General features: G+C 42.2%; 5 protein-coding genes and 2 long non-coding RNA genes across 12 annotated transcripts; 5 read left to right on the plus strand and 2 right to left on the minus strand.

Annotated features, from left to right (window-relative positions):
- Positions 1-6,973: 6,973 nt before the first annotated feature.
- On the minus strand, positions 6,974-27,024 carry TACC3 (transforming acidic coiled-coil containing protein 3). Of its 2 annotated transcripts, XM_039551260.1 has the most exons (16): positions 26,936-27,024; positions 23,127-23,307; positions 22,844-22,989; positions 19,417-20,496; positions 18,150-18,249; positions 17,491-17,683; positions 16,435-16,481; positions 15,446-15,579; positions 14,678-14,789; positions 13,817-13,969; positions 11,372-11,439; positions 11,238-11,281; positions 10,135-10,295; positions 8,719-8,825; positions 8,399-8,519; positions 6,974-7,155 (listed from the first exon to the last, which is right to left on the minus strand). In XM_039551260.1, the coding sequence occupies exons 2-16, from the start codon at positions 23,304-23,306 to the stop codon at positions 7,090-7,092; spliced, it is 2,712 nt and encodes a 903-aa protein (XP_039407194.1). In that variant the 5' UTR covers position 23,307; positions 26,936-27,024; the 3' UTR covers positions 6,974-7,089. The 2 variants fall into 2 exon arrangements, with proteins under 2 accessions (XP_039407194.1, XP_019142927.1); XM_019287382.2 differs by lacking the exons at positions 22,844-22,989; positions 23,127-23,307; positions 26,936-27,024 and adding an exon at positions 21,510-21,576.
- Positions 27,025-28,484: 1,460 nt separating this feature from the next.
- Positions 28,485-39,312, plus strand: TMEM129 (transmembrane protein 129, E3 ubiquitin ligase). The gene is made up of 4 exons (XM_010402212.3): positions 28,485-28,895; positions 29,995-30,469; positions 32,731-32,890; positions 35,426-39,312. Exons 1-4 carry the CDS (start codon positions 28,691-28,693, stop codon positions 35,672-35,674), a joined length of 1,089 nt encoding a protein of 362 aa, XP_010400514.2. The 5' UTR covers positions 28,485-28,690; the 3' UTR covers positions 35,675-39,312.
- Positions 39,313-40,815: 1,503 nt separating this feature from the next.
- LOC104690793 (histone RNA hairpin-binding protein-like) lies at positions 40,816-51,607 on the plus strand. Of its 5 annotated transcripts, none has more exons than XM_039551392.1 (12): positions 40,816-40,918; positions 42,472-42,588; positions 43,828-43,932; positions 44,286-44,417; positions 45,098-45,247; positions 46,057-46,194; positions 46,796-46,912; positions 47,312-47,419; positions 47,924-48,037; positions 48,386-48,499; positions 49,252-49,443; positions 50,287-51,607. In XM_039551392.1, exons 1-10 carry the CDS (start codon positions 40,866-40,868, stop codon positions 48,489-48,491), a joined length of 1,140 nt encoding a protein of 379 aa, XP_039407326.1. In that variant the 5' UTR covers positions 40,816-40,865; the 3' UTR covers positions 48,492-48,499; positions 49,252-49,443; positions 50,287-51,607. The 5 variants fall into 5 exon arrangements, with proteins under 5 accessions (XP_039407326.1, XP_039407327.1, XP_039407328.1 ...); XM_039551393.1 differs by having other exon boundaries at positions 49,269-49,443; XM_039551394.1 differs by having other exon boundaries at positions 49,301-49,443.
- A 2,504-nt stretch (positions 51,608-54,111) lies between these two features.
- On the plus strand, positions 54,112-61,794 carry LOC104690924 (stem-loop binding protein). Its single transcript, XM_039551313.1, has 8 exons — positions 54,112-54,430; positions 54,701-54,832; positions 57,021-57,125; positions 57,643-57,702; positions 57,957-58,088; positions 58,649-58,798; positions 60,063-60,147; positions 60,846-61,794. Exons 1-8 carry the CDS (start codon positions 54,387-54,389, stop codon positions 60,960-60,962), a joined length of 825 nt encoding a protein of 274 aa, XP_039407247.1. The 5' UTR covers positions 54,112-54,386; the 3' UTR covers positions 60,963-61,794.
- LOC120409932 lies at positions 61,152-94,176 on the minus strand. Its single transcript, XR_005601803.1, has 2 exons — positions 94,045-94,176; positions 61,152-68,197 (listed from the first exon to the last, which is right to left on the minus strand). It is a non-coding gene; the product is annotated as an uncharacterized LOC120409932 (long non-coding RNA).
- Positions 94,177-94,321: 145 nt separating this feature from the next.
- FAM53A (family with sequence similarity 53 member A) lies at positions 94,322-166,177 on the plus strand. Its single transcript, XM_039551099.1, has 5 exons — positions 94,322-94,392; positions 115,024-115,270; positions 122,110-122,164; positions 125,948-126,750; positions 164,971-166,177. The coding sequence occupies exons 2-5, from the start codon at positions 115,193-115,195 to the stop codon at positions 165,292-165,294; spliced, it is 1,260 nt and encodes a 419-aa protein (XP_039407033.1). The 5' UTR covers positions 94,322-94,392; positions 115,024-115,192; the 3' UTR covers positions 165,295-166,177.
- Positions 166,178-254,024: 87,847 nt separating this feature from the next.
- LOC109144873 lies at positions 254,025-267,595 on the plus strand. The gene is made up of 2 exons (XR_002045907.3): positions 254,025-255,266; positions 258,219-267,595. It is a non-coding gene; the product is annotated as an uncharacterized LOC109144873 (long non-coding RNA).
- Positions 267,596-288,358: the final 20,763 nt, after the last annotated feature.

Below are 288,358 nucleotides of genomic sequence, written 5' to 3' on the forward strand. Positions count from 1 at the left end.
CTGTGCTTCCCAACAGACAGATGCACACATCATGTGTTGCTGATGTCCCAGGAAGCTTCGGCAAAACAGCAAGAGGTGAAACCTACAGATATCTGCATATACATACAGACACAAGTATATCTATATATATACATAGGGGAGCAGAGAAAGACAAAGATGCTGCCAGCATTTCCAATTGCAGATCTTTTCCTTATCAGGTTATCATAGATGCTCAGATTATTGGATCTAATCCTGGAAATTAAGATTAGGTACTCCTAAATCCAAAGGGCTCTGGGAGCCTCATTTCTTTCCAGATGGGACTCTTCCTCTCTCAGGAGCCAGCCAAACACAACTGATGTTTACTCTCAAGTGTACACAGATACTTCCTAATTTTTTTTTCCTGTGTGTGTGGTCTGAATGGACATAATCTTCTCAATCCATACCAAGGACAGTTCATGGTACATTCACACCTCGGCCAGCTATTTATCAGTCACACACGTTTTTTAGTCACCTCATTCCACATCACCAGCTGGTGTCACCACAGCATCCTCCTTTGGCCCCTGAGCTCTGTCATTATCCAAGTGCTTTCCCAGGGCTCCTCAGAGGGGCTTTATGGTAAAACAGGACAACAGCACTTGGAAGAATGAATTACAGATCCCTGCCAGACAAACAGACTCCAGGCTGCACTTCACATAATTGTCACTGCAGGGACCTCAGGCTCCAGAAGGAGGTTAATAACTCTCACTACTTGTGTTGAGTCACTCCAAGCACTGAAATATCCTGAGCTGGAGTGATGGATTTGTCAGTACCAGCTGCTCTGGCCTCTGCAAAGGGATGCCCATGAGGTGCTTCTGCCTTGCTCAGGGTCCTAACAGCAACCACACCTTACAAACTCCTTAAAAGCATTCATTTTACAGAAAGCATGGAGCTGTTTCCACTTTTATTTTGAAACATCACATTTTTCTCATTATAAACAAGTGATGTTTTACCACCTGCTCTAAGAACAGACACAGCTCTTACACTGCTTGTCACCTGAAAAATTTAGATCAGGTTTCTCTTTGGAAGGGGGAGTTCTGGGCATCACCTACATTAAAGAGTTAAATCCACAGCAAATCCACCAGCCCTGATGTCCCAGATTCCAGTGATACTAGATCTGGTCTGGAGGCTTCAGATTTGGGACCCAGATATGAGTTCTATCATTTGGAAACCAACTGCTGATCAAAACACTGTTTTGGAAAGGATTTTATTTATTTACAGAACTCTCCATAGAAACTGCAGAAGAGATTTTTCAACCAGATGTGATGCTTCATTGTTAATTAGTTCATCTATTGGAACAACAGCTTTCCTATCATGAGATCTGGGTAGCTAAAATTTGAAGTGCTAGCTCCAGGCTGCCCCTCAGATGGAAAATATTAGCTACACACTCAGCTTTTGGAACTGAAAACCTCAAGTGTGTGGCATAAAAGCAGCAGACATTGTTAATCTCCAGACACCTCAGTGGAAAAGAGAGGTGCAGAGCACCAAAGTGGTTTCTCCAAGAGCATATTACTACTCAGCACTCAGATCCCCGTGCTCAAATTCTCCTCCCATCACCTAAATCATTACACCCTGCAATGAACTAAACCCCATCTTTGCTGCAACATCCAATAAACAACATTATTGACTGATATAATGGATTATCTCCAGTGATTTTCTGTATCTAAACTCTGGGGGCCAGGGTCAATACCAGGAAAAACATCAGGGTAGCAGCCCATGATGCTGTGATTGGGAAAACAAAGCAGTCATTGCATCCCTGTCTCCTCAGTTTAGGAGCCAGGCTGGATGTATTTTTAGACCAAAAATTACGGCTCTTCCAACCCAAACATAGTTCTCCCATGTAATACCAACAATGCCTTCAAACAGAGCAGTGAAGCATGGTGCCATGACCATAAATAAAATTATCAGCTGTCAGGCACAGGCTCTCACACAACTCCTCAGTGTAAGCCAGGGTAACACTTGTCACTTGCATCCCAAGCACAGGCCAGTTGGCTTTGCTAATGGAAAGAAAGGCAGGGGATGGTGTTTAAAATGCCAAGAGACAGGCAACCAATGGAAGTTTCTGCTTATTGAAATGTTGCATAACTAGCTTTCCCAAAAATGTTCAATTCCTGGGTCTACCATCCATTGTTGGTTTGTTTTGGTTTGGTTTTGCTTTTTTATTCTTTAATGACACCTGTCCTTTAAACTGGAGACATGAAATTCATGGGAAACATTTGGATTTCCTCCCCACCTGGCCTTGACTGGCACCTTCCTGAGCTCCAGGAAGCACAGCCTGTTCATACTGGCTAATATGTGCTGCTTGATCCCCAAAGCTTTCAGTTAGCTTTGTTCTCTTTTGAGCTGGTGCATTCCCCAGAGGAAATAATGGAGAACTGGCTTGAAGAACTTACACAAAAGGAAATGGGTTCATCAAATTTGACACACACATTCACTTGTGTTGGGAGGGGGGGATATAGGTTCTTGATTTGGAGAAAAAAAAAATTGATATGGCACTGAAGAGAAGAAATGAAAAAGTAAAAAGTAAAGCAATTAACTGGGCTGCAGGATGCAATATTGCTTAGCAAGCTTGGAAAACAGAAAAGAAAAAGTTTAAATGACTCATTAGCTAATTCAGTGCCATCCTGCACCATTTCCTCCAGAAGAATCTGAAGTCAACCCTGGCATTGTACAAAAGTCACCAGCTTTGGGACTGAGGTGATACAGAAGCAAGTATTGGAAGGGTTTGAAAATCTTCCCCGTGTAGTCTTGTGCTGCAAGTCTAAGAGGATTTAAAGAGATGGAGGGAGGAAGATTCACCACATTTGTGTCCCCAGTGGCTTTTTCTTCAAGCCAAACAAGCCATACAACACCACTGAGCACACGTGGTGGCACAACATGTGTCAGCCCCACTGAACAGCCACAGCTGCTTCTGGGCCACTGCAACCTATCACACACACGGGCAAGCCAGTCCCCAGCTCCAGCAGTGCTCTGACACGGGACACCACCCGAGGGACTCTCCCCTTACACAACGAGAGCCAGGACAGGCTCCATGGAGATGAATAAAGTTACACCACAAACCTCTTGAGGACAGCAGAACTTTGTTGTGAAACCCTCTCACAACAAGGAGAAAAAAAAAATCAGGGTTTGATGTTGCAGCGGGGATTACTGCAACGTGCATAAGGCAGCGAGGCCCGTGGAAAAACAGGGACTGATTTCTGTCTTACACATGTTGCAGTAATCCCCACTGCAACAGTTTGACCAGATTCTGTCTGCAAACTACGAGAGAGACTTTCAAACAGCAAAGACATCACCAGCAAAAATCTGGCAGCAGGAGCTGAAAAGTAAATAGCTGATGTAAAATGCTTTTAATTTTACATGTGCTATCATCAAAAATAGGACAAAACTCACAAGCTAAAGTCAGAGTTTGATTCAGCCCTTGCCTGGTTTCCATTTCACACCAAGGTGACTCTGTTGAAATTCCTTCATGTCAAACTGTGACATTTCTTTACATACTCTGTGCTGTCAGAGCTGCACAAAAGGACTGGAAAATTGGTCAGAGTACAACTCACTGACTCTAGAATCAATCTGGAGAGATTCCCTGACTCCAAAGAGGTTTAAGCCACAATTTCTGAACGACAATCTTTAACTGTGCAGGAGACTGAAGTCTGTTCTTGGACCATAATGAATGTCCTGCTGAAAACTGGTTTTGGCAGAACAGGAGTGGAAATAGCTGGGAAGAAGGTTCAGTACCTTTGATCCACCTTAATCAGCTCTAAGATTGAATACACCCTCTCCTGTACTTCAGCTGGAAACAGGCTGTCTGGAGCAGGAACTGTCATCCTGTTTGTACAGCACCTGGGAATTTTTCATATAAGTAATAAATAAAACTAAGTGAGCAGAGGCACCAAGCAGTATCACTTTTCCCTCCTATAACCTGCTTGCAGGTTCACATCAGTAAGTAAATGGCAATAAGGCAAAAACCAAGACAGCTTAATTCTTATTTTAGTAAGCAAACACTAACTAATCCCACTGAAACACATGTGTATTTTCCACACAACATTTCACACAAATTGATTAACATGTATTTTGGCACCTCCATTTTATGCTGTAAAGGTGAATTCTTCTGAAGAGGACTGTCCAGTATTAGAAGGATAGTAACAATTCTTTAAAATAACAAAAGTAACATTTGACAATGGTTTTAATGTAGGAAGTACACTAAATTCTTACAGACAGTGTGAGTGTTAAGTTGGAGGTACACATTGCACCTGCAGAGAAAGATAAACCATCCTTTCTGAGCAGTTTAAAATGCAGAGGCCTTCCCTGCCCCCAGCCTCTGGAAAGGAAAATAGTTATCCAAGGCAATGCCTTGAAGTTAAGCCTCAGGGACTCACACATAGAAAAGCTGCTTACTCATCCTGCTCGGTTCCCTGGCATTTTATAGCCATATCCATTCAAGCATTCATTTCCATGGATTATCAGTGTTCTTGTAGGTACTGACACAATCAGCAAACAGGAGAGCCCCGGGCAGATTTCCCAGGCAGGGGTCACAGATTACAGTAGGAATGTAGTGTGCTGTCTTTCCATGTTACACTGAAGTACAATTTCCAGTATTTAATATCAACAGGCAGTAACTGGCCTCACAAGGTGTAATTCTTAATGAAACTTTTGATATCAGACAAGAATTGTCAGGCACCAACACAATCATAGCACCTGTATCCAGGCATGCTGATCTCTACTGGCCTTCTGTATTACCGCCATCAAAACACTGGGGATGGTGGTGCTTGTACAGCTGTTATATTCGAGAAACAGAAGAAAATAGGTTGAACATCTCTCACTTCATCCAGCAAACTGGACCAGAGATATTATGCATAAATAACAGAAAGCCAGAGTGAAGAGCAGAAAGCCATTTTACCCTGAAAGAATAGAGGAACATAAGGAAGAGCCCAGCGCTCCCTGACGTAGCAGTTTCCTAAAGGTGCACACAGGTTGTGTAACACTTTGGCACCTGTAGCACTAAACTCCAGACAGCATTTATCACTATTTACAGTTTACTGGTTATCATACATCACTGTGCAGCTCTTTATCCTTTCCAACAGGAATCCATAAAAACACTGTTCTTATTGGCTTTAAGCTCAACTAGAGAAGGACAAACTCCAGCTCTGCAATGTGCTGAAGCACCACTCAGAAAACCCCGTATTTCAAGGAGCAGCAGCTACATCTTGTGGAAGTATTTAGGATTGCAGGTTTATTTATCCCTGACAAACCCACCTTCATCCCTGAAACGTTCTGCCCTTTTCCTACCCCTCTTTTTATGCACAAAGTGAGCCTGCACAACACAATGATCCATCATAAAACAGCAGTTTCAATCAGTCACTGCCCTTTCCCCCAGACCAGTCTGGCTCATCACACCACAGAGATGATCCAACACCAGAGCAAAGCACAGGTCTGGCCTCTGGGGCTGAATGCTGGACCTTTCCTAATTGTAGCCTAATAGTAGCAGCAACTTCAGTGCCAACCTCTTGTGCTGCCCAGAGAATTTGTGGATGCCCCACCCCTGGAAGTGTTCAAGGCCAGGTTGGATGGGGCTCTGAGCAACCTGGTCTAGTGGAAAGTGTCCCTGCCCATGGCCAGGGATTGGAATGAGAATCTTTGAGGTCCCCTCCAAAACATTCTATTACAAATTCAGTAAAAATCAGTTTCCATAATTATGGCATCTCACAAATTAGACCAAGTACAAGACTTCTCATCAGCATGGTTGCCTATTTATAAAGAAACAGCCCAAGGCAGTCTGGAGTAATTCCTGAAATCTGAAGTTGAGGCAGGGGGTAGTAAACTTTGGTTTTGTACACTCTGTACTATGGCTATTTTTTCTCCTCTGCCATTTGCCACTTTCCTAAGATACAAGTTGAAAAATACAGCCCAACTTCTACAAGAGCCAGGCATTTAATATCATCGCCACTGCTGTCACCCTCTCATGTTTGTGATTTCTGCACTAAGAAAACCCCACAAATCATGAACCTGAAGCATGCTAATTAACTAGCTTTGATCTGTAGGGTGTTCCTGATACCTACACTCAGGAGTAGCTGCCTCAGAGGAGTTGACTGTGAACTCTGAGGCACTGCTACTCATTTTTCCACCTGCCCTGGCAGCCTACCCTAATTTAAGGGAAGGGCTCCAAGCACAGCTCAGCACTCAGCAGCAACAGCCCTTTGGAGGAAGATGCATCTGTGAGTGAGGGAAGTGAGGGAATAACCTCCCAGGTAATTTTAGGAATCAAAAGTTGTAGCTTGCACTAAGACAGTCCTGCTGATGGCTGTTGGGTAATAAATCAGTTGAGTAATAAAAGTTTATCCAAGATGTCTGCTGTTGCCTAGAGCAGACTTCATCATAACCTGTGACCTGCAGCCCACAGCTCTCAAGGCTTTCCATTACAGGCAGGGCCAGTGAGATTGACTGGAGATTTTAAAGTCAGTAGTGTCAGACAGACTAATGACATGGAAAACCCCAGAGAGATAGAGAGAGAGAGCAGCAGACAATCAGGCCTGCCATTAAACCTCTGCTTAGTTATCTGCAAAAACAAAGTCACTCCAGCTCCCCTTAATAATAAAAAACCCAAAAAAACAAATCCACAAACCAAAGCCAAAGTGAAGTTCCAAATATTTTTACATTACTATATACTTTATACCATTTGTGCAGGTTCAGTTTTATTTCAGTCTTGTAACTCTGGAATGCCTCAATTTAAGTGAGAGAGCAGGCAGTGCAAAATAGAGACATGGCCCATGGCAACCCTCCCCAGCACAACCAGGTCACAAGAATAGAACTCTGAAGTTCTTACACAGGGAACAGACTGAAGGTACACTGATTAAAAGTTTCTCCTTTGAGCAACATGGGAAAATGTTATGGAAGACATTGTTACTTACTGGAAGCAGCAACTGAACTTAATACATGTTTCCTACAAAAGATACAGCCAATCATATGAAAGACAAGTGTGAATCAAGTATTTTATTTTTTCCCAACATACATAAAAAAGTGAGTGAACACACAAGACAGCAAGTCAGAGAAACTAAACATATTTACAAGACAGTTACGATATCAATTTTTTTCCATCTTCGAGATCAAGTCATCACAGATTTTTGTTAATTCATCATTTTCTTTAGTCTGTGGAAGAAAGAAAAAAGTGAGTTTCAGGTATGTCCAAACTATGTTACAACCTTGTGAGCAAGTTGAAAGTCCTGTTCACCAATACATGGAATAGAAAGTCCATTTACATGGTAGTGGCTAATGCAAATGTAATGTAAAGGACAGTCTACTATGCCAAAGGTCACATGGCATCCTTAGGAGCCTCAGGAAATGAGCCAGAATCCACTATACTCTTTCTACTTCTTCCCCAGACATTTCCATAATACTTGCAGACCAACTGATCCAGGAAAACAAGACTTTTGGGACTCAAAGCCTTTGTTAGGTACACCAAAATTCAAGACAGGGACAGTTTTGCTTTTAATCTTCACAAGACAGACTCTGTAAAATGATGCCTTGACACTTTTACTGACATGTGACAACTTCCAGTTTGTAGAATTCCTTATAGAATGTTTAAACCATTTCTTAACAAAGTGTTACTGTATCTATGACAAGACCAAACTTAGTTCTGTGTTAAATGGCTTCTCTCATCTCTCCAGTTACAGGCCTACTGTTTCCTTAGCTAGGCAAACTTTAGCCCTAAGACTGAAGACTCACAAATATGGTTTTTTTCCATAATAGGAATGTGTCAGCATTATCCATTTTTGAGTCTTTAATGCTGGCAGAGACAACAATGATGCAGTAAAACTAACAGCATGCATCTCCAGCAGTGACTTTTAATCCTCAAAAGTCTTATTCCTTTGAAGGCTTCCAACAAAGGAAACAGATGCACCTTTACAAAGCATTCTGAGACTTTACCTATCCAATAGGAAACAATATAAAGTACAAGGATTAATGGCCTGAACAATACTGAAAACTTGAGTCACATACAGTTAAATATATATTAGTGCTAACAGCTTACAAGTCATGTTCATGAACAAGCTGAGCCAGACAGTTATTCAAAATTTATTCCCAGATTCTGCTCTGCATCATGTGTAACTGTTAATCACCATCTCCTTCTGTAGTTCAGGTAACCTCCTGACAGTAGCCCAGACTGGTTTGGGAACAAACCTTGTGCTCCAAGAAAAATCTAAACATACAGACAAGTCCTGACATGACAACTTGTGTCTTAGGTCTCAATGCCTAATTCCCAAAGCCTGCCAGGACAGCAGCCATCAAAACCAGTACAGTTAGCAAGGCTCCTTCTAGCCCTGGCACAAGGGAGTTGCTGACCTAGTCTAAGGCAATAGCTTGAAGAGACTCACCCAATGGCACTGTGACTGACCTTTTGTTCAAGGCTCCTCTCTAAAGACTGGATCCTCATCTGTTCTTTGCGCAGGGTGGCTTGAAGTGCTGCAGTCTCTGATTTTGCTTTGCTGCGAACCTGGGCAATTTCCTCATTGGCTCTGAAACAGGTGCAAGATGGTGTTTACATCCCTTCAGACAGCACAACAAAACTCTTCACAGAATCACACTAGATGATTGTACTTTGGATTAATCACCAAATGAAACATGTCTAAGCCAAGTTTTGGCACTATTGAACCACATTCTGCAGCAACTGTGAAAACTATATATTTCACTCCTGGCACTTGACATGTTACTTACTGCTGCAGCTTTTCTTCAGCATGTGCTTTGAGTGCCTGATATCTCTGCTCCTCTTTTTTAATTCTAGCCAAGTAATCTTCTGCACATTTCTTCAGAACTTCTTCATTCTGTCCCAAAACCAAAGAAGTTTAGTCAGCCTTTTATGATAGTAGTTGGAAGAGTCTCTCCACTTGACAAATGGGCTATTTGACTACACTTTTAAGCAGCAGTATTTGCTCACTGGAGTAAGAAGAACAACTGTGAAGTCCCACAGGCCTACATGGACTAAACTGCCTCCTTTCAACTATCTTAACTTTGCAAACATTTATTCACCATATTTCCCCCAATACACTACTTAGTAGCAAACTCTAGTAAAGAAAGTCACTAAAACTACAGTCACTAATTGGTTTTGTTTGTTTTGCTTTGATTTTTTTAAAATCAGCTTTGTATTAAGTTGCAATTGTCCCAAAAATACCTAGAAACCCAACTTCTAAGAACCCATGGAAAGATTCAGCCCTGATGTAAACAAATCCACCACTAACAGCAAGAAAATTACCTTGGTAGTCACACTATGAACATATTTTATTAGCTATTGTAGGAAGTTGGAACTGTTCAAAACAGGTGCTAAGACTTTACTAATTGCAGGTCTTGAATTTAGGAACTGTGTTTCCAAGTGATGCTTATCTCTGTGCTACAGAAAAGGCTTCTGAATTTAGAGTGGAGCTGGAGGGGACACAAGATGAAGGAAGCCTGATATCTCAGTAAAGAGGAAATTAAAGTTGTAACAGACACTATGCCTGTTTCTCAAACCTAGACTACCATGGAACTCCTAACAGGCTAGTTTATAAGTTTTAGTAAACAGGGACATTAAAGGATAACTGAATGAAAAAAAATCTGAAGGCACTTTTTTAAGCACCAACTGAATCAATTTCAGGCAGTAAGAAACTATAGCTTATACTCATTAGCTTCCTTCCTCCAGCCTCTGAAGAGGCTGCAGAATGAAGGCTTGACATTAGCTTTAGAAAAAGCCCACAAACATCTTCGTAAAGAGCACTCAAACTATTATTCTGATTTATAATTGCAAATCCTCTTCAACGTCCATTCAATATGATGTAGGGGAAACAAGCTGCTCTCATGCAGCAGTTGCTACATGAGAGTATCTCTATGATTAACAAAAATTATGTGTTGCAGCAAAAAACAGCTCACTTCTGAAGAAACTTTGCCTCCTAACAGCTAGCATTATCTTACTTCAAGTCAGTCACTAAGTACAACAAATCAATAGTCTTTTTATAATCTTTTATTTAAAGAACTTAGCACCTGGTTTTACAGGTAGTCCCTATACTACCTAACTAATGGCTGCTCTAGAAATTTCATCATTTCCTCTCCACTAAATCTCATTTATCTTGGAAGGACATTATTTGCATTAAATCATCTTACTCTGTGGTAACCCTCTAACGCATCTTTCTGTTTTTCAAGTCGTTTGAAGAGTTCAGAGAAAGACTTCTCCATAGAGTTCAGATCTGAAGTAGCTTGCTGATTCTCTTCCATCAGCCTCTGTATTTCTTTCCTTGAGGCTTCCTTCTGCTTCTGAGCATCCTCTAGAGAAAGCAGAGTTAACCCATGATAGTTATTACTTTAGAATAAAACTAGTTCCACAGTACAGAGAGATAACCCCCACACCTTCAATTCTTCCTCCTACAAAGGTTCATAACACAGCCTCTCACTGGAAAGACACCATTTCTGTCTTGCTTTCAAGAAGTCTGTCTTTGTCTCTATTTGCTACATATTACCTCACATCAAACTTAAGGCCATTAAACACAATGACAGTTGCTTGCCAAATGCATTTTTTTGCCTGCACTGTAGTCAAAATATTCCACCCTAGTTTACTGTAGCAGGAGCCTCAAATGTTGTGATAGAAGCAAGGAATCCAAAAATATTTTTCATTCAACATACACAACAGCTGGAAGATCTGGAGGAGACTGGGATAACAAGTCAGACTAGCAGAGCAGACTTTCAGGACAGGTTTGTGTTAGCACACCCAAGCTGTGTTTCCCATAGTCTTAGAGAAGCACAAAGGAGTGGGCACAGATGTGCCTATTCAGCTTTGAGCAAAGAAAGTACACCTATACAACAAGAGTTTCACAGTATGTCTTCCCTAGTTTTGAAGTCACAAACTTGACTAAAGCAAAAGGCCAGATCTGTCCAGCAAGAACTTCTAGTGATATCTCACCACTTAAATGATGCCAGATAATAAACAATTAAACAGAAAGTGCTGACAACTGGATCTGCAGTTTTAATTAACCAACAGCTCAAACTCCAGTGTGTTCATGCCTGATTCAAAAAGTCATCCTTACCTACCAAGTGACATCATGTCTATGAATATGCATAAAATTGTTAGTCAACTTTGTCTTAAACCTTACACTAATCCTGCACTTGAAATATTAATGTCAGAGATGAAAGAGTACTACCCTCATTTAGTAACTCCGGGCTAAGCATGCTCCAGCCCCCCAAGACACTCAACGTGTAAATATGGAACTTACCCATAACTTGTGTTATTGTCCGTTCAAATTCAGCAACTATTTTTCTACAAACCATGAAAAAGAAAAGTTGACCATAAGTTAGAAAAAGTATCAGGAGTAAATAAGTAGATATAAAAGTCAGGACAGATTCATACCCCATTTCCTTGTATTCCATATGAAGCTTATTATACTTCTTACTCCATTCCAGCTCTTTCTCTTGAACCTTTGAGGGTAAAAAGGTAAGTTTTTATTTTTGCACAAAAAGAGATAAAAGATTTGATACTAAAAATAGTCTGAAGGGCAACTTTGATATACTTTTAATACAGAGAGAGAAATAATTTCTAATTGCTTAACAGAATCTAAATCGTTTCATTACAAACTTGACTTAAATAAGATTTAGATTAATACATAGATCTTGCATATATGACTCCCAGCATATTACCAGTATCTCTTCAAGTGACAAGATCAGAGCCAACTCAGCCAACCAACCTCTTGGCTTCTGTTACTCAGTGTCTGTGTCAATCACTATAACTTCCGAGAGAACACAATGGGCCAAGGAACATTCTCTCAAGTGACACATATTTCCCTCTTATTTACAAGGCAGACAAAAAAAAAAAAAAAAAAAAAAAAAAAAAAAAAAAAAAAAAAAGCACTTCACAAACCTGCTAATCTTAACACATGAGAGAACAAATACCAGAAGCTTATTCAAGACCAAACTGCTGTTTGAAATAATTTATATTCAACACTAAATTAGGAAACATGGAAAGGGGAGGATAAAAAGATGCCTCAATTCATTTGAGAATAATCATAACTATTTCACATCAGCTGAACTGAAGCAGAACTCACAGTAACAGTAATGGAATTAAGCAGCACAAATACTTTTTGCTAAACGCTTCGTGCAACATCCTAACAGCGGCCTCAGGACAAAGTTACATTTAAGAACTGTAACACAGCTGACTGCAGTGCAGGAGGCCTTCAAAGACAAGAGGCCCAAAATACATAAAATAACCTGGAATTTTTTAAAAAAAAGAAAGTGAAAGCACATGATTACTGCTAATTCTGTCCCAAAACTGCACAGTAAACTGTAGCACACCGATTTTTCAGTATTTATTTTAGAGCAAACTCACTTAAAATATATTCAGATGAGAGGAAGCAGGACACTAGTGAAAAAAGAATGCACAACCTATAAAGAGAAGTAGCGATAGCTAAGCTAGAAAAAAATGTTACAAAACATTACAAAAGCAAAAGTATGAGAAGATGGAAACAAGTTAGAAACTTGCACTTGTAAACTCAGAAAGGGTTCAGTAGACCCCAAAAAAGCAAGCTTTCATAAGTGCTGTATTTGCTCACAGGGAAAACAGGTTTTCCCTTTCCTCCTACTCTTGAGTTGTTTGAGAGAGGGGAAAAAAAAAAAAACCCCTGAAGTTTAGTCTATCTTCCTTTCAGGTTAATATTGTAATTCCAAGCCTTTTTATTTAAGCAACACAGCTGGAGTCATCCAGTCACAACTATAACGGTGTTTGCAGGTTTAAAATAGTTCTTTCAAACAAGAAAGTAGAGCAGCACTTTTAAGATATTACAAGCTTTACCCCCTGCTATTATATAGATTCTTAGTTTTAGATCAATGCACTAAGAGCTGTCCCCTGTCAAAGCCACATCTGTTTTCCTGTACTAGATAATATGCTGGGCAAAAGTCGTCACCTAAATGACAAAGTAAAAGCTACTCCTAGAAAAGCCACTGTCTCTGTACTCTAAAACAAAAGAGTAACTTAAGCAGCAAATAATCATAGGTCATCTTTGTTTGGTGTCCCTATTGTCACTGCCTGCAGTACAGCAGTCAGGAATTTTGAAAGCCACATTTTTTACTGAAGTGATACAATTAGTTTAAGGACACTTATGCTTCCATACTCCTCTTACGTTATCTAGTGTTTGTGAAGTTGCATACCTCAGAAGCCATAATGAATCAAGTACTCAAATTTTTAAAATGAGTGGATATATAAATCATCTTGCATCTGTCAGAAGATGGGCTTTTAAAGGCAATTTCTGTAATTACAGAACAGGCTTAAAATCTTACGAACTACTTCTTCCCTCCTTCACTAATGTCCTTCTCCTCTAGAGAGAGCTCCAGATCTCACCTTCACTTTATTAGCTGGATATATTGTTGTGCATTCACATCCCACAAGAAAAGATCTGACCATAGCACTGAGTTGGCACTGCAGTTTTATCTGGTTTTTGGAAATTACATAAGAAGTCACTCTCTTCCATTGGTATGAAAATGTATTTTCTGCCTGTTGAATTAGAAGTATCCAGATCACTGATATTAAGCCTAACTATCCCATCTGATAACATGTGCCTTTTAATAGTGACCAGATCTAAGGCAGAAGCTGACTAATAATGGAGTTTATCCTATTCCCTGAAGTGTTAGCTCTAAAGAGTTCTATACCTACAGCATCCACCAAGTCCACAGCAAGCTTTTCAGAATGAGATACTTATGTCAAGTATGATGAAAAAAACTGCAAAGTAGAGATTTATGCCAGATAATCTAAACCAAAGGACCTTCCAAGGCTATACCAAGTTCTGCTTTGGAAGGGCCACGATACCTCTCTCTTAACCAGCTCAACAGCTGTATCCATGTCTTTTTGGCTGTATTTTAGCACATCTATAATAGCATCCACTGCAGCATCTGTAGAAGCAGCAAAAGGGACTGGAGGAACATCACTGCTCAGGGAGCCTGGAATTAGGGGACCAGTGTCCTGTAAAGAAAAGAAAAATGCAAAGTTTCAAAAGATTCCTACTGTCATGCCATTGAGTAGCTGTATGCACATTATTCAGTATCAAGTCAACACATCTCACTTAAACATACAAGATACATCCAGAAGTTTGTTACCATCAAACTTTCTTACTTTGAAGTTGACCAGATAGCTCTAAGAAATATCTACAAGGTAGAATCAGAACTGCTGTCCACCAATTACAGCTATCAGAAACAAAGCAGATGACACCGTGCTGTTTCCCCACAAGTAAAAAAGACCATTTCAGGATGAGCTGCTGTTTGCAGATCTGTTCAAACTATAAACCATAGCTGTAAGACCATCCAGTTTAACCAAAGTGCTTCTCATCCCACTAATGCAATTACAATACAAAGCTTGTCTTTTGTGGCTTGACTTGCATAAAAAAAGATTGTTCAACTACAGCATTCTTAAAAACAGCTCAAATTCTCGTGGACTATGTGCAATAGCATCAGTTTCCACAAAAAACACTTTTAATTCTGATGAACATTTTCTTAATTAAGTTCAACTTTGATATAAATGAGTATCCAACCGGGTTTAAAACAACAGTTTAAATAAACATTTATCACATTCTGCAATCCCTAAATTATCTCTGTAAGTCTTAAGTCCAGAACCTAGGCTATCCCCTTCCCAAACTATCAACATGAAACCTGATAGCATTCCAGACACCCTTACAGAAGTTGTAAACGTCCCCAGAAGATCTAGTCCTTTTGGTTTTTCTTCACTTTGAAGGCTCACTAGAGGCTTTCCAGCTTCCTCAAGCAATTTACTTAAATCAGCAACGGGACTAAAAATGAACAAACATACACCATTAAATTCAAGTGCTGCCTTTCTTTGCAAAGCTCCTGTACCAGCAGTAGTGTGTCCAGCAGGGCCAGGGCAGTGATTGTCTCCCTGTACTAAGCACCAGTGAGGCCACACCTCAAATCCTGTGTTCAGTTTTGGGCCTCTCACTGTCACTTTGGACACTGAGGGGCTGGAGCATGTCCAGAGAAGGGCGCAGAGCTGGGGAAGGGTCTGGAGCACAAGTCTGATGAGGAGCAGCTGAGGGGGCTCAGCCTGGAGAAAAGGAGGCTCAGGGGGGACCTTCTCACTCTCTACAACTGACAGAAGGTTGTAGTGAGGTAGAGGTTGGTCTATTCTCCCAAGGAAGAATACTGGATTAAACAGCCTCAAATTGCACCAGGGAAGGTTTAGAAAGGGGAAATTGGATATTAGGGGAAATTTCCTCACTGAAAGGGTGGTCAAGCACTGGAACGTCCTGCCCAGGGAAGTGGTGGAGTCACCAAACCTGAAGGTATTTAAAAGATGTATAGATGTGGCACCTGGAGACATGGTTCAGTGGTAGACTCCCCAGCACTGGGTTAACTGTTGGACTTGACAATCTGAAAGGTCTTTTCCAAGCTAAACAACTCTGATTTTATGTACTAAGACAGTACCTACCCAGGCTGAGGTGCAGCTGTCATGATACTCTCACTTGATTCAACAGTACCACAAATTGGTTTTCTTGGACTGTCTCTCAATAGCGGGTCAAACTTCAAATACAGTGACTGTTTTCTCAAGGCTGATTCTTTGAACTGAAGGAAAAGAGGCAAAAACTGGCAGATCTGCTGCTTCAGAGCACAACACACACATCCCACCCACACACAAATAATCCTCTGGACAGTGGGTGATCCTATTCTTCAGTGGCCAGAGTATTGTTCTCAGGAGGAAAATTACATAAGAGAACTTTGTGCCCACATGCTTAGGTCCTTATGTAATATCAAGGGAACTCAATCTGCTCACAGACAGAATCAAAAGGGCAATCGTTAATGAACTATTCCAAACCAGCAGAAGACACTGAGAGGGGAAGGATAGTATTATAAGCTGAAAAAGCAGTGTCTTTGCTCCATTCTGTCTTTGCTCATACAATAATAAGGACAAACACAGCATGACCAGAACAATTTCAATTCAGTGCCTCCACTGTTGAGAGATACTCTTATTCTAGACCCAAGGAGGAAAAAATAACTAAGCTGAACTGATTAAAGACAAGCCCCATTTAGAGACAGATTTCCCAAAACTGGCCATAAAGCAAAAGAGCTTAGAAAGAAATCTTTTTGAAACAATGATCCTGCACTTTCAAAGCATCATGTTCTGGCAGTTTTGGACAGAAGTAAAACATCATTCACCTCAGTTTCACTGCTATTAAAGAAAAATAGCACCTTTGCACACCAACAGCCAGAGACCTTTGATTTTTAGTTGAACTGCTATAACTACATTTCCTTGCACCATCACCCCCTACACAGCCTTGTCATCACATTCTTTTGGACTAGGTGACAGTTCAAAGGGAAGTTAATTCATGAAAACATTTAAGGCTTGATAGTTACATCTTTCCTTTCCTCTCTTCTCCATACTGCCAAGACAGCAAACAAAATACTTAAAGCCATACTTACTGATGAAGTCCCAAACTGTTCCAGATAGTCTATGCCCATTCCTAAAACTGGAAAAGGAGGAAACAATACTATGAAGATGCAATATTGTCAAATTGTCCTACCACAGACAGAAACAAACAGATGTGTATAAAGCAAATAAATCCCTTCTCTCAGTCTCATGACTTCTAGCTCTTCATTTGCTCAAAATACTGTCTTTCTATCTAGACCTGAAAAAAGCAAAGACTTTATGCTAAGCAAACTTACAGCTTCCATTTGTTTCCAAATACTTGTAAGAATATGTCAGATTTAGCACACAGTTGAAGAACTTTTGGTGTTCTATAGTTAAAGTGACAAGCACACTCAGATACGCTGTCATACGCAATGCCCCATGAAAGAGCAAGATTGTCAATCTCACCATTAAAATTAGCACACAGCTCAGGTTTGACAGATGAAGTTATAGCCATTTCCCAATACAGCGATTCCACTCAAGTATGAAGGTGAGTGACAGACTGCACTGCAGTCAAACCATTTGCTCCTCCTTCCACACAATGCTCCTACCAGGAATAACCCTTCCAAGTGGTTAAGTCACAGCTATGTAGGAAGCTCTCAAGACAAGCATGCTTGTCAGAAAGATCATTCACACTGCAGTATGAAACCAGTAGTGCTAAGGCCTAATCTACAAGACTCACAAATACACACAGCTGTATAGCTCTAAAGCTCTCAATTTACAAAATCTTTAATACCAGAAATTATTTTAAGGGAGCAATTTTTCAGCACAGAAGCTGCCACTGAAACTTTAAGAAAATAGTTTCTGTACCAGCCTAAATTTCATCATCCCAGGCAGCTGAATTCTAATAGTCAGCTTTTTGAACTTAGCTTAAACCAGAGAAAGTCAGATATAGGCTTAGGTACATTTCCCAGTGCTGCTAGTCATTGTGGGTTCTGGAGTCCTTTCAGAGGCTCAGAATGAGAGGAAAAAAAAAACTAGAATCCATGATAAAACTTAAGTAGAACAATATATACACACACGCTGTTGTAACAATACATCTTCAGTCCATTTAAAAGAAATGCCCTTACCTTCTGATGATGGTCTGAAGAGCTCCTCAGGTTCAGCATTAGCCGTCTCATCTGCCGTTACTTCAGTTCTGGGGGAACTAGGTTTAATTTCTTCTGCAGACATTGACTTTTTTCCACTGTCAGTGGAAAACAAATTATCTTGAGAAGGGGCAACATTAACTGGAAACATTTTAGATGGACTTGCTTGCTTCTCCTGATGAGAAAAACAAAATCCTTTTAATTGTTAAAATAATTATTTAAAAATGCAATGAAAATCATTTAAATGATCAAACTGGATTGTCATAAACTAAGTGGGCAGCCAACATAATAAAATGAGAATTCACAGGCATAGAAATTAAGCTACCAACACTGAGCACAGCTCATATTATACAAGAGCCTTTTTTTTTTAGAGTTCAAGCCCTTATGTTTATCCCTATATGCAACTGCTGATCAAAAAAGATACTAAATACCAAGGTAGCAATTTAGCTGTTTCTGATGTTACCTTCAAAACACCAGGTCTGCACAGTTGACATTCCTTCTAAAGCTGTTGAAGATACACAAACCCACTAATTCTTACACAAAATATCAAAAATAGGTTTCACAAAATTAAGTCATTAAGTCAAAGAACTCTGCTTCATGGAACAACTTGGTAAGAACTGGCTATCTTTCCTATACCTTACCACTTCTCCCTTTCCTGGAAGTTCAGCTTCCGCTTGAACTCCTGGCTTCTCCTCTTGAGCTTCCAGCATGTCTTCTACCACACTCTGCTCAACAATTCCCCTAAAGAAACACAAAAACAAACAAACAAAATAAAAAGGGAAAATAAAAAAACTGTATTTAAGTCACACAGTTCAAATTCTATATTGCCAGATGAATTGAACAAAGGTAGCTCCTTTGAAAGATTCTACTGCCACAGCACTGGAAGCTTGACAGAGGGTGGGGATGTAAATTTACTGTCTCGCCTGCTGAGACCTTATGTGACAGAGCTCTCTCTCCATCAGAAGCAGTGTTATCTAGGAAGCAGAAAGTCACAGAAGCATCACTTATTTCTATCCTCGTAACACTGTTCTCTTATTTCCATTTGTTAGGCTCATTACTTTTTTAAAATAAGATAGGTTTTTTGTTTAAGTAAGAACAGAATTACAAGCAGTCTGCTCTTCTTTCCGAGGCAATGCTTTGATTATTGGTGTGAACTTCATTAGAGAAGTCCAATGCTCCACTTGTGCTATCAGCAGTAAGTAAACTTGTCACCTTGGTAAACAGTAACTGACCATGTTACACAGGGAGCAAGAAGGCAAACGTTTCTGTCAAATGAACAATTTGTGCCAGTCTAGTTCTGGCAAGTACCTGACTGTCTATAGTAACATCGACATTTTAATAACTAGACTTTCTAGGAAAGGTAACAACACATTCCATTCTCAAATAATTTGTGTGGTGCCAAAAAAAATGCAGCTTCAGAGACAGGTATTTTTATTTGAGAAAGCATTTAGATACCAAGAACATGCAGGGAAGAAATAGCACCTTAAGAGTTCAAGGTGAACTTAGAGCAGAGAACAAAACTGCCTGGTCCTTTCCCATGCTGCACCATGTGCAACACTGCTGCCTACTTCCCTGTTTTATTTAAAGACAGTTGCAGTCACCTGATTGTCCACACTTTAATCCCGGAGGAGTGGGGAAAGCACCACTTGAACAATGCTCTTCCCATCTAAGCCTGCTCCCTTCCATTCTCAAAGATTTAAGAACACCTTTTGCCTAGAGCTAGTCATCTCAGAAGTTTCCCCAATTAAGATCTTTGCAGTTGTAACATAATTGTGTTAAAGATTACAACAGACAAGCAGCATTGGAGGGTGGCAGTCAAGGAAGTAGGAACGGACTAGTTTGAGATACTATCTAACTTTCCTCACATGGATTTAAGGTGCTTCTGCATTCAGCTACAGATTTACTTACAGATTTTTGGGTTCTTTCTCAAGAGTTTCACAGGTACTGGGACCATTATCCTGCTCCACCAGAAGAGGCTGCCCTCTCAGTGAGGCACTATCCTGTTCCTCTGGCAGGTGAGCTTTCTGAGAGCTGGGTTTAGAACACTCGGGTGAGGTGGAAATTTTAGAGCCTCCTCCAAACGGATTGAAGTTTGGATCATCAAGTTTGTCCCAGTCAAACTTATAAGATGCTTTAGGAAGAGGGATTTCATCTTCCACATTACTTTTATTTTGCACTTCAGTATTCTCTGGTTTTGTTTTGGTAATAGGAATTTTTTTGGAAGGTGGTTTAATTCCAGTTCTTTTACCTAATTTCTTAGGAGGTGGTTTTCTAGCAGTGGTATTATCAAAGTCAAATTCCAGTTTTACTGGTCCAGCCTTGGTGACATCAGGCTTTTCTGCAGCTTTCCCTTTGGAGACACCCAGTTCTTCATCAGGCTTTGACTCTTCTGCAGAGGCTTTTTCTGCTACTGAAACTTTCTGAAGCTTTGATTCCCCAGTTTTAAAAGAGTTAGTTACATCAGAACTACCAGGACCTAAGTTGCCAGGTGACTGTACAGGAGGTGTAGGTGCCTCTGCTAATGCCACTGAATTATCAGTTTGGCTTGCATCTGCGGAAGCAGACTTCACACCCTGCTCAGAGTCACCAATCGCTTGCTCAGGGGACAGTTTGGATTTGTTAGACTCCAGCTCGCTCAGTGCAGATTCCTTTTCAGAGATGAGAGTCTTCTCTTCACTTAAGCACTCTGTACTTGCTGTGGTTGAAGCAGAAGGAGCTGCATCATCCCGCAGAAGAGAATCATTACTTTCCTCAATAGTTTTCTCAGGGCTGCTGGATACTTTTACGGAAGACTTCTGCAGATTTCCAGGAGAATGAGGCAACTGTACTGAACTTTGAAAAGGATTGATGTCATTTAAGTTATCAAAATCAATATTGTAGGAACCTCGACTCTTCACTGGCATCTCATCATCTGGGTAAGGAGCCACACTGACCTTCTCTGGCATTTGTATCCGGTTTGTTTCAGCTTCAGTCTTTTGTTGACATGTGCTGCATTTAAAAAAAATGAAGAAAGATTACATGTGCCACAGTTACTTTGCAGGCATGGTTTGAAATTATCTTTAGAAACACTTGCACAAGTAGCTTTGCATGCTCAGAGCAATATTTTTTTTTTTTTTTTGCAGTAAGACAGCTGACAGCAAAATGTAACAGCAAGAATTCACTTTTCACCTAAACAGTCAAGATTTATGAGCTCTGGTACACACAAAGCATAGGGAGATCAACCTTTGAAGTTAGTCAGTGTTCTTAAGCCTCCTGTTCTACACCTTGCTACCTTATGCCAGTCATCCCTGGAGACTGCTCTACTCACCACAGCATTTGGACATTGCCCTTTCACTAGGCAGTGAAACACAGATTGCTTAGGAGTTATTGACAGGCAGCAGCTCAAACACAAGCACAACTTGTGGTACCATCTTCATGCAGATTCATCTGAGTCACAACAGACTCCAATCTGGGACAAAATCAAGCCATGATTCAGGCTCTCCCACACTAGTCATTACTTTGTCTCGTCATTCCGGCAAATACTTTCCCCCCTGAAAGTATGCACTAGCATCTGTCTTACGGGGTTCTATCCCATATACCAAAACAGAACCTGGACTTCAGGCATTCTAAATTCTGTACAACAGCAGATCTGAAGAGCCAAGTGATATACAAGAAAATACTTCTCAAGTAAGAGAAAGATAAGATTTTCTAGCAAAAGAAACAAGTTAAAGAGTTTGTGTACCCACTATTCTGAATATTCTACAAGTTATAGCTCTCCACTTTATTTCCCCAAACTCTACACAACTTCTGAAAGCTTAGCCTCAGACTACAGAGAGTTAAGCCATTACTTCCTGAAACAGGATTTCCTCCCATTGTTTTGTCCCTCCATAAAGTTATTATTTTTATGTGCCATCCTTATCTGCTGCAGAACAGAACATGATTAAAAGCCACTCACTAAAAACTCCTCTTTGATAAACTCGAAAGCAGAGGTGGGAGATAAGAGCTGAAGAAGTCCTTCTCACCCGGTTTGAGCGCCTCTTCCCGGCAATAGCTCAGCCCCAGGCTGCGACTACTCAGGTCCCTCCCACTCTCCTTCCGCGTTTAACCTAATAAATGCCAGTCAGGAGCAAGACACCTGCTTGGAACGGTCAATCACTTGCGAGCAGTCAAAAGTGACCCCGTTCAGCTACGCGGAGCCCTTTCACTTTTTTGCTACAAACAAATCCTCACATTTTAAAACTAGAGAGGACATGTTCAGTACAAGCAGTGCATTGATACAATTATGCCCTAACTAGAACAATTCGGTGCTGATCCTTTAAAGTCACTTGAACTTTCTAAGTACTAAATCTTTGTTTATTTGTGCAAGCAATGAATTTGGGGCATAAATACCATTACATTATTCAATTGTGGTGTTTTAGTTTAGAAATAGCTTTCTGAACCAGACTGTACATGGAAATAAACAGTTCAAGCAAATTTACACACTTAAAGAATATTTAAGTGTTGCCACCTTTTTTCCTTTCTCCTCTTTCCAACAAGACAATAGGGATCAAATAAAAGTATTGGGTACTTAAAAAACAAACAAAAGTATTTGCTTGCAGAAGGCAAAACTAAGACCTGCAACTTCTTGCTAGTGGGAATTACAGGTGTCAGATGTTTATGCTACTTTAAAAGGGGGCTAATAAAAGTCAGTAATAAAAATTTTTATTTTTTGTTGTCACAACACCCCCAAATTGAAACATTAAAGACTTTATGCTCTTCTCCAAACAGCTACCATGAGCCAGTTTGAGACTCAAGCTGCTAGACTATAAAGGCATATAAACTTGTTTACACTTGTGACTGATGTTACATTCACTTTGTGTTGCTAGATTAAAGAAAATCTTAAAACTCCCTGACTCAAGGTGTCATTTCAAGCTAATCCTTCAGAAGATTTATCTGTTTATACTCCTCAAGATAACAGTACTTAACATACAAGATAAGATATTTTAAGGCTTAGCTTCAGCATAGTTGTATTCTTACGTGAAAACCCTACATCAGGTAGGGAATACGAAATTGTTTCTTACAGTATCTCTTCTCAAGCTATTTATTCATACCATAAGTCACCTCAATGAAACTAATTACAGAGGAGTTAGAAATAAAGTTCTATAATTAATATTACGATCAAATTAACTCATTATTTTAAAGAAAATTTTATCTTTGAAAAAAGTTTATGTATCAGTTAGTATTAATTTTGGTCCTCTTGTACAGTTTACATCTTGTGATAGAATAGAAAATTATATTTTAGAGGTTTAAAATAGGGAAAGTTAACTTGAGCATGTCCCACATGGGTAACACAGTTAGCAGTGGATTCACTACTTACTCAGCATCAGAGGGTACATACAAAACATCATCTGCCACGTCTTCACGGCAACCATCAAGTGCAAAAGCAGTCTGAAGTTTGTCTGTCATAGCAGGACTCAGGATTTTTCGAGTGTGAGGATCTCTTTGAGGAGTTTGAAAGGTTACCTTTAAGAAAGGCGTGGGGGGAAAGAAAAAGGAAAAACATGAGCACAATATCTTTCAAGCACCAAATACCACATGCATTCAGTAGCAGAGATCTCAGAAGAAGAAAGAGTAAAAATAATACAAAACCAAAGGTTTACCTTCATTGCTTTTCCCACACTTTTTGGTGGCAAGTTTTCTTTCTGGGACACGCGAAGAATGGAAGGTCTCCCTGTAGGCTCCGGCAGCGCAAAGAAAAAGCCAGCGTCTTCTGCTGTTAAATCATCCTTAATGCTTCCTCCATTTTCTCCATTTTCTGCATTTAAAATCTGCAGACTCATTCTAGAACATCAACACACACAGCAGCGCAGCATGAATGAGAGGGTGTGGTCAGCCAGATGCACTTTGAGATAATGGAAGAAGTTGGCAGCCTGGCACTGACTAGCCAAGATTAACAGCTTCAAAGGGAAAGCTGGAAGCATGGAAAGTCTTCATACAGACAGGTCTATCTCAGAAGACTCTGAAATATCTAAAAGCAGCACAGCCCAGCCCCTCTACTTTTGGTAGGGGCTTGAGAAGCTAATCGTTGATATTATGCCTTCCACAGCTCACATTATGGCCTTACTAATTAAGTTGCCCGTCCTTTAAAGGGAGCTCTGTCACCTGCAATGTTTCCTCATTCCCAACCCCTTCAGCCAGTGATGTACAGCCATGTCTCTTGTAACAGGGCATCCAGCTAAGCAACACAACTGCTTCTGCAATGGACAGGTGAGACACATGACAATGATCTCTCTGCTTTATTCACATGGTCTCATCACTGCATTGTACACCAGCAAACAGCAGAAACAAATTTGGTTGGTTAGGGTGTGTTTGGGATCAGTCCTGGATCAAATTAGCTTTTTCCTGCACTGTCTGAGCCTATGTTGCTCCTGTAAAGCACATAAGATTCAGGAATTCTTTGCAGCATAGACATTATTGGTATGCAAATCTGGGAAAAATTGTCACTAGAAAGGTATTTCTCAAATACTGTTCTTACACTGGACATGCACAAGCTTTAGTAGATTGTTATATGCTGATCTAATTTTACTAGTGTGAAGGACTTGAAACTAAAGCCTGGGCTACAACTAAGATTAAGAATGAAAATAAATTAGAAATAGAGAAAAAGCACACATAAAATACACCAGACAAGGCACCACGCTATATGTAGTTGAACTCTGCCTACTTTTTATTCCCATTGGAGCCTCTGCTGTTCTTAAAGGTCTAACAGTAACATTCAGTGATGCCATGGCTATTTTTTCTTTAAGAAACAGACAAGGTATGGCAAGGAGGATCTAAGCATAACCACTGTCTATGAACCTGTCATGACACCTGAGAAGTACAGTTAATTATCTGGAAACCTGCTATCAAAGTGATTTATTTCATAAGAGCTGATGTATTATCTTGTATCACCTATGCAAGATAACCGGTATCAAATGGAAGAGACATTAGCTTTCTGCAATGTGTAACCATTCTAAGCGATCTCAAATGCTTGATGTGCCCAAACACTTAATCCTTAGCCTGTTTTTCCATCATGTATTCGAGATTAATCTAGAAATCAGCTGAAATCCAGAAAATCAGCTGAGAAAGACTACAAATTATTGTTTTCAGTGTCATAAAGAGGTAACAAGAACACTTGGAAAATTTTAAGTCCTGTTTTCAATCTCCTTGCCCTTATGCATTTAAATTTCTAAGATGCAGCCTCCAAACATTTCTCCACTCCTACATTAATCCTTATGGGAAAATTTGCTTCCTACTCTCCACAGAACTCAGCTGCTTTTTCTGCAAGCCTGACAACAGCACTTTTAATCAGCAGTGGAATGCAAACAATGGCTATGGAAGCAATGGCATGCAAAGCACGCCTGTATTAGCTATTTCTTCATTCCTTCTGTATTCATCACATTAATGCTTTAGCTCGGGTTATTTTATGTATAAAGTATTTCTACATTAATCACTTGTAGAACTTGAAGTGAACTTCATTGCTTTCCTTTATTCCAAACTAAAATTGAGACAACAGATGAATTGAATCTTTACAAACTGTATTTTTTACTGTAATTACTTTAGAAATAAGCCTAGGACATGATAAAGTTGTCAACACCTTCTAAAACAAGCTCCATAAGCACAGGAGGTTTGTTTGGAGACTTTTTCAGCTTTGTCTTTGAGCTACTTGTGCACCATTGCTAAACCAAATCCAAACCAAGCTGACAACATATACATATAACACTTTAGATATTAAATCTAATAATCAAGTTTTTTCTAGGATTAAAATACTAAAAGTAACTCAGCATTTATTTTAAAAATTTGCAGTCGAGATTTGATCTAACATTCCACAAGTTCATTAGCTAGTGGCTGTGATAAAGTGAAATTCATATCTTTGTTTCAAGTGGTTGGCATCCAAGGCACACAAGTATTATGAAAGGCAGCAAGTTTTCCCACTATAGCAAAACAAAGCTCAAGGCCAGGCTGGATGGGGCTTGGAGCAACCTGGTCTATTGTAAGGTGTCCACATCCCTGGGATGTGGACATTCAAAATGAAAAATGCTCATTTCAAAAATGAAAATGCTCCTTGTTTTTGAAGAATATTTATGTGGGCACATGCAGGAACCTGCCATTCTACAGTTAAGAATGAAAATAAATTCAATGACATCAGATAATTAATCCTCAGTTACCTATAACTTGTAAAGTGCTTCAGGTAACCTGTTGTTTAACAAATACTGGGACACAATATCCAAAACACCGACGTAATCTCAAATGCCTGAAAAGCCACTGAACATGCAGGGCAGAGATGGCATTTTTCTACTTAATTATCCTTCTGAACTCTTGAGCAGCCAAGATGCAGATCACTCACTCATGGCAAAGTAAATTGGTATGTGCTCTGAATACTTTCATACAAACTGACACATAGCTGACTGCAATATATACATATACATATATATATATATATATATATAAGCATTTTAATGCTAACATCTCACTTCAGAACAAAAACACTCGCCTGGTAAGCAACTCTCTCATAATCACCTTCTCCAGACTGCAAGGGAGGAGCAGCAAGGCCAGGGAGGGCGTCGCAGGAGCTCCGTCCGTGCCCACCATTGTAGCGAGATGCGTTTTAAGTCAAACCCAAACCCAACCCTGCCTCAGTCCCTCTTTATTCCTGACTCACCCCAGGTCCCCCATCAACCCCGTATCATCCTCAAAACACAGAGATGCTCCCAAGATCCTCACCTCATCCCCGAATTCAGTGGGAGTGGCACTTGAGCTCCACCACGCCCTCCTGCCATTGCCCCCGAGCTCCTGCCTTCTCTCCATCCTCAATCTGACTGAAACGACCCCCAAATGTCTTAATCTGAAGCTCACAGAAGTGCCCCTGACATCCCTAGACAAGAAAGTGCCCCCGGTCCCACAGCACCCCAAGCAGGAATCTCACAAAGGGGTCTTTGAAAGTCCCCCCAAGCACCACACCACCCCAAGCTTACAGAGGGGCCCTCAAGCCACCCCCCTCAGTCCCATACCACCCTACCTCACACAGAGGTTTCCGAGCTCCCTACGGACTCCCCCACCAAACTCAAACCATCTCCAGCTCAGAGGAGTCACTAAGCCTCCCCAGCTCCATCCCCCCCACCCCCCAAAACTCACAGAGCGGCCCCAGAGTTCCCCTACCCGAGGACTCCAGGGTCACAGAAAGATCTCCAAGCCCCTCCCAACGCCAAGCTCCCAAAGGGGTCCCTAAGCCCACCCCCACAGCACCCCAAATTCACAGAGTGGTCCCCGAGCCCCCCAATCTCACAAAGAGGTCCCTGAATAGGCTCTCCCAGCCCCACACTGCCTCAACCTTACAGAGGGATCCCCAAATCCCCCAATCTCACAAAGGGATACCTAAACACTTCCTCCAGCCCCACACCACGTCACAGCGTGCTCCTTAAGCCCCCCGTACCTGCCAGCAGTTCCCGGGACGAGTCCTCAGGGCGCTCGGCTGAGGCAGCGCGCGCTACACCCACCGCCGGCCGCAACCTCTCCGCCGCCGCCACACGATTTCAAACCCAACGGACGCCCCGGCTCACCAATGAGGGAACGGCGTTCGGGGCGCGCCCGCCAATCAGAACAGCGCCCTGCGGGAGGGGGGCGGGGACAGCGCCGCGCGTGACCGTTGCACCCTTTCCCCCCGGAGTGCGCCCCCGCGCGCGGCAGAGCGGGCGGTGCAGGCGCGGCTCCGCCCGGGACAAACCCTCCGGCTGCACCAGTGTCCCCGCGTCCCCAAGGACAGCGGCGTCAGCGATGCATGCCCCATCCCTGGTAGCGTTCAAGGCCAGGCTGGATGGGGCTCTGAGCAACCTGGGCTAGTGGAGGGTGTCCCTACCTATGGCGGGGGGTTGGAATGAGATGAGCTTTAGGGTTCCTTCCAACTCAAATGTTTCTATGATTCCACAGTCTCAGTTCTGCTTCATGTGCTTTTGCGTGAAATCACAGAAAGAAGACTTGCTGCTTCACAACCCGTTTTTTATTACTGAATTTCACAGTTCATTCAACACATTAAAACAGTCCTTACTGTTGAGTCACCAGATAGCAACAACGAAATGATTGTTAAAACAATAAACTTGCTAACTAGGCTGTCTTTTAGAATGAAATAAGACTCACAGAATCCAAGCATGATTTTACTGATGTAACCATCCTCAAGAGTCACTAAACCACCATAAATTCCCGATCTCCATCACAACAGTAACACATCAGCCATCTGCCAGCGTTAGGATGTCACATTCCGTGGGTGGAATTTACTATTGACTTGTTTCCCATCAGTAGTAGCATGTAACATCACATGCTGCTTTCTCTGCTGTGCTTTTCCAGTTATACAATCTCCCCTTTCTCTAAAAGAGACGAATCTGGAAGTCTGTGGTTATAACAGGGGGCATGCAGGGGGTTTGCTACATTCTGGAAGAAACAGCAAATCTTGTGGCTATTAGCTATTGCTTGTACTTCAATAGTAACCAGAGATTCAAGCTAGGCCTCTCCATTTACTGTTTGGGGAGGTACAAAGATATCTTAAAATATGGCTCCCTTTAAGGCATTTTAAGATCTTACATCCCTGTTTTATTAGAAAATATTAGAAAGCATTACATAAAATACACAAGGAGAAACAAAGAGGAGTTTTTTCCGACGCTTAAGTAAAATAGGTCATTTCCCTGCTTCAGAAAGATGCTGCCCTCATCCAACAGAGCTCTTTTACGGTCATGAAGAACTGGAATCGGTTCCTTCTGCCAGGCCTGTGGAGCATGACCTCGAGCGCGTACAATGCCGGAGGCCAGCCGCGGGCAGGGGCTGCGTGTCCCGGCCGGGCTGGGCGGGCGCGGGGCGAAGGCGAGGCCCGGATCCCGGCTGGAGCGGGGACGTGGCTCGGGGCTCGGGGCCAAGCAGGCGCGGAGGGGCGGAGGAGAGGGAGGAGATGGATGGAGGGGCGGGGACCATCAGTGCGAGGGGAGGCGGGTCCCGCCCCGGCGGCCCCGCCAGCCCGGCAGCGCCCGCGCTGCGCATCCGGGGTTGCGGCGGGAACTACCGCTGGAACTACCGCTGGAGCATCCGGGCCGAAGCGGGAAGTACCGCTGGAGCGGCGGGAAGTACCGCTCCCCGCTGGAGCATCCGGGGGCGCAGCGGGAACTGCCGCTCCCGGGGACCCCGGCGCCCGGTGGGGCGCAGCATGGAGAGCCCCGCGGTGACCTTCACGCTGGCCTACCTGGTGTTCGCCGTGTGCTTCGTGTTCCCGCCCGACGAGGTGCGCTCGGCGGGGCTGACGGTGCAGAGCCTGCTGTCCGCCTGGCTGGGCAGCGAGGACGCGGCCTTCGTGCAGTACCACCTGCGGCGCAGCACCGGCACGCTGCTGGCGCACTCCCTGCTGCCCCTGGGTGAGTAGCGCTCCGGCTGCCTTGGAATGTGCACCCCGAGCTTTGTAACCAGCTGGCTGCACCGCGGCACGCGCACCCACAAAGGAATTGCAGTTTAAGTACAGAATGGGGAAGGAGATGCTGGAAAGGAGCGCCGCGGAAGGGACCGGGGGGTCCAGGTCGATGGAAAGTTGAATGTGAGTGAGCAGTGCCTCGGCAGCCGGGAGGGACATCCCTGTCCTGGGGGGCATCAGGCACAGCATCGACAGCCGGACAAGGGAGGGGATTGTCCCGCTCTGCTCTGGGCTGGCGCGGCCTCACCTCGAGCGCTGGGGGCAGCTTTGGACACCACAATATAAGAAAGACATTAAATTATTAGAGAGTGTCCAAAGGAAGGCAACCAAGACGGTGAAGAGCCTTGAGTGGCTGAGGGCACTTGGTCTGTTCAGCCTGGAGGAGACTGAGGGGAGACCTCATTGCAGTTACAACTTCCCATGAGAGGAAGAGGAGGGGCAGACACTGATCTCTGCTCTGTGGTGACAGTGACAGGACCCGAGGGAATGACCTGAAGTTGTGTCAGGGGAGGTTTAGGTTGGATATTAGAAAAATGCTCCACCCCCAGAGGGTGGCTGGGCACTGGAACAGGCTCCCCAGGGCAATGGTCACAGCACCAAGCCTCTCAGAGTTCAAGGAGTGTTTGGACAATGCTCTCATGCACATGGTGTGACTCTTGGGGTGTCCTGTGCAGGGCTAAGTGTTGTATCCTTGTGAGTCCCTTCCAACTCATCATCTTCTGTGATTCTGTGTTTTAACCAGAGAATGCAAATTGGCTTCCTTTAGCCATATAATTCTCCTAAAATTAAGTGGCATCTCGCAGGTAATTTTATTCAATCAGCAAATTCAAATCAGGTTTGTTTAGCTACATAATTCTGGTAAAAATAAGTGGTGCTTAAGAATTTACCTTCGATTGCTTAAGACAAGAGGCTTGAATTTGAAGTCATCCAGAAGTACAGTACCTCTCCTGGAGCTGAGCTCACTGGTTAGATAACCATATGATTCAGGGCTATGTGTTTTTGCAGGTACTTAATTGTTTTCTGAAAGTAAGTTTTTTTCCTTGCAGGTTATTATCTTGGTATGTGCTTTGCTGCACCTGAAAAACATCTTTGCTTTTTCTACCTGGCTTCAAAAGAATGGAAAACTTTCTTCTTCTTCGCAGTTCTCCTCCCAGCAATCACTAGTGCCCTGGCATATTACTGGTCACGGAAGGGTTGGAATAATCATCCACTAGCCCGGACACTTGCTGTTCATGCTCTCCCGCAGTCGGGTTGGAGGGCAGTAGCTTCTTCCATCAACACAGAATTCAGGAGAATCGACAAATTCGCTACTGGAGCGCCAGGAGCAAGGGTGATCGTTACAGACACATGGGTGATTAAAGTGACCACCTACTGTTTACATGTTGCCCAGCAGCAGGACATTCACTTGACGGTGACAGACTCCAGACAGCATGAACTCACCCCAGACTCCAACGTGCCTGTGCAGTTCCTCACCATCCGAGTTGCCAGTGTTAATCCCTATGTGAAGGCATTCGATATCCGGTAAAACAACTGCTAAACCTGTTATGTTACATGTGTGCTGTTGGATGTTGCCGATGGAGCGCTTTTGTGCCTGATCTGGAGACTCCCTGGTCTCATCCCTTCCCTTTTGCTCCCTGCTTGGTGTTCTGAGGTGCTGGCCATGTGCAGTGCTGCCATGCAGTGCAGGGAAGGTTGTTTAGGAAGCTTTGTACACGTGCAGCATTGAATACACAACGGATAAACAAAGGGATTGCCCTCTTTGATCCATTCTTAGGGAGAGGATTGTGCTGGATGCAGAAAGAAGTAACTGGATAAAATTAGGTGAGAGATGGAGAACAGGAATGAAAGGTAGAATTTTTGGTCTTCCAAATTTTGGGTGAAGAGAAATAGCTATTTGTCTAAAACTGTGTGTTGTTCACCCACAACTTTGGATTTTTCCTTGTGCTTAAGGCTCATAATTTTATCACTGCTCAGAAGAGCTCTCACTGAGCTACTGCCCCTAAAGCAAGGAAGTAATATTGGTCCTTTTCTGATTTATGTGCTCTCATAGCAGTAAATCATAGCAAACGTGGACTGTTAGGGCTTGTTTTGGAAGGGCCCATGCTGTTTATCTCAGCAGTCTCTCTGTGTAACCAGGCTAAAGAACTAGTTCTGCAGAAACCTCTGAGTAGAAGGGTGCTAAACTCTTTGTTGTTGTGTTACTAAGAGCCATGTTAGTGCTCCTAAAACTATATTTGAAAAGGTATTTGAGTGTCTTTTTGCTGTAAATTTGTATGTCAGGAGCATTTATTAGGTAATTAGGTAATTAAAAGCAGACAGATCACCAGACTTGTAGGTGTGCAGTGGGGCAAGCACGAGGAAGGCAAAGAGGTGATTATGGTAGAGATGCAGGTGAACAGAACTCAGAACAAGAGGTTAGTTAAGGTAAGCATGACAATCCTAAGAAAAGAGACTTTTATAGACCTGTGAGAGTGGTGACCAAATGAGTATTATACAACTAATGATTTTCTTCTGCAAGCACTTCAGTGCCAGAGTGGTAAAACTACATCCCCAGCTGAGAAAATCATAACTTGTTTGACAATTCCTTTTAGAGAAAAAAGTCCTAACCCCAAAATGTATTTTGTAGCTAAACAGAATAGCGTCAGGAACAGTGTTTAAAAGCTGTTCTAATAAGATGTCAGAAATAGTAAATCTCTGCTAGAATGTAGCAGAATCATACAGGATCATTGCATGTATCCAGAATCAGAATCAAATACGGTGAGATGTTTCTGGAGGAAAAATGTTTTTGTGCAGGTGGGCCATGTTTTCCTGCATGTTCAGTGCGAATTGTTCCTCTGGATATAAAGGTCCCTGTGATTTTCACGGACAGCATCTGTTAACAAATGACATTATCCTGTAGCAGTAAAAACAATGGAGACCACTGGGAGCTAGAGCTAAGCCAGCCTTGCATTGTGCTGGGCTCTGGGAACTCAGTGAGTGGTAGGAAAATGAGGGCAGTCTTCCCAGGACTTCTCCATGAAAGCTGTTTCATGAGTAGAAGCATTGAGCCTGGAGAGTTCTGACACTACAGTTCAGAACTCTTACCATAAAAAGGGATGACAACAGGGATATGTCACTGCAGGGTCTGTGTGAGGTCTCAGGTGCCACTTGAGTGCTGTGGGCATCACTTTAATTTACAGGAGCAGCTGGTGTGGAACACAGCTTGTTGCAGCCTTAAATCAGTAGTGGTTTGTCACCTTTGTGAAATTTCTGGATTTACCTAAAATTGTATCATAAAATCACAGAACCTGATAGATTGACATTCTTCTGCTACTTATGTAGTACTATATCACCTTGTGATGCCTGCTGCATGATACAACTAATTTCTGTCCTCAGGCGTTTAGAAACGAGAATTTAGATATAGTCTAAGTAAAAGGGGTGACAGAAGTGGTGCAAACAGCACTTTGCAGTTAATGCATGATTTTGTTCATGTTGATTACTTCAAAAGCCTTCCTTTGTTTTTGTATGATGTTTTAGCTGATCTCTGACATACCCTGCTGGCAATCTTATACAGATATGAATGAGGACAGCGTGTTCTGTTGACCAAGTTCTGCCAAAACCAGTAACTAAACAGCAAAAGGAAACAAGAAAAGACAATGCTGTGTATTTATTCTGACTAATAACTACCAGCCTAAATAGCTTTTCTGTGGATTCACTTCCTTGATGTTAACCTCTGCAAGGTACTATCGAGGTGTTTGGGTGGATAATCATGGTAACATTTTGCTCCATCTTTTCTTCTTCAGGTTGAACTCCACAGAGTATGGGGAGCTCCGGGAGAAGCTCCGTGCTCCTATCAGCAATGCAGCTAATGTTGTGATCCATCAAAGCCTTAGTGATTTATTTTTAGAAACCTTTACATCTCTGGTGGAAATAAACCAGACATACCACGTTCCAAGCACTCAGGTGAGACTTTCTATCCATGTGAGACTGTAATAATTATACTTTCAATATAGATGAGCCCGTGATTACTGTGCAATTGATAAATGTTTACCTAGGGCCATCTCCGGCGAATTACTAAGAGAATTCATTATTATGGAGTTAACAAAAAGGTTTTACTAAAAATATTGATTAAACTATGAATGATGATTAAATTATAATTATCATGTGATTACTGCTTAATAATCCTCATTTAATAATTAAGCAGTATTCAGTCATTAATTAAATAGTAATTGAACAGCAGTCAAACACTCTACTACTCACTACACTTCTAATAATTCAGCTACCTTGCATACAATATGTTTTAGATCTAATATAAACTGTCACCTTGCTGTAGATAACAGATAGCAGGTAGGGAATCTCTTGACCTCAAGAGGTAAACCTTGAGAGGTGTCCTACCTACCTGAGCCTGCCCTGCAGGAGAGCTCCATGGGCTTGGGGGCTGCAGTCACTTAGAGAGTGACGGGTGGTTAAACTGCCCCTTGGTGAGGGTGTGCAGCTGTAGGACTTACAGTTTCATCTCACTGGCCCCTCATAAGACATGGCCTGAATTCCTTAGCTTCTTCAGAAGATACAGCCAAGGACAATTTCTTAGGGTCTGCACAGCCAGGCTGACTCCAGTCAGGCCTCCTGGTCAGTGATGCCAGAAACACAAGTGCTCTTTGCTCAGTCAGGGTGATGCTTCCCTCTCAAATGCTCACCTGCTGTCTCAGTAAACATGTCATAAATGTAGCTCTGGCTGCTGCTTCTGTTCCTGCTATGAGGAGACAAGCTGTATTGTGAGCATTATGGTATTAAGACATGAGAAATAACACAGTGAAATAAAGTCCACTGTAATAATTTCCATAAAAATGTTACATGAACACATTTGGAAATGATGACATTGCACTTGTAGAAAGTTTATGGGGAGCCAGAGTCACAGCTGCTATTGCTGTTCTTTAGGCAGTTTGCTCCAGTACAGCTTGCTTTTCTAGACTGCCAGGTTTTGCTGGACCTTCTGCTGAAATAAACTAATGATTCTTAATTGGGATTTGTTTTAGCTATAATTATTATGGCCACTATTATATGGTGTTAATTATAACAGCATAGAGTCCTACCTCCAGTAATACTCGCAGAGACCTGGTCATTATTATACTTGTGCAGCAGTCAGAAGTGTGACTGGAGCACTGTCCAGTGTACCAGGGGAAACCAGTTAAACCAGTACTGGTGACCCTGCAGGGAGTTTGGGTCCAGTGATTCAGCTAATGGAATGAGGGGTTGGTATCTTTGGTAGTGTTGTGCAGTTTATATGGTTCATGAACTAGCTAAAATAAAACTGGATCAGGTGTGTCTGCACATCATGTTGTGTGTTCTGATTGCAATGCGAGCAAAAAGATGTTCACAATAAAGAGAAGATACTAAAGCTGCTTTCTTGCAGAGCATTTCATTTGTGACACATTTAAGTGGCAGCTGAGCTACTGAACTTGGGTTTGACGTTGAGTGATAAATGACACCAGAGATTATGATAAGGATGTTAAAAATACAACACTGAATTTTGCCCTATTTTGAAGCTCCATGAATATGTTGAAAAAGTTAGTTAATCTTTCTATGCTAGAATTTTTCCTGCTTAAAACCTGAGATAAGACCTAATTTCACAAGTTAAAGCTGAGTGGCTTGTGTTCAATCTGGATCTGATCCACAGCCAGCTGCCAGTGCAGCTGAGCAGACACTTGAGCTGACAAGGGAAGAGTCACTGGAGATGGGAACTAGAGACCACAGAGAGAGCTGGTTTTTGTTCCACCAGTAGCAGTATGAAGATTCAGGTCTCCATGCCTATTCAGTGTGCTGTCTTTTGAACTTTGTCAAGTTCTTGGACAGCTGGAAGACATGTGGGAAATGCTAATTATTGTTTATTAATTGTAAAACACTTCATAGCAAGATGATGTCCCCATATGCAGCTGCAAGTTCATGTGTCATAATTAACTGTGGGGGAAATCAGTTATTCCAATATTATCCAAGAAAAATTAAGTAAGTTTCTAGACCTTCAGGATGAGTGTCCTTGTGTTCAGTACAGCCCTGGTTTCCTCTTTTATGTCTCTTACTTAGAAAGATGGAAGATAGGAACAGCCATTTGCTGTTTTAAGTGGTAAGAACTGTTTGCTTGGTTTGTTTTCCTTACTTTATATTGGTAGTTTTTTTAAAAAATAGTTTGAATGACAAAGCTGGCTGCTTGCTTACCTTGCTGTGGCTGCTGGAAGCTCTTCAGAGAGTGAAAGAATGTTTATTTTTCAGTAATTTTTGTTTAATCATTAGTCTCATACAGCAGTTCTGGGTTTTCTGTTCAAAGAGAAGCTTTGCTGTCATTAATTAGAGAGTGTTCTAATAAAACCACTTGATATCCTCTGGTGGGGCAGTTCTGCCTTGATTATTCTGGCACAGATGATTTTCTAAATGCCTTTGAAGAGCAGTTACAGGACCCATTCTGTGCAGTTCACAATTTTGATGTTTTTTCTCCTCCCTCAGGAGCTGGAGCCATGCATAGGGTGTATGCAGACTATTGCTAACATCAAGCTCATCAAGAACTGCCAGGAGCCGAACGAGGGGGAATGCCAGCAGTGCTACTGCCGGCCCATGTGGTGCCTCACCTGCATGGGCAAGTGGTTTGCCAGCAGACAGGACCAGCAGCACCCAGAGACCTGGCTGTCAAGCCAAGTGCCTTGCCCGACTTGCCGAGCCAAATTTTGCATTCTAGATGTTTGCCTAATACGATGAGTAGTACTTGGGTACTTTTTCAGTTTGACTGAGTTTCATAGTGGGTTTGGTTAAAGGCCTGCTAGATCTGTTTCTGAGACTTCATGTTCTACCAGGGTACAGACTCTAAGGGTTTCTTTTACAGTGTTGAAAACAGATGTAAATCTTTTCAGTCCTTTTCCACTTTTACCTGTGGATTTTACTCACCTGATGTTAGCTTCTGGGTTTTAATTTTGTTTAAACTCCTATTTTCTTTTCTTACATTTTGGATGGAATAAGGTTATCCTTCTATATTTGCAGTACTGTTGTCTTTTCAGGTTTTACCGTAGGTTAAATTCTTTACATTTTTAAATTTAACGTGGGTTTTGATTCTTTAATAAAGGGCTAACTGAGAAAATTGCTTTGGTTAGACTTCATTTATAATTTTGTTATTCTTTAATCCAGTTGTAAAGTTATTATTAATCTTTGCAGTTGTTCTCCAAAGAAGTGTATCAGTTGTGTCCCTTCAGCTGCTCCTCTCCACTCATAAAGGGTTGTAGTGAGCTAAGAAATGTAATTCCTGAAGATTTACAAGTCCTGTATGGACCTTTTATTCCATTAATTTGCCTCTAGCATACATTTTGATGGATGTCTTTTTTTCAAACAACAGAAGGATTTGTCAACATAACCCATTTACCTACACTGCTAATTTATGGTTAAATCTGTTGGTTTCCAGGAGCTATATTGCTTAGGGTTTCAATACTCTTTAGGTGATGGGACTTTTTTTATATACATTGGAAGGGAGTGCAGCAAACATCTGAGCTTTAATTTGTAAATTAAAATCACAGGTGGGTCAAATAGAGAAAGGAATACTTTAAAGCTTTGGTGTACGAGAACAAAAGCTCTTAGTACTTCCCACCTGAATAATCAAAAGGATCTTACCAGTAAATCATGGGCAGAGGTGACGTTTGAGCAGGAACAACAAGTGGTAGGATGTAAAAATGTACAAGTATTGGAAGCACAGCCATGGAACATTACATGAGTCTCAGCTGAGCTGCAGGTGGTGAATGCACCCACCTCCACTTGGAGTCAGCCAGGAAATGGTTACAAATGCGGCTGCAAGCAAGAATTCAGAGAGGGGTAAGGAATTGAAAACAGATCTGACAGCATCTCTTGAAAACTAACATTTATGTTATACTGTTGGTGTTGAATTCTAACTTTGGATTTTTTAAATAACATTCATTTGTAAAAATCCAAACTGGTTGAGTTCAAGGACACTAACTGTTCCAGCATATCTCAGTTGCTCTATGTACAACATCTACTATGCAAGTATCTAAACTACCTATTAATAACAGTGGCTTCTCTGTTTTTCATTAACTGTTGTTTTAAATTGTATAAAGTGAGAATTTGACAGTGAGACAGGTAGTATGGATTTGTCTCTTTCCCAAAGAGATCTTCAGTGGCATGTCACTCTTCATCTGAATAGAACTAAATTGAGTTCTGGAGTTTCAGACAGATTTGTTGGCAAGTCTGAAAACTAATAAAAAAATCTAGGAGCTGATCAGCAATTGAATTTAAAATATTTTCCAGTACTTCTGTGGGAAATAATTTCTAGATTTAAAATGGTCTCTGCAGGATTTTTCAACTTTTGGAAGATTCTTACAGGGCCGGGTGGTGTTGTCTGACATGCACCTATCACTACACAGCAGCCTTTACAAATAAGCATTTTGTAACATTTGCTTCTGGAAAGTTTACATAATGTGGCATGGATACAAGGGACGTGGCCCTTGAAACAGTTGCAGAAGAGAGGGTAGGATTTTGGAGCTGTGGTTTTGCCACCACCAGTCATTCAGTTCCTACAGCACTTTGCCTGTTTGGAATAAAAATATTTATTGTAAAGAATGTGAAGCTAAAATCATAAAGGCCTTGAGGAACTTAGATAATAGATACATGTAGTTGCAGATGGTTTTATAGAAAACCAGGTCAGTTGCCAACAGTATTCCATGTAATAAAAGCTTTAAACTCCTAATTGCTCTTGCAGTGGAATCTACTCTGAATTGACTGGAAGTTTTCACTTCAGTGGAACTTTGCTTTTGTTCATCTTACCTCTTTTGTCAGTATAAAAGTATGACAGAGTAACAGTCATAAATGTATGAGACCCTTGCATCTTTTAATGCTCTGTCCACAAAAGTGCCTCTTAGAAAACTTAGTAATAATTACTGAAACAAAATTATGATTTATGTTAATTATAGTACCTGACTTAAATTCCTTAAAACAAGTAGTTTTCCTCAGGTTTAAATTCTCAAAGTAATCTGAGATGCCTCCAACGTTTGTGAGCTTCTTAAAGGCTGTGTTAGAGAAACAACTTGTTAAAAATCCATATGAACATGAAAATAATAGAGTACAAAAATAGGCATTTGTATTCATGATAGCTTCAGGTTATCATGCGAAGAGCCACATGCACATATAGGGCCATTTCTAGAGAAGATGCTCTCTGTTTGCAGTAAAGAACACACCATTGCCCCCACATAATCTTGGTACATTTCTTAAATATGAGGATAGGGTTTAGAATCAGTTTTCTTACAGCATTATGTATAAAAAAAAAATAAAAAAATTTAAAAACTAAGTAATGCAAGTGGCTAAAATATTTACTGAAAGAATTTTCTTTTTTATTATTGTGTGTAAATCACTAAGAGCTATTTAGTATTGCATTTCCAGCTATGTGTGTGCTTTTCCACATCACTGACTTGTGGGTGGGCAATGTTAGTAATCTGAAGTATATTATATAAATGTGATGTCATTAAACTAAAGAAAATCTGTGGGTGGACTCTGTCAGTATAAATACCCCATATGAGCATATCATGTGTAGCCCAAATTTCCTGGTGTGCTGCAGCTCAACAGGTCTTTCTCAACACATGGGTCATGGCTATATTATTTATTTCCACATTGTATTACTTCTGTAATTGTAGTGTTCCAGAAGATACTGAGAAAATACATTATCTTTTGGTTTTTTTAGGTTAACATAATTTGTCAACCCCAAAAAGACATTTTTTTCCAAGCAAGAGATATTTTTAATCCAGTATATGAATAGTTTTTCTACCATGAGGTTTGGCATAGCTTGAAACCAAAATACCAGATTATCATGTGATCTCTTCAGTATTTTTACTTGAAACTGGACCAAGTTGCCCAGAGAAGTTGTGGCTGCCCCATTATTGGAAGTGCTAAGGGGATTGAATGAGACTTTGAGCAACTTGGTCTAGTGGAAGGTGTCCCTGCCTATGGCAGGGGGTTGGAACTGGATGGTCTTTAAGGTCCCTTCCAAAACAAACCTTTTCTGTGATTTCGTAAAACTAGTTAGATTGCAGCTAAGCACCATTCCAGTCAGGACAAACCTCAGTAAGACTGTGGTTCTCAGTGCAATTTTTAAAGAAGTGTTGTTGACTTTGAGCTGTTGAAGGAGTTGAGTAATAAATACTCAAGCTCTTACATGGATTACAAGACATTTTCTTCCAAAGACATACTGCAGGATTTCTTATTTGTGGTTTTTGGTGGTTCTTTTGCTAGATAGCTTACCTGTTTAACAGTATTATTTGGAGAGCCCTTAAGGAAAAGGTTTAATGAATACATGCAGTTAATCTTAAAACTCTCTGAAGAGCTGAATAAAAATACGATTGATTCTTTGTAAGAGTTCTGGTTTTAATTTTAAAGTTATGTTTACCAGGTAAAACCTTACATGGGTGGAAATCAATCTGACTTACTTGTATGCAATGTCTTATCTGAGAACATGGGAATAAATAAAAATAGGGCTTAAATTCTCCTGAAGGGGTACATGGGAAGTCGTTCTTGGACGGATTTTCCTACTACAACCTGAATGCAGAGAGTTGCATAAATGGAAGAAGGTGTGTATGAAATCTAAATAAGAACCTCAGGAAAAAAACCTCCAATGACTTTTCACAACTACCAGATGGGAAGGAGTGACATTGGATGTCATGAAATCAGCAGGGGCAATGATGAAAAATTTGTCTTTCCAAGGGAGCACTGGCATGCAGCAATGGTGTGTCCTATATTAAACATTTATTTTATCGTCATCGTGCTCAGATTTATTACCAAGCAACAGCAATAAAGAATCTTACCACATTCCTGTAGTAGAGGACCTACTGGAGTGAGTCCAGAGGAGAACGATGAAGATGTTCAGAGGGCTGGAGCACCACTGGTAGGAGAGAGCAGGAGGTGTTCAGCCTGGAGGAGAGAAAGCTCCAGGGAGACCTTGGAGTTCAGCACTTTGCAGTACCTAAGGGTCTCCAAGAGAGCTGGAGAGGGACTTTTGGCAAGGCCATGGCATGATAGGACAAGGGGGGAATGGCTTTAAACTGAAAGAGAGTAGGTTCAGATTAGTTATAAGGAGGAGATTGTTTACTGTGAGGGTGGTGAGGCATTGAAACAGGTTGCTCAGAGAAGCTGTGGATGCCCCATCCCTGGAAGGGATCCTGTTCCAGGCCAGGTTGGAGGGATCTAGGGGAAGGCATCCCTGCCCATGACAGGGGCGTTGGAAGTAGATTATCTTTAGGGTCCCTTCCAACAAACCATTCTATGATTTTAAAAACTGGTTAGTCTGCAGCTAAGTACCATTCCAGTCAGGACAGTATATAGTAAGAATAAAGTTCTGTGTGCCATTTCTTAAGAAATGTTTGTTGACTTTGAGCTGTTTAAGGAGTCGAGATATAAATACTGGAGCAAATTATCTTTAAGGTCCTTTCCAAATCAAGCTGTTCTATGATTCCATTAATGGTATGGAATGTGGGTCACATTCCTGTAGACTGTAAATTGTCGTGGCCACTAACCCCTCACGACGTCTAGCAGGAAACTACCTTGTCCCAAAACGAATCCTTGGCTATTGCGTGAGGTAACGCCGTGATGTGGGAGCTGGGTTTTCCCTAGATTTGCGAGCGGAGTGGGCCGGGGAATGCAGCCGCAGGGAGATGACGAGAGGGCAGTGGCGCCCTCGGTGTGAGGGAAGCTGTGCCCAGACCCTCACAGGGGCGCAGGACGCGCCCCTTTCCTCCGGTAACACCGACCAGGGCCCCGCACGAACAGCCCCGTCCCGGCTCCCCCGGCTGCGGCAGCGCCCGAGCGCGCCTGCGCTCCCCGCGGGAGGACGGGCCGCGCCTGCGCTGCCGCTGAGCCGGGGCCGGAGCTGGGGCCATGTTCGGCGGGGCCGCCGCCCGCCTCAGCCATGTCCGGCGGGCCGCGCCGCCCGGGCTCAGCGGAGCCGGGCGGGCTGCGCAGGTGGGAGCGGCCGCGGGGGGACGGGGGACGGGGCGGGCATCGCCCTGCTGGGCGGGCGGGGGTGCCGCGCTGCCTGTCCCAGGGCGGCTCCGGGGGCAGCTGCTGGCTATGCAGCCGTGGCAGCCCGTGCTCCTCCGCCAGACGGCCCCTTCTCCTGCGGCCTCGGCCCCTTGCAGGAGCTCTTTCGGCCTCCTCTGCCGGTGGCGAGTGAGGGACCAGCTGCCCGGGCAGGCGAGGCACCCCAGCCCGGCTGGGAGCACGGCGGCTTGGCTTCAGACTGGAGTGGGCGGGCAGTGCAAAGCAAATACCGGAATGTTTTTAAAAGGCATAGTTTTCGGTTGTCATTTCCCCTTACGTTTTCAAACAGTGTCGTACTTACGACATGTGTTGTAGTGTACCTAAGCTGGTGTGCTTTTTAAAAATTTTTCTTTCAAGTCATTAAATCGAGTAATTGCTGAAGGTGGTCAGAGAAGGGTTTTATCCATTCACTGTCTTGGCGAAAACCGAGCGGGTTTGGAAGCGTCCTTCTGCCTGGGTCTGTGATTCGGAGGGAGCTGTTTGTGCTGTGTGTTGTTGGTAACTTCGAGCCTCTGGGAGTAGGAAACTCCCAAAGCCAGGCAGGGTGGAGGAGGAAGGGAAAGCAAACATGAGTGCTTAACCCAGGAGTAAAATGTGAAAAATCCTTCCTTCCCTCTCCCTTGTTTAGTTACGCGCAGAGAGCTGGCACGTACAGAGCAGTGTGTTTGCTGTTACACACACAGAAACACCGTGTATTTACAGTGCAGAGGCTGCAGTACCCGGTCGCTCTCTCGAGCAGGTGTGGTGGGGGATCTGCAGGTGTGGTCCTCAGCCCAGAAGCCAGGTCTGGTGTTAGTAGATGCTGCGATTGTGTTTTGTTTAGTAACCCGTCATTTAACATGTCAAAGCCGCCAGAATCGAGGAGGAAAATGTAGAGAACTCAACCCTTAAGCAATCCTTGGCTGACCCACCAGCGTGTTGCAAGCACTACAGTCAGATCCCAGGCTTCCTTGTGAGGGCTCTGCAGCCATGTCTGGTCAAGAATTTCCTGGGTAAAGGTGTTTCCACATAAACATTTGACCTACTTCTCCTTAGCCATTGCATTGAAGTGTAGTTCCTGAATTTGGCTTTTCCGTGAATTTACTACGGGATGGGGCAGTAAATAAATGTCAGGTAGTGCACTGCTGCCGGAGGATGGTCTGTGGATGTTGGCACATGTCCACAGGTCTATAAATACTGGTGACAGTCCTCAGTTAGGTTTTTTCTCCCACCATTTTGTCTGCAAATAGAGTATATGTTTGGTTGTTTAAATAATAATGGTTTATTTGAAAATGTTGATGTCTTAATTGCATTAATCAAAGACATTTTCTCAGCAATTGCACTGTCTAACATCTTTGTTAAGTAAATGTTTCCTGAATAAGTTGAGGTAAATCACATATCTGTATGCCAAATCAGATTGTCCATATTTGTTTTTTATGGGCAATGTTCAGTGACTACCAGTGACTTGATTTCAGATGAAAATTCTTGTTTTCTAGTTCTGTGCAGCATCCACACTGCTGGCATCAAGAACAGGAATATAGAAGCTGGAAGCATTCAGATTCTTTGGTGCTTGAGGAATATCAGTGTGGCCATTCAGGCCATTGGCTGGACAGGTGAGGAATAAATGTGAATTTTCTTTACGTCTCCACTTTGCTACACTCTTCTTTAGGACTCCAAGAAAAGCTTGGACATACTTAGGTTGAGTGTTTTCTTATAACAGAGTAGCACAGAGTTAGGAGATGATACCTGCATCGTGCCTGAAGAAGAACACCCAGTTTGTCTAATTGAAATACATGCCATGGTATTAGCAAGTATTCCAAATGAAAGGGAGAAATGCTATTTAGTGAAGCAGTAGGTTAAGCCCTTTATTGCTGAAGGCTTCAATATTAGTATAAAATTCCCAATGAAGCCATATGCTGTTATTTTCATACTTTGCTTATGCATCTTTATGTGTAAGTGTGGGCAGGCCATCTTTGTTCACTTCACAGTGCACTTGGTATATTCAGTTCTACTGCAGTTTTTAGTGAGCACCTTTTTTTTTTTCCCTACGGTTATTGAGGAAAATTTGAGATGAGATAGAATTTTATACATAGGTAATTCTAGGAATATTTTTCTTGGCTTTTGGATATTTTAGACTGAAGACCTACGGTGGAGGAAGTGGTTGAGACTTGTATCTTACAGTCTGATAGCAAGGGTGGAAAGTGGTGAGTGCTGAGATATGTGCAGAAAACTGAACAGAATGTAAGAGGAAATATTTTACTGAGGGTACATGAAAATATTTTTTTTATGTAATTCATACATTTCTGAATATTACGCTGTATGAAGGTGATTTTAATTTTTGATGGCATGTTTAATATTGTTTCTTTAATAAATTAATCTTTTGAAGACCTTAGGAAAGGCCTTGTGTTCAGGAGTGTTTTCTGTGTCTTTGATGTGGTCATAAAAAATACTAACGGTATGGCATGAGTGTGAGACTTAAGTGGATGTGCCAGCAGTGTTTTGTGTTTCTCTTTTGCTGAGTGGATATGTTCCTTTTCAGTGTGGAATCTTTGTCCTGTGTTAAAATGATGTTGTCAGCACGGATGGTAATTTCATCTGTTGATGTGAAACCATTTAGGGAAAGTAAGACTATCAGCTAAATCTGCTTCTGTATTACTTATATCACTTGTTAAATGTTGAGGCATTAAAATTGACAGAAGAGGGCAGGCTGAAGGTGACTTAGAACTGAAACAGAGGAGCATGCTTGTGGTTTTACAGTTGTGGAGTGGTTTTGTCCACTATTGATGTTTCTGTTCATTAACTGTGTTACAAGCAGCAAACATTCATGATGAATTCCCATTATTTTCTCTAAGCTCTACAGAACCAGAACATTCTAGACCTCTTTCCAGTTGCCCCAACTGGGAAGGTAGAATTGAAGAAGGCAAAACAATGAGGACATCAAATAAAAAAATCACAAAGTAGGTATTGAACTATTACTGCTTATTGTTGCATTGGTTTTAGCAATAACCATCTGATGATCTCTGACTACTTTACATGCATTAATGAATATTTGAAACACAGGCTGTTTCATATCAAGCCTGAAGGAAGCCTTAAGGAGGGAGTAGCACTGAGAAGTTTTATCTCAAAAGCTACTTGTGTGATCATTTGAGGTTCAGATTTGATTAGCACAGCTTTCATTTCTGTGAACCAGTGAGTTCAGAGTGGTGCTCACTGTCTATCAGTAAGAATACAGGCAGTTCTAGAATATGTTTATGTAACTTGTAAAACTATTAAGGTTCTTTTCAACTTAATTCTTACTTTTATTTTCAAGTTCTGTTGCAAGTGACTCTGCTAATCCAGCTGAATGGGAAACTGATGAAGTGGTCCTGAGGAGAAGACAAAAACAGATCAATTTTGGAAAGAATACCCTTGCATATGACAGATACCTTAAAGAAGTTCCAAAGTAAGTTGCACTGTGTTGCAGCTTTCCAAATGAACTCTTACTTGTTCCTGGTGTGTGTGTGTGTAAAACAGCACACAGCCTTAGTTCTCTTCAAATTCTTCCTCTAGTTTTTATTGCTGAGTGTGACATTATATGGTGCACGGTATCTCTGGGTAATTTGAGTCAGCTGTCCCAGCAGTTTTCCCTCTCAACTCAGTGTTCACCGTAAACTTAGTGTCTGTGGGATGGGGCAGGGCTGAATGGGGAAAGGAGAAGGCCTTGAAGCTGTGTGAGCACGAAGGTAACTCCATCCCAGCCAGACTGGGTACAATACTAAATAAAAGAAGCTACACTTGACTCAGGAGAAATAAAGTTGAAGGAGGTGGAGGTTGGGATATTATTGAAGGAGTATGAGTTATGCTTCTGTTTTGTGTCTGTTCATGGGCAGTAGGGATCTGCTTTTGGCAGCTGTCAGAGAGCTGGACTGGATGAGCTTCCAGTCTGACTCAGAACATGATGGTTAGTTGTTGCTTTTGTGATCTATTTTTGGTAATGTCTTATATACATCTCAATTAAGTGTTTAAAAATATGAACTTTATTTATCAGACCACTGATGCCTGTGTGATCTGATGAGCTGAGGATTCTTTTTAAGGGAAAAACCTCCATGTTCTGAAATAATAAATCTTACTGTGTATTTACAGGGACCAGCGAATTCCAGGAGTTCACCCTAGAACTCCCAACAAGTTCAAGAAGTACAGCCGTAGGTCCTGGGACCAGCAGATCAGGCTGTGGAAGATAGCACTGCATGCCTGGGATCCTCCTGCTGAAGAAACCTGGGATCTGCAGCCAGTGTGTGTATATGGGTGAATTAAGTCGAGGCTTAAGGAATTTAAGGAGGGCTCTGTAGTTCCTTTAGAGCATTCCTGACTGGGAGAAAAAAGATCAGGCTCAGAAATGGGAGTCTCCTTGAATGCTTTGTTTTCCATTTGAATTCTGTTAGTCTTCAAGATACTCCCATTATTTAGTCTTAAGATTATCTGCAGTCAGGCATTTATGGGGAGGAAGGCATTTGGTCTGCCTGCAGAATGCATTCCTCCCCTTTGTCTTTACACTGGTGGGCACAAGGTAATATTACTTTTCTAGAAAGCGAGAGGCATAAGCACAAATTTGGTGATTACTGTTCCTTGACTGTGATAACCTTTCCTTCTTTCCTTTTCCTGATGTCATGGAACCATGTGTCTCCTACAGTAACAATATGTTAGAGGATTTGAGACGTTTAAAGTGAGAGAGAGATTTCTGTGCTCTCTTCAGGAGAGTGTCAGGTGCATTCAAGATGGAAATATTTTTATCTTTTCACAACTTTGAATTTCTGTAACAAGGCTAGCTCTGCTAATTGATACCACCTCATACTTTACACGATTTGGACTAGTAAATTGGGAGGAAAAGGGTGAATGGAGTTCTTGTAGCTTTGTAACTGCACTGTGTAAATAGTTTTACCTGTGTTGTAATTAACCTGTGGTAGAAGTTGCAGTTTTTATACCATTTGAGTGTCATATGAGATGAACTGTTAATTATTACTTCAGTTTAACTGTTTTCTAGTTGGAGCAGTAAGCCAGATGGGTAGTTTTTTAAAGCTTTTTTTTTCCCCTCCTGTTTTTAGTAGTACAGAACCTTCAGGTAGTTCCCAGGAACGGTTCTGCAAAGATGAGGATGCTTCTGGCTCCTTTGTGTTTGACGAAAAGCAGAAGAGAAATGAGTGTGAAGATGAATGCAGACAGACTGACTACATACCTGAGAGGTATGAGAGAAAACTTCTGTGCTTAACTTAGGGAAATAATTCAGTACGTGTCAGTTTTTTGTAGGAAATGTTTAATGTGGATGAGTAGTTAATGCTCAGCTCTGGAGTTTGGCACTTTTGCTGTTGAATGTAATCCATCAATGGTACAGAGCATTGAATGTGGAAAAATTACCAGCATTGCAGAATTACATGATATAACAGAAGGAAAGGCAGTATTTTTTCAGCTTCTTAGAGTACTGAGGTTTCTTTAGTCAGTGCTGGAATGTTCTGAAAGTAGAGGAGCTTTTTCAGAAGCAGGAGTCCCCTTCCTTAATAGCATCTTGCCTGTCTGCAGAACAGCAGGGAGGCTGACTCTGAAGTACCTTGTGCACTTCCCTGTTTACTGAAATCCTTTGTCCTGGGGGATGTGTGTGGAGCTCAAAATGGTTCTGCTTCCAAACCGTGAGCCATTTGCTCCATGTTCCTCTGTGTGACTGAAGAATCATACCTCAAAAGAAAACTTCCTCTGTAGCATATGCTATTATTTAGCAGAACTCTGATAAACATTTAGACATAGATAAAAAAATGTTATGTGTGTAAAATCTGTGTTTTATTTTTGTAGTTCCTGTTCTCCTGATTCTTCTCCAGTATGGAAACGCAGAAAAAGAAACAGTTCTGACTCCTCTGTGGTTTCAGAGAGCAAAAACCATTATCTGCAGATGTACCACACACTGGAAAGGTATGAAATTATTCTCCATATGGGAATTCATTGATACTACAAACTGCCTTTTGGAATATGACTAGTACTTTTCCCTCCATTTGTTAACAGCTTTAATTTCATCTAAAAATGTGTGCGATTTAATGAGGAATGGAAATCATGTCAGAATAATTGTGCTGTATGATAGCAATTATTTACAGTGGTCCATTGCAAGTGTCAGAAGACACAACACAGGGGGTTTTGTGTGTAGATTTAAGCAACACAAAGGGTTTTGGCAGTTTAGTAGACATTTCACACTAACCTTAGTAAAAAATGTTTATACAGGTGTGGTTTTGTGGTTTTTTTCTGTCCACTTAGCCCCCTTAAGAGGAGCTGTGTTACCCACATGCATGGATTCAGACCTTTTCGTTTTCTTTCCAGCCTTACTGACTCGGGACATCAGGAGGCTTTTTCAAAGTGCTCAGAGTGGGAAGCCTTAGGTGAAAAAGATGAAGTAGTGACAGTACAACAAAGTATAGGAATAACAAGGTAAATACCCCAGTGATTATGATGTTATTTCTGTTTATTGCTTATCCTGTAAAGGTGTTCCTTTTCCCTTTTCCCTTTTCCCTTTTCCCTTTTCCCTTTTCCCTTTTCCCTTTTCCCTTTTCCCTTTTCCCTTTTCCCTTTTCCCTTTCCCTTCCCTTTTCCCTTTTCCCTTTTCCCTTTCCCTTTTCCCTTTTCCCTTTTCCCTTCTTTTTTCTTTCCCTTTTTACATTTCCTCCAGCACATGGTATGTTTGGTTGTTAGTTCTCTTCTTTGAGCTTACTCAGCTTTTTCCACTCTGACTTTCCCATCTGTTGCTTTCTGCTCTCTGCCATCCCAGATAGTGCTGGAAAATGATAAGCCCCTTTCACATTCTGTCTTGTGGAAAGAATTGGAAGTTTGCCTCTCATTTCCTCAGCCTTTAAGAGCTGGAAGCTTGCTCTCTGTCTCCTTAGAGATTAAGTTGTTTTGTAGTGACAACAATGATAGTTTTTTGTTTTTATGCAGTGACCCAATTCCAGCCAGTTGTTCTTCAGGATGGAACAATCCAAAACAGAGGAAATCCAGCTTCTTTCTGCCTGACAGCAAGACTTGCAGAGACGCAGACTGCAGGCTGGAGAGGTATGAAATGCAGCTCATCAATTGGGGTTTGAGGGGTATTTTTTAATTAATTTTATAATTATAAATTATATTAATTTAGAAGCTTAGTTGCTTTCTTGCTGTAATTCAATCCAAGCTTTTATTATAAACATTGACTTTTTTTTTTTTTTTTTTTTTTTTTTTTTTTTTTTTGCTATTCTTCTTAGGGATGTTTTGGTTGATATTTATATGTTGTGTGGTAAAATTCTGTCCTTATGTTCTTTATGTTCTCATGTTACAGTCTGTGTTAATGGATTGTAGCTATTTAATATTTAAAAGTTACCATAATAAAGGCACTTAGTCTTTGGGTTTGGTTTTTTTTATTTGTAGACTTAAACTTTGTAGCAGTTTATTGGAAGGACATCAGTCAGAATACCCTGACAGAGGATGGGGAAGTGCAAATGCTGAAGATACAATATTGAGGAAAAAAATCTAAATACCAAAGTGAGTTTGTGCTGACTACTTACGTGACCTGTTCTGTTTCAGTAGCTCATCCACAGTATCGTTCTACAGAATCCAACTGTTCAGTTCAGGCAGATCAGTTTCTTTTTTATTCCTTTATTTTATTAGTGTTTTATCCCATCCTCTTGCACTTAATACAGCCCCTTAATTAAAAGATCTAATGCTTCAGACTTAGGAAATTGAAATTGTTACCTGTCCGCTAGAAGATGTGTTTTTATCACTCAAAAAATGCCAGTTTTTTCAATTATTTCAGTAGCACCTTTTCTGCCTCTTAATGTTTTTGTGATGAAGTTACAACTTGGCATTTGCAGCAGTAGATTTTAGTGAAAATTTTCTCTTGGACTGTAGATTCCTGTGGTGCATTAATAGGATGGATGGCAATCTGGGTAAAACAGGTTTTATTAGCAGGTAGTCTTTTGTGTAATTAGATTGCCTTTGAACTACATTTGATGCAGGCTCTGAAACATGGACTAGGATATAAATGTCTGTTAAACAGTGATCTTTGACTATTTTGCATAATAAAACTCATTTAGAATATGGCCAAAATTAGTTTTACACTTAGATTTTGGATTATAGCAGTATGAGGAAAAGGCAGCTAGAGCTTTTAAAAAACTATGCTGATGGCATTTTTCTTTTGACTTTATTGATTTTTAAGTTAAATTCTTTGAGCATGAATAAGATTTAACATGCATTCACTTCCCTAAAGTGCTAATTCAATATTTGAAAATATCTAGTCTTTCTTTGTATATAGAAGTATTGAAGAAGGAATTTCTCCTGTGACAGAAAAAAGACTTGAAGAATAGGAATGTAGTCTGAGACCAGCAGATCAAGTCTTGGAAAACTGGTGCTGTCATGTAGGATCTGCACTGAAAGAGGAAGATTTACAGTCAGCAGACGTGCAATCAACATAAGGTGAAATTATTCAGGTAAAAGAAGCATCTCTACGTCACAGTTAAGAGCCTTTCTGGTTTCCACATAGTTGATGCTTAGTGTTTTTTCAGTGGTCTTTGTTGTAAATAAGGCTGTATTAAGGAGTGTATATACTCAGTGGGTTTGTAAATATTTATGTTAGATGTAAAATGTATGAAGTGAATTAAATACCTTCTCTGTGGAGCAACACACTGGTTTTCTGGGATGGAAAGATCAGTATTTAGAGCAACATTGCCTTTAACCTTGGCTTTTAGGTGTGATGAGCTCTAATTCTCAAGTGTCAGGAACTTTATCTGTGGAAGTTTAATCTTGCTTGAAAACCAGATAGTGGGTTACATGATAGAATTCCACACTACCTTCCCTTGCTAAAAGAAGATTTGTCATAATCAGAAATAAATATGAATGTATCTGTTGCTTTGTGGGGAAAAACCTTAGTCAATAGGATATTTTTAAGATATGGCAGAAATTCATTAATTATAATTGAGATAAAAGTCTATTTTATGAATTAATGACATTTAGATGAAAATTATGTGAGTGGTTGAGAAAAATAGGCTCAGCTGCTTCCTTTTCTTCTTGACAAATACTTTAGGAATGTAGGGTATCTAGTACTGTATTTTCTCAGTAATTTATGTGTTCAAAATGTTCATACTAGCTGTAACACTTTCTTTGGTATGGACAATATGGGTTTCTCCTTTATACTGTGCTATAAGCTCACCATATGCAGTGCTCTCTTCCATTTACTGCTACTGTAATGCTACAGCTTAAAAGAGGAAATGTTTTGCTGTTACTGCCTGGATATAGCACATTTATAAAATGCTGTTACCTGCTTTTTTGTTTAGGTTTCTCCAGATCTTTATAAGGATAGATTGTTTCCTGCAAGCTGTGCCTCAAGTGTAAAACTTCAGATTTCATGAAGCCTGTGCTGCAATGACAATGGATGTTCCTTAAAGCTTTTGTGAGGACATTTCTGCTATGCCTGCATTGGCAGGTGACACGTGCATTATATTGCAAAGCTGCTTCAGGTGATGGATCCTGGCATTCCCTCTGGAGATCTTGTTCCTCAGAGTGTGCTGATGTTTCACCAGGAAATCGGTGAATTGACTTGACTCCAGCATCGAGTCAAACTGAAGAATGCCACCCCTCAAACCAAGGAACCCTCTCTGCTCCACTGGACCAGAATTGCACATCCAGCCCGAGGAACTCCTTCAAAGGAATGTAGATAATTTCAGCTTTCCTCCAGTCATTAAAGACAAGCTGTTAATAACTTTTGGATTGGGCAATCACCCATTTGGCCTATTTATTGTTCTCTGAGATGAATTAAGCTGGCATTTGCCTAAGCCAGGTGAGAGAAGAGAAAGGAAAGGTAGATGGTCTATCAAAATCAGACCCTTTTCTTGAAGGGGCTCAGTGACTTTTAGAACAGCAGCCAGCTTAAATACCTGGATTTTGCTTTTATGTGTGTTACAGCCTGACCCAAAGAGCCAGTCTACTGTTAAAGAGTGGGAGAGGATGTATTCAGTGCCTGTTGTTCCTACAACTATTGGGGATGAATAGCAGTGTTTGCAGGTGTGGAGCTGCTCTTGTCCAGGCTAAGGAATTGTGATGATGTTGGGATAAGCTCTCCTTTGTTTTACTCTGCCAGCACTGTGTGCAGAAGTTTGAAGTGAGAGCTGTGGCTACAGTAGTTTATACTAAATTCATGTGCCAGTTGCAAGAATTTTACAGTCCTTGTGTAGCATGTGCTGGGATACCAATGTCTGCTAGAGCTGGGAGTTGTCTCTACAGGGTTTGGTTTTGCTTTTCACCACAGTCTTCTGTGGGGCTGGAAGTACCCAGGGCCAAGAGCCCTTTGTGCTGCTGATTTGGAAATAAGCTGCTTCCCCAGGAACTACTCCCACTCCCAAAATGTTATTTCCAGGCATGCTCAGGCATTTTTCCCAACACAAGGGTGTATCAGTCACACACCACAGAGCACGGAGTGTGTGTGTGTGTACAAGGGAACATCTGTACAGCACTTTTCTAAGAAGTAATATTTAGAACCTTGTTGTTCCAGTGTGCATGCTTCCATGTGATTTATGGTGATTGTAAATAAAGGAATGTGTTACATTTTTGGCAATTTGCCTTTATGCAGAAGAATTAAAAACTTTAACTTTAAAAATCCTTGTTAGTCTGCTTTTGGGGTTGTGTTACCAGTTTGACTGTAAAAGGAATATGTGGGCCCAGTAGTCCTTTTTTGTTTGTTTTAGGGTGTTTTGTTTGTTTTGGATGATTTGCTTTTTTAGCCCTTGCTAAAAGGGGAAAGGAGGAGTCTTCAGAGATGAAAATTAGACTCTTGAAGGGATTCAATTCTGGTTGTGTCCAGCCCCTCATTTTGTGCTTAGGGCATGGTAACTTAGTGGAATGCAGCAGCTGGAGTCTCAGCACCCATTCTGCCATGGAAAGGTGTCCTGCTGGAGAAGATGGAACTGCTAGGTGAGAGTAATAGGCTGTGAAGAAATATTTAAACTCATCTTATGTATTTCATGAGTATTAAGAGCCTTTAAGCTTTTGCCTGAGATAGACAGGGCCTGCAGTGGATTTATGGACACATCTATAGGATTTGTAATTCAGCAGTCCTTAAAAGATCTTTGTATTTCTTGGTTGAAGATATTAGCCTAGACATAGCATAACCAATCTGCGTGTGGCAGTCAAATTTTGGGCAGATTTATTCCCAAATCCACATTCTGTATGCTTGGACAAGCTATGGTAGCACAAGGGAAGGAACGAAACAGCAGATGAGGTTTGAAGTCTGCTGAAGTCATTTCATGCAGTGATGTAGAACATCTACACTGGATGTAGAATCATCCTGTGTTCTAATTAGTAACCTCATTAGTGTAAACAGAGCAGTCAAAACTGGAACACAGCCTGTCCATGCACTTGTTTACCTACCCACGGCTGTCTGACACGGAGTTTACAACTGAGGTAAGCGAGCAGAAGTCTGGCACTCCACCCCCAGTTTTTCCTTTAATTTTACTCAATTAAATCTCCTCTGCATAAATCCGTGCTCAGTTTGTAATTAAGCCAAAATATACCCTGAACTTCAGCAGACAGGTCTCAGTTTCTGCCTAGAAGTGACAAGTGTCTTCTGTTGGCATGCTTCCACTGGGAGAATCTCCTTACAGATGATACATTATCTGTGCTTGTGGAAACCATCCTTCACTGGCAGTTCTGAAATGCCATGGGTTGTGTGTCCTTTGTTTCCTTTGTAAAACTCCTTTGAGGTCACAGCTGAGGATATCTCCTCCCCTTAAATTCCCACTGTGGTGTGAAACTGCTTTTCTGAAGGATTTTTGTTGCTGACAAGGACAGAAAGATGCAGTGCAGCTGTAATCCCTGAGCTGTGTCCCAGCAGATAGTTCTGGATAAAATGAATTTAATTTGTACGTAGTGTTATGCTAAAAGTACTGTGTAGCTTCCAGGCTGTAGCTGTTCTCTGTCTGGCTTGCTTGGATGTGTTCAGGTCATTGTTCTAGCTTGTGTCAGAGCCAGGCTGAAGGGAGGGGAGTTTGTGCACATTTTGAACCTCTGCTGTACTTCAAGCATGACTTTGGTTCAGGAGCACAGTTACGTTTTCCATAGTCGTGTGTGGGAAAGGAGAGGTCCCAGCAGAGCAGACTTCTCTGCAGGAACATGGATATTCATGCAGATGCCACACAGAAGATGCGTGAGTTTGTACAAAATTTACTACAGTAAGGCCAGGCAACAGGAAAGGAATTTTCAAGGTAAATCCCTTCATGCATCGCAAGGCTGAAAGTGTATCTTCATTTAAAAAAATCCCCAAAACCAAACAGCACCTGTTACTGTGTGTTCAGAAAGTCTCTCCAAAACCATTGCTACTCTTCAATAGCTGCTTTTGTGTTTTAAGCTGATTTTAAAAAACCCACCAAACAACTTTTCCTTTGCTACTTCTGCCATCTGTTTTACCGGATGTGGTACCTGGGGACATGGTTTAGTGATCACCTGGTTATACAATAATGGTTGTATTTGATGATCTAAGAGGACTCTTCCAACACATAATGAATCTGTGATTATAAGGCTTTTTCAACCTTAGTGGTCTCTGATTCTAAGGACAGAAGAAACCATCTCTCTGAAGTGTCCCACCAGTCTTCAGGCTGCAAGGGCTGCAAATGTATTACTGTTTAAAGCTGTTTGTGTTCTGTTGGAGTTCTTCAGGTTGTTTCTAAATTGCTGTTCTAAAATGTGAGGGTATGCCCAATAGCAGGACGAATGGGATCTCGTTGTGCATGCATGTGCAATTAATAACTCCAGAAAGCTCCACGAGCCAAGGCCTAGCAACCTCGTGGCATTACCCAATCTTCTTCACTATTGATAAGAAATTTCATACCATGTCATTGTGAAATTTATGTGGTAACCATCGGGCGTGGGGTTTGAACTGGCCCTTGAAATACCCTGTCCGCTTCATCGACTGTAGAGCCGTGCCGGTGACCGTCATCCTTCATATCTGAATCGCGGGAATTTGTATTTTCCCTTTTGTTTGGGCTGGGTTTTTTCCTGTTGTTTCACGTGGGTCCCGCCACCACCGCGCGCCAAAACCGCGCGCCACCGCTCTCGATTCTCCCGCCACCACGCCCCGGGGGCGGGGCCGGGCTGAGCCATTACCCTGGCGGGGGGTGCCGCGTGTGTGAGGCCGTAAGGGTGCGGGGCGGCGGCTGAGTTTTCCCGCTCTCCCCCCTCCCCTCCGCACCTGTTCCCGTGGAGGCGCCCTGCGGGGAGGCGGAGCGGGCGGTGTCGCCCCGCGCCGGCGGGAGATGCGAAGGGGCTGAGCGGGAGGGCGGCAGCGCTTCCTCACCGCCCGTTCCGGCTCTGCCTCACCGCCCGCCTCAGCTCCTTCACCGCCCGGCTCTGCGTCCAGCCCTCCCTTCCGAGGATACCTCGCACCATGTCCTTCCGCCAGCGGAGCCCGCACGACAGCACGAAGAGCAGGTAGGGCCTCCGGGCTGAGGCGGGGGTGGCAGCGCCGGGCCTCGCTCCCCCCGCGCTGTCCGGCTCTCGCTCCCCGCCGTCCCGCGGGCGAAGTTCTCTGAGGGGGTGGGGGGGGGTGCGCAGAGCTCCCTCAGAGGGCCCGCAGCGAGTGGCGTCGCCTCGCTGCGTTGGCGGGAGCGAAATCGGTAAAAAACCGCGGTCTCGGAGGGAGATTAAAGCGCTAAAGCCCAGCCGGGTGCTCACCTCGTGTGTCGCTGTGTTTGTCGCCAGCACGCAGCACCCCCCGCGCTGGGCCCAGGCGCGGAAACGCGGCGCCGATGGGAAGCGGCGGAGGCAGAACGAGCCCGAATCCTCCGTGTTTGAGGAAAACAAGCCCAGGCCTGAGGACAGCCGGCTGGACAGGTGAGGAGGAGGTGGACAGTTCACCAGGAGCTGTTGAACTAAAACCGTTTTGCTCAGTTTTCCAAGCCCTGCCTGTTTATCAATCACTCATCAGCCACAAATAGTTCGTTTTAAAGGAGGAAAAAGGATCGAGTGCAATGCCCTTATCTTGGCATTCTTAAGAGTCAACATTTTTCGTTTTTACCTCTTGAAATACATTCTTGATAATTTATGTTCTATTTCATGCTGGTTTACTGCCATTTATCAAGAAGTAATAACGTACAGGCTAATTATGTTTGTAAATACAGGCTGTACTGTAAAAAGAAATTACAAAAATTCAATTCTTAGAAATCATTTATTTTATGTTTCTGAAGGGAGTACAGACCACCTTGAGAAGCTGTGTTGTATTTCAGCACATTTGTGTGGGGATCCGGTTTTGAGGTCACCCCATAATGGTCACACTGCTGTTCGCTGCCTTCCGTGTTTCCCAGCACAGCTAGACTTAAATGACTTATTTTGCATCACATTTGCAGTCTGAGCTATTCATGCCACAGTCCCTTTAGTCACTTTGATCGGTGGATGGGAGTTGTGGCCACAGCCCAGTTGATTGAATCAAGGTTTCTAATCTAAAACAGGGTGGGTTGTGCCTTGTAACTACCCGTTTTCCTTTGCTGACAACAAGGACCACGTTGGTCAGTGGCTCAAGTTACACTATCCAGAGTAGCTTAAACTAATTCCAGGAAGCATGGTTGAATAGCAGTACAAGAATGAAACTTTACACATAGTTTTGTCAGTTTCAAGGTAAACAAGCAACATTTCTGTGTGTCTTCCAGTATTGAATTGTGCAGACTTATTTCCTGGTTTCAGTTTGGATTGAGCTCTGAGAGAAGTTGTTCTCTTATTGGGCTGAAACTACTTTTTGTTTATGCCAATCCAACCATGTCAAATTAAAATTCTCAAAAGTAAAGAAGATCAGGTTGGAGGCTGGGTCATCTATAATCACAGCACAGGTGCAGAATCAAACATATAAAAAGGTACCTCGCAGGGTTGAGGAAAAAGCTCAGGAGTTGAGAACAACTGGGATTCTGTTTGTTCTCTGCCACAGGAGAGCAATAATTGAACATGGCCTGTGTTCTCTGCAAAACTAGAAATCAGTAAAAGCAAAAGTTAAAAATCCTTGGAGCTTGAACAGATTTTTGCAGAGGGACCTGTACTGTTTGCTATGGATTTTTAATTTCGCCAAGTTTGTAACTGGGTTTCAACTAAATGGAACTTTTAGTTTGAATTAAATAAAACATTCAAAGTTGTGCAAACCATTTTGGGAGCAGGGAGGGAGTTGGAGGTGGTTTTAGTGCAGATGGATCTAATTCCCTGACTCTAAGGGACATGTTTGCACAGAATCCTGGAAAGTCTCCAGAGCATTTCGAGATCTACTGAAAAAGCTGTGCTCTGTAGGATACAGTTTTGAGTTTTACTTAGTGAAAACTGGTCATCAGGAGGACAGATGGGAAACATTGGATAATCTGAATGCAGGCAGCTCTAGATGGCTGGGAAAAGATCTGAGCTTATTCCCGTGCAAGAGTCTGAACCTGCTTTCGATGCTAATGGGCTGCAGTAAAGTTGTTAAACCAGTTTGCAAAGCCATAGTAAGTCTCAGTTTCCTAGCTAAAAAAGGACATTTTTGTGCCTTTGCCTTCTCTAGTAGGCATATATTTACACAGAGAAACTCCTGGTGCTATCATGTAACTTTAATTAATTACCTTTACATCTTGATTCTGTGTTCTAATTTTTGTCTCTTATATAGCTAATGAGTCTGCAGTCATGAAAATATAAATAATTGCTAAGTCATTTAGTGGAGTGAAAACAAGTGAGTGAATAAATAAAGCGGGTATTTCACATACCATCTTCTGAAGGACACGAGCTGGAAGTTACTGAAAACACAGGCTGGGTTAACAATCTATGCTATGTTTCTATAGATACCTACATAAATTTTAAGAAAACCCAACACAAACCACACAACCTCAAGGTGGAACTCCCAACTGATGCTTAATTTTGCAATGATGAAATTTTAATAGAACAACACAAGATTTTTATGGCCATTTTGAGTACTGTAAATAATTATGTTTAAGGGGTCAAGCTGTGAGTGTGGGAGATAAATACAATAACCCAGGCTTTTAACACAGAGCCTTAATTTTTTTTTTCTTTCTAGTTTTACAACACCAGAAGGCCCTGGACCCCTTTCCCGGTGTTCAGACTGGGGAACTGCAGTGGAAGAAGATGAAATGAGGACCAATGTCAACAAAGAAATGGCAAGGTACCCCTGGGTGTTTAAAATGAAGTGGGGAAAGGAAGGGAAATGGAAATTGTCTTATAGAATCTGTTTCAACTCGTATTTTTAACTTCACCTTTGTAGCAAAATCAGGCCAACCTCAGCCTCTTGTCTGCTGCTTTTAGATCAGCTTTGGGTTAAGTCCTGCAGGAATGTCATGGAAAACTCTGGAAATTGGATGTGTATCCCTAAATATCTCCCTTTTGGAAGAAGCTTTTCCTGAATCTCTTAGATTGAAATATTTGAAGTACCCTCTCACTAATGACTGTTTAATATCATTGCTCTAAAAAGTTGTTTTAGGGAAAACAATTAGGAAAAGAAAGTCCTTGTATTTTTATTTTTTCTTTATGGAAAACTGAAATATTTATTTCATAGTGGAAAGGCCTCTACAGTGTCTCAAGTGCTGCTGCTTTGCTGAGAAGTTAATTCAACTGTGAGCTGTGACAGTGCTTTATGTTCTCTTTGTGACATATGTTCTTAATACTGATTTAAACTCTTACAGATACAGAAGAAAACTCCTGATAAATGAATTTTCAAGAGAAAGGAAGTCCTCCTCAGGAAGGTAGGTTAAATTTCTAGCTTAGCTGAGGAAAATCTTGAAAATAGGTCTGAATTTTCGTTGTACAGTGTTGCTTCTTAAACCACACAGTTTAAAATAGTTCATCTTAAGTCTGTTCCAACACCATAGTTCAATAACACCCTGAGCATTTATTTGAAAAGTTTTAACACATTTATTTATAGTCTTTTACAAGTGGGTTTGTTTGAGTGTCACTGGTTTTCTAGTAGTCCCAAACCTAAAATGTTTTTTTTCTTCAGTTCTGATTCAAAGGAGTCCACGGTGACAGCAGAACTTGAGACAGATGAGGTGGTTTTGATGAGAAGACAAAAACAGATAAACTACGGAAAAAACATGATTGCATATGATAGATATATTAAAGAAGTTCCTAGGTAAGCTGCTTGGCTTTATGGAAAACTAAATGTTCTTTATAAGCACATGGATGTACTACACTTGGTATCCAATACACATGCAGATAGAAGGCATCTACAAATGAAACTATTGAACTTTTAAGATATGTTTCGACTGTTAGGTCACACTAATAATGAACTGAGATGTGGTTTGGGTTTTTTTTTTTTAATGAGTCTATAGAAGAAATACCTCATGCTGCAGAAATGGAAATGAAAGTTCTTTTGGTTGTCAACAAGAGGAAATGAAACTGCTTTTTGCTGTGAGTTGTCTCATGACTTAATTATGAAACAAAATGGGCTACAGTTGCAATTGAGTTTGGAATGAGGTTTTCAGACCTATAAATGATAATCCTTTTTTTTTTTTTTTGACTTGTAGTCAGAAAAACTAAAGTTCATATCAAGCTGGCAAGTCTTTGCTTGAGTGCTGGAATTGCACATTAGTCTTTTCTCATAAATAATACAATCAGTCTTTACATTTAAAGCCATGTTATGTATGTGTGAATAAAACACTGATAAATTTTCCATGTCTAATATCTGAATAGATGCCATCGTATACCAGGAGTTCATCCCAAAACTCCAAACAAATTTAAGAAATACAGCCGTAGGTCATGGGACCAGCAAATTAAACTGTGGAAAGTGGCACTGCATTCTTGGGATCCACCAACTGAAGGAGGATGTGATCTGCAGGAAATGTATGTACAGAGTATTCAAGATGCTTTTATAGAAATTATGATGTGAAGTCTCATGTTTAAGAAATAAACATTATTCCCAGCATAGTTCTTTTTGAGACAAGTCTGAATGCTGAATGCTTTCACTAACTATTTGTCCACACTTAGTGCTGTTTAGTTCCTTCTCAGTCAAAATATCCAATAGCTTCCCAAACCTTGCTGGTGGCAGTAGACTTGCCCAGTGTCCTTGGAAGGGCATACATACATATCCCTCACTTTTTTAATGGTGAAAGCAGAGCCAGTTCTGCACTGCTCTATAAAATAAATCACCACACCATCAACATGAGCTGATTATTTCAGGGCAGTCTTCCAATTATCTGGTAGGAGCAGTGCTGGAGAGTTCTCACTAATGGCAGGTCTCCTGAATATTGAGCTTGGACCAATCCAGTGTACAAGAACCTGCCTCACCCTTCCCACTTGCTAGTTCAAGAACAATGCTGTAAAATGTTGTTTCTTGACCAGAGAGGGAGAACTGTGAACTCATCCCAAGGTGCCACTAAACTCAGCATGGCCACAAGTGTTCACAGTCCAAGCTCTAGCAGATTTAGTGTGATGAGCCAGTTATTTTCTTCTATAGAAAGCAATACAGCTGATCAGGCAACATGTGACATAAAATGGCACTAGAGAATGAAGGGGACAAAGATGGAACTTAATTCCTCAGGAAGCAGTTTTATGTTAATAAAGAAGTGTTTTTCCTTGATGGAATGCTGATTTTAAAACCAGTGCAGAGCAATAGGATCTAAAAGCAAAGCTTCCTTTTAGCTTCCCTTTACTTGCCATCAGTGTGAGGGGAAGTTGGCACTTTGGCCAGAGCCCTGCTGTGTGCATTGGTGTTGAAATACTACCTTCAGATGCTGGGGTCTAGCTCTGGGGATAATGGGTATTAAATCTTTGCAAAACCAGATGGATGAAAACCTTGTCTGAGAAAAAAAATTCCTTCCTCTCCTGTAACATTTGTATTGAGGCATTGTTTGAGCATTGGGTTTTCATCTTTGACAAGTTGCACTACTCAGTCTCAAGACTTCTCATTCAGTCCTTGGCCATTTTGGCTGTACTGAGCTGTCCTGCAGTTCTGTTTGCTCTCCCCACTTTGCCACCACTGTCCCTGTGATCTCTGTAGGTCTCTTTGCTCTCCTCTGGCCATTGTTTTCAGAACTGCACCACAAACTGCAGCTTAACACTAAAATATCAATTTGTTTATGCTGTATTATTCTAAATGATTTTACAGTTGTCCAGTTGACCTTGGTGAGATGGAGACAGAATCTGTTGGAAGCAATTCTACTGAATCTCAAACAAGCTGTCAAGATAATAATGTAAGCATATCTGTCATTTGCATAAATATTTGTTGATAATTGCCTCGTTGCTTAGAGTTATATCCAGAGTAGCCTGAATACCTGACAAATTCCATCATCTACTATGTTTAGGGACTGTTTAAAAAGCTGAGCAGTCTTTAAATTCAGGTATTTTCCAGCTATAGCCATTATCTGTCTGTAGTCTTGGTTTAGAGGATTATAATTTAAATGATCATCTCAAATTAAAAATATCCCATTTTTTCATAGCCTACAAAAGAAAATTTCTGTTGAAAGCAAATCAGTTATGAACTGTAATGTAGAGTTGAAATACTACTTTAGATTGCAATATCTAATTTCCTTGTCACACAGAAGTAGGCTCCTTTTATATCCAGAAAGCACTTGCTACAGCTCAGCAGTAAAGATCTAGGAATGCTGTTCTTACTGGATTTGTTTTTCTGATTAATATTAAATCTGCATAATGTTTTAATGTTTGCATATATATGTCCTTAGAACACTTGCAAGGTATCTTCAAATGTGGTTGGATGGGCAGAAGCCTACATCTCTTTAATCATAAGGCTAGCATTGGGTTTTATATGGCCTTTAAAGCATTTTTAAGCCTTTGTTATAGGGCAGTTTAAATGAATTACAGAAGTTAATTGAATTACCTGTACTAATAACCTCTACTTAATTAGTAATTATTAATTGCCTTTGCCTTCCAGGATACCTGTTCTGGCACTCCCACCAAAGTTCGACATCTTGACTATCAAGCAGAAGGAGAATTTGACTTGGAAGTGTGTTTGAGTGAGCCACTGAAAGAATTTGATACAGTGAGTTAAATAGTCTTGTGCAAACTGTTTTAGAGAAAGTTCTTTTTAAATTTGAGAGGTTAGCTTGATCCTTAATCTGTTAAGAGTAAGAAAGCTTAAGCAAAGTTGAAGACTGTTCTCAAAGTTGTGGTTGGTCTAGATATTCTCCAGACCAGACTTCTGTAAAATTGCAATTAAGTTGTGTGACTTCCTGTTAACTTTTAATTTATGTATATCAGATTTTTTTAATAGGAAAACTAGCCAAAGGCTGTGCTATCCCCTAGTAATTATAAATAGTACAGCAAGATCTCACCAATTTCCCCCCACTGTGAACATGATTTCAATTGTCCACCTGCAGATCAAAAGCCAAGTAGGGAGATATTTTTTTTGTTATCTTGCTTTTACATCTGGCTCTTCTAAAAGGTCTGACTTGAAATAATGCACGTGGTAGCTGAACCATGTGGCTGATTAGTACTAGTAAACCCATCTACTGCAGTTACTGTAAGATTAACTACCTTACCTTAAAAAAAACCACTTTATTTGCAAAAATGTTTCAGAAACAACTGGAAATTAAATACCCTCAAGAAATTGGAGGTCAACATGGTAAAGTCTAAGCAATAATGTTTTTTTCAGAAGCAGTAGCCTTAATTTGAAATTTGTAAATAGTCATCAGTCATTTATTAATGCAGTCAAGAAAACAATGTCTAGGGAAAGAGCTTGATTCTTTCAATTTGCTGGTTTTAAATGTAAAACTGTTGTAAATGATAACAACTGTACAGATTTTCTGCTGAGAGCAATTCGTGTTTCTGTTGCTTTTGTGTGGGATGTTGCTGGAAAATAAACAGAACTGCGTTTACTTTTACATGCGACTCTTCATTTCCTGCTAGCAGTGCTCTGTGGATAATGAAACGCAGGGAAGTACTGGAAGCCAAGTGTCTCATATTGGTACTAAGCCAGCATGTATCTGTGTTAGCATCATCCTCTGGCTTTGAGGGAGACCTTAAAATCTGTTTACTTGTGTGCAGGCCACCAGAGTGAATCTGAGACAGTTTAGTTTAGTAGCTGTCCATTAGCTGGTTGCCAAGTTCTGTTCTCTACGAAAAACTGCTAGAAGAGCTGGGTGAACACTTCAATCTTCTTTACATTTTCTACAGTCACCTCACTTGTACTTAAACTCATCGACTCAAGGGACTATCTTAGCAATTAATATTGCTTACAGCTGTCTAATTTGTTAGGCACTCTTGAAATCAGGTAACTTGATCTGATGGGGAAACTTCCAAGAGGAAGCAGTGGCATTGGGATAAGGTTGGTGCTAAACTCTGATGTTAAGGAGACAGCCCTTCCTAACATGTATTTTTCCCAGAGAAGGCAGCAAAATGGTAGTTGCTTTCTACCTGGACTGAGCCCCCTCTGTCCTCCCCAGATTGCTTTTCTCATGTCACATTTTCTGGCCATGCTGTCTCTGGTTGTTCTTAAGTATTTCTGTTGTGCCAGTCTGTACCTGAGTATCAGAACTGCCAGTAGAATTGTTTTTTTAAAAGACAGTTTTTCTATCCTGATGTAGCTACCCAAACAGGTTGGATCAGTGGATATTCAGGAGATGGTTTAGAGGTTTCTGAAGGGTAAAGTTACTTGCACCTGGTTTTAAAATAAGGAAGCACATGGGTTGGGACAATCTCTCCAGCACAAATGCAGGCTGGGGTATGAACAGATGGAGAGCAGCCCTGAGGGGAAGGACTTGTGGATGTTGGTGGGTGGATGAGAAACTTTAAGTGACTCAGCCATGTGCACTCATAGCCCAAAAAGCCAACTGTGCCCTGAGCTGCACTAAAAGCAGCGTGGCCAGCAGGGCAAGGGAGGAGATTCTCCCCCTCTGTTCTGCTTTTGTGAGACCCCACCTTGAATGCTGCATCCAGCTCCGGGGTGGAATGTGGGGAAAACATTGTGAAGAACACTAATCCCTGGGCCCTGTAGAAAGATACCAGGCAAACAACGGGGATGTACTGTTCTGTTATAATGGAGTACACAACAAATAATTCTCCTTTGAATCTCTTGAGATGCTTTTGAAATTCTGCAGAGTAACTTCTCAGTGGTTAGTCCATAATCTGCAATATAATTTTATATTAATCCAGCTAACCTGCTACTACTCAGACAAGGTTCTCAGCAAAGGCCTTGGGGTATGACCCTCTTGCTCTCAGCATTGCCTGTGCCCTGGTCTCTGAGCTGTGCTCTCCTGAACACAACCCCACCCTGCTGAGATGGGTGTTGCTTCTCACTGTTCTGCACTCACTCTGTTCCATCTCTGCACTATCCTGTCACCTTTCAGTGTGCTGTCACTTCTGCTTCACACTGTAAGGTTCTATGTCACTGTTCCTTTTTTTTTTTTTACTAGTTTATCCCTTGTTTTCTTTTCCTGTGTTGTGCTCCAGCTTGTTTACAGATAATTCTGTTGGTGTCATTAAAAGCAATCTGAGGTGTTGTTCAGCTTTCAGTTTTGTGCTGTGCAGCACTCTTACCCAGGAACAGGGTGGGTATGATCCAGACTAGAAATGTAGCTGGTCTGTGTTCAGTAGCTATTTGTGAAACAGGCTCAGATTTGTTACTTTTTCCTGAAGGAGCTGGCCGTACACAGTAGTGTCTTCACTGAAATTATTCCCCTTTGCCTCAATTACTCGGAGCACTAAGCTTTTATGGTTGGTATTTAAAGAGAGCACTCAGTTTGGATGTTTTTCCAAAGGTACTGAACACCGAATTGGAAAACAACCGGGGTCTTTTTGTGATAGAATTAAGCCCTCTAGTGGTTAAATGTGGGCTAACCCCATCCATTTAGGGCAGTATTTGGTAATAGAGGAATCTTACGGAAAAATAATATCCATATGTTCAGTTGTGCATAGTTGCATGCAGTGGAGTTTGCTTCAGATGGAGAACAGGCAAGTACTGCTGTCAAATTTTAGCCTTATTAGGTTAAATTCCTCTAAAAATGAAACTGAGCAGGTTGTTCTGTAGGCAGCAGAACCTGTCAGCCCTGCTTTTTATAGACCTGTGCCTTCTGGTTTGTGTTTCTCTTACTCCCTTCACACCAAGCCCTGTCCCCTTTCAGCATCCTCATGCCATGCCTGGCTGACAGCAGTTGTGGCTGTGGCTAATTTAAAGCTCCATCTGTTTTGACTGGGCCATTGGTACATGTGTGTGGGTAAGGTGGCAAGCAGAACGCTAAAGGCCTGAGCTGTCCCAGCTTGTCCCTCACTTGGGCATTAATTGGGTCTTCCTTCATTACTCAGCTGCTGTCACATAACCTTAAGGAACATATTTACCTTTCTGTTTAGTACCTGGACAGCCAGTCCAAAAATTAGAAAGTGGGCAGGACGGAGATTTTGGAAAAGACTTGCCAGTACAACAATTTAATGCTCTAAGGAAGCCAAGCTAAAATCAGCTTTCTTCCATGAATCCATTTTTAAGTCCAAAATACCATTCAAACAACTTTCTGTTCATGCAAGTATTTACTGAAGTTATTTTCAGGATTATCTGTTTTATTGTGCTCTTAATGTAAATAAGAGCATATGGAGAGCAACTACGTATGCCTGAGGATGGATCTGTGTGGAAAGCTGGGAAACTTCTTTATCAAAACTGGACTGGTAAAAAGAGCCATTCTGAAAGAATTTTGACCTTACTGGAAGTTCTTGCTCTTCTGTGTTTTCTTCTTCTATATGGTTTCTCGTAATGTGAGAAAATTGGTTGCTATCTGTTGAATACTAAGTTTGAGTGCTTCCTGACAACTAGGGAGAATTTTGCCAAAATATTATATAAATAGTTAAGCGATTAAAATTACTTTGTGCAGTGTCAAAAATCCATTTTACTTTCAAGGAAAACAGTGTAGTTAGGATGTAATATATACACTTTAGTTAGGAGATAAAGCGGTAATGCTGAGCAGAATTTACTCTAGTTGTGTAGTATTTAGTTTTGTGGTATCTGAGTAACACCTAAATACAAAATATGCTAGGAACCAAGATTTAGCATCTGCCACTGCTGGCCCCCCACTGTATTTTTTGATTACCACTCCTGTTCACTCTTTGAGCTGGTCACTTACCTCTTGGATTGTGTTTAAGCACAAGAGAAAACTAATTTATCCAGAAAATGCTGATTCATACACTCCAGAAATAACTTCACTTTGAGTGGAAACTTGGAACTTATTTTGTGGGTTAAAGTGGGGCCCAGCTGTCTGTGTTGGGACCTTTCTATCTATCCAAGCCTCTATTGAGAAAGTTTCTGGGAGGTACAGGAATGGCTCTAATTATTTGCAAAAACAACGTTCCCTTTTGTGTTTCTTTAGAAAGGGGCTATTCCATTTCTGCTGAGAAATACTTTGTTTTCAGAAATATGAGTGCCATATAGAGATGAAGATTTGGGCCTGCTCTTTGATTCCACTTTCATGTGCTGGAATCAAAGATACTTTGGAGCACTGCAGAGGGCAGTAAAAGTGCATGTTTAATTACAGGCACACAAAAGGGAGCTCTGAGTTGCTTTACATTTGTTGTAAATGCCAGGAATCTAATTATACTTACTGATTCTGACCTCAGGAGCAACCCATAGTCCCAATAAAGCCCCCTCAAGTCTGTCATCTCTCACTGTTCATTCCATTTCCAGTTTCACTTGATCTTAAGCCCATTATTACAAGGAATGGAAGATAATAGTAACTTAACAGCAGAGGAAAAATGGACTTCAGGGGGGAGAAAAACTCCTCCTGACAGACAGTACGAGCCTGCTTGCATTTAAAATCCTAAAGTATCTGAAAATGCTTATTTGTTTGAACTTCACTTTTGTGAAGAACAGAAAACTATTTTTTCCTGAGGAGTTGAGATTTCCCAGGGAAAATTAATTTCAGGATTTTATCCACAGCTGACTAGTTTCAGAATATTCCTGAACATGGAATCCATATTCCTTGACATGTGTTAGAAAGTGTTTGTCTCGTACACCTACTAAGCCCCCAGTGCTCTGAAAGCGTTGCTGTCTGAGTTAAAATTACACCTGGTAGTTGGAGTGTTGGATGTGAAATCGTAGCAGGGAATTAGCAGCAGCTGAGAGGAGCGTGTTGGTGAGGTTACCACGTGTGTGCACAAAGGAAAGAACATCAGAAAAAGGAATAGAGAGCCAGTCCTACCTAGAGACTGCTCATGCCGTGAGCAGCTGAATATTGTATTGCAAGGACATGGCAAAGATAGAATTAATAGGTATATCAGGAATAAAATGTCATTTTGGTTGGCCCCTGCACTAGAGCACTTATCTTGAATTTAAAGAAAATTAAGCCAGCCAGGCTTATCTGGAGGCAAGACTCATGCTTTCATATGCTGGTAGAATTTCTGGAACAATGTACTCCAAAGATAAGACTAGTAAGAAATGTGCAGTATTGATTAACAAAGAATGGCCTGATAGTGCTTAGAAGAATTTGATACTAAGTCTAGTGACCTGTCAATTTACCAAAATAATAAATTACTATTATTCTGACATTTGATCATAAAACTCCTTTCTCTCATTCTTACTGGAGAAACTAAACTGGCAGCAACAATCTTGATGGTAGACCATGTGTAAGGCACAGAGATGAGGCTTTACCTGATCCTTAATCTATTTTTAATGGAATTCTGACCATTCTTTAAAATACTTGTAAAGAAACATTCTGACTTTTCATGTTCTCCTCTCCAATAGTAAATATAGATACATCAATTATTGGAATGAAAATATTTTATATATATATATAACACTTTAAAAATCTTCTGAATTGTTGACAGAAGTGCTTCCAGTATGAGTGGATCCCATTATTTCTCTGTATTATAATAATGCCATAGGCTAAGTGAGACCTAGTGCAGTTTTACTGTTGGGAACTAAAGGGCTGGATGGATGGAACTGAAGGTTTTGCAAATCATAATCCAGTCCAGTGGAAGTAGTTGTGTTCAAGCAGATGGTGAGCTCCTCAAAAAGTGTCTACAACTGGGCAGGGACAAGCTTCTCATGGTGTAAAAAATATCTATAGACCAAACTTTTGTTTTTAATGAAAAAAGCGAAACTGTCACTCTGGGGGAGTTGGATTCACATCCTTTATGTGCCTGTAGTGGGAAGGCAGCTAAACCAGGGACTCACTTCCCTGTTCTTATTTGGGGACCAGGGTCTCCTCATGGTCAGAAAAGATTCCCAAAGAACCTTCCTGTAAAAACATCACAAAGTCTGTTTTTACATCAGTAAATAAATTACTTTTGGGTGATGCTAAGATATTCCCTCCAAAAAACTCCATAGCAAATCTGACATGAATTTTCAATCTCTAGTTTGAAGAGGTGAAGTGGATTTTGGTAGCATGGAATAATGTATACCACATATAATGTCTGCCAGCACCAATCTGTTTCACTGGATCCACTGGTAGAATCTGGCCCTTTGCTGGAATTCAGCATAAAGTTGTTTGGGTTTGTTTTTTTTTTTTAATAATAATGTGATATTTTTAAAAGTTATGAAAACTCGTGTCTCTAAGAACACTGAGACCTGAAAATGTGACTTCTTTCATTGAAGAATGTGGTTTTTCTTGCTCTCGTAGCCTGTCTTGGTTTGGCTTGATGCATTCATAAGGGAACAACACCAGCAACTTTATAAAAATGTGTTTTACAAATTAAAATGGGTATTGATGAGGGGGAAAAACCCACATTCTTGCAGGTCAACTAAGTATGTCTGACTATTAACAGCAAAGTAGAGCCCCTGTATGAACTTTGTTGTAAATCAGCTAATAATGTATTAAAGCTCAGAACAGTGTTTTGCTTTCGGAGTCTTGCTGCTGTGAGTTCTCCTTTTCACTAGGATGCAGATAAAAAAGGGATGATCCCTTTAAGAGCTTGATAGGTTAAGTCACAAAATTCATATCTCACACACCAGGCAAAAAAATATGCCAGCAACTGCTGGGAAAATGACAACTGTGGTGTCTGATCGCTTGTCAAATCAATGAGGCTTTTCTCTCCTTTTGGTGAGAATTTATTTGCAGGGGTTGGTGAGCTGAGAAAATAAGATTCCTGACCTAATGGTCACCCCCATTGGTATCTCATTGTGGAAAATACTCTCTGCTGCAGTCCATTCAAGTGATTGGCAATGACAGCTTGGATGGATATTGTCAGTTGACAGGGCTTTGCACTCTCTCTGTTTTAAAAATGATGCGAAAGATCCCTTCCCCAGTGTGCCGTGCCACAAGTTGGGTTTATGAATGAACGGATGAATGCATGCTTCTCTCCTGTCATCTGCAACAAAAAAAAAAAAAAAATTCCAATCCCATCCCTGAAATGATATGCTAAGTAAATTCACACACATGCATTTAACACGCAAATGGTGCCCGAAGGCAAGCTGAGCAAGCCCTTCCAAACACTGGGGCTGTATTTTTTTTTTTTCTAGTCATTAGGAATTTCATGGAAAATGTGAAACTGCCCACTTGATATGGAAAATCTCCATGAAAAATGTGAAATTCCAGTGTTTCCAGCAAGGTTTTGCTGACAGCTCATGCATGGAGAATAGCCTGAAAGACATGCATGCAATTAAGGGATCCATATAGGCGAGCTGGAGAGAACAACACAGGCAGTGGGGGATGTGGCCTTTGCTAGGGCCAGCTGGTGTCTGCTCCTGGACTCTCCGAGGGCACCAGACCATTGAGAGAAGTGGGGCGAAAGGGGAAAAAAGAAAACACAGAAGCTTCAGAGAAAATGAACCAAGTCTATCGGAGAAAATCCCAGAGCTCCTAGGTAACACTGTCCCTCCCTGTGCCCCCCCTGCTTGGGATGCTCTGAGATGCAGCTCAGAGTGTGACACAAGTTTCTTGTTTTCACAGACGTGACAGTAACCATGCAGACAGAGGTGGTGGGGAGCACAGCCAGGGAGCCAGCTGCTGGGCTGGGAAGATGAGGATGAATGGTTTGGGAGGGAGGGCGTCCAGCTTGTGCTCCGTAATCACGTCAGGCCTGTCACACCACTGCTTGTCAGCAGTTGAGGAGAAGCTTCGCCTTCTCTCCTTTCTTTGCTCTTTCTGAATGGTTTAGCCCTTCCAGGAAAGGCTCAACTGTGCTATTTATTCTGGAAGAGGGATTGAAAAACCTTCATGTACGTTGTTGAATGTGGAGGGTAAAACAGAATTCCAACCCTCCCCTGCCTGCCCCCTACTGCCGCTGCAATAAAACCACAGAACGCTGCAGGTACTGACTCCTTGCCTTGCCTGTGGTCATTTATCTGCTGTCCAGTGCCACCAGCCCGGTGCTGCAGCACTGTGTCACCTTAGCTCCTGGTTTAACCAAGGGACACGGCTGGATGGCGTGTGAGCTGGGGGCTGCAGGTTCACGGAAGGCAAGGCTGGAGCGCAGGAACTGCCTTGCAGTGTATTCTGTTCTGAAGACATCCCCATGAAGCCACTTAGTGCCATTGCTCCTGTCTGACAGGGCAGGTGTTTGACAGCAGGCGGAGAGGTCCCTGCTCCATGCAAAGCCTGGGGTAGAGGTGTTGAAGTCATCAGGGATCCGTGCTCTTGGAGGAGCCACATGGATGGGGAGCAGCACGGCTCCCTTATCCACCTGCACTGCCACAACTCCTGATGCTGCTGGATCACCCTGAGCTGGGTCTGCTCTGTGCTCCTTGTGCCCTGGAGACCAGGATTCATGCCACCATGTCAAGGAGTGCACAAGCACATAAAGGAATTAGGAATGAACTAGGAAGCCACTTGCCTTGCAAGGGTTTCCAACGCCCCAACTCATCGTTCTCATTTGGGGGCTATTGCGCAGTTTTCTTGCAAAGCAAATAGGGTTCATTTGTAGTGTTCTGTTTGCTCTGGTTGGGAAATATTTCTTGTATGCCATGCTTGGGAGAGAAGGTGGGAGACAGGGTCATAAGAAGGGGGGAAAATGAAGCATCAGTTGTGTGGGAATTTAGAGCCAAGGTCTGCTCTGCAGGCAGGAGAGATTGACTTGAGAAGAGCCTGGCCATGGAAACATGATTTCTATTTAATAAAGGACAGGAAAACTATGCAGCTTCTGAAATAAAGCAAAATCATCTCAGTTGCCCTCTCACAGCTGCACCATCAAAGGAATTACATTTAAATGTTTTGTTTGGACTCTTCCCCCTTTCCCCCTCCCTTCCCAAATCCCTGAGCACTCACTCCCACGCACACAGAATATATAAACCATGCAGCAAGGGTATGAGGGTCCTGGTGCATGAGCTTTGCAATTGCAGAGAGAGGAAGGTAAGAAGCTTTTGCTGTACTCTAGGTCACTGTTGTAATTGGAACAAATTGTTAACTCACTGACTTAACCAACTTTTTCCAGAAAAACTTGGGCATCCTGTGCAGCAGCAGTGATTTGTAGAGGTCTGTTTGCTTTTCCAGCATCCTGCAGTCCAGGGGAAATGGAAACAAAGGGGGACTCCTTGTTAGACCTCATTGGCTGAGGCTGCAGTACAGGTTATAGCCTTGCTCTGGTTTTTGGGGAGTCGTCTGCTTCCTCTTCTGCTTTTTAGCTCTGTGTTCTTTTAAAGAGGGTGTCTTGTGTGGCCTGAGGAGGACAGTGATGTGAGAGGGGAGAGCACTGCAACATGAGGACAGGAATTACAAGACCTACCAGGTGTTTCTAGTAAAAGAGAATTATGTGCAATGGAGAAGATGCTGTCTGCTGGAGAGGTCCTTGGGGAAGAAAGTAAATCCAGACATCCCCTTCACCTTCTCACAGCAGTATCCCAGTTAACACACTTGCCCTGTGATGCTGCCAGTTTGCAAGTGATATAATGTGGCACATCTGGTCAGCTCATACATTGCCTAGCAGGGAGCAGCACACCTTTATTAATGTCAGATTCCTCACATTTTGGAAGGTGAGCATTTTTTTGATCACCATGGATATGCAGGGCTGTGGTTAACTGTGGAATTGGCTCAAATTGTAGGTATTGTCAGGGATTTGACATATAAAAGCTGTGGAGTAAGGTGGTGGCTTAAATAGGAGTCAGCTGGGCCTTTGTCAGGGTTTGGCTGTGGATTAGTGCATCTCATCAGCTGAGTGTTTTATATTGATAAACAACTCGGTACTATTTCGTACTTTTTTCTCATTTTGCTTGCAGAAGACAAACTATCTTCAAAAGACAAAAAACCCAGCTCCATAGTTCTGTAATACTAATATTACTTAAATACTTGGTCTGTCCTGTTCTGTAGGGAAAAGGCAGAATTGTACCAAGCAGGGCCAAATAATGAAGTGTTATTTCCCTTCATCACTTACATGTACATGACTGGAATAGCCCCACACATGACCAGTCTGGAGTAAAGGTTCTTTCACTCTGTAGATAAAAATAATTGTTCACAGAGTAAGTCACTTATGTTCTGTGACAGAGCCTAGATTCTTCTATAAAAAAGGCACTTTTGCTGTTGCTGCAATAGCAACAGCCACAAATAGATCTATCCAGAACCAGTTGCACCAGCCAAGCCTCTTCCTCTTGATTAGTGGGCAGAATGTGGGTGAAATGATAAGGAATGCATGGCAAATTGAAATAAAGATGATGCATTGTTCTGTATTTGCGAGGCTTCACTTTCTGCATATGTGCCCTTCGTGCCATCATCTTTTCAGGGGAAAAATATTCTCATTCCCTCAAAATGCTGGTGGTCACTCAACCATGGTGAATGTACTTGAATCTCAAGATTTATGATCACAATCCCGTTATCTGCAGTATCAGGATGATTATCCCAGCAGTCCTGCAGGATCAACCTAAAAATTGTTGGACAAGAAAATTATTTGTCAGGAATTACACCAAGAAGATGATTTGTTCTGAATTTGAAACAGACATAGTTAGTTGCAGCTGCTCTGGCTGCCCCCCTCTCATCTTTCCCCTGCTGTCCAAACAAAATGAGATACAGGTTCTTGTTCTGTCAGCATGTGACTGGGAGAAACTTTTTATATCCTCATTTATTTTCTTTATTTTACAGCTGTGAGCATGCAATAACTGCACCATATCTTAAATACAAATGAAATATATTTTATCTTCTGTGTCCAGTGTGTTAATCTCTTGTATTGGGATGGGCATATTTAATGGAGCAGACATAAAATACAGAGGGGTCTCTTGTAAATAGAAATCTGAAGCGTCTTTTTGCCATGCAAAACTTACCACTGCCTGAGTTCTAATCTCTTTAACCAAACAAAGACAGCACAGTGACAACTACCTACCCTTTAAAGAATAATTTCTTAAAGCCTCTGTTGACTTTCTGCAGTACTTCCTCAAAAAATAAAAACTTGTCTTCAGACCAATGGAGTATGAAAAACTATGATTTTCCTGGCAATAGGAGGAACACTTTTATACTTTTAAAAGTAATTTTATTAAGATTCCTTCTCTAAGAACCCTCTCCCCTCAACTATGCCTAAGCATCACACTAGAAATCAACTTCAGCATCTGTACAAATTTGACCAAGGCAGCAAGTTCTATAGACTTCAAGAACTGAAAGATGCCCATATCCCAATGCTTTATAGATAACTGGTCTGATACGAGATCTGCAGTAAATGGAAACCTCCCACTGACTCCAGATGGCTCCCAGATTAGGTGTTTGCGAAGACCACAAACACCACCTGTGACAGAGAAGTAATCCAAGTGGTGTTATACCAGGTTTTCTGCCTCTGATTTCCCACTCTAGGCTATAGCAGTGTGTTAACTATGCTGGGCTGCTGGTCTGGTGGACTTACTGAATATGATTTCTGAACACAGGGCTTCAGATGGCCCCTCCTGGCCCATCTGGGGGCTGAGATTTGAATTCTTGCATTTACAGTTGTGATTTGATGGACTTCAGCATCTCCCATGAACATCCAGGGGCAAGGTGAGGATGGCTGTGATGCATCTCACAGCAATTATCAGCAGACTTCTGGGAAGCTCTCTGAGATCTCTGGGCACTTGCTCTGTCGTCCTTCACAGTTATCTTGGATTGTCAAAGAAGTGCAGCAGAGCAGACTCCTCTTCTGTCCATGTTGCACGTACACTCAGGACTGTGCTGAAGGTCAGAGCCACGGTTTGCATAAGTCACAACCCAACAGAATTTACAACCTGTTAGTTGCTCTTGTATTCTTATGGTCTTCACTGATCCTTCTAATCTGGCTGTAATTTACAACCACATCTGTTTCAGGGAGTGGGGTGGAAGAGGTAAGTCAAATTCAACAGCTGTCACAAGGTCTAAGTAATGCCCAACATCATTTAAGGCTGGAGGAGACCTCAAGACAACCACATGGGCCTGCCACGTTTATACCACCATTTGTAGTTGTCAGACCCCTTTTTAGGCCAAGTAACTGGGGCATCAGCCAGTTGGTTCAGCTCAGTGAAGGTCACAAAAAGAGCCAGAGCCTGTGCAAAAATGGGGGAGCAGGAGGTTGAGAGTGCACTGGAGATGTACAGTAAATCTTCAGGAGGGGTGGAGCTGTGCCCAAAGGCAGAAGTTCTGTTATGGCACAGGCAGAGTGAACAGCAGATCATGGAGAGGGAAAAGCTCCTTCTTCTTCTGTCTGCTTCCAGCTGTGCTCTCCCTTCCTCTCCTGTGGGCCAGCTCTGGCACAGGATGCATCACCTGCATGAGCTGGCAGAAAAGCACATGGGGAATAAAAGAGGCATTTGCATCTTGATGGGATCTGAGTGAGCACAGCAAAGGGTCGGTGTGAGCGAGGGGTGGGGACAAAGGGGTCCTGCAGCATGGACAAAGCCCAGGAGTCAATTCCTAGGGAGAGCAGATGAGTGAAACCAAGGGAGCACCCACCATCACTTTGACCAGAGATGTGAGGATCAGGCTGAGAACACAAAGACAGCACATAGCCAGTGTCCTGTTTGTGCTGGGTGCTGGAACAGAAGACAAGGACAGCAGTACATGCTGAGATTTCTCTGGCATGCTATCCCAATTTCCAGCTATCCATGGCTTAAAGGCTTCCTGAGTTAGATATCATGCTTTTGTGTTTCGTGGCACTTGGCATGCCTTCCTCCTGGAAATTTATTTTTCATGTCTTTGAACCCATGAAAGCTTTGGCATGATAACTGATAAAAGATCCTTGAATGAAAAGAACTAGAGTGATACAAAGCAGATCCTGCAGGATTTCTCCAGTATGATGAAAAATTAATGTAAACAACACAAATGTTTTTCCTAGAATGTGTGTATATATAGAAATCAAAACAAATCCAAAAGTATTCAAGTACTGGCAAAATCTATATACCTCTTGCAAAATCATTCCTCTGTTTTTCTCCTCTCTTAAATAATGAGGATCTTGTTATATTTATGCTGCCCCTGCATAGCTTAAGGGGTTTTGCCCATATTAACAGTGACTCTGTCTCTCTTCCTGCCTTGAGCACTCACAGTGATGGAAATTTGGGCGCTGTGGCTGCTGCTAGAGGCGTAGGTACCGTGGTGTGGTGCTACTGGTGCAGCTTTGAAGTGCCAGAACCAGCCAGCAGCCACCTCCACCCCGACTCCCAGTGCTCACCAATGCAGGGGAAAGCCAAATGATATTATCACCACTAGCAAAACTTCCAGTAACTTCCCAAGCCTAGAGGAGCCCCTGGAGCCAAGACATCTCGGTGTGACCCACTCAGCAGGGAGGTGGATGCTAAGAAGCTTTCTGTAGGTTTCTAGTGTCCCACTTCCACTTTCCTGATGGAAAATCTTCTGTGTTGCCCCATGGAATTGTACTGCACCGATTGGCACCATTTTGCAGACAGCCAGGTCTCTTAATATTTTCTTTTTGCCTTCTCTCTTCAGGAAGAGTGAACAACTGGGTAATAGCCAGGTGAATTTACCAGCTGTGTGACTTTGGAACATGGGGGAAGCTGGCTTCAGAAAAGAAATTTTACTGGAATAAAACAGAATAATTTAAATTGACAGGGACTTAAAGCCACGAGATCAAACCTCCACCCTACTCAGAAGACAGATAGCTTCTGCATTAGATCAGGTTGCTCAGCATCTTGTATGGTTTAATTTTGATTATCTCCATGGATGGAGATACGACCTCTCTGACCTCCTGTTTAACTGCTCTCATCATTAAGTAACTTCTTAATATTGATTGGGATTTCACTGATGCAGCTTGGATCTGTTGCCTCTCATCCTCCCACTAGGCACACGTGAGAGAAGTCTGGCTTCATGTTCTTTGTAATCCTCATTCAATATTGACAACAGGGGATTTAGTCCTTTCCACTCCCTGAAAAGAGGGCAGAGCTGCGAAGCAGAAATGTTCCAGTCCCATCCCTCCCCTCTTTCCTTTTTGGGTTTGTTTTCATTGAATAGTGATTTTCTGTGTGACTCTGGGGTGGTGTTCCTTGCAATTCTTTCAGTTTTTGGCTCTCACTGGCATTGCAGTTTTTCCAGGTGACCTACACTTTACCTGGCTTCTTGTATAGCCCCTGTTAACCATAGTATGAAAACACTAGTATGGCTTTTTTACCTGCAGGGGCACTGGCCACTAAGTGCAGACCTGCAACAGAGCCCTGGGTTGGGTGAGAGGTGTGACACCCCCACAACACAGCCCAGCTCAAGGCTGGCTGTATGTCGAAGGCTCATGACTATTTTTTGGTGGTTCCAATCTCTGCTGAATGTCTGAGCTTGTCCCTGCAGGGAGTGAGCAGCAGAGCTCTGCCAGTGAGAACTCCCTGGCATGATTTGCATTGCTCTGTTCCATGTGCTCAGTAAAACCAGAGCGAACCTGTCCATGGGCGCTCCTTACTTTGGTTTAGTTTCTCACCAGATTAAAGCAAACCGATAGGAGCCTGGGTTTAACAGGGGAGCATCCCTCCCTCTGCTTGCTCCGGGGTTTGTATTAGTTTAATGAATTGGTTTAAATTAACATCTACTTGGATGGGTGCAACTCTTTCATGCAGATGAGGCCCAAGGCTACGAGATAAACAAGAGATGAGGTGAGAAGACCTTAAATTATTCACAGCCCAACAGAAACCCATATGAATGGATTGAGAGCTATTTTTGTCTTTATTCTCTTACCTTTTAAAAGATATCATAAAATGGCTGGAACAACTCTTAGAAGAAAGCCAGGGCCAGGGAGTGGGTGGAGAAGAATTCCAGAAGGTTATGGGTGCAACTTTTGGAGCTTGTACCTGTGAGTGCCTCATCCCAAAGCTGGAGGAGCTGCCAGAGAACTACACATGTGCAGCACATGAATGGATAAAAAGAGGAAACACAGGGAAAGGCTGCAGGGCTAAATCCCAATCCCATTTAAAGTCAGTGGCAGAGCCCTACTGATTAAGATTGGCCCTCGGCCCTGATTTCATTTGTTCTGAGGGTTTGCTTGTGCAATTGTTAATCTGTGCTGATGAGTAATAATTGCTACAGGAAGGGAAAAGTGAAGAGGAGGCAGCACAAAAGCCGTGGAATCCATCCTGACCCTGCCTGGACTCGGCATTTCACTGCATAGTTTCACTCTGTGCATTGCTGGAGGGGAGCATCCTCCCTGTGCCAATGCCACATCAAAGTGCAGTGTGTGGTGCAAGATTTCAACATCCCGGGGTAGCACAGTAACAGCCTGAGCTGCCTGTGAAATGAGCTGGGACATGGGACTGCAGCTGGACAAAGGCCCACATTCCCTCTGGAGATGTCTGGGGAAACATAAAATCTAATCAGTCATAGAGGGGGATCCAGGAAACTCTTGCTGTAATGCATGTGACAGTGTGACAGTCACACGTGAGTTTCACGTATCAGTGCTTCCCCAAGAAGGTGGTTGACATCATCCCAGTGGGTGTAAGAGGAGCCCAGCTGTCATTGTCAGGGGTCTGACATAGTCTGGTGGTCAGGGATGATTCTCCTGGATGAGATTGTCCTCTGTCAGCTCTAGCTCCACCATCTAACTGGGTTTCTGCACTGAGGGTCTTTCTCCATCTCTGGCTGTGGTGGGCCACTGGCACAAGTTCCATGGCCTAGGAGGCAGCACAGGACAACAGCAGCTGTTTCCCACTTTCAAATCTCCATCCCATATGTGGAGGAGCTGGCAAGCTCCCATCTTTTATGAATGTCCGAGACTGCATAACTTCTCTTGGATATTCTTGGGTATCTGGTGCATTTTCTTCTCCATATCTTCCCTTCCTCCCTCCAGCCAGCCAGCCTTAACATCTGGAGCTGAGTTGGGAAGATTACCAGCATGCAAAGGCTTGAGATTGCTCTAAACCAGACAAGTGAGCAGGCTGTCCTGTACTGGTGCTTCCCCTTCTCTCAGAAAAATATCCCATCTAGTGTTTGCTGCAAACAGTAGGTAGCTAGTTTTGGTCTCTAATGGGACTTCTCATCAGCCTTTATTTTCAAACTGGAATGAAAATATCAGTATTGCTTTAATTTGCATTAATAATCTTAGCAGCTGAAAGGTTGGGCAGAACTTCTGCAAATGTTAGTTCAAAGTGTGTTTTCAGACTTTTGGTTCTTCAGATAAACACCCAAACCAAGTTTTTCTCATGTTCTCTCTGAATCTCATTTCAAGCATTGAAAACATAATGAATATATAACAAATAAAATAGAAAATATCATTAAAAACTGACTCTTTATTAAATCTATAAGCTTCTTACTCAGAAGAGATCTGCCCACTAAATCAAATATATCTTTGCATTTTGTATCACGCAGTTTAACAATTAATACAAAACAGCTGCACAGAAGTGTGCCAGAGTTTATTTTCTTTGTCTCTGTCCTATAACTGTCCTATAACACTTCAGACTCACAGGCCTGGTGCTTCAGAGATTCTGACAGTGAGGATGCTGCACTTGGTTTATTTTGTTTACTTGGCAGTATTAAGGATGTAGAGAAGTGGAGAAAAGATCTGTTGATGATATTTCTCAGTAAATGAGAGGGTAGGGCAGTAGGGATATTTGAGAGGGTAGAAAAATGGGACAGAAGGGGCTTCCAACAACCATGGAGGGCAGAGCAAGGAGGAAGATGACAGTCATTTGGAAAACTGCAAGCTGGAGAAACAGTGAGGTGCTGGATGCAGCTCCTGGGCATCCTTGTAGATCCCTGCCTTTCACCTCCACCTCCTCCTGTCCTTGTGCAATAGGAATTGCTTTTCACTGAATGCACTGACCAAAAGTAAGCACTTTTCCTAGAGGATTGTTTTAAATCTTGTTATCCCAACATGATTTGGGCCCTTGTCACTCTTAAGGTACATAACCTAGTGAGGTTGACCCACTCGCTTAGTGAAATTGTCCTTTTATTATATACAACAGAGCATTTTCAGAGCAATTTCAACAATTCCTAGTTATAAGAAAAAACCCCTAGAGCTCAGTTTGCCAAGGTGTGCTTAGCTTCCACCTGTTCTCCAATGTGTTGTTTCCATCCTTGTGCACCTCTTTCAAACCTGAGCTAATCCATCAAAGGCTCATCTGTGTCTCTGTGCAGTCAGACATTCCAGTGGACAGTGTTGCCTTCAGTCAGATGAGATCTCATTTTCCTCTGCAGTAGTTGGAAAATGCAAATCTAACAGGAGGACCTAGAGCTCCTTGCTCCAAGCGGTCTCTTGCTTTGATTGAAGTCTGAGTGGTTTTGCAGCTTTTATTCTTCTACACACTTTATTTTTCCTTGCCTAGTTACAGCTGAGGGGCAAAGGCAATGCAATGCCCAGCTATATGCAAAGGAGCTGGTGTGAGAGAGATGAACAATCCAACTCTACATGGATCCATCTCGGTGGGTGAGGAACCTCCCTCGCACAGTTACGACACAGTGCTTTAGTATGCTAAAGGCTGCCATTTAGTAGCAGTGCTATAAAATAATTTTTCTTTACTTTTCTGTTCATCCAAGATTACTTCTGGGCCATCAGCCATTCCTGTCCATCTTCTAACCTCCCTGTTCTCTCTGCCTCAACAAAGAGACCAAGTCTTACACTGTGTTTTTTAGCACTTCACATTCAGAGTTAAACTCAATAACAGAGTTTATAGTTTAAGACTTTGCCCCCTGACAAGTCCTAGGAGGTGAAATTGTTCCTTTCCATGGTGACAGCTATGTTGCTAAATACAACAGAGCAGATGGTGTTTTCAGCCCCAAAGAAAAGTGGCACAGCCAGCTATGTACAGAAGGTCTGTGGTGCTGTGGTTTCCTCTGGGCCCATGTGTGGCCTTTAGGCCTAAGACACAAAGTATCCAAAAATCATTGCCAAGGCTGTGTATCCCATCCAGATGGCTTTTCATACTATGAAACTGCAGGTGTGTGTATTTGGTGAGCCCTGGTCCGCAGCATGAGGAGGGGCCAGACTTCCCTGCGGATGCAAAGCCTGCTCAGACAGTGCAGGAGGACCATGGAGGGAGCCAGAGCTGGCTCTGACTTTTAGGAATTCCTGCTACTCCCAAAGCCATGCCAGGCATGCCCTGGGAAGGTACTGATGGGCACAGGCCACAGCTTTATGATGAAAGGCACTGCCAGTTTAGCAGGGTGCACTGTTAATAGTCCGGAGCTTAAGTTTGATTCTGTTCTGGAATTAAACACACCTGATCTATCTTCAGTAGAGAAGATAGTTATTTTCTGTGTTGTGATTTTGGGTTGTTTTCATCACATATAGTGTTTTGTTAGTGGCACAGACTGAGCCAGAGCACACAGTGAAACCGCTCCTCACAGGTATTGTGACATTTCTGTGGTCAGCTTGTGATGAAAGAAAGGTTTGATGGAGGGATTTCTTTCAGGCTTGCTAAACACCTCCAGCTGCTCAAAAAAAACCTGCTGAAGTTGTAGGGAATGGCAGTTCTGAGGACTGGGCCTGAAGAAATGATTGTTTAGCATTTTGCTGTGCAAGGGAAGAAAAAGGGAGGGGATGGGAAAAGCGAGATAAGGTTTGTCATTCAAACAAAACACAGAATAGCCTCACCTTAAATCTTTAAATCTGCATCAATTATAATGCCTTGTTCACTTGCAAATTTCACTTTTAGATAAAGAATCATGGCTGGTTTGTCTGCCATTCCTATAGCCAGAGACAAGCTTCACTTACTCCCCTTTTATTTTCAATGACTAAGACTGAAAGAGCTAAATTACATTTCCTCCCCCCTATGGAAACCTGATGAACCAGTGTGAACCTGCACCTGAGAAGCCCCGGGAACACTGCGGATTTGGCCACACAGATCGGACAGTTGGATGTTTAATTGCGTTCCGGGCACAAAGCCTGCTTGAATGTGCGTCTTTTATGAAGTGCGTGGGAGGCCAGCACAAAAAATTAGACCCCATAAAGGTGCCAGAAGGAGGAGAATGGTGAAAAGGCAAAGGTTGCAGTGCCTGTCTCTGCTGTGCTGGAGAGCATCAAGCTGCCCATCTCAGAAACCCTCTGAAAAACGTACCCTGAGCATCAGCCTGGAGCTTGTAAGAAAGATGCAAAGATTTGCTGCGGGTGCTGGTAGAGACCTGGATGAACAAATTATTTATGGAGCTGATATGTAACGCTGGTGCCAGGAGCAACAGCAGAGCCAGACCTCAGGGAAAGAGAACTTGAATGGATGTGAGGGGACAAGCAGAGCACAGGTAGAGCAGCACAAGTAGCTGAAGTGTGCTGGGAGCACATACACCCTGCAATGGAGATGATCCTTCAGTAAAAGTGTTCAGCCAGAGATGGAGCTGAAAACTGAATTTTGGTCGAGACAGGGAAGTGGTGAAGAACAAGGACTCCCTGGCATAATTGGATGAGCTCAGGAAATGCAAATTTTATCAGATAAAAGGGCCACGATTTTTCAATTTGCTAAAAGATTAAATTAGCAGTGTACCATCCACTCCATGTCCATGTTTGCACTTTCCCAGGTTTTGCAAAGTAGATGGTACAGAGCCTTTTTCTGGATGGGAGCCTCCTTACTACTCTATGTATGCATCCTCGCATGAATTGCTGTGGATGCTTGTAGCTGGAGCAAGATCTGTGCCTCCCAGACAAAGTAGCCCCTTATGTCTGCCCCCTCCTACCACCTTGGGCACTTGGTGAAGACACTTTATAGTGCTGGCACACAGATGCTTGTGCTCGCTTCAGTCACGAACAAGCATAGTGTGGTATAAACAGACATGTTAATATTTTGAGTTCCAAGACCTTTTCAATCACCTCCTCATTATATTTCGTAGTCGCAACCCAGAGAAGCATAAAAAGCCAGTCTAGTTAGTGTCCAGTGTATCTTACGGTGCTCACTCAGGATTTGTAACTCGGGGCTGTCCTTGGACTCTAAATCAGGACATGAGTGAAGTGCATTGAATGATCCCATTAATATAAATAGCACTGAAGTTAAAAGCAGGGCTCCATGAAAGGACTTTTGATACACTGGCTGCCATCGCCCTCGAGTCAGCAGGTGGCATTATAGAACAATCAGGAACCCCCAAACCTTGGCCGCTTCCCGCCCGCAGCCCCAGACCTGAGCCCACGGGGGAATGAGCATGAAACCCGCCTGTTCAGCACAGCTGAGGCCGCACAATGAGCACTTGCCAATTAAGGCCGGGGCTATTGTCTGCGAAAGGTCAAGTGCTGGCCTTGCTGAAATCTTTCAACACCGGCTCCAGCGCGATTGGGACTTAATATATTTTATACAGCTGAAAACTTGCTCGGCCCTACGCAGGCAGAGCCAGCCTTTCCTCTGCCCTTCCCCCGTATTCCCCAGGCCGGCAATACGTGCTGGGAAACCTCAGCGAGGGAGGAACCTGGCTTTTTAATCTGCTACCACCTCCCTCCCTGTAGGTATTGTGGAAGAATTGAGTTGTTGGCAGGGTGGTAGAAAAGGAGGTGGTTTGGCAATGTGGGCCAGGGGAGGGTGTTTGGGACTGGGTTTGTTTTACCATCTCCCAAGAGATTTTCTTTATAACTCTGGTGGTACATGTTTTTACAGCTTACTACTTTTAGTATCTGTCACTTGAAAAGAATAGATGGTCTAGATACATGGGGAGAAAAAAACAAATGCAAGCAGCAACACGTAACCAACAAAAAGAAGATTTTCCCATGAAATGCCCAAGTGATACAGATGTTGCAGGGTGCTTAAGGAACCGCAGGTTAGGGAAAGACTCCGCGCTTCTGGCTAGCTTTTGTATCCAGAGGCTGCAGATGAGAGCCTTCAAGCTCCCTTGGGTCTGATGCCAGATGATCCATCAGCCTAATGGCCATGCCAAGACATGGTACCTTCCAGCAGCTGTAGCTGGCAAGGATCTCTTCCCAGACTCCAAACCAGAAACTGGAACTCCATGTGCGCCTATAGCCCCAGTGCTGTAATTAACTGCTGCATGGACGAGTATTGCCTGGTGCGTTCTTGGTGACACGGGGGTTTCAGTGTGCACAGAGGCAGAGGTGAATCCCCTCCCTCAATTCCCAGTGGACGATGAACTCCTGGTGTTACTCCTTTTGCCCCTCCACTTGGGGACAGCCCTTGTTGAAGCAGATGGTGTCTTTGATTCCCAGGCCACAGTGATTAGTGACTGTGGTGTCCCTGCGGGCCCAGGGCTACAGTGTTCCCTTGGGGGTGCAAGTTCAATTTTTAAACCCCTGCACAAGAGCTGACCTTTGTTTCCACCAGTGGCACAATTAGGATGGACTCAGGGTGGTCCTGGGGAGGACCACAACCTCCCTGTAATTGCTGGTGACAGCAACCATAGGCTGGCATTGGACATGGCCCCCATTCTTGTGTTGTCACCACTCTGCTGTGTGACTTCGTGAGGATGTTTTCCAGTGGGCACTGGCCTGGAGCCAGGCCACAGCCCAAGTTACTGGTTAAACCCATGGTTTTAATGTGCTAATCCCCGAGTTTGAACTACATGTACTGTGTGTCTGTGTGTGTGTGTGGTCTTGAAAACTCACCAGACTACTTGCAAATTAAAAAAAGCAAAAAACACTATAATATTTGCCCATTTGTTGCCACGGTGATGAAGGAGCGTGGGACAAAAGAAAGATATTCCGGTTGCCCCCGGGCCTGTGAACAAGCAGAATCGGAGAGAGTGGGTGAGAATGTGCTGTTAATTGTAACCAGAAATGCAGTAGGTCAGCCACCATCACTGCAAAGTGTTCTTCAAACCTCCTTTCATGTCACAAAATGACATCCGGTAAAAGCTGGTGAAAGCACTGACAGCGGGACTTCCATTGTACCAGGCGACACTTGGCCCATAAATTAAGCAAACTGAAAATCTAGCCTTGCTCCCTCCAGGTATTCGTTTCCCTCACTTTATCGATAACCTGGCAGGAGCAGATCTTGAACCAAATGTTATCTCGGCGCTGCCAGGACTTGCCGGCAGCTGGAGGGGGAAGGCAGCGCTGCTGACTCCCGAAGATAACAGGTGGAATGCAACAGGCGCTGCTTTTGTCTGCCATAACTTGCACTTCAAGCTCTCAGATGCTGCCGGGCCCTTTGCTGTCCCAGCCTGCAGACCTTGCCAGACAGAGCACCTTCCTGCCAGCCTGGACAAACGCATGCAAAAGAAATCCGAGGCATTTCACAATTTCCAGGTTCTGACAGCATTGAGAAAAATGCATAACCTCCCTATAAAACCCCGTCTCCAATGCATTTGCTGTGCTAAGGAGGCACATTGCTGCTTCTTGTGTGCAGAACGTGGGCTCAGAAATTAACTGTAATTGTTGGTTCTCATTCTGTATGTGCACAACATTTGGCATGAAAAGTGTCTGCATCTTCTGTAAATCCCTCTTCAATTATGTGGAAGTGTTGGGTTTAATTCAAACCATGGCTGCTCCCACCGAGCTTAAAAATAAAATAACATAAAAACAGAACTACCTAAATTAGTCATAGTATCTTGGTCATGTTTATGTTATATATATATATAGTTAAATTTGCTCCTATATAAATGGAAACCTGAAGCCCACTCTCAGAGCTACCTAGTTTGTAAAGTTTCAAGTGGCTGTTGGATCCATGTGTAGTTGGTTCTTCTGAGAAATTATTTTCCCTGTTTCAACCTACATTCTTCTATTTGCAAGAACCCAGAAAGTGATGCAACCTTCAGACCAATTCCACCACCATGAAAAAGCCAGCACCTTTGGTTCATGGCCACAAGGATGCTCAGGCACAGTATTTTTAGAGGCAGTATTACATAGCTCTTGCTAGTTACAATGGATTTTTTAGGAAGTGAAAGGGCAGTGCATTAAAAATGTGCCCAAATTAAATGCGGTCTTATTGATGTAGTTTTAAATACAAAGCTGGTCAATATAAAGATCACAGGATCTGACTTACAGTCATCAGAGATGGAAAAATATCTATCAGACAAAGCTCTACAAGGGCAGAATCTGGTTCCTCCTAAAAGAGGACTGGCTCTCATCTTTCATTGGTCTTTCTTCCATTAACCTGATCTTTGATCTCAGTTCCTGTTAGAAATATCTGTAAACAGTGATGAAGTCCCAGGCCATTAACCAGATGTTTAACATAGTGAGAAGATCCCTGCCACTAACAGACCATCTGATAAAGAAGACTCATATGAGAGCAATAAATAATAATAATAATAATAATAATAATAATAATAATAAAAATCTTCAGGAAAGAAGACACAGTATTTTCATTTCCTGAAGGATTCATCTGTCACCTTTGAAGCAAATCAGGCTGCTGGAAATGTGGTTCACAACAGCCCTTTCAGAATCATCAGGCTCAAGCATCCAAAGCCAAGCTAACATTTTAGTTTAACAAATATGGGAGTTCGGTTCAACTATATTAATTTCAATCCACCACCAAGTTCTTGACTGAAAAGATACCTGAAGATCAGATATTACAGAAACTGACCCTTGTAAAAGGGTATTGCAATGATTTTAGTTTAGCCTTGGCCTATACGAGGTTCAAATCCCTGAAGCGTCCAGCCCCACACAGGTGACACTCTGGGAGCTCCTGGACCATGGCTAGTGCTGTGGAAAGACTGTGTTCTCAGGGAGAGCTGCCTGGAAAGCCTTCCCAGAAAAGATCCGGCTTAGCTCAGGCTGATGGTGTTCAGAGAAAGCTGAGAAGTGTGTTTTTAAGTTGATAGACAATTCCCCTGATCTAACTGATACATAAACCCACACTGGCAGTGCTCTTCACTGAGGAAGGAAGCAAAGAAAAAAGTCAACAGTTTTACTTTAAGTTTTTATAGCCCAGTAATTTTTTACAGCATGGTAAGCAATGCATAAAGGAAAGGTGTGTGGAACCATCAGGTTAAAGACTTAAATTCTAAGTATTATATAGCCATGATTTATAAGCTATGGCTAAAGCATTATTTAGTCCCATTCACAATCCTGATTATTTAAAAGTTAAAGCCTATGACTGCAGAAATGAGGCAGAGAAGGAGATCTGCTTTAAATGTACTCCTAATTACTGCTAGAGAGCTTTTATGAAGAACAGACCACAGCACTTCCTATTGCTTTACATTTTGTCCTGTTTTAGAGCCTCAAGAGTGATGTCATAACAGGGGGAAACTTGTCATGGACACACATTAAACCCTGGACACAAGGAGAAGACCTTTGATAACAGATATTCAGATACACAGATGGGTAATTCAATAAGGGAAGAAAATGCTGAATTAAAGACATTTTTAGAGTTACTTATATGCATGTCTCAGAAATTCTACCTCTGTTCAGAGAGGCACATGCTGAACTGCAATCAAATTACTATGTCCAGCTCTGCAATTTCAATCATTTATCCCATTTATAGGGGTCTTTTTGTCTTGAATTAGGCAAAATGTGAGCCCAACAGGAAATTAAGCAACTAAGCAAAATCAGGAAATTCACTCAAGTGGCTTAGTCAGTGGAATGCCACTGCTATCTTCAAACTAAAACTCCAAAGAGGTTGAACTGCAGTTGGATTTATTTTCAAAGTGGCTAATGTGCTTTTAATTTGTACAAGGTTGGTAACCAGGAAAAAAATACATTGCTCCCATGAAGCTTGCCTTTAATTTTTTTCACAGAAGGCCTCAGCATACAGACATACATAATGAGTTTAAAAATGTAAAAAAAAAATCCTAACAGCTATTTTAATGACAAAGTTTGAGATGCTTGTTTTAAATAAGTACCTGCTGTCCTTAGAACATTAAAAAAGAATGGAAACAGAAAAACTACACTCAAAGATCGCATTTCTTCCTCAAAACACAAATTTGATGATAGCTCTTGGAGTCGGGAGAGAGGAATTCTTTTAGTGATTTCCAGTGGCCTCCCTGCATTTGGGATCTACAGATCTGTATGCAGAGTATTTTAACTGATTTTTCTGGGAGAACAAGCTACATTTTTTGCTTCACAGAAAACACTCCACTGCCCTGAACCCTCAAAGCAATTTCTTTCTTGCAGATTATTGTTTATCTACCCAAAGTATCTAGGAACTCTTGTGATGGTCCAGGTCCCTGTTGTGCTGGGCATTGCATCAACACAGAATAAGTGTATAATCCTTGCCAAAGCCAAGAGGTGTCTTTTTGTAGTTTAAAAAGAAGACAGAGGTACCATGGCTGATCTTTATTAAGATTCCAGTGGTCCTCATTGCATTGCTCTACTGCAGTTTGAAATCAGACATTTTCTTGTGATTTTAAATAAGTATTGCTGCTTACACAGCAATGCACTGCACTTGCCTTTGATTTAAACTGAGCCATGAGATGCTTCATTAGCTTCAAGAGGAAACCATGGAGCCTCGCCCTGTGGGTAACAGGTTTGGAGCTAGAGAGTTTCACTGCTGCTTTCTGAGCCCAGTACCTGTGCCACACTCTTCCTGCTCAGTTCCTTCTTTCTGGGAGTAAGGCTTTGTGGGCAGCCTTTGATGGACTTGTAAAAACCCCAGTTTGGTATTCAAAAAACAGTTATAATTAAATCTTCTGCCTTTAACCAACAGTATGGGAGATGAGGGAGGAAAAAAGCATAGATTAGACTAGCTATAAGGAAGAAATTTTTTATGGTGAGGCTGCTGAAGCACTGGCACAGTGGTGGATGCCCCATTCCTGGACACACTCAAGGCCAGGTGGGCTGGGGCTCTGGGCAACCTGATCAAGTTGAAGACATCTCTGATCATTGCAGGAGTGTTGAACCAGACGGCCTTTAGAGGGTCCTTCCAGCCTAAGCCGTTCTGTGCTTCTGTGATAACACACAGCCACTGTTGCATGTCCTCTGTGCCTGTCTGTGTGTATCTGTACATGATGTAACAGATTAAAAACCAGTTGGGCAACTTCAACTGAATTTTGTAGAGGTTAGACAGTGCACAGTTTCGGACAGTGCACAAAATTCATGGAAGTACCTAACTGAATAGAAAACACCCTGCAAAGTATTTCTGCTGAAGACAAGGCCTCTTCATCAGCTCCTGTGGTCTCAGACAACAGAGAACACAGAACAAAAACCCCCAAACTCATGAGGTTTTCTCCTAGCCCAAGTGCAGAAAAAGTTTCAGCCAGGACTTGCATCTTAGTCAGTCAGCCTTGAAACAAATTCAAAAGATACCAAGTTTTATTAAAACAGATTTTAAAATGTATCAGCTCCATTATTATCTCCTCCCTTCTTCAGAAACATCCTAAATGTCTCACAGTTCAAAGTGCACAACTGTTTATGTGGGCACTTGGAGGTGATGAGGAAACCCCTCTTTCTACAGGACTGATGGATGTCTCTTGCTCCCTTGCACAGGGTTGATTGGGGGTCAGGAAGACATTTCCCTCCCAGTCAGGGAAACAGGGACATGAAGATTAATTTGTCTTTTTTTATCCCCTCCCTCTACAGCCAGCAGCCTGGCTGACCTCCTGAATCGTTCAGGTCATCATAAAAAAGCCTCAGGCCATGGTGATCACTCTTGTTTTCTGCTTGTGAAACACAGGTTACTCTCCTGAGAATGAAAATGCTTTTGTTTAATTGAAACCTTTGGGCTTAATATATGAGTACCTTTGTTAAATGTAAAGGCCTGAGGTAAGTAGAGGTCACACTGGATGATCTTATGGTGCAGTTCAGAGTGTCTGGGGGGCTCAAGAGGCAGAACAGCTTTTGCTTTATTGAAAGGTAGATAGAGGCAGAACAGGCTGTGAAGGGCTTTGAATGAAAAGATGGGGAGTATGTGGTTGATACAACAAAAACAGAGCACAAAACAAAGCCACCAGAGTTAGGAGGAGGAGGCTCATGTGGCTAAAGGACATGGCTAGACAGCCACTGCAGCAGAAGTCAGTGGGTCTGGATGGGATGAGACTGGGTTAGTTGAGGGGAAAACTGAGAGAAAAATGAAGAGTTCTGTTTGAGTCACAATGGGCTCAAGCTGTCATTTTTGTGTCTGGGACAGCATTTCTGACAGGCTACGATTTCAGCTGGAGCAGAGCAGGCATGTCTGGGAGCATGAGTAGAAATGTGGTGTTTGAACTGCCTTCTGCAGGGGAAATTATCCAGAAATATAAGATGTAAGAGAAAACCCTTCAATACTTGAATATACCCAATGATTAGTATGCACAAATCTATGTGAAGAATTCATGGTTAAAATCTTGGGTACATATCACTCTGCTTGGCTGAAACACAAGGAAAATTCATCCCCAAATCCCTGTTTTGATTTGAGGATTAAAATAGTTGCTGCTTTATCTAACCACAGTCAATTTAGGAATGAGATGAAGTGACATACAGATATTATTGGCTTGCAATCACTTTGTTCTCCAGTGAAGTTTCATGTTTGAAACATCTTTGTTTCCTGAGAGATGGTAAAAGATATTAAGGCCTGACACCATGACACTGCCCAGTGCACATTTTCCACCATTTCACTGCAGAGCTTGAGTCAGAATAAAAGAAAAGAATAGCTATGCAGGTATAAACAATTCTAACACAAAGTATTTATCCAGTGTCTTTCCACAGGAAAATTAATTTGCTAATTGCTCTCTCAGATTCCTGGGTAAGTAAAAGCAGAAAAGTACCAGAACAGTGTTAACTACTGTCTCCTTGAAACAAAAACCAAAGCGAAACAAAACAAACAGAAAACTGCACCACAACAACAAAAACAAAAACAAGAACAACAACAAGAACAAAAACCTAAACAACAAAAACCCCCAAAATGAAGCAAAACCAACCAAAACCAAACCAAACCAAAAAACCCCCCAACCTCAACTCATAGAAAACGAGAAGCAGATGAAATGGCTCATACAGAAATTCTATATCAAGGATGGTGAACCATAACAAGTGTGATATGTTGTGCAGAGTGGGCTTTAAGTAACAGGGCTTATTAATCAGATTTATTTGTTAATGATATGCCTTCCCTATGCCTTGTATTGGAAATACAAGAGCTCTGCAAGCCCTGTCCTGGCAGAAAATCTGCAAGCCTGAGAACTCTGGCAGCAGGATGCATGTACCTGATGCACCTGTGCTGCCCCTGGCTTTTTCAAGGAGACACAAATTGGGGAAAAGTTCTGGGCTGAGAAAAAGCTCAGTCAGGACATGAACAAGCCATTTGGAAAAACAGACAAGTGTTGGAAAGGGCTAGGAAGGAAGTGCTGTATACTGCAAAAGAGAAGGCAGTTGGAAATGAATTTAGGAAGGACTAGAAACTTGAGAAGGCAGAAGATGCTTTGGCTGAACTCTTAGTGGTTTAGAGTTCTCAGGAGACAGGCTGCTCCTCAGGGACTGCAGTGAAAAGCTGAACAATGCTGCATTGGCTCAGCACATGGAGCTTGATTGGCCCTTTCTGAAATCCGGTGGCTAATTCATACCCTGAAGAAGGAAGTATATCCTGGCCAGTTGGCTCAATTTTAGAAGAAACAGGCAACTGTGTAGCTGGAATAACAGGTAATGGAGGTGAAAGGCTGGGTGTAGGAAAAGTCAGCTGTGTTCAGAGTGCACGGGATGGAGTCACCCTTCCATGAAATCCAATAAAAACTGATCTGGTCATGATTAACTCAACATTTTCAAAATCCTTTTAAGAACATAATATCTAGCCAGCTCATGGTGGTATGTAAGAGACCCCTGACTCTAACATCCCAGGATGTCAGCCCTCTATTTGTTTCAGATTTTGATGCTGAACACTGCTCTGCTTCTCAGTTCCAGATTATTTATTTAGCATTCTCACTGCTTTATCTCATTTGTAGCAAGCCTGTGAATATAAGTAAGGAAAAGCACATTATACAAGAACTTCATCTATTTGAGCAGTCTGAGCGAGGTTTACATTAAACCCACCAACTGATACACATAATTAGTGGCAGAACTTCTTCTTGTGCCCAGAACCTGTGAAACTGCTCAACAGAGAGAATGGAGAAGTGTAAAAAGCAGCTTTGATGAGGCTCAGCCATGCTCAAACATCCCTTCAAAACAGGAAGAACATCACCGTGAACTCAGTACCCAAGCAGTGTCTCCTGTACCTGCTCTGTCAGACTCCAGAGTCAGTCCAGTGTCTTTCTTCACCCCCTTGTGTGGGGACTCCCTGGTCTAGGAGATGGAATCCACATTGCCCCCTTGCTCCTCAGGGGGAGTGCAAAGTGACCCTGAGGGAAACAGGATCGGTGAAGGATTTTATTGGATCTGGACTCTTCCTGACATGCCTTTGTAAATCTGTCTTTTAAAACAGAGGCCCCTTTGCCACTATATGTATTTTATGGGAAAGCAAATGAATGGCCAACAGCGATTACCACAAGAAGAGAAACCATTATTTGGGGTAAATTTACCTGAGACTTACTATCCCAACTGAGACCTGCTATCCCAACCCACTTGTCTTGCTTCTGTAATTCATTGTTAAAAGAACACTGTATGCAGTAAATGCACTGACTTCTGGCTTACTAATGTTGATCTAATCAGTGTCCACAGCAAAACACTTCGCAATCAGTTTGAAATAGTGTTAGAAATGCTCATCTGACCCTTACGAGCAGTTGTGCACGTTACAGAGTGTCTGAACTATTTTTGCACTTCATGACCTTACATCAAATAGCTGCTGGGCTCCTTATCTACAAACAGTATGAAAATAATAACAAAAAAAGAACTGAGTTGCACAGTCTCCTCTGCTTCCCTTCCTGATCTTAGGTGGTAATTTGCCTAGATAGGCAGCAGCTTAGTTGTAACACACACCCGTAGCATCATGGTCTGTCTGCTGGTTTTGCCCGAGAGGCAACGCCAGAGTGTCACTCATGCCTATCTGCCATGTTCTAAGGAGGGGAAAACATTCCCTTTTTTGAATACCTGCATGCATGACCTAGGTGTGGAGACAGGAGGTTAGAGGATCTGCTATTTCTTTATGGAACACAGGGGTCAAGATGGACCAAATTTGTGCTGTAGTGAAGACTTCCATATTCTTAATGCAGCAGTTTAGGTGCACAAAATAATGCTCAGAAGGACATCTTAGAGAAGCCATGCTATCCATTGGTTCCCTAGGTGAAAACTGTCTCCTGAAGTTCATTCTGATTGCACCTATTTCAGGTTGTGCTTTATTGTAAAGAGCAGCTTTGTGTCTCTCTTTAGTTTGTTTTCTTTCCTCTTTCTCTTTTTTTTCTTTTTAATTTAGAAACCTGCCTACATTCGTGTCTCACTGTTTTGTTGGAAACAGATGGCCCTTCCTGAAGACACACAGTTGAGTGAACAGACACGGACCACTTTACCATGTGGTAGCATGTTTGTAATTAGATATTTAAAGTGCTAGACAATTACTATCGAACCTTGTCATGAGGGAAATTTAGGTCTGTGTTTACCAAGATCTGAATTATAAACTGGATCCCTGCCAGGGCTTTACTCTTGGGTATAAAATGAAAGAAGACTCTGGTTGAATACTGAGTGACATTGATTAGAGCTACCACCTGCCCTGTCTCAGACATGATCACTCACTCCTGTCTCCCACCCCGTCCTGTAGTTTCTGTTGACCACTGTATGTGGTTTGCCCATATGATAAGTTTTGGGATCATAGGAAGTACCTCCTCTGTGATATCTCTAGTTAAAGGCTCATCTTCCCACCTGGGTTTGGACTACAGAGAGGTAAAAGCAGTTCCACCCCCGAAGAAGCCAGTATAGAGCCATTGCCACACTGGGAAAAAAGCAGATGAAGTTGGAGAGGAGAATGGAAAGTGATAAATCAGGGGAGAAATTACAGGGGAGTAATTAATTACAGGGGAGTGTTACAGGAGAAGAGAAAGAAGTTCAGAGAGTTATCTAATGCACAAGACAGTTTAATTCCTGCAAAGTTTTGCCTAGATGGAAATACCTAGCCTGTGGAAGCTGAGAGCAGCAGCACTGGCTGCTGGGGAAGTGCAGCTGTGCCTGTTTCATGTGCCTCCCCCAGCGCTGCAGCCACGGCTGTGACTGAACAGTTGCAATCAAGAAACTTCAATTTCAAATACACAAAGTTCCCTCTGGTTTTACCCTGCTTGAAACATAAATAGTATAGGAGTCTGGTGGAAAGTATCTTGGAAACACTAATGCTTGAAAACTGTGGAAATGGCTGAAGTCATAGGTAAAGGAAAAACAGTTTTACGTCAAAATCTCACCTCTGAGCTGCTCTACTCCAGTGGAATACTTATAATGGTTGTGAAAGACAAATTATATCATGACTTCATTTAAAAAAAAATGTTATTTCTAAATCTGGATAAGGATTTAGCAATGAAATGCTTCAGGGATAACTTGTTTTCAATGGGGAATTCTGCGAACAAAAACTGATTACAGGATGGAGCCAAATCCCTGCCAAGGATACGGACAGGATCATGGAAGCAGATGAACTACAATTTCCCATGCACCAGAATCCACAACAAGGCCAGGAGCAAAATGAGCACAATCACAAAGCATTTCAAGAGCCAGGGCTGAGTTATGGGAGAAGCCTGTGTACTTTCTTCTGTGTACCTGTAATCGCCTGCAAGATCTTTCTGAAGAGAGGTATGTGTTGATCTTACAGAGAACTGGAACACTGATTTAAATATTCATTGTATAATCAGGGAGAGGAATCTTGGAAAACTATGTGAAAAAAGTACTGTGGGGTTGTACAGAGTGCAAAAGATGGGAGGACAGTGATGAAGACCAGCAGCAAAACCTGGTAATGTTGTTTAAAATAAAATTGGGTTTAATTTATTGGTCTCTTAAGGTTAAAAATTGAAAGTAAGCTAGCCAAAGTAAGCATTTCCCAGGAATACAATTTTGGTTTGGACTCTGCATTGCGACGTTAACTCGGATACCTATCGCAGCATTGTCCTGTAATTCAGCAAAATCTCACAGGGCAATAAGGTAAATTCAGCTGAAAAACTCGTGCGTCGAAGGAAAGGTGAGTGAAATACAACTCCATGTGCAAACACAGAAGAACAGGTTGCAGAAGGCTGAAACAACAGATGGTTGTCACAGGGACACGAAGAGCTTGCTAACAGTTACCGTGAATAAGAAATACCTGCACCGCACTAATGTTAGGCCTGTGGGCAGCAGTAAATCAGGGTTTGGTTTCTCATGACGTTAAGGATTATGCACCCACATAAAGCAGCCTCTGCCCTGACAAGTGCACGGTGTAATTGTTGTCCAAACACATCCCACTTCCTCACTCCGGCTGACTCACGGCCGCCTCTGAGAAGCTCCCATAGGAACGTTTCTTGTGGAGCGAGCAGCAGATGCTGGGCGGCTTTCTGCCCTCCATTTTTTGGGGGCGATGAGGAATTCCCGGCGGGTGTGACGGGAAGCAGAGAGCGGGCAAGCAGAGGGCAGTGTAAGCACACGGACACGGCGCCGGGAAGCGCCGGCTCCAAGGAAGGCAACGGGAGCAGCGGGAGTGGCTTGGGCCGGGGGGACTCCGGCGGCGGCCGCGGGTGTCAGCCCTGGTGCCGCCGCACCTCGGCCTGGTGTGAAAGGCAAACACATTATAATGACTTCATTCTTAAAAAAAAAAAAAAAAAAAAAAACATATATATATTTTCTAAGTTTGGATAGGATGTAGCACTGAAATGCTTCAGAGATAACCTGTTTTCAGTGGGGAATTCTGCGAACAAAAACTGATTACAAGGATGGAGCCAAATCCCTGCCAAGGATACGGACAAGGATCGTGGAAGCAGATGAACTGCAATTTCCCACGCACCAGAATCCACAGTGAGGCCGGGGGGAAAATGAGCACAGGCAGAAAGGGTTCCAAGAGCCAGGAGGAGGAGGAAGGGAAACTGTTAGAGGAGGAAGAGAAGGAGGAAGAGGGAAAGGAGGAAGACGAAGAAGAAGACGAGGACGAGGAGGAGCAGGCTGCGCGTCCCGCTTGCGGCTCCATCCGGGCACGCGATGACATCATCACCCCCCGCGCGCGAAGCGCATCTTACCCCACGGGCGACCCGCGCCCCTGCGGACGCGCGCTGCCCAGCCAATGAGAGAGGCGTGCCCGCCGCAAGGCCTCCTGGGGGCTGTAGTCCGGCGTGCGCTCCCCACCGCACCCGGCACCACAACTGCGCGTCCCCGCCGCGACCGGGGCAGACCCCGCCCCCCGCCCCTTTGTGGGCGGGGCCGGGCCGCAGCGCCGGCCAATGGTAGAGCGGGTCAAGGTTCGGCGGGCGGGCGGCGCGGCCAATGGGCGCGGGCGGGCGGTGTAGGGGGTGTGGCCGGCGGTGTTTTGTTCGGTTGCCATTGAGCAGCCCGGTGCATAGGCGCGGGGAGGCGGCGCGGCCGCGCAGGTACCGGCGGCTGCTGTGGGGGGGCACGGGGTGTGGGGGGGCAACGAGTGCGGTTGGCAGGTAACACCAAGTCGGGCGGGTAACAGGTAGCAGCCGTGCAGACAACAGCCGGACAGGTAATAACAGCCCTGCAGGCAGCAGCCGGACAGACAACAGCCCAGCTGGCGGTCCGTAGGCAGTGCGGGGCAGAGGGGAGGCGGCCCGGCCATCCTCGGACCCCTTCGCGGAGCTCGGGAGGCCGCGGGCTCCGCGGAGCTCCGGGCGGGCGGGGCAGCGAGCGCGGCCCGGGGGTCCCTGCGGGGCGGGGGTGTCACCCCGAGGCTGCGCTTCCCCGCAGTGGCACCTCCTGCTGCCGCAGGGCTGCAGGCTGCTCATCCCTCCAATTACCTTGATAGATAGGTAAAGCGGTGTAGATATTGTGCATTTTGTTGTTATTGTCGGTGCTCGGCCCGGGCCGCGCTCCCCCCGCACCGCCGGGGCTGCTGCCGTGCGCCCGCTGAGGCCGGAGGCCCCGCCGGCGGGCAGAAAGCCCGTAAGCCCCCGAAATGAAGTTATTAGCGTTGATCGGCGCTGCTGGGGCGGAATCCGGGCCGGCTGCGCGGCGCTGCTGTGTCTCCCAAGGCCCTGGCCTGGCCCGGCCGTGCGGGGAAGGGAAGGTGCCCGGCCCCGGCGGGGCTCGGACATTCCTTTGTGCCGCTGCCCTGCAAACACATGTCTGCAGGCACGTACCCCGGCGATTTTGAGGCGATTCCCCCCTGTCTGGCTCAAGGATAGAGTTACCTCTGAGGAGGTGCGTGTTTTTCACAAAAGCTGCCTTCCATAATGATTCCTGGGTGGAAGCGGTGGTTATTTTCTTCCTTCCCCTCTCCTCTGCAATAGGAAAGTTGATTTCTAGTTTATGGCCCCAAAGTTTAACGACCAGTTGGGCTCAGTGGGCGAGTGAATGGGCTCTTTGTGTTATCCTAGCTTCTCTAAGGGCAGTAACATGGCTTTGTTCTGGTTATTTGGCTTATTAAATGTCTTCTGGCCTGCTGGGAGGCTGGATAGAAATGTGTGGTTGAAATTTGGTGTGCTATTTCAGCAGGTCGCTTTAGGTCCTATGAGATAGAGCAGCTACCTGCTGTGGAGGCTTCTCAGGATTGGTGCTCAGGGATCTGAACTCCTGGGGTTGGGATGGAATAGTTCAGGCATTTTCCCCTTTAGGGAATGACATCCCCATCCCAGCATTCAGAAGCTTTGGAGCAGCACCTCAGCTTTGGGGTTGCAGGGTTGAGAGGGGCTGGGTGATTCTGACCCATTAAGTCTCTGGCTTTCACCATGAGTGCTAGGCCTGGGGATGAGTTGAGCCAGCTGGTCAAATCCATTTTCTGGTTCACTGTGCTTACATTAAAATTAGCTCCTGAGAGCAGTTATTAGAGCCTTTACTATTGCATTACCTCTCGTTCATTTGCCTGACAAAAAATATTTTTGTCAGAAAAATTTGCCATTTTTGGCAAGAACCAGTAAGTTTGTCTCTCTTGTGGCAAGCTGAAATGTTTCTGGGTGTGTTTTAATTGTGAATGGTCTGCTTGCTTTGAGTCGGGCTTATGAAATGTGGAGCACAATGTTTGCTGAATAGCAAAAACTTTCCTGATGAAGCATGTTACTTGATCTGGTTTTATTGGAGGTGCAGTGTAATTGTTCAAGCCCAAAGAGCTTGTATCCTTACAGTTACTGAGCTTCCAAAAACGCCTGGAAGAATTGCACTCTGAGCCAGGAGACTAAAACATACGTGTCAGGTAGTTCTACATAAGCTGGTGGAACTCTGAACTAGAAAATGGGTCTACTATTCACTCGTTTTGAATTTCTGTGAAATACTGTTCATATTAACATGTCTGCTATTTTTAATGAGCCCTATTTTTTTGCATCAGTAGCAAGATGCTACTCTTCATCATATGGAAGTAAATGCTGCCTATTAGACATCAGCTCAAAACAGTGATCTGCAAGATCAACCCCTAATGATATGATACCCTTTTGGGATGTTCCTGTGGTAATCTGGCAGTCCTCTAGCGGCCTTTACCTGCCAGTGCGTAACCCATAGTTATTGTCTCTTTAACTGGGGGATTGAAGTTGGTTAAATAATTGTAAAGGGATATTTTAAATTCAGGATGGTTAAACTTCCCTTCTTCCCTTTGAAAAGCTGTTTTTCTGCAGGGTACTATGATTCAGAAGAATGAGGAGACTGAAAGAAGAAATATTTATATTTGCAACCATTGTGTTAAGCTTTGGAAGTTTAGTAGAGTTGTAAAACTATATTTCTGAAAATATGGTGTGCAGATAAACTGAAAGCCTGACTATACTGAGAAGACTGCAATATATTGCATGGATTGCTTTATTTAAAACAAAACCTTGAAGGATTTATCCTTTCCTTTAGGAATTCTTTGAGAGTCTGGTAGCCATTACTGTGGCTCCCTTTTTTAGTTCCTTCTCCTTTTCCCTTCTCTGTGCTTTCTCCCCCTTCCTCTGTTGCCTGCCCCCAATCTACATTCCTTTGTGTTAGCAGTGATGATGGCAGTTCTAGTCACCTCCTGTGGTTTGATAGATTATTCCCTTTAGAATCATGGTGTACTTAAAACTTTCCAAACACAATTCTTTCCTTGCTCCTCCACTTTTTTGATGCTGGCTTTGAGTTTTGTTCTAAGAATTTGTCCTCTCTGGTTCTGCTTTGAGTTGTCTTAAATACTAGTAACAAGTCTCCTTAAGCCTTTAGTGGAAAATATTAGTATTTATGTTACGATTTACATTTCTTTCTGTGTATGTTGATGGTCATAATATAAACAGAAATTTTGTATTTTGGCAACAGTGAGCTTCTCTCTCCCCAGCAAGCTCACAAGTTCTGTGCTTTCTTTTTAGACAAAGCTTTGCTTGCTTTTAACTGTAATTTTGATTTTTTTGTGAAATAAACTTCTTGGACTATTTTTTGATTACTGCATTCTTGAGATCTGCTAGTTGTGTAAGAGTGGTCTTGCAGGTACTGTACTTCAAATAGAAGAGATTCCTGTGCATTGTGGAATTATCTGCAGCTTTTACTTTAGATATTGTAAGTAACATAATCTTACTGGGGGGGTGAAACTACTCACAAAATCCTGTGGAGGGCTTTATGAGCACCCCTGAAGGAAGGGTTAATCAGCAGAAGGAAGCCCTGTTCAATGTTAAGGAAGGAATTCATCCTAGAAATACAGGTAGTTGAAGTCAGTGTAGGGTCTGATACTTCCTTGGTAGGTAAGTTTTAAATTCTTGACTCTACTACACCTGTGAGGGAGCCATTGACATGGAGAGTGTGCTTTTTGGTTGTCATGAAGTTTGTGTCCTTAACGAGATCTTAGCACTGAAGTACTGCAATCCAGTGATGAGTCTGCTTAAAAAAAAAAAAACCACCTTCACTTTGTTGGTTTCTCTTAACTGTAAACACTCTGTTAGGGTGGTTGAGACAGTCATATTTTCAGAAAATGGTCATCTTTAAGGATTTTCTTCTCACTCCAGAGGAGGTCTGTAAAAAAAAAAAAAAAAAAAAAAAGGGGAGGGGGAGAGTGGCATATTCTTAACTCCTTTCTAGGCTGCTCCACAAAATTTTGTGGTGATCCAGCTGGATATTTTGGTACTGTTGAGGATGGAGAAACCTGAAATCCAGGTAATTGTCAGCTCTTAGCATAGTCCTTTCTACGTGTGGTGCTGTTTCGGCTTTTTTTTTTGGTTGTTTTGGGGAATAATATCATTAGCAAGCTGGCAAGAAGCTGCTCAGCTAACTGCTAATGCTTTGCAGTGGGCGTAAATAACTTCTGAAGGCCATGTTTCTGCTAATTTTTAGGTTGAGGGGAGGAAGTAGGCAGGGTTGTTACTAAATACATTATCTGGGTTATGGCTCTCAGTTTACTGACAGCACTGTTTTTAAAGCAAGCAGTTCAATATTATGTTTTAAGGTAATAGGAAGTTAGGATATTTTTTGAGGTATAAAAACAAAACGAATATAATTGGCTTTCTGCTGTTTGAACTTGAGAGTATTTTGGTGAAATGCAGCTGCCACATTTTGCATGTTGAGTGTTAACAGTAAGATCAAGGGTTCTGATCACCTGATATTCACATCATTGCTCTGAACCTGATATGACAACATTTCTTTAAGTGAAAATTAAACTGTAGAAAAGGCCCTGAGGAGAATTCTGTCAGTGATGTATCAGGTCCAGAGCTTGGGACATCCAGTGCCAGTGATGGCAACTGCTCTTCAGTGTGTATGGGTCTGTCTGTATAGATAGAGCCAAGGGTGTGAAATCAAACAGTATTTTGCCTAGAGCTGTCATTAGAAGTGTCATTTGCAAAACTGACTCTGTGTACCAAGACCTACACCTCATTGTGGGGAGGGCATTTGAGATGGAAGAAAGCGGTTTCTGCATTTGCTGAGCTTCAAAATTGGAACCCAGCTGGTACAGGAGATTAGTCAAAGAAATAACTGCAGCACCACTGTCTATACCTTTACTTCTGTGCTTCAGCCTGGGATCTGTGATGCTGGAAGACAGGATCTGAATTCCATTTTTTAAAAGAAATACTTCTTTCTCCTTAAGACTCCCCTCATCCAGCCAGCCTTGACAACTGACTTGCTGTTTGTTAATTCACTTCAGTTTTCTTGGGTTATGAAAGATCACATTCTTAACTTGCCCATTTCTACATTAAAGTGAGGGTATAAAAAAAGAAGGAAAACCTTTACTGTCCTAATAAGACCTCATACAACAGGGCTGTAGCTTCTCCTCTACTGTTGCCTTCCCTTGAGCCTGAATGGGAATAATAGAAACTTCTGTTGGTGTTATATTAACTTTAGGTCCCTAATTTGCATCTCAAATAACATTGTGAACAGCATTAATGCCTTCAAGGGGTTTAGGAGGTTTTTTAATTTTTAGGGTAAATGTATTTTTTAACCTAATTGGGCAGTTCACATTATTATTGCAGCATGTTTAATTTTTGCTCTGCACAGCTTGTGTTGATGTCAGTGGCTCTAAATCATTCCTTCAGTGCTGTGCACATGTTATGTTTCACCTTCTTAATTGTGGCTTTCGATTTTTGTCTTGGTAAAGTATTCATCCATCTCATACAGTTATGACTGGATACTGTATGATATTTTTGTTCTTTATTCTACCCTCAAAAGTTTGTTTATAATGAAAATTCTTGTTTTAAAGTTTTTTTCCTTTAACTCCCTGTGCTTTCCCAATGAAAAATGCACTTTTCTGTCTTCCTTCCAGGTTTCTGTTGAGCTGACCTCCTTTGTTTTTAGAGAGATGAAAGTTTATCATGTTTAAGGAAGGGTGCAAGTGACAAAAGCTGTGTGTCATTTGGATATGTCAAACCCTGGGGCTTTATCAGCTTCCACTGTACAAAAGTAGTATGCAAAATATGGAAGAGGTTAAAGTTTGGAGCCTCAGGTGTGATGTAAGTTATAAAGCAGAATTGTGGGAACGTGGTTAAGGTAGGATGGGTCTGGATCTGGGGTTCTGCCTTCTGCAGCTCAGCATTTCTTAGTCAATATGTAAATGGCCATTGAGGTTGCAGGTGGTTTTCTGTATCATGTTTTCATAACATAGGAAACTTCTGATCTATGGACTGTTGGAGGCTGTGATTTATTGATTTTTTTTTTAAGTGCTGGTCTCCATTTAGATACCTGAGACCTATTTGTATGTTTGTATAGTGTTTTTGATAAACTGACAGTTAAAATTACAATCCTAGTTTTAAAAAGGGAATTTCTTTGCCCAGTTATCCCAATGTGATGGTAGTGGCAAATAATTCATTGCTATCTGTTGGAATGGAGGGTAGTGGTGTGTGAGCATGCCTGAAGACTGCTGCTGTGCTTTAGAGCATTATTTGCTGCATTATTCAGTAAATGAGAGGAGAGAGGGGTAATGAAAACAGCATATAAGAACTGCTTACATGAACCAGCTGAAGTACAGCATGTATTTCTTGTAGTGGGAAGGGGGAAAGGAACAAGTACCCAGCACTTCATCTTTTCATTTCTTAAAAGCAATGAAATGGAACAACAAAGTTGAACCTTGATGAATTTGAGAAGTGTGAGTATTTTGGAGGCTGCAGTTCTGCTGCCTGTTGTAAGAGGCTACCAAAGGTTAAGAGACAGCAGGGGTGTTGCTGGTTTAGAGATTCTGCTGGCACTGGAACATGAGCCAGTGTGTTCCAGTTCCAGCCTGGTACTTGGCCTGTTCCCTTCTCAGGATGCATAGTAGTCCTCTTGAGCTTGGCTACACATGTGCCTGCTGACTTCATCCTTTTCTTCCATTAGCGCCCCATCCTGACCAGACCTTTCTGGTTCAATGTTTGGATAAGAAATTGCTGAACTGCAGGAGGGTAAGGTGGACTGTTGCTGCTCTTCTGCTTTCATGCTCTACAAATCAGAAGAATGTCATTTAATAAAGCAGGAAAGTACCTGGATGAATGCTTGTAGTACCAAATTATTACAGAGGATGAAAAAGGATAGTACTTTGTCATGTTTTATGCTTTTTAGGTGGTCTATTTATGCTTGAGTTCTTAAGAGTTAACTCTTCTGTGCTTTAGTGACTTTAGATTTTGCAGTTTAAATGGGAACTCTGACTGGCTGTAACTAGTGCTCTTTACCTCAGCTCCTCATCTGTAAAATGCTGCATATCTTAGTTTTTATTTTGGAGTATTTTGCTGCTGTGTGCAGCATTTTCCATCCTCAGGAAGTTCTAGCCCAGCCTGAGGCAGTGGGTGTAAAAGGTGCACACATGTTTGTGTGACGGTGCCTTGACACCACATCAGTGAAAGCCATTACATCACCCTGCTGGGCTGTTAGAAGGCAAAGCACGCCTGTCTTTCTCAAGTAATGGGCTTCTGGCTTCTCTTGGTCAGAAGAAAGATGCAGCAGAATACTGCAATATTGCTGAACCTTGCATGCTGCCGTGGGAGGTGATTGAAGGGGATTTATTCCTGTGTGAAGGAAGTATGGGGAAGGTGGTACTTTCTTTTGGTAATAATAAAATAACCTGGTTATGCAAAACCTGAAGTTTTAATTTGAAAAATCAGAAAGGTAACTTCTAGTTCATTGAAACTCTACATTCACTGTAGAAGGATAAGCAAAAACATTACAGGGACTTGAAACTGAGTTCATCATTAAAAAAAAAAAAATTAGGGCTGTGAAAGGTGTAGGCTGGTCGTGAGTCTCCTGCCCCATACTGGTATTGCACATCTAATGTGATTCATAACAGAAGCCTGAGCAGCTCTTCTTTCTACTTAGTCCAGTGCTTTGCTGTCCTCAGCATTAAAACTTGTTCTGAATATGAAACCAGACATCTTCCTTACTGCAGGTCAAGCTTATTGCCTAATTCCCTGGACATAAGGGGCAGCTATTCCTTCCCTGTTGTAAGTAATCTTTCAAAAATATTTGAATTGTTCTTTGCAATGTTCCTGTTTCCCCATCTGTTTGCCCTCCACCCTTGTGATACTTTTGTCCTAAATAAAACTTTTGTATTCAGGTCTTCCTGAGAGGTCATGGTTTTTTTCAGCCCTAACCATTCTTGTTGTTCGCTTAAGTTAGTTCCCATTGAGCTTCAAGTGTGCTGCTCAAAGCCCAAGTCTGTACTGCAGCTGAGACTGTGCTGAGTGGAGTGAAAAAATGGCTTCATGTGCCCTGGAGCTGATATTCCTGTTTATGCATCCCCATACATTTGACTTTTTTACACCAGCTTAACACTCATTTCAAGGTCAGCCTGTTGATCCCACCTAGCTCACAGCTTTCTTCTGAAGAACTTGCCTTCCTGTTCGTTCATTTAATCCTGGCTGAGCGTGCCTTTCAGAACTCACTTGTATCCTATTACTTGCAGAACATTTTTCCAACTTGTCAAAGTTATGCAGAATTTTAAGGCTGTCTTGCAGTCCTTCCTGCTGTTCTCCTACATATAATAAGCCTCCTCTGCCAGCAGCAGATCACGGGAAGCACAGAAATGGAACTGAGCTGGGTTCCTGCTCTGTGTGTTCTCCCACACACCACTGGGAACTGCTCTGTCTATGATTGTCCCCCAAGGATTGCATTTGCTGTAGAGCCTTTGCTTACCTCCCAGCAGCAGGAATCTGTAAAATTTATGTATGTGAGATCACAGGTTCCTCCCTGTCCCTAAACCCTGTTACACTGATGTCCCAGTGAGCCAGGTGGGTGCTGCACACCTCTTCGTAGCTGTTTAGTGCTCACAAAAGGTTCCCACTCTTCCCAGAGGCTCTACTTGAATGTGGGGGAATTGGAGACCAGTGACATGAATTTTGACCTTTTTTTGAAGGCAGGCATGGAACAAAGACAGGCCTAACTTCAAACTGATGTCCAAACCTTTTTTTTTTTTTTAAAAAAAACCAAAAAAACCAAACCCCCAACCATGTCCTGTTTCTGTCTGTATTTAAATATATCACATAAAAGCCTAAATCTAGTACCTTGCAAATAATTCCAGGTGTTACAGGGTGGCTGAAGTCATCTGTAGTTATGGTTCTTTGAAGCTATTCATTCTTGAGATGAAATTGCTCTTGCATTGCAAGCTACGTGTTGAAGGATAAGCTCCACTATTTGGAACAGCTTTTCTTTAGAGTATTTTTCTTGGATTTGTATTTGTAAGTATTTGTTGACATCTCTATAGGTGCAATTTTCTCTCTTTGAAATCTTAGTTCTTGCATCATCTCCCCTGTTGAACTCGGTGCACATAATGAATCATGTGCTGCATAGAAGTGGATTTCTCTGAGCCCTGTCTCTGTTGGGGTTGTTTGACATGGTTCTGTAAGTGCTATTTGTTGTTTCTTCTCTAGCACCTCTCCCTGTAAACTTTCTTTACACTTCTGCCATTCAGTAATTCCCTTAGACTTGCTTATCATTGCCTTATTTATAGTCCCTGCACGTGTAGCAGTTTATTCTCATCACACAGATATATTTGAGTGTAGTTAAAAGTTTTATTGTGCCTGGCTACAAGCTGGAATAATTAATCTTCCAACCATTCTTTCCATGAATGCTCTAAGGAGATGGACAGATATCCTTTGAAATCATGCTGCAGTGTTAAATTGAGCAGAGGTTTAGAAACTCTGATAATCCTGAAGATATTGAATGTTTGTTAGATGGGATTGCCTCAGTGACCACTCTGAATCCACAAAATGTTACCAGAACAGTAAGGCAGCATCACCTGGTATTGGGAAGTTAAAGGCAAATGTGGCTGGTGAAATGTGTGCTGAGTGTACTTAGTTATTAATAGTTGTTTGTAAGTATTACAAACATTAAACAGGGTTATGGGGGAGCTGTGTTCAGAAAAGTTCTTTCACGGTGTATTCATGGTTGTGGCAGCTTTTTCTGTATTAAGTGTGATACATGGCATTTTGCAATGTTAGTAAAATTTGAGTATCCTTGAGATTAAACTTTATAGTCCTGTTAAATACACAGTCTTAAACTTTGGAACTAGTTTGGGGGGACCTTCCCTTTGCCCTTTTCTCGCTGGAGCTCAAGCTGATCAAATAAAACCAAACCTAGTTCTGAGTTCTAAACTAGCTGTTGAACTGAACCAAACTGCAATGAAGTAAATGCCTGTTGCACCTGCAGGAAAGGCTGCAGCTGTCAAAAGCTTGTTTATCACTTCAGTACTTCTTGGGTCCAGGTGTTCAGCCAGCGACTTCCCCTAATGCAGTGGTTTTCTTCAGATCTTCAGCAGAAAAGATGTTACTGCTTTATGCAGACTAGAGTGTGCTTAACCTTTGCATGTGTGAAGATGCCAGGACCCCAGATGTCATTTCAGAGGCTTATTTTTAAAGGAAGCTTAAATTAACTAACACTTTTTGTCAGTGCTGAAAGATTTTTTTGAAAGACTGAGTTTTCAGGTGAAGAGCTAAAAGGATGCACTTGCATTTCTCTTACTGTTGACTTCATTGACTGTACTGTTTTGTCCTTCAGCTTGATTACCAAAGTTGATCTTGTCAGAATGCTGTAGTCTGTAGAGGTAACTACCCAAGTGGGAGGTCCCATTTCCTTTCCAAACACTCTTGGTCATGTCTTCCCTTGCACAGTTGCTGTCTGTGAATATTCTGTGCTGAACTTGCCAAGTGACTACCTGCTGCCATTCAAAAACTGCTAAATTTCTGTCCCAGTCAGGGAAGATTAAAAGTAAAGGCCTTCCTCAATGCTCATTTTTCACCTGGCATTTTTGTGCTCAAATAAAATAGTAATTTTGGCTTATACTGATTGAAGTGTGGTCTACAGTACTTGTGTACTAATTGGCACCTTGTGCCCATTTGCTTCCCATACAGGGGCATGGCTTTACATTAAAGCTTTGTAGCCCAGTCTGCAAGTAAGCTTTGTAGTCTGGAGTTCTGGTGACTTCTGTAAATCCCCTTTGACAAGTACATCTTTCCACAGAATTTGCTTGTAGAAGCAATGAGTTGTTGAACCTCAGATAGTGTTGAGGTAGTACACAGAATATATTAAGCTTTTCCATCAAGCAAAGGTGATCTTCCAGTATTTAAAAAAAAAAACAATCATACTAATGTGCTAAAGTAGTTCACCTTTTTTTCCATTCTCTTATGTGCTGTAACTTTGTCTCATGGGATTTCTTTTAGTTGATGTAATTGTTACAAATGCTTTTTCTGAATACCTACTGCAATGTGTACCCCTTGGTTTGTGTCTTGACCTCTAACACAGTGTTTCCTGAATCCAGCTGTTCATTGTGCTGCTTGAAGGCTGACTGCATAGAGACAAAGTAGTTATCTGGCTTTTGAAATAGTCTAGTGAACTAGTAAGAGCTGCATAGCTCAACTGAACTAATTTTTATTGAAGTACCTTTAATAGGTCTGGCAAAAGGGATGTCCCTGGTGACACTTGAAGTAATGTTTGAATTGAATGGTGAAAGCACACACAGTATTGATGTGTACTGCTTTTGTCTTCGTATTTCATTCCATTATTTTAATGGACTTTAATTTGTGGTATGCTCATACTTGGGGCATTTGTTGACTGAGGGCTCACATGTAGAGCAGATTATATGTAATGCAGATCCCTTCAGAGGCTTCACCATTCCAAAGCTCATGGTATGTGCAAAACAGAAGCTGGAAACCAACAAATAATTAACTTGATAGGAACAACAAGAAATTCTTCATACTACCATTCAGTTTTGGTACTTGTAGTGTGATACCAAGATGTCTTTATTTAAATATTTGAAAACTGTGTGGTACTTGGGTTTTATTTTCTGAATTCTAATGGATCTGGTGCTGCAGAACTTGCCATCTTTTTGTGCCACCTCTTGAGGTGGTTTCTCCTGCCAGATGAATTAAGGTTTCTTCAGTAACAAATTACAGATGGTGAGCCATGATAGAACAAGTTTGGGCCACGAGATGGAATTTGCTTGTCAGCTACACACCATATTTCATATCTGTTCAATGCATTTCCATGCTCTTTCCACACAGATAATGTAGCAGCAAGCTTTAACCACTTTGTGCAAGCCTGCATAGAATTTTACTGTTGTGCAAATGTCTCCTGTAATTTGCTTTCTTTATACTCTAGGGTTTTATATGAAAATATGTAAACAGTGTACTTGTGAACTGCTAAAATAAGTATATACACATACATATGCTCATTCAGTATAGTTGCACAATGATCTTCTGGAGAGTTACAATTTTGAGCAAAGATACACTCTTCTTAAACTGCTAAATTGGGGATAATACTTTGTCATGGGAAGGAAATATTACTCATAGTATGAAAAATTAGGACAGTAAAGCTTGGAGAAGTGTGCTTCATGTTGCTGTAAGCATTGAGATGTATGGATATTTACAGAATGCTGCTCAGAACTTGAGTTCTAAATTTAGTGCTATCTGCAGTTCACCAGCTGTACTATTTACTGAAAAATATTTGGACTACCATAGGTTCCTCATTTTTAATTTCCATAGTTGTATGCAAGCTGATGAAGGGAGTCTTCCCTGTGTGCAGATTATATAGCTCATTAGATCCCTGAAATGCCATGAAGTAGTATCTTTACATAAGTGGTTTTCACCTGGCCTAAGGCCTCCAGCAAGAACATTTCACACTTGGGATCATAAAAACAAACCTACTAGTTGGGCGTTTTATTTTAAACAAGCCAACCAGATGTCTCAAACTCCTCCGAATGAACCTGAAGGCAAACAGGAGGAGGTTTATTAGCTGTGTGTGTTTTGGGAGCGGGATGTATGGAAGAGATTTGTATAATCCCTCAGCTCCAAGCCCATAGGCTTTGGTAATAGAACAGTACTTCAGTGCTGATATTATTCCATTCTATCACAGGGAAGCTGGATGTGCGTGGGGTAGTCGTTGTCACTGCCACATGAGTTGAGGGTCAGTGCTATTTTTTCAACCCTGGGTATTTTTAAAGTATGCATATGTGCCTGTTTTACTTCTCAGTTTTAAGGGCAGACACTGAGATAAAGTAGGTGATACTACTCATTATTTTTATTTTTCTTCCTCTGGCTTTTTGAACTGGTGGAGTGAAGCAAATATCTCAGTAGTAGGGCTGGTTAATCTTGATCTATTTTTTTTATTCCTCAAGCCTTAGTAGAAAAATGAAATCTCATGGGTCTTGTACAGTCTGGATCACTTACTTTAGTGAAAGTCTGCTAGGTAGGTAGATTTCTCCAAACGCTAATATTATCAGTATAAATTACTATGAGTCTGAATTTTGTATCTTGCTGGAGGCTTTGTCTATGAAGTAAATGCTTCAATTGGTTTTAAATAGCATAATTTATAAAAGCAGTATGTGGGGGTGAAACTAATTTGTTGCTAGGACCTGAGCTTTGAGATTTTAGTAGTATAGACTGAAAGTTACAGTAAAAAAGTGGTGATTGCCCACTAGGTTTTGTTCTGAATTGCTTAAACAGGCAATAGCTCTTGGTTTGAGTAGTGTTGTCTTGAAATAATGACTGTTAACTCACTTAGTTCATAATTATGGCAAAAGCCGAGGGCTTGGTGTTCATATGTTCAAGCCTCAGTAGATCAGGCTTCTGTTCCTCAATATCACACTGTATCCTTGGGTTTTCTGCAGTAGGGCTGAGGAGAAAGAGTCCAATTCTCACATTGCAGGGAGATGACTGGTCATGGGCCAGAGCTGATGGCTCATTCAAATGGAACTCCAAACAGATCAGAGGTAAATATTCTTCAGCAAAATTAATGAAATCCTTGCCTGTCATTGTGGTGGATTATTTTAGGAAAGAGCGTAAGTAACATAAGCATCTTGGAACAGCATCTTTGTACAGCATCAGACACAAGGCACAGCTAGTCTGTTGTACTATCTGACATAGATGCTTTAAAAGATGCAGGATGACTTGTCTGTGATATGAGTATTAGTGGTCTTCAGGTGTGAAAGACAGGTTTAAACCTGAGAGACTGACTTCTTACTGATAGGAGTTGGCAATAAAAAATGCTTTAACCTCTGGCTGAGTTGAATTCTTAGCCCTAGTTTTCTGTAGTGATATATTCCCTGCTTTAATTAGGTATGACCTGGAAAAAGTCTCTTGAGCTTGCTTCACCACTTCTGTTGCTTTGAGACATGTACTTTATAAACTGTGACAAAGGTTTAACACTGCCTATCTCCACCCTTTTTCCTTTCTGGAAGGAGACTCTCATCTTGGTTTAAAACCAAAGCCAAACCACTGACACTTGAGAAGTAAAAGGTGGTATATTTATTACAGACAGCAGTTCATTGTGTAAAATATTTTGTGTGTAATCAAAATGTATTAAATTATTTTAGGCCTTTGTTTTGTATGTTTCTCGGCCAAGTTGGGTGAATTGTACAGCTAAGGAAGGGAAACCATACTATCAAAGGTAATACCAAAGTATTACCTTTAACCTCTTTCCAATACATCACCTGCCTGTTTTAAGTAAAGTGGAATCCATAGGCTGTGATGGATGAGGCTTCCCTTCCTTCTCTTAGGAGCTCTTGCATCTGAAGTGTGGGAGATGGAGTAGAAGTGAGTGTGTAGGATGCAGCCTTATTTTAGTAGCAGTTTGTTTTTTCTCAGCTGCCTTAGTGACCAGTTGGTCTTAGTGATGATGCTTTAGGGTCAAAACAGTGAAATTCTGGGCTCAGGAGTGATTTTCTGCATTTGAGGTAAGTGGACCTAATATTTATTCTCATCTATCTCTGGAGACATTACCAACCCAAATCCTAGTTTTTGACCTTAAAATGGTGATCTGTAGTCCTGCCTTGGACATTCATTAAGTGATGTATGTTCTTCAGGAGAAAGTTTTGAGCTCTTGATATTCCTTGTGCTTCTAGAGCCTGTGGAATATCTGAAAAACTTGTCTCCAGTGGCCACCAGTTGATGTAAAGGATCCCTTCTAGCCTATTTTTCTTGTCCCTTTTTGGAGTTTTGTGCTGGAGTTGTCAGTCTTAATTGAAGCTTGAACACCTCATAATATTGAGGTTTCCTTGTAATAAAAACTGGTTTATGAAAGCACTGCATGGAGAAAGTGAAGAGATTCTGTAGCTCAGGAAATCTGTCTTCAGTCCTTTTAGAGAAACTCTAAATGACAAATGTTGGAACTGGGTTCTTTGGTTTGTTTGTTCAGAGTTCTAGAATGTGTAGAGTGTGGTGTTAAGCCTTTATTTTGTCACATCTGAACTCTTCAGGGAGAACAACTACAATTTAAACAGAGTTTTCTAGATAGTTGTGGAACAGTTTCTACAGAACACAGACTAGGGTTATAAACTCTCCTCTCTTTGTCACTTTTTGGTCAGAAACTTACTCTAATGCACTGTTTAAAAACTCTTTGTAAAGAACCTCAGAAAATAAAGGGGTGCTATAAAGGGCATTGAGAGGACTCATGAAGTATAATTTTTTGGAAATTGAGGTGTCCCCTTTTAGTACCAATACCCCAAAACACTGATTGATAACTTTATAGCTGTAGGAAACTTTCTAATTAAACTGATTTTTTTTTTTTTTTTTTTTTTTAACTTGATGTGTAATTTTGGAAAGTTTGCAGAATAGCCACACTGCAGATTAGTGCTAGAAAGGTTACAGTCCAAATAATTCTCTTTTAAGTGCCTACTACCAAGAACTTTTCTGGGCTAAAAGTTATTAATAATAGACTTATGTTGTAAGGAATGCTTAGCCTCTCTGTGAACTTCTTAGCACTGTAGTAAATAATGCGTACTTTTAGAAATAGAATGTTCTCTTCCCTTTTGGAAGCTGGAATTTTGCATTGCAAGAAACTAGACATTTTGTAGCCTTTTGTCACATAGCATAAACTTTTAGCTTAGCAGTTTTTGAAATGCTGATCTTCCAACTTAGTGTTGCTTCAAGCATAAGTGAGATGGGACAGACAATGCTCTCTTAAACCTTGATCAGTTTTGTGTGATGTTTCAATTTTGAAATGCTTCTTAGATGCTTCAGGAAGTGCCAGGAGGTGAAAAATCGCATCACCTTTCATCTAGTCTAGTAGCAAAATCATCTAGATCTGGAATTAGTACTGCTGGAGTGATTAGCTCCTTTGGCTTGCTGAAGCAGAGATAATATTTTAAAGGACCTACTTATCCGAATTGGAATTTTGACTCCAGCTAATCCTTTTCTTCTGCTGGGAGCAGGCTAAGTGCATGTATGGGATTGTTGGTAATGAGGGTTCCATGTAGCGCATGGAGCAAAGAGTAGGAAATAATGAGGAGTAACAGAAGAAGCAACCCTCTCTGTTCTCTCAGGTAATTTTAGTGCCATAGGCAGAAAAAAATGGAATTGTGATCACCAAGAAACACCTACATTTGTCTTACAGGGAAATCATCTAAAAATCTTGTGATCTCTTCTTCTTTATGCAAGATAGAACTTCCAGAAACAGAGAAGAAATTGTTAGAAGTGTTTCAAACAAATACAAATTTTCCCATTGAGATGAGCTGTTGCTGGAACATTTTGTCCTGCAGGATGTAGAGGAGGAGGAGTGGGTTGGAAATGAGTCTGGCTGCCTTACTTTCTTAGAGCCAAGGAGAGATTATTTTTTTGTATTGGCTTTGTGTTCTTCATCAGGACTCTTCATCTCTTTGAAAGTAGCTTGTCAAATTGAATGAGCCTCTGACATCCTTTAATTGACTGGGAGGTTGGATAATCTGTATTTTTAGTAGTCTTCCCAAAAAAAGACACCAGTGATGTCACCGAAGATACAGAATTCATGACATGAGCACTTCTGTTCTATCTTCACTGTTAATTTTGGCAGAGATTTTACAAGTCATTACTACTTGTAGCTAAACTTTTAAAGAAATAAACCCTCTCTCCTTTAGTAGTACTATAGAGATACAATAATGAATCTTTACTTTTCTCAGCCTTCAGAATGAATAGAAAAGAACTTTAGAACATAGACAATGGTAATACTGATTCCATCACAGCTCATTCTCCAGCTGTGAGGAATGTTAGCTTTGGCTTGCATTTGGAGTTTGATTTTTATATTCCATTTATTCCTTTTGATTAGTCTACCTTTCAACAACAAAAATAGCTTCTCTTCCTCCCCACCTCTCACCTCTGCTCCCCAGCTCAAGGAAATTGTAGGAAGATTAAGTCTCTCCCAGGACAGAGACTGGGTAACATCTTTTGTTGTGTGTGTTTATCTTGGAGGTCTCAGCTTGCTTGCTATCCTACCTAATCAGGCTCCAAAAAGAATGGTGTGCTAAGGGAAAGATGGCCATAATCTTGTAGGACTCCATCCAACTTGGAGCTCCAAGGGCAATTATTAGCTCAAGGCTTAGAGGATGTTCCTGTTTGAACTGGCAGTTCTTGGCTCCACGGCTGCCTGTGGAGACTTGGTGACAACAGAGGTGTGTTACCTGTGGGCTGTATCCAACATATTCCAGGGCAGGACTGGATTGTGCCAAGATCTCTGCCATGAGGCACCTGAAAACATGCAAATTCAGCAGCATCCTTGTTGCCCTAACAAGGATGGTCAAATGGTTCATATTACTGAAAATCCAATTAGTATGAAGTGCTGAGCAGTTTGAGAGGGATTCAGCCTGATAAGCATAAAGAGTATGATGAGGAGAGACTGAAAAATGAAGTTGGATGCCTTTAACCAGCTCTAGAAGAATACCATGGTGGAAAAAGTATGTAAACAGCTTACTCTGTCTGTGGATCCATTAAATACATACCATAGCAGAGAGTCTTGAAATGAACTAAACTCTCAAAACTAGGAAAATCAAGTGAGAAGCTTTCCTCTAGGAGGTAGAGGGACAAAAAGCCTATAAATGCATAATAACGAAGTTTTAAGATGACAACAGTTGAGTGAAGCTAGAGTCACTCTGAAGAATCTCTTGTGTCCTGTCAGCCAATATTAATTAGCAAAGATGAGGGAAGCAATTCTTTGGGGAGTATAAATAGCTCAACCAGCGTGAACCAGGAGGCTGGTCACTGAGTTAAGGTTCTGAGCCTGCAGGAGTGATTTCAGATCCCTTTGAGCTGGTAAGTTTGACCAGTCAAAGAAGTACAAATTGGAAAAGGAAGATGGGAGTGAAACGTGCTCAAACTGTGCTTGAGGAGGAGATGCCTAATTTCTGATGAAAGAAAAATCTGCCTGGCTCACTGTAGGAAATGCTGATGTCAACTGGCTTTCTTGTGTGGTGTATTTCTTTCTTTTTCTGACGCTGTAGCTGGACAGGTACTTGGACAGGCAGTGTCAGCATCCCGCAATGCGCCCACACAAGCATTTGTGTCCAGTTCACGGCAAACCAGGCTGGGGAGCTGATCCAGCTGGAAAACAACATTTCCCAGAAACAAAAGGAAGTGTTTTGGTTTTATCCAGCTATAAAAATTCCCTGATCTAGTTCTGTGATGAGCAGAAACACTTGTGCTGGCACTCTGCTGTGGGCCACAAATAGCCAGAGAAGACAATGTGTTGGCAGCTGTGATGGCAGCTGAGGTACATCAAACTGCAACCTAGAATGCCTTTCATTGGTAGGTGTGTGATGGTGACATTTCAGTGGTAGAAGTGTTGGCGATGTTTTGACCACTTAAACATTCATTGTGTTGTCTTTAACAAGGACTGCCCAATAAGAACAGATTTCTAGTGTAAAACAGTTAATGCCAATGTACAGATCAAGAACATTTAAGGAAGATGAGAAGGGAATTCACTTCCAAAGCATGCTTCTGATCTGAACTACAACCCCTGCTATTAGGGTTGTGCTTCATATTGAGACATGGAATTTACTCAGGAGGGGGAGCAGTAGAAAGTGGGAGCAGATGGGTGAAGGCTTTTCTGGCCAACAGCACCTTTTCATCCCTCCCCCTACTTAAAAATAAAATCTTTGTCAGTGGAGCATGTCTCCATTTGAAAAATTATGATTGGTAAGTGTGAGTTGCTAAAATGAAACTTTTTGTGGGGGATTTTCCACACTGCCTGTGTTTCAGAACTGATTGGGTTCCATGCTGTCACAAAGGGCCTGAGTGGTTGCAGTGCCCAAGTATTACTTTCAGTAGCTGGTAGGATTTATGAGTGTGGATAACTACAGTTCAGCATGATTCTGAAAGTGCCATGCTTCTGTGATTTCATGTGCTTTCCCTTTATCCTTTGATTCAGCTGGTTCATTAACTAAAGTCTAATATCATTCTGTCTAGTCTCTCCTTATTTTAGCTTGTATTAAGCTGACTTAAAATTGCAGTGAAACATTTGAAGATTTGAAGTACTAAGAAAAATAAAACTATAATTAACTGATTACAGATCAGTTTTTCTCCCATCTTTGGTTAGTTTTATTGGATTTTGATTTTTTTTTTCCTTGAGAAAAAAACCCACAAATTCTTCTACAGCCCTTCAAATAGAAGTAATGAAGTGTCTGCTGAACTTTTCAGCTGATTCTTAGTAGTAGCCTCTTACTTGTGGAAATATTAATCCTTAACATAGATCTGAAAGTCTTTGCACCAGTTATGAAGCTCTTCAGTATGTTTTCAATCTGTAAAGGAGCAAGTTCAGACTTCCAGTCAGCCTTTCGTGTGACTTGTATTCTGAATTTCTAGATTTACTTGAACTCCGCCAGGTTTAAAAGGGACACAGCAGTGTTTGATTGTGCTGTTCTAGATACTGCTGTGTTCACATGCTTGCCCTCAAAGTTAGCTTCAGTATTTCATGAACCACGCTCTGCTCTGACTGCTCACATTGAACAGTGTATGTGCAGCTTTTACCAGTGAGTGTGTGAACTTGGAGGTTTTTTGATGTTTGACCTGGTGTAATTTCAGAAAAAGATGTAAATATTTCAAGTTGTGTGATTTCCTGAAAGACAGAACATATGTGGTAAAAACAGACCAGTTGAATTTCCAGCTATCTGGGTAGCATTATTTGTGGTGGAAGAGCATTTCTAAGCATGTTACCTTACAGCAAAAGAAAAAGTAGATATAAGAACAGGGCCAAAAGTTGGGTAGAAGTTGTATTTGTGGGACAGCTCTCAGGCTGAAGGAGGCTGCTGTGCAGCAGACTGCTGCGAAGGTAAAGTAGTGCATGGTTAGCATATGAAAATCATATTAGAGGAGTACTTAAAGGCAACAGGTTTAAAAGATAGTCTGACATCACTATTGTGATTATTAATATCTTAGTTTTAAGTGGGTTTAACTTGACTCATAGCCTCAAGTTGCTTTTTTTCCTTGCTACTACTGGTTATTTAAATAGCTAATTAGTAGTGTGGAAGAGGCAATATTTTATGGAAACATTATTTGAAAATAATTTCCTGCCTTTTTTTTTAAACTGTAGATGTTAAAACTAGAAAATGTAAGTAAACTTGTGGTCCTAGCAGCATCAATGTTCCTTCCCAAAGCCTCATGTTTAAATTTGGAAATACCTCTGTGAGGATTTCTTCCCACTTTATTTTCCATAAGTGGTCCCTGAATATGCTTGACCAGCTTAAATAATTGAGAATGGTTAATGCAGGTCACTGGGGGGGGGAGGAATGTAGAGGATTTTTTATGTAGCTGATGAACCTAGTGCTTTTGATTTAGGTGACTGCTCATAGAATAAAGATATCAAAGCTGTTGTCTGTGATACTTCTATGTGTATGGGAATCTGTCTTGGTTAGGAGATCTGGTGTTTGCTGACAATTTTGTAACCTAAGAAAAAAAAAAACCAAACCTGAAAAAAACCCCAGGGCAGGGTATTAAAAGTAGCTGAAGGTTTGGGAAGTGGGTATAGTGTTTGTTACCCACTGCTCTACTTTTCTTCTTAAGAAGGGGTTAGTGATGAAAAACCATGGTAAAAAATGCTAAATTGTGTCAAATATGCAGAACAGTATGGTGGGTATCTGCCTGTGTCGTATGCTGTTCTAATACACCTGGCTTGGGCTTCATTAGTTAAAATTTGGGAAAGCTTTCCATCTGCCTTGGATCAAACTCCTGGGTAGAATCAGTTCAATAGCAGGAAAAAGCCAAATGATACTCTGATCTTTGCCATTGAGTCTTATCTCCTTTCTGAAATTTTAATCAGTGGAACCTCAAATAGGAGTATTCTTTCATGAATAGAGATGTTAATCTGAAATGCCAGGCCATCAGTTTGCATGAAGGAATAGTCCAAATAAGAGTTGTGTTACTACAGTACTAATTATGATATATGCAAGAATTTTTCTGACTTTTTTCCTTTTTTCTAATCCAATTTTACAGGAAGCCAGACATGATACACTGACAACATTTGAAAATAAACTTTGGCAATAAGATGGAAGCATAAATCTCAAGATTCTAAACCAAAACAGAAATGGCTCATGAGTATTGAAAGAAGAGACTGAAGAGCCTCTGACACTTCCGTGTGAGCAGTGGAAAAGGAACAACTACCATGGTAACACTAATAACAGAAAAGCTGCAGAACCAGAGCTTGGATGATCTGACCTGTAAAACATACAGTATTAATCTGGTAAGGATCTACCAAAATAACATGAAATAAATGGGAAATGCCAAGTAACTCAGAACCGCATAACAAATTCAAGAATGTATTTCAGCCAGAATGTAGCTATTTAGGTTAGGACTGGTTTGCAAGGTTGGGTGGGGGTTGTAAGGGGAGGAAAAAAGTGGAACTTCAGTGTTTAGCCCCTTTTTGAAGTCATGCTTTCTTGCTTTAATGATCATTTTAACCTTGCTACTTCATTTTAAATAGCAAAAAACCAGTTCTTTTCATGAAATAGTGCTCTAATAACTGAAAAGAATTATCAAAGCTTCTCAGAATTCCTGTTTTTGCTAGCAAAACCCACAAATACTTGTATGGGTTGAAGTTTTCTTCACTTCCTATAACCAGGTGCTTGATATCTTTATATCTGACAAGAGTATTTACTTACAAAAATCCCTGACTGCCACATAGGTAACTATCAGCATTAGGCAGAAAGAGAACAAGTTGTCAGGTAAATACAGTTAAACAAAAAGTCAGGTTACCTCCAGACTGTTGTTGATGCCAGTAGAGTGGATCCTTGCTTCTTCAGTGTCTCAGATGCCTGGTGCTCTGAAAAACTTTGTAGTTTATGGTGGTATTCTTGCTGGTTTAATCTCTGGGTACATAGTGTGGTTAAGCATGCAATTCAGGCATGAAGGAATCTATTCTCTTCACATCTCATTTGTGAATGAAATATCCACTCTAGAGTGAGTAATGCAGAACAGTATCTTGTCAATTTCAGGTGCCTACCTGAGAGCCTCGAGACCATGTTTTGTATGGAATGCACTAATTTTGTTTTACTGACTTTAATTACAGTGGCCCTTGTGTAGGTCAAACTTTAAGGTTCCAGTGGGACACAAAAGAACTTAATTTGACTAAATGTCAGGGTGTTGTTCAACTCTATTCTGTTACTTATTAAAAAAATAATTCAAATATTGGACCTGAAGTATGTCAGTTATTTTAAAACTCTATTGAACAGCTGAACTGCTTCCTTATTTACTTCATGAGCCCAAAGCAGGTGAAGCATATCTTGAATGTGGTGGAGTTTGTGCACAAGCACTTGCAATTCTCATGTATCCAGTTCCTTGTCCAGTAAGGATATCTTAACAGTAGACATTAATCAAGCAGTTTTATTTTCAAAACTGTAGCAGGTCCATTTAGAGTTCTTCTAATAATTGTTTCTACTTCTATTTTGCCTTCCCTTTAAATATGTGCTATTCTTGAAAGACAGATTTAAGGTCTTGAAATGGCGTTAACTCTCAGGAGAAGCGCTTACTTAGCTTGCATTTATTTTGTCTGGTTTGATGAAGCACTTGGGACATGCAGTTTGTAGGAGAATCTGCTGTATCTGTGAACTGGCAAAGTCATCATTTAACTAAACTCTGGGGCGAAGTGTAAGGCAATGATGACCTATAACCAGTAGCAGTATTTGTAACTAAATGTGGTGGCACCTTGTAACTTCTAGTTTTTGAGGTCCTAAAGTTTGCATAAACTTGGAAACGGAACTGTCTTTTTACCAGTAGTCACTGTAGGTTTTGGACTGCAGACCTCGAGTAGCAGAGAAGGACATACTACTGCTTTTACAGTGTGCAGTCTGTACAGGAGTGTGTTGGCATGCTGTAATGTGTTGTAGGTTGGTTGTTTTTTATTCCTCTCCTTATCTGGACTTACAATAAAGCATGAAAAAGAACAAGTGGAGCGGAAAATGGCACATGATGTCTCATCAGTTGTTTTGTCCTTGCCCTTCTCCTGTTCCTCTCCTCCTTTTATCTGTCAAGTAATTGGTTTTGTAAGTGCTTTAGTTCTTACAGAAAATAGGTTCTGAGGCTAGGAACAGGTTCTGTTTGTACACAATGGCACCCTGAAAAAGTGTGGAAAGTGTGTAGTGAGGTGTGGAAATAGAGAAGCAAGTGTGAATAAAAGTGTGCAAGTAGGATGCTCCCTACTAAAAAGGATTCATGGAAGCAAATGATGGCTTCCTGACTAAAATGTGAACATGAGATGATAAAAAGTGTTTTTTCACTGGTGAAGGCAGTTGTGTAATTTCACTAAGGGAAAAAGGCTGCTGATGGTGGTGTGGTATCAGTGCTAGCACATTTAGGCTTTTTGGCAAGAAGTTCAGGTTAATGCTGTGGTTTCTTCTAATAGCAGCAGTTTAGAGCGATTCTGAAGTGATCTTGCCTGCACCTTTTGTTACTTGTGCTGGCACAAAGTTCTGTGACACCATGTGGTGAACCTCATTGTGAGCTGATTGAGGATCAAGACGCAACTTTTCTTGCCTGGGTTAATGTAGTTAAACCTTATCAGTTTTGTGATACCTTGTGCAGTGCATCTGCTCGAGTGTCTTGGCACAAGTAGATAAAATGGCTGGGGAAAAGCTATTCTGTAATACAGCTCATGAATCAGGGTTATAAAAGAAAAAAGAATAGCTCTTTCAAAGCTATTTACTGTGCAGCCGAACCGGGCATAAAGACAACATGTATAGGGCATAGTACACTTTTTCAGTTGTGTAAGCTGTGTGGTGACCAAGTACCTCTCTTTTATGTTGTAAAACACTGGCTGCAGCTTTTTAGTGCTCTGTTAAATGACATGCTAATTTTCCAGGCTGGTGTAATTCAGCCAGTGCATGCTCAGTTATGTTGTACAGCCTTGTCCTGCACCTGCCTTCAGGAAAATGACTGAGTGACCTGCTCTAGAAGCAGGAAGGTTGTCCCAAGCTCTTTTCCTCAGTTTGGGTACTGTAGCTCATGAGGTGGTGTCCCTGGTTGCTCAACTTACAAGACAGAAGTTCTGTGAGCACATTGTCTTTCATGGATTGACAGCAGCATTAAATCAAATAGTCGGTCTCTATTCCCTTGAACTCTCAGAACTCTCATAGAGCTCAAAGTCTTGGGTTTTTTTGTATATTCTGACTAAACTTGTACCTTTTTCATATTCCTGTATAGAATCTCATGTTGGTTTGTGAAGTAACAGCATGTGAGCTGTAAGACTTCAAGGTGTGGTATTAAGAAGAAAACATAAGCACTGCCAGACAAGGATTTGTGAAAGGAATGTTTTACTATAAAACCCCTTACAGGCATGGGGGGTTTCATTAGTCTTAATTTTTGAGGCTTATTTGTGTTGAAAGATGTAGAACTCGATTGACTTCCTCAGAGGAAAAGCCACTGGTCAGAAGACTTGACTTAATAATTTCTTTACATCCTGAGAAAAGGTCAAAATGTTCCTCCTCACTATTTCATATCCAGTTATATTTGGAGGATATTTGGTAGAAAAATGGAGGTCTGGTATGGCCTATTCAAACTGAGTCACATCTGTATGGTGGTGGTTAAATTAGTATTTGCATGATAAACAATGGCTTCCCTGTGGTTTGGAAAGGATGCTGATAAATTGGAGGAACTCAAATATACTTGGAAACTGGAAAAAATGCCTTGAAATTAAAGCCATTAATTTTAAAAGTATGAAGATGAAATTGTCATTCTGAGAATAATGAGGAGGGATAGCACAGGCTGTGAAGTTCTTAATGCAATACACTGGAGTGTAGAAGAATAGCCAGAATTATTTTTGTTACAGTTGGCTTCTGCTAGCAAAGAACACTTAAAATTAGTGATGAAATTATAATTTGTTGTCAGCCTCACACAGCTCTTCCACTTACTTAGTTCAGACTAGGTGTCTTTTCAAGTGACTGTTTTAATGAAAGAACAGCTATTACTCAGAAAACTGACTGAAACTTGCAGCATTGTTCTAAATATTGTGCCGCATGTTTTCTTTCCTTTTGAGCATAGTCTCTCCAACTGCACAAAAGAGGTTCTATTTGTGAATAAGCATTTCAAAGTAGATCCACTTCTTGGCATGAAGCAAATAATTCTAACCTCAGGTGAAACTTGTAGTTTCATTGTTTTGTGTGTCCATCTTAAAATATGTCATTATTTCCTTAATAAATTCTCCAGAGGCATGAGATCTTGGTGGATGTTTTAACATCTATTCAAAAAGCAGTAGTTGCAAGATGGATGCTTCCTCTTCAGGAAAGTGACTTTGTTGAATAACTTGGCCTTATTCTAAGGAAGACTTCCTTCACACAGAGGGTAGCAGACTTCCCTGTCAAGGTTCTTAGCAATTGCAATGTCTCTTTTATGACTATGCTTGAAAAGTCTTCATTGAGGAAGCTTTTGGGTAGATCATAACACAAAGGGAATGAATGGGGGAGGGTAGAGTGTGGCCAGCCCAGGAGAGCTGATAAACTGGTTCAGTGCCCTGTTACAGTAATACCTAGTGGGACTTGTGCCATGTGCTGTATAGATAAAAAAAAATCCTCCCTCCTGTAAAGAATTTACAGCCTGACAGAGTCTATTCAAATTTGGACTTCCAGACATCATTAAAATACACCAGCAGACACTGTTTCCAAGTATTTTAGTTTCAGTTACAGAAAGCCAAGCATATATTGTAAAGGAGATTTGTTACTTACTGTCCTCTTAGTCACTCAACCCTTATTGCAGTGCCTTGAGCTTTTGCTGGAAATAGTGCAGCTTACTCTCCCTTTCAGCATGTGATGTTGCATGTGATGTTCTTAAGGTTTTTGGTCTGAATCTCCGAAGAATTAGCAAAGAATTTTTTTGTCACTTAGCAGGATTCTGTATAAATGATCCCAAGTTGCAGAGAAAATATGTCTGCTTTGTCATGGAACTGAGCACTGACTTCTCCAGAACCTGGTCAGAAATAGCTGTAAAGACAAGGTTGCTGTCTGAGTTAGAGAACATTGCAGTTCTCTGGAGGACAAATGGTCTGTGTGTATGTGATCTCACTTTTTCCATGTTCACCCTGAAAAATGCTTTCAGTGCTCTGCAGCTGTCAAAGTAGTTTAGTGTCTACCTGATGGACAAGGCTTTTTAAGGTGGTAAAAGTGCAGGTAATCAAACAAGTTGGACATCCATGAAGAGAACCTTGATAAAGATGCATTTGGCTGTAAAACTCTAAAAACTAAGTATCAACTGCCACATAGGATTGTGCTTGAGGTTCTGTTCCTTATAAGCATTGAATATCTTGGTCTCTGTGAATAAACAGTCTTTTAAACATCCCTATTATGCTCATACTAAGTCATCTTTCTGCCCTTTTCATCTGGTTCAGGATAAATCAGCTATAAGACTTTTTGACACAGAATTTTGTTCCAATAACACATTTCCTTAGCTACTCTCTGATAGTTGAATAGGTTGGTGTTGCCTTTCATTTGGGGAAAGCTGGAAAGGAAGAATTTGTTGAAGACCTTATCTTTTAGTCTCTAGTTCGTCCATTTCCCCTTCAGGGACAGCTGGAATGTAGCTACTGTTACCTTAATGTGCTCCTGTGTTTCACATGAAGCTGGTAACTGATTAGAGTAAATGATGGATACTGGCTTTTTAAATGTGAATACTACTATAAAACTGGCAAGTTGCAGACTTCAAGTGGTTTGAATCAGACTAATTAATAGCAAATTCAATGGAGATTTAAACTTAGGGTTCTGCTGTTTACTTGAAGTAGCTTCTTTAAAAGGAGGTTATAAATGCATCTACAGATGCAAATGGAAAGTAAGAATGAAATGGATTGTCTCATGTGCAGATGCTGATAAAAAATAAGATTAAAAATCTCATTGCTGTCCTATCCTTTCATCTGTTCTATTATTTCCTACCTCTAAAACAATAACACCAAGGGAATATTACCGCAGCTTAATGTTTTTCTCTGTGGGGCTCAAGGATATAAAGTTGTCACTAGCACTATGTGCTGCTGTACAGAAAAAAAAGAAAAAGCTTTGTAGCCCAAGGATGTTTGTTTAAAAATTGACTTTGTATCTGGAAAGGAAGCGTATGTACAATGCTATCATCTTTGGCTATACACAAAGAACAATGTTCACATAAAGTGTGTTGCTCTTTTTTAAAGCAATCTTCCTCTCCATCCTGAGGTGGTGGTGGGGGAGTGAATAATGACCCTTGGGCTGATGGAGCTATGAGCCACTTACTTATAGCTCCTTTATAGGAGGCCAGATTGCAAGCTCTATGCTTTGTCTGAGAAATCTAGACCATTAAGAATGCCTTTGTAGTAATTTTTTAGGTAAAATTAGTTGCAAACTTGTCTTACTGTGCCGATGCTACTGATGAGGCTTAATTGAAGGCCTTTATACACAAACCTTGTTTTAAGCATGTCTATTATGTTGTTTCTGAGTAGGGAGCCACCACCAGTAAGTTGAGATTTAAAAAGCAGTCAGTCTGCAACAGATGTTTTGGGGATAGGAAAGATTTTTTCAATGGCTTTTCTACTTTGAGAAATAAAAAAAAATGTCACTGCATTGATTATAAGAAAATGTAAAATACTAATAAAGCCTGATTGGAACAGTGTTCATGGTGGTGAACCTCAAGAGCTTGTATATTTAATTTAGTTAAAGCTATTCTTGTCTCTTAGCTGAAGACGAAGTGTTTTGCCTTCTAGCCTTAAGTTGAAAATGGAAACCCAACTGCCAGATTGTAATTTCCTCTCTACTGAAATGAGAATTGGATCAAAGCTTTTTCATTAAAGATGAATTATCACTCTTAATTTTCCAGTTTATTCACATGGGCTAATGTTGTAATTCTTGAAACAGTTTGATACTTAGCAGTATATCAGAAAACATTATAAATAGATGCCAGAGGCTTTATTTATAAAGATCAGCTGTTCAGGAATTTCTTCAAGAAATCTTGAATAAACCCCATCTTTTAAAAGGCATTGTTAAGTGCACATACAGGAAAACTAAAAACTGCATGCAATTTCCTTGAAGTGAATGCTGACTCTTTCCACAGTTAAAACTTTTTTTTTCTGATTGATTTCAGTACTCATCTGAGAAGCTGAACAAAAGTGGCAGCTTGTTCCCTTTCGAAATCAATGGTAAGTTCTTCAGAAACCTTAGCTGTGTTTTACTGAGGTAATTGGTATAGCAAGCAGCCTTTCTTTTGTAAATAAGGTGAGGGGGATGGAGCATGCTGCTGTAGAGCCTGCTGGTTTAAGCTGGTCTTTGAACAATACTGGGAATAGCTGGTTGTTAGTTTTGTACTTGTGATCTGCTTTGCATAGTAAAAAGCCCTTGTAACACTTTCTTTTTGTTCAATATCTGCCTTGGTGTACAGAAGCACAGAAATGCTGTTTTTCATGTTAAACATCTTCAGATTCCTCAGCTAGTAGAAATCTTTGTACACCTTATTCTATTCTTTGCCACATAGAACATATAGCATGATGCAAATCATAAGGTGAAGTCCAGTGCCCTCATAGAAGTGTTGTTTGCTTTTATTGCTCCTTGGTCCTATTAGAATAAGTTTTACCTAGCAAAAGCAAAAGTCCCAGTTATTGATATGTAAACTTTCCACTGCTTTATTAAGGCGTGGACTTGAAATTTTGCATGTTATGTTTTCTCTTTGCATGGAGGAGGACTTTTATTTGCTCAGTGGGATTCCTCCTAAAACGTTAATCTTGGTTTGTGAGAGGTTTCAAAGGCAAATGATGCTTTATCTTAAATAGCATTACCAACTAAGCAGGTATCCTGGTGGGAGTCTGTTACAGACCACCCAACCAGCATGGAGAGGCAGACGAAATACTCTGTAAGCAGCTGGGAGAAGTCTCACAATCACTAGTCCTTGTTGTCCCCCCTTGTGGGGGAATTCAACTTACCAGATGTCTGCTGAAGTACAGTACAGCAGAGAGGTAGCAGTCTAGGAGGTTCCTGGACTGCATGGAAGAAAACTCCCTGATGCAGCTGATGAGTGAGATCAACCAGGGGAGATGCTTTGCTGGACCTGCTGGGTTTGAAGAGGGAAGGACTGGTGGGTGATGTGGTCAGAGGCTGCCTTGGTCACAGTGACTGGGGTTTTTGATCCTTGGAGAAATAAGGAGGCAGAGATCAGGAGAGCTGCCACCTTGAGCTTCTGGAGGGCAGACTTCAGCCTGTGTAGGAGGCTGGTTGACAGAATCCCTTGGGAGGCAGTCTTGAGGGACAAAGGAGTCCAGGAAAGCTGGATGTGCTTTAAGAAGGAAATGTTAAAGGTGCAGAAGCAGGCTATCTCACGTGCTGAAAGATGAGCCAGTGGGGAAGAAGATTGGCCTGATTGAACAGAGAGCTTTGGCTGGAGCTCAAAGCTAAAAAAAAAAAAAAAAAAAAAAAAAAAAGCCGGGAGAGTTGACTTTTGGAGGGAGGGGAAGGCAACTCAGGAGGACTACAAGGATGTTTTGAGATTATGCAGGGAGAAAACTAGAAGGGCCAGAGTCCAGCAAGAACCTAATCTGGCTACTGCCATAAAACACAATTAGAAATATTTCTGTAAATGCATCAGCAAGAAAAGGAAGGCTTAGGACAATCTCCATCCTTTACTGGATGCAGGGAGGAATATAGGGACAAAGGATGAGGAAAAACTGAGGTGCTTAATGCCGCCTTTGCCACAGTCTTTAATAGCAGGACCAGTTGTTCTCTGGCTACTCAGCCCCCTGAGCTGGAAATCAGGAACAGGAAGCAGAATAAAGCCTCCATAATCCGAGGGGAAATGGTCAGAGATCTGCCACATCCCTTAGGCACACACAGGTCTATGGGGCTGATGGGATCCACCCAAGAGGACTGAGGGAGTTCATGGACAGGCTCACTGAGCCACTCTCCATCATTTACCAGCAGTCCTGGCTGACCAGAGGTCAGCAAATGTGACACCCATCTGCCACAAGGAGGATCTGGGGAACTACAGGCCTGTCAGTCTGGCCTTTATGAAGGGCAGGTCCTGCTTGACCAACCTGGTTTCCTTCTCTACCAAGGTGACCTATCTAGTGCATGAGGGAAGGGGTTCTCCCAAGTAACAAGTGACAGGACAAGAGGAAATGGCCTCAAATTGCACCAGGAGAAGCCTAGATTGGATGTTAGGAAAAATTTCTTCGATTGAAGGGCTGTCAAGCATTGAAACTGGCTGCCCAGGGCAGTGGTGGAGTCACCATCCCTGCAGGTATTTAAAAGACATGTAGATGTGGCACTTGGGACATGGTTTAGTGGTGGACTTGGCAGAGTTAATGGTTGGACTCTGATCTTAGAGCTGTTTTCCAGTCTAAATGATTAGGTGCTTCTGTCATGTAAACAATTAAAACACAGGTTCAACTCTTGGCTTTTTTTTTACTTTAAACTTTTAAATAAGCCTCCCAGCCTGGAAGAAAACTTCCTAAGGATTTTTAAAAAATCAAGCAAGTCCAAGCTAGGAAATTGTCCTACAGTAGATGCTAGGAGTTTCAAACATTAGCTGGATCCCATTGTGTTGGCTCTTTGACTTGCATTGAATTATGGATGGTCCCTGCCTTGCAGAGCTTGCATGCTTAAGGCAAAGCACAGTATGTGGTTGTACCCATCTGAAAGAATGGAGGAGGAAGGACAGAGGAATTCTAATAAAACATGTTTGAATAGGCCAGCTGTCTGCACAGTTAAATGATTTTGAGACAATAGGGTGTTCTTTAAATAAGATCCAAATAAACAGGATAATCCATGACATACTTTGGGCATGGAACATGTACAACTATTTGGGTTTGCAACTTTTAAAGCTACTCAGCAATCTTTTAGCTGTAAATTACTCTAAAACTTAGTTTAGAAAGTCAACCATAAGAATATACTAGTATTTAGTGTTTAGGCTCTATCTAGGTTCTTAAAATAGGTGTATGGGAAAAAAATGGGTATTTTAAATGTTCTTTCTTTAAAGCCAGGATAAGTGAAACTTATTTGGCTAATTGGTTTAAATTAGCAAATTTTCTAACCAAGCATGAAGCACTGTTAGCTGGCCAAGAGTTTTGCTGCTTTTCAATTTGCAAATCCAAAGTCTGCTGTAGTTCTTCTTACACTTCATTGTATAATGTGGAGGAACAGCTGTAAAATGTGCAGAATGTTCTCAAAGAAACGCTTCACAAAAGAGTGAGAGGCTGCACTGGCAGACTGCTTTTAACCCAGCATTGCCACTTCAGATGAGAAATTGTGCACTATGTCTGCATTCACAGTAAAAGTTGCAGGAGGTTCTTAAGGGATACTTTATTTTATGCGTTGAATTAAGATTTGGGGTTTTTTCTTATATTCAGAGTGTAAGGGAGGGGGGAAGACAACAATCTTCAATCTGATTTAACTTTATACTGTTTCTAATTTAAAGTAAAGCTTTTCAGACTGGAGAATGTGAACACTCTTTGCAAGTTTTCTTTAATAAGGTGTTCTTAATAGAAAAGTATAAGAGCTAAATGAAGAACAGCAGTCTGAAGAGATTATCCTGCTTTTGCATTAAAGAAAAAAAAATTCCCTGTTGGCTTCTCACATTGTTAATCTGTTTTGGTTGTACCTGAGGTTGTTCACTGTTAATTGTGGTATGTGTGTACACTAAGAAACTGTCCCTGTTGCTCACTGAAAAGCACATATTGTAATTATTCAGTATAAAGGAAAAGGTATTAACAAAATACTTATACATTGGAATGCCTGGACTGGTTCCTGAAATACTTTGGTCTTTGTGTTTTTTGAATTTTCTATCTTTTTTTTTTTAGTGTGAAATTTTGATTAAGAGCTGGGTATTTATGGCTCAGCCTTCTAAACATGATTTTGATGGCTATACATTAAACTAGGTTTAAAACAAATTGTTCTTTCCCTTTTCATCTTTTACCTATATCTTTTTTTGCTTTCAGAAGACAGTCCTTGGAAAGCTTTAAATGGGGGTTACCCAATCCAGCCTGACACAACCAGGAATTCAGCTTACCCTTTCCCACTGTGCCCGTTCAGCACCAGCGCTGCCAGCAATGGCAGTCTGCCGTGGCAGCAGGAATCTTCCAACACGTCCATGGTGTCAGGATGGATAAGCGAGTTAAACCTGAACGAGAACTCGGGTCAGCCCTTGGCACCGCCCACCAAGCGCCACTGCAGGTCCCTGTCGGAGCCGGACGAGCTGGCTCGCTGCCGGTCGCCCTGGAAGCCGGGCAGCTCCAAGGTTTGGACTCCAGTGTCAAAGAGACGCTGTAACAGCGGCGGCAGCGCTACCTTGCAGCGCTGCAACAGCCACGGAAGTGCCACCTTGCAGAGAAGCACAAGCATCAGCCTGCCACAAAACATCCTGTCCCTAAACAACGTCTTCACCATCACCAGCTTCAACACCTCTCCAGTACCCAGACCTTCCTCTGCCAGCAGCGGGTTTGTGGACAGCAGTGAGGGCAGCACAAGCTCCAGCACCCGCTGGAATTCTGGAGGCCCTTGTGACTTTAACCCAAGGCGCCGCCTCTCCCTCTCCCAGGAGCACATCACCGAGACAGGAAATCTCATGCCTTCAGCCAACAGCACTCCCACCTCCACACCCGAGCTCAGCCGGCGGCAGGGCCTGCTGAGGTGCCGCTCGCAGCCCTGCGTCCTGAACGAAAAGAAAAGCCGGCTGAAGCGCAGACGGGAGGAGGATGTACGATGGAACAGGCCATCGTTAGACTTTTTTAAAATGACACGGGTGAGATTTTACTTTCCTCGGTGTGGGAAGGGAGCTCTTGCAGAAAGGCTGTTTCTAGATCAGCGGCACTAATTTGTAGTTACAGTTGTTGCAAATCTGCATCTGTCACCTTCAGCAGGAGAGCAAGTTGCTTGTACTTGCCATTGCTATACCCTAAAGCAACTTATATTCTGCCTGTGAAACCCAGTTCTTGAAGTCCATTCTACTTGATACAGAATGCTGTGAGCTCTGAAAAGATGCTTAAAGCAGAGGCCACAGAGAAATGGCTTGCTTTTTGAAAAGCAAGGAAGCCATGGGGAATGGAGTAGATGTGGTAGCAAAAAAATTTGTACCACTGTGTTCCCAAATGCAATGATTTTTGAGTAGTCTTAGTGCAACTCTGTTTGATTAAGCCTCCCCTTAGTTTGAGTAATTCCATAAACCTAAATAAGAGCAAGTAAACCCCTGTATAAATGGATTAACTAAAGAAGCTGCTAATAAGCAGTTGGAAAGAGATAGTATTCTAATATGGCAACTGCAGGTGCTCCAGCTCAATGGAGAGGTGTTCTACTCCAGAATTTTATTCAGAATTCTACTTCCCTCCTCATGAGAGTAGAGGTGCTGATGCAAGAACTAGAAAACTTCAGTTCATGCCTATACTCTGCATGTAATACAAATGCATATACACAGCTCATTTTTTGGAGCTTCTGTGTCCACAGAGTTGAGTGCTGCAGTTCAAAATGTTAAACTGAATCTCACATTATGGTCAGAGAACACTTTGTGCTTGTGAGTATAACCCTACTGGTCAGTAAGTACCAGACTTGGAAGGCTTGTGTGATAGATCTGTTACGAGTAGTGGGGAGGAGGTAGTTGGCAAAAGTAGCAGTTAAAATATAAGGAGAGGACATAGTTGTGCACCAGTGTCCCTGTACGTGATGCACTGAGCAAAAGAAAAGCTGAATAGGATGGGGTGTTGGCTAAAACTTCCAGTTTGTGGTACCCCAGTATTAGTAGGCTTTACATCAAAATACATGGGAAAAATACTAGTAAGATAGATACTGGACCTGTCTGATGCTAACTAATTTATATGGGCTTGGCTAAAGGTCTCTATAACATCTGTCCTTCCCTTGTTACTTCTATAAAACAGCTTCTTATATCTTAAAGGATTTTCCTCTTGAAAAATACAATTTTTTTGCTGAAGCTGTGGGGGTAGAGCAGTCTGGTTTACTTATTGACAGGGTTGGTAACCAATTCTGTTCTAGGTATGACTAGACAGTGTTCTGAGTTTTGGCCAAGATGCAAGTTTACTAGTTAGCTAATCAGATTTTACCTGTTTCTGTGTTAATCACTGCTGGGATTAGTTTGCTAATCTAGACCAGAAGTATTATTGGATTTGCCTTTCAACTGCCTGTGTGGTCTAATGCAGGTTTCTTTATGTAAAATTTGAAACCTACCCCTTTTTTGGCTAGACTTGATGCTTGCATTCTTCATGCTCTGTAGGTGAGATGCAATATTTCAGGCTACAGAATAGCTTCAGTTGCTCAGATTTTACACCTTTTAAATAATCCATACAGCAGTGTGTATGGAGGGAACCTGTTACAGCCCATGTCTAGGAAGGTTTTTGGCTATTTAGATTTACTGTAGAATTATACATGAGACTAATATTCAGCCAGTCTTGACTACTTTTTCCTGTAAGACCTACTTTGAAATTATGATTTCATGATAAGTTGAGTAGTTTATGCAATGAAGTTCATTCTGCAGTGTTAAGGCCCTGATGGTTTTTTTTCCAGCTATTTCAGTAGAATCTTCCTATTAAGGTATTTAATCAAAGGCACAAAGTATAGCTTGGAAATACATCAATTTCCAGACATGCTAAACTTTAATGGAAACATCTGTTTAAAAACTAGGCAAGTACTGGAAACATTTGAAGTAAAAAATTGAATTAATTTTCCAATAAATATTAGGTTTTTTTAGAATGACAGCTTGCTTACCCATTATATTGTTAGTCTTCATATCTTACCTTCTCTCTAAGCCCCAAATCCTGGCAGATGTATATGCTGTGAAACTTACATTGTGGTCCTAAGCAAAATTACTGCTGTGAAAAATACCAGGAACTAATACTACAGAAGGCAGAAGTTTGATTTTGTCTCTACTTATTAGAATCATCAGCTGGAACATACAATCAAGAAGTCATAAAATAGGGTTGGAAGGGACTTTCAAAGATAATCTGCCCCCCTGCCCTGGGGTTGTTTCAAAGTGCCATACAAGGTGTCCTATATCTGCGTGTAGCTCAGTGAAGATCAGGGCTACCATTAGGGAAAGTTCAGTAAGACCTTCCTTTCATGTATCTTGATGACTCTTTATTGTTTCCAAAAATACTTCTTCTGTGATTTCAAATTCACTTCCAAGTCAGTTTATGAAAGGCCTCTGTTGAAAACAAGCGCTTTTAAGGATTTTTATTCTAAGCTTTACTGCAAATATTTTGATGTTCTCAAATCTTCTTAAAAAGCTCAACTTATCAAGTAGTTGCTTAAAACCAGGTCAGCAGTTAGATAATAGTGCCTGTGGAGAATTTAACGTGGGGCAAATATGATTTATGATAGATCTGAAACTGGTATATTGGAGCCACAGTTGCTTGAAGATGAAAGTTGTTTTGGGGCTGCAGGCATCTCTGCCAATGCTCTGGTGTCCTGAGAAGTTGACACAAACACCTGCTAAAGTTGCTCAAGGCTTCTCAGCAAGGAATTGTCTCAAGTCAATATTTATCAGTAAATAAATGATTTATTTACTTTAGCTTGAAGCAAGGGCTGTTATATCTGAATGAAGATCTTGAATAGCTGTGGTTGGGTGAAGCTTTAGAGGCAGAAGGGGATGAAAAGTGTCTTTTTGTTTGATGTGTTTTGTTTTTGTTTTGGGCTTTTTTCATTACTGAACTGGTTTTTTTGTTAGTTGAGTTCTGAAAATGTACTTGTTGGTTGCTGCTTCAGTCCCTGATAATTTGATAAATATTAGTGCTAGAAAATCAAAAGTCTAATTCTGAAAGCAAAGTTTTCATTGTCACTGCTTTTTAAGTTCAGAATTCAGTGAAGAGAAAATTGAGATTATTAATCTATCTGTGCGTGTTCTTAATTTATGCACTTGTTCATGGCTTGCTTCTTCCACTGTTGCATCTTTAATATTCTGATTTCTGCCTTTATTCAGGAGAGGTAAAGAAATTGGGCAGCTCTTAATACCATAAACTGTTTATTTCTATGTACTTTGACTTTGTTTTATTCTTCCACAGACCTTCACACTTCACTGCATTCCCCCTCTGGTTTAGGTTTTCATGCCCTCTTGGGAAGGAATATGCCATATCTTCAGTTCTCATGGAAAATGCTACATTAATATCCAGTAAAGTGAGTGATTCATGTATGTAGAAAGAGATTGAAGTGTTCAGGTAGATTGCTGTACACCACTGCTTAGCTCTTGCATAGTGCTAAATTCTGGAAGGATCTTTTTCTGGACTAGAAGCTGAAAATACAAACTTGTGAAACATCAGAGCTTCTAGGACATGAAGACAGCTGTAAAAACAAGTGGAAAAGACTGTAGGAAAAGATAACAAAATATGATAGCTGTTTTCAGCCCCTGAAGGCTCAAAATTATTTTCTCCATTCAGTTTTGTGTGCAAGAAGAACTGTAGGAGTTGTAGCACAGCAGAATGCAGTGTCTGTGCCCACTGAGCATTTGTTCCCAACCACCCAAATCAGAAGCTGGCTCCGGTGAGCAGTGTCAGCCTTCCTTCATGGCAGCAGACATCCCGTCACCCTGGTATTTGGAGGTGCCTGCGTGTGGCAAAGAGCCTCTCTGGAGCTCTTGTGCTTTCCCGCAGCAAATCCGCTCTGTCTCAGAGGCTGCCGCAGAATGAGTCAAGGTGGTGTTTAGACTGCTAACTGCAGTATGAGGAGAGAAATGTTTCTTTACTGAAGTGGAAACTGCTGAGTTTTTTCCAATGTTCTGCTTCATGAATTATGTCAGTTGATCCTGAGGTGCGACAAGGAAAGAGCAGCCAAGAGGTTGCACATGATTTTTGGTGTGTAAGCAAGTTTTACTGTGACAGTGAGATTTAATTCTGTTTTAGATCAAACAACACGCTGTAGTTTGAAGTCTTTCTGGTGTTCAACATTCTTGTGTTACTCCTCCCCCAGTGTGGTGGCACGAGGTTCCAAAAAATAATAATCTGGGTATCATACTTAAAATGCCCGAACTATTTGTGTTTTCTATGAAGTGGTGCTTAGTCTTTTTAAATAGTTAATACCAAACACCTGGCTTTATCCACATAAATAATATTTTCAACTAGTGAATCCTAGAGCATCTCATGCATTAATTAACATTGGATTGGTAAGACAACACAGTGAAGAGTTTTAAGGGTCTTCTAAACAGTCAAGTAACTCAGGGACTGAAGTTGTAATTTCCTAGCACAGGATGCTTCTTTTTGTAGAAATGCTTTAAAGTCATCTGGATTTTATAGTACTGGATTTTCTTGGTACTGAGAGAGACTCTAAGTGCCACACCAGGTCAGGCCAAAGCTGTGGCTGGCACCCTGCCCAACCAGAACAGCTGCTTTGAGGGATGCAGGAACAATGAATGTGCAATGTGATACTTCCTCCAGTGTGGCCTGGCTCCTGCCAGTGTGCATCTTGGGGGCTTCAGAGTGTGAATCAAATTCTGACAACTACTGATAGAGCTGCTTGCTGTTGATAATCTGCTTTTTTAACCCTGTATCTTGGACTTCCAGTGTTATATAACAGTTAAATTTTTGTAAACAGTTCTTCATCACCTGCAACACCTGAATGCTTGATTTAGTCTTTCTTGAAGTTTACACTCTTCAACAGGCAAAACACTTGGATAACTTTGATCCTTAAAGTAAATTGAGCTAAAATTGCTTTGACTATTACCTTTATGCTGCAGATTGCAGTGATGTAGTGGCTTTATGTAGTAAGGAGGACTTCTCACTGGGTGAGTGTGAACAGAGTCAAAGATGTCGACTTTGACCAAAACAGCAAGATTAGTATCACTTACATGTGAGAATAAGCAGAGGGACTATAGTTGGTAGTGACTTCCACAGCAGTTTAAAGATATACATAAAGTAGAGGTGAATGTGGGGGGTGGATGTGTTTCCCTGAAGGGTGGGAGGAGGAAGTAGTGCTTAATAAAGGGCAGAGCACATCAGTGGTGTTGCAAACTGAGCTTGGGTCAGGTGACTGCTGCTTTTATTACAGAGACTTTCCTGGTTACTCCTGACCTCTCTTGTGCAATCTCTGCATCCACTTACTTGAGTTTCTTTTTGTGGAGGCCAGTTTGTAGAAGCCGGTGTGAGTAGATACAGGGGTGAGCTGTAATACTAATTATTTTATTTAGGTATATAACCAGGGTAACAAAATTGTCATTGCAGTCTGAGAACTACCAAGCAATGGCTCTTTTTTTGCCCTTTGAAGTTACTATAATGGGTCAGTATGTGGACAGGTTTATGAATTAGCCATACTGTGACCTCATTAAGTTTAAGCAAGATAAGTATGGAAGCATTCTCATTCATTCTTTGAATTCTTGTCCAGAAGATTTCAAGTTTGTTCTGTTAGGCATAGTTATAGTAAACTTGTTCACTTTGATTATGCTACAGCAAAATGCATTAATGTTCCCAAGCTGTACTGCTGTACCTAGAACTCAAGAATGGACATGAAAAAAAGACAGTATTGTCATATATGTGAGTAGTGTAGTGAAGGAGCTGCTCCCTTGTGTTAGGCTCTCTTCCAGGTAGATGTTTTAGCATGTGCAGGATAAGTAGGTGATATCAAGTCCCTCACTAAGCTCACAGGGTACCTGCCCTGGGAGTCAGGGTGTATTGGTTTGGCATGGTCTGGTTTTAGGTAGCAGGGGGGCCACAAAAATGGCTTCTGTGAGGAAGCTGCTGGAAGCTTCCCACCATGTCTGGCAGAGCCAATGTCTGATGGCTCTGAAGATGGACATGCTGCTGGCCAAAATTGGGCTAATGAGGTTGGTAGTGCCTCTGTGATGACATATTTAACAAGAAAATCAAAACAAAGTCACAAGATTTTGGATTCGAGTCAGAGAAGAGGAGGTGAGAACATGTGAGGGAGAAGAACATGGTGACACCAAGGTCAGTGAAGGAGGGCAGGAGGTGTCCAGGCGCTGGAGCAGAGATTCCTCTGCAGGCTGTGGTGCAGACCATGGTGCAGCAGCTGTGCCCCCTGCAGCCCCTGGGGGACCCACGGGGGATGCAGAGATCCACCCGCAGCCCCGGGGACCCACGGGGGATGCAGAGATCCACCCGCAGCCCGTGGGGAGGTGCCCAGGCCGGAGCGGGTGGATGCCTGGAGGAGGCTGTGCTCCAGTGGAACGCAGTAGAGAGAGGGCCCTGCTTCCAGGCTGGAGCAGCCTGTCCTTGGAGGACTGCACCCTGTGGAAAGAGAGCCCCAGCACAGCAGTTCTGGGAGGGCTGTGTGCCCGTGGAGGGGCCTCACGCCGCAGCAGGTGCGGTGTGGCTGCTGCTCCTGAAATGGACCCACGCCAGGGAAGTTCAGGAGAACTGTCTCCCGTGGAGGACCCCACGGCCTCGCAGGGGAAGACTCCTCTCCTGGAGCAGCAGAAGACAGTCTCGGTGATGCGACTGACCGAACCCCATGCCCTGTCTCTCTGCACTGTCGGTGAGAAGGAGGAGAGGCTGGGAGTGGGAGGGTTCTAAAGGCTTATTTACTTCTCATTATCCTCCTCTGATTCTCTTAGTAATGAATTCACATCGCCACTTGAAGTTGAGCCTGTTTTGCCCTTGAAGTGTTTCTCCTGCGTCCTTATCTCACTCATGAATCGTTTGTTAATTTTTTTTTCCTTTTCCCTCCTCTGCCCAGCTGTGGCAGGGGAGGGTGACGGAGCGCGCTCTCGTGGGTGCCTGGCGTTTGGCCAGTGTCAAACCATGACACAGGGCTGCACTGGTTAAAGTAGGTTAAGTACTGGCTCATGAAGTTCATTCAGATTGTGTTCTGTAAATAGTAAACATGTTGCTTTAAATAGCTTGAGATGCTTATGTAAAGCTTGTCTCTTGTAGCCTCGTGTCTAAATGGGAACAAACAGGTTATTTAGGGTAGATGGAGTTTCTGCTTGTGGATGCAGTGGAGTCAGCAAAGGCCGTTCTGTGCCCTGCACATGAGTGCAGTGTGGTTTGGGAAGGTCTTTAGATTGCAGCACTTAATCGCTTAAACTCTTGTGATGCACTTGCAAGATGTACTACACAGCATCTCTTGGTCAGAATGTAGGTCTGGTTTTTTCTGCCTGTGAATGATGTTGCAATTCAGTGGCGCATTGATGGTGCAGCACTGCTCAGATAAAATTGGTGGTAGATGTCCTTGCACTACGTGTGGATATCTTGTGCTGGAGGGCACCCTTGATGCCCTTGGCTTTTGGAATATGGTTTGTGGAAAATGCAATACGGATGAGTAATATGTAGAGGAGGATTGGTCTGGGGTTGATTGGGATCAATAAAATGGTAGCATATACAGATATGTAACACCAGTAGTTTCCCTTTGTATAAGATTAAGAGCAAAAAGAACAGCTATGAATGAAGCAATTGAGCCAGGAACAGAATTTCAGCTCTTCTTTGAAAACTTAATACCTATTACCAAGGGAGCCTTTAACTTAACGTTTGAAAAACAGAACTTATCTTGGCCTACCTTTGCTTTGAAAAACACTTCTGGGACTTGTTGGGCTTTTTTTTTCCCCTTCCTGTGGTAGTAATTTCTGTAAGTGATCATAAACCAAGAAAGCAAAAGATAACATGATTTGTATTTCAAATATCAAGATAGTATCAAAATTGTCCAGCTAAGTAAATCAGTGGTTTAAATCAATTTTATGTAATTCTAGGCATAAACATAATTTATAGCTGAAAATAAATTGCCAGCAATGGACCTCAAGGAGAAGTTTCCTGCTCTTTGCCTATGCAGTGTTTCCCTTTGTGCAAGAGGCTAAAGACTTCAATATTCCCAGAGTGTGGCTTTTCTTTAAGAGTAACCTTGTCTTGGAGGACAAATGTCTGAATGGAAAGGAGTACAGTAAGATACTTACAGGTTTTCTAAACTTCAGTAGAGTGAAGATAAACTACTGCTATGCCTGCAGGAATTTGAACAATGAAGTGCAAGTCAGCTTTGATCTGCTAGAGGTTGATCAAGCTATTTTTGTTCATTGGAAATCAGTTAAGAGGCCAGAGAATTGCTAAGATCAGGAAGAAATTCTCTTTGGAGAGGAACAGGTATGTAGAAGGTAGGAGCAGTTTCTTGAGATGCCTCCTTCTGTGTCATTTACTTCTTGAGCAAACTTCAGTGATAGCCAGTGGCAGTCCTGGCACTGCTGTCACTTGTGGAAGAGCCCAGGTATTCCTGAGCTCTGCACCTCTCTGGACAACAGATGTCTAATAAATTTCCAAGTATTTTGATTTGGACTGTGAGTTAAATTTGCCTCTCTGAAGTTAAGCAATATGCATCTGCTATGTAGTGTGATTAAACCTTCCACTTTCTCAAATTAAATAAAAAATAATATACAGCAGTTTGAGTCAAATTTTGTGTGAGTAGCTATTTACATTTGGCTATCAATCTGTGAAAAACAACTGTGGAAGTCATTGCTGAGGAAAGATGTCTTAAATCATTCTATCTTGTTCTCTGTTGATGCATGATTACTTCCCACAATATATATTTTTCTAGTATTTGGTCCACTGTAGCCTTTTAAATGCCTCCAGGGATGTGGTTTCCTTAGCAGATAAAAGAGCCTTTTGTGGGAAGCAGAGGCAGTTTTGCCTAAGCTATAAAAGTCATTCAGACTCACTTAAGATAGTGTCATGTATTTTTGGATCTCTTTCCTACTGTCATGATAATATTTCATGGAAATAGAACTTTAATCTTCCTGGTCCTCTAGTTAATAAAAACATGTGAGATGTCTTAGCCTCCATTTGAAAGCAACTTCTGCTGGAACGAGAGGAGGAATGGCAGATATTAGGTGTGGTATCTAGAGCTTGGGAGCCTGTATCCAGCTACACCTCTCTGTTTCGTGAAAAATTTATGAATGACTCTGCTTTTTTTGGCCGGGAAGATTTTTTTTTTGTGAGTTAGAGAATTACGCATGAGCAGGAGTTTTTGCTCTGAATAGTCAAGGATTAGAGCTTCTTGCAGAGTTCTAAGAAGCACCAGCTGAGGTGTTCAGCTGGATCTCCATTTCCAGTCAAACATTTAGACTATTCCTTTCACTAATAGTTAGGTCTCTTAATTTAAACCTCTTCAAAGTACTCCAGTAAAATAGGTTAATGAAATATTTTTTAGAAAATGATGAACCTTTTTCAGTCATCTTAAGCTTTATTTACTCTACTTTGTAAGGTGCTATACAGATGCTACTTTGTAAGTTGAAGTACTTATGTTAGAAATACTCAACTGTTGGTTTCAAAACTTAAAAAAAAAAATCATTAACGTGTTGCATCAGAATAAAAAGCCTGTAAGTGAGCTTAAACTCCAAACATTTAAAAGAAACCCGACAACCAAAACAACCCCCCCCCAACTTTATTTTATGCCATTATAAATCAGTATAGCATTCTTCTAAACTTCTTGATCATGTGTAGCAGCTAGTGCTTGTCTCATGCTGTGTCCATTGTTTGAGCAGGAACTTGTTTAAATTACAGTAGTATTTTCAGGGAGGTATGAAACTATTTTTAGAGTATGCATTTGTGGCATAAGTAGTTGATTTAAGCTTAAAGACAGCTTTTTAACCTTGTCAAAAATCTTTATTTTCCACTAGGCCTTATGTTACTATCTGACAATCAGTTTTGAGTTGGATTTTGTCATTTCAGGCATAGTTGTATGGTTCTTTCATCCTTCTAAACCTAAATAGATGAACTGCACATCTGTTGTGTGAAAGTAATGTAGGAGGTCTCTAAATTTTTCTATTTCAAGAGTGACTTTGTTAACATCAGTTAAAAGGCTTATCTATAATTACACAGTTCCTATTAACACTGTGGTGTTGCAAAACTGATGTTCATTTTCCATCCCTTCCCAGATAGTTTTTAATGTGGACCATGTGAAAATCTATTTTTAAAACCTTGAATTATGCTTAATAACTAGCAAAGCAACATAGCAAACTTAAGCTGTAATTTTTAAAAATAAGTTCCAGCACTGTACCAGGTGAAAACAGAAGTACTCTTGAACAAAGAGCTGAGAATTTTCACCAAAGTGTGTGTAGCAGCAGTGCTGAAGGGCAATGTTTGTGCCATGACTGACTTTAAAGGCCCTTTGGGGGGAGCAAGCATTAGGAACTTTCTCTGCTGATGGGGAGGTGCAGGGACTTAAGCGTGGTTTTTATTTCTTTAATCTGTTGTGACAAGTTTTTGTGGAAGTGAGAAGAACAGTTTAGTTTCCTAAAATGAAGAATGGTATCTAATCTAATACCTTCTTTTGTGGAAGGTGGCAAACATTGTGTAAACCTTCCAACATCTGCCTATGAGAAAGGCAGGACAGGTCATAACTTAATTTGACAATGAATCTTGTAGGGCTTAAGATCCCAGATGGTGTCAATGGTGTGTAGCTATTGAACTGACTTGTCTGAGCTTTTCATGTAAAACTTGTGGGCTCTATCCAAGTAATATGAACTCAGCTCAAAACGGATTTAATTGTCAGAGACACTGCCCTGTGGAATTAACTTTCCTTTTGAACAGTTTGTGTCAACCTTTATGGCAGCAGTACAGGTAGTAGATGGTGTAAGCTCTGAGGGCTTCCTGGCAGAGCAATGCTGGCTTAAGAGTGTAGTTACTGCAGGAGACTGTAGCAGTAGACTGGGGCAGTGAGTTTGAATCCTCTATGCTTGATGGTACATGCTGAGTCCAGCAAATTAAACTGAGAGGGATGCTTGAATTTCAAGGTTTTTTGTATTTTTGATTTTCCTTTAAGAAAAAAAGATTTCTTTACTTGAGTAGAAGCATCTCTGATAGCAATTAATGTTGGTTATATCAATTTCTTGAACTTTACAGTTCAGATAGTTCTGCAATTGAATGAAGCTAGAGAAAAGGGCATGTGTAATTAAACACGAAATGAGATGTCGAAACTACTACTTCTCAGCTTCCTCCCAGTTCCTTTTGAATCTAGGATGTAATTGAGACTGAGACTCCCCCTGCCCCATCCAATAAAATGTTGATTGGGAACTTGAATTAATTTTTCTAGTAAGTTCTATAGGTGAAAAAAAACCCTTAAGCTGCATCCTTTTTTGTTCTGAATTACAGACCCTCCTTCATCACTTGCTGCTTAATTTTCTAGTGTTTTATTTTATGTAGATGAAGATAAGCTAACTCCGAAACATTTCTTTTCACAGCCACTATTGTGTAATTTTAAGCTTGGGCTCACAAAGTACTTGAGTTTTTGTTGTTCAAGGATGTCCCTAAACAAATGGTAGTGTGCAAGGCATTGGTGTAAGGCGTTATCTTCCCTGAAGCTGTGCTTTCCTGTGGTCACCCTGCAACATCTTAATGTTGCACATGCTTTGAAATTATGGAGGGTTTGGTTGTGGAAACCACTTTAACATTTGTTTTTCCCTTCCTCACTCCCCTCCCCTTGCCACCCCTGTGATTTGAGTTTTGTATGAGGAGGACTCAGAGGAAGGGAAGCTGAATTCCTTTTCCTTGTTTTCATCTTCCAAATACAATGGTGATAACAATGTCTGTATGAAACAGGCATTATATTTTGGTAATAATGTTTTGTCTCAAAGCAAGTGAGTCATCTTCTGACTGCCAGGCTTCAGAATACAACAGTCCTGAAGAACTTTCCATATGAGGAAGCAATAACAGATTTGTGGGATGGGTAATGAATCATGGATAATTAGTGTCCTGGTCCTGTGAAGCTGTAGCATCTGACAGGTATTTTTACTTTTGGTGGGGTGGTTTAGAATAACATTTTCTACCCAGTTTATAATTTGATCTAATATGTGAAACCTTTAAATGGCAACTTTTTATATCGTGGTACAAAACCAGTATGAATTGCTGTCACAGGGTTACCTCCTGGGCTTTTTTTATCTGCTTAGTTCTTGTGAGTATATTTTAGGGCATCACAGATTAAACTATTAAAAATGAAACTGTAATCTATTAAAAAGTAATTATTGTTATAGTGAGGGGGACAAGTGATTTATTTTGCCTGTATTGGTGTGCATGTTGTGCTACCTTCATACTGATTTAGATGAGAAGAAGCATCCTTTATATATCAGGCTATGTATCTTTAGCTTACTTCGAAGTACTACAAATAATTACTTCTGCAAGCTAGAAGCTTCCAGTTGCCAGTATTTGGCTTCTTCTGTGAGTAGCCTGGGGCACTTAATCATCAGAGCTCACACTTCCTGTTGAGTGGGAGTGTCCTGCCCATAGCATTTGGTGTCTGCTGAACATGAGTGGTCTCCAAATCCCTGCTATTTCAGTGCATCTGACGGTGTTTGTGTATAGCTCTGTGCCTGGTATGCAACTAGTGAAATTCCTTTGGTTACTGATGAAGGTTTTTTGACACCAGAGCTGTTAGTCTTTGTAACTTGTCCAAGGAACAGCCATTTTGAGAAAGAAGGCCTTTAAAAATAGGTGTCTTAGAGCAGGAAAGCTTTTCCTAAGAGCTCCAGGGCACATCTAAGGCTTCTTGCATAGTCTCAGACTTATGGGAGCAAGTGTTCATATTGATGTCAGATCCTTCAGGCAGGACCAGCAGGTCCTGTCCCCATACCTTCAGCTTCTACCAGGCTTGAATTTGAACATACTTTTATTTTTTCCAGTCCTTTTTTAATGAACAGGGCCAGTTAACTGAGACTTGTTTTACTCTAATGTTAGTCTAAGTACCTGAGGATGAATCTGCAGTTTGCCAAGTTGTTGGAGATAATGCCAGACTTAAATTTGATGCTTTTAGCTCCTTCTGCCATGAACAAGATGAATTCTCTAGGTAGCTTACAAAAAGGGGAGGGAAGGGGATTAGGAATTGCTATCCATCTAGGGCTCCATTTCAGATGCATCTGATCTTGGGTAATCCAGATCTTGTGTGATTTCCCCCTTCATTATGATGAAAAAGGTCCTTTACTTATAGCTCTAATTGCTAATTAATGGAGTCCTTAATTTGTTAGGAAAAGCTTTTTAGGTTGAGCAGTGTTAGAGGGGAACATTTTTTTCCCAGTCTTGTTCCCTAAAATGATCTTGCTGTCGAGAACAGATTTAAGTTTTCTGTGCTGAAACATAACTGATAACTACATTCCAAACTGGAGTTGTACAGGTCATAAAGTTTGTTAAGAAGTGGCCTTGTGGGTTTTTTCTAACTACAGCAGAGTATTTTCTTGACCTAGTTATTTTTCAAAGACAGATGACTGTTTTTCTTACCTTGAACATTGTTGCCTGAAGGGGTTAGTCTGATGGTTTGACACAGGATTTGGAGAACCTCTAGTCTCTGCCTCTGATACTGTTGAATTTGGATGCTATTCTGCCCAGCTGTGTTCTGGGCAGAGAAAAAAGTAAGATTCTTGAACCTGAAAAGCTCCTTCAGTGACAGGCTTTGAAAAAGGAAACCTTTGTCTGCACATCAGGCTTTTTCCTCTAGGATGAATCTTAGATAGTACAAACCTGAAGTATGGAACTGTTCTACTGGGAGTCAACGTTTTTGTCAGACGGCATTTAAGCATCTTTACGAAATGCATGTCTGTGTTTATTGGGAACTGGCAACCCAGCATGATGTCTGCTGGCTAATTTCACATGGTCTAAAAACTTTTTTCCTCCTAAGTGTTGCCAGCTTCTCTCCCCATTACTGTGTCTGTGTGTTCCTGCATGTGCTTATGTTTTATAAGGATGTTACAGACTATTGCTGCTATAAGCTCTTTCTTTTGGAGGGAGAACAGCAGAACTGAATGTTGGAAGCGGGAGTGATCCTTTCTCTTTTACTGTGTGAGAACAGGACATGTGCAGAATTAAGTAGTTTACACAGCTTGCCACTCCTCAGGTTTTGCTTCATGTATATTGCTGCTCTGCTAGTCCCTTTGGCTTTGCTCTGAGTTATCTTTGCAGCTCTGCTCTGCTGCTTTCTGTTTAGGGATTTTTCAAGTTCTTTGGTCTGGTGTCAAAATCCTGTTTAGATTCCATTGTAGAGAATAACTGTCCAAAAAACCAGCTGTCCTTCCTGGTGCTGAGCTTCACTAAGTCCTGCTCCATTTTCATTATGGCAGTAAGGAATATTCTATGACTTCTACCAGAAAGATCCAGTAGAACTGAGTTCTCTGATCCTCTTGTGTGGTGGCATGACCCACAGTCAGTACTACATAAAGACACTGAGCTGTTCTTGGGCTACTGTAGAAGCTGCTTTATACAAAACATTGCCTGACTAGGTAGGATTGGGATGTAGTGACCCTGACATTTGCTGGATGTTGTAGCCATGGCATATCTGAGAGCCAGGGCTGAGCGTATCCAGCATCTGTGAAGCCACGTGAACTCACTCAAACATCTGTGTCCACCTTTGCTCCCATGCACACAGGACCATCCTTCTGCCGTCCAAACTGGCTCAAATGTGATCAACTCTTCTTATGGCTCGTACTTGTATTTTTTTAGTGAATCTGTTTCTGCAATCAGTGACTGTGGTTTTTGAATCTTTAACATTACCATATTAAATTGAAATCCACTTAGCATAATTCTGGCTTTTTCTGTCTTAATACATATTCTGAAAAATATGAAGACCTCTGGGGAGCCATGAGACAAATCTCACAGGTAGCATGTATGGCAGTCAGCAGCTAGAGGATGGTGGCAAAAGGGTGAAAACTGCCCAAAAGGTCAGCTCCCAAGCAGAATTTGGGGAAATCTTTTTTTTTTTTTATTTGCTTCTGTCAGCAGTTTGATAGTCTGGAAGTTAGTGCCTTACAGCTATGGGTTAAAAAAAGCATGCTAGTGTACTTCAGGAGGGGATGCCAGAGTTTGAGGGGGAAGGAAGGAATGTCCTCTGCAACCTCTTTAGTGTATGCTCTAGGTCTATGAATAGTTCTCAATGCCTGTCTCTTCCAATTATTAATTCCCTGAGCAGCACTATTTGTAAAGCTGATGTTCTTGAGACGGCCTTTGGTTTCAGATGTCTGTTCAAGCATAAATGCTATTTTTTTCTTCAGGTATGAGTCTACTGATACATGCTGGACCTTCTACTTTGGGAGTTCCTCATGCACCTGTGAAATAACTTCAGTTAAGATGCTTGTTCTTCTGACTAGTGATGAAACCAACTGCCACTTACACAAAGCAAAAACCAATATACTGCCACGTTCACTGCAAGTAATAGTAGCAATATGAGGTGTTTCTTTGTCCTGCAGAAACTTATGGGAGTAGCAGGAACTGACCTAAATAGGAAGGAGATTCAAACTAGTGCTACAACATACTGTCTGCAGAGGGTAACAAGTGACAGGTTTGGGACACTTTGAGTTTCTCATCTGTTTATCTAAAAACAAAACAAAACAACCTTTTTTTTGCTTTGATGTCTTACAGGAGATGTTGCAAATAGTACTGCTTTGGCTGCTGTCATGCTGGGGTGGTTTTTTTCTTCTGTTGTGGTGAAGTCCTTCCCTTGCTGTGAAACAGTTTTCATCATGCCTTCCATGGGGGATCATTTGATCTATATTCATTCAGACTGAGGTTCAAGTCCAGTTTTGTAATGATAATGTGGTTTGTAATGTATATTAGTGGGTTTACCTTTGGGTTACAGGAGAAATAACTTTATCCTTGAAGTTCATGTTTGGAAACTGTAAACCAAAGGATTACAGAGAGGAAATGAAGGCGGGGCAGGATGTTGAAATGCATTTTTTGCGAACAGTCGTATTTGTAATAACCTCTAATCTGTAAGAACAAACCTCAGTGGAACTGTTAGTGAACTATGAGTGCTGCTGTTAACTCCCTCTGCTTTAAAGCTCCTTCCCCTTCTACATGTCAGTTCCAGAGCAGTCATATTTAAATTCTTTAATATGACTCATACCTACTTGGAGGGGTTTTTTTTCTGAAAAGGTTTTGTGTACACAGAGTAAGGCTACTTTCACCCTTCATTGGCCAGCTTGTGGTCAAAATATTTTTGTGTGATCTATTTAAATATGTCCTGAGATTTATGATAGATTTGTTCTTGTGTAACACTCCCCACCCTGCTAGTTTCTCTTCCTTAACCTTCTTGGTTAGGTTTACATACTGTAGAAGCATCAATTTCCAAGAAGTAGTAACTGTCAGATGTATAGCCAGGCTGAAGTCTCTTGTTGAAAGTGACTGAACAGGTTCCTGTCCTTCAACATACTGTAAAAACCAAGTGAATGTAGCAGAAGTTGTTGTGGTTTGTTTTGTTTTTCTTCTAGGATTAGCACATGAGCACCAATCTAACATGGATTTTAATTGGAACTGGATTTTGTTGTTCATTCCCAGCATGGTTGGTTTATGATAGAAAACTTCCATGAAGAAAAAAAGGTTGTGAGTGATTTCTTAACTTACTCATAGCTGATTATATCACATGTCCTTATCAAGTGTGTGTTCCCTGGAGCTGGTTCTTTAGCTCTTCCTTCCAGCTGGCCCTTCTGCAGTGTGCCTGCTTAGAGAAAGTTATTGCTGATGGTCCTTTTCTCCATGCTAAGTAAAACAGGCTCTGGTGAAGCAGATTGTGAGCCATCCCTACCTCTGACTACTATTTTTTGTTTGCTTTTATTCTCTCTCCTTTTATGGCTGTTTTGAGTTGGTGACTGCAGTCACTTGTTTTTCTTGTCCTGCACTGACCCTTCCAACTGATTAATTCCTCGTGATGCAGTTTGATAGTGTGACCTTGTGTTTTTCTATAAATGTGCCCATGATATCATTTCAATCAAGTTCATGAATATTCCAACCTTCCCTTATGTGGCTGATGTCACTCAGCTTTAACTCATGAAGTCTGTTAATATAATGTATTCTTTCGGGGCATATTTTTCCCATTTTTAAGCAGTCTTCAGATGCATTGTCACAAAGATGTATGTCCACCTCCATCTTTGTGCAGTTGTTTTGTGTGTTTCTGCTCTAGATGAGGGTCTCAGTATTGGTGCACTGTGTCTTGCAGAACTCATAAATGATGAGTTAGCTGGTCATGGAGGTAGATACAACATTAGAGTTGGGAGCAGGTTTTTGTGCCACACTTGAAGTAGATGTACCAGTGCTCTTAAGTACATGAAACTAGAAGAGATACATTTCTTAGAAAACTGTGTGATCATGAAGAAGAAAGAACTATTCTCTTCTGGACCTGTTTTCCTACATACTTTCCTGGAGTAAGCAATTGAGGTTCAATGCTTAGTTTATTTTTCTTGTAGGCATTGCAAGTTTGTTGCTAGTAGGGCTTTTAATACAGACTATAACTTTTTATTCCAAGTGCTGTGTCATAGCATGGTTTTGAATAACTCACCCCTTTCCTTTTGGGATAAGGCATAACTTCCAAGACTAGTTGTCTCATGCTGCTGTTCTGGGCTCCCTTCGACTGAAGTGTGGTCACTCAGCTCCCTTGCCTGTCTTAGTTATGGAAAAGTCCTTTAACCTGCTTTGATTATGTCAGTAGGGGTAAGTAGAATATGATATTAATTGCTGTGCTGAGTGGGGTGTGTGATTTCCTCACCTCTAAGGGGATGAAGATGTGCCAGGGCTGAGGTTTTTCTCTGGACCTAGGTTCTGGTTTAGCTCTGTTTGGATGGTAGAAAGTGGGCATGTGTGATAAAACCCAACTAGTAATTCAGAGACAGTTCAGAGGCTTGTGAAAACTTTCTCAAGTCTCCACCCAAGAAACTTCCTGTGAGATCAGTACTACTGGATTAGTAGAGAAGACTCATCTTCTGTGGGGTTTTTGATGTTCAGAAAGACTTTTTAAATTCAGTGTGGTGTACAAACATTAGAGAAAATAACTTGCTTCAAACTTGTATATGTAAGACTACTTGAGTGTAATGACTGCTGGGGATTTTGGGTGAAGGAAGAAAATTGGCTTACAACAAATGCAGCTGCAGTCATGATATGAAATGAGCTTTTGTTGTGAAAATTACAGGGGTGAGGACTTGTATGTGTAGGGGAGAATTTCCATTTTGAAATAAGAATGGTTTAAGTTTGTAAAAAGCAAGAGGAATCTTCTCTGTTTGAGAAGAATTATCCAGGAATAGACAGTGCCTAGAAGCCTCTAAAATCTGGGGATTTTTTTGGTGTGGTTGAAGGGAGGGAGCAACAGGAAGGTCACTCAGTGCTGGTAGGCAGTCTTCTGGTGTGGATTTTGAGTGTTTCTAGAATCTGTGTGAGAATTTACCAGGATTCGAGAGGTTAAATGAATGAGGTTTTTACTGTGCATTTTGAAGCAAAGGATTGAAGAATTTTTGTTACATGAAAAAAAATATTTATGGCAGAAGTTAGTATGGTTACTCTCAGGTGAGTCTATTTAAAGAAAATCAGGACTAAATGAGAGGAATTTTCTTTCAAATCTTGCTAGTTTCTTCATATCCAGATGTTTGAGTTGTCCAACTTTCTGTGCAAGCAGAGATGAAAAAATGAATTGTTTTAACCTGCTTTTCTTTAGGTCCTGGAGTCTTTGGTTTTCTTAGTTTTTGATTAATTCTCTAAATTGATTCATTTTTATTTATATAAATTATTCATTTATGTGTAGCAGAAGGAGCTGGTTTCAGATTTGCTTGTGAGATCAGGATTGAAAGTGTCAGTTTGGAGTGAAAAACACTGCTTGTATTTGGGCAACACAGGATGAAGTTAGGACCTGTGTTGTTTTGATATCAGGAGGTGTGGCAGCCTTTTTTTCTAGGTGATTTGCTGTTGTCATGGTTATAGTTTCTCTGCACTGTTCCCAGTGTTGGAGATCCCACCACAAATTTTGAGGTTGCTTTGTCATGTGAACACATCTGCTATGTTGTGTATCTGACTTTCAGGAAAATACTTTGATCAGGCATCACCTGTCTGGTTTAAAAATGCAATTAAATAGTTCAAGTAAATATTTGCATTAGCTGGGAAATAAGGTGGTACCTTGGAGATTAGGTCTGTTGTAATAATGAGGTGATAGAGAACAAAGTGCAGCTCCTGAACAGGAGTTCTTAGCTCTGAAGTGCAATAGAAAGTAATCAGGGATTAAATAAAATTTCTAGTGCAAGTCATCAACAGGATAAGTAGTAGATAGGTCCTTTTGTGTTACACTTACATCTTTTGACATAGAAAAATTATCTTGCTGACAGTGTATTTTTGATAAACCTGTAGTGGCTAAAATGGTGCTCTGACTTTAACAATAAAATGGCAGAAATGTGGAGAGCCCAAGCCTTTTGGAGTCTGAGCTGCAGTACCCTGTGTGAAACAGAAGCCTGGGTGGTTTTCCATTAGTTGTTCTTGTTGCAATACTGGTGTGACACACTTCATCCGCCCAACAGCCTTTTTTAAGAATCTTGAACTTGCAGTAGTTAAAAAATAACTTGGTTCATTCAGTGCTCTGTGAAATGACTGTTCCATCGATCCGGATGTTTGCTTAACAGCACTTCCATTTTAACTGTCTTCCTATGCTTTTGAGAAAATAGCAAATGCATCCTCAGTTCTGAAGTGCAACTGTTTCTGCTTGCTGCCAGTACTGCTGAGCAGCAACAGTGTGCTGATAACTTTATTATTAATGTGGCAACTTTGTAAACTTCAACCAAGTGACTAAATACTCAAGTACTCAAATTAGATATAGAAACTGATAAACTTATGTAAACTAAATTTCAATAACTGCTTTTTCAGGTGTAACTGAAACATTTTCAAGCTAATCTTGGCAGTTAATTTTTTTTTTTGGTCCAAAAGAATATCCATGCTTCTAGGCATTATCAAGAAGTATGATAGGGGAAGCAAAAATGCAGAGTACTTTGGAAACTGGGAAAGGAGAGAGGATCAACTCATTGAACTTTTTTGCAGATGTTTGAACAAATTTGTCTTTCTCTGACCTAGGAGCATTGCTTCCAGCTGCATGAAATACAGTGTACTCATCTGACCTGTTCTTGTGTTTAATTGAACTGTGCTTAATTAATGCAAGGTATATGGGATGATTTGACTAGGGTTATCTTCAGTCTGTCAAACATGTTTCTCCTGTAGTAGGGAAACACCCTCTGGTTTTAATTTGAAAGCAGCACTTACATTTTTTCACATGAATTATTTTGTGGTATAACCAAAGGAAGCCTGGACTTTAATTTTTTTTTTTTTCCTAATCATACCACTAGTTTGACAACTCGTTACTTTGAGGGGACAAGTTGTAGCAAGGCCCCATGTATGAGTGAGTTGAGGCTTGCCTATGTAGCTCAGTTATCAAGTGAGAAGGGTGTGAAGTTTGAATGATAATGACTGTTCTAGAATAGCTGAATGCAGACACTCTTCTCTTAGTGTAAGGCCTCTTCCCAGTTCTTTGTATGTGCAAATCCTTAATTTCTGTTTTCCTCTAAAAAGGGAGAAGGGGCATATCTTGGTATTTTGTGGATTGCAAAAATGAGCCCTCTTGCTCAGTCAGTGGAATGTTTTGAACATGAAGTATCTTCAGCACAAAAGTGTTTTCATGGTGTGTTTCAGTGGGATAAAATATTGAGTTATATTTTGGAGGCCTGTTAAATTTTTGACATTCACTATTTGCAATACCCTAGTGTTCCAGGTACCATTACATTGTCTGCCTTGATCAGAAATATCAAAGTGTTGAAATTCTACTTGCAGATTTTTTTTGTATGTAACTATTTCATTTTCAAAAGGACATGATGTTCTAGTGCAATAGGAGAACAATATCCTGTGCCTGTCAGTGTAAGGGGAAGGAGAAGTGGTAGATCTCACTCTTGGGTAGATATTTAGGTCTGCACTAGAACCAAGGCCTGGCTCAGTGTGTCCCTTCTGCGGTCACTGGTGCCTGCTGTAGGTTGAGAATCTCTTGTCCTTCCACCCTGCCCTCACCCAGGAAGGATGCACGTAGCAGGAGGCTGCAATACCACACTTACTAACATTTCTAGCTTCCTGCTAAGGAAACTGGCTTCCCTCAGCCAAGCTTGAGTAGTAAAACTAGAAGGCATATAGATAGCCTGTGTGGTCCTTTTTCTCATGCAAGAGGTAGACTAGTTTGTCACACTCAAAAATTCCATATATGATTGCCTGGGCCACTAAAGGTTTTACAAATGCGAGTTTAAAAGAGCCTTTAAGACCAGAGGTCGAGCAATTTAAGTTCTGCAAAGGTACTGTCCTTCTGGGAAAGGGTTTTGCATATTCCCAGTGTTCTTCAGGTGTGGCTTTTGATACTGTATGAGACTTTTTTTCCTTTGTCTAGTTATATTTTAACTATCTCAGTTTTCAGTTCTGTTTTACGTTGATCGGTGTGTGCTTTGCTTGTCTTCTAGACTAACTCACATTACCAGTAAAGAGCAGGAGAACTTTGTGGTCTTGGCAGTACTGGAACAAGAATACTGTGGCGTAAATTGGTTAGCAGGACTGAAAGTTTTTTGAGCTTCAGCTAATGCTGGGTAACTCCATTTCAGCTAATGTGTTAAAACTTGTCCCTTTTAAAAGATATATAAGGGTATTTAGGTCTGAAGTAGTAGGTTAAAATAAGTGATATGAAGTAGTGTTATGATGTACAAATAGTATGAAAGATCTTAAATGAGATCTTAAAACTCATATGACAGGTGCTTGTGGCTTAACTGTCATGTCCTATTTTGTAGAGCTTCAAGGTTATATGTAACTGCTGTAGTGTGTGCTGAGAGTGGCAGAAATCAGATGTGCTTGAAGCATAGTCAACGTAGAGCCTCGCTGAAATTCTTCATTAGTGCACAAAACCAAAATTGATCCAGAGGCTGAGATTCTCGATGTGCTACAAACCCCTAAAATAAAAACTTAGTGTGGGGGTTTTTCTCCCTTCTGTCCTTTCAGCATTTAGAGTTTACTTTGGTATAAGCTTTCCTAGCAGGTTTGGTTTGTTTTGTTTTTGAGAATGTTATTCATCCTACTTGTTTTAAGAATACTTTCATGAATCAAAATACGAACTTGAAGGTTCCAGAGTGATTGTATGGTCCTGAAGTGCTCAATGGACAGGCCATTGTGTTAAGCATTTAATATTATTTTGATTGTGTAATTCTTGTAACTTGAGTCTGTGTTACTATAGAACCAAAAATTGTTTTAAGTTGAATTTCCAAGGCTTGTTAAAATTGCATGTCCCAGAGCAATAAACTTGCTTTTTTCAATTTTGCAAAGCTCACGTAGTTGGCACACTAAGGTGAGTTTTCAGGGCATGCAAGTGTGCAGTTAGGTTGGTAAATGGCCCTTAAGCTTGTTAAATAAAGTACTTTGTGAGGTGAGTAGGAATGTAATAATGGGGTTTAATATGCACAGAAATACTTAACTTTGCAGTGAAGTGTGTTTAACTTCCAGACTCAGCTCAGACTTTTGACTAAAGTATATATATGTTCCATGTTGAAAAATACCATTTTCTGGTATTTGTATTTTAAGAGAACTGAATTCTTTCTGCTGTCCCCTCTCCTAGGGAGAGGACACCTCCTGGAAAGTTTGAATAACCAGATGAAGAAATAAGAATTTTTGTCCTTTCTGTTACTGAGCCTACGATTCTTTAATGGCAGAAAGCACAGACCCTGAGTAGATAGGCAGTAATTAGTCATCTTGAATGGCTTCAGTATACTGGAAGGAACTTAATTGATCCCCATCTTTTGAGACACTAATAATAAATTCTTAATTGAGATCCAAACTGTCTGGTTGTTTCCATATCCCTTGGAAAAAAGCCTGGTTTAAATTCATCTTGCCTTACTTCTGCTCTGTGGTGGTTGAGCTCTGCAGGAGGTGTCCTCTCCCAGCAAGAGTGGGCAGCAGAAAGAATTCAGTTTTAAGAGAAATGGGTCCTCAAGTCAATGGGGTGCCTGCATGTCAAGTGTAGTGTTTTTGTTGCATCTTGTAATGATAGTGTGATTCAAAAGCAATTAGATTAAACTTTAGGCTGTGGTTAATCTGGTAAATGTTATTCTCTTGTTTGATGGGGGTAGGAGAAGTCCTTTGTAATGTGTACTTGCAATACCTGAAGCATGTATCCCCTTCTTATATCTTAACAACTAAAGAACTGGATTCCCACCTGTAGCTTGAGTCAAGTATAATTTGAACTCATTCAGGTGGCCTTAACACATCTGTAGTAGACATAAGCCAGCATGTGCTTGTGTAAATACAGCAATTGTAGAAAATGGTGAACTGTTGGAAATGGTCAAGGAATTCTGTGTACATGTCACCATAAAATGTTTCTACTAGGAGCAAGGGTGATACCACTCCAAATCAGGATTTGACACCGCATAAGTTAGTGTGAGTGACCTTGTAGGCTAGTATTGATATGTTTGTTCTAACTACTGTCAGGAGACAAGGATTTGTTTGTGGCTGCTTACAGAGCACATACACAGTTTAATTATATATTTTTATATAAAAAGGCCTTTCTGTACCTTTTTCACTCTACTCTGCCATCGGAGGCCTTGACATGGAAACATGTTGCTGAATAATGATCATCATGAGAACTGAAGTAATACTGTTCAAAATGCTAAGTAGTGGTAACAAACTTACTGAGGTTAAAAAAATACATTTATTGTGTGACTTTTTTTTTTAAAAAAGTCATTTTGTTCAAACTACTTCAATGCTTTTGGAGCATTATTTTTAAAATTGGAGGTTCAAAATAGATAAGCTCAGACTTCACCTACAGATTAGCTACTTAAGTAGGATAGAATACAAATTTTCTAATGGTTCCTGTTTTTTGCCAATATATAATTTGATACAGTTAGAACCAGCTGTAGTTCAGTTTAACATAGGCTTGCTATGTAAGAATATCGACAGAGAGGGTTTCAGCGTTGGAGTTGTGAATCACAATTGCTCAGATCCCTTACAGTCATTGGGGTGGAGGGGAGAGATCTGTGAATGAATTAGGATATAAATGGAGTTTGTACTGATTTTTCTGACTTGCCCCGGTTCCTTTCACTGGCACCCAGCCACCTCTCAAATGGGTATGGACTTGAGAGTTAATCACAAAGTCCTTTCTTTGTGATCACTGATTTTTAAGGACAGATAACTGTTGTCTTTCTATGACCATCTGGTGTGTAAGGCAAGGGTGAATGGGCAGATCCTAGCAAGCCTGGTCCTGGATCTTTTTGCCATCATCTTCTCCAGTTGCTTTCTGAGACTGTGATTCATCTGTCGTTGTCATCCTGTTTGAGTGCAGAATCATTCTAAACATGCATGTCTAGTAGCTAATAAGGTATCAGCTTTGAAAAAGGAATCAGGTAAGTTATACCTTCCAGATCTTTACAAAAATGTATATTTATGTGCAAACAAGCGAGCATCCTTGCCCCCATGAAAGTTGGATGCTTTGCTATAAGGCTTGCAACAAGCTGCATTTTTGAAGATTTCCAGATCCTCTAATTATATTCCTGCTTAATCACCAGTATTAGTTTGCTCTCATGTTGTAATATATTTGCAGGTTATGCAACAGCCTTAGGGAATTGAACTACAAGTTGTGATCTCAGTTTTTACTCTTAAACATACTTGGCAATAAATCTTAAATTTATTGCGACAGTTACTGTATGCGCTGGCTTTTGTCCATGTGCTTTGTGTGGCCACTCGAAGTACTGCAGACTGACTCTGTCCTTTGAACGGCTTTTATTGAGCGCTCTCAGTTGAGGCAGACTGTCCTTTGAGAGGTGTCCTCTCCAAGCAGCACAGATTTGGAGCTTTTTTCCCTGGAGAGGGACAGACCACTTGTCACATCATTTGGGAGCTTTGGCAGATGGGACACAGTGGTTGCTGCTGGGGCGTGTGGAGACACTTCTCACCGGGAGCAGAATTCCCCATCCTGGCTCTGATCCTGGGAATGGCCTTGTCTGCATGTTGTGCTGCCAAGGAGCCTTTCCATGTACCTGGCAGTTTGTTGTACTTGCTGTGGGAAGTGCTGTGCCCTGTTTCCTCCACTGGAAATAAAAAAAAAATGCAGTGAAGTGGAAGGAAACATCCCAGAGGCTGCTGGGTGGGCAGCACTGTTACATTTCCTTCACACTGAACTTACTCTTGCATAATGCCAGTGCCAAATGAATGTTGTATTAATACTCATTGCTTGAATGTTTCAAAGCCCTCAAGACTCTGTTGGAACCCATTATAGTGGTGGCTGTGCATTTCTGTTGTGCATTTGTAGAATTTAATTTTGACCTATGTACTACATGCTGGGAATGATTGTGGTTTTTTGCTGTATGCAGTTGGCATACACCCTCCCAGGAGTGCTTGACCTGTGCTGCAAGACCTAGGAAACCAGCTTGCAACCCTTATTGCTGCTGCCCCTTGTAACGACTAAGAACTCCATGAGCTCATATTTTACAGGAGTTTTCTGCTTTGCTCTACATTAAAAGTTCTTAATCTGACACAGTTAGCAGTGAAACTTCTGAATATGTATGCTATTTGGGTAAAAACAAAACTTCTGTGAGCCAGGAGGGTAAGATGAATATATTGCTGCTATCAAGTGCATTTCTGAGAACTTAATCAGCATGAAGTACCCAAAGCTTTACTTCTGTCAGAGTTCAAGGAACCAGCAATCCCTTCACTCTCTCTTGTCATGCTGCAGAGGCCACCAGTGTTGTCACATACTAAAAGCAGAATATCAATGTAAACTTGAAGAGGTAATTTAAGGTTTGGGGGAGCTTTTGAGTTGGGTAGCAGCTGCAGCTTGAAACTCATCTCTGAAACAAGGTGCTTGCAGCAGCTGCTTATGATTTGTCTCCCCCTCTAACAGCAGCCTGGCCTGACAGAATGTACTTGTGACAAAAAAAAAGAAAATCTGTATGTTTAATGAGGGTGAAACTTGGCAACTGTGGCCCAGAAAAGCACTGCCAGGAGTTCTGAACCACTTTTCAGATGGCTCAATGCAGTTAATGATCAGTTGTTCCTTTCCAGATAGTAACCTCTGTTTTGTGAAACACATTGCCCCTTGCATTAAATATATCTGCTCAGTTCTGTCAAGACAACATACAGTGTTACATCAGCCCAAGACTGTCTTTAGTCAGCAGGTTTGACTTCCAGAACATGATTAGGAGGATTGCTGCACAATAAATATTCCAAGTGATCCTAACTTACGCTTTAGTTTAGACTCTGTGGATTCTTTTAAATGGGCAAGGAAGAGGGAGCTGGATAAAAGTATGCTCTTGCCTAAGCAAGGGAGCAAACTAGAAAAACAGATGGTGCTAAAAATAGTTTATTACCAAGGTCTAAATATGGCTCTGTGATTTCCCCCCCCCCTTATAAATAATGTAGCTATAAATCCTGCTAGGTATCAATAAGTATTGAATTAAGTCCAGACTGCTGAGTGTTACAGAACCTTTTGGCAACTTTCCAAGCTTGGTGGTGTTCTTCATTCACAGATCAACATTTAATTCCTTCAGGGGAAACCTGAAGAATTCATCCTCTTTGAATGGAAACATAGATGCAGGGAGCTTGAATGAGTAGCTCCAGGCTCAGGCATCCATTGCAATGGAAGGGGAGCCGTGCTTGATGAGTTCCTGCTAGGTCGCAGCCAGGATGAATCTCCTCCTTTCTTTTCTGCAACGCATGAACAATCAAAGGCTCCTTTTTTATCTATTGTTGCCACGGAGGGCGTCCATTTAAAGTTCAAATTCCAGCAGGCTTGGGAAGAAGGAAAGGAGATAGGAGTAGGCTGGGCTGGGAGATGATAGGCAAGCGTCAAAAGTAAGCTGAAGACAAGCCAGCACTTTGTCCTGTGACAGGACAGACCAGGCTGGGGGTACTTGGTTTTGAATGGGTGCCTGGAAGTTTTTTGGAGCAGTGAATGAAACGCTGCTGAGGTAGCAGGCACAGAGAGCATCTGGCGTTTTGCTTTCTTTGCCTCGGCAGAGTGGGTCACAATGTGAAATTAGGCCCGAAATGGCATTTAATGAAGTGAGCCCTTGTGCTGGAGGTGCCCTGTGCTCTGACAGTGAGGGAGTATAAGCCCTCTCCCTGAGGAGAGTGAAGAAAAGGAAATCTCATTAAGGATGGAGGTTTTCCCCCTCTTTTGTGAATGGATTCTGTAACAAATGTCTTGCAGATACCCAGAGCTGCTCAGCACTGTGTTGCTTTGCCATACCTGCAGTCAGCTTTGTGTGTATATTTACGGTACTTTTCTGTAAGCACTGTGCTAAGAAGAAGAGGAGGCAGCTTAATATCTGCTGCAGAGTTGCTTTTCCTTTCTGGCAAGTTCCTGTATGTACAATAAGTATATGTTGCTGAAAGAGCTAATGAGTACCAGACCAGCTGCATTTGACATTATAAGAAAGGGGCCATCTATTGAATCACATGTCAGGTTTCAGCCAGCTGTGGATATTTCTTTTTTAATTATTACTTATCCCATCAGAAAATTGGATTATGCTTAAATTATTGGTGATGTTGTTTCAAAAACAATACAATACTGAGTTTAGAGCTATGGTTTAGTGTTAAATATAGAGTACTTTTAGTTAATGTGCCTAAGCTGCACCAGAGGGTTTAAAGAGAGGTGAGAGCACTTTTCTCAGGTTTTACCATCTGGGTTTTGGCAGGTGGCAGGGGATTAAGTTATTTTTTTCCCTTGCTCTAAATTGCAAAAGATGATGGCTAGCAGAAGTGTTGAGTAATGTTTCATCTTTGATACAGGAACTTTCCCCAGATTTTTTTGGCAAAAAATAAAATCCCAGTGTAATCTTCTAAAACTTATTAGAAAAAGAAGTTGTATGTCTTTGACTTTAACTCAGGGTAATTTGGGGAGAGGGTTCTTTAAATATGCAGTATTTTTTTAATAACATGTTAATGAAATTAATAGATTAGTACATTTTTATGGTACCTGAATGCAAGGACTTAACTCCCGAACTAGACTTTGTTCTTCCATACTCTGTTATCTGTTGTGAAACTTCCTTGCTTTTTGACAGTCACTTTCTGACTTGATGCATCATCATTTAAAAGAGACCTTAAACCAAGTTGATTCACCTGAGGCTTTTCTCTGCAGAGAGGTTTATTAAAATCACTTGGAAAACTGGAAGGTTTAACTGTCACTTTGTCTTTTGTTAGTCTTGCGTTGTGTAGATCAATTCCTGCTGCATCTATGCACTGGTGCATATGTGTGATAAAAGCAGAACAGATATCTCAGGACTGTTGAAAATGAACTGATGGGAATTTCTCTACATCACTTAGTGATGTAAATTCTTCCATTAGGATGGGAAATACTGACTTGTTTACATGCTTTTTCAAGTACATACAAATTGAAGGGAAGTTTGTTCTGTTCTTAAGTTGCTGTTAGGTGCAACTTTTAATGGAATATAGTTAATAAGGTGATGTTTTCTGCATAAGTGATCTGGGAGGTGATGGTTTAGTGTTAAGGTGAGCTGCAGATAATCAAATAGCTTATCTGTTCCTATACTTGGAAGTACTCATTTATTTTTATGCTGATGATGACATGTGCTTTGCAATAAAACTTAAGTATTAGCAGAAAAGGAAATTTAAATAAATGAGATTTCTGATGAGTTTCTTGATTTCAGTTTTCTTTATAGTAATAACCATGTGACTAAAACTTAGAAGGCCTTCATGGTATGCTAGGAAGTTTGCAAGCTGGGGTAACATAAACAAATGCTCATATTCGAAATAAAGCACATGTAATAATTGAATGCAGTTTTTTGAATGTTTCAACTTTTTCATGCAAACTCTGGGTTTACTGCATAATAGAGGAAAACTGAGGCCGTACAATGAGAGGTTGAGCTCAGTTTTAGTGTTACCTCAATGTTTTAGGAATCTCAGTGCTGACTCTGTCTTACACAAGCTGTGTATACTTTGCTTCTCCTCTTGACTTGGTTTGATGTATTTTAAAACATCTATTGCACTGAAGGATAAAGGACCACATATATGGTTTCCTGGCTTTTAAAAAAACAAAGTGAGCCTCAACTGCTGACATGTTGTCAGCTTTGGTATTTGAACCAATAAACAAACTTGTCTGAAATGTATTTATCAAGCAGGAGCTTTAGTACAAGTTGAGTTAGTATTAAAAATGTATAGCAGTCCTGTCACTTAATGTCAGGAACACTTCCTGAACCACATTATTTCAAAAATAGATAGTCCAAAATCAGATACCAAGGTAGAAAATGCAGTCCATGCACCATTCACCTTCAATCTCTGGTACTAATTCTGTTGTTCTTAAACAAATGCATTGTGTTCAACTTAACTTGGCCCTGGAAATAATTAGTGGTAAAGGTTCACCTACAATTTGAATTAATGCTCCTGGAAGAATTTACTGTTAAACTGTGGCTTTTGCATTGAGCTGAGCAAAAGATTCGTAGTAGCACTTGTGCTTTGTGTGTCTGTGCCCATGTGTGCCTCTGTGCACTTCCATGGCAAGATCTTAAGGCTTTGTTTTGGACAAGTATTTCTGTAGTGGAAAATTGGTCTGAAGAAGGGGGAACTGTTCCCAAGATGATGGGGTAGTTTTCCCTTTTTTTCCCCCATCCCCCTTCCCTGGCAGAAGTGAACTTTATGGCCCAATTATAGAACCCCTTAAAATGCTAGTTATGATGGAGTGCTAGCATAACCCAATAATATAGGTGAGTCTGACATCTGTCAGTAACTAATGAGGGCAGCATTGGAATCAGGATTTGGGGTTTACTTTTCTAATTTCTCTTAAGTTTGACCCATCATATCAACTTAATATTGGACCTGAGGATTAAAAAAAAAAAAGAGAACATGCAGGAATTTTAAGAGAAGTAGGTACGTGGATGCGTGCTGCAGCAGTTGGTGCATATGTGATTCAGTTGTTAAAGTAATTGTTTGCAGCTCATAGCAAAGTCATGAAGGAATAAGACCTTGGCTAAACTGCTCAGGAATAGAACTTCTCTATAAAAATAGATGACACATAAATGGCAGGAAATGAAGCCAATATGGTCATGTTTTGAAGCCACAAGGGTCAAATCCTGTCCTGTGTTACTGTGGTGCATAATCAGTCAAGTTAAACCTTGTTACTTGAGAGCAGAGTTTGGCATGGCAAAGCAAACTTTGAAATGTCACTGATTATTTGGAGTTTTGTGGAAGCACAGCTACAGCTTTCTCTCTTCTTGTCTAAGTGTATCTGGTTAGAAACTGAGAAACTTATTAAAACTCCTGGGGTTGGAGTTAACTTTTTTGTTTATGTTGTTTCAGAGCTGATTGTAGTCTGTTAATTCTTCTGTCAGAGGAATAATACATCAGAAGGCTTTGACTACCCAGGGTGGTCTTTGTTTTTGGATCCTGAATGCTGAACACTGAGAGATGGTACTGCAAGCAATCATAGTCTTGTTAAGCAGTTTTCTTGTGCTGCTCCTTTTGTGCCTGTTTCTGTTCAGGGATGTGTGTGTAGCTTATGTTAATGATGTGTACGTGCCTTCTTATTTCCCAGTCTAAAATGTGGGAAAATAGATGCAGCTTTCATCTGTATTAATTAGATAAGGTTTAAATTAAGTCTTCATAAAATTATTTTGTCATATTACTAATGAAGATGGTAATAAGCAGTTTAAGTTGTTTCTTGCTTCCATAGCCTGTTCCTTTTCTGAAAGGGAAGGTAATAGTTCTTGAATAGGAAAAGAGGGAATGACTCTGGCAAAGCATGAATCATTTCTGCTGGGAGAGAGCATGTGCTTACATTGTTTCCCTCTGTGTCCTCCTACCACAAAACCAGATGTGTTTATCATCCCTGTATGCACACAAGTGGTGCATCTGTTTGTTCATCACACCATTGCTCATTAGTGCTGTTGGCTGATTGGATTTGCCAGACTGAAGCCTCTCGAGCTTATGCAGGTCAAGCACAGTAGAGGCCCAACTTCACATTGTCTAGCTCTTCAGTCTATCCATAAGGTGAATAAATTCACTATCCATAATAGAGATGTGCTTAGGGTCAAGCAGTGAGTAGGAAAATAATCTGGATGAAGGGGTGCAAAGACAGTGTTTACCTTAAGGCAGAAAAGCTTCTGTGGTACTGCAGAGACCCCTGACTGCAGCTGTTGCTGAAGCAAGACCAGAGCAAGAACCATCTTCCAGGTCCTTTCCCTGTTCTTTCAGTGCCCTTTTGAATCATTTTTTTGTGAGGTGCTTCTTTGCCTTTGAAGAAGCCTCTGCTTTAATGCATCGGTGCGTTTCAGATGAGCGCTGCTGCTGTATCCGGTAATTGTCCTGTTTGGCCCAAGCCTTGTGCTGCGTTAGGCAGCTGAACAAAGCAATGTCACTGTGTTTCACTTTGGCACTGTATTGATTATCAGCCAGTTCAGAAGAGTTAAATCCACTGTGTGAGCCCCCTCTGTTGTAGCTAATGGCATAATTCATAGCATCTGGAGGTGCTTACTGGACTGGTCCTAAGAATAGCTGAAACTTTCTCTGCTTAATTACATGCAGGTGAAATAGGTAGGCCTGATGTTTGTAGAGTGTAATTCCACATTCTTACAATAAAAGCTTGCATGATTTATACTTACTCAGACAGGGAAGGTAAAAGGTTGAGGTTCACAAATCCACTGAATTAGAAAATCTAAGAGGCTAACATCTTGATTAAAATTCCATACTGTAAACTTTTAAAAATGTGGTTTAATGTTGATCTGGGCATTATAAAAGGGGAAAATGGCTATATATGTTCACCCTCTTCATGTTAGCACTAGTGTTGAATCATATTCTTGACTGTATTACATTAAGTACTGCATTAATTCACTTAGCTTCCAATTTGTCTTTAAAAGCAAACGAAACTTAACCCCTGAGATGAATGGTCCTGAACTTGTAGAAGCTGCTAAACCCCAGCACTGGGTTTCCTGCACTAAATTGTCCCTATCAGACCAAAATTTCATTTTTAAAGGAATGACAGTAGTGGTTTGGATGAGTAAATTCAGTTTAAACTCTTTTAGACTGACAAACTTTTCTTTAATCTGCTTAAATTCCTTAGTTTATTATGTTACATAATGTTGGAACTTCACTGAGTGCATGTAGTCTGTAAGCACATGAGGGGTGAGCTGTGTTAGCTCTGAGGGGGGCTGGGAATGCTCTCAGTTGTTCAGATCACTAAAAGGAAAAGATGCTTTGTTTGAGAGGATATTTAGTTTGAGTGTGAAATTTAATATCATATATGCAGTGCCCGTAATGAATGATTTTTTTTGTCTGAGTTTGGGGCAAGGGGAAGCAGGCTTTTAGGTTGAACTCAGTCTGTGGTATTTGTAATCCCTGATGTATTTGGGATCTGCCATGCCTCCAATTTGGCTGTTTGGATTGTGGTGTGATAGCAGTGATGTTAATTGGGTCTTACAAGTTTCCTGGCTAGGTGAGTAGGCTGCTTTACAGCTCTGAAGGCTGCGGTGCCTGAGTTCTGAAATCACCTCACCATTGCTGGGAACTCTGTATGAGTGCAGTGGTGCTCAGTCAGGGAACTGGACCCCAATTTCCCTTCCTGTCCCCCAGTTTTTGTGCATTTTATTTTTCTCACTTGGAGACTTACACATTGAGCAGCCTTGTATTCTGGCATAACTGAGTATAATTAGATAAATTCAGCATTTTGCTTAAATATTTCTTTAAGTCATTATTTTTTTCAACTAATAGCACTAAATAAAAACCCAAATTAAATCACAGGTTCTTGCAGCTTATAAACAAAACTTACAAGGATACTGTGGCACAATTTAGAATATGAGCATAAATATCTAGGCCAATAAATAGATCAACTTTCATGGTAGACTACACCAGAAAACTGCACGCTTAAATCTGGAACAGTCTGGCTAGTGGGAGATGAAAGCCTATTACATCATGATGCTGTTTAGCATCTGATGTGAAATGAGTTGATGGCAGTTGCCTTCCCTTCCTGGGCACCTACATCTGAAAAATTGAAATAATTGTTGAATACAGCATATACAGCAGATACAGCAGAGACAAAGAACTGAACAATTGTCATTTCAAGTCGTAGCCATATTGCTTGTATTGCTGTCAGCTTGTATTGATTTTTAACTGGGTCTCTGGCATTGCAAATAGAGTTTCACCTTATTTGACTATAAGAATTGCAGCAGTAATTCTTTCTTTGCTGAAAGGAATGGTTATTATAGTTTAGTGTCTAATTACATGGCAGAATGTTAGAGGCTGTTTGCTTGTTCTCATTCATATCCAGTATTCCAGGCTTTTTTTCTGATTCCTAGCTATAGGTGATGGCATAAACGTTACCTTTTTAACATATAAAAGTACAGTCAGATTTCCAGGAAAATGAGGGATACCTGCAGAGCTACAGAAAGAGAAGAGCATCTTTGGTTCCAAAGTCAGTTTCATCAGAGATTTGATTTTGCCTGTGAAGCTGTCAGGAATTTTCTTGGGATTTGATTGTTTCCACATAATACATAAATAGAAATGTTTTTGTTCACTACTTGTTTTTTAACCTGGTGCAAGAACAAAAATTACATCTCTCTTGCTTTACTTCAAATGCATAACTTAAAAATCTTCAGGACCTGATGTATTTTCCTAGACACTTGAATTCTAAAATTTAATGTATTGCTACACCTTTTAATTTCTTGTTTGAACAGGGAGAAATTCTTTCCCACTAAGCTTTGGGTTTTAACTTTTAGTGCATTAGCAAACCTCAAGCACATAACATCCTGGAGAATACTGTATTGTTTTCCTCCTGTCAGCACCACTTTGTACCAGTGAAGCAACATTTCTACTCAGCTGCAAGTTACTTGAAAGCAAAGGTTATCTGCAAACACTGGAGTGTTCCCTGAATGCTCAGTGCAATTCAAGACAGAAAAGTCAGAGTCAAATGTCAAGAGATTTACGTTACAGAAAGATTAATAGTTTGTTAAATAAACACAGCATTTTTTCTTGCTATTTTTCACTTTATGCATAGTAGAAGATGCAGGGGTCAGGACTGATGGGATATTTTTTAATCTATACAACCAGTTGACATTTCTAATCATTTACAGTAGACACTGCACACATCTCCAACTTAAATTGTCACAGGTGAAGGTATTAATATAAGTAATTAGGTGCATGAAGTGAAAATTCAGTTTACAGGGAGGGACACCGTTCCCATCTGTGTGGTTGGATGTGATGTCAGCCAGGTGATGGTTTGTTCTCAGTGTGACTGTGAGCTGCTCAGCACCAGGCTTTTGTGTCAGTTCTTACAAAGTCCTTCCTTAGGCCTCCCTTTTAGCTTCACTGAATGGAGTCTCTCCAAATAATGAATTTGTACCATGGTTGGATTTTGTTGTTGCCGAGACTCGTCTGTGACCTCTTTGGGGACAGGTTGGTGTCTGAGACATGAACACATCGTGCTGTTTGTGGTGTTTCTGATCTGAAGCTTAACTATGAGTTACCATCAGTGAAGGCATTTGTTTTTCAGCCAGTCTCACTAACCTACAGGAACACAAGTCAAGGAAGTGAAGTAAGGACCCATGAAGCTCTCAAGGGAGAAGTGCAGCCCATCTAACTTGCCCCATCTCCATCAACTGGCTAGATACAGGGAAGGAACAAAAAGGCCACATGTTGCTCCATGCTTGGGTTCTGCTACTTCAGTGTTTTACTCCTGGATTAGATGCTGATACTCCAGGAAATTCCAGAATCTCCTCATGAGGACTACTGTACCAGCCACATGTTTCATATATCTGGTAGAGGGACCTTAACGGTCAAGAAATCCTGTGTGCCAGTCTTAAAGCAGCATCTCTTGTGCCATCATAGGCAGAAGTTGCAGGATGGGACAGGAAGCAAGCCAGATAACCAGTCTGATTATCCTGATAAATTCCCTCTCTTCCTAAGCCTGTGACTTCAGGGAGCAGCCCCCATCATGTGGTGGTAACAGGTGCTGAGAAAGCAGTAGGATGGGCTCAGAGCTCCTGGTGGTTTCGGGCTTCCTCTGCTCCTCACTGTGTGCCAGCTGCTGCAGCTGCACCTCTTCAGAGCAGCTGGATCTTCACTCCCACTCTAAGCTGAGGGGTGGACTTGGAGGATGATGGGGGGCTTGGGGGAGAAGCATGAGAACTGCTGCTCCCATTATACACTAGGTTTTCATGCACATAAATGTCTTATTTTTTCCCTTGACTACTGTAGCAAATGCTCTAGTTTTGTTAGTAAAACAAAAACAACCTTTTTATTGCTTCTTATATTTGGAAAGTGATGTATTACGGGTTTCTGAGCTGAAGGTTTAGTAAAGAGTACAGACATTAGCTTCCTTTCAAGCTGCTCTGGGCCTTTCTTGTTTGCTTTGTATGGCAAGGGTCTAGAGAGATTTCTTTTATTTCCTTCCCTGCCATTGTTTTTGGTACAAAGTTGGGGTTTTTTTCTTAATATTCAGACATTTTATTGCCTCACTTCTTTTAAAACTGAGGTTCTTTTTTTTTTTTTTCCTTTTTTTCCATCACACAAAAGAATACTTTTAGCTGATTGAGTTCTATCCATTGCCAACTGTGGACTCTTTTGTCTTGCTAGTCCAGCATCCTTTATAAAATGAGGACCATTGAGCAAGTACTCGCAGGCTCCCCACTGAGCACAATTGTGCTTGGAAGGTGTGGTACTGTACCAGTGTAACATGGAAAGCTGCAGTTCAGAGGGCCTGAATGCATTGCAATTTCTACCTTTTGCTTTGTGAAAGGAGCGGGATTGTGCTGTGAGATAATAAATCCACCTATTTTTAGTTTGGTGAGGTTGTGACAAGTGGGTGAACAAAGAACCAGTTGAATGCACTTGCTGTTGTGTTGAAACTGGCTAAAAGTTCCCATTCAAGTGGTTTCAGCACAGTGCAGCTAACAGGCAATTTTCCATTTATGTACACAAACCTTCTAGAAAGACAGCTGTGTGGTTGGATTAATTTCTAGCAGTAAATTGAATAAAAGATATTTTGAAGGGGGACTCGGGAATTCCTTTCTGAAACACTGAAAGCAGAACTTTCAAAGCTTCTCTTTATTTGGTCCCTTTCCTTCCCCGTGCCTACTATAAATTTAAAGAACTGAAAATATTGTCCCCTATATGGAGATAGAACACATCCTGTTGTGTTTTCCAAAGGAATGAGATAGACTTAGGATTAAAATATACTTAAACATTTTTTACTTTAAAAATATACTGGTTTGCTCTTAAGTAAACATGAGAGAAATTTGTACCTGTTAGTCATAGAAAGAAACTCAAATGTTTCTACTTGAATAAGCTGTGAGCTATACAGAAGCATTTTGAAAAGAGGAATGTATATTATACCACAGCTGTTTTCATAGGGGAGTGAAAATTGAAAGTAGAAATCTTTTTGATCATGCAGGGTTATTTATCTTGTTGGTGTTAGTCACATGCAAAATTGGATATGGGCTTTAACCATGGCTAGCAAAGACTTTGAATTCCTCCTGACAAAATATGACCAGCAGTAATTTTTTTTCTGAGAGCTGATCTTAGAATGCAGGCCTTGAAGTTACATAAATCAGCTTCTAAATGAGGTCTTGTTTGTCTGTTCAAAGAAACTAGATTATCCCTTATACATTTCCGGCCAGAAAGATCTATAACTTGTTAACTAATCATCTAATGTGTGTTGTTTGAAAGCTGTTTGAGCAGGAGAAGAGCAGAACAAACCTCTGATCAGTAGAGAAATGTGTTGCATTGATGTGTTAAATGTGGTGCAGGCTCAGGGAATGCTTGCTGCAGTGCCTTCCCTGTGGAGGGGTACCAGTGATAGGGACCACCATCCCATCGCAGTGCTTCTGATCACCTCAGCCTGCCTGTGCTGTGACTGAGCTCCAAAGCTTGGGTGCTCTGCTTTTTACCTTTACCTGAGCTTTCCCTCCCGTGAGCTTTCTGTGGAGATTTGATGTAGGTGTGTCCAAGGAACTGTGTGACCTTGCAGCATGGCAGTGGGGTTGTCTGCAAGGTGTTCCATATGTGAGGATCAGGCTAATCACCTCCCCGTAGTGAGGTTTCCTCTTTTAACCAGCTGTATACAGACAAGCCTAATTCAAATTTCTTATGAATTTGTGAAGTTTTGTTTAAAAAATACCCAAGGATACTGGTAAGCCCCTTATGCGGGTGCTGATGTGCATTGGTGAAGTAGGAACCATTACCCTGTGCTCTGGAAGAGCATCTGGAATACAGCATACTAGGAATGTTGCAATATTCCTGTTTCAAATAAATATAAAATACTTAAGAAATGACAAATTGGGGGGAGGAAGCTGGAAATGGGTGTGAAAGTTGGTCTTGTTCCCTGTGGATCTCCTTGTAATACAATGATTGCTGTGTGTGAGACTGGAGTCACTTAACCAGTGAGAGACTGAAAATCAGTGTTATTCTGTCTTGCACCACCTCTGAGAGGAGCCCTGGCTATTTCACCTTCCTCTCACTGGGTGCTTCTATGAGGCACAGTTTGGAAGTTTCTCACTTGTTAAAATCTAAGTTCTGCTCTCTGTATATTTGTTTTTTATTTTCTTAAGTGCTGTCTTTGGATTCTAGCCAAGGATCCCTTACAGCTCCATGAGGAGCTTAGGCATTTCTACTTTATCTGTGGGACAGAGGTAGCACATTTACTGAGTGTTTCTTTTCTTTTGCCTTTTTATAAATAAAGATGAGTGCCCCTCTGGTTTAATATCCTTTGAATTTAAATAGAATTGCTCCTGAGCTCTTGTTCAGACAGTACCCAACTGAAAGACAAACTAAGCTGACTCTGGAGCAAGATGCTCCCAGTAGAGGCTTGGGTTTCTTCTGTTTGAGATTACCCAAATGTGCCAGTTGTCCTGACAGCCTCACTGAGGTGATGCCTGAGGGCTCATTGTCTGCAGGGGAAATTAATTGACCAGGCTGCAGTGCAGCTGTCTGACCTAAATGCTGGTGTTACCAAGTGCTCTGCACTGGATTTGCCAGAAACCCAATACAGCAAACTGGGCGGGTGTCTCTGCTTCCTCATGTAGTTGACCAAAGGTAGGTTTTGGAACTTCCTGCACAAAAAAGGGGACTGTTTTTCTCACAAATGGGAATCAGTATAGCCAAAATACCTGTGCAAAACCTGACTATTGTAAGTAAATACCATTCTTCCTCTTTCTTCATGCCTCTCATTTCCAGGATTACTTTAAACACGTGGCACTCTTGAGTACATACACTCAAACCATTCAACAATGTAAGGAATTTGTTCTGTTCCTCCTGTCCAGTCATGGTTAATATAGTCATGGTTTTATCTTTTTTTTTTTTTATTGCAGACTTTAAAAAATTCCAAAAGTCTTTGCTCCCTTGACTATGAAGATGATGATGATGACACACAAATGAAGACAATTGTGTCATCCCCATGTGACTCAAATGATCTTATGAACATCATCACCCCTGGCTCCAGCCCGATGAAAGAGCAGCTGGATGAAGGGAGGCACCATGGCTCATGCCAACGTAGCTTCAAAACAAGGGATTATAAGAAAGCAGATGCAGTGTGTGAAAGCGACGAGGACACGAGTGATTGTGAGAGCAGTGAGGAAGGAATCTTCCCTCTAGACTGTGGCGACTTGGACCTAGAGCAGATTGAAAACAACTGAGACTCCAAGTTGTGTGCTAGAATCAGAATTGTTCTAAATTAAAGTGATAGAGGATTACCTTTGCCATGCATAATCCATGTCCCTGAATCTCTGTATTGCCTATCTTTGGGCCTGTGTTAGAAGAAATGTTTCAGGTGGGGAAAAACGTGAACCATTGTTACCTGTTTAGTCTATTGGTCAATACGTGGATGACAACAACAACAGCAACAACAACAAAAAAAGTAGGAGGTTAAATGTTATTTTGAACATTAAGGAATAATTTTGATTAAAAATTTCCTAACAAATATTTTGCATTTTTATGGCTTTTACAGTTCTGGAGAAAAAGCATCTCTATTTTGAAATGAATTTTCAGAAGGGCATTCTATAAAACTAAATCTGTCTACAGTGATTCTGGTGCGGGTCTATGTTGCTTTTGTTAAAGAGCTTAATGTGAAAATTGAATTGCATAATAAAATTGGTAATAAACCTTCAGATAGAACTCTTAAATATCTGGTTGACAACTGGTCCAAAATACTTAACTGCCATCTTTGACAGTGTCTGGTTAAAAAACAACTTCATAACATGTACAAATGTTCTTTTCATACATTCAGGACTTTTTGATCAAAATATGGTAGTGACCTTAAAGGTTAACATTTTTCATTATTTTACTACTTGAATTGTTTTCTAGCCTGAGGCAATGCTAATTTAGGTGGGCTAAAACTGCAAGTAGCTGCCCACCTTACTTGGTCATTACGTTTTCTGTGGTTCAAAAGAATGTACAACAAGAGCACTTGAACTTTTAGACAGGGACTTTGTAATGATCAATTCCCCAGGAGGTGATCCCTTCAGCAATACTAGAAGGAAAATAGTCCTTGAATTAAATAAAACGACATTTTGCTTTGCACTTGTGTCTATTTATGGATTTTACTGGTGAAAAACGTGCAGTCTGTGGCAGATTCTGTAATGTGGTACTTGTGTGGAATTGGGTGGAGGGGAAGGGCAGATTTCTGGTCATCTGAAACAAAAGTGACATCAGGTTTGTCTGGAGAGCTGTGGAATAACTCATGCTGGATCCCGAAAGTGTCTCAATGATTACATACGCTGGAATCATCTCAAATGTCTCATTGCACTCATTGCAGGCTATTGCAACACATACTTATTTTTTTTAGTTCAGCTACAAAAAGAAATTTCCTCAACAAGGGGCCAGCTGATCTCAAAATGGTGTTAAAGGGGATAGGAAATGGGAAACTTAGATTATGGCCTTTGAGTGCATCATGTTAGTGTTCTTAAATGAGCCAACTCCTACTGGAACTTGTGCCATAAAATCAAAGTACCGCAACCTATTTTAAGTCAGCTGATGGAATATGGTTAAAATATGAAAAAAATACCTTTAGAGATGCGTCAAAGGCTGTGGCAAGGTGTGATACAGGATCCAGCCATGTGGTTAGGGTGAGCCTTGGATCGTAAAGGGAATTGGCCCTTAATTACTGAGCAAGTGCACATAACTCTGAATCTAAACAAAATTTTAATATTCAGGGTATTCAGTAAAATGCTCGAAACTTTTTTCTTACTTTTATGGCTCCTACTGCAGGTGGCAGTGATCTGTGCTGATGGTACTGGTGTGTGTGCGTAGTAAGGTGCAAGAACACTGCAGAGTCTTGCTGGGTTCTTGATGTGTCACTGCACATTGTGTGGGAGAAGTGAAGCCGCTCACTGTTGATGAAAATCATTCTCCTTTTTCTGGATGAGTAAATAAAGGAGTTGCTGTTGGAGCAAAGATTTGAGTTCCTTCAGAAGCTCCTGTTGGGAATGTCTCACCCCACAGATGCCTGGTCTGGGGCAGCACGGAGCATACAGGTGCTGGCATATACAGCCATTTGGAATAATCTCGTGATGGAGGGTCTTGGTGCTTCCTCAAGAAATAGGGAGTGAGGTACAGCCAGTTCCCCTCCTGGGTGGATGGGACAAGTGCTACAGTGTGGTGATGAGATGCTGTGGATAATGAACAGCACAACTCACTCCTGGACTGCAGCTGCTGGCTGCAGAACTGCATTTCCTCTCTGTGTATTCTTAACTGAGCAGCAGAGGTAAGTAAAAGTGAATCAGCTTTAATGCAGGATTGTAGCAAAGGCCAATGGTACAACTGGGATCACTTAAAAGCTAATTTACCTATTTGAAAGCACTAGTTAAAAGTGTAGTGGCATGGAATGAGAAAGCTAATGTGGCAATCCATTTAGCTCTTCCCCCCAAGGAGACAAGCTCCTAGAAGAAGTAAAAGAAGAAAATGCCTCAGAGGTTAAGATGTGCATTGTCAATGAAAAAATAACAAGAGCTGAACCTAGTAATAAGATGGTGATAAAGCAAAGGCAAGGATAGACAACCAGATAATATTTGTTCTAGCTCTGAAATATGGCCTGCCTGTGCTGTTAATGAATTGCTTTTGTAGGTGTGCTGTTTTCAGTCAACACAAACCAACATTCCTACCCTGAGGATCAGGGTAGGAAGGGGTTTCCCAAGGGAAGTTACAGATACATTTGCTCATGGTAACATAGGACTCAGTCTCCTGCTAAGCCAGCTGTTAAAACTCTAAATAGCCCTTTCATGGAAACAAACAGAAAAGAGTGGGTTTGGATACTGAAGAATGAATTTCATGACAGTAGGAAGTAGTAATTATCTAGTTTAGGCTTGTGTTAGTCGGTGACAGGAAAATAAGCAGTTGAACAGCTGTGCAGTGACACAAATGAAGAAATCTGCTGGAAGGAATCTGTGCACTTTGTCTGCAGATTCCAGTGTAATCCCCCATGAGAACCAACAGCAGAAGGAATTATTGGTTAAAACTTCCTTCAGATGGGACAGGCTTGGACTTTGCATCCACCCCATGAGATCTGAAGTCCCGCTCTAAAAAAATCACAGATGATGAGCATGGCACCTTTGCACTTGCTTATAGGATGGTCTAGTGGCTGTTGGGCAAACAGAGGATGGTTTGCAAGAAGGGAAAGTGTGGTTTCAGAGACTGAATTGTGCTTGGAAGTAGCTGAGTGGGCTGTAAGCAGCTCTGCTCTGGGAGTGGTTTCCTTCCATCTTGTACCCAGTGTCAGAACGGAAGGCCGTGTTGTGTGGGGCTGAGGGAGTTGCTCTAGGTCACTTATCTTTCATTTTTATTACAACCTGGATAACAAAGTAGTGTGCACGTTAAATCTACAGTCAACAGGAAGCTGGACAGATGTGAAAGATAAGATAGCATTAAAATTCAAAATAGTCTTGGCGACTTGCAGAAATGGTTGCAGCAGGGAGGAGATGGTGGGGAAAGACAAGATCCTTTTTAAGCAAGGCACTAAATTTAGGTAGGGTAAAACAACTGCACAAATTCAGAGTCATGCCAGCTAGTGAGCACTGTTTCAGATAAAAGATCTGTCGCTTGTCCTGCTGGTGGTAGAAAAGCTTCAGGCTGGGGTTCACAAATGGTGGTGCATTTGGTGAGATTCAAGATAATCCTGTGCTTTAGAGGTGCAACTTGAGGCACTGCACATAGGGCAGGAAAGTGCAGTGGAGAGTTGCATGACTGATATCTTGAAAATGTGGGAAAAGGCATTTGTGAGGATGCACTGGAAGAACTGAGCTTGAAATCATATGGTAGATGGAGCTTAAACTGTAGCTAGGATGAGTGGTAGTTTCTTCTAAGGCCAAATAATAAAAAAAAAAATGGGTAGGGAGTCACTGAACAGATGTGTGGGGAGCCAGTAGTAGCCATTCCACAAATGGAGGTCTGTTAAGAGCAAGCATCTGTCAGGAGCAATAGCTGTGTTTCAGCTTGCTTTGGGCCAGGGAACATGGCTGGCTGACTTTCCACAGTCCTTTCCTGTCCCATTTTCCTCTGAATCTGTGCAGCTTTCATCTGCAAGCAACCCTAGAGGTTTCAAGGTAAATAACTGCTGGAGGAAGAGAAGCTGGGAATAAAGGTGGCAAGGAGAGCACTCTGGAGTAGAAAGGAAGGAGCTCCCATGCTCCTTCCTTTCCATGTTCACCTGGGATCTGTGGATCCTGCTCAGAGCTGGCATTGTTTGAATACAGGCCCCTGTGGTGTAACTTTGGGCTAAATCATCTCTCAGAAAAACATAAATACGTATTTGTGTGCATGCAGGTCTATTCTGAGGGGTGGTGCCTAGTGAATTTACCTTTGCTTTCAAATCGCAGGTGAAGTTGCTGCTTACTTGTTGGTGTAAAGACAGCCTCTGCAGTTCCTCTGAAAACACACAGTTTTGTTAGAAAGCCTTCAGTGGAGGTCGGCAGATGCCAGAATGATTTTTCTCAATCAGTTCACTGTGTTTATTTTGCAAATGAGGCATTGTTTGTTGTTTAAAGTACCCAAGTCTAGATCTGTGTGCTGCACAGTGCGCTCTCACAGCAGGGCTCATCCTTTCATTAGGAATCATCCAGTGCTGCTCAGCAAATCACCTGGGATGTTTCCTTCGAGGTCTTGCCATTAGAAGAGGTGACACAGCTGTGCTGGTGGCATGTGTTGCACATGCTCACCTTACAAAGGACCTGGTCTAGGAGCTGCAGGCTGACACTTCCACCACATCTCTGCACCTTTTCATCACCATTATAAAGGGACAAGCATCAAATAGTCAGGATCTGGGGCCCTGCTTGCTGTGGCTGCTCGCCCTTGGACCCCTTGGTGGAGCTTGTAAGTTGTTTAAAGGACACAAAATGCAGTTTCAGTGAAGCGTTGCTGCCATATGCTGAGCAGCCCATTCTGGTGTGTTTTCAAAGTGAGTTTGGGCATCAGTTGTTTTGGAGTTTGTGCGTAGTTAACATCATCCAACTTGCTGCTCCCACCACCATCTGGTCATCACAATAGTCACTGGCATGCTGAAATGCTGGGTAGGGAAAATGAGGCTGCTTTTACTATCTACAGCTTCTTGGACCCATCAGCAGTGCTGCTTTTATGGCTTTTTGCAGTTGTAAAATGCCTTTGAGATCTATGCTGAGTGCTTTGAGCCAGAGAATTATGGCATAAACTCCATGGAAACAAGTTTAAAACTTCCTTAGAGCAGCATTTCATTTCTTACTCTTTAAAACCCAAACTGTAAGTTTAAATGTTTCACAATGCCTCAGTTTGGGCAAAGAGCTGTGGTCTCCTGATTCAGGTAAGCTTGGGTGATGTGAGTGGTGATGTGAATGGGAAGTGAGGGCTATTCTGTAGAGTACTCAAAACTTGTGTCCCACGTTCCCAAACAGACTTGGCTGAACTCCTCCCTGCAGCAGCGTGGAGTGAGGATGTACTCCCAGAGCACTCAGGTATGGGCTGGGATGACGTTCAGCTGCCCCAGCACTGTATTTTTTTCCTTTGCTCTTCATCTTACAGCTGCTCTGCGTCAGGTGAGGGTTTGGGACACTGTCTGAACAGGTTTCTGAAGTGTCAGAGTTCATGGCCATGTGGGTACAGCAAGGGTCAGTGCTGTAGCCCTTGCTTGTGATTTTGCTGCATGACTCTGCTTCATCCTTCCAAAGCTCTTTCCATGCACTGAGATGTGTTCCCATGGAAAATGGAGCACGTTGTTATATGAATGGACAATCTTGCATGATGCAGAAAGGTGAATGAGAGCAAACTGTGAGTCTGCAGGCAGCCTTGCCTCTGCTGTTTGCTAGTTCTGAGGGACTTTTCAATGTCCATCTACCTCTAGCACAGTTCTGAAAACATTATGTGATATAAATCCTCTACTGAAACAAGACAGGAAAATACGCTAATTGTCCAGATTTGGTCACCAGCATAGTCATGACCTTTTTAAGTCCTGTGAGGAGCAGCTGAGGGAGCTGGAAAGAAAAAGCCTGGAGAAAAAGAGGCCGAAGAGAGACCTTGTCACTCCACAACTCCCTGAAAGGAGGTTGGAGCCAGGTGGGACCACCCTCTTCTCCCAGACAACCAGTGACAGGATGAGAGTGCAGAACCTCAAGCTGCTCCAGGGGAGTTTCAGTTTAGACATCAGGAAGAATTTCTTCATAAAAAGAGTTGTTAAGCCTTGGAAAAGACTGCCCAGGGAGGTGGTGGAGTCACTTTCCCTGGAGGTGTCCAAGAAATGACTGAACATGGCACTCAGTGCCATGGTCCAGTTGACAAGGTGGTGGTTGGTCAGAAGGTTGGACTCAATGACCTTGGAGGTTTTTTCCAACCCCAATGACTCTGTGTCATTCTGTGTGGCCCACATCAGAGTCAGTCTTATGCAAGCAAACAGCCTGTGATTACTTCATTTATAGTCTGATAGAATGGATCCACCAAAGAGGAAATACATGTTTTGCAGATGTCTTCATAGCTTTTTACTTGCCAAGAAAGCAATGTCCATGCCTAGGGCTCATAGGATTTACTCTGGAATTTAGTCTGGCTGTTACAAGATGATCTAGTTCTGGTTTTCCCCTCTGACTCATAAGATCCCTAATGTCTCCCCATCCCCATCATTCTGTTCTATCCTCCATACTGCTCAGTTACACCCATTATCCTCTTTCAGTTTAGAAAATTATGTCCAGAGCTGGTTTGTTGGAAAGATTTGGGCGGTGTGTGGGCTACCTGGGCAGTGACAGAGAGCTGGGACAGCAGGTGTGTTCCCATGCCATGTGAAATGTTCAGAGAGCTGAAATACTGAAATTTCCAATCTCAAATAAAAGTTTACAAACTGGTGTGTTTTTCCATATCTTAAAGCAAGGTCAAAATTGGATGAAACTTTATAGGAATCACAAATGCTGATTTTTACCTTTTTACCTTACTAGGTTTGTGATGATCACAGGAAAGTGAGTCCCTGTAGATGCTAAGACTTCTTACCTACATGGTTGGTTGGTTGTTTTGGTTCTGGTGTTGAACAAGTTTAGCTTTTTTTTAACAAATAGAAGGAACTGACCCAAAGCAAATACCTGTCATGGAATAATTTCAGTCTAAACACCTTTAAGTCATTGGAAACAAGTTTAAAATCTTGTAATGAAAAATGTTGGGTGACCTGATCTTGGAGCTCTTCTCCATCATGTAGGGCAGGGTGAGTGTGTCTGACTTGCCTGTCTAATGTGGGTGTTCTGCTTTCAAATGTCATTATACTGGAATTTGTCTAGGCAAATGAGAAAATGGTGACAGAAACAAAGAGGGAAAACACACAGAACTCAACAGAAATAGCAAAATTTGAATATGAAAATAGGTCCAATATAGGCAACCAAAATTTAAACCAAAAAGGTTGTGGCACAATGTTTGAACTGTAACAAATGCAAGTTGTTCTACTCAGTGTATTTTTGGTCTGAAACACACATTCATTCCAAAGGAAGGAATTTCTTTAAGTCGGCCTTACTCAATGCTAGTGAGAATGACTGGGATAGTCTTTAGGCACCAATCTCTTTGAGTTCTTGCCAAGAGAAGTTTCCTAAAACCATTGCCCTTGAGGAAAAGAATGTGAATTTAGCCCATAGGCAGGAAAGCACTGGGACTGTTCGTCTTATTTGTGCATACAGAAAGCTTTATAGACCTTGAACTCCTGAAGACACGTGGATCTTGCACAGCAAGAGCTGTTCAGAATGGTAGCAGTGACTCTCAGACAGGAAAAGAGTGACTTCGAAAAGTATTTTTTTTTTCTAATTTGTGTAGTGCTGCGTTTTTACAGACTCCAGTATTCAGTTACACCTGTTCCTAAATCCACTTGCAAATGGTAACATCCAACCTCATTTCCACTCTCCCAACTTCCCTCACAGTGAGGGCTCTGTCCCAGTGGATCAGTTTCCATTCTCCTCACCGGGATATTTGTATACCCGAACAAAACTGAATTGCTGGCGAGGGGCTGAGCCGGGAGCACCTCGAGTTCCCGGCGCAGGAGATGCCCGGCTGGGGGGAAAAGCTTGAATATGCAAACGGAGTGAGCCAGACATGGGGACAAAAGGTTGATATAATCCATTTTGCCAGTGGCCAGCTGTTCGGCTGCGGGGCTGCCCCGCTCCACCCATGGATAGTTATGCAAATGGAGGGGGGCACAGGAAGGCAGCTGGACCAGGGCTGAAGTTGGCAGCTGGGCTTCGTATCACAAGCCTGCTCCTTAGCCAGGCTGCTCTGTGCGCCCGCGGTGCTTTGGGATGAGCTTTACCATTTGCCTGCTGAAATTTTGCCTTCGGCCCCATGGCATGCTCAAAACCTCCAGCTGTTTGGGGCAGGAATGCTGGATTCCCAAGGTCAGTGCACTGGCTTTTGTAAAGCAGGATGGGTGACTCCCCTGCCCGTGGCCCTGCTCCTCCCTCCCACCCTCATCTCTTCCATGCAGTGAGGAAAGTTTTGTCTGAAACTGGCCACGGAGATACGAAAAACTGTGATGTTTCAACAAAAATCCAGGCTCTGCCACAGCAAGTTGGCTCATCCTGTGTTGTTACCCCTGTTTTAATCCCTCTGACCATGTGCTGGGGTTCCTGGGGTGGTGTGCCCACCTCTCCTCATTGCCCTGGTGTCAGATTTGTTCTGCAGTGTGGTGGAAAGCTCCAGGTTTGAGAGACAGCTGGGTGGGTCGTGCCGTCTGAGTTCAGCTCCTGTGGGGTACGTGGGGGTTCCAGCAGGAGGGCAGCTGCATCCCCCTGCTGGGCTATGAAATGGGGTCTCAGGCTTGGTGATGTATGTTGGGGAGCAAGGGCTGGGTGACCCCAGCCAGGGAGTGGGGCAGCCCCAGGCACAGGGCTGGATGGGACAGGACATCAGCCTGCATGACTGTCCTGGCTCTGCAGTGTCCGTGGTGAGCAGCTGTGGTCGGGCACCATACAGCATCACTGGGACAGAGACTGATGGCCTTGGGCTGGGCTGAAACAGGGTCAGGATGCCTCACAGACCTTTTACAAGGATCTGGGCCCCTTCCCTCCTCCCTACCTTTTGGCTCCCTGTCAGCTTTTGTGCTTCTCATCCCTTGGCAAGCACACATCAGCTCTCCCCACTGAAGCCACAAAATAAAATCTCTCCAGAGCCGCCCACTGTGGGTGAATGAGCTGCACCAGCAGCTCTCCCCTTGTCATTGCACGTGAGTGGTTGCAAAACAACTCGCTCCTGTAGAATTGTTCCTGGAAAGCCCTCCCTGTGTCCACACTGACATCAAAACCCCCATCACCGTGTGATGGGTGGCCCAAGGGCAGGATGCAGGGATGCTCTGCCCTCGGTGCAGCCAGGGCACCGGACACATGAATGCAGGGAATTCAGCACCTTCCTTTTGGGCGGAGGTGGGAGAAAGGCTGGGAAAATAGGATCAGCATTTCATCTGGCTGAAGGCCGAGCACCGTTTCAGGTGTTGAAATCCACTCATGCAAACTTTGAACTGCAATTAGGCATGTAAATTGTTGGGCTCAAACGATGAATTGCATTGCTTGGAGAGGGGGAGTCAGGAGGGACAGACAGGCGGGGGGGGCTCATGGCGGGCTGGGGCAAAGCTGCTCATCGTGGTGAGATGTTTGTGGGGAAAGAAGGTTGCCGTGGATGGGCAGGTCAGTATATGGGTTTCCAAAGCCAAAGGAAAAGAGCGAATCGTAGACAGAAAGAATGGAAGAGCTCCACCTTTAAAGACATTGAGCCGGGTTTGAGCAGTGCAACCCACAGAGAAATTTACTGGACTTGGCAGCAATATTGGCTCCGTGTATCAACGCTTTCAGATGTGCAGTGAACCTTGTTCTCCCACAGACTTCCTATCCTAAATATTAACTCAATGCATCTTTCAGATCCTCGCTATGCTGTGCTGGGGAGCAACCCAGTGAGGTGGTAGCAAAGAATGAAGAAAAATCTCACCATTGTCTGCAGAGAGGTGGTGCTTTCCCCAGAAAGACCCTTTTTGACTTGTCAAAACCTTGTTTGAGACCTGACTCATTCTCCATGTCTCACTCTCTCACCAGAAAGTTGGTGCTCCTACCAATGATAATCCTTGCAAATAGCTTTTACAGTCTAATTTTAATGCATTTCATGAATAGTCCATCTGAAAACACAACAGATTACTATGGAGATAGTCCAGACTACTGGGAAAATAATGTGTCTTTACTGCCTGGTAGACTGTTGAAAGTTTTTAGTAAAATGTCTTTTAGAATCACAGTTAGTTCCCCTTTTTAGTCTCTCCTTTGTATGTGAAATGGAAGGTCTGATTAGTGGAGAAATCTGTCGTTTCCTTAATGAGGTTAAGTTATTAGGTGAAGGAAATTCATGACCACAGTATGTCCTGGCCTAGAAGCTCCATGCAGCAGTCTGTGCTTTCCAGACTCAGAGCGACCCAGCCTCCTGGCCATCATTTGTTTTTTTGTAACAGGGATAGAAATATGCTTATTTTACTGACCACAGGACTGTCAGGATGATTCTTGGCTGTGGACACCAAGGGAAGACCTCCAAGAAGCTGTGCTTTCCTAGTTACACCTGCTTAGACACTGCAATGCCAATGCACACAATTTTCAATACTTTCTTGTACACTCTGGGGACTGTGCTCAAGTCCTGTGCTTGATCTAATTGTTGGGGCTATACCTTAAAACTGATGAGAGAGCCTGCATCAGAGCTGGGGGCAGACTCAAGGGTGCTTCGGTCTCCCCTGTGCTGCCCCTTTGCTGAGTGGTGCAGGAGATCTGGTCCTCAGGACTTTTAACATCTGACATTTTCTCTCCCCTGGCTTTCCCAGCAGGACCCATGTGCTTGGCATCCTGGTTGCAGCTCCTTCCTCTAACTGTAACGCAAGGCTCCCCCAATGGATTTTCTGCGCCCATTTGTAGCCTGACCATTTTTATTTTTAATTTTCCCGCTCTGACTACAGGCTGACAAGGTCTGTCTCCTTTCTGCCCGCTCAGCCCCAGCGGATTTCAGTTGGAGCAGTTTAACGAACGTCAGCCGTGGCCTCATTGTGCTGCATTGTTTTTGTGGGTGTCTGCACCTTTCAAACCAGCCCCAATTAGAAGAGCGGGGGAGAAGAGGGGGGAAAAGAAAGGAAGTAAATAGAGGCAAAATGATTCAGCTTTCAGCAAATGTGCAGCCTGTTTGTCAGACAGATGGAGCCACGTAGTGGATGGCTTTGCTGCAGCCTGGCCCCCGAGCAGGTGGGTATTTTGGAAACGAGGAGCGGTTTGTCCCGCTAATTCGCGGCCGCGCAGCTCACACAGGACATATGTTGATTACAACTTGCCTCGGCTCCTGCTGTTGCAGGAATCAGAACGTGTCCACCCCTCCCCACCAGGCTTTAAAGAGAAATTGCTGGAATAAAAACAAAGAAAAAAAGTTACAGACACTTGTTGCATTGGAGTGGGAAGGACAAATGAGGGTTCAGAGCCACCCAGGCACGATTTCACTGAAGTACTAATTGCCAAGTGCCTTTCATTAAGAGACCATCGTGGTTGTCCCAGCAGCATTTTGAACATATATGCAGATGGGCAGATGGCCCTTTGCTGTAGTACAGGCAGACGCATCTAGTGTTACAGATGGATTATTATGTTGATTCATCACTAAAAGAAAAACTTATCTCACAATAGGGCACTCGTTGGAGCACAGTTCTCTCTCGAGCTTATGTTTCTTCTCAGTATTGCCAGCTTTTACTGCTTGAAACACAGTTTTCAGTCAGCAAGGCTAGTGTTTTCCCTTCTGTGCTGCATAAAAGAAAAAGAAAAAAGTTCAAGGGCCTGTCTAAGAGTAAAGGGGTCCTTTGGGAAACCTAGAAGGTGCTGTATAACTTTAACTGCTGCTGGGCAGGGAGGGCACCTTCCCTATGTGGTACCAACTCTTCATCTTTCTAACTTGTGCTGAACTGTGGTCATTCCTAGGTCATTATCATCAGGAACAGAAACATCATGTTGTCCTTATGGCAGAGAAATCAGTTTAAAACTGAAGGTAACTTGTCCAGAAGATGATGGTTTTGTCTCAAGCACCAGCATAGTTATTGGATTGGTAGATACAGGTCCAAATGCATGATCCACCACTATGGCGGGATGAAAATGGAACTTCCACAATGAATACAGAGAAGATGCAAAGGCTGCATGGTGTCTTGCCTAGTTATTTTGAAGGATAACACCTTGTGCAGTGTGGGGGCAGAGGTGATGTGAGGCCTGCTTGCTCCAGGTTCAAGGGGAACGAGACAATGAAGGAGGTGAATTGTTGAATTATGTCAGACCACGGTTTTCCTTGGGAAATCAGTCTTCTGGCTGCTCCCATGGTGATCATCCTGGGCTGCATATTTTGTCACAGTCTTGTCTAAGGTAGTTCTTTTCCTGTGGACATGCTCCATGGGACACTGGAGAGTCAAGTACAGCCTCTCATGTCTCTTGTCACCAGCTACATTGCACTTGTGACAAGAATATCACTCTTGTTTCACCCTGTTTAAAGAAAAAATTTAAAAAGGGAGGGGAAAAAAAAATCTCATTTTCTACTTGACCTTGATATCTGGATGCTGAATTTTGTATCCATTGGAGAAAGTCATTTCCTGCTCCTTATCTACGCAGCTTTTGTAACTTGGTGCTGTCACCCTGGGCAGAGCTCTACCAGAAGTTTGGCCAACAAGAGAAAAGCAAACAAAAGATGAACTTGGAGATATGAAATCTGGAGCTGCACCTGCTGCAAACAAGGTTATTCTGAAGCTGGCTGTCATTGCACATTTCAATAATGAGGCAGCAGCAGAAGGTCCCGATAATACGAGCAGAAATTGCCCCACAACTGAGATATGCATCCCTACAGTTGTGTCACTCTGCAGTCACTGTCTGCCCTGAGATCACACCTTTTCCCTTTATGAGGTGTGGTTTAACACACCCATCACCCTAGGGAGGTCTGGGGAGTTGAAAATCCTCTGATCACAGTGGATTTCTCCAAATAAAGGGGGAATTTTTATGCCAAGCCCTGAAAATTAGCCTCCAGAGACAGCTTAAATTTGCCAGTTGTTACTTGGGCAGATGTGCCTCCCACCCAGGCTTGATGCAGGATTTCAGATTTCCAGATGTGTCTAGACAGTCATTAGATATATATGAGCATCTTGTTCACAGCCTGCCTCAGTGATATCTGCTCAAGGTTTGGGTCCAACCCTGAGTACCTGCAAATGGGGCTTGGTGCTGCTCTGTAGGGCTGGGAGCTGCTGGGGACTCCAACATGTGATGAAAGCCTGCAGATAAGGGATATCTCTGATAAATAAGCAGGACACTTATCTGCAGTTGCAGAACAGACAATCATGGAAGGCAGCAGAATTTAGGATAGACACACATGTAAAATACCAGGAAAAAATGGTTTCATAACATGAAGAAATATTGCACAATGAAAGGAAAGGGATATAGTCCTTAAAACAGAAAATGACCTTTTGGTTTTCGTTTCTGAATGACATCAGCTGAGATTATGCAACAGTCAACCTGTCTGTAAAACAGGGCAGTTGATATTTACCTGCATCCCCACCACACAAGTCGACAATTAATGTTTGCAAGGCAGTTGGAGGACTTTGGATGAGTGACTTTGAAGGTACAAAGACACACATTAGAGCCTCCTCGCTGAGGAGCAGCAGCCAGTGCCTGCACGTGTCTGTGCACAACCACACGTGCCCACCAACAGCTTTCTCAAAGGAATGATGTTGTGGTTTCAAATGTGCACAAAACACAGTTCATTGTTAATTAGTTAACCTCACCCTACAATGCCTTGTGCCTGGACACTCTGTGGCCACCCTACAGATGTGTTTGTCATATTCAAAGAAGGAAATGGTTTTTGTACTGGGCATACAAATCCAGGCTAGACACCTGCTGTGGATCTTCCTGGCCTTGGTTTCATCCTACCAGAGCATGAAAATATATCTGCTTAGATGTGTCACCTATACCTAACATCATTAACTTCAGTGGTCTCCCTACCTCCTACAGCTGTCTGTGTGACCTTATTTCCCAAGCTACATTGGAGGCTGAAAAGTGAAGTAACTGTCAGCACAGGAAGCTGTTTAGGACAAGGTTTGGTAGAAGGTCTCTGCCTTCAGCAGCTCCCACTGTCACTTTTGTGACCTGATTTTTCAAAGAGCCTCTTGGATCTGGGGAAGAATCCAGGCCGTTTATTTGCCATGCCTACCTGGGGCTTGAAATACACTTTGAAAATCTGGCCCAAATATTTCTTCTATAACTAAAAAGAGGAAAAATTCTATTTCTTAGAGTTATAATTGTCAAGGAAATGCTACTGTCTTTGTTATCTGAGGCAGAGCCCTTGAGACTTCTCACGTCTATATTTTGCTGAGAGGCACTATCTTCCCATATGGCTCAGGAAAACAAGGCAGTCAAAGCAAAGACTGAGGGAATCGTAGGATAGCAGTGATAACATCTTCTGTGAAGTTTATAGTGACCTCATTGCTTTGCACTGTGATTTGGTTGACTGTTTTGAAAAAGATAGAGTGAATAAACCAGGGGGAAACAAGCAATCCATCAGCTGGAGGAAAAAGGCAAGAAAACCAACTCTTGCTAGGAGCTTGTTTCAGTAGGAAGGAGGCCCCCCAGCTGTCTGCAAAGGATGGGCTTGAGCTGGCAACAAGACGGGATGTCCCTTTGAAGGTGGTAGACAGCAAGAACATTGGGGTTCTGCTGCCTTTGAAGCCACCTCTGTGCAAGCAATAACTGAAACTTCTCTGCAAAAAGAAGGTAGGCTGGTGTTTCACAGAGAGAACTGATAAGAGCAAGTGGTTTGCAGCTAAACCAGGAGATAAACAGGTGTCTTAAAATGCCTTCTATGTATCCAGGCCAGGATGAGAAAAGGGGAGCTCTTTTCTCTGCTGCCTGTAAGATCAGGAAGCAACATCTGCAAAGCAGAGGTTATGTTAATGTTTGGTGGGGTCCCATCCACTCTGGCTGAAGTCTCTTTTTCTCTAGGTGATTCACATCATCTACAGCCTCCATCCTCCTCTTCCGCTTGCGGAATTCCAGTTTCCAAGCTGTCGGCCCCACTGCACAAAGGAAGACGCTGGCTCAGTTTGTTAAGACCATGCTGAACATTTATAGTATAAAATGAAAAAGTAAAGGTGAAATGTGCAGCCCAGGGCTCCCAGTTCTTTCTTGTGTGCTCCTGGGAATGGAATTTTTGTCCATTGGACTTGAGCTGCTCTAAAAAGCACAGAACAAAAGCTGATCTTAAAAGTGATCCGCAAAGGAATAAATGGCAGGCTCACTCTTTGTTATTCATGTATGGTGCTCAAAGAGCACTTGAAATGGTTGGGATTTTCTGCTGAACATTTTCTTTTTTTAATTCCGCTTAGGTTTTGTGGGATTTGGGTATTTGTTTTAGCAGTGATTCAAGCATATGTCCCTCCTGAAAAACATTATGGCTGGCTGGGAAACCCATACATTAATAACATGAGGGGACACATGAGAGTGAAATGGGCAGAAATGGGAAAAGCTGGGTGGTTGGAGGGGTGATATTCTCCAAGAGGCAGCCTGGCTTTTGTCTTTTGCTTAATTTTATTCCTGCCTGCCCTGTGCTCTGTGCCACACGATTTACTCACTGAATCATGCTCAGCAGCCGTATTCACAAGCTGGCATAAATTTATTTTTGTCTGCTGGCCAATTACACCAACTGCCTCAACTGTTGTTTATTTTCTTCTGTTGCATCCTCTTGAGTTACTGTTAACAGTGTCTCTTTTGAGTAGAGATGGGCTTTTTGGCACGGGGGCCTGTCAGCCTGCCAAACTAATGGACCATATCTGTTATCTAACTAGTTGTAAAGGCTCCAGTTTCAGGACAGCTTGCAGTTGCTGTGGCCACCTGTAGCACATTGGCAGGGGTGGTGGCCACTGCCCATGTGGTACGTGTCACCCCATCTCAAGAGTGTCCCTTGGCACTGACCTGCCCTCAGGGGGACACTTTTGGGCTTTGCCTTGGGGAACAACTGCCCTTCTGTGGCTGAGTGTCCTCTCCCTGGGGCTGGGTGGCACAAGCTGGGCTGTGCCAGGGGAACCTCGCTGCCTGTGAGGGGGACCAGGAGGTTCCCAGCTCACAGCTGCTCTGGAGGCTGCTCCTCTGGCCAGAGATCAACCTGATCATTGAGAGGCTGTGGGAGGGAAGAGCCCCACAAGGCAATAGCCACTGAATGCCCATGGCTGGGGAAGAGTTTCTATTAAAGGAGGAATTAGTCAGCCTGAAAAGCAGGTTAGGGTGAGGACATCTTTCATGCAGTGCAACTGTAAATCTGTCCCATTTTGAGAGGCATCTCTGCATACAGGTGATACCAGCAAGGATGAGCTCCTACCTTTGCAGGATGCTTTGGGCACACAGCACTTGCACCCTGCAGGACCTCCCCTGATTCCTTCTCTTAGCTTTGTAGGATATGCTGAATTTTGGACAAAAAAGGCTGTTTGTGCCTTGTGTATGTGCAAACTTGCAATCAACTCCATTTAAATTGTCCCTGGCTTGCAAAATACTCCAGCCGTCTGAAAACGGCTCGGTTGCTTTACTGTCTCTCCAGTTCCATTTGCTCTGTTTGCTGTGGGTTGTTTACTGCCTGCCTTGGAGGCTCATCTGGGAACTGGAAAGCTGAGCCATCTCCTTTCTTTCCCAGCAGCCAGGGTACCCCTGTGCCAGCAGACATAACTGGTGCTAGGGGACTGAGACACAGCTACAGGCCAAGGGGCACTGCACAGGGACCACGTGCTGATGCTGAACCTAGGAGTGGAGTTCAGACCTCAGCCTGCATTTTCAGGGCTGCAGGCAGAAGGAAAACATTGCCCTTCTGTTGGACAGAGTGCCTTTGAGGTGTGCTTGCTCACCCACGCACTCCTCGTTGTGTCATGGGGATGGTTTGCATGTTCACCTTTTACACGAGAGGCCTCAGAAGGGCTTTTCCTGGGCATGGCAACGGGCATGTTTTAGCTGGTCATTTTGAACAGAAGGGTTGTGGGCCGGGTAAGGGTCCCTCAGCTTCACCCTGGGAAAAGCATTTGTTACAGTTGTTATCAGCGGTTTTTCCTGAAGCTTTGGGAGTGGTCTCAACTCTCCAGGGTCATGCAGCAAAAGCTTTGCTGGTAACCGGGGAGATAAGATCTGTGCCATGGCCCATTTCTGTTTCCTTCAGGTAAAACATATGTTTCTTCCCACCCAAGCTATTTGGCCTTTTGTTCCTCACCCTGAGGTCCCTGTTGAGAGCACTGGTGCACAGGTGTGAGGTGTCTGCACATCATCTTTTCCAGCATCATTGGTGGGTAAAATCCAGACCCGCGCCTGTAGAGAAGGCATGAGCATGAGGAGACAGCGCTGGTGAGTGATTTGGTTAACATGTGGATGTCCTTCTAGAGCCACGAGGTTCCTTTGCATGCTCCAAAGTCTGCACTTGTGCTCGTAAGCTGGGCCTCACAACCACATTTGCCTGTTTCAAGCGAAAAGTGGCTCTTGTGTTTGCAAACTGAGGTTTGGCTCCTATTTTAAAAAATCATCCTAAACCAGAGCCGTACAAGCATTACTGCAGGAACAAGGGCTCTGCAAGTGTCACAGCAAATGCTGCCTCCTTGCCAATGCAATCTGGACAGGGCAATGTCTTCCCATAACTATTTGTCCTCATGCCTGAGGTTTGTAGCCTAAAAGGGTTCACAGGTGAGCATGACAAGCAAACTCAGCAGCCTCAAGGGGTGAGATGTTCATTCCCTTAGAGCCACTTTCCTGAGAAACCCTGTGTGATTCCGTGGCAGAATGGCCTCATTTCTGGATGTGCTGCTGGCAGCCATGACTCTGCCAGACAAGGGGGTTGCCTGCATCCTTTTAAGAGCCACAGCTTCAGTGTGTGTTTGCCTTTGCTTGGAGGCCTGTGGCAAAAAGCTGTGCTCTGACATCCTCCTCTGAGGCGTTTGGCTTTCTGCTCCCCAGAGAGTGGCAGGACACTCCAGCAAAGATGGGCCTCGTGCTGCCAAGTTTGGAGTCATTTCCTTCTCCCAAGTGCTCGAGGCTGGAGCAGAGCTTGCACTGGAGGCTCATCCGTAGCCCTCAGCAAACTTTCCAATAAACAGGAAAGAGCCGCAGGGAGGCCGGCAAGGCAGAAATCAGTCCCGCTCTGACCTTTTGTTCTTCCCCTCCCCTTTTGTCTTAAAACTAACAAGGCGTCGCTTGATTTGTTGCTCCAAGAGCTGCCAGATGGGAGTGGAACTCTTTCCCTCGGTGCCCGTGGCGGGGCTCAGCAAGGCCTCAGGCGAGCAGGGAGGCTTGAGGGTCTCAACTCACCCTACGGCCATGGCTGGACCCCATTTCCAGCTGGGGACGTGCCACCTGCTAGCCCACGCCCTGCCTGCAGTGACATACTTAGAAGAGGACAAAGCGCACAGCCACTGCCTGCAAGGGGGTTTTGGAGTACAGGGGTGCAGGGCATTATCTCAGCCCACTGTCACTTTTTGTTTTGTTTCCTTCTGTAATGTTGCTGATGTAAAGGGGAGGGAAGCCTGTTGTTTATGGAATGGTCTCTCCAGCCTTTCACTGCAATCTCCCCGAGAGCCAGAAGGCAGTCGGGAAATCTTCCTCTGTGCTGATGAGCCTTGTCCTGCTCTGAGTGGACAAAGAATCATGGCAGGAAGCAGCTCTCTCAAAGTAGATCTCTTCAAAATTGAGCAAAAAAGGCTGGTCCTCTTCTGTGCAATCTATTCCTAACCTTTCCAGATTTAACTGGCCTCTGAAAATATGAATAGATGAGAAAATTCTGTGATACAGAATTTTCCTGGAGACTGGAGGCATAGTATAGTGATAAGGATACCCAACTTAAGTTGTGTGTCTTTAAGTTGTGAACAAGAAGTGGGAGTGAGGACTCTGCTGCATGCCTGAATTACCAGGTCTCATTTCTCTCCACCTGGCCCCTTTCTAGCCCCACAAGTCTTTCCTGTGAGGGTACATGCCCTGAACCCTGTGTTTGAGACACCCTCCAAGCACCATGGGGCTTTGAGTCTTTTCCAGATAGAAGAGGAGCTCTTTTCTCATGCCCTAGGCAAGCTCCTGTCAGCAAGCAGTGTCACACAACGCAGCTTCCAGCAGCTGTTTTCAGGGTCTGTAATGCTTCAGCTGACTTTCTGTAACTCACCTTCAGCACTTGGCTCTGCACCCACAGAGAATCCTGACTCCTCTTTGTCAGCTGGAGTCCCATTGAAACCGTGGTGGGAGTTTCCTTCCAAGACCCCTTCTTTTCCTCCTGCCCAACACCCCAAACCAGTGTGTGAGGATTTGGATCCGTTACACATCTGCAAGGCACTTAGCTGCAGAGAGCCACATCATGAGAGCCACACTCTCTGTGCCTCAGTGGGGGTGAGGTGGTTAATGACTAACTTGTAAAACTGCTTGGTGCATGGGTGAACTGAGTAGGTGTTTTCAGAAACAGCTGAGCCAGTTTCCCCTGTCAGGATGGGCTTGGGTGCTGGCCAACTTTCCTGTCACACACACTGCTTGCAAAACTTTGTGGGGTTGAGTTTTGGTTTCTGAAACCTGTCAGGCACAACTAAAGTGCAAAAGTGTCGCTGCTTGGTTTTGCAGGCCTCCGTAACAACATTCTCTAAGAAGCAGAACAATATTCAGTAAGAAGTCAAAATACTACTGTCAAAAATACTACTGCATGCATGACTTAAACATTGATTACACTAGGAGTAGAAGCCCAAATCCATCTGGATGATGGTTATCATACCAAGAGCTCAAGGGTCTGTACATCGTGTCTGGAAACCTGGGTTTGAGAATGGGTGGGAGCTCTAACCCTGACCATTTTGACATCCTAGCTCGTAATAACCTACGTTGTAAATCTTGCAATATACTTAAGCACTTTTTATGAAAATCCTTCTAGAAAGGATTGCCCTCCAGACACGGATTTGTTCAGCGGTCACAAAAACACTTGGCAGTTCAGGCCCTGCCTGTTATGGCGACAAGTGGCCCAGACATGGAGAAAGCTCTTCTTGATCCAAGAGGTAGACAGCTTTTCTTTCACTGGACTCATTACCTGGGAACTGTTACAGTCAAATTTTGTGCACCAGCCCCAATTTGGCCCATGCAATATAGTGTCCTGTTCACTGCTCTTGGTGCCCAGACCTTGTCCTCCAGGCTGTTGAACCTGCCGCAGCCCCTGACACTGATCTTCCTGCAGAGAGCAGAGACTTCTAGAGCAATTAGCTCTCTTACAAAACTGGAAATAGGAGTTTCCACCCACTGATACCAATTATAAGTAAATTATTATAAGTCGTGGCCTTAAACTGGAATCCCTGCAGTTCCTGATGCCACTTGAAGACTACAGGGCTGTTACAGTCCCATCATGGAGCCTGTGGGTGTGAAAGATTCATCTTATGTTGAGACATTTCTCTTTCATTCTTATCACACTTGAGCACCAGTGAGTCAGTGGTCTCTCTCTTGCTTTCTTCCCTTCTCTCACTCTCCCTCTGCAGAAATGGGGGCTTTCTGGTGGAATTTGTCACATATATGACATTTGGCCATTGCAGAATGAAATATTTAAATGGTGCCAGGCTTCTAATTGTCCTGTCCTCTGCACACGTTATGGGTGGCATCTGGGTGCACAGGTGTGAATTGTGCATAGTTATGCTTTTTTTGCAAGGAACCTATGCCAGGGTCAGGGGAAAGTCAACCTACAGATGTAGCAGCCTGTTTCTGGTGTCATTGCATCTGGGGACACACCCCACCATCAGCTCTTTGCAAGCTGCAGAGTTCCTGCAGTCACTTGGCAAACAAGTACCATTCCAGGTTTTGATCAGTGTTTCCCTCCACAAAATTTGAGGGTGTGCAATGAACTTTTAATTGTGTTCTCTGCCCTCTTCTGATAAATCGTATCACTCTCTTTTTCAAAGCCTCTGGCATGGAATTTTCAGACAATTATTGACAAGTATGTCCGTTCTTTTTCTGCGTATGGCTAGGATGATTTCTCCCCCATAAATTAATCTGTGTTTATTGATACTGACTTTTAACTGTGGCTTCATTGCCTGGCTACTCATTGTCATCTTTCCACAATTACTCACATTCAGGCTTAGATCAGAAAATCTTGGATAACTTTTAATACCTGATCACTGGTCATTTCACCCATCACTCATCCTCTTTCCACATGACTATGATTGCACTAAACACCTGAAATTCCAGCACAAGGTGTTGGGGAACTTTCCAGACACTCTTCTTCTGTTACATATGTCAGAATGTACATATATATGCAAAAATATGGACCCATATGTGTATGTGTGCATTCATACCATCCTTTATTCTTCTTTTAACTTCCTATGTTTTAATCTGGTATGATTTTATGATAGACCATGACAATAAATTATTTGGAGACTTTACCAATTATCAGTGTTTTTCAAAACCCAGGTGCAGTGAATCAACCCAACTGCTCTGTCCCTCATGGCTGGCAATCCTTCCAATATATCTGATAGATTTTGAGGTACAACTTATCTTTACAAAAACTACGTTGGCTTTAATTGATTGATTGATCCATTGAACAATCTATTGACAGAATCACAGACACACTGGTTGTCTGGAGATCTCTAGTCCAGCCTCTATTCAAAGCAGGCCATAAGAGGTGAGGCCAGCACAGCCTTTGTGTCAACTACTCTGGAAAACCTCCAAGGATGGAATTTCTACCCTGTCTCCAGTTACAGATCCCAAAGCTGCCAGTCTGAGCCTTCTGAGCTGCAACTGGGAACATCCTCTGCTCCCCTTTATTACTGCCTCTTGCTCTACCCTCTACCACTGGCAAGAAGAGTTTGTTTATATTACTTATGGCTCTTCTTTCAGTAGTTTCAGTTTGAGGACTCTCCGTGCTTGAAGATACTTAAAAGTGGAGCAGACAGCTCTGAAGGTGACCCTATTTCAAGCTAGGGTTGGTGTAGGAGTCTCCAGAGGTACCTCCCATCCTAAATCATTCCATGATTTTGCAATTAGGCTGAACTCTAATAGGTTCCTCCACAAGAGGACATCAGTCCAAGGTGACGTATTAGGATGTGTCATCTACTAAAGCACAATTCTGGCATCTCAGGTATTGTTGGAAATTTTCCAGGCAGGGAGACTTGAGAATCCTTGGCGTGTTGGAGCAGTGTGAACAAGCATTTTGTCCATGTGTTCTGTTAGTGTTTCTGGGTTGTGCCTGTCTTGAGCAAGAGGCTGTAAATTGATATTCTGCCACTCTCTTATCTTGGGTTGTCAGTCCATTACTGGATCTGGTACTTTTTATAATAAAATGGTGTCTGGAAGACAAAGCTCATGTCAGCCCTTACCAGCAGGGCATTCTCTTGAAGATAAAGAGCTGGAAAGCAGAATGATAGGAGCATAGAATCTTATCAGAGCCAGCAGCAAAACACTTAAATGCTGAAATAATTCAGCATCTGCTTGGAGCAAGAACTACCCATATGAAAGACACTGATCTGTCATAGACTTTAAGGCTAGAAGGGACTGTGATGTTCTTTAAGTCTGACCTCCCACACAGTCCAGCCATATGACATCATTTTGTATCAAGCTCAGAGTTTCCAAATGAGCTTGTATTAAACTCTTGAATGAAGGACTGAAGTACCCCGGTTTTGGGAGGTCAGGATAAGGTTATCCTCACAGCTGGAAAAAATACTCTCTATTTCAGTGCTTTAATTGAGCTTCCACCTCTGGGATTTGTGTTGGTGGTTTGTTTTGGTTTGCTGGTTTTTGTTTTGTTGGGTTTTTTTCTGGATTAAGCATTCTTATACTGCCAGGGGAAGTTTGGTTTCCAAGAAATATTTTTACCAACTTTCTTACCTTTTTAATACCCTCCATAGAACCCAGAAGAACTATTTCTGGCTGGGCTGTAGACATTGCAGATAACCTTGACCTTTGCTTGTTTCTGCTAGCAGCGATCCTCTGTAAAACAGAGATAATACCACTTCCCTCCCTCTCACAGGTGTTGGCTGTTCAAAAAAAGAGACCATTAACATTTCTCAAATGCTACAGTGGGAAGCAAATATTAAGGCAGTCAGAGACCAGAGGCTGGATATTACATTCCCAAACATGGTTTAGTGCAGCAATCTTATCTACTGGAAACTGAGTCCTCTGATAGCACTAGAAGATATGAGCTGTATTTTCATATATGGATATCATTGTTCTGAATGAAATGGCATCATCTAAAAACAGTTGTGTACATAAATAACTGGATACACTTGAAAGAGAGAAGGTATTTGGTGAGAGTAGGGGTTAATTGTTTCACTTGTAAGGGACCTTGGGATAAGGCATTGCAGACCTTGTTAAGAGTACTTCTCATAGGAAAAGGCTTTTAAAAATGTAAAAACAGAAGCTGGTCTATTTGAGTCAGTTCATCTGTTTACTCTAGATGGGTCTTTTACTTGTAATGGAGCCAGTCATCTCAGCTATCAGCCACACCATTTACAGTCAAAGGCTAGACCAAAATAGCTCCTAGGTCCTTCTGATTTTCTATTTTTGTCAATGATCTACTTAAATGCTGACTCTATCCCACTGAGGACGTTCGGATCAATCTAATTGGCTAAGTATCACTGAGCTGCACGGTGGCGGGGGGGTGGATCACCCCTCTATATTTAAAATGAATGTATACATGGTGTCCTTGTGGTGAGTGGCTGTGGGCAGGCCTGGCACTGCCGAGTCATGGCTGGGGACTGGGGAAGATGCTCCTCTTCAGAACAAGGCTGGTATGTCCCACACTGTTGCTCTGAGGTGCAAAGTGCTACGCAGGGAAGAGTCAAGAAAGTGGACGCTGTCCCTCTGCTGCCTCCCATGCTGGGGTCACCTCATCCTGAGAGGTCACCAGGGATGGATTCAGCTTTCCTGGTGATAGGGAATGACTCAATGGTGTGCAAGTGCTCTCAGCAGTGTGTTGGGGAGCAGTCTCTGCTCTCAGCTCAGCTATGGCCTTCTCCTGAGGGCCTGAGGAAGTGCTCCCTGTTGTCCACCATTTTTGGTTATTCATAAGTGATGTAGGTAGCTTTATTTATCTGGTGCTCCAAACACAGTGCAGAGCTGGTATTTGGGCTTGAGCAGCAGCCCAGAAATCCATCCACATTTCCATACACAGGGACTGAAAGACTAATGCCCTTGCCTTTCTGCTACCCTGTTGACAAGTTATCATTAGCAGAGCTGTCTTCAAGTCTGTATTGCAGAAATCATTTATCCTCTGTGGCAAAAACAGATATTGAATCAGAAATGTGAGCCTTCTTCCCGATTATTCTGGGGTGAAGACTTTGGTCATGTGCCTTCTGTAGCTCCTGTAGATCACTTGGAGGTTGCCACAGAGTGGTTCAGCATTAGCCAGCATTAATTAGTAATTATTTAGCTGATTAGTTTCAGCTAAGCAGAAATGCAGAAGAGATTGGGTCCAGCTATCAGGGTGATTCTCTGCACACTTGCCTGTGTAGTGCCAAAGAGTCTCACTTCTGATTTGCCAAGCAGGAGGAGATTTTTTTAAAATCCTCTCAGAGCCCACCATCGTTGTTTATGAGGCTACATAGACTCTAAAGGACAGTTATGAAAAAGAAAATATCCTCTTTATTTTTAAATGTAACCAGCTAAAAGAGATGAGTCCTGGGATGACATCATCCTTGGGGAAGGGATTGGGCTAGATGTGAATTTGGGAGCTGTTGGGCACATCAGGGGGATTGTGCTCAGTGGCACTGGGTGTTCACAGCCTTGGCTTTGTTTGGAGAGCTCGTGCGAACTGTGCAGAGTTACTTAATACAAACCAAATCCTAGCACAACAGGATCCGACAGAAGAAAGTCCTGGTGGTTTGCTCACAGGTCCCATGTCAGGCCATAACTGACTAGGACAAAACCAACAAGTTCTTTAATGTTGTTCTGTATGACTTTAATTAATTAAACACTAGGAAACCCAACTCATAGCCCAGGTCTCTCCTGGGTTAGTAATTACAAAAACTGCTTTGGCAGGATTGCATGTAGCTAGAATCTTTTCCTTCCCCTTCCCCTTCCCCTTCCCCTTCCCCTTCCCCTTCCCTTCCCCTTCCCCTTCCCTTCCCCTTCCATCTTTTTTTCCTTTTTTTTTTCTTCTTTCCTTTTCTTGTATTTTTTTTACCAGTAAGAAAGGTTTTGTAAATTATTATTTCCTTTCAGAAATTTTTGAAGAAAAAATAAAAGGGTCTGGCATTTTCCCACCCATCCATCTTGGATTTCATTCAAAAGTGCTGTGTTCAGGACAATATTTTTTCTTTGCCAAATGGGAAAATTTTGGATACCATTGTGGAATATAGGTGTGTTTTGTCTCTTCCTTCTGCTGAGGACATGCCCTATGTTTTTGTTAATGGTGTTCTTCCTGTTTTGGGCTTTTCTGATATCCTATTAACAATATACTGCACAATATTTTAACTGGCAGTGTTAGTTATAGGCGGTATATGAACAGATTTTTTCTCAAAAGCTCTGCTTCTGATACATGGCAAAAGAAATGTTTTAAATGGGTAATAACCCCCAGCCCATGCAGTGTGCAAACTAAGCTCCAGGTGCTTACTTTGCAGCAGTAACTTTCCTGGTGTTATTGTACACGTCAGTCCAGTGGCATTAGTGCAGGACGGAAAAGGAGTGGAAACTTTGGTTTTATTTGATTATATGATACGGGGAAAACTCGTGTGGCATCGCTGGTTTGAATTTAATAGCACGGGCTCAGCTGATGGGGTGTTTCATTGCTCTTCACTGACCTGTCCTGCAGCTGAGCACACAGCAGCTCTGAGCAGACATTTTCTCTGTCTCTCCTCTCTCAGAAAAAGGAAAAGCATTTGCCAAGGAGATCTGCACTCAGAAAAAATAATGTTTGTGAACTTATCCTCTCTTTGGGAACAGCTTTGGTTTGAGTGTAAACCTTACTTTTAGTGGAAAAGGTACCCTCATGGCTGCCCAAACTACCTGACAGCTGGACAACCTGCAGGTCCTTAACAATTCCTGGAGACTGAGTGCACCTCATCAGGAAATTTATTGCATTTTTCTGTCCTTTCCCATGCAGTGGTGGCTGGGTGCCCCTGGCACATGGTCTGCTCTGGAGGTCATGGGATGTTCTGGAGGGATGGGTGGTCACCAGGTGAACAGGTTGAAAATAAATAAATAAATTCCTGGGGGCTGTATCAGGTTCAGGTCGCCTTGAGTGTGACAGGGAAGAGCACGGCAGGCAGAACAGACGGGAACAGATTTTGTTTAAATTTAGCAGCAGTGTTGTGGTTGGAAAAGGCTGATGAGAACTTGGCACTTAACTCCTCACCTCGGACTGCTCCCCCCAGTAGGGTTGTCAGCCTCCAAACACAGCACTGCTGGTGCAGAGCCTGGGCAAACACCCTTTAAATAACCTCTTTCCTCCTGCAGACTGTTTTGCTGAGCCTTTCTGATTTCTTAGCATCCACAATAGTGGCCAACATTTTAACGTTGGGAGGGGTGTAAGGCCCACAGCAGAAGCAGGTGGATCACGAACTGCCATGAACTTCCCTGTCAGGCAACCATCATCTGCAATGTTGGGTATGTGCCATGACTCCCCTCCCACCCCATGGTCCAGGTGGGAGATACATCTGGACAGGCTGATCTCCCATCTCTCAAAGACAATTGCTCCATGAGGCCACTCTGGAATGCACAGGAGCTGATCCCACCTTCCTGTGCTCCCTGCTCTCTCCCAGCCCTCTCTCACTGCACAGACCAGGTAGGATCTGCACTTGTTGCTGACAGCTGTTAATCTCCTCCTCTCCATTTCCCATGCCAAGCCCTTCCGTTTGTCTTTGGGATATGATACCTCCAAGTATCCCCAGTGCAACCTTAGGTCAGGAAAAGCTGGCACAAGATTTTGGCATCTGACATCTCCAGGTCTCCCACGTCTATCCCCTTTGTGCAGGTCTGTGAACTTTCTTAACTCAGAGCAAGTAAAGGAAGCTGTGCTGCCATCAGCTTCCTGTCTGCAGGGAAATTGTGGATTCCCCCAAAATGGTATTTTGGGGGAATATTTTTATAAAATATAAATATATTTATATTCCCAGAAAGTTGCAGGGGAAGCATTACCTTCCCCAAAACTAGAAGAATGCCAAGCTGATCTGCAGATCCTGCTAGGTATCAGGGAAGCAAGCAAAGAGAAAAAACCTTATTCTATATCCATCCTTCCCACCCCAAAGGAAACAGTCCTCTGAGTTTTCCTATACTGGCACATCATAAACACCAGTAATGTAATTTTTTTCTAGTTACACTCTGAGCCTCTGACTTTCCAGGACAAAAATGCCAGTGCTGTCCCTGTCACCATCTGCAAACCTGCTGAACATGGCTGTTTTCCTCACTCATGGGATGGGGACAGGGATATCTATTTTATGTAGTCCTACAGAAAGCACATTGGCTCCAGTGGAAGCAAGAAATGGATTTCACTAGAGAGGAGTGATGCAGACTCTGTCAGCTCATCATGGCTGTTTTCCATGCTGCTATATTTGTTTTAATTTAGATGACAGAATTAATGACCCCTCAAATGAGTATTTAAAGCTTCCTTTCTTACTCAGCTTAATTGGAAAAATAAGTCTTTTTAAAAAGTTTTGTGCCCCTGTTTTGTGAAGTAACAACCTGTTTCTTCCCCCGTCCCTCCATATTACGTCCACAGTCCCAGTGTTTGTTCTCTGCCCTTGGGATTCAATTGCAGAGTGTGTTAAGCACCCTGAAGAAAGAACCCTCACTTGTATCTGTGCTGCTCAGCTCAGGTCAGCAGGGTTTGCAATAGAGATGGATCTTGAAACAGATCTTGGATGTGTTGCAGGTATCTTTAGACCTTCTTCCAGGAAAGGAAGGAGAAAGCTTGTCTTTCCTTTCTGTGCCAAGAAAGCAAAATGGTGCACTGGAAAATGAATAATTGCTTCTGGTCTGAAGTTTTTGGAAGCCTAATGCTGAAAATATGAAAGTTTATGACAGTGTTTTTGTGAACACTGTAATGGCCAGGAATTGTGTCCTCACTGAGGCTGCAGGACTGAACGCCAGTAAACTGTGCATTGTAGGGGATGGGGGGAGCTGGGGGTGTTGCTACACTCCCATTTTTAAGTCCCTTTTCCCTCTCTTCCTCCCTGCACAAGAGACGAGCCCAGCTGCCTGCCTGGGGAGAAGACCTCTGTCAAAGCACGCTCTCTGACAAATGAAAGCCCCCTGCGCTGAGATTATGAGGAAACTTCTGGTCGTGGGAACCTTTAGACAAGGATATATGAGCCTCCCCCTCCTGCCCTGGCAGTGACCTCTGGCAGGCTCCAATCCCAGTCCTGCAGCGTGACCACAGCTGGGGCAGCTTGTGACTGCTCTTGGCCATGGACCCCAGGGCCCCGAAAGGTGAAATGTGAGGATGGAGCTCCAGATGTAACCTCGCCTGATGGACATAAGGTGGGAAAAGCTGCTGGAGCATCCTCATACCATGACCTTTGAGGAGCAAAACCACAGAGAAATGCCATGGCATGGTGGGAAATGGCGTTGAGAGCTGCTGGCCATCAGGAAAGAGAGTAAGGAAAGGTGACCACCTTTCAAAACCAGAGCATGTTGCAGCTGCCTGTGGCACTGCCTTGCAAAAGTGATGGGTTATGTGTGTGGGGAGAAAAAACTATTGAAAATAATAGCATAATTGACTGTCTGGCAGGCTAAAACTTCAGCAGAAGCTGTGATTATACTTGTCACTATCTGTTAACCTTCAAAACAGGTGTTGTGTGTTTGAGGTGCCAAAACGGGGCTCGGGCTGCAATCTGTGTGTGTGACAGGAGCATGGGCTGGAGGAAGGCCTGGGGGCCCTGCCAAATGGGCACAGGGGCAGAAGGGGGATGGTCCTGGGCAGGCAGAGCATGTGACACAAATGGATTTGGCTGGCTTTGAAAGGGGAGCATATCCCAGCAGTGCTGGGATCCAGCAGGACGTGTCCACAGCTGATGGCAGACGGAGCTGCAGTGGGGACCGCAGTGAAGGGGTTCTCTTTTGTAGGCTGATATAACAGCTGAAGGGTTTGGGCCAGGTTTATTAAAGTTCTCAGATTACTAAAATCTGTAATAATCAGTTGGAGGAACCTTGACTCCTGCCACAATCCTGAATTTTTACTTGGTTTTAGGAATTAAGACTATAATGCTTTGTTGCACTCTTGGTCCAGCTCGGTGTCTTGCTCTAATACATTTGTTCTTGTAGGAGCCATAAAAACTGTTAACATTTTGTGTTTAATATTTTTTTTAATAAACAAATTAAAATGCAGTATTTCAGCGAAACAAAAGAAAAAAGACAAAGAAGTATTTTCTTTTTTCTTCCATGGAGTATTTTCAATGTAAACCTTGTGTAAACAAATGTGTTGGGGTCTTGCAAGGCTGTATTGCTAAGTAAGCCAACAAGCATTGTAATGCTTGACATGTGTGGAAGGTGAGTGAACAATGTTAAAATGGGAAGATTAGTTAGGGCTCCGTAGAATACCTAAAGAATCTGAAATACAAGACTTCGAAGAAAAATGTTAGGGATGAAGATCAGGAGATTGTAAGGTGCTAATCACCAGCATTTGGCATGGCTTGCAAAGCAAAAAGACTGTCAGCACACTTAAAAGTCTCCTCATCTTGTCTGACTTAATGTAATTAACTTTAAAATTCAAACTCAATCAGGGATGAAAATGCACTGATACCACAAGATAACTTTGTGTCTGAGTTCCACCATGAGAGTCCTTTTAAAGAAATCCATGTCAGGTTATCTGAGTGCTTTTAAAATTAGTATACACCTGTATCATGCCCTTGTCCCAAATAAGAACAACTCAGAAACATTCTCATGTGAATGTGCGTGACAGTCATCAAGCAGAAATAGCTGACTGTTGACATAATAACAAGTTTACTCTAACTGTTGATGAAACTTTGGAGTTGGTATTTTTTAATCCTGCTACTGTTTATTAAACAGACATGGGTTTGGGTATGAAGTCAGCAGGTGTGGAAAATCTGTTTCTACCATCAGAGTTGGTGCTGCAAGGCATTGTCTCAGTTTGGGGTCTTTTTTTATACTGTATTTTGGAATATTGCAAATCACAATGCGATAACCTAGTACTCATAAAGAGTCTCCTGGCAGCATATCTTGATGATCAGAGATGTGGTGCAAATGTGCCTCCTTCCCTCAGGCGTTCTCATGCACGCACCTCCCACCCTGTTCCTGAAGGTGGGGGAGTTCACACCGAAGGTTATGGCTCAGGGTGACCTGAGCAAAAACTGCTTGTCATTTCCAAGCTCTCTGCTGCAGGACAGAGGTGGCTGTGGTTGGTCTGTCTGAGGAGGACGGTCTTGGTACAAGGGATTTGCAACCCCTGCAAGCCTGGCTCCAATGCTGTTATTTCCCATTTGGAGGTGGAATGTCACACATGGCATTTGGGAGAAGGCTGTCCTTTTCCTTCCTTCAAAGGAGTCAACAGGCATGTCTAGAAGTAAGGAGGAATAAATTCTCATAGAGAGCCAAAAGCAGACTGATATCAATGCAAAGCTTTGGTTTTAATAATTCTTGAATGGCACTTGCAAAAATCTGAGTGTAGCTGCACCCATCAGACATCAGGATTTGAGAGGACAGAGCTGTGAAGCAGAGGAGTTTATAAACGCTGAGGAACTATGGGGTCTTTAAAAGAAGATTTTCCTTAAAACAGCAAGCAATGCCTTTTCTATGGCCCTAGGGAGAAATTTTATTAGAGAGAAACATAGATTGAAGTATTTCCTTGGAAAACAGGGCTCTATTTTCCTGCTACAAAACATTGGATCAGTTTCTCTGAAAAAAATTGATGCTAGGGGGACTTGTGTGGAATTTAACCTGCTGATAGGAGTGAGTGCCTGTCGCGGGTTGGGTTTGTAACCGGGCGGAAACACCAATTTAGTGTAGTGGTTTGGTCCAAAATGCTCATTACTGTTTATCTTCTGTGAGATAAGAATTAGGAGAAATGCAAAGTAGGCACCAAACTTGAAAGAATATAAAGAAGTTTATTAACAGACCTAAAAGAAGGGGAAAAAAAATTATACCACCTTCAGAACTCTCCTCCTCTCCCCACCTTCCTCCCTTCTCCCACTGACAATGTAAAAAGACAACCCTTAAGATGTTCAGTCTGTTTACCACTTCCATAATAACCTTGTTCAGTCCATTTAGAAAGAGAAGTCTCTTCTTGCTCATGCTATGAAAACATTATCACAACGAGACAGCCGTCCACTTCCAAATATTGTTCAGTCCATTTAGGAAGAGGAGTCTCTCTGCTCGCATGTGAGTCCCTTCCCCCGACTTGCAGCTTGTTCAAGGTCACACACAGATAGCAATTGGTTTTCCCGCGTTCGAGGGTCCACTCTTGAAGTTTTTTGGGGTACAATTTTAAGGTTGAGCCGTTCAGAAACAAAAACAGAGGCCCTTCTCCTTCCCTGGGAACAAAGGGTCTTCCTCATCTCCATTGTTAGGACTATCTCTGGGAGCATCTCTAGGAACTGAGGTTTCTCCTTTCCCATTTGGAGCAAAAGTCCTCATCTGGTCCATCTCTCCCTGTCCAAACTTCTCATGAAATTACAGCTGCGTCAGCATCTGCCTATCTCAACGCAGGTGCTTTTGCTTGCAAGTTGAACACTCCACCCCCCATATCTTCATGGAATTACAACAGGATACTCTGATATATCATAGCTTCATAACAGAATTTCAGCTTTAAGCATCTCCTCTCTCTCTTCCCTCAGGTTTTCAGCTCTTCACAGCAGTAAAAGGGTTAATCTCACCTCGGCCTTGCAGCTTTGCAGCTGGAATGTTGAATTTTTCTAATCGAAGTGGAGAGGGGGGAGAGCCGAGCCGCTCCAGCTGCCCACGGCAAGGCAGTGGGGGGGGTTCCACGGCTGGAACAGGTCCATCGGCTCCAGGATGGCCGTGGCCCGGCCCGGCCCGGCCTGGCCCGAGCAGGGCCTGGCCGGGCCCGCTGGCCCCCACATGGGGCCCGCAGCCACCTGTCCCAGCGCCGGAAACGAGAGAGAGCTTGGAGGGGGAGTTTGTCTATTCTTAAATGTGGATCACAGAGGCGGTCACAACTTTAAGTGGCTTAAAGAATTGTCCATATTCAAACTGGCCAGCTGATAGGTTCTGTCAGTTCCCAGAGGAAACTGTAAGCACCCCTTAGCAAGGACATCCCTTCCAGGACTACGCTTGCTAACCTATGACAGTGCCTTCTACAGGAAAATAGCTCTCCAGATCCCTCAGACCACGTTGATTCCATTTCCACTGATCACAGCGGGAATTTGGGCACTTTGCTGCGCTCCCATGTCCTAATCTTGGATCTCAATCCCACCCCTCAAATCACAGACAGTTTTAAAGCAGGTGTGATGGTTCAGAGGTTGAAAGTGAGTTTCATCTCCATATGGTGAAAGGGCTGTTGGGAAATGCAAAAATAACGACACAAAGAGATCGGCAGCACGAGCCACAGTCATTCCCTGAACTCGGTAACCTGCCATTGCACGCTCCATCTGGGAGTGGGGATTATTTCAGAAAGCTCAGGACAAAAAGGGAATTTTTCTCTTCACCTCAATGAATTGATATGCCCTATTTCAGCAAAGAAATGACAGATCAAAAAAAAAAAAAAAAGAAGGAGCATTTCAGTTATTTATGGAGACCATGCTTCACGCCTGTTTCTGACTTGGGTGGAAATTAGATGGAACTGACTGTTTCTCTTCCACTTCTTTCACAAATTCTTTATTTCTTTATATCAGAGGTTAATTACTGAAGCCTATGTAAAAATACAGAGGAGAAGAGTATTTTGTATCAGATGTGGGTGTCTGCAGGTGTTTTGGATTGGACTGCCTCAAAGCTTTATGCCATTCTTAAAATATAATACTGGCAATAAATTATTACTTCATCACCACAACTAAATAAAAATTTTACAGATTACAGCTGGTAATTTTAAATTTAAAATTAGGTCAAATTGTACCAGCCCTAACTAGGACCTCCTTCATCCTTCCAAGTTTGATAACAAACGTTTTTTACAAAGAAAGTAAGTCTGAATTTTGTGTCACACTTTTCTAAACCCCTATTATTTCTTACTTGGGGAATACAGGGAATATTTCCCATCTTTTCTGGAGATGAGAACAAGTGAAAGCAACAGGTCTTATCTGTCTCTGTCTTTGGCAGTAATTATATCAGCAACTTTTAGAAGATCCATAAATTTAGAATTCCATAAATTGCAAAATATTTAGAGTACCTCCTTGAATTCTTTAGTAGTTAAATCCTGTAAACATTTTCTGTTATTGCAACCTTTAGTGAGTGCCAGGATGACAGATTTATACTTATTTGATCATTTCCTTTACCATGTCCAAACATTGCAAAGGTATTTTCTTTCTCTCATGTTTAGGCCACTGCTGGGCCTGAGTTAATAAAAGCAGCATCCAGAGGAACTTCCTAACCTGCACTTTTAATAATCCTGGTGCCATGTACCTGGTTGTTAAAAAGTTACTTTAGTAGTGGCTGTTTTACTTCCATTTTGATTATGGCTTGAGTAGAAAATATTCATTCTTTCCTCATGATATGAACATGTCCTGATTTACTCCTGGGCAGGGAAGGACGCATTTGTTAAACCCTTTTGATTTTCTGCATTATTACTGACTATTCTGGTGCTCTTACTATTCATGGGCTTTTAGTATTTAGTAGGGTTACTCTGGGTCCCAATGGACTCAAACATCTGCTCCTTACTGTCTTTTTTTTTTGGTTTTTGTCCATATGTATTTCCTTTGCTTCCTTATTAATTTTGTATAGCTCCAGGATGTATTTTCAGTGTTTACAACATCTGTCTTCTAAATATCCATCCATCATTATTGCTTATTTTGCATCCTTTTCTATTCTGGATTTTTGGAACCATGCTTGCTTCCTCACTTACAGTTTTAGTCTGATTTTGGTTTTGGTTATTTGGTTCTTTTTACCTCTAGCTAAATAATTTTTAACTATTCATTGCAGGCATCACATTTAGTCTTCAGTCCTTCCTTACATCTGGCTTGTACTTGCTTCAGCTTTGTGAACCTCGCTGTCTTGAAATACCATGTGTTTTTAACTGAATCAGACAGGGATCCAACATAATCATTTCCACCTTAGTTACTGTTAGCTTTTATTTCTTGGTTAGAAAATTGTCATCCATGATTTGTAGAAATTCCAGAGGAGTTACTACTGCCAGCGGGAGATTTTGATATACATCATCCTGAGTCAATTTTCTCTTGACAGTCCTGCATCCATGGTAGATAAATGGCTTTGGAGCCACCCCACCTAATTTTGAGGGTGGTTTAGCATTGAGGCAGGCATCTATTATAACCTCATTTTGTGCTTTAGCCATCTGGACGTGATCAACAAGCAGTCAAAATCCTTTGCTCCTGAGCTATCACTGCTACAGAAGAAATTAATGCCAGCCTTGGTCTCTTTTGCACACCTGATGCTCCTCTGGAAGGTAGCAGTCACTGCCTCCACCTCACTTTAAAAAGATAATTTCCCTCTGTTTCATTGGCATGAATTAAAAATAAGAGTTTGACAAAGAATTTTGGAAGTATTTCACAGATGTTGACAAGCATTTTAAATTGTTCTTCCAATGTTATACTTTTGAACCTAAAACCTGTGTTTCCCCACTCTCACTAACTTCAGTTATAACATCAATAAAATGCTTTATCTTTTAATTAAGGATTTCCTTGAAAAGTTGTGAATGAGTGAGATATAAGTCAATTGCTTTCACAAGGCTACTTTCTGAACTGTGCTCTCAAAACATGGTAAGGACGGAAGCAGTGATAAGAACTTCAGAGTCTGAGTTCTAGCTGGTGTGATCATTGTGCTCATCAGCAAAGGCAAGAAGAAACTCTGTAATCAGAAAAAACTGAAGAAATTAAAGTGATCCAGAACAGGATCCTTTTGCATTCTGCTTTTTTTATTTGTAAGCCCAGGCTCTCACCACCTTTTTGGGTTCAGCAGACCTCACATGGCAGAATTCACAGCATTCAGTGTCAATTTTCAGCATTCAAAACTGCTGGTCCAGAAGGGGATACACAGGAGAGGAGTGACATCCTTGGGAGCAAGAGGTCCCATGGAGACTCTGCTGTCCTCAGGGTGGTGACTCTCAAGCCCCATGCCCAGGGACTAAATGTTACTGCAAGACAAATATTGACTTCTGACAGAGTTTGGAGAAATTCATGTGGGTATTTCCAAGAGTTTATGAATTAACCAGAAATAGAGATAAGTCCTAGGCTACCTATTTCATCAGCTAAGAAACTGTTGACTGAAGCCTAGCATGAGCCAAGAACCTACATGCACTGTGTTTCAAGAACTTAATCATACCTTCAGATGTGGAGCTTGCTAGTTAGTTTAATTACTGTCCATTTTTTTTTCTTTCAGTAGCTGAATGGATCTGATGACAATTCATTTTTTTTAATAGATGAAAGAGAAGCAGGCTTCAAAACAGATAATGAATTTCTTCTAACTTGTCTGGAGACTGAAGAGCCATAATTCTGATTGATCAGATATGGTCTGCTTCAGAGAGGCACCAGATGTGGTCCAGATTTTAAATAGATGCTGCTACTGTCAAAATGCATTCGCTCCCTCCTGGTGTAACAAAGTGAAGTCCATCTGTCTGGAGTGGTGCACTTTTTTTAGTGGTAATAACAGTTAACATCAACAATAAGCTTTGTCTCATTAGTATCACATAATCCCTACTACCAAGTCCCCAGTTTCTGGTCCCCATATTATCTGCCATGGAAAAAATAAAGACCACAGCAGGAGCTAAGAAGGTCAGTGCATTCTCAGGGTAATCAGCTGTAGTAAATTCAATTCTGACAAGACAAGGCTTGCAAATGTCTGGGGAATTAAGGGATCATCTATAATTTCATATGTTGAGTGGGAAAGTGTCCTTCCAGACATTTATTAATTACAGATGAGGGTGTGTATGGTGATCATCCTTGGAGAAATTTCTTCTGAAACAAAGCAAGAAAAATAGATTTAACTGCATGCTGCTGTTTCTAAAGGAAAATTACTGGTCTTCTCACTTGGCCTTGCAATGGTTTCAGTCAGTATGTTTTCTCTTCCAGTGTTTATTGCTCTGTCTTAGCAACAGATGCCTGTTACCCCTTATGAAACCTTTTGCATAAAGGGTTCCCACTGTAATCAATGGAGGAACTTGCCTTGGCTTTAGTCTGGCTCAGTGCTCTCTCTCCAGGGCTTGCACTGCTTAAGAAGAAACAAGTAAAGAACAACAGACAAAAGAGCTTTACATTTAGAATCGAGCTTTTCACTTGAAGATCTTGGAGCACTTTGGAAAACTTAATTACTCCCCTTTGAGGTCTGTGTTGTTCTTTCTGTTTTACAGATGAGGAAATTAAGCCACAGGGAGGTCAGAGCTAAAATTTTCCAACTTGGGCAACTGAAGGTAAGCGCTTACAGCCACACCTTCCTTCCTCGAGAGGAAGTCCTCAACACTTTCACACTCTTTTTGCATCCTTTTTCTGAAAGTGTGGGCTGTATCTTAGCCAAGAGCTCTCCAAAAGTCACCAGAATTGCTGAAAAGGCCATTAAATTGTCTTAAAAATAAGAGATGTAAAGTGTGTATCTCATTTCCCTTAGTGCAGCCAAGACTGAGGAGGAGCAATGAAAACAAAATCCACTGAGGACTAACTATCCTGGGAGGAAAAGAACTATTTAAGTAAAAGAGTAAACTTGCCATGAGAACAGATTGATCTCTGTTAAACACAAATAAGCATGGATTGAAAATTAGGAGAAGTTTTGTAATTATCAGAGGAGTGAGGTCTGGGGACAAATGGGCATCTTGGGGGAGAATAATGTCAGTCAGGTTGAGATGAAGTTGAATCAGAATCTAAGAGAGATGAAGGGATGCTGTACCAGCACTTCCAAAGGACTGCACTTGGTGATCCAGCATGTGGTTCCATGTTGTGTTCACAGTATTGCAAACCAGTTTCTTAACCCACACATAAAATCCAGGACAAACCAGTCTTCCTCCTTGCAGGGGCCCCTGGGTCCTTGTTTTTTAGGATTTAGGTCATTTGGGTAGGAAAATGCTATTGGTGCCACAGGAGGAAAATGAATACCTGATGACATCAAATACCGCTCTCCCTTTAGACCTGCGGTGCCTCGTATGCCAGATTGCAGCTATTGTATGAAGAATTTTCAGTTCCTTTTTGTGCCTGGCGGCTGATTGAAAGTTCATATTATTTATGGCAGAAAACAGCAGTGTACTTTTGAGCCTGAGGAAGCTGGGAAAGTGCAGTGGGTGTCAATCAATTAAGCTATTCAACTTATTTATGAAACGGGACAAAACAATGTCTAGGATATGAATTCCCATCTCAATGGGATCCCCCCTGATATAAAATGTCAGAGCTGAAAAAGGGTCAGCTCATGACCCTTGAATATTCTTTTAAACTATTTGCAAATCAATACCTCTTCTCTGGGTTTGTTCAGGGACCATCGTTCCCTTTTATTATAAGTCACGGGGCATAGACTGCTTATCAGGGAGTGTGGAGACAGATCACTACACTAAAGCAGCAGCTGGTTTGGAGACTGGGCCTGACTCTCATTTCTGGGGGGGCTCACTTCACTCTACTCTGGTAGAGCAAAGGATTTTAAAGTGAGCATAATTATGGTTTTTGCTGACTCTTGGGCTCCTTAATATCTGCTGGAAGAGCAAAGAAGTCCTTTGCCATGCATGCAGTTGGGATTGTCTCCCTCTTATTAGTGCTTATATCAGCCAGGAACATCATCTGCCATTTTCTCTTCCAAATTTTTTGTGTCAGAAGGATGCTGTGTCCCTGGGTTTTGGGGTTGCAGTCCCAAATTTTCTCCCTCTCTTTGTTAGCAGTAATGTGCTGTACAGGTAGGGCTTGAACAGACAGATGGCCTGATCCTCAGCTGAGCATCTGGGCTGTTAAGCTCTCTAAAAAGGCATCATCTTTACAAATCCCAGTCTTAATCTCATTGCCCACTGTGTGACCCATGGGGGTTTCAGATCAGTGCCAAAGAGGGGAAGAGGAGGAGAAGGAGGGCAGCTGGAGGATCTGTGGAGTCAGGGGAAGGGAAGTGCCTGCAGGGCAAATCTCAGAGCTGAGTGCTGTGGATGTGACCATTTCTCACCATGAGGAGTTGGAGAAGGTCAACAGTCCTGGCTACCTTGAGGTCTCCTGCAAGGAGGATGTGCACAAAATGAATCCTTGAAATAGTTGCCCAGGCCTTTGGGCAGTTTTGTGTAAGGGGCCTCCCACTGCATCTTCTCACAGCATCTTCTTTCTCCATGCAAAAACATGGCATCATCCCAATGCCTTTCAGCAGCACTTGGGCAAGCTCAAGTCCAGACAGGTGAACTGAGGATAAAAACAACAGAGGAAATGCCCAGTTGCCTGCTGAGGTTTATCAATGAGAGCTTTTTGCCAAAGGGAGAAGAGGAAGACAGCAGTTTGCAAGGAAGTGAGTTGTTCTTGCCAATGATCCCATCTCCTAACAGCATGCCATTCCTCATGGGAAATCAGTGTACACAGCTTTTGTCTAGGAGGCCAGCAGTGTGGTATATCCTGTGAAAAAGGGACTCTTCCTCTTACTTTGCCTGTTACAGAACAAAACTTGAGGCAAAAATTTGATAGTGTTAATAGTATGTGAAAAAGGGAAGAATTTCCAAGAAGTTGAGTGACCTGAAAATGGTCAGCTATGGACGGGTTTTGAGGTAGATCAGGTCCAAATATAAAATAATTTAGAGCAGACTTGGATCAGATTCTTTTAGAATTAAAGACATTAAGTTGACCATTTGTATTCCCTGAGAATTTTCCCCTGCAAAATTTAAACTAATTCCTTAAAAAATTAATAACCACAGATGCATTAAGTGCTTTATGGTAACTAAGCATATAGATGGTCCCCTTCTGTTTTTAAATCTGAAATGTTTTAATGCATTTTTGAAAGATTGAGGTAGTAATATTTTTTTAATTCAACCCATTTTAATACCTGAAAAAGTGAGTCATTCTGATATTTTTTGTTTGTGCTGCTGGAAAAAAATGCATCAGTGAAAGTCTCCCCTATGTCTGTAAAAGAAAACTTGAACACTACTTCATCTGCAAGTTTGTTTGCACTCAGTAATTCTGGTGCAGGCCTATGATGATAGATGGTAGGAAACATGAAACAAAAGCCCCCAAAGAATCTGAATCTCTCATTGTTTGGATTTTTTTTAAACAGGATTTTCCTTTAATTAGTGAAACTTGTAGAAATTGCTGTCCACTTGGATCTAAGACGTGCAGTGAAATCCTACATCAACCCAAAAGGGCCAAAAGGAAAATGAACCTCTAGGCATGAGAAGGAATGTAATATGGGTTTTTTCCTTTTATTGTGGACAGCCACTCTTCAACTTTAAGCCAATCATTCCAAATCTTTGTTTCAGGCTTCCATCTAGAAAAGTTGTTTTGGGACATTCTTAACTTTAAATGCATATAGAGTTCTGTAAAATACCATTCAAAAGAGCTATTCACAGATACAGCTTAACTCTGATATGCCTAGAAAGGTGCTACAAGCATATTTCCCCAAAATAATCAATCAAAATTGTTCATGATCAAAATAAGAAACAAGAAGTTCATTAGGTATCAATTCACAATTAAGGTAAAGAAAGCGAGTCCAAGAATAAGAAGGGAATATCTATTTATAGGCACATATGCAATATCTTTAATATGACATTCACTGGAAAACTTTCCAGATAGTTCTGTCATTGAAAAGTGAAACAAAATTGGGTGAAAACATCTCAAAAACTGGAATATGAATACAGAAAAGGAAATTTCCAGTCAGGCTAAGGTTTGTTATTAATAGACACTTTCCACACAATACTTCTTCGAAATAGATTAGGAGTTGAAAGTTCACCATGATGTAGCTATAAAAAAAGAAAAGAAAAAGCTGATGAATTGCAGTTGTTTCCATCTAAATAAAGAGTAACTAACCAAGGAACCATCTGTCGGTGTATGATTACCAACTTTCTTTTTGTCTTTCAAAACAGCCTGAGAAATCAAGGGCACTGGGAGTAGAGGGGAGAGCACACACACGCTGCAGGCTTGCCAGCAGCCAGCCCCAGAGGGTCTGATCTGATCCTTGCCTTTTTCTCTTGGTGCACTGATTTCACACTGCTGGTTTTCATCTGGCGTGCCTCTATATTTCAAATACGTGCTACACACTGAAAGGGCTATTCTGCAGTAAATGTGGCTAATTTTGGTATAGTTGAGAGCTGAAAAGTAAAACTTTTCTAAGAGAGGAAAACCCTAAAATCGTCTCTCTCAGTTTGTGAAACCAATAGAATAATATTAATTCATTTTTTCCCCTGTTATTGAATAGCAAAGAGCCTCGGATGCCCTGAGAAAGCATATCCTTAATGGCTTTCTTAAGGCTGAATGCCCTACTAGCAGTAAAAAAGACAAAGCAATAAGATCTAAGGCCTTTTAGTCTCTAAAAACTGCATAGGTTTTTATGCTGGAAAAATGAGGGATTTATTCCTTTTTTTCGGTCACATGAGCTCAGGGTCAATGTACAATTTCTCTTTTTGTTTCTATTCCAATGATCACCTATTTTGGGGTGCTTTATTCCCCCAAACCCCATCTGACTGATCAAACTTGCTGCATCTGGTTCTTTGTTGCTGAAGGCACTTTGCGGCATCTGCAGCCACATACCCGCAGCCTGCACAAAACCCAGCACCCACAAACCACCCTTCCTTTGTGAAGGAAGAGTGATGGACACTGAGAGATTTGCCAGTGAAAGCCCACTCCCATCCTAGCCAAAATTACATTTTTTATGTTATATTTTTACAAATCCCCCGCCCCTGCCCATGACTCCATCCCTTGCCCTCCCTCAGCTCCTCCAGCCGTTCTCATGCCCCAAGCACCCTTGCCTCAGGCTCAGCCCTCTCAGCTTCTCTCCCTGCTGCATTTCGCCTTGTCCCCAGCCCTTAATCCATGCTTCCCACCTCTGACCCAGTGTCTGGAAGCAGGTGGAAAGGCAGGTGATAATATAAATATTTATGTCAGGAAGTCTGCGCTTGCAAATGTTTCCTGGTGGAGTTGTCACACTCAGAAAAAATGATTTAAAAAAAAAATCCAATCCCAAAATACATGTACAAATCCACGAAGAGGCGTATTTCCTTTGCATGGCCACTAAAACAAAGAGTCCCTCTGAATAATCAATAGTAAACCCCCAGAGCATGAAATTCAACAGACCTGAAGTAGCCAGGATCAGGTACTTGGTAAATTTCTACAATAGGAAGCCAGACGGCAATTACCATCCTACTCCATGAGCAAAGCAGCTATTTACATGTACATCTTGTCAGTTCAATATGCTGGTTTCTGACTCTTGTCCAGTGTAAATGGGAACAGTCCTACCAAAATTTCTTTTTCTTTTACATAATATACTGATTTACATGTTAGCGTTGCACCAGCCAGTCCCGCATCTAGGTGCCAGTGAATATCCCGTGGCTGCAGATTTAAGCAAGTAAAACAATTTGCAAGCAGCTCTAATAAGCACCATCCCAGTGCATGCCTGGAAATTCTTTCCAGAAATCAGACTCATTAAGCAGTCAGCAAATAAGACACATTTGTCTCCCATTAAAGAGTAAATTGGAAATACTGAAAGGAAACCTATGTATGGCTGTGATTTGTTAGAGAGGGTATTAGCAGGAGCAGCCACAGTATGTTTAGCAGTTGGGTATGAGTTAAAGCAGGAACTGGAGTGAGAGGAACTATTTTAAATCATCTCTATTAATAATCTGAAAGTACATTTAAAACCATCACCAGTCACAGCCATCTTTGGCTCTTCCAGGAGGAAGTTGCCATTTGTTGCAGTGCTGCTGTTGCTTTTATTTGACACTCAATATGTGTTTTCCCCACAGTATTAGATATCTTGGGCTCTATCCAGGACACATTTGGAAAGGAACTCATCCCTCTAGTTCCTATGCAACTATGAGATTTACTACTTAGGTCGATGTGTATCTTCGATGAGTCAAATAAACATAAGGAGCATTAATTAGGGCTGCTCGCTGAATTTAGATTGTATTCCCACAACCTGATACTGTAGCTGGTGTGGCCAGGCTGGTTCACCCAAGGTCTCACTGGGTGAGATAGGCAGCAACCAGGGTCTGGATCAGCTGTGGGCTGAAAAATAACCAGCCCTGTTGATCACCCCCAGGCTCAAGGCTGACTTTGGGAAACTCCTTGGAGTTTACCTGAATTTAAGTAATTAAGGCATAAAACCCCAACCTCTTCTGGGTAAAGAGAGGTTTGAGATCATTTAGGGACATGTCAGCAGGAGAGTGGTGCTGTGATATTAAAACTGATGCTTCAACACACCACAGCACTCAGACACATACATGTGATAAGTGAGTGTTATAAAAACTCATCTTTAAAATATTTTAGAATCAGGTTTTAATCTAGGAAGGTTGGAAGAGGGGTCCATGAGTGTTGTTGATTTCTAGTTTTGGCCCTGAATTAACTGTGGTCTCTAATGACAGAGACAGGGCTCTCTGGAGCTATTTCCCTTCAGGTAACCTGAAATAGAAATTACAACAGTTTTCCCTTCCCTCAGCTTCTAAGTCCTGAGTCCTTGCAATCTCAGAGAGGAAAAGTTTTGAGGAGTCACTTGGATTGAGGTAGTTCCCAAAAAACACTCATGGCCAGTACAGCCAGCATGTATCAGTGGGATTACAAGCATTTTGCAAATTACTTAACACCTTGTATTGCGGAGGAAAGCTACCTGTGGAGACTGAGTCAAGTCTTAGCAGACTTCGCTGTAGTTTTCACCAAACCCAAACTGGACAGAGAAAGTCTTTGGTGTCCTACCTGGAGGGCTGCAATCAGCTTTCTTTCATGTCCTGCTTGTACAGGGGGCTGTGATCAGCTCTTTATCTGCTTTTTTTTTTTTTAATTATTCCCTTACCAGTGTTTCCAAGGGCCACCCCCGCTGAGGTTACATGAAAGGGGCCTAAGGCATTTCAGCTCCTTCTGGGCACAGCAGAGCACTGCAGGGACTTCAGCATGGGAACTGCTGAGCATTGAGGAGGGAACAGGTAAGGCTACAACCCCTCATGCCTTCAGCAAGTCAAATATGGGTGAGACTCTACTGCTCCGATATCCCCCTTCTGCAGCATGCACAGACTGAACACGTACAAAGCTCCTGGTACTGTTTGAGTTATCCCTACCATGGGGCTTTCTATGTCAGACGATTTTGCCAGAGGAGATATGTATTTTAAAGTTTTAAACATAATCTTTTACAGCCTCATGTCTGCCAGTGTTGTGTTAACTCCCTGCAGCATTTACAGAGGTGGCTTTGGGAAGTGTTGGTTCCTGTGTGAGTGGGGAGGAGGAGCGGAGCAAAGCAGACATGCATCCTTTTAACTTTGCTGCAGAGGATCTGCACAGGCAAATGCTCATCTCTGCTGCAGAAGAAAAACAAGGAAGTATCTAGCTGACATTAAGGTATCCATCAGGCTTGAAAACTGGAGGGCAAAGTGACTTTTCCTCACTGATGGGGACAGAGACCTTTCTGTAGTGCCCTGTTCCCTCTCTCCAGACCATTTCCCATCCTGTGCTGTCACAGCATGTCAGCAACATGGGATACAGATAAAAGGATTTCATCTGGCATGTCCCTGATATAGAATCATAGAAATATTAAGGTTGGAAAAGACCACAAGTTCAACAAGTCCAGCTGTTAACCCAACACCACTGTGTCCACCACTAAACCATGTCCCCAGGCACCATATCCACACACCTTTTGAACACTTCCAGGGATGGTGATTTCACCTCTGCCCTAGGGAGTCTCATGCCCAGCTCCATTTCCCTTCTCTGGACTTGCTCCAGCACCTCAATACCTTTCTGTTGTGAGGGGCTGAAAACTGAATTCAAGGTGTGACCTCACCAGTACTGAGTGCAGGGGACAATCATTGCCCTCGTCCTCTATATGGGGCACATCCTCTTACTGTGGGTGCTGGAAGGATTTGGAAAAACTTCAGTGCTCTGTGCTGGATAAAGCCTGGCTGTTTGAGTGAGATCCCATATGTTGGCAAGGTTTTCTCAGCAGGGCCAGAGGTGAGGAGCTGCCCTCATGGGCAGCAAGCATCTGAGCCAGGGGATATTGCTCATGGTAGAAGATCCACTTCTACCCACTGTGGATAGCCAGAGGGAAAGGTAAGGATAGGAGAGTCCCAGAAGAATAATTTTAAAAAGGAGAATGAGGTCACATTACTGAGGATGAGATCAAGGAATAAAATAAGCATCTAGGGCAGAAAGGTTTCCATGTTAAATGAATTACAACCAGTGTGGAGTGTTAGGAAACAAGGAGAAAGGTGCTATAAATACAGTAAAGTAAGACAAAGACAGCAGCAGGCATAAGCCCATTACCTAATGAGGAACAGGAGCAGTACACATGACCTAGAGAAGGCAAATATATTTAATGTCTTTTGCTTCACTTTTCTCCAACAAAAAAACCCCAAATTCTTCACAGTGATATAAAGTTGGCAAGACACGAGACAGAAGAGAAAAAGAACAGAGAAGGAACATTGTAATTAAAATGAATATATTCACCAGAGAGTAGAAAAGAAAGAGAGCAAATGAGGGGGGGATTCTGCTCCTCTTCTCTGGTGGAACCCCAACTGCAGAGCTGCATCCAGCTCTGGGTTCCCCAGCACAAGAAGGACATGGACCTGCTGAAGTGAGTCCAGAAGAGGCCACGAGAATGCTCAGAGGGCTGTAGCACCTCTCCAGTGAAAAAAGGCTGAAGAAGTTGGAGTTGGGAAGAGAAGAGAAGAGAAGAGAAGAGAAGAGAAGAGAAGAGAAGAGAAGAGAAGAGAAGAGAAAAGAAGAGAAGAGAAGAGAAGAGAAGAGAAGAGAAGAGAAGAGAAGAGAAGAGAAGAGAAGAGAAGAGAAGAGAAGAGAAGAGAAGAGAAGAGAAGAGAAGAGAAGAGAAGAGAAGAGAAGGCTCCAGGGAGACCCTAGAGCAGCCTGCCAGTACCTAAAGGGCTACAAGAGAACTGAAGAGGGACTTTACAAGGGCATGTGTTGATAGGACAGGGGGGATAGCTTTAAATTGAAAGATGGTAGATACAGATTTAGTTCAGCTGTTAGGAAGAAATCCTTTACTGTGAGGATGGTGAGGCACAGGCACGGGCTGCCCAGAGAAGTTGTGACTGCTCCATCCCTGGAGGTGTTCAGGGCCAGGTTGGCTGGGGCTTTGAACAACCTGGTGTAGTGAAAGGTGTTCCTGCCCATGGCAGGGAGGTTGGAGCTGGATAATATGTAATGTCCCTTCCATCCCAAAAAAAGGGGAATAATTTGCATCCCATATTACATGGGTAAACAAAAAGATTTTGTCTGCTCTGACAATAAACTGTTTGGGTCTGCAAACAGGACCATCATGGGATATTTAAATGCCCCCAAGTGCAATTAATAGGGATGGGAGTCCTCATGTGCAAGTTGCTGGATGCACTCACATGAAGGATGTTGTGGGATGCTTCTAGTCTGATACTGTGAGCTGTATGGGGAAGGAGAGGAGGATGAGCCAATTAGATTTACCTTGCTTTTATGCATGGTAGGTGTTTCAAAACACCAGAAAAGTAAAAAAAGGCTGGAAGTCATAGATGACTTGGTGGGAGGGATTTTGCTGGTCAGTTTGGGTGAGATAAAAGCAGGGAGAGGGAGGCCTGCCAAGGCTTTTGAAGACAAAAGGAAAAGGAGATGTTTTTCAGGATTCCCACTTGCTAGTACTTCTTCCATCAGTACCTACTAATCCTACCACCAGCCTTCAATTTGCAGGTTAAAAAAAGTTCAAAATGTTCTCAGATTTTCCTTCCAAGGGCAGAGTGTTGTTCGGGGATTATGCAACGGGAGATGCACACCACAGAAAGACAAGAATCTGCCCATTCAGTCCTGAGTAGGATTAACGTGTACGTGACACCCTGTGCACATGACAGCAAATATGAGTTTCATGTGTTGCAAAAGCTTTGGTGTATGATCAGAACCTGATGTATTCAGCTTATGGGCTGGTGTTACTCTTCTATTTATGTGGTCTAAGAAAAGGAAAAGAGAGAGGCAAGCCTTCAGGGGCAGTGACCCTTTCTTTATTCAAACCTGAACAGAGGGAGGATTTTTACTTCCAAGAACTCATTTTTTCTTTCTTCTTGCCACACAATGAGGACTCTGAAAGAATAGGTCCTTGGAGCTAACAAGGTTGATCATCAAGGAAACTTCTGTTCTTTCTGAATGCTATGGCTGTGGAAAGATTTAGTGCTTTACTGAACCAACCTTTGGAAGCAGAAGTTATGAAAGCTCAATTTAAAGGCTGACTTTAAAACTGGCCATACACAGACATTTTCTGCTCTTCCCCTAAACAACACAGCATGGACCTCTGTATGCCTCCATCTCCTGAAGAGCCAAATAATGCCCAGTATTTCCCATATGATTGCAGCAGATGCCTTCTGCAGTCAATAGTGGGCCCAAGGTTAATGTTTAACTTTGAGGGGGGGTAGAAATACAATGGCAGTAAATTATGGTCATTATGATGGTAGGTTAAAAGCAGTGCTGCTGCAGAGAGGTCCTGCTGGGAATGCTCTGCTGGGGGGGTGTTAAATAGAACAGCCTGCCGGAAAGGACAGCATGAAGAAATATAAATAACTGCACACAGGAGGATGGGATGTGCTCCAGAGGAAAGCGCAGTGAGAGGGTAGAGCTGGGCTTTGAATGATGTTGATGTGAAGCTTTTATGCCTGCTTGTATTTTACACATGTAACATGGTGGTTAGAGCAAGGAAGAAGGCTGTTTGGTCATCTACAGGTCCCTGCTTTCCCATCTCTGTGTGAGGTCTGCTGGTCCCTGCTTTCCCATCTCTGGGTAAGGTGGCTCTGCTGTGGCAGTGATGTACTTTGTCCTGTCTTGAAAACACAGAGAATAGTGCTAAAAACCAGGTAAGAATACTTGTGTGACATTGTGTTCTAGTCATCGAATTCAGCTCTTCTTAAGTTTCTTTACAGAATCGCTGCCTTCATGATGCCCTTGACCAAAAAATGTGAATCCAGAATGCCAGAGTCATCTGCTTGGACACCAGTGGAAAAGCTGCCAGGAGCCAAAAGAAACTAGTTTAGGAAGAGTGTAGTTGAGAACAGCTTTAGATACGTTTTCTTGATTGCGGTGTTTCTGTTCCCAGCCTAATTTCTTGCTGTCCAGGAGTACCACTGCTGTGTGAATCACATAGCTGGGCTCTTGGTGCACCTGAAAACAGCAACCTGGTCATCTACCACCTTGTGCTCAGCTACAGGAGTACAAATGAGTGGCCTCTTGTCTGGAGCAACAGTGCTGTCAAATGATGAAACAGTGAGTGCAAAATGCTTGATGTAGTTGCAGTTGCTGTTGCAGATGCAGGAGACAAGTCACTGACGTCCCTGGGGAGTCAAGACCATAAAACTGGTATGAGAAGAAAATAAGTTCTGTCAGCCTTGCTGGTGGTATTTATTTGCTAGTTTTAATGTCTAAAGTGTGGCCTGTGCTAAGATCCTGACTCTGGTGATCCCACTGGAAGAAACAAGGTGAAGTGGGTTGACATCAGGCTGTTGCAGTGTCCACCCTCACTGCAGCACACAATACCCCACCACCACTACACTGCCAAGTGCAGTGCCGAGCTGTATCCAGAGAAGGCAGCACATTGGCACACCAGGGACATGCCCAGGACACCAGGCAGTGTCTGGTGTCAGCCATGCTTTGTGGTGACCCCCTGTGCCATGGTTGGTGTACCCCAGATATTCTCTTCCTCCTCTCCTGGGCCATATTTCACAGGTTCCTCTTCCCCCTTACTTGCAGTGTCTCTGTCCCATGGAGAGCAAGGATGGAGCTGACCTCAGATAGGAGCCATCTCCCCACTGATGACCTGTGACCACTGACCCCAGCTGAGTTTCCCATACTTTTGGGCCTTCTGAACAGCACAGCTCCTCCCACAGCTGCTCACATAGCAACGGAGCAAAGCAGAGGGTCTGCAGGGGCCGTCAGTGCTATGTGGAGATAGATACTAATGACTATGGATGGGTGCTGAGCAGCGGATTGGGGGGGGGGCTGCAGCAACACACACACCTCCTCCAAAAGGTCAGTGGTACACGGGGCTTGACCCCACATTCCTGGTGCATCCCCGACCCCCGCTGCAGTCAATCAGACCTATTCTGTGGCACCATTAACTTAGAAGATTTATGTGCTTCGGGCAGTGGGAGGAGAACTTGATTTCATTTCCAGCATAGTTTTTGCTTTCCTACCCACATTCACGTTAATGATAACAGACGTGAATTCAGCTCGAGTAGCCAGGGAAACAGCTCAAGCCTGACTCTGCTCCCAAGCAGATGTGAACCACTGGCTTATTATTTAATGAAATTGTTGACAACTAATAGTCAAATTGGGGGCTGGGTGAGGTGGGGGGAGAGGGAGCAATTGATTTTGGACAACATTTTAAAACTGCAGACTCAGCTCAACAATTTATAACCCCAGTGGTGGTTTATTGCTTCGGCAGAGTTAAGTGGACTGAGTGGCCATAAAGTTCCACCGGTTCCTTGTTACCATGATCCATGTTTAATGCTGTTATTGATCTTGATCTATCATTTTCTGAAAACAAAAGTTCTCTTAAAAAAAAAAAAAAAAAGCCCCTGCAGCACTGGATGTGATAAAGAAAGGTGTTCCATTGCATGAACATGCAGTTTAGCTTCAGGGAATTCTGGTTCTCTTCCCACCTGGCCTATTTTTGGGTAATGCTGAGTTGTTACACAGCTTATTGAGCTCAGCATGTTATGCAGTTTATTGAGCTTCATTCCTCCTGCAGAAGAAACAGGAGGTGTTGAGCGCTAGATGAGCATGAGCCTGCACTTTTAATCCAGGAATTATTTGGAGAGAATTGAATCTGCCTGAAAGACATGAAACAAGGGTGTGAGCGTGAGAACTGACTGTGATGTGCAGCAAGAGTCATTCCAGGGCAACTTGCAGTTTAAATCCTTCTTTTCTGAACCTGGACTTATCCAAAGGCAACTCTTATTTCAGCTGACTTCCAGTTAAGTCCTTAGTCTAGAAAAGATGGGATCTTTAGCACCATTAAGAGGAGCAAAAGGAGAAAACATCTCTGGCGAAAGAAAAGTCACCAAACTTTGCTGCCTGAACTCTTGCCTTCTGCAAAATAAGGATGATAAAACCCAGCTGCTTCAACATGTTGTGAAGATTAATGGATTAAACAGGTCTGATCCTGCATGAATTGAAGGTTGCCTTTTGCCAAGTGTGTTGGACATGGTAACTCTACTTGCTGGTGGTAAAGATCCAGTCATTCATTCTTAATTACTATTCTGAATAGCGAGGTTCTTCTAAAGTATCTCCCAGGATTCACCCCATGGTCCCTGGGACTGGGCACATAAAAGGAACCAGGACAAATGTAGTCCACCCTTTCTGCCATGTGAGAACTGTTGGCATTTCAAACCTTTTGTTGTGTGAATCGTTTTCACCACTCTACACCAGCTGTAAGGTCTTTAGCAAAGGACCTTGTTGCATCCACTCTTTCAGAACATCTCCTGGGGAGGCTGGTCCTTCCTCAGGGCCTCCAGAAACAACAAATTAGTCCACCCAGAACAACCCATGTTACTTGCAGCAGGATGCAGGCAGGGAGGAAGGGCAGGTGGATCAGCACAAGGGTAGCAAGGTTATGGGTCACACACACAGTGTGACACTTCATACCAGAAAACAAAAAGAAACAGCACAAGGAGAAACAGGGTGGGCTGTGAATGAACTGAATCAGTAAATGTGGTCTTCAGCTGTGGTGAGTAAAGAAATGGTGTGAAATCTGTGCCTCTGTGCAATAACTTTCCTGGCTAATCCTGCCCCAGCAGTGACTCCAGAAAGCTGGCTTCCTGGGAGCTGGAGCTCGTGTTGCAGTCAGCCCTGGCGCCTGCTGCAGAGCCCAAGATGAGAGTGTTCACACCTCTCAGAGCAAAGGATTATCCAGAGACACACCAAGCAGTCACTGCAACATTAAATCGTATCTGCTGGAAGATGGCAGGATGGCTATTTTTGGGGTGACTCATATAACTTTCCAAGTTTTGATGTATTTTAATTTTAAAGTACTTGACATCACTGAGGCAGGATGTTTTGGATTAACAATTATGCAACTCAAGTGCTGAAGCAAAGGGCCTGCTAAAGTAAGCGAGAACTTTGCTTTGAAGTTTATTGGAAAAAGAGCCAAGTCTATAGGATCTAAGGAAATAATCCTGCAAAACTGGTTTAGTGTGAGAAGAAACTATAAAATCAATGAGGCTTTTCAGAGATCTTGGCAAATCTTGTATTATCTTCTTTTAAAATGCACTTTTCTGGGGAAAAGAGAGAATAAATACACAATAATGGGTCCTTTTCTATTTTGGATATAAGGTGTAATCCTAGTCATCCTCATGTTCAGAAAGATGTAGGAGAACTGGCACAAAGAAAAGCAAAAAGGATAGAGAAGAATGGAGCAACTTTCATGTGTAGGCTGTGACCCTTCAGCTTGGAAGTGAGGTGGCTGAAGGCAATGAAGACACATAAAATCCTCAGCAGTGTGGAGAAGGTGAATACAACCCAAAAATTCAAGGGCACCCAGTCAAATTACCAGGTTTAAAAATAAGTTCTACCAAAGCTCTAATTTTTCACCCAGTGGAATTGTGAAATCATTGCTAGGGATGATGTGGAGGCCAAAATTATAAATGAGTTCAAAAAGGCATTTTCAAGGAGGAAGAGTCCAAGAACAGTTATTAAATACAATGTTCTTCCAGCCTGGTAAATCCCTGGATGACTGCACTTCTGGGGGGTACATCATGGAAATATTTGACCTACATACATTGTGTTTGCTTTCTCTCAGGCACTGATAGGACTAGGTGGGGCATTGCCCTCACTTGAGGTGATCTCTTTTGGTGCTATTCTACAGTTTTACCCAGAAACATCTATGTGGAATAAGAAATGAATGATTGTATATATTTTAATCTAAAGTTAATGCCCTGATTTTCACTACCTTAGACCAGCTTCTGCTTTACACAGACATTCAGGGCCGATTTCACAACTTAAGCAGAAGCAGGGCTCCCATATCTCATTCGCAGTGCCCTTCTCTGCCTCCCAAAAAGACATGAAAATTAAGATCCCTTTTCCAGTATACCCTCTAGAAATACAAGCAATTTCTTCTTTGAAAGAACCAGGTGTGATTGTTAGTGCCTCTCTGACCTATGACCTATGGTTATCTGGGGGATTTTCAGATGTGCTGCTCCATTCTGCTACTCTCTCCTTGGGTTTTTAGGTCAGGGAGCTCAACTCTGAACACATGCCTACCTCTTCCTTGAAGATCTGAAACCTTTAATGAGTAGGCCAGATCTTCATCTTGTGCAACTGGCAGAGTTCCATTGCCTGCAGGAAAGCTACAGTGCTTTATAAAGTATTTCCAAGTACCTTTGCATCCATCTCAACCATTTCGTGGAGTTACTATTTGCAAATGTAGCCAACATCTGTTGAAAAAGTGATATTGAACAGCTTCAGGTCAGCATATTTACCAGTGAAACCCTTGTTTTGCATGGGGGAAGCAGGTATCCATCAAAATTATTTTCTTCTTCTGCCAGTTATCTTAAACCTGGAGTGACAGATGGTTTTTCTTCAGCTGTTTCAGATGTTTGCTCTCTGACCTTTTGAAGTTATACTTCTTTATCTTCCTTAGTGTTACATTCTCTTGGAGCTGGTTCTGATATCTAAGGCACTTGGAAAAATTTTTTTCTATGTCCTTACCTTTTGGATAAAGTCTAGGTAGACTGTTGAAACTGAGCCTCTTTGAAGCTAAGGATTTAGCAATGTTCAAGTAGGAATTGGACATTTTATATTGATAGCAAGTGCAAAGTAAACCATAACTCTAAAGCTAACAAAACTAGAGGCTAGGAAACATTATCAGACCTCATTCTTCAGGGTTTAAGTGTTTCAGTATAAAGATTTAGGATGAAATTGTCCTGGCAGGCAGATTATCCCACAGCTGCATGAATTTTCTCTGAAGCATCTGCTGCTGGCTTACATGTTAAAAAATGTCTTGCATGGATGTGCATTAGGTCTGATCCAGGGTGTCCCTGTTGACTACTGCCCGAGCCACTATTTTAAGCCTTTCTGTAGCAGCTTGTGGAAAACCACAGTGGGACTTTCTCATAATCTGAGACAGACCTCTCTTTTAAAGGAATTGCTTCAAGATTTCGTGGTTGGGATTTTATCTTTTTTTTCCTCCCCATCTTTTAAGGTTACTAAAGCTCTGATAGAGCAGACACCAGGAAATTTATTATGGTGTGGTCTCAGTAAAAAACCCTTTCTTACCTGGAGCTATAATAGAGTTTGCTCATCTTTTGTAGAAGCTGGTACAGCCTGGCCTGAGATGGTTAAAACTGAGACCCAAACACTAGATGCTGTTGGTCTGAAATGTAAAGAATAGCTGACCATATGAAGGGAAGATCAAACAATATTTTTTCAACTTAGAAAACCTCCTTTGTATCCAGTTCTGCTTTTATGACGCTCACCCTTATTTTCTCACATTTCAGATGAAATGAAGATTAACAAAAGGTGTTGTAGAGTCTCTATGACTGCAGATTTGTCAGAACAGCTCAGACAAACAGCATTGGGAATGGTCTAGGCAAATGGATTGCCTGATTTCTACTCATAGAAAAACTGGTGCCATTACTTCCAAGGAAAAATGATGTCAAATAGAGGCACACTTCTTAAATATATTCTTTTTTATATATTATAAAATTTCTAATAAATTAAGAAGCATCATGGCAAAGGCAATGGATGTGAATGACTTTTATTTCTGATATTCTCATTATTGGCTCTGTAATCCTTAGGGAAATCAGTCCAAACCTCTGTGCCACACCTTCCTGGTCATCATGTGAGTGACTCTGTTGAAGTTTCAGTCTTCTTGGCTCTGTATGGAGATATTTGTTGTGTAAAGGACTTAATGCCAGGACATCTAGCACATGCTGAAATGGTTGTTTGGGACTTTTATCTTAGTAATAAATTCTCTGTTTCTTTGCTAAAGCACTGAAATTGCCAACTGTAATTCAGAGACTACCCCAGTATATTAAGCATTTACTGGGCAGGGAAGGAAAGTGAGGAAAATGGGGACAAACACACATCTAAGAGTTCATAAAATGAACTATCTTTATAGTATTTCTCTTAAAAATCCTGCATTTGGAGACATCTCTCCTGATGCTCTTCTTCTTCCACAAATGTCTTCCTTTGCCAGGAATGACCATTTTCTAATGAAAAAGATTCCACTAAGATATTTCTACAGGGGAACATTTCTTCCCCTACTTTCTTTAAAAACCTGGGGAGAGTATTTTTTTTTAAGTCTACGTAAGAATTCATATTTGTATGTCCATCATCACCAGGTCATTTGCATTTCAGGCTATGTAAAGGCCCCATTCATCTTCAACTTGAAAAATTCTGCTGCTTTCACTAACTGAATTTAGCTCAAACAAATATTTCTGGTCCTGTAAGAGGTGGCTAGCAATTACCCAGTGTTGTGCCTATTTTCTACCAGCTTGTACATTACTCCTCACTAGTTTTTACCTTTATAACAATTATATATTTTTGCTGCAGGGACTTAGCACTGAGTTCTTGCCAGGCCTCTCTCCTCAGCATTAAGAGCTTCCTTCTGCAGACTGCTAAAAATGCCCTGCTCAGGGCTGAGGTAAAACAAAGCCACTCCAGGCTTGTGCCCAAGGCCACTGCTATGGCCCCTACCTGACTGCATCATCTTTCAGCTCCCATTTACAAGGAAAAACAAGTGTCTAGCTCTTATGTTTGCAAAGAAGGGCTTAAAATTCACTCCTAATTAATTTCCTGTTGTTCAATCTTGTCCTGTTCTTCCATTGCTGAGGGTAGGCTTGGTCCCAGAGTGGTGGGGTTCAGCATCTCCTCTGGGACACTGCAGGGTGCAAGGGCCAAAGCTGTCCCCCTCTCCTGTGCCACTCTCACTTTCAGGGATAATCCCCTCTTTCCTAAGCTGTAGTTCACAATCTCCACCCACTTGCTTTTATCTGAAACGTGGACCCTTCTGAAGCTTCTCAGGACAATTTCCATGGGAAATGTTTGTCTCACAATGGAGTCGTTTCCCATACTTTTGGGAGCAGAGGGGCAATTTTTTTCTCATAAACTGGACTATGCACCATTGTGTGTACTGTAAACCTCTGTCAGAGGCCTGAAGAAGGACTGGTTGCCTCCAGCTAACAATACCACTGGGCTAATTGGTAGAAATAATTATCCCAAAGGCTGGAAAAACTCAATTAGAAGAAAAACACATTAAAATATTGTTCCCAGATACTCTATCTTCATTATAAGAGACCACCCATGTGAGTCCTGTCCTCCCACTGTTATACAGAGGTGTTATTTTCAAAAAGTAGGAAATTTCAGACAGGGTAGGGAAGAAGGCAAGGGGAGCCTTTGGGAGAGACACAAATCACACTGTCACTCTTCACTGAAGAGACAGTGTTAGAGGAGTAACAAGCCATTAGTGAAAGCCAAGTGCTGAGACTTCATGTTGTTTTTTTTAAAATAATGTGTGGTCCAAAGCCATTGTATTAAATGTAAATGGAGAGGGAAATTATATTCCATATCCTCCACACTGTATTGTAGTTGCACAGACAGCTGGTTGCAGCACACACAGCCTGAGCCACCTCTCTGGCAGTACGTGCCATCCTCACTGAGGTCAGTATTATTTCTTGTCCTGACAAGGATTCTCTACTCAAAAGAATTTAATTTTTTTTGTCTGCTTCAAGCAACAGTGGGGGGTAAGAGCAGGGCATTTTTCTCAAGTGATGAAGTCTGTTCCCACGGCTGTGGGAAGGAAGATGGAGGGAGAGGGAGCAGGAGGCAGGAGCAGGCAGAGGGGTGGGATATTCAGAGAGATACGAACTTTGGCAGGAACATTTGGATGAAGGCACTGAAAGTAGGTTTAAACAAGATATGTTGTTTAAGAGCCACGAGGCAGCTTCCTCTGCAACAGGTTTGCAGTCAGCAGAGAGTTTGCTCTGGCCTGTGCCTCATATGCAGCTGAAGAATTATTTCACCAATATTCCTAAACTTGCATGCCCCTATGGAAGCGAGGAGATACGTTGAAAACCTGTCTCACCCTCCTTTTGTGGGGTCGGCAGCATGTGTGGCTGTGGCTGCTCTGCAGATATCACTCACAGAGAGGATTTGGAGCCCTGACGTGCAGGGGGAGAACTGGAGAAGAGGCAGGGCTGCTGCCTGCCCTGCCTGCTCATCATCCTGTAGCATTGTGCCTGGAGGCCCTGGCTGGGATCAGGGCTCCCACTGTGCACTCTTATCTGCAAAGCTGCAGCCAGATGAAATCCCTGTCCAAAGGGCTGACTAGCCAAAGGACTGCCCAGGTGTGGGAGAAAGGAAATATTATTCCCACTTCGTAGAGAGAGCATTTCTGGCAGTGAGGTTTTCCTGATGTCAGAAAGAATGTTGTGGCACAGCAAGGACGAGCACCCAGGTCACTGCATGTTCAGTTTTGGTTAGTAGGACACCCTGATTTCATATGCTGGGCTAGTCTCAGTGAGATGACTGCATCCCTTCATCCCACCTAGCTATACTGGGCAGAAGAAACACCGAAAGATGTTATTGGTTCTAACATTGCAGGAGTTGGTGGGAGGCACTCTGCTCCCAGGAGTGCTGCTGAAATCAAGATTCTGGCTTCCAGGAGAAGCAGCATGCCTGTGTGGTAGGGTGGTTGTGTCCTCTTCTCCTCTGGAATAAGCCAGAAATGAACAAAAAGGTATTTCTGATCAATGCCTTCTCCCTAGTCTCAGACTCCATGTAATTTCAAATGCTGTAATGTTTGAGTGCAGCTTCCCCGTCCTCTCTGTACCTTCCCATCAGATAAATGTGACTACAAAGCTGCAAACAGAATCACAGAATCATCCACTGGTTTGGGTTGGAAGGGACCTTAAAGATCACCTCGTTCCATCACTCAACTTCCATAAGCAGGGACACCTTCTACTAGACCAGGTGGCCCAAAGGCCCATCCAACCTGGCCTTGGCACTGTTGTTTGTTAGTGGGCGGCATCTGACCACTCCTCCTTGTGCTCAAGGTTCAGCAAAGTTCCTTGTCCATGAAATGCTTCTCTTCCCCTTCTTTTCATGTAGCTTGCAACCTCAAGGTGCATCATGCCTGTGGCGGCACCTATGAAACCCCTGGTCAAAAGCTTCTGGTCCTGTGTTCTGAAATTTGTGCATAGCTGGAAATTAAAGAGGTAGCAAGAAGTGTTGGGTTGCTTTGGGGGGATTTTGAGATATAAACTGGAATTTAAGAAAAAAAACTTTAATTCCGCCTGCTAAAGTTGAGCTGGATCCACATTTTGGATGGCTGTGTTTGCAGATGGGGTGGCTGTAGTCGTGTAATCACCTCTCTCTGTGACCAGTAATGACAAATTGCTGTTGCAGTAAAGAAGAGAGGTGTTGAAAGACATTTTACAGCTTAGAAATGGGGAAATTCTTCCCTTCTTCCTCCACACATATATGCCATAATGTGAGCAAATATGGCAAAGTGCAACTATGTGGCACATGTTGAAGCTGAAATCTGCCTGATCCTCTCCTCTGGGACTGAATTCGACAAGGTCTTACTATTTCAGGAGTGCTAAAATGAAGCAGCAATATACTGCTGAGTTTCATCCAAACCCAGTTTTATTATATGAACTACTTTCATCTACTGCCTATGCCTCTTCCCATCCAAATATGGACAGAATAAACACAGCAAGCCCACAAACTCTGCTGCTCTGCACAGAGCACACAGCAGCTACCCAGTACACTCATGAAAAAAATTCAGATATCTTACCTCTGCATAGGAATTTTTATCTATGGTTCCCAGCTTGCTTTATAAAGGAGGGAAGAGCAGTGTGTCTGTTTTACTAATGAGGAAGTAGGATGAATAACATGTAAACCCAAATTTTTTAGAAGTTTGAATCTTGACTCCAAGATGGGAAGATGTAAATGTCTGGATGGAAAATGTAGTATATTCAAACATGTCTGGTGCTGGAAATCTTTAAAAGACATGGCCCAGCCTCTCACTGTGTGGAGATGCTGCAATTTCACCTTTCCCAGCTCTGGGCAGGAAAGTGCCTGTTCACTCAGAAACTGGAAATTTTGTTTTAGTAATGCTGGTTGGAATGCCAACAGTAGGCTTAGCAACATTCCCAAGCCTGCTGAATTAATGGGAGTCTTTCTAACAGGATCCATCTTTAGTGGTCAAACAAACAACTGCTAGATTATTTTGAAGAGAATTGTCAAAAAAGCTTCCAGTTTAGGGGTTTCTAGGTCTCCTTCTTCTTTCATGACCCTCCTATAATTCAGCTCTCCTGAAATCCAGGTGGGGAGCAGCCAGCTGAGCTAGTGGCTGTAAAGCAAAAGAACCAACATGCTCACAAACAAGTTCTAATACTGTCTGACCAGTAGGATAACTAAATAGAATTCAACTAACAGCAATATTATGCAGACGTTCATTGTAGTCATTTTAGCTGGATGAGCTCATTCAGTACCATGGAACAAAGTTTTATAATTGCCTGGGGGACAGAGTGGGTGCCTTTAAGGGGCAAAGGATATTAATGATGTTATTCAGACAGATTAATGCTATTATATCACAGAGTCCCCCATGACTCCAAAGAGCACATCTATTAATGAACTTACTTATGATTAAAACATGCTGAGCAAAACAATAGTTAATTGAGCAACAGAAAAAAATACAAGGGAAGATTTTATCTTCTATGAAAGTGGATTTATAAAATTTAGGCCATGACCACAATTGTCTGTGAGGGGCACAGGATCAAGTTTTCAATCAGGGAATGTCATCACCTTTTGGACAGGACACAGGAACTGGCCACTGTGGGTTTCTTGCCATCCCGAGTTAACCGCTGCACATCTGATGCAGAAGAACTTCACTTTCCTCCATTTTACTGTTGCAAAATCCACATCATCCCATCTGCTTGGACAGACCAACTGAGGGCCCAAAAAGGTCTGAGGCAAAGCGTACACATATCAAATGTCTGGAGCTTTGGATAATGCCTGCAGTGAGAAGCCCAGGGAGTGGTTAAGTGATGGCAAGTCAGGGTGTTCCAGGGCATTTGGTGAGCATGATAACTGCTCGTGTGCCTGCCCCTGCTCCTTGGGGGGACACAGAGAGTGTGGCCAGGCCAAAGAGGGGCTCTGCAGACCCCAACTGGAGGGACTGACTCCTGAAAGAGCTCAGAACTGTGGAGCCTGGACTTGCTGCAGGGCTGGTAGGAGACATCTGAGGTGGGGAAAGGAACCTTGCTGGCCCTGGCCGGTGCCCCCTTGACAGCAGAGACAGGAGGAACCTGCTTGTGGAGGCCCATGGTAAGGGGTGCACATTTCCCTCTATACTTGTGCTCCTCGATCAAAGGGTTTGAAGAGTCCCAGAGTCTAATTGGGTCCATTAGGTCCTGACCTATTTGGATCAGGGTCCATTCTTGCTCACAAGTAGTGTTGTGTGTGTAAAGGGTACACCTGGGAGTCAGGCATGGACTACCCCCACCAGGCAGGTGTGAAGATGTTGGATGACCTGAGATCATACAACCTGGTTTTCTAGACAAGACTTTTTAGGGGGATCTTTTAACTTTCTTTATGAGTAAAAGCCTGTCAAGATCTCCACTTCAACAAGCTACCTGAAGAAGGAGTTGAAGATTTTTCTGAAAACTTCTGATCAGACTGTCCTACCCTGTAACTTCTCAAGTGGTTTTTATTATTCCAAAAGCCATGTGGCTGCACTGCAAGTTTTCTTTCACTTCCTCACCCTTGATTCCCAAAAGTCATCAGAGACACATTGATCAAAGCATGGCTCTGTCCCTCAGATCTCTGGGAACCTGCTGCCAGAGGATGTTGCCCTCTGCCTTGCCCAGCCCCAAGGCCAGAGGTAGGACATCCACATCTCAGGGTGTCCATCCCCATAAGGGGAATGACGTTTCTTGGGAGTGGAGCAGGGATACTGGTCCCTGAGCCTCTTGCCAGCTCTGTCCCTGGCCACCTGCCATGCTCTCAGCTGCAGGTCACCCCTTCCCCATGTCCTGAGATGGATGAAACATCTACCCACATCTCATCTGCTTTGGTGAAAACTCCTCCACCTTCCCTGCAGCACTCAGGGCTTTGGGGCAGGCACAACGCTGCCTGTTCCCCTTTGTAAGCAAACAGCTGCGTTTAATTTTCTACTTCATGTCTTGTTTTCCCTCACGAGCCACACTATACAAGGCTTTTCCTTTAAAAAAGACACGCCCCTTCCCTCCCCTGCCTGCACACATCCCTCCTTCCGTCCTCACTAAGTGCCAAACCCCACATGGCTCGGTGTCCTTGCCGAGCCCTGCCTTGGCACCACTGTGGGGCTCCTTGCTCTGGGGCAGCTGGTGTGATCTATCCCTGGACACGAGCACTTTCCTCCTGCTGGAAAAAGAACATTTGGGCTATTAGCAGAGAGGAAGCTCACAGTGTCATGAAAGTTTATATCAAACAATTGTTGTACCAAAGGAGCTGGAAAAACAATTTTTTTAAACAGCACTGTATCATTTCCCATTTTTTTTTAAACAAAAGCTCAAACATTTCAGCTATTAAAAAGTGGACAGTGTATTAACTCTTCATACTGCTTACATAAAACTAAAATAAATAACTGTAGTTTTCAGCCCAGAACACTGTATCTCTAATCCTTCATGCTGGATTCTTATCTCAAAGTTGTGTTTCAAAATAAGCTCTAATAAAAATTATGCACCGGCCAAGGCAGGAAATACAATCCTTGCCCTACCCTTTCTATCTTGTTCCCCATGATTACAGACCTATTGAGTGTGCCATAAGGAAGCACACAATAGAATGAGATCAAATAATAAATGGAAGCAATACATCAGCTGTATACTCCTTTAGCCCAAAACAACTTTCACCTCTAATTCCAGTTCATGAGGCCATGAACAGAGCAGCACGTATTTCCCTTTGTGGGTAAAACGTGTGTTAAGGGTAGAGGAAAAAATGAGGGCTGGTTTTGCAGGCAAACACATAACAGAGTTTCCCAAAGGAAACCTAAAGCTGAAAAGATGTGTGAGTTCAAGTTATGCATCACAATATATGATGAGTTGTTGGGTTTTATTTAGCAATTTATTTCAGAAGATAGGTATTTTATTGATCTGTGTGATCTTTTTTCACTGGGAGTGTGAAAATTGTGGTACCCTCAACCAAATGTGTTTTGTTGTGTCTGGGTACACTCAAGTCTCTACCAAGTACTTGCCCAGAATTCTCTCAGAATTGGAGAAAGCAAAACATCCTCCCATGTATTTAAACTTGACTAAGCTTTGATGAACTCAGTTTGCAGAAGTCTGTGCAGAAGTCTGTAGTGGTCCCCAAACTACAAGAATTGCCATACCTTGCTACACAAACTCTGGGTTAATCCAGAGCTATGAAATGAAAGACCAGTGATTTTATCATAGATTTATTTGCTGTAAGATACTGACTTGTTGTTACCTATTGTTCCTAGAAATTAATGGGGAACTAAAATACATGCCATAAACAAAGTTACCCTATATGCTGATGTTAAACAAGTTATGTCTTACAATTAATTTTTTTATGATAAAAAGGTTAAAAAGGCTGTTTCTATGAAACCATTTATCTGTTTTTATAGCTGCAGTATTGTAATGCAACTTTAGCATTCACAACGCAGTTTTGCTGCTAATACTCTGTTAAATTTTGCAATCTAAATGTTGTTACAATAGACAGGGTGAAACACCATTTTGTCTGTAAAAGGTTGAGCAAAGGCTAAATATCCTTAAATTACGCTCATGGCAGTATAAATGTTTTGAGTTCTTTTGCAATCACAGTTTTGTTAAGCGGCAGCATTATTTTTGTTGAACTTGTAAACATTCCAGTACAAACTTGCTTTTGTTGACAGTATGGTTTTTGAAGCATTTTCAAGATAAAAAACTATTTTGATTATCGGAAGAACCCTGGCATAAGAAAAATAGGGACAAATGTGGGCATGATTTTTTGTCCTATTGTGGTAGGCACTTGCAGAGGATAAAGTACCTTAATGCATGGAGCTGATGAGACATAATAAGAATGATGTAAATACATTAAGTAGATAATTCTCTGGACAGTTGTGTGGAGTAAAGCGTTTTAAGCTATTATCTGCATTTATTGACTGGTCCATAAGCATCTGGGTCTGCTGCTTCGTGACCTGTATGAGCTGGGAGAGGAGAAAAGCTGAGAGAGAAGAAAAGCTGTGGGCTGGGGACTCGGTGTGGGCTGACCATGGGGTGTTTCGGTGAGCTTAGGCTTTAAATTAGGACTGGGGTTGAAAAGGGAGGACTTGGTTGACTTGATTTCCAAGTCTTCTGCCCTTACTCTGTAACCTAATGACTCAAAACTATTGCTATCACCTTCCCTTAGCAAAAACTATCTCAGTGTGCCTTCTTGTTTGCAAAGGGGAATTGGATGCAGCTGCTGGGGCAGGTAGCAGTTGGTAACCCTTTACTGTGTAAGTCAGAGAGAATGAACTAAATGCTCACAGCCTGTGTGCAGGAGGAGAAAATGACACTAATGCCTGTGGAAAAACAAAAGGAGGCAAGCAGGAAATAAATGAAAAAAATCCATGAGAAAATGGATTTTGTGGTGTATTTGACTATGGCTCAGAGGAGGTGCCTATGAAATGAGAAAGTTTGCTTGCTTGCCTGTAGGGTTTATTTGTTTTTTAAAGTTTCCTTTAAAAAGAACAGGGGAAAAAAAAATCAAGCAAAAAGTCAAGTTTCTCATCAGCTGGTGACTCAGCTCAAGCTGTGAGCAGCTCTGTGATTTCTCACTGAGCAGCATGTGGTTCTCTCAGCCTTGGTGCAGAGACCCCCTTGCAAGATCCATTTGGACAAGCCAAAATTTATGCTGGTGTCTAAAGCTAGGCAAGCAGATGGACTTTTATTGGAAGAGGAATGCCCTGAATGAAAGCAGGATTATCTTTGTGGAAAAACACCTGTGTTAAATACTAGTTTGGGCCAGTAACTGATTTAGTGGCAGTGGATGGAGAAGCCAAACATCTGTTTCCCTCAATCATTTTTAAACATTTCTCTCATCCCTTCACAGTACCAAGCCTGCAAGTATTTCCAGATCAAAGTTCTTGGCTTCCTGAACATTTTCTATATTTAGTGAATACCTGAATGAAGCAATGACCTTTCTCTGCAAGAGATGAGTTGGATCAACTGGGATTCCTACCTGTTTGCACAGCTTTCTTCCTCATAACCAGCATGGTCATGAGAGCCACAATTACACGTCACTGTAGTGTCAAGCTTATCTGGAATAAGGTTTCACATCTGTCAGTCAAGCACTAGGATCTCCTTTACTAAAGATGCAATTGATCCAGGATGTGTAAGATTGCAGGAGGACAAGACTTGGGTTTCCATCTCATGTAAATTGACAAAATGTTGAAATTTTTTGAGATAATTATTCCTTTAGCATTTAATGCAGACCACCTGAGATCTTCTTTGATCATTTCTAAGCCATATATTTTTGAGTCAAGCTACTGTGAATTTCCTATCTATTTTATAGATACATATTGTAGAATACATATCTGTGTGTCAACTTGCAGTGATTTTTTTCTTTCATAGAAAAGGTTAAAATGGCGCATTCTGACAATTCTGAATCTGAAATACTTTCCAAAACATTTTTTTCCCAGTTTCTTCAGAGAATTTCTCTGCAGTCCTGTAATGAAGCCATTCAAAATAGACTAAGCAGGCAAAGTATTTAAATGACAATATTCCAAATGGCAGATGCTTCAGAGAGAGGCATTGGTACATGCTATGTGTTTTTCGGCACATCTTGGTCCTTTGGTAGACCATGTATTAAAAAACATCTTTCTTTTTTCCGTGATACTCCTCACTTGAGGAGGGTGTGCTTCTTGGAATAAACTTGCTGTCCAAGTGGTCTCAGGATGAGGGCTATTAAAGTTGAACAGGTTGTATAACTGGCCTTTTGCTAATTATTGGCAATATATCATGCAGTTGTTAATAGTTATATCATGGGTTGTGGATTTTTTTCCTAACTTTATTTTCTACTGCTGAGGCTTTGACTATTTTTTGAAGGAACAAGAATGTTGACAGTATCTTCACCCATGTACAGCTTCTGGAAGAGCTTAGATAGATTGAAAAAGCATTTCCAAGGGCTGCCTGAATTGGATAATCTTAGTTTTCCAGATTTTTTCCCTCTCTTTTCCCTGTTTCATCCATACTGACATGACTGGCGTTTTAATTACATAATATTGCACTTTTTGAAATTGCATTTCCCCGTGATGGTGGAATAGCAGTTCTCCCATCAAGATGTATGAAAGTGTATACGGTTGTGGGTGGGGGAAGGAATTTAATATATTTTATGCAAAACTCATCTATCCTCCAAAAATGAGCCAATTTCCATGTGGAAACAGATTTGGCCTCCTTTAAAAACTGGCTGACTTCCCTGGAAAATGTATCCATTTCGGCCAACAACTCTCTAAACTAACAGAACTTTCTGTACGAACATTTTAAACCCAAAATGCAATACAGAAAACTTTTCAGGATGAGTTTGTTTGCTATTTCATACTTCCTCAGTGGTCACCCAGCTATGAAATTGGCTTGGTGTCATGGTGAGCAGCTTCAGCTTTTCCAGAAGTGCAAGACAGCAACTACAGTCCCAAGCAATTGAAAACCTGGGTTTATCCTCTCATCTGAAGCCTGGGTTCAGCCGCGACACAGAGCTCCTTGGTGCCATGCTGGGATGCTCATTCTTTATTCATGGAGAGGAATGTCCAGCACAAACTAATCCCACAACCAAACCCCAGGCCCAATCCCACCTCTGGGTCTGAAACATCGTGATAAGTCATCCAGGCACACTGAAAATGGAGAAAAATGCATCCCTTTGCTGCTGTTGTGAAGTTGTGTGAGGAAACTCCCGGGCACCAGGCTAAGGTCTTCCTGTAGAGTTTGGCTTGTGCCAAGGATGGATTTTGTTATGTGTACCTACCAGGTGCTCTGTCTTTGCCTCTAGACACCCTCAGACTGCTGGGCAGGGCAATACAGATTTGCACAGGGTCCTCAGACAAATGCAGTAGGAACATCAGCAAGAAAAAGAACATTTTGCCCCTTTGAGAAAGGCTGTTCGGCTAGTGAAGGGTGAGGGAATGTTCAGCCTGATATCTGATGTTTGACCTATTTTTGAAATCAAAGTGTCTTTCCTTCTGGCCTCTTTATCATCCCAGTACTGTTAAATCTCACTCTCTGAGTGAGTGGCTTTTGGTGGTTGACATCCATTTGATCCATCCTGACCGGCTCCTCCTTGGCTCTGCTGTCAGAGCATGGTGAGGTCCCTACAAGATTCTTAGCTGTGGGACACTGTTTTAAGGGCCCCCACATTTTCGGTCCATCCCCTGTCCCATTCAGCTGGCCCACTGCAGCTGTCCTCTCCTGTGACCCATTGCTCCAGGTGTGTCACCTGTTACCAAAGAGGACACAATGAGGACTTCTGTGTCCCAGACCAAGTTAAAGTCTGCAGCTCTTCTCCCCATCGAACTGGTCTTGGACTGGTCTTGGTGACAGAAACAGTGCTTTTAGTGACCTGTCTAGTGGAAGGTGTCTCTGCTGATGGCAGGTGGTTGGAATTTGGTGATCTTTAAGCTCCATTCCAACCCAAATCATTCTGTGACTCTGTGATAAAGTGGTTTTTCTCTTGGTCACACAAGTGAATGGGAGAACTTGTTTTGCAACAGGTTCCTCTCTGGCTTAAAGCACACAGTTCAAAACCCACTCACCGGGTGCTTAAACAGCTAAAGAAAATTCTCTTTGAGGATTCTATTTTCATGGTGGGTTTTAATGTGCAATCATCTTTCCCTTTTGAAAACTTATATTAAAAATTCCAACATAATTTCTTTCCTTGCCAATGTCAATGCAAGAGGAGGAAGAATATTGTCATTTGGGTTGCTAATGTGCTGTTCTGTGTTGTCGTAGCAATGAAATATTATTAATATGTTTGATTTTTGTTTAGGAATTGTCTTTAAGCTTCAGATTTAAACTGAACTGACAAATTTTGTCAGGCGATCGGTGTCATACTTTGGACAAGATGCTTAAATGGAAAAGAACAGCCAGTTCAGGTGCTCTTTCATATTTCTGATAATTTTATGTCTCCTCTTGACGCTGCTGTCCTTAATAGAGACATCCTGAAGCTGGTTCAGCTAATCAATACATTTATGCAAGAGTCAGGAGCTGCCATATGGCGACATTCTCCTCTGAGCCTGTTCCCGACTCCTGGCTTGGTCTATTTCTGGATTTACTGAGAATCCTCTGAGAATAACAGCTGGGTGTAAAATGATAGCCTGAGGGTGCTGTCCAACACACACTTCAGATTTTGGATTATTTATATATTTAGGCAGATAGTGATAAAGTGGAACTCTCTGCCTTATGGTTTCTGATTCTAGAAAGCAGGTTTTTGGGGTTTGGGTTTTTTGTTTGTTTTTTTATTTTTTTTTACAGGCCCATCAAATACTCCGACTGAGGCAGTAGGGCCGCTTCCTGGAGGAACTTGGTCTTGGTACAGGCACATCTACAAAATTAACCTACTGGAACATGGAACTGTGGGCCTTGGGTGCTTGTCTTTGGTGCTGAGCATATTTTAAATACTGAGACTGCTGGAGATCGAACCTTTTTTGATTTATACAAGGGTAATTCCTGGGGAAGATGGTGGAAGCAGCCCCCTGACCCCTGCCAGAGCTCCTCAGGTGTATTGTTGATCTATTGTATTGGCTCCCTTGGTGATTTCTGCACATGCACAGAGCAACAAAGTACTAAGTAATTCTATGTTTGGATGCAGCTAAAAACCACTTATTTCCAGACCTTCTTAGAGTTGCTTGTGTCACTTTCCTTCAGCACATGCTGTTCAAGACTGTGGCCAAAGGAAGTATTCCCCATTGCAGATTTTGCTCCTCGTTCTGTGTTATGTCGATATTCCATGGGAAGCGAACTGGTTTGCAGCCCACTGCAGATACCACTCAGCCCGTGGGGTTTGTGTCCACCCTGTGTGCATTTCTCCAATCCCAGTGTTGAAGGTTTACAGCACATATGAACCAACAGTTCCAAATGTTTGCCTTTGTTGTGGGAAAGCATTGTCAGAGTGGGAGGAATTGCTTGCAATTTACTCTGCAAAAGGCTTAAATAATCCCAAATTATTCCCCTTTGGAAAACTTTTAAAAGTCCCTACAATTTAGGCCAGGTTTTTTCAACTGGACGGTCAGTATGGCATGAAGTAATGAGAAAGAGAAGGAATCAGGTTTTGCAAATAGCAGAGCAGATTAGCCCAGATGAGGGTCCCCCAAGTTACTTGTTGCTCAGTGGCGGAACAGCTCACAGCCCTTCTGTGAGGATGCAAACTGCTCTGGGGCACTTGTGATGGGGTGGTGCTGGTGGCTCTGGATTTCTGCCCCCTGAGGAATGTGTTGCTGGCATGGTGACCATCACTTGATGTGCTTCATTTCAGTTATGCACAAACCCCATGTCAGCTCGGGACCTTCTCACATTTCTAATTGCTTTCAAGACTGAAGCTGTAGGCTCCACCCATGAATGATTCACATTTCTAGAGGCAATTGTTCCCATAAAAGAATGAGTTATATTTTGTACATAGGAGTGAATGACCCTATGGAGAGTAAAGTATTTTCTAGCCATCTTATTTCTATGCTGGAAAACACTACCCTAAGAGTAACTTATCCCAGGATTTTCAGATACAACTTCCAATTGACTTTAAAAGTAAGATGGATTTTCCAGGCAGGCAGAGACCAAAGGACATTTTTACCTAACTGTTCACTGGTAACAGAGAGATGTGCATGAAAGTAGCCTATGGTTTGTCATGATAGGGTCTCATAGTCAGTTTTGTGACCTACCATTAGTGGAAATAAATACAACAATAAATACAACATCTATTGCCTCTTCCCTTTCTTAGTGCAGGAGGTCAGAAATGAGAGGAGCTGTTAAATAGTTTCTTGCAGACCTTTGAAGATTTATGCTGGAAAGTGTTTTGATGTTTGTAAGGCTCATTCAGTCACCACAGGTGGTGTAGGGGTGATGGGTACTTTAGTGCTGATGCTGAGAAGTTGCAGGAATTATTTCACTGTGGTCATGGCATAATGGGAGGCACTGGTATCTCTAGAGGCTGAAGAGCGCAGTTAGGAGTTCATGGACATACTCCTGGTATTATTCCTAGAGCAGAGGCATGGGGCTTGAGATTGGTGCTTTAGTTTAGCCATCTGTCCCACCACTTTCTGGAATACAACTCCTGCTTTGACTTGGATGTTGTCTCCTGTCCCTGCAAATAATGTAGGGAGTGCAGGTCAGGGCCAGACTGAGCACCTGGATAATATTGTGACCACTATTCCCAGAGGATGTTACAATCTCTACCTTATTCACCTGCGTGACCCAGAAATTAAGCTTCCTACATATGTAAATAATCAAACAAAATAAAAACAATGCAGTTAATTCAGGTCGCATGAATAGGATCAGTCATAAGGTCATCCCCTTTCCTAACTTTCAGGGAAGGATGGAGCCCAGCCTGTCTGTCTTCCTTCAAGCCACAGAATTATCCATCTTCAAGGTGATTTCTGAATAGGTATTCCTTGCTGCTCTGCTTCTTCTTCTGGTCACTTCTGATTCCTTCTGATAAGGAAAAACCAATGAAAAATGTAACTTAAAGTTTTTTAAAAGATTTTAGGTAACCTCAGCTTAATCCAGGAAACACTCAACATATTGAATGACCAATGCCAGCCCAAACTTGGAATCAAACAGACATCTTCTCCATATGGGGAGAGGTGGCCCTGGGGCACAAAGTCCAAGGTCCACTCAAAGGCTCAGGCAGGAGACTGAAGACAGGACTGTCACCAACTGGGGTTGGTGCTGATGGCCCCGGGCTGAGCTGGAATGGGGTTCTGGGACATGGGCAAGAGTGTATGGGGGGGTTTCAGGGGAAAGGGACAGGGACATTAAGACCTATTGATGCCCTTGATACTGTCTGCTATTTTCTTTACATTTCATAAATTAACTTCACAAGACCAAAAGATAGGGAGCAGCACCTTGGGAAGGCAAGCAGGAATGTGCATTCAGAGGTGTCAGCTTGTTAAAAACGTCTCTGAGCTTAGCAGCCCTTGAGGGGACGGAGAACCAAGGAAGAGAAATCATTGAACGAAGCCAGTGTTCAAGGAGCTTTCTGCCATGCATAGCAGTTTATGGGCCTCAAGTAGCCTTGAAGAAAGTCACCTGTAAGTTCTGTAATTGATTTCAGCAAGCATAAGTTTAAGGCTGTATGTTTAGAGACTCTGTTAGGAAAAAGATTTTGCAATTCCCTTTGAAAAAAGCACTTTGGTGTGATGAGGACTTTCATCATTGCTGGATGTTTATTCAGAACAAGAACAACAGTTACATACTAGATGAGTTTGACTGACCACATAAGAGGGTCTGTCCCTAGTTTTTTCATGGCTAAAATCCAAATATAGCCTCATCCCATATATTTGCCCATATAAACACAGACACCTTGCTAACATGTGTGAGTTAGGAATGAGTTTGCCATGGGCTCTTTTCATAATAAATGGAGGTAGAGACAAATCTATGACTCAGATCTTGGTGAGCTGAACTAATATCTGGAGGGAGAAGAAAGCTTTGCTCTGCTCAGACTACTGCTTTTTATGGGCACAGACAGGCTGACATCTATATATTTCCTACACCTAAACCAAGGTCAGATAAATCCAGGCTGGAGAGCTGGTTCTTCTTGCCTTCTTCCCCCACCTATTTAATTATACATACTATGATCCTCTCCATGCAGCCAGCACCTATCCAGGGAGGGGAGGTTTTATTAATGTCCAAATACCAGTCCTGCCCTCCTGTTCTGACCATGGGACCAGCATGTGGCACCCATGGTTTGAAGTTAATTTTCTCCCTTAAAGTGGAATTCTAAGTCCAGATTTCTCTAGCATGGATGCTGAGGAAAGTGTGTCTTAAATGTGTGTAAAATGGCAAAGGACATTTACTGGAGCCTCCAGTTGCAAAGAGACCCATGCCTTGGAAATACTACCTGGGTATATTAAGAGATATCATATGACAAAGACTTTTTAAAGCTGGTTTAGCTTCCCATTAGTGCATATTAGTTCTTAGTAAACCAAGCAAAAGGTGATCTTAGAGCCAGGAGCATCAACACAGCACTAATTTCTTTTCTGTTTGCTCATTCAGAGCACATTTCCAAGAAAATCCTTAGGGCCCAACTATTTTATTGCCTAGAGGGCTTTAATTTGGGGATGGTTAAGGGCCTTCCAGGCCACAAAGCAACTGGATCTCCTGATGTGACTGCATTAATAGCACTGATGGGAGAACACTAATCCAAGAGAAATGTGAGCTGTGGGTGGGAGACACAAGCCAGAGCTCTATAGTTGGTACAAGTGTAGGTGTTCAGCCTAGACAAAAATGTAGAAATGTGCTTGTGCTGCCTTTGGATATAGGGCCCTCATGGGGAGTCCTAAGTGAAACACCACAAAGCTTTGCTCAGTGTCTAACTCTACACTTTGATAATAATGAGACAAAATATCCTTCCCCAGCAAAGGTGTGTTCTGTTTTCTGACAGTTAATGCAGAGAAACAGGTTTCCCAACTGGCAGCAAAACATGATACTGTAATTTCCAAAGTGTTTGGGCAGTTTGAAGGGCTTGGCAGACAGTGGAAACTTTTTCAAGAGCTGGAGGCCAGAATGTTGCTTGGCTGCATAAAAGTTTTCTTCTGCATCCCCACGTGCCCCCAGAACTGACCTTGCGCCCAGGGAGGCTGGTGGAGGTCTGGCCCTTGTCCTCTTGGGGAAAAATAGCAGCCAGAAGTGGAAAAACACCTGTATAAAGCCCAGCCAGACAGAGCTGCCAGTCTGAATGAGTCCAGTTAGGAACTAAAAGCCCCAGCTGACATCCTGTGGTGCCAGTAATAATTCTTTTAGTCAGACTCATCATATGAACTGCATTAGCACTCCTAATTTTCATCAGCATGCTGTGTGGGTATTCGCTTTGCTATGTATTTCTGTGAATGAAAAAAACTGCATTGGGTCCACCAATTTCCATCAGTGTCTGGGTACTCACTTTGATGCACACTGCTGTGAATGAAATCTCAGCAGAACGCCAAATCCAGCATTCCTGAGTACTGGCACTGCTTATAACTTCTATCTGAATTTAGTCCCAGCCCAGACCTGGCACATCACCTCTGCCTTGAACAAAAATACAAGTCCAAGCACTTTCTGTTCTTGCAGTGTTGGATTTCTTGACCCAGGTTTCTTAGCTCAAGGGTTTCTTTTCCTTTTACTCTTCTTGCCTTCATTTTTTCTTCTCTTTCTTAGCTACATGGGGTTTATTTCTCATTTATTAACTTACAGATGAGACGCAAAGGCAGTCTCTGCTGATCAGTTACGTGCCCTCCTTATTACGTACTCAGTTTTCAATATTCTTTAGTCCAACTTTGCCATAGTATCCATGATATTGTTCAGAAAAGTAAATTAAGTCACATGGCAAAAAACTTTCTAATACATTTGCTAGCAAATGTTTTCCCATTGTTACGACCAGTGCAGGTAATGGTGGTATTGCTGTTTGTTATTGGTGGTTTGAAATCTGCCCTGATTTCACAAAGGGTGTTACTGTGAACCTGGTAATTTATGAAATTGGAAGCAGCCTTCATCTGTCTGATCTTCAGCACTGGTGGGTGATTTAGGCTATCTCTGGGCTGGTGTGTAGTTGGAAAGTGAGTAATGACATAATCACCATCAGCCCATCTTTGGTCAGAGTTGCATCTTGCACTACAGACAAAGCCCTGCTTGAAAGTGAAGGACATGACCGATGGCCACTAAGACACACTGAGTACATGAAGGGGCTTTTAAACTAAAAGGGGGTGAATTTAGATTACATTTAAGGAAAAAGTTTTTTACAATCAGGGTGGTGAAACATTGGAACAGGTTCGTCAGAGAGGTCATAGATAATCCCTGCCTGAGAACATTCAAGGACCTTGGTTGCTCTGAGAAACGTGATCTAGTTGGAGATGTCCCTGCTTATTACAGGGGGCTTGGACTAGATGACCTTTAAATGTTCCTTGCAACTCCAATTATTCTATGATCCAATGAAAGCCTAGAGGCAAAAATGGATCTCAGTGGCCCATTTTTCACTAGTGAGGAGTTTGCTTGGAACCTCCTGCCACTGTTCTCTTCTGACTGCCACTGGGAGTTTGGGTGTGCTTTGCCACTGTGCAGTTGCTGGAAGGGGTTTGGATGGTGTGGCATGCAGATGTGTGACTATTTTTATTTCTCATTGTAAGGGATCACATCACCTGGATCAGCAGAGTTTGCTTGAAGTCAATTGATTAGAAGTCAATGCAGCTGCACAGATTTCTGTCCGCTGAAGATATGGCAAGTAGTTTCTTCTGCCAACTGGAAGAAAATGCAAATTATCTTATGCTCATCCTGGGCTTCCCAGTGTGGATGCTGTTGCAAACCTCACTGCTCCCTTCAGTTCAGCTGATATTTCTGTTCCCTGGTGCACAGTGCACTCCAGGAGTATCTGCTGCCTGAGCTAATGTGAGTAATCCAGTGCTCGTGTAGGACCCTTGGGGAGACTCAGAGTAGACTACAACTAGAAAATGTGAAAAAAACTGAATCCCTAAATAGCACAGCCTTTATTTGGTAATTAATTATTGGTCCAAGTGTCTCAAAGAAAGAAATCAGCCTACTTGCGTACATGTATATGCACCTCTTTCTCATTATATGTATGTGCAGTTATTTTAGTCACATAAGCCATGTATACAGCTAAATTTATCCTTCTATGAGTCTGATTTGCTCCCTGAACAGACAGAAAGGCTCAGATTGTGAAGGACTGTGGAACATCTGCAACCTCATTTCCTCAGTGCTTTGCCAGGTAGCTTGGTGTAAAGAGACACAGTCCAGAGGCTGCTTTTGGTACCTAAGGAAAAGCTGGTCCCAAGCACCCTAAAAGCTGTGTAGAAGCAGGACATTTCCAGAACTACTTCCTCAGCAAGTCTGTTTTGGGGCCTCATAAGAGCCTGACAGCACGGGTGCTCATGTTGTCAGTTTTTCCAGAGGAGACCCCTCACCCAGGGAGTGAAACACCAACCATGGCCTGTCTAAAGGAGCACAATGGTACAGTTATTTTAATATAACCCAGTGAATGGAATCTTTACAGAAAGGAAGGACTATGCAGAACATATTTGTTGGTGTACTGGTCCCCCTGTTATGGCATGCACTATGACATTTTGCAAGGAGTTTAAAAATATTTTAAATGGGTATCGATAAATAAACTAAAATTACCAAGAAAAATATGTTAAAAATCCCAAAAGTCTTAGTTTTTGTTCATGCTTAGCCAATCAGCCTTTACGATCAGATCACAGAGTGCAGCAATGTGTTTTTAATATCCAACAGAATTGTTAATATATTTCTTTGACATTGCCTTGAGGACCAGGCTGAGGATTCCAGTTTCCACTGGGATCACTGAGAGTTATGGGAACACAGTAGTCAGTGCACTTTAAAGAGCATAAGAACTATCTCATGCTGACAGCTTCCCAAAAGCTTCTGTTAGTGGGGGATTATTAAACAGGGATGTTTCTGGAAGTAAGACATAGCAATAGGAACCATCTGAGTATTTGTCAGAATTTTTTATGAATGAAACTGGAAAAAAAATTGCTGATAAAATTTGAGGAAAACTCTGAAGTTGGTAGTACAGACAGCAATTAGAACTGCATGGTCAACCAGAAGCATAAATGTCTTGATAAAATGTATTGTAATGCAGCCAAATGCAGTATACACATGGAGGAAAAGAGAAAAAAATAGTTCAGAATTATCCAGAGGCCATTGTGGGAAAACTCTTCAGACTGAGTTCTGCTGTCATGGTTTATCCAAGAGGTTAGTAGGGACCAGAAACACTTTAAGTACGGAGGTAATTCTACCCAAACAATGTAAAATCATACTCAGTTTCAGTGCCTATAATTGACAGAAATACCATTACAATGATGTGAGGATTAAAGAAAATGCCTCCACAGGCAAAATATTTGGGAGATACAAAGTTGTCTGTTCAGTGAGCCCAAAGGAACTGAAGTGGTTGAATTGGTTACAAGAGGTACATATCCACTCATGAAGAAACTACCAAATTCTAAATTGTTCTCTCAGTTTATGGAGAACATTTTAGTGAGTGTCTAAGTGCCGAAGCCAGATGGTTTCAAGCTGATGATGAAGTCTGAGTACTAACAGTGAAGATAACTAACCTTTGAAGCAAAAAGTGGCAAGAGAAACAGCCATTTCTCCATCTCATATTGTCTTCATATCAAGATTGGTGGCCTTTCTAGAGACAGAAAATTATTCTAGTGTTGCACAAATGAAAATCGTCATCCCAATATCATATAACTGGGACAAATGCAGTGTCCTCTGAGAAAAGTTATGCAAATTGATTCAAAAGCCCTTTTCTTTCCTTAAAACCCTGTGAGCAAAATTGCACATTGGGCTATTTCAGGTTGAGCTATTTAAACTCTCTGAATATTTTGTGTTAACAACTTTTCCTGAATAGCATCAACTAGACATGTGACAAAGACTGTGAAGGAATCCAAGGACATATCTACATCTTCAGGCACAAACAGATGTCTGTGAAGTGTTGATTTGGTGTCTGGCTTTCCAGCACACACCAATTGTAATGGAACTGGAAACTCTGCATTTACCCATTGGATGAGTTGTAGGTATCCCCGTATCTCAAATCCCCGGAGTAATCGCTCGTGATATCCAATGTGAACTACTAATCAAGCCACTGCTAATCAAATGTAATTAGAGTAACCCACTAATCAAGCTCTGGATTTCACAGGACTTGAAAGAGATTAAAGACTTGAAAGATTTGAAAGAGCCTTCATAAGAGCTGCAAGGAGACTGTAATGGGAGAATTATTGTGTGTATGTCCCTTTTCCTAAATGATTCTGTAATTCTGTGGTTGGACTAGACAATCCTAAACATCTTTTCCAACTTAAATGATTCTCTCATTCTATAATTTTCTGTGATTCTCTGATTTTCTGTGTCTGGTTCCTGATTGGACTTTTTCAGTCTAGTTTTTCATTTCAGTTTCAGAATAACTTGCATGTAGAGTTTAAAGCACTGCATTTTACCAGCTTAAAAGAAGATAAATTCCCTATTGCAAAGAACTTTCCCTGTGCCATCAGTGAAGAGTTCAAACAACTTATTTATTTTAGATGCCTGGCTCAAATCAAAGGTAACCTCTCACTGCTTTCCAGCAGGATCCATCTTCTGGCCAACTGGCCAGGCTGGGATGGCCAGCAGAGCAGCATGTGCTCCTCCTGGCTCCACAGCAAGTAAGACAATACTGGGACACTGCAGAAGGTGAAAGGACACAGGAGATCAGGGAATCAGGGATGGGAAGGTGGTGCCTGAGGTATCCTGAGGGGAGAGACAGTGAGAACACTGTCTGCAGGGAGAGGGGGTGGGAACGAGATCAGGAACACGGTGCAGCTGCTGGTTTTGGGGTAGCACATGTACAAGGGACAGGGCAGACACAACCTCAGGATCCTCTGTGCACCGAGCTCAGGCTGAGGCTGCAAGGGGATTCTTCAAATGAAGGCAGAGAGTATTTAGCACCTTCCCATGCCAAGGTCCTCACTGCTGATTCTCAAATGTCTTTTCTACCCAGCCAAGTCAGCTTGTGCTTGGGAGAGATTTAATATCAAACATAGTGTGAAATTCAATCTCTCCTGTTAGATGAGCTCTGACAATGGAGCTGCCATGTGCTTGGTGGGTCATGTCAACCTTAATTTACTGCCCCTGGGTGCTGTGGAAATGTCTCAAGACTGTCACACTCCCACACTGCTGAGCTCTTGGCTTGTACACAGTGACCAGGCAGAAGGTAATCACAAGAATAGGGCCTTTTAGAGGGGGAAAAAGGCATTCAAAAGCAGCAACAGGCACCCTCCAGTATTATAAGACCTGTTTAAATTTATGTGGATTGGTACATTACTGACAACACAGCAAGCCACCAAATGACAAAAAAAATCAGAGTTGGTAAAAGAAGAATGCTTGGAACATTCAAGGAAAAGAGGAGAGAGGGAAGAAGCATTATATTTAATTCATAATGTGGGGAGAAGAAGAGTGAAACAAAATCAGATGACCCCTTCTTAAGAGTCAAATCCACTTCAACTGCACAAAAGGAGGTTAACTTCTTTTGCCATACATAAAACATGCAAAACTTCAGGGTTTTTTTATTTTCAATAATAATAAAAAAGGGAAATAGTCAATAGTATCTTTTATCTGAGTCAGGTTCAATATCTTTCTCCTGTCCTAACCCAGGCATTATTGCTGCTGTTTGGTTCAGACTGCTCTTCCTACAGCTTACAGAGTTACAGTACAGATGAGGTTAATTCTGCAATTTTAGTTCCAGTTCCCACTGACCATTTTTTTCATGTGTTTCAAACACTGCAAGCAAAGAGACATTGTTTTACTTGTAGAAACGAAGCATTAAGAAATCAGAACTGAAATGGCAGGACTCCCTCATTAAAGATGAAATACAGATGCTGTATGGTGCAGTTTGTAGGCAGATTGTGCAAAGCAAAACTCCCTGAGCCTGTGTAAGCTCCAGGGCCCAAGAGGATTTGCCTGTCCCCACACTGCCCCTCTCTGCAGTTCAGAGATACCTTGTTTTGTTCTCAGTTCTTTGGCATTGGATGAAAGTCCATGTGCTGCTCTATATCAGATTAGTGGTCTGAATGGGAAGTCAGATTTAAATAGTTTTAAGACAGAGGAAATCTTTCTTTCTAAATAAATATCACAAAAGCCAAATATTCATCAACCTACTGTTTGTGTAGGAAAGAGGCCAGTAAAATCATGCATAAAGGTGCTGAGCCATGCTGTAAGTTTATTGAGTTTCCTGACACAGACCCCTCTGCTATAGCTTGTGGAGGCTTCCCCAGCAGCAGCCAGCAGGACATGCTTGAGCAACATTAGTTTGGGGAATGAAACTATGGTTTTTGTGATGGGTGTTCCAGATGGGTCTGTCAGAAATCCAGCTATCATTCCCTGCTGTTAATCAAGATAGTGAGGTTTAGCTCCGAGCGGATCTGTCTGATACAGAGCGGATCCCTCTCACCCCTGCCCCCGGATTTAAATGCAAAACACGTCGGTGGCTCCTCGGGCACATGTTCTTTGTCCTCTCCCCCAGTAATACCCTAACCCCTCTGCTGCAGGATCTGTCCAACCATGTGAATTTTGTGGTCCTTTTCTAGATATAAGCACAAGATCAGAGGGAGAAGTGGTGGGTTTGAAAAGCAGCTGTGCCCATGGCTCTCCAATGGTGGAAAATCTGAACTGCCTCCAGCTGAGCAGGGAGTTGAACCAAGGACTCCCACGATCTGTTTTCCCTGCTGTTTCTCAAGTGAAAACACAGTTACTCCCTAGAAATGGCAGAGACAGGTCCTGTAAAGAGCAGGGGGATCAGTATTGTGTCAGCAGCAGAACTCTTCAGCTCACTGACAGTAACTCTGCTCTGCAAGGTGGATGAAATTGAACTGATCTGATTGTGAGCCTATCTGATGTCTTCCTGAAAATCACAATAAAGTGACTTTCCCGAGGTGTTGAGGAAAACTTGTGGCATTAAGGGCTCCATTTTGGGGTGAAGTTTTGCATCAGCTTCTAGCTTGTTTGAAACCTCATCAAAAATTATGCAGCACTCTGGCACGACACTGGTGCAACTTCAGATTGAGAATTATCTCATGGGATCTATTCACCTAAACATTTGCCTTTCAACCCAACCTAGTCATGTATGGCCCTGCTGTGCCCTATGAGGACAGACACCTCCAGATGGCAAATCATCCTCTCCCAAGGGAAACATCTAAGCCGCTACCTGCCTTTCTCCATGGGCTACAGACAGACTGGGTGACTGGTTCTGACTAGATGGTTAAGGATGAATTAATTGAATCCCAGCTTAAGCCACAGAGTCTTAGTCTCCATAGAAAAGCTGCTTCGGGTGGGTGAAAACAACATTTTCCCTAATGCACTCACTGTGCACTCACGGCTGCTCTCTGAGTAGCCCTGGGCCACACCTAGGGCTTCTTCGAGCTGGAGCAACCTTTAGATGTAAGGGTTATGTTCAAAGCTGCTTTCCAGCCTTCCATTTGTGCCACAAACAGGGCTGTACAGCAGTGAAAGGCTCTACTTTTTGTTACAGGATGGCGTTATTCTTGTTTCATTGTCTCTGTTACTGGGGCAAAGGTTTGTGGAAGAGGTGTGCCTGCCACTCATTTGGCACACAGTTCTGTCAGGCTTGGGAATTATCTGATTTTATTATCAAAGTGTTCCCTGGCCTCACAAATTGCCAGGTAAAATTCTATAGCTCATGAAGAAAGCCATACAAAACAATCATAATGGTCCCTTCTGGCTGCTCCAGAACATTTTCCCCGTGTACTTCATATCTGTTTGATCCTTCTAACTTCATGTCATTTCAAAGGAGAATTGGACTTTCTGAAAGCATGCCTTTAAAGTTCACTCTGAGATGGATGTGCAAAAACTAGAAGTCAGTTCTTCCGATGAGGGTTTACTCAAAGGATCAAGGTACAATGTGTATTAGTTCTTCCTTACAGGAGCAAGAAATTAATAGAGAAATGAATGGAAATCCTGAATCTATCAAGGGTCATCATGCCCTGTGCTGTGTATAAAATCACTTCCTCATGTAAGTGCCACAGCCCTCTGGTTTTCCACCGATCTTATGCAGGCAGGTATTTTCCCCCTAATTTTGTTTTTGCTGCTGTTCAAATTCACCACTCTTATGCAGCAGTTTCTAAGTGTGCAATTCACTTTTGAATGGGAGGTGAAGCTGCAACCCAGGCCGTGGAGAGTGTCTCTCCAAACACCTTCTCCTGCTTCCTCTCCTATCCTGGCTAGCAACACATGGAAAGCTTTTGTCATGGAGGACATTCTTGGGCAGGAAGGAAGCAAGGGCTGTGGCCAGGAGCCATTGTGGCCACCTGCTTGGACATTCACTTCAAAGGACAACAACCTGACAACCCCAACGTGCAACCAACCAAGCTGAACATATCTGCATGCAGAGTTCACCCAGTATTTGGGGCTGGGGAGTAAAAGACCTTTGCCCAGGCTGAGTCTGACCAAGGAGCCTCAAACAACAGCAGCAACAGGATGATGGTGCCAGCGAGAGCTGAGCCAGCATTGTGCTGGATGTGCTCTGTGCTGCAGTACATCTGAGGCATGCCATTCTTCCCACATATACTGCTGTACCCACCCAGTTATGAAAGAGCACTTGGCTGCCTGCCCTGCTGCTCCAACATTGCATCTTTATCCTGAATTAAACTCCAGTCCAAACTCTGCTAATACTCCTTTCCATTATTGCTGTTTAGAAGGAGAGGGACTCTAATGGTTTAACACCCTGGAAAGACTCTGAGGCAAGTGCCAGCACAGCAAGAGGCAGGTGGACTTGTTGTTCCCAGTTCAGGGTAGCTTGTGCAGGTCAGGACCAGCAATGGAAACGCTACTAGAGAGACATTAACAGATGACAACAACCAGACTACTAAGCCAGGCTCTCTGGAAGATTTGCTTTTTGGCTCCATCCATGTGCCCATATCCAGGCTATCCCTTTCATGGTGCAACATTGTATTTCCTGAAGAGAAGGGTCACTCACAAGGAGGATTGAGGAAAAGCTGCCTGTAGGAATGCAGTAGAAAAGGGTTCAAGGATCCTGGGGGCTCCCAGAGAAACAGCAAAAGGGTTCCTGTCTCTTGTAGGGAAAGGCAGGATGACCTGATCTCCTAAAGTTAGATGAGCAGCCAGGTGCTTGTGTGTGCCGGTCACACTATCCTTTTATTTATTGTGTTTTTCCTTCACAAACTGATCTCTCTGCATTTGCCCTTTTTGTCTTTGCATGCAGAGTATAATCTAACTCTGGGACCTGGCTCAATATCCTTTCTGTCCACAGGCCTCTTAGGTAGAGCTTAGCAATTTACTGCTAAGGGGTAATCAGAATATCAGGTATCAGAATACCAGAAAATGGCCAGTGTGAATGGGCCATTGTACCCAGTGCCTTTATGGGTGTGACTTCACATGGATCTGCACTGGATCTGCGTTATTAAACAAAAGTGGTAAGGAAACAAGAAATGGAAATCAAAAACCCTCTGTAGATATTAACTCCTGCAAGGTTCAAAAAACAAGAGAAATGAGGCTGTTATCAGCTCTTTGTATGCATTTATTCCAAACAGGGCCAAGTATCACTGAAAATGTTGCTTCGTCATGTTTCTAACCAGAGGGGCTTATTCCATCACCATTATATTGTATATTTCTGGGACATCCTCTCCTGGGATGTGATGAATAGTGTCACTCATTACAGTAACTGCTGCTCACCATGGTCTAAGAGCCAGAAGCAGGTGACAGAGAGGTGTAAAACAGATGTGACCTTTTCTCAATATATCTGAAACAGAATTTATGCAAAATTGAGGTAAGGTGTTGACGACAACTCAAAAGTTACCCCAGGGGCTGGTGAATGCCACATGAACAGAGAGTGAGGGGTCCTGCATGTCCAATGAGAGCCGTGAGTTTGTAAGAGCTTGTTTCTATTACCTGTGGGTTTGAGTTACAAGATGCAGCATTTGGCTCTGCATCTGAAGGTAATTATTTATTGTGTATTTTATGGCTGTTTACAAATGTGGTTTGAAGAAAACAATGGAATATGTAACACATTGTCTTTCCCCAGGTCTTCAGTCCATTAAGTTTGTATTATTATAAGTGGTTAGACTAGAAATTTAAGTCATTGTTATTTATATTAGAGATAAAGCTAAGGATTCAGCTGAGCTCCAGGCTGCATTTTGAGAGCTGCTGTGTGAGGGTTTGAGAATGGTCTTGATCTGAAATACAAAAGGATCAAGACAGGCTGGTTAATCCTATGATTAGAATTTCTCATAAGAACAGGCCTTCATTCGTGGTCCTAATGCAAGCACCTTGTGTGGCCACAGTCAGTTAGGGTTATTTTTTGAGAGTATTTATGGAAAAAAAACCAAAACCAAACACAAACACAACTAGCACTTAGGGAGACAGAGATCCCCCAGTAGATTTAAATGGCATAATGCTGAGATTAATTTGAAGGTATTTTCTGCCATGTATGGGGTAAACCAGCAGTTTCCACCTGCTGAGACATGCAGCCTTCAGTTAGCTCACCGTGAGAGATTTAGCCCAGGTCTATAATGGCTGAGGGTTGTGTCATTGTTGTTCAATGGCTTCTTTGATAACCATTCTTACTGAAACATCATTCCAGTTAGCAAAAACAGAAAGGAGAGATGTTTATGCATAAGGAACAAGAAAAAGATGCAGAAATTATGAATGCTGCCCCAGGTGCCCTGCAGACCTGTTGGATGTCTCGGAGGGAATCTGCTAATCCCTTGATATGCTGGTTCACCACTTAACAATAATCCTTCCTTCTTCCTACTCTTTGTGTTTCCTATTTATCTTTTCAAGTCTCCAAGGCAGGAAACATCCATGTGAGATGTGCTGATATCACAAGGCCATTGTCAGGTGAGGAACTTCTGGGGCAAGTGTGTTGGAATAGCTCTCATCCATGATGACCAGAAGCAGAACCTTTATGGAGCAGACAAAAGAGACCCTGGAGCTGAAATGGGCAGGAAGATTAAACTCATCGTGCTGAGAAGTGCTACCCCAAGGCAGATGGGGGAGTTGCAGAGGAGCTTGCCTTGTACATAGAAGATTGTACACCATGCTCTAGGGCTGGCAAGCCAGGGCTTATCTTCTTCAGAACAAACTCTGATAGAGACTGGGTGCCATTTCTGTGCCTCAGGCTGCTGTACACAATTCTCCTTCAGCAGCAATTCTCATAGGATCTCAATCCAAGGTAGGGCTCTGGCTATCCTGAAATGTAGGATTCATTGCAAAATCTGCAGGCAATGGTGCTGGCAACTGAGGATTTGCCTCTGGGCCTGGCATGTGCTTAAACTACTCATGAGCTATCTGGGCTCCTCAGCTTGATTTCCATCCTTGTTTGACTCATACTTTATTTCAAGGATTGTTTGCATTTTTATGCCTCTGAGACTAGGTCCCGTGGGAATCCTTCCCAAACTCCCTACATTGACCTCCTGTTTTTCCAGCACACAACCTCTTCTCAGAAGAGGTCATTTGATCCTCTACCATAAATACATGAATCAAAACTTTATGCTTTTATGGGATTTTGCCTGAGTTTTTCAGTTTCACAGCACTTCTGAAGGTGGATCCAAAGTTTTAAAGGCCCCAAACAACTTGATTTAGTGGGTGGCATCCCTGCCTCTGGCAGGAGGCTGGAACTAGGTGGTCTTAAAGGTCCCTTCCAACCCAAACCTTTCTATGATTCTATGGTTCTATGATTCAGAGCATTGTGCTATAGTGAGGTTCAAGGGAAGAAATCAGAGGAGCATTTTGAGAAAGCTTCACCAATTCTCCACGTAAATCATCAAGCATTTGGTCACAGGTGTTAGCTTGGCTCCAGCCTGTTAATTAGCTTAACACCCATTATCTAAGAGACCTAACCAGTACCTAAGTTTACAGAGATAGACACCTCAGAGATGGGTACAGGATGGGAGAACAGTTCTGCTATAAATCTCTTCTGGCCTTATGGGGAGGCCAAACACCTCTGTCAGGTCTTTATCTGTACATGACTGAAACAAGTTCAGTCCCACCCTAATTATGGAGGGCAGTCTGTGGAAGTCAAGCTTAGGTATTCTTAGAAGAGTACCCACAAGTCAAAAAAAAAATCATATATGCATAGGAATTCACAACTAGTACCCACCAAAGCTCATTTTCACTTATCTGCAGTTTCAAAATAAACAGTGCATGTCTGTGTGTGCACTTGCACTAGCAACCAGACTCAATTTTTCAATAGGAATCCATAATGTCATGGGTGGTTCAATGGAAAGGTCAGTGCAAGTTGCTGACAGTCTTAATTCATTGCATTTTCAGGGTAGATGTTGCTTCCTGTGACCATGGACCAGGGTAGAGTAAGCAATACCCATAGATGCACAGCTAATGTACAGCTATCAAAGGCCTTTTTTGCTTTTATGTGGCCACTAGCAGTCTGTTGGATGGTATGTCTTGGCATGTATTTGGTATTACCTGGTTAAACATCAAAGAAAACATGTCCCCCTGAAAATAACCCAAAGTAATTATGTTTCCACTAAAATGAGATGGAAGTTCTGGCCAGAGTCAGAGTACTCTTCCTATGCTTCTGATCTGTGAGACAAGAACCTTCAATCATGAAATTTATAAAGGAATACACACTTAAAATGTATAAGATAATGGGCAGGTACAGTAACAAAGAGTTTGCAAAGATATGGAAAATCCTCCCAGGTGGTTGCTGGGGAGGTCTGGAGCCGAATGCTTGTGCTGACCCTTGCTGCTCCCTCCCTGCTCATACATCTGCCTCACACTAGGGAGAAAGGAGGCTCCTGAAGGACTGTTGGGCAGCAGCCCCAGCCTTTCACATATCTCAGTGCTCTGCGGCTTCAGGAGTGGAGTGGCTCTGGTGGGAAAGGATGGCTGCTCTGGGCTGCTTACTGGGAAATGAATGGACAGGCCAACACCTCCCAGCTCCTTGGCTAAACCCAAGGTGTCTCATGTTCCTCTCTGATGTGGTTTGCACTTTACCAGAAATGCTGCAGCTGCTGGACCAAAGGGAGAGCTCTAGTTCTTATGGCAAGAATACATCACTGAGTCTTGCTGATTTACAATAATGCTGCTCCGTCATGGGTGTTATCCTGAGAAACTTAAATTCCTCAGTCCCTTAGGGCTTGTGGTGAAGTGAATGGCAAAGCCTCAATCAGCTCAAGAGCAAAAAACCTGGGATTTTAGGTAGGTGTTTCTTTCCCCTCCCAGAAATGTGATGGGACCACATCCTCTGCTGTAATCAAACAGTACTTGTACTTGTCACAGTCCCCCTGACCCTGCTCCAGTACACAAACCAACACACACATAGGTACACAGAGTCCAGTTAAAAAAACAAAACAACCAAACCCTAACAAAAATCCCAACCAGCTTTCTCTGTAATCATTTTGGCCAGACTCCTCTTATTTAATAAAAAGTTTTGATACAGTGCAACAATACATGCTGCATGCCAGAACAGGAAGAATGCTACTTTTGTGTAGGTAGGGAAATAGGTGTGATGTACAAAAGAGATACAGTTTTTCCAACACTTTGGCCAAACTTTACACTTAGCATCTCATGTTGGGAGAGGGTGTGACAGTAGATAGGATGTAGCCTTTGAAACTCCATCTCCACAGAGGAAAGACAGATGGAATCCAGCTGGCGGATATCACACGCGTTTTCTGTTCTCCTCGATATCGCAGATCTGATAAACACAGAATAACAAGGCTTTATAGAATGCAGATGAACAGAGGAGCCTATCTGTACGTAAAAGAGAAGGGCCTCAGTTGACTGAATGCTTATTTCTCCTAAATGGAAGTTAACTCCCACGATCTCATAAAGCGAGAATCTACCTGTTCGAGGCACACATTTGTTTATACACCATACAAATTTCTTGACCTCCCATGGCTGTTGTTATCCTGATCTCATTTAACATCATGTCATGCCAGACTGACATGGATATCAAGGAAAGGCCATGCAGGTGGAGAATGTCCAGTGGAGTTTGCTGGGTTGTGTGAATCTCTGTCTCAGAGACCACAATTGCTGGTTTGTGATCATCCAAAGCCTGCACTCTGGCTTTTAAAACAAAATCTTAGAAAACTGGGAATAATGTGCTAAGACAAGTGTTGTCTGGTGATGGGAACCAGGAAGTGGTAGCTGTGAATACCTGAGTGTGAATGACTCATCCAGTGACCTCCTTTGGCTCTGCTGTGTCCTCCTGTAACCTCCTCATCTTCCCTGCTTCAGACAGAGCTGCAAGGCTTTGTTACCCAGAGGATTTTGTGGTATGATTCTGTGCTCTCCAGCAAACCTGCCACAATTAATAATAGAAGATGCCTAAATTAGGATCTGATGTTGCTCAGGCTATTACTGTGGGTTTCACCTGTGCAGATATTGGGTCACATTCTAAAATGTTTTTGATTAATAGAGGATGAATTTTTATCTCCTTTTACCCAGTAAGGCAGCACTATATTAATGGAAAGTGAAGCCATGACAGAATGTGGCATTATGTTAGTTTTGATTTCCTCCCTATACAAAGGAGCTGATGCTGACATGAAATCCCTAAAGAGGTAAATTTTATGTGTATGTTCATTTAATTTGCCCCTGTACTGGGATGGTACTCAAACATCTTTTTTCTGTTTTCTCCTGTATAAATTACAGCAAAGCATTTCCTTCCTTTTCTGCTATTCTTTTATGGATGAAGGAATTGGTGTCACACAAAGGAAATTCCAGAACATGGACCATCTGTCAGTATCAGCAAAAGTCTCAATTGTATCTTAGATGTCAGCTCCTGAGCTTGGCCCACTGCTACCATTTCAATCTATTTATAATTTGTGAGATCATAGCCATAAGTTTTGCTTTTAGTTCTCCCCAAATGAAGCAGTGAAATCCATTTGCAAAAGACTTCTGGACTCTGGAAAGACACAATGAAATACAAATAAGATCACAGGTGGTTATAGAAAAGTAGATTATTGGACCTTAAACTCCTGTCTCCAACAATGGCCACATCTGCAGCTCCAGAGGATAGAGCAATCTCCTCATAACCCCTACATACTTTGGAGCCCCTCTGCTTTTGCCTGCTGGATTTCAAACCAAGTAAACAAACCCATAGCAGTGAGATACCTAAAACCAGGAGTAATTTTAAGAAGATTTACCCAAAGTCAATTGCTCTGAGTAGGAAAAATCTACTCCTAACTTTCACTGAATGACTTTACTCACTCCTCACATATTTTTTACCTCAGCCTTTCAAACTGGAATTCTGGGTTTGTACAGCCCCAGCTCCTGTGCTTGCAGAGAGGTACTCACATCTGTGTCCATTGTGAAGCATACAAGGCATGGTGTCGATTCGAAGCCTAAGTGCCCAGAGCCTTCACCTCCTGTGCACTCTGCTGCACACTGGAAACACCTCCTCAATTCCAGCTCTGATTTTCCTATTCAGGACAGCAAGCGTCTGCCATGTTTTCCACCTCATGTCTGAAAACTACAGATCAGGAGAGAACTGCTTCTCCCTTGAAGGATAAATAGTTTCTACAGGTGATAGGTTTCATCTGTCTGATAACAAGATAAACACACGGACAGAAATTGAATTAGAAATGCACTTTTAAGGGGAATTCTTTGGTGTATCCCTTAAATTTTGTTTTGTGCTTCCTGAAGTCAGTGTAGTGGCTTTCCTAACATTATTTCCCTATTTTCAGCCAATAAAAATCATATTGGTTATAACATTAGTAGAGAATACAATATACTAAGGGCATTGGGATGGAGCTGTGGATGCTTTCATTGTTTCCTATTAATTTTTCAAGGGTACTTGGTTTATCTGCCCTTTTACCCAAGTTTAATTTAGATTCTTGGAAAGAAAACAGAAGAAAATTACCCCATTAATAATGTCTCTTAATGCATAGGATGGTTCTCCAGCAACACACGCTCTGTGTTTGGTTATTTTAAATAGATGCTGTATCCCTTTAGGAAGATTCCCTCTAGGAAGATTTTCTTTAGGAAGCCTGAATTCTAAATGTCCTTTCTATAGAAGTACACAATATGGAAAAAAAGAAAAACCCTAACCTAAGCCTGAAAGAAGTGTATTTGGTATTTAAGAAGAAAGCCTGAGTGGTGACAAGCTTTGCAGTAGTCATATACAACAGAGAAGCTCTTGTGCAATGGAGTAGAGGCTTATCAGTTTCTAGCTGATTTGGGAATTCTATTAGATCATGTTTCATAAAGTACCAGATCCAAGTAGTGATACTTTCAATCTGAAATCACAAAGGTATGAAAAGCAACACAGCTACAACCAATAGTGCTGCTTCACTGAGGAAACAAGGGGTTGAAGTTTTGCTTTCCTAATTTCTCTAGAATTCACTTTTTGCACTGGTATCTGTAACGCAGACTAGGAATCTTATGAGAAGTCTGCCCTGCAGTCTGAATTTTGTCCGAGACTCAAAACTGTTGTGAATATTCCCCAGTGAGCCTCTACTTATGGGCAGCTGTCAGTCACTTGTCCTTTTGCTTCTTGAGGCAGGTTAAACATTTATCTTGATTACCTTCTGCTTCTTCTACCTTTCTTCTCTTTCTCTTAGGGTTCTACATCTTCTGATGTTTCTGGCTTTTTCTCAGAAGCTTTGATGACATCACATCTTTGTTTTTCACTATGGTTAATTGGTATTGACCCATTTCTCACTGTTGTGTTCTGTTTTCACACTTTACACGTGTTAGTGGTCTAGATACTCACACTCAGCCTAATGGGCTCTGAGTCACTGATAAAGCAGAGGATTCTCTTGAAATCTTTAGATCTGAGCTGTTTTCTGGACAGAATAAGAGGTCTTAGACTATACAGACACAAACCACAGACAATCACCCCAACCTAGATAACATCCATGTGGGAAAATGGGTCCTTTTAATACCCCAGACACTTACACCTGTGTTTTACACAGAACAATATGACTTACAATTCAGTTCCCTCATCTTTTCATCTTCATGGATCTTCCCAAGCTTTTTCCCAACTACCTGTTTCATATAATTCCAATGCTTACAAGAAAACACTATCATGTAATATCAGTGGTATATTGTCTACAGTAAATGGGAAAAAGGACAAGACCTGTAGTTCTGAGACTTTCTTCTTATCAGAAATAGTCCACAGCATATTCCATGTGCCTGAGGAAAAGCCTAATTGCAACAATGGCTTCTCGAATCAGGACTGGAGTCCCACATAATCAGTATCTGGTAGCAGGTGTTCATCTGGTAGTTCCACTTAACAAAAGGTTGTCCCTTACCTAACAGACACAAGTTTCAAATTATCACTGAAAATATTACTGAGAGCAGAATTTGGCATCATCACTGCTAATCCCTTTCCTTTGGTTACATGTTCCTCACTGCACCTGGGAGTAAACACTATTACTTGCTCACTTCATTCTCTCGCCTCATTTTTTTTAAGCTTTCTAATTATTGCACTATGAAAGAGAAGGGAAAATACCTAAGACAGGCATGAGGCAGAAGAAACATCCCCAGGATTCAGCATCAAGTAACTTGTCAACATGACTGCTTTCCAGACACATGAAAAAGTTGTCTGAGGAAAGGAGAGGAGGAAAACACAGATAAAGAAGGCCCCTTAAATCTTGCAGAAAAGAAGCATCACAGGAAAACCAAATTAAAGCCAGACTCATTCATATGAAAAATAAGTCAGCAACAAAGATGACTAACCACTGGAACAGTACAGAGGGAAGTTGTAAAATTATTTCCTATGTCCTGGTGTCTTCAGATTGGGACTGTATTCTGTTCTGAAAAATATGCTTTGATCAAAGAAATTCTTGGACTTGACACAGAGGACAGAGCCTAGATAAGGTGATCATTCCTCTGACCTTAAAACTCTACAAATATGTACCTTCAGAGAGAAAGGCCAGACTGTGGTTGCAGTCTGGCAGAGGGACACCAGAAATTTTGGTCCGAGGCCTGGCTCTGTTACAGATTTCCAGAATAATCACAAGGAAGTTGCATAGCCTCTGCTCACCATCTGTAAAGTCTGGAGAATAATCCTTCTTCTGTTCAGCTTTTTAGCAATTTGGGGTATGGAAAGCAACTTATTCGGTGTGGGTACAGACCTTTCCTGATGTCTGCAAAGGCAAGTCTGTAAGCATCATTGCAAAGCATAGGTATCCATAAGGAAAACTTGATGCCACAGAAGGAAAATATATTAGAAGGGAGATAAAGAAATGCCTTTCTTTCAGCAGTAGTCTCCTGAGTGCAGTTAAAAAGCAACACATCAGAGTGTGGGGATGGTCACTCAGCCGGAGAATTATGATTTCATCTCAGGATGCTTCTGGATACAAATAGCATCCAAGGCCTCTTCATGAGGGAGCCTCTCACTTCCTCCAGTGGCATTTGCAACATTGCAGTCATTTATGTTCTCAACAACAATAATCAAATGACCAGTGTCTGTCTCTATCCACGCACAATGAAGACTTGTGCTCTCTTTGCTTAGCTAAGAAACTTTGTGAGCTTCTGCCAAGAAGTGAAAGATCATTTTGAATGGCTGGAACAAATTCAAACCATGTCCCAGGGAGCTGGAAGGCTCACAGGCCTTGTCCACTGCCCAGCTGCTCCTCCCTTCCCTACATCTTCATTGTGTCTGCCTGTCTCTATCACTGCTGGAGCTAAATTAGCTGCTGCTCCACCTGGTAGCTGGACACTCTTCCAGCTTTGCCCTTCTCCTGTCACTGGGACTGAAATATGAATAGCCTTTCATGGCATGTAGGAAGTGAGTTTTAGGAAATGAGCTGAGCATGAGCAGGGCTTCTACTCAGCCAGGGAGGAAAGGACTGAATCCCAGCTGGAACCTCAGAGCAACATCTCAATGAGTCCTTATGTGGGCTGCTGTGAGTTATGTCTGCTCTAGAGAGAATGGGGACTTACACAGCAGTCTGTGCTAAGATTCCAAGCACACAAGATACACTCTTTGCTCCAGAAACTTCTGGGTTCAGTCCCTGATAATGATCAACATAGATATATAGATATAGATATAACCGTATTGTAACATAACATACGTAATAACACTTCACATATATAAGGAATTCTTTATAATAAATAACTTCTTTATCTATGAAGATTATTTCTTTTTCTCTGAATATAACTACTTCAGCAGTGAGATGTACTCCTAATAAGACATCTTCTTTATAAAGAGAAAACAGAGCTAGCAAAAGAAAGCAGTAGCCACCAGCACACAGATTTTCTTGGGCTATGCTAAGGGTTGCAAGGAAAATAATAGGCACCATTGTTTCCAGTTCCCCACTATTCCTAAAAAGCCTCATCAAGCTACAAGCATGACCAGTGTCAGAATAAGGCACTGAAAGATATATGAGGGTTTGGAGAAGGAAAGGGAAGAGACAGCTGTTGGGATGAGTGGAGAACCATATCAGAAATAGTAAGACACAGCTCCACAGAGCTAAAAGATGCACTTGTGTTATCCTGCCAAGCCCTCCTTGGCACAATGTCTCTGTATGTGATCCTCTTAGTCTATCGCTGGTTCCCTGCGATATGTGTCTATCTGGTTTCTCACGGCTGCAATAAACCCTTCTACTGCACTAATCTCATTTAACAGTTCCACTGACTTGAAAAGAACCCAAGTAAAATTGCTGTGCAATTTCTGCTGGCGCTATTATGGCTGTATCACTTGTCAGCTTTCATAAACAAGATAAATATAGTTAAACTTAAAGCATCAGATATGAAGAAATTTGGCATGTTGCAGCAACACATCAGAAATATTTTTTTACAGGTACCGTATAAAAAAAGAAACAAGAGAATGCCAGAGAGGATAAAAACTTCAAATTTCTCTTTTTGCAAAATTCTTTTGCCCAGGGAGCCTGCAAGAACTCAGTGTACGCTGCTTTTTCAGCACCATTAGCTAACGGTTGTCTCACACAGCAGCTGGACCCAGACCGACTCCCTAAAAGAAGTGAGTTTTGATATCAGTCTCAGTATCTTAAAGAGCCTCTCATGTCAGATTGCATCACTGGGATCCAGCTACCTGGAAGATAAAAGGCAGAACATCAGGAGGCATGCAAAGCTGGAAGGAGGGGGGAAATGTTCCTGTTAGGGTGCAGGGAAAACCCCTACTCAAATGTATCTCTGACGTGTTTTCACAGCAAGAGGACGTCCTATCTGAAGGGCCTGTGTGAAAGATCATCCCCCACTCTTCCCCACACAAGTGGTTGGTTTGTGCCCGCAGCTACTCTGTGCTCCAAAGAAGACAAGAATCTCCCCTCTAGCACCTGCATGAAAAGACCAAGCCCAACAGATCTCCCCACGCCCAGGAAGTACCCACGCTCTGCTCCCTTATCACCTCCAGGAGCAAGGTGATGGAGAGGTGAGGTGGGGGAAGGTAAGATCTCAGCCCCACAGGTGCTGACCAGGGTGTGCCAGAGGCTGGGTGCAAGAGGCACAGGGAAAGCCTTGCTCAGGGACAGTCCATGGGGTGAGTCTGGGCTCCCCCTTGCTGTCAAGCCCTGAGCCCTCTCAGAGCATGTGGAGGTCAAAGCAGCAGCAGAAAACATGAGTCAGCTGTGCTGAGACCTGAGCCCATGGCTCCAGGGAAAGTAGGTGCTTCCTAACATAAGGTCAGGACTCTACTTTGAAGAGATTCAGGGATCACAGGAGAGACTGTATTAGCTTCTAGCCAGAGAGGAAAAAACCAGCCCTAAAAATAACTGAATTATGAAGGCCAGTGACAGAGGTCAAGGCACTGATGCTCAGAACATGAAGTGGCTGGTTTCTACTGTTGTCTGAGTGCTATCCCATCAATGAAGAACTCCAATGATGATACACATCTCTTGTCACTCGTGCAGCTGTAGAATAGAATGGGACAGATTTTCAGCATTAGGAGAGTTTAGGACATTTATGATGTCACCTTATTAATTTTTTTTTTTAATATTGGACATCAAAGTCTTGACAGAGATACTTGTGGAGAGGGGTGTTGAGATTTGAGGGTGGCAGACTGGGCAGACAGGGCAGGATGTTATGATTAAATAAAGAGCTCTTTGTCTTGTGACATCTTGCTTTGGAGGAAATGAAATTCTGATCTCTCCACACCTGTGCCTTTCCTATTGCAGTAAAGAGTGAAAAACATGCAGGATTTCTGTGGAAGGTGATGGGAAAATATTTTCCTGCCTTAGACTGGGGCGAAGCATTTATCTTCAACCATTTCCCTCAAAGAAATAAAGGTTCCCACTAGAGCTGTGTCTAAATTGTGTGCCAGATATGAATTTGAGCCCTTTCTTGTAGTCATGCTGAAGGTTCATCCAGTTGATCCACGTGTAAATAGACATCTTCTCTTTAAAGACAGGAAGATACAGGCAGTCCAGAGTGGTGCCAGCTTCTTCTGGGCTGCAGGCTATGGAGCCCAGGCACCTCTAGCACTGCAGATCTTACCACATTGACTCCAGAAAAACATCTGCAGTCTCAAATGAGTCAGAACTCATACAGTTCTGGCACCCCAAATTGTCTAATGCCCAGGAGCAATCAGGGAAAGTGAGAAAGAAACTTCTAGCTGAAATGAGCTCACTACTCTTCTTATCGCCTTGGCTCTAGGAGGCTCCCTATTGCTTTCCTAGTAGATCTTCTGACTGTAGTTTTAATTAGTGACATATTTTATATTTTATATGGTAGAGAGAGTATTTTTCCACTGATTAGTTATGCTAATTTCTGGAAACAGCAATAAATAGTCTAGAAAAAAATACATGCTAGTACATTTGTCTGTGAAGACAGTTATGACCTGTCATATATCAGCCAGCTGTTATTGATCAGAATATTAAGTTTATAAGTTTATGTACTTTCTGAACATTTACAACCTTTTTTAAGCTAATTAAAAGTCAATCTTCATAATAGACAATAATTTACTCCATAAAAATATATAGTCCCAGGAACACTGGTGAGTAGACAGCCTCAATCTGTCCATGTTTATGTAGAGAGTTTTCCAGACCTTTAAGGACTATAAAAATAAAACAATCCAAGTGTGTGTCTTGGAAGGGTAAGAAAACTCTCTGTCATTCATCTTTGGCCATTGTAGTAAGAAGAACTCTCTACCAGGAGGACAACCTTCACTGTTTTCTCATACACCACGTCAGGTCTTAGCAGTGATCTTATTAACATGACTGCTACTGTTGTTCAGAGTTGTGCTGAGGCCACTGAACTGGAGCCATGGCAAGCAAACTGGATTTAAATCATTTCTGCTTTCCTCAGCCTCTGACCTCCCATGTGGATCACAGCTGGGCTGGACCTGAGCTGGCTCTGGTGGGACAGCTTCAGCTGCTGCTGGAGTCATCACAATGCCGGTGACAAACCAACTGCGTGTGTGTGAGAGAGAGCAAGAGAGCAGGGGAACCTTGCCTCAAAGATATGTTTAAAAGTGCCATCCCACTTTAGTCCCCAGTGGCAACCATAAGCCTTGTCTCTCTCTGTTTCTCTTCCCTGGTTTAGGAGCCCAGGTAGTTGTTTTGTCCATGGTTATAGAACAGCTCCTGAGATGTGAAGGATCCTGCTTGTTCTGGTTTTCACCACCTGCAGCAAGCGGATGTGAACCCACAACATCCTTAACTGCATTCTGATCCAACCAAAACACAAGCACTAATCACACAGTTACAAAGTCCTTTGGCTGCTTCAGATGGAAAGATTTATGTCCTCAAAGACTTGGCCAGCCCATTATTGCTCATTCATTGTGTTTGCCTACAAGTTATGACTGCTCTTTCCATTTAATTTTTAATGTGGCTGTAGCCTTGTCTCACTAAGCTCCAGGAAAATTGTAAAGGCACTGGCTGTTACTGTGAACCTATAATCTCTTGGCAAAAGCAGTGTGGGCAAGCAGAGTCTCTCCCCATTGCACAATAGTTCACAGCACCACGCTCTGACCCTTATGCAGGAGCCACGTTTTTCTTCAAAGCAAGTGTTGCATTTTGCATGTGCTCCAGTCAGATGGTTGAGCCAGAGAAAAGTAAAATTTCCCAGATGAAGCATATGGATTCAGTGAACATCTGAATCATACATTGTGGGTCTACATGTGGTTTATTGCTATTCATAAAGCTCATTGTTATACTTACCTAGTGTTTATCTTCTGTTTCATTTTTGCTGAGTGTTCATCACTATCTCACTATCAGTAGTCTAGGTCCTGAGGGGAACGTTAATAATTCTGGTCCTTAGATTTTAACCCAAAGCAGATTATATTACTATGATATTGGAATTTAGTGACTTAAGATGTTTTCCATTACAGTTGTTTTTATTTAGGCAGCATATCCCAAATTGTCTCCATTCTAGCTTTCCAACATTTACACCTCTTTTGCAGGTGTACCCAAACTGTGAAGCCTGATGCCAGCTATCAGCAAACCACCTACACAGGGACCACCATCCAAACATGGGCAAATTTTTCATACATAGGTAGCAGATGGTTGTTCCTACTGCCAACAGTTCAGTGTACTGGCATATGCATGTAGATGGCTCTGCCCTGGAGCCCAGGTTATTCACCCAAAATGCAAGAGATTCCTGCATGTCTCTGAGCCACCAAGGACTTCCAGAAAGGATTGGAGGTGCTCAAAATGCCAAAAAAAGGACAAGAATGGAGAGATGCCATTGCAAATCCACATGGTCTGGGTTAAGTTTCCTTCTTTCCCAAACAACTGCTTTAGGCCCAGCAGCTGCAGCATTTCTGCCAAAGTGCAAACCACATCAGAGGGGAGCAGCAGACACCCAGTTTTAGTGAAGGAGGTGGTGCCCAGGCATCCATTCATCCCTCGGCAACCAGACCCAACTTCTGTCCTTTCCCACTGGGGCCACTGTCTGCTGGCCCCTTCAAACCAAATGCCAAACAGGCAATTCTGCTGACCACGGCATGGGCAAGCTGAACAGCAAAGAGTCCTTTGCTAGGGTGCCAAGGTCTCATCCCATTTAATATTTCACAGGGACCACAACTTGCTTCTGCCGCAGTGGATGTTGCTCTGTGGCATCCATCCCCCACTGGCTGCAAGGGAACGTGGGGTTCCCCAAAGTCCTCCCAGACACCAAGGGCTGTGTCTTGCCCTAGTGCACGTCTGGATCACAGGAAACCCCAAGGCAGACCCTGGCTGGGGCTGGAGTCCTCCTGCTAAGCCTCTGTTCCTGTGTGAGAGAGCTGGAGTGGCTCAGGAACTCGCGGGATGCCTGGCACGGGAGAGTCAGTGCAGGGAACAGCTGCAGCAGCTCAAGCCCACGTCACCCTTGGCAGAGAGGCCATGCCAGTGGGGGAGAAAGCAAAGGTGCTGCAGCTGATAAATCATTCACAGTGGCTGGAGGACCCCATGAGCAAGGGAGTGGAAGGTGGCCTGAGCTCCTTGCTCCTCCTCCATCGCCCGCCAGTGCTGTGCCAAGAGCACGGCCACAGGCAGCATTCCCTGCTTTGTGCATTTGTGGGCACAGCCTTTGAGGCCAGGAAAGGCTGTTAGAATCACCTCCATGCCTCACAGAGCCTGAGACATTTTAGCCAATATTTCCTTCTTCTATCCTTAATTCCTGTTTCATGCAGCACCAGACCTCACATGACCCACAGGATCCACAGCCATCGCCCCGGGTATTGTAGGTATTCAAAGTTCAGTTGGACCTAACAGGCATCAACATTTCCCTTCTTACTCTCTGTTTGCCGTTCCTCACCATGGGCAGCAAACTGACTGATTAATAATTACAACAATTAACTTTTACCAGATAAAAGGAAAAAAAGATTAGGTTTGCAGTTGTTAATCTGGGGGTCATCAAAAAAAATCAATGTAATCAATAAAAATGAAAGCACCGTCCTTTGTATATCAAATGAGTTATTGTTTTGTGCATCAAAGATCATGCACTGTGATATAAAATAGAAAACAAAGGGAATTTTAATAGCTTGGCTCTGTCCATACAATGGTGGTGAAGCATGTCTTCCATTCTTTGTTAGCTCCTAGAAATTATTACCTTGTCAGAAAGTTTTCCAATGAAATTATTTTCAGAGATTTTGTGGGGTCAAAGTTATTTCCTCATGACACCTGTGTACTTTTTGGAGTTAAAAAATCATCTGTGTCAAAAATCAACCCATTGGAGATACAGGTTATGGCTAAGGATAATATTTTCAAACCTGGTTGTCCAAAACTGGACTTCTAGAAGGAAAAGCTAAAAAGAACTTAAATCAAGGGCCTAACAATTTATCAGAAACATATGTATGTGTTTATTAAAAGGAGTTTGTGCATTAAGTCTGTGGATGAGAAGGCATAAGCCAAGGTGTCAGAGACAGTCCCCAAGAGCAGCAAATCAGGAGTCTCTAGTGACAAGTTGCTCTCCACCTTCCACCCAAGAGCAATCACATGGATAAATGGTAGGAAGGAGGGAGAGTGTGTCGTGCTTGCAGCTGGTGGAGACACATTGATGTCATCACATATACTTAAAAATGTTGCCGTCCAAAGGACCTAAAACTTTTTAGTATTTCTGGAAACTGTTCCTCAATATATTCTCTGTCTGTGGCATCATTATGCTTTCTCAGTGAGAAATTATTATGGAACAAATTAAGTTTGAAGCCTTTTGCCTCTGGGTTGGCTATATCCTGGGCATTAACCCTCTAAAAGCACTGTGAATATACTAACTGGCAATGCATTGCTCATGAAAAATAAAGGACACTCTAAAATTATATATTTATTTCCATCTTTTAGATTATAGCATTGTGATAACAGATTCAGGAGAGGATGTTTCCTAAGTGATAGACAGAGGTTAATGACTTTGACTTTGCTTGTGGCCATACAAGCTCCTCCCAGCTAGTCATCAATTCCCAAGAAATATGGGAATTGTCTTGAGTGTTGTTGGTTTAACTGTACTTTTAATTCCATGCCAGCCATTAGGAGTGGTGCCTCTTGCATTACAAATACATCTCTTGAGTAACAGCTTTATGCCCTCCCACTTTATTTGGTGCTTATATCTTGTCCCAGAAGTCAGAGAGGGAATTTACTGTGACAATAATTTCACAATAAATATGGCTGTCAGAGCAATAGAAGAAAGCTGGGAACCCAAAGCTGCTACACCATGAGAAAGGTACACCCAGGACCTGAAAGGGGGGTGGAGATTGCAAATACATAAAGGAGCACAAATTCCTTGTGCTGTTCCCCAGCCCCTCCTGGAGCTCCTTGCACAGAGCTGGCTTGTCTGCACAGCACAAGGCAGTGCTGTTGAGCCACCCAAGGTGTAGGCATGCCTGTTCCTGGCTCAGGGATTAGGCAGGGAGAAGGTCCCAGCTGTTTGCAGATATTCTGCTAGCTCGCTTGAGGTAGATTTCTTAGGTATGTTCCTCAACTGACTCCAATTTACAGCTGAACACAAAGTCTAAGTCAGGATAAGGCAAAGTAAATTCCATAATAATGGTGTGTTTGAGTGTCATATGTGCTGATCCAACAGCACAAAGGCACAGGAGTCACTGTTCAGGCTATGCCTTAGAGCATGAGTCTGAGGAATGGTGATTTCATATATCTGTAGGATACAGCACTATGTGAAGAACTGGAGCAAGGTGCATTTATTTTTACTGATATGTCTTTATTTCCTAACCCATAGGTTTTTGTTGTTGTTGACAATGATTATGTATCAAATGGAATTTGTATCCTCACCCAGATTCCCATTTTAAACAATTTTAAATGGAGGTTTTTTGAATCCATCCTTTCCCAAAGGCAGTAGTTATCATTTTGTAAAAACATGTGGGACTTACAGGTGATTACCTTGCTGTGTAATGCTGATGTACAACTGCTCAGTAATTGAACAGTGTGTGTGTAGTGATGGCCAGGACAAGGTGACCTGTAAATGATGTACCTCAATATGCCATCAAAACCTAATGGAGCGCTTTGCACCTCTTTCTGTGTCCTCTGATCACCGTCCTCAGAGCCACTTTGTCAGCTCTGATGACCAGATGGGAAAGGATGCCCACATTTTATGGTGAAATAATCCAGTAAGGAAATGCCTGATGGAATGAAAGACTGCTTTGTTGAGTGAATTAAGAACAGTTATTACTGATACTGTAGTAGAAGCCTTTGCTGGATGCAAAGTTCATGCTGACTGAACTTTGGATTTTTAAGTTCAGGTCAACTGCTGAGTCTGGACTTTCTGAATATTAAGTTAAAAAAAAAACCAAACCACCTCTCAGCCAGAACTGGGAATAGCAGAAATATCAATATATTACAGAAGTGAAACCAAATTGTAACATGGATTTTAGGATGCAGAATCACTCTGCACAAAGCTTAATAACTTTATTCCTGGGCCCAGATATGTATCTTGGGTACTGTAAGGGTGAAAAAAATAAAGCTTGTTTTAATTGTATTCTACTTGTAAACAGGTACATATTTGCTTTGCTTTAAGGAATAGGTTGGCTAGAGAAAAATTTCTCGACGAAAGCTTCCAGGGATACCCCACTAAAGAGCTGATTTCCCTGTTTTCAGCACGAACACACAGGCATGGTTACAGCATAAACCAGTTAATGCACATTGTTATCACTTGTTCTACAGCAGTAACCAAAGCTCTCAGTCATGATCAAAGACTTGTTCAAGATCATGTAAAAACCTGCTACAAGACAGGATTCTCTGCCAGCTCCCCCTGAGCATTTTTTCTTCTGTTTTTCTTCTTTCCACCAGAGTATTTCTAGCTTTAAGGTTAGAAACAAACCATAGTATTTTTGAGCAGATAACAAATGGCTCCTCCAGAAGGGAGGAGGTTGGGGTGGGAAAGGCAAGGGTGGAGGAAGAGGAGTTCCTAACACACACTGCTAAACTGCAGGAGAGCTGCAGCAGCCAACTGACCTCTGCAACGTGAGGCTTCCATGAATTGCTAGAAATGGCAATGATGAGATCACTGCCAAAGATGGACCTAGACACTGCCATGAGGTACTGTGCAGGAAAGACAGCTCCAGACACGGAGGAAATAGCTGCAGGGTCTTCTGGTCTTACAGAGGGGGAGGGAGAAAGGGAAAAAAGTATCTATATTAAATGATTTTGTTAAAATCAGCTGCCAGATAATTCACTGCAAATTTAGAGTACCAGCTTTGTCATGAGTTTTGCTCACCAGAAACGTAGAGGTGTAGGAATCAGGAGAAAGTAAGCCAATTTTTAATTTGGTATATATATGTATAGTCCATATTTTAATGGTTTGCCTCTATCCATACAGGTATAGCTGTTATGTGAGCAGGTGGGAAGGTTCAGCTTAGAGGAAGGGGACTTAAATATTGGATGCTGAGCCAGTAAGACTTTTCTGAAGTGGCTGGAGTAGCTACCAAGACCCTGTAACAAAAACACCTTTTGGACCTGAAGTCTGATAATGCAGAACTGAGAGGTCTGCTTCAAGCCCTGACTCAGACATGCACCTCCTGGTTTAACCCACCCAAAAATTAAATGGTGCCTGTTGACTCCATGCCAAAGATATTGCCTTGTTTCTGCTAACCTACAAGGTTATTTACACGTTGCTCCATCAGAAATTCCTCTGGAACAAGTGAAGCTTTTCACACCCTGTGAAGCTGGCCCATCATGATGCTTAAAACACATGCAGTATTTCTAAAGAACATAAGTGACAGACGTAAAGTTTGCTGTAATCTCCTGGCTGCACTTCTATCAGTGCTAACCACAACCCAACATTGCTTTTTTCTCATGTCTGTTACCATGAGTCAGCACCAACCCTCCCTCCATCCAATCTCCCCTCCTTGACTGTGGTCTAAGCAGAGTTCACACACATTGTATAGGAAAAGATCAGTCCTCTCACTCTGGAAATATCTAGATACATTTTTATGGTTCCTACATAACACAAGATAATCATTACCTTGCCTTCTGACCCCAAAAATTTCTAAATCCAATTGAATTCAATGACTGCACTGCATTCCTAGGCAAGCCCATAAGAGCAAAATAAGTTACCCAGTATGAATCTAATGGGTAGTAGAATATGAGTATACTGCTGGCAGCAACACTGCCATGTAGAGATAGAAAGCAGGGAGTATTTCTTCATTGAATAACTTTAGGTCTGTAATATTTTCTTATTGATACATAACCATTTATTTAGCTTTTACTCAGTAGAAATGTCCCTTTTGGTATAATTATGTCAAATGACATGTCTACATCTCTTGACATATTTACAGATTTTAATATCCTTATCATTAATTTGTTTAGAAACATTGTTTCCAGCTGTCTTCAGACAGACAGAGTGATTACCTCAAATGACATGAGCAGTGTTAGTTCATGAATATTTGTCATTTCAGGTTGTAGAAATTTCATGGAAAGGTTGTGTTGAATAGATTCATGGCAATAATCTGTTGCAAGTACATGGCTAATTTTCTCTTTTTTTCCATTAGACCCTTCAGAAGGTTTCTGTCATAGGATTTGGTCATTTCCATAAAACTTCAACTCCCTTGGTCCATTTTTCAGTGGGATTAGAGCACTGTTCCCTCCTACATTTTTTGTTTGTTACGTGTCCTTCTGCCACCTCTAGAAAGGACAAACTCTCTACATATCATAGGAGTTATAGGCCAACACAACAAAGACCTCTGTCTCTGAGGCTTTTGAACTTTACCCAGTAATGCTTGCTGTGGGAGGAGTTCCTGTGCCCTGTGTATAAGCCACATATTTTTGGTACTTGCAGATATCTCCCGGAAGAAACTGTAACTGCTTTATCTTGTGAAACACTCAGAAACAGAAAAAGTTGCCAAGATTCAGGGTAACAACATTTAGACTTTTTACAGAAGGCCAGGAAAGTTTTTATTCCATAGAAGATCACCATAGACACACAAATCCTAAGAACAGTCTTTCCTTTAGCGTTTTATTAGTCTTTTCCAAATGCAGATGAAATCAAAGACCAGAGACCATGCAATTATGCAAGGTTTTGCTTTGGTTTTCTGGGAGAAAGACGTCCCAGAAGAGGTTTCCAGAACTGAGGAACTGAGTAGTAGGATTGAGTTGAGTCTTCTGCTCATGCTGTGTCACTTTATGCTTGAGGAAGCCTTCCCCCCCAACCAGACATCCAAACAACTTTCTCCAGGGCCACCAAAGTCGCTGTGAAAGAGCAGAGTGACAGACTTGGCTGCAGTGCTGGAAGGTGACAGCATCTCCTGGATCTTGGTAGAAAGGCTTTCCCCACAGCAGCACTGACCTGAGGTCCCCAACTCAGATTCTGCAGCAGATTTTACCAGCTTGTTCCACCCTTGGACACCTATGGAGATACCTGCATTGCTTCTGCTGAATCTCCATGCAATGCCTAACAATCACGCCTTTTTCAAATGTGTAGATCACAGGAGGTATCTCCATGGCATCCGACAACATAGGCATGGGTTTATTGAGGGAATGATGCCAGTTTAAATCACTTAAGATTCCTCTGCTTACAGATGCAAAATTAGAAGTGTGTACTTGAATCGATTTCATTAACAATCATTGTTTTGCCTGCTGTAGTCTATGAAGACAGAATTTAAAACAAATTTTATCTTGTGCCTCACCCCAGCTATCTGTACACTGTAGTCCTAACAATGTCCTGACTCCTGCTGGGAAAATAATAAAAATGTTTAGTACCCATTTGTATATAAATAGTAATATCAACAACACAAAATCTACTTATGGACCAATCCAGCAGCCAGACCTCTTGTTCTTTCTGGTTGTCACTTTGATAATGCAATACAATCACATGGGCTTGCAGCCCTGTCTGCTTGGTGTGCCATCATTTATAACACATTATCAGAGTGACTGCTGGCAGTAACAAGAGGCCAAGTGCCAGATATGCACAGCGCATCTTTCTGAAAAATATTTCCCTTTTAAAATGCAGATAGGTTGATTAAGAAGTGAGGGAATTCCTCCCCCTTCCCCCAGATGGCTGCGCTGATTCATTGGAAACCAACCCAGACGAAGCTTCTCAGTGCACTGGCAAAAGTCCATGCTCCACCTTCCCTCCTCTATTCAGGTTATATCCCATGGGATTCATCAGGAGAATTTTCCCTGACAAGGGTTGAAAACAGTGATCTATAAGCAGTGAGCAACATCGCCATTTGCTTTAATTAGGCAGGACAAAAAGCTTGCTCGAGGATGCAGTGCAAGGGTACCCTGAGGAGTGTCCTGTTTGCGCTCCGCTTGCTTTGTGTTTGACCAGCCTGCTTTCACTGCGCCCCCTCGAATTCACGCCCAAACAATGTGCTCTCAGAGCTTTCCAGCCACCATAAGTCCCTGCCTCCTTCCTCAATAAGGCTTCTTCTCAGGCACCATCTCAAGGCATCCTAACTACCCTCCCCTGATCCAGCCTGACCTGTTAATCAGTATTATTGAAGAGTTATCCATTTGAACTTCAGGAAGTAATCTGGTGTATTAAGTCCTCCTTTTAGTTTCACTAAATAGTCCCATGACCTCCCTAAAAACCCCTCAAAAGACAAGAAAGGAGATGTGTCCCCACACACAGAGTGCTAATTGGGAAACTCCAATGAGTTAAAAGAAGAGCAGCATTAGAGAAGACGACTTTATGAAGAAGTGACAGAGTTAACTGGATGCTCTTTCATTGTAATGCCAGCTGACTGTACAGGCCTCCACAATGTTCTCAGGGATGTGGGGAGCAGTGTGTGTTCCCTGGCAGAGACCCAAGATCTAGATTAAAATCTCCCAGAGTTAATTTAAGAAAACAATAATATTTAAAGCTGGAAGGTTGGGATTTTTTTTAGGCTATATCCCACCATGAAACACGTGATCCCTGGGCCTATTTCTTGTCCACATAGATCTCTCCTTGTGAATTCTGTGAATAGCTGGCCCCACATTCTTAAGTGGGAGGACCTAACAGGAAGTTAATAAATTAATATTTTGATTTTCAAATAAATATGAGTTTTCAAGAAATGTTGAAGTGTGTCCCCAATTAAATTATTGTCACAACCCCAAATGCTTAGTAAACTGATCATCACTAATTAGTTTGCACAAAGTCCAGCATTGACACCAGTCTTGGCTGAACTTTTGCAGCTCTTTTAACTCCTTATAACTGTTCACTTAAGGTAGATAGAGTAGTTTCCTCACACTTCAAGCATTTATTCCCAGAGCAGAGGACAGCTTGCAAAGTGCTATGGGGTCTGAACGTTTTTAAAGATTATTGCTCAGATCTCAGAACCATCCAGCTGCCATGCTCTTCTAAACCACCATGGCAGGGTGGTGTCTGCCACTCTCCCAGGTGAGTATTTGTGTTGTAGGGCCAGTGTTGGCCTGTGCAAGGGCTGGGTGGTGTGCTAGGGAAAACATCCCTGCTGGTCCAGCTCTGCCCTGAAGAATACTGTCCTGGTGCCACATAGACAGAGAAATAAGAAAACTAAACAATTTTCCCCAGATGTTTGTGTTCATGCCTGTAACAGAGGCCAAAGTTGTAGGGTTCCATTGTATGCCATCATTTCTATTTGCACCCCTGCTTCTCCATGTGTTGTTGCATAAAGGTGTAAAGTTTTTCTCTCTCTTCACTTGTAATTTGAACTTTATTTTTCATTCCTTTACATGCTGTGGTGCACTATGAAAATTTAAGTTTCCTTGATCAAAGGTTACTTGCAGTTTTGTTTCCGGCATTTGGTCTTCACAGATCTTAACTTTTCTGCAAGGAGATAGAACATGTGAGGGGATAAACCAATTAGGGAGGCCAGAGAGGAGGACTAGCAGGAACCTCAATTTCAATGTGTGCACCTTCTTATTTGAACCAGGAATGTAGTACATGAAAGATAAGAGGCCACCCTTCCTCAATCATTACAATGCAGCTTTGTTCGAGTGTCACTGCTGCAGGCAGCTGGGTGCTTTTCTCACCTCAGCTGCCTCACATGCACCATGGGTAGCTAAGAGCATGATAGGCACATTTCAGGGGGAAACTGAGCATCTTTTTCCATGGTGACAGAGGGAGCTGTTCAAATCTCCTTTTAGTTTGTAAGCACTTTTCATTTAGTGAGTCACCACTGGGTCTGAGCTAAAACACCTCTGAGGATCCCATCTGTAGATCATTAACTCCTAAAACCAGCCTCTGAGCAGCACTTTCAAATATCATTTCCAGTGGGGTAGATGTCTGCTGTATGCAAAGGTTTGTTGCAATGATATCAATTCTGGGAAGCATTAATTTTGTTTTCTAGTCAGCAGAGTCCATGCTACAGAACAAGCAAATTTATACTAATCCAAAAATACTCCTTCCTAAAGTAAAGCTGAGCTGGCAGCATTATAACTGCATGCAAAATTGGGTGTACACAGGTTTGTCTATTTGCACAATGTTAATGCGTAGATAAGGCCTTAACAGACACTTTAGTGTCCCTATCATCTCTGAAAGTGAGACTTCAGGGGTATTTCAAGAAATTAAATTTAAAAAGTTCATCTGCACAAAAATGGAAAAAGAAGAAAAAATGTTTGTTGCTACTGAAAGCTTCACTTCCACAAGTAGCTTTTTACAAGAATACAGGCATGTTAATACACCTGGACTTGCCTATCCGACCTGCTAGAAAAAAAGGATTTTTGTGATGCCATCACCCTTAAACCTTCCCCTTTAGCTGCTAGCATCTAGTAAGTAAGTACTAGCAAGTTCACATTTACATTTTGGTTTTGCAGTTAAAGTAACAAAGTGTTTTAAAACTCTTCTTTTCCTGTCTCTAGCCAAATCAGCACAATTAAAATGACGGTCACTGCTCAGGGAATACATCATGAATACCTGGACTACTGTAGCCAATAGACTTTGGTCAGAGAGCACGATGACACATATTATCCGCAGAATGTAAAACCTGCCATAGTTTTGAACTGTTTAACAAGAATATATAGTTTCAGCTCAGTAAACTGCTTGAAGATATTAGAAGAATAATGCAATGTTTAAATACAGTCTTCCACTGTACTCTTAATTTAAAAGCGTGTTGTGCACTGTTTTACTTGTATTTTAGGCCCAGATTATTAATCTTGTAGTGGATTAAAATAAGCATTTTTTAAAAATTTATTAAATCCTTATCTCCTGGTGTTAACAGCAACTAGTCAAATTTTGTGGGTTCTGTTGGGCTGCTTCCAAGGCAAATTCACCAGATCTTTCTGTTGAAGATGGCTATGTAAATCAGGAATATCTCCAGTGAAGCCCATTAAAAATACATCAATGGAATATTGGTGTTTTAAAAGATACAAATTTATTGATTTCCTCTGGAATTTGTATGAATAAAGAAAGAATAAAGATATTGAAAATTTTAATTTTTGCCTTGGATTTTCTTTCAGAAACCTTAACTCCAAAGAAAAGTGGTTGATATAATTTCCAATGAATAATTAAACAGGTTATTGTACTGATTAAAATGAAAATGAGAATAGCTAGGGACAAAATTTGGGGAAAAGCACTGGGAACATTTGCAATAAAAATTAGTTTTTGCTGAAAACTTGTGCCTGCATATAAGACCATACTTTTAACTGGTAAAAATGGTACATTATCAGAGACTGGAAGCAGAGATGTGCTCTGACTGAGTGTGGTCCCTGCCACCTAACTGAGGCAAGGGGAGGGAAGGGAAGGGAAGGGAAGGGAAGGGAAGGGAAGGGAAGGGAAGGGAAGGGAAGGGAAGGGAAGGGAAGGGAAGGGAAGGGAAGGGAAGGGAAGGGAAGGGAAGGGAAGGGAAGGGAAGGGAAGGGAAGGGAAGGGAAGGGAAGGGAAGGGAAGGGAAGGGAAGGGAAGGGAAGGGAAGGGACTGTTAGACACTATTCACAATAACATGAAAAGCCATACTTAGGAGAAATTAAAGCAAATGCAGGATGAATACTTGAAAGAAGACCCAGAACAGCCTTGTGGCAGAGAAAGAGAAACTCTGTGACATTTTGTGTCCCAAGGTTTATTTCCTTCATAATGTTCTGCTTCTCCTTGCTGGAAGGGGTTATGGTTGGGGAATAGTTGAAAACAATGGCAATCAGTGAATCAGACCTAGAGTCATGAAGGTGTTTCTGTGTCTAATTCTTAGTGAAATCAGTGAAAATTAAATTCCAAAACTAACTTTAAATGTGGGGCCTTGGTCCCTGTCCAGGTTTGTTTAGCTCAGTGTGGATCTGTTAGCTTCCAAATCGTGCCCGTTTTGAACAATTGCTATTGTTGCATATTTTTTTCCTTACTGTGTCAGTATTTATTCTAGCTTATGGCCCTTTGAAACCATGCTCTGGTAGACATAGAGTTCCTTTTAATGCCTTCTCTAGTCCTAACATGCTTTTCTTTCCAGTCTTTGAATGGGAACTGAAAGGATGGGTTCACCAGATACTATCTTTCATGGGGAAGAATATGACCTAGTCTGTTCGCCATGTAAGTACTGAGCAGAAATGTTACATGGACCCTTAAATAATACCATTATTTGCTTGTCTATCTGTGTTCTATGGATTTTTCAGCTGTTCATTTGTTTGGTGTTAAATTACTGTCTTCCATTATTTTTTTTCCCAGTTGTTTCATCTTCGGAAAAAATATTAACAATACTTATACTTGCAATAGGTCCTATTTAAAAGCATTTGGAAGAAACTGCCTGTCAATTGTTTGCTGAAAAAGGAAAAAGTGACCTTGGAAGAAGAATTTATTAAGAGGGTGAATAAATAATTTCTCCCTCTCGTTGTCATGTCATTTTCTTTACCATTTGGCATTCACTGCACTTGGAAATTCCTCCAAGTCTTTGTGTTCCTGAGCTTTGAGATTTTAGAAAACAGTCTCCTGGCCCCCAATCCCTGCCAAGGTTGCTACTTTCATACTCCTTTTCCTGTGGATTAAAAACAGGATATTATTGTAAAAACAAACAGAAATTGCTCTTCACTGCTGCTAATCTTGAAGAGAACCATAGGGGAATGAAAGCTCTGCAGTTCTTCCTTTTTTAAGTGGCTCAGTCTAGGGATGACTCCTTTTCTGCTGCTGTCAGGTGAAGATCAAACACTTTTCATCACTAATCATCAAAGGTCACAGTTGATAACTCTGCAGTTTTCTGTCCTTCCTTTGAAATTTTATTCGTTGAGAGATGAATTTAAGTTTTTAAAGTTTTTTTAAGTTTTAAAATTTTTCAGTATGTTTCATAGTAAAGATGGGATCACTTATGAACCAAAGGCAGTTTATAATAGAAAGCTAACTAAAGATGTTTCTCTGCTCTGTACATTGCTGCAGGCTGTTTCAGCATTGGGTGGAAGGGTTGCTGTATGGTGTTTTCTTGCCTTTCTCCTGTGGATGATGTAGAAGGTGTTAAAAGATGTGTATTTGACCCTTCTGCAGTTGTGAACCAGGAATATCCTATCTGCTTAATTTAAAATAAGGAAAATAAAATGCCACATAGCAGAAGTTATGTGTTTGTTGTGTAGCTCAGAAATGGGAGTCCAAGGCAGTATCTTTGGAAGAGACAGATATGAGAACAAGTCACCTATCTTTTTTTCCCCAATTTATTTAATCTCTTCCCCACAATATCTGATCCCACTAGGAAAGGATATTTTCTCCACATCTCTCTTGCAGGATTCAGAAGTGTGAGCCATACTTTTGACAGAGGCAAAGAGGAATAGATGAAGTTTTGCTGCAGATCTTGCAGGAAGAGTCCAGCTGAGCTGGGAATAGAGGTTGGGACTTTTGCTTTATAGCTCTGTGGCTCCAAATTTAACACTCTTTTTGACCCTCCTGTCTTTGGGAATTAGGGTGATATGCTAAACTATTAATAGGGTGCAAAGACCCCAGTCATGCTCCTTAGGCTTCCACCATGTGCCAAAGCAGATTCTTTAGCTTTGGTGAGGCCACATTCACAGGTTGCCATGACATGAAGTCAGCGAGGGTGCTGTCGAGGATAACATCAGGTCAGTTCCCAAACAGCATCATGGACTGTGTTTGAGGCCTCTTGACTACTGGCAGCTTGTTTCCAAACCTGAATTAGCCCCATTTTCCATTTCCATCCCGTAATAAACAGCCAGCTCACCCTGGTTTCTGTTCCAAGACGAGCTCCAGGGAGCTTAATTGACCTCCTCTAGGCAGTCCTCTGCAGCCATGTGAGATGCTCTGGGGTGTCCCCAGAGGGCACAAGTCTCCTACCAGCCCTGTTCCAGGCACGAGGAGCTCAAGGTATCTTGCTCAAGGTATCTTGGATTGTCGTTGGGCTGAAAGGAGCTAAGCATACACCTGCATTCCTCCATGGCGGCACTCCCTTCATTGAAAGGCTGGAAAGCAAACCGAGGTTGGAAAAAACAAACAAACCAAGAACGAAGCATAGGGAGCTCTGGGGTGTGTGTTGGGAGAGTCACTTAGGGTGTGGGTAATGAGCAAGTGGGTGCCTGAGGGCTTTCAGGAATGGGATCAGCTCTCTGATAACACTGCCCTGGTTCCCAGGCTCAGGCAAGAGATGCACTCTGCTGCATGTTTAAATAGCAGATATGCTTAAAAGTTGGATCATTCAGTGGGTTTATTAATGGTCAGGACTGCTTTGCTCTCAAACTACAGGATATATGGTGGCTTGTGTGGTGGCTCTGCAGAACAGTTTGCCAGGCTTTGAAGAGGTAAATCTTTATTAACCTCCGAGCTCCTTTGGACATTGAGCAAGAACAGTAATAGAAAATGAGGAAACATTCCTGATGTTCGTTTGTCACCTCCAAAAGAGATAATAAAACCCTAATGAAAGTAAAACTCAAAGATAGGTTTCTAAGTGATGCAGAATGTGTTGGACAAATCAATATCCCAACTTCTAATATTTTTTCTTCTTGTGGGCAAACGGGAGTTTAAGATTGTCTGTTCATCATCTTTAGCATGCATTGAAATGGTCATATTCTGATAAAACCAGAAAAATTATGGATATTAAGCCTTGGAAAACAGATGAAAATCAGGTGTTACTTGGCAGCAAAACTTACCTGGGAAAAGTAGGGAACTCAGATGAGACAAATAAATATAAGTCTAAGACCAAGTCAAATTAAGACTCATCTTAAATGTGTCTTGTCACTAAAACCCTATCTGAGAACTGAAGTTACTGAGAAAAAAAGCAGTCTGTGCTGGTAGAATATCATCTACCAACATTATTGACAAACAGCTAGCAATTTGGCATTATATTTATATTTTACAATGCTTTAAGATCACATTAGTATTTTAGCCAAAAGTGCTTGAAACTGCTGCTAGAATTTTTCATCAGCTTAACATACCATAGACACTGTTAAAATGTCATTCTAAGCCCATTTTCTGACTTTTCCCTATAAAAGGATTAACTTGTCTTTAGAATGTTAAAAATGCTTAAATTACTTGATGTTAGATAAGAAGGTTTAGCTCAGGCTCAAGAAAAGTTGGAGAATTTATTAGGAAAATATGTATATGTTGTCCTTCACTCAATGAGCATGTCAGGCTCTGCATGGAAAGGATCCTGCTGATGCAGGGTAGTTGGAGTGAGGGTCATTTGCAATCCACTTGCCAGGTACCTGACATTACAACCAGGTGAAAACTGATTCAAATCCCAGAGCAGAGAGCCCTAGTACTAAAGCAAGTCCCAGTATCCAGTTTGGTTGGAGTGCAGGTGAAGGGGACACGTGACACTCATGCATGTGAATGACATGAAATTGCCATTTACTCTCTGTCTCCATGACTGATTCTGCATGTCAGTTGATACGTGGCCCAAACTGATGTGTAGGGCAATCTGCATTTCAGTTTTGGGAGCTCTTGGACCAACGGTAAATCCCAAGGATCTGGGTGTGATACCCAGAGCACTCTGTACACACAATACCTTGTTCCTTTTCCCAACAAGTCATGTTGTTTCATGGCTCTCCTTCACCCTTGAATGCCATTGTCTTCCTAAATATAATTTGGGTTTGATTTTTTCCTTTGAGACACATCTGAGGAAGTCTTTCATCATGCACTACTTGTCTCCCGGCAGAAAGCTGCCCCTGGATGTAGTCTGGTGAACAATGGCAGCCTGATTTTGCTCTTCCTCATTTAACTGGATTATTGGTTGGACCATTTTCTGGGATGCAAGGCACATCATGGCCACAGCTGATCTCCTGCCTCCAATAGTTCTCCAGGTGTGTTATATTTCCCAAGTCTGTTCAGGTTTAACAGGGAGCCAAGGAAGCAAGCAGCCATGCAATTACTGCATCCAATTTCAGACCTCCATTTGCTGTTGTCCCAACAGGGCAGGGCCATCTGTGTCTGTCTGCTACAGAAAAGGCTCTGCCCTATCTGTCTGCAACAGGCTTTTAAGAGGGACAAACTGAGTGAAACTCACCCTACATTTACCCGGAAACATCCAAGGAGATGAGCTGGAGGCTTCTCACCATGAGTACAATGGGCAGACACAGTTTGTTTGGCTCTCTTTGAACTCTGGCTATTTTTTTTCTTAGTGGGATTAGCAGTGAACAAGTTTGCAAATGTGGCATTTGGCTCACCCCTGCTGAGGTTGCATAGCATGCCCGCCACCCCTAAGTGTAAGGAGAATCTTTGTACACTTCGTCTAACCAGCTGCCAGGTTGGCACAAATCATTTATGGCGCTCAGTCCTGCATCCCGACTTTGTGACAGAGGAGAAATGTCAACTCTTTCAGAATGTCAGCTTCTTTCCCCTTACTCCCCTCACCAGATTTGAAGCAGGTGAGCTCTGTGCTAGTGCTGAGACCAAAGATCACAAATGACTAAGCATGGGGTCTTGAATATTTTCCAGCTCCTTCAAGAAACCAGGAATAAATGGCTCTTACCAAGGCAAAGGCAAGAGCAGCCTCTTAGCTGAAGTCTGCAGTTTTCACATTGCACACCATCGAGGTTTTAGGTGTGACCAGGTAATTACTCCTTAAACCCAAGGCCTTAGCTGTGCCCAGAAGCAATCAGTCCTGTGTGTTATTTACCACCTCCTCCTTGACTGCCCTTTCGTTTCAAGCTTGCTTTGCAACAGCCTGATTGATTTATCCAGTTCATGCCATTCTCCCAACGTAGGCCCTGGATTAAAAATAAACTCTGTAAATTGCCGCTACGTATTTACTGACCATTGTGCTGCACGGCACCTCCTGCTTGCTCAGAAAAAAGTGCTTCCTCCTCCTCTCAGTGCTGTTTAGCTGGAAAAGACAGATAACTTCCTGCACTGTAATATAAATGTCAGAGTTGCTTATTAAGCCGGACCTTGGTTAGAAACACCAATCTGGCAAGAATGAAACAGTAGGTGAATGCACCACTGCAAAACCCTGAGGATTCTCCCACCCTGAAAGAGTCATTAAAAACATTACAGAGAAAGGAAGGGTATGCCAAGTTTAAGATTAACTGCAGTTATGACTGTGAAAATCGTACTGGGAACACTCCTACGGGCAGGCTTCATTCTGAAAAGAGGGCATTATCTCCACTTGGCACCAATGTGCATGTCCAAGCGATAATTCTCTTCAGGGCTCACGTCAACGGAGAGAGCACAGTGCCTTGCTGCAAAAGGGCAAATAACCCTTAAAAAGCAGAAAGAATCTCTCAGAAGTGAGCAGCATGAATCAAAAAACTCAATGGTACCTATGGAAAGGACGTGACAAAAGATCCTCTTAAGGCCAGTGAAGGGAACAAGATTTAAGGAAGGGAAAAAACTTTGAGAAATGAAAAAATAGGGGTTAAAGTGGCAGTTCCACCAGGGCTTGTTCTGTGAAAAACAGGATCTTGTGTGTGACTCATCTTGCCCGTCCTATGGCATTTTTCACACACCCATATAGATAACCAGACTCTCAAAAGCACTTGGAGACAACTTTCAAATGCAAAACATGCGAAGATCTCAAAAGACCTCCATTTTTGACATTCTTTAGAGGCCAGATACCTCCTGCAAAGCTGGGGCAGGGCTGAAACTTTCTGTCTTTTTGGTGAGATTTAAACTGCTGTTTGGTGCCAGGAGGAGGGAGAGCAGGGGTGGCAGAAGGCCCAGCTCAAAGAGAGATAGTGATCAGCTGGAAGCACATTTTAAAAGATAGCATCAACCTTTTTCTTAGAAACATCTTGTTGGCTTATTTTTACTCAGAAGAATACAGAGTCAAGGAAACAAAGTCTTCTGGTTTCAGTTGTTTAAATAATCAGGGCCTATGACTGAATGAAATAGCAGAACAGGGATGACGATAGCAAAACGCATCCGGTGCAAGAGCTCTCAGCCATGGGAGGTGAGCTGAGGGCAGCAGCCACCCTCCGCCAGCCTGGTTGGCTCCTCTGGGAAAAGCCCTGCAGCCTTCTTCTCTTGCACCTTTCTTCTCCTCCAGCTTTCTTCTTTTCAGATTTTTCCTTGATAGACAGGTGTGACCCCACTCTGGGGGCAGGCAAAAGGAAGGAGCTCAGCACCCAAAATTTCCCCTTCTTTAACTCAGAAAGAGCCCGCTGAGTCAATTTGGTGCCTAGATCCAAGTTCTTTTTCTGGTGGCTCCACCTTAAAGCACCACCCAGCACAGCCAAGAATGGGAGAGATTCAGCTAGTGTCAGACAATTTTCAGATAGTATAACATTAATCTTCTCTTTTATCAACACATGCCCACATTTCTGGTCTCAAACACAGCCCAGCCTGGGAAAAGGGGTTGTGCACATGTCCCAGGGATTTTTGGCGGCTGTAGAAGCTCCTTAGAGACCAGAAGTACCATTTAGCCTAGAAATAGTTTTGCTGGACTCTGAGCATTGCTGGACTAAATGTCCCTCAGCAAATTTACACCATAACTTTCAAAAGACAACAAAGCATATCCTAAACTTGGAAGAGAGTTGTTTTATGCATTCACAGAACAAGACAGTTTGACAAAACTCAAGGGAAGTTTTCCACAGCTAATGCAAAACATAAGTAAATGTATGCCTGTTAACAAAGAATGAAAAAGCCACACAAAGAGGCACAGCTATTTATACCCAGTAAAATTCTATAAACAAACTATATCTGTATTGATACCTGATTTTTGTTTTTCTCTTTCAGGGAGTCACATATCAAAGCCAGGTAAACGACAAATGGCAGCAGAATAACTGCTCTGTTAATGGGAAAGTAAAATGGTTAACTATGTTACTGGATATTTTTCAGAACACAGATTTCATTAAAGAAACATTCAAAGACAAAATAAAGCATCAGTCATCAAATGTTTGTGGATAAATGTACCAGCTTATTGCACCGAGCAATGAAATGGGGTTTTGGGGAGAAAAATTTGCAAGTGAGTAATAGCTTCTTTAACACTAATGTGCCTTAATTCTGAATTAAATCCTTGTCCTACAAACAGAGGCTGTCATAGAGATCAGTATTACTTCATCTCCTTTTTTTTCCTTCATTTAATGTCATTACAGAAAGCCCAGTACTCCAGAAACATTTGCTGCTACCCAGTATGTATGTATTAACAATAACCACTTTATGCTCCTTTGAAAGAATGGCCAGTATGCCTAGAAAGTACATTAAAATATAAATTAGGGAAATTTAAAAATAATCCTTTGGAACTAACGAAAGAGCACTACAGTTAAAATAGCTTAGAACTGAAGGCTTGGTTTTGGAAATGGCTGAAATATCCTCAGAGAGAAATTTTTTTAGACTTTAATGATCATTTTGATATATTTAAAAATTGCATTTTGTTCCCTGGACTCAAAAAGAAAGAAAAAACCCCTACATTTAAAAGCAGACTGCATTAATTGTGCAACAATTGTACCTTGTGGGCCATGACAACCAAAGTGATTTGAATATAAACAGGACAGATGAAGTTGTGATGGTTCAGTTTCCTTCACAGTATGACTCAATCTCATGATTTTATGTATTTCACTGTATTTCCAGGAAAAAGGTAGCACTTGCTGAGCTGGGTGCTGAGCAGGCCTACATGGACAGTCATTTCCCGCTTGAGGCACTTGGGATGCCAAGCAGGCTGAGATTTCACCCAAAATCTGTGGTACAGTGCAGTAGTGGAACTGCAAACCCTTGGTTCTCTCACTGGGCTCCTGCACCCAGTGTCGCTGGCGCCAACGGTGGCCTTGGGACAGCACGAATAACACTGAGCACCATTTTCCAAACTATACAGGGTTTAGGCCTGTCCCAAAGAAAACTGCTTTTTAACACTGCTTAATGGCTTGTTATAAACAGCTGAGAGTGTATCCTGGATATTTTGCCTGTGAATTTCCTGGTTTTGTTGTAGGAAAAGTGCTGGTGATAGATAACTTTCTATGCATCTGACAGTGAGTATTTTTAATTTTTCCTCTGTCACTGGTTTAAAGATTTCTTGTCAACAAGTGACCTTGTTTTCTGGAGAGTATTAGAGAGTATTCTCTGAGCAATGCTGAAAGGGAAAGGACATGGATTGTAAAACATGATGAGAAAGGCTGCTCCATACATCCCTCACTGGTGGGAATCAGTGGCCAAGAGATCTGCAGGATCCAGCAAAGGAAAAATAAACACCCAGAGAGCTTGGATTTGCAGAAGGAGCTGAAGGACTTCTTTAAAATAGTCTGGAACAAGTGGCTTGAAGTGATTCTGCTGTGAACAGGGAGTTTGGACAAGACAATCTCCAGAGGTCCCTTCCAATCCCAGCTGTGCTTGTCTGTATATGTCAGTGGAACCAGCTACCATTAACCTCAGCTTCACAGAAGTCACACAGGGAAGTAGAAATATTTTAAAAATAAGTCAGCCAGTCCATTTTCATCTTTTTACCTGAAAGCTCTAAACAGTAATTTTTTCAGTCCTATACCAGCCTTTTCTCCTCTCTTCTCAATCTACTCCTGAAAAAAAATTGGGGAAAAATAAAAAGGGGTAGAGAAAGAGTAAACCATAAGAATATCAAGGTTTTCAAGATTTGAATCTGGTGATTCAAATTTTCACAGTTTTAATATGTTAGTATGTTTCAAATAAAACTTTGAGGTTTTTGTCCAATGAAAAAATGGCTTAAATTATGAGAACTGTCTCTGGGAAACTGATGATATTTTGCTATATTTTCAGCAATGAGAGAACACTCCCTGTTCCCTGACTGAAGGATTTCTTTTGAATACTCTCTCTTTATTCAGTTTGGAAAAGGTCTAGTCAAGAGCTTCATGAGCAGAGCACATGTGGACTTCATCCCTTGGGAAGTGTTGATAATCTCCATCAACTCAAAGACCTCTTCCTCAGATTTTCCCCCCCAGGTACAATGGTCACAATTCCATATTATTGACAACCTAGCATACCATCAGCACAACACTTTGGCCTTTCAGAAGAAAACTCAGCTGCATTGTTCCCTGTCTGCTGTTGCAAATGCTAAAAGAATCCACCTTACGTTCTCCATGAGGAATTAGAAATTACCTCATGAGGGAGGTTATAATCCACTGCCAAGTGAGAGAGTCAGGATTAACCAGAGTAACCTGATTGATCTCTGTGTGAGGTTTTCTGAATTAAGCTCTGGTTGTTTTCCACTGCAACAAGCTGCAAAGCAAGGTAACTTGTGGGGTGCACTGATGGAAAAGTTCGTGTAAGGACCACTCTGCTCAGGATTGTGTCCCTCCAAATTAGAGACACACTGGCATGCTGAAGGAAGGACAATTGATCAGTCAAATAAACAGCAAGGATACACAGACACAATTTCTAGTCTTAGGCCCCAGCTGAAAAGCAAGATCAAGAGCAAAGTACTCCTGCTTGTGTGAGTCAGTCACAGCCTGGTGCTGTTAGAAATACTGCATATTTGGTCTACCTGAAAAGGATCATTTATTGCTCCCCAAAATCCTGTGACACCACACAGAGTAGCCATGGGGACCTGTGAGCATCAGGAGATGTGTTTGTGTTCTGGACACACAAAAATTTCCTCCAGAATTAGGTATCAGCTCTCAGTTCTGGTTGCAAACTATTGTGTAGCATGTCTGTGTTTTGATTATCATGAAAATTATACCCTGGAGGTATCTACACTGTGGTTCTCTGTGTGTCTCACTAAAGAGGTGAATGAAATCATCTCTGGCAGTCCAGTTTGTACAGCGGCTGTCTAGGCAGTGCATAAACAGGATCCTTTTTATTTACGTCAGTTGCATAAAACCAAAATTCTTTCCAAGGATTTGCATGTTCACAGGCCTAATCATGTTAGCACAGTGCACATTTGCAAATTTGCTCTTTGTCAATTGCTGGAATCTGGAAATCTGTCTGATTGCTGTTGGAGGCATCACCAGTGCCAGAGGCAGTGGAGGGAGCAGGTAGGAGTGCAGCAGCTGAGGGTGTGAGCAGAGGATGCACCCATCCATGCCAGCAATGGAAATGCCAGCTGAATAGCAAGCGATCTGTTGTTCCTGGTTAAGTAAATAACACCAGCTTTCTGTCCCTCTGGAAGCCATACATGTAAACTGAAGCTTCATTCACCCCAGCTCCTACTCCTTAATTACTGTATGTCCATGTTCAGACTTGCACAAAATGCGTAAATCTAGGAACAATAAAGGGCGACATATTTCCGGAAAGACTGAGCTTTCATTGAAGCATAGACTAGGACTCAAAATTTTCCATGGATTCAGATGTCTCCTGTTTCAAAATTATGGGCAGAGTTTCCAAACAAAGCCATATTTACCGAAGTCTACTGAAGCTTAAACATGCTTTCACTGCACACAAGCCAAGGCTCTTATCTGGTGTTTTCCTAAATGTCCTCCCAGATACATTCTTCTCACCTGGATCTAGCAGAGCTTTTCTTCTGTGCCTGCTGATTTACATGGAAGTAACTTCCTTGGCTGCTAACCTCACACAACCTGCCCAAGTAATTTAATATTTGAATGCTGATGACCCACCTAAAATTCCTTTCACACCCCAGGGAAACCGTGCACATTCCCCCACAATTCATTAAGAAGCAATCACAGAGCTGGTCTTGTTATTGGAGCGCAGCAGTGTCGGGCTCGGGGCGAGGCAGGGAAGGAGGGAGGAACAGCACCAGCGTGAGATCTCTCACTGTGCCTGATCACACCTGAGCCAAGCCAGAGTCTCCAGCCAGGGAGCAACCACAGAGCCAGCTCTGCAGCAAACATGCACCTCCACATGCACTGCTGAAGGAAAGGTTCAGCTCACTGGGATTTCAGTCTTTAAGTGACAAATAGAAACTAATATAAACCAATAAATTTAAAAAAACCAGTGTTTCTATGAGCCCCTTTGCTGTAGGTTTTTACACTCACCCTCTTTTCTATGCTTTTGTATGGATTTTAGGTTGCACTGGGGGCAGTGTCTGAAATGTTTCTTCTTTTAAGGAGAGATTGTGTTGGATAAGAGAGGGATAGACAACCCAGTTTTATGTAAGTGTGGTTTTTTCACCCTCTATCACAGTTAATTCATTGTTTAACATGAGGCTTTAATTCAGTTGTCTTCATCAACGAGCTACTTTGTGTCCATATGGCTAATAAGTGTTATTCTGCATTCCAATTAATGGGAAAATAGAAAGTATTTTAACAGTGCAGCTGATCTAACAAAAAACACATCTGAGGAGGATTAACATTTCAAAGGAACTATTTGCTCAAGTGAGCTGTCTTTATTATGATCTGAAGAGAGGGGAGTTGAAGAAGAAACCTTGAGTAACACTTTCATTATGGTAGCTTAGATACTGGAAATTAAATAGACCCGACTGAATCATAAAAAATCCTTGTACTTGAGCCTGGAGATAATTAAAACTGTTTTACCATGTGTCAATAGTAACAAATGAAAACTGGTAGAGATGAAGGATAATACAGTACTGTAAATACTTTCTGGCAAACAAAAATATTGCTCCCTTTAACCATGGCCTGTAAAAGAATATGATTTACCAGAAAGCATAAAGAACAGGCTGAACTGTAACAGTATGTTTTTATGGAAGACATATGGCTCATTCTCACTTCTCAAAAATGTGTGGCCTTGGTAGTAGGCAATTGTTTCACTACATAATACTAGCACAACTTTAATTTAGATTAAAAACATGACAGGTTTCCGATGCAAGACAGGCAAGTTTGTGTTCCGGGTTTTTTTCAATCTCTATTTCTCCAATTTTTAAAATCTTGTTCTATTTACAGCTGTTCTTTCACTCTCCCCATCTGATGGGGAGGGGAAGCAAGCACCTGCTTGCACAGTCAAAGCCAGCATTGCTTCTCCCAAGCCAGCTGGCCACAGTGCCATGCCGGGTATGTACTCCTTCCTCTCCAGAGATCAAATGCATCAAGCAGTGTGAGGATGGTCTCTGCCAGCCCAGGATCCACTGCCTGGCTTTCTGCAATTCCACAGCTGTGGAATCTGGCTACAAAATACCCTCTCTGCTGAAGAATTCATCAACTTTTCTCAAAGGAGTGAGAAGAGTAAATCACAGTGTTGAGGTCCAGGGTATCAAGCACTAAGTCAGTTTACTCAGACTAAACTTTGTATGTTGGAATCTTATAATGAATAAGGATCTCGGGGTTGAGATGTCTCTGATTATTTCAGTTGCTGAAGTTATTATGGCCTTTCATTGTGTGCTTGTCAAGTCTGTGCAGCCTTAGGACGCTTATGGTGACCATGTCCCTTCCAGCAAGCCACAGATTCAGGGACACACTCCATTGTCAGATCCTGGACTTTCTCCTTAGGTTCCCTCCAGTCTATGGAGTTCCTGATGCCGGTATGTGGATGGTCTCTGAGGGATACCACACTGCAAAGTGAACAACAGCCCATGGTCCTACGGCTGATAGTCTCATGAGTGGCACCAGTTGGTCCTGAGCTGCTCAATGGGCTATTTGACAAACATCTGTCAGGACTGAACATATTTCTGAACTCCCCATGAGTGGCACTATTGATTGGAAAAGCCCATTTGCACTACAGCAGCAGAGGAACGAAATGGAGCCACTGCTGATGTGGGTGGATACGTTCATACCACAAACTCAGATGTCACAACGCAGGAAGTCACAGTGCCCCTTGCTGAAGGGCACTCAGCAGCTCTCTGAGGCTGCTGCACACCAGAGACGTCCTGGCATATGAAAGAAGGTATGCACTCCCTGCAGTTACATTAATTGTGGATCTCTGCTAGTAGATTCTAAAGAACCACACAGCTTGTCTCTGGCACTTCTGGAGGGATTTGTCTGAGATACCTGTGAGGGCCGCCAACACCTGCATATGGACTAGGGCTCTTCCAAGCCCAGTGATAACTATGTCCAGTACATGTTTTCTTGTTGGAGGTGATGGATGTCGGAGAGTAATATGCATTACTAGATCTGTGTGTGGGTCCTTCTCAAAATAGTGGCCCACTGATGATCCCCTAACATCCTTTCAGGTGGTAACTCTGATGCATGCCCAGAGCTGTCATAATGTGTGGGCCTTGCTTTAGAGGGCAGCCCTCTATTTTTATTTTTCTGTCAGGTTTTGTAAGGAGCTGAGAAGTGTGTGTCAGTACATGTAGTTGCAGCCTCAGAAAGATGAAAGAGCCTGGGTCCAGCACTGTGAAAACTGTGTCCAGCTGCAGGGAGGGTGGGTCTCTGCCAACTGATCAAGCCCACTGTAGTTACTGACAGATATTGCCTTATTTTCACAAGAACCATAGGAATTGAAAGGTTTTGATTGATCACATTAACACTTAAAAAGGAAGTGTTTTGTCAAATGTGTTTGTCAAAAGAGCACGGTTTCTCTAAGTTCTGAGAAATGTGGTTGCTGGACTGAACAAAACTTGCAGGCACAGAAATTAAACTCCTTGTGATTCCACACACAAAAATCAACAATTGGGTTGCAGACTCAGTTTCAAGTCCTCTGGTTTTCTGTATATGTAGTTGTCTCTTGAATATGAGCCATCATTCTCCAGAAACATAAATGCACATAGATATTTAAATGCATTTTTAAATGGCAACACACATTGAATATTTGACAAAAACTCCCGGAGGAGCTCTAAACTCAGGTCACTTTCTGTCTGAACACTGCCAGAACAGTGTCTCCCATAGTCTCCTGGCTCAGTCCCCTCCTTCCATACCACCAGAAGCTCTTGTGACTGTGTTGTGCCTTTTTTTTTTGCATGCCAAAGCCTGGTGTACTGAGATCCTTGTCTGTAAGCATGTTCCCATAGCCTGTAACAATAACACTAGCCATGAGAACCCCAACCACAAATAGGAATTGTAATGTTTATTAATTTCCTTTCCTTCACAGGTTTGAACTGTTTTCAAAACGTTGTTTATCACCATTATTTATTATGTGAGCTCCCTCTTGTGTCTTATTTTGCACCTGTGTAATCCGGTTGGCTGTGGGCCTTTTCTTTCAGGTGAAAAATCTCATTTTGAAGCTTTTACTTAGCAATTAATTCTTGTAATTTCTTTTTTCCCTTTCAAGACACCTTTGCTGTGATTCTTTCAACTGATGGAAAAAAAACCTGGAAAACTTCTCCCCAGACAACTAAAATCTGCAACATTTAGCAAGAAAAAATATGTTTTTGGCATGTAGTGCTGGTTTTTATGCAGGTGCAACTGAGGGCAATGGCAGAGATTGAATTCCATTCAGAGAAGGCTCGATATGGAAGGGAGTTTCACCTCTGATCCAGAAAACACACAGAGGGTATTTATATAGCTGAGCTATACAGAGCAAAGTTACCCCATTAACATTTTCAGTGTCAGGCATGTGAGCACAAGTGCCCGTCCACAGGGAAACACTGGCAGGGCCAGGCCCTTCAAGATTGTGTTGCTCACCCAGACTCCCAAGGGTGAATTTTTAAATGGTGGGAAAAAGGAGAAACCTTGGCAGTGCCTAAAGTTTACATATACCTTTTGCTCTCTGGAATGACTAACTTTACCCCAAAAATGACTCATACAGGCAGCGTCTTTGATCTGATTGCATTCATTGTTATTATTATTATTAATGATAATAACAGCACTGCAGCCGTGCCTCAAGGCCCCAGCTGAGATCAAGGCTCTGTTTTGATAGGCATTGAACACCCTGAGAAGACAAACCTTGCCCTTAGGAGCTTACACCTGAGCTGAAGAAGACACACAAAATGCAGGGAGAAGGAAGTGGTGTTATCTTTATTTTGCCTCAAGACAGAGAGGTTAAGTGACTTGCCTGAGGTCAGGCAGGTATTTGGAGGCAGAGGCAGCACAGAGCTGTTCTCAAAGCTCCCAGGATTTGGGAACCATCCGGGACACTCTTGTCCTCCCTTCAAAAATGCCTTGGCTCATGCCCAGCAAGGGCGATTGCAAGCTGGCAGCAGGGCAGTGCAGGATTCCAAGGGAAGGATTCCAAGGGGCGAGTGGCCAGCACTGGATGGAGGTGGGGGTGAACACCTGGCCACATGCCTGCTTGCATGGCACGTCCATGGAACTCTGTGAAGCAATACAACAAATCAAACATCCCCTGTGTCCATGGATTTGAGCCATAGCCTGCTTCCAGCCCAGGGAAATGAGCCTACAGCAAACCCCACACTTCTTTGGCTGTTTGCCCCAAAATCAGGTTGTGGGGTATCTCTGTGTTAGCTCAAAGCCTGTACCCCAGGGTGGAACTGGGAATAACTGCTAACACCTCATGCTTCACCTCCCCAAACATCTTCTCTTTTGCAAGATCATGGCAAATCTTGTGACTCCAGTTGGAGAAGCTGGAGAGTGGCAGCAGAGGTGAAACTGTTCTCAATTACCATCAGTGCTCTTGGCCAGATTTAAAAAAAAAAAAAAAAAAAAAAAAAAAGGCTTGAAATTAGACCCCTCTTGCTACATTTTGGCACCTAAATACATGACCTGCTTTTGCAAGAGTGCTGACAGCCGTTGGTATGGCAACTGTGATTACTGGAAATTTCCAGGGGCTTGGCTTTTGGAAAGCTGGCCAGTTATTTGGGTGCCAACATTCAGGTTTAGAAGCCTACATTTAGAACTTAGACATCTTTTTTTTTTTTCTTTGCTTCCAATCACAACTACTTATTTATGAAAAATAGATCATGAGTTTAGACACATGTAGGACATGAGATGTAAATATGGGACATTACAGCATCCAACAACTATGAGGGGCCAGGGGTAAAGCATGCTACAACGAACCATTTGATTTAGCAATGAAAGAAAAAAGATGCTACTGCAAAAGCTATGTGGAATACACTCAGAAAGGGTCATATCTAAAAGCACCTGAACTCTGAATGTCCACTAACATCCTGCTAGGACAGCAATTTTATGTCAGTGACAGTTTTGGGCACCTCAGCTGGGGACTATCCAGTCCATTGAGTTTATATGGCTGTATAATCCTTTTTTGGAGATTTTTTGGTTTCTGCTACACCCTGTGGCTAAGTCCCACAGTTCCATATGTACTGTGTGCACAGTAGGCAGTTTGAATATTGAGCACAGACCTGAAACTTCAGAATTTACCAGAGCATTCAGGTTATGAGTATCCATTAGGTGATACACCATGGGACTGATTTGAATATATTTATTATCTATGGTCTTTGCAAGTGAAATGCTGACAAACTTCTATATATTCTGCTAACTTAAACATTTTTTTTACCTGATGCTGAAATTAAATTAATTTTAAAGTAGTCATTTCTTAGCTATTCCCTTTGATTAGTTTTCCTTCTGCTTCTGTTCAGAAATATGGGGACTAATTTAGCACTCACACCAATATAACTACAGTCTGGATTTACACTCTGGTCAGAATTGTCTTGTTTGGTTTTATTCTTCTAATTAGTTCACTTGCATTCATTTAATTTTACTTATACGAGGCCCATTTCTGCTGCCATCTTTGTAATGGATTTTATTTAGGAAAAAAGCCATACTGAAGGTGTTCACATGCACATGGGTACAATGTCTATAAACTAATGTACTTCATGTGCATGTGCAAACATGGGTGTACACACATATGAAATAAATATGTAAAACGGAACATGTACCTGTGGGCATATATGGGAAAAAAGCACTTTAGAGAAGAACTGATAAAAGTGCTTTTATTCACCCCAATAAATCTACATCCAAAGTTTTTTGGTATCTTTGGAAAGAGGGGTATGTCAAGAGACTCTAATCTTGGGGCCTTTATCCTCCCCAAGGACCTCTCTCTGCTGCTGGAAATTTCTCTCTCCCGAGGAACCCTGAGGTAAAGAGTTTTGGTATTTTATAATGACTTTTTGACAGTTGCTCACTGGCAGCAAATTTGAGGCTGACACTGAGTTGCGTATTTGCCAGTTCCTTTTCCATGCTCTGATTTGTCATTCTTGGTCTGTCACAAGAGCCTGGGGGTTGTGAGCAGTGAGGATTTGTTTTCATTTCCTAAACATGTCAGTAGAACAAACAAACCCAGAACCATCCTCAGCAGGCTATGAAATATCTGGTTCCAAACGAGTTCACCTACTTTCTTGGCTGTCCCATTGGACATCAAATCAAAGACTTGGTTTTCTCCAGCTCCCAAATTCTGACACTTCCTAAATTTAAAAAGAAAGTTGAATGGCAATTCCAGCCTGAAACTGCCTGGCAGGAGTCTACCCGGCTCCAGGAATTAATCCAGAGGAAATGGATACTTCTGAGATCGCCTTTACTTTCTTCCAAGATACCCAGAAACTCACATATATTCTGGTCAGCTCCATTCCAAAAGGCTGGAAAATACTGCCCAAAACTGAAGAAACTGAGAGCAGGGATTAGCCCACATATACTTCTTGCTCTGCACAAAGTGTCCTTTCATCCTGGTTGAGAATCCTTTTCCAAATTACTTCTCTTACACCAGTCATGTGTCTCTTGTGGCAAAAGGCACAGCTCTGTGAGTTAAATTGATATTACAAGTAGTAATTAAGTTACTGTGTGGTGCAGCAAAGGAGTGTGCAGTTCTGCACTCCCTGATCACAGAATCACAGAATCATAGAATTGGTTGGGTTGAAAGGGACCTTAAAGATCATCTCATTCCAACCCCTGCCATGGGCAGGGACACCTTCCATTAGATCAGGTGTCTCAGAGCCCCATCCAACCTGGCCTTGAACATTTTGAGGGATGGGGCACCCACAACTTCTTTGGGAAACCTGTTCCAGTGCCTCACCATCCTAATTTTGCTCTCCCAGAGCTGCCACCCTGAATCTGCTACCAGAGCCTTGGGAGACCTTCTTCTCTATATAACTGGGATTTTTGCAGTCATAATAACTAAAACCATTACAATAGGTACACAGAATTAAGCACTGAATATCTGTTTTGCTTTTAGTGTTCCTTTTTATAAAGATAGTTTTATTCAGGCCTGTCCACATACCATCTGACTAAATACCCTACATGTCCTATCCTCAAATGAAATTAAATCAAAATATATTAAAAATAGTTTAAAAGGAAGTAAAACTAACCAGAAGGTATCTACAATTATAGTAAACCCCAAGCCAGTGTTCATTTCCTTGCAAAAATTCGCCAAGAAACAAATCCTGAAATATTTGTATGTGGAAATGAACAATGAAATACAGAATGTTGCCTTTACTCTATAACTTTTCCCTGCTTACTGTTTATTCCCTTACGGTTTTTTTTTACCTCTGCTTTAATTCTAAAACATGAAAATCAGCAGACCCCATTTCTTCTTTAAACTGTCTATTTGCAGCCAAATCCCTGGTGCCTTTGAAGAATGACTGTGTGAAGAGGCTACCTTGTATTCACACTGCTCAGCAGCTGCTCCAGCTCTTGGACCTCAGGGAATTCTGGTGTCACATTTGCTTCACACAGTGTCCAAGGAGAGAGAAAGTCACAGCAG

This window comes from Corvus cornix, chromosome 4 (assembly GCF_000738735.6).
Source record: "Corvus cornix cornix isolate S_Up_H32 chromosome 4, ASM73873v5, whole genome shotgun sequence".
In the NCBI taxonomy this organism is placed as follows: domain Eukaryota; kingdom Metazoa; phylum Chordata; class Aves; order Passeriformes; family Corvidae; genus Corvus; species Corvus cornix.

Coding starts and splice junctions, on each gene's coding strand:
- TACC3 (XM_039551260.1), bottom strand. CDS start 23,306: ATGAGTCTGCAGATTTTAAATGCAGAAAATGGAGAAAATGGAGGAAGC. Junction 22,990..23,126: donor GTGTGGGAAAAGCAATGAAG/GTAAACCTTTGG, acceptor CCTTTCTTAAAG/GTAACCTTTCAAACTCCTCA. Junction 20,497..22,843: donor TATGTACCCTCTGATGCTGA/GTAAGTAGTGAA, acceptor TTTTAAATGCAG/CACATGTCAACAAAAGACTG.
- TMEM129 (XM_010402212.3), top strand. CDS start 28,691: ATGGAGAGCCCCGCGGTGACCTTCACGCTGGCCTACCTGGTGTTCGCC. Junction 28,896..29,994: donor GCACTCCCTGCTGCCCCTGG/GTGAGTAGCGCT, acceptor TTTTCCTTGCAG/GTTATTATCTTGGTATGTGC. Junction 30,470..32,730: donor GTGAAGGCATTCGATATCCG/GTAAAACAACTG, acceptor TTTCTTCTTCAG/GTTGAACTCCACAGAGTATG.
- LOC104690793 (XM_039551392.1), top strand. CDS start 40,866: ATGTCCGGCGGGCCGCGCCGCCCGGGCTCAGCGGAGCCGGGCGGGCTG. Junction 46,195..46,795: donor ACTGACTACATACCTGAGAG/GTATGAGAGAAA, acceptor TTATTTTTGTAG/TTCCTGTTCTCCTGATTCTT. Junction 47,420..47,923: donor CAAAGTATAGGAATAACAAG/GTAAATACCCCA, acceptor GTTTTTATGCAG/TGACCCAATTCCAGCCAGTT.
- LOC104690924 (XM_039551313.1), top strand. CDS start 54,387: ATGTCCTTCCGCCAGCGGAGCCCGCACGACAGCACGAAGAGCAG. Junction 54,431..54,700: donor CACGACAGCACGAAGAGCAG/GTAGGGCCTCCG, acceptor GTTTGTCGCCAG/CACGCAGCACCCCCCGCGCT. Junction 60,148..60,845: donor CAAGCTGTCAAGATAATAAT/GTAAGCATATCT, acceptor TTTGCCTTCCAG/GATACCTGTTCTGGCACTCC.
- FAM53A (XM_039551099.1), top strand. CDS start 115,193: ATGGTAACACTAATAACAGAAAAGCTGCAGAACCAGAGCTTGGATGAT. Junction 122,165..125,947: donor GTTCCCTTTCGAAATCAATG/GTAAGTTCTTCA, acceptor TTTTGCTTTCAG/AAGACAGTCCTTGGAAAGCT. Junction 126,751..164,970: donor ACTTTTTTAAAATGACACGG/GTGAGATTTTAC, acceptor TTTTTATTGCAG/ACTTTAAAAAATTCCAAAAG.